The 239,883-nt window shown below is 43.4% G+C and overlaps 1 protein-coding gene across 12 annotated transcripts; it reads right to left on the bottom strand.

The window, feature by feature from the left end:
- Window positions 1-77,070: 77,070 nt before the first annotated feature.
- On the bottom strand, window positions 77,071-221,972 carry SCHIP1 (schwannomin interacting protein 1). Of its 12 annotated transcripts, XM_079766532.1 has the most exons (9): window positions 193,987-194,393; window positions 157,960-158,023; window positions 157,099-157,197; window positions 107,092-107,210; window positions 90,273-90,390; window positions 89,044-89,241; window positions 88,034-88,157; window positions 85,188-85,281; window positions 77,071-80,430 (listed from the first exon to the last, which is right to left on the bottom strand). In XM_079766532.1, exons 1-9 carry the CDS (start codon window positions 194,256-194,258, stop codon window positions 80,379-80,381), a joined length of 1,140 nt encoding a protein of 379 aa, XP_079622658.1. In that variant the 5' UTR covers window positions 194,259-194,393; the 3' UTR covers window positions 77,071-80,378. The 12 variants fall into 12 exon arrangements, with proteins under 12 accessions (XP_079622658.1, XP_079622655.1, XP_079622654.1 ...); XM_079766529.1 differs by lacking the exons at window positions 157,099-157,197; window positions 157,960-158,023 and adding an exon at window positions 221,857-221,972 and having other exon boundaries at window positions 193,987-194,703; XM_079766528.1 differs by lacking the exons at window positions 157,099-157,197; window positions 157,960-158,023 and adding an exon at window positions 221,564-221,702 and having other exon boundaries at window positions 193,987-194,703.
- Between the last annotated feature and the right edge of the window lie 17,911 nt (window positions 221,973-239,883).

The following is a 239,883-nucleotide window of genomic DNA, read 5'->3' as shown; positions in this document are numbered from 1 at the left end:
ACTGTCATTTACTTTGTTTAATTTCTTAGTCTCTTCGTGGCCACTTTTTGTTCTGCTTTTCTAACTCTTAGCCTGTTCTGTCTACTAAATGTCAAATATGTAGAGGCAAAAAGCAGCTCCTTCTTCACTTTCTTTCACTCCAAGATCTTGGCATTTCAAGTTCTGGTTGCTTTGGTGGCCCTGAACATCAGTATTTGTCACTCCACTGAGTCTACCGAAACCTCTACTCACCTTCTCTGCTTTTTAATAGCCACTTTCTGCTCAGTTTCTCAGTACTATATTCATTATGCGTGTGAGTCAACAAATGACTCAATGGGGAATGTGGACTTATCTCAGTGAGTTTTCCTTCTTTCAGGGATCTTGACCCTTCAAGTCCTGATGTTGCTTTGGTGGCTCTTCAATGTTTTCAGAATATATATATATTTTTTTGAATTTTATTTGGCTCTTATCGTTGTTCTCATGGGAGAATTTTCCATCAAGCTAGCCTGTCATGGCTGTAAATAGAAACCAAATAGCCATTTATAAAAAAGGGTCTGCTCAGAGTTCCAAAGTTGAAACTCAACTCAGAGTGATTATGACAACTGATAGTGTCCTCCTTTTTAAAGATAATATATTGTCTTTAGAAGAGCTGTGATCAACATAGAATACTAATAATAACCTACAAGTTATGTATTACTATTATCATCTTCCTTTTTACAGATAAGCAAACTGAGGAACAGGGCATCCAAGTCAGTCACTGAAAGTCATGTAGATGGTAAGTAGCAGTGCTGAGATTTGAATCCCTATGGTCTGGCTCTTGAGGTCACTCTTAACCGAAGAGAAGACCTTGTCACAAGTTATTATTGAGAAAGTAATATAAGAAGCAATGAGAAATATATAAAGAGGCCTTTACACCATCATTATCCTTCAGAAATTCATAGGCTCCTAGAGGCCTTGCACAGAGCTTGGCACATGCAGATTCACAATACAAACATTTTAATTTCTGGATTAGAGCTGAGGTCTGCAGTTATATTTCATTGTTTGTCCCTGCTGCTTTTCTTATGTTGTTGTAGGAATTCAGCAATACATATAGCATTTGTGCAGATGAATGTTAGGGTTCAGAGTACAATTGTGTGAGCCAAAGAGGCCATTTGGGGCAAAATCTAGCGCTTTGCTTGTCAAGTTGTGATCTTTACTGCAGCGGGAAGGAAGGGGTTTCTTTTCCTTATTCAGGTTCTGGGCAACTCTAAGTTACAATTTTTCCTTAACCCACCTCACAGGAGGAATTACCCATCTTTTTAGGCCAAAACAGTTGGATAGGAAAATGTCTAAACTCAACTGGTTGTTATCATATACCTCTGCTTACTTGGTGGTCACTGCATGGGAAATTTACAGGTCTGATAACACTGATATCAGAGTAAGGAGAAGGAAAATAGGACAGGGAAACACTGGCTATATTTGTACTTCAGGAAGGGAAAAATTGACTCAGTTTTCTGTTCCCAAATGCTACCTTTGGCGTCAGACCAAAGCTTTTGATTGAGTAGATTTCCAGAGAAGAAACTTCAGGTGAAAGCAGCAGCAACAATTTCATTTCCTCTGTTGTTTTTACAGCATGAAATGCCCCAGCGTTTCTCTCCTAAGTAATGACACAAATTTGCCCAATGTCAAGGAACTCCAAAGAATTGAGAACACGCTCTGTGTATTTATCTCACTGGTAGTTATAGCCTTTTAGACAACAGATACAGAACAATTTTGAGTGGTTTCTCTCTATAAGGTAAATACTTATGTTCCCACACCTAATAAATATATAGCTTTAGAAAAAGATTGAGGCAATGCATTGGCATAAAGCAATAGAAAATGATCTAATTTTGGCATGAATAGAGCTAAACTGACTTCATGGGACAGTTTTAGGGCACTCATCTGCTAAACAGCTTTTTACAAGTGATTTCATTTATCTTGGGATCATCTCAACCAACAATTCTGGGGATAGCCAAACCAAAAACTCACCAAATTCTACACAAAATTCCAACAGACCTTCTAAATTAATTGAAATGGCTTTTTCTTATTAAGTTGCTTGAGGACATTAAAAAACACACACACCAAAACCCAACATTGATCTCTGTGGAGAGGCTATGGCCAAAATGTACTAGGTGCCAATGAGGCCTATTTATGATGATGAAATACAAAGCTATTTATGTTGATTTCCTCTCTTTCTGGAAAAAATTTTTTTTCCTAAATTGGAGCCATTGCCCCTTAAGTAAATGTTTCCCTTGAAATAATAAAGAACAATTAATCATTATTAAAATAATGTATAAAGGGCAGAAAAGCACCTTTGCTAAGATCTTCTTTGCCTCCAGGTGGTAACCAAATAGGCTACTATTTTTAGAATAATGAGGCTTTGTGTGTGGATACAATAATTGAGCAACTTCAGCTAATGAACAGTTTTATTAAACGGGGAAGCTTAGTACTTTTCCAGACTGTGTGTAGGGGATTTTGCATCCATATATTACTCTGGTTAGGAGAGACTTGGGGAAGAGTGATCTTGCAGGTTATTGGCAGCAATTTTGCTAACATTTGTTGACTACATGTGATGGTGCCAGGGTGTGTACTAGGCAATTTTATATTATCATTTCATATAATCCTCATAATAACCCTATGAGCTAGATACCATTACTACCCCCATTTTACAGATGAGGAAACTGAGGTTAAACAACTTCCCTAAGATAGTAGAACTGGCATTTGAACCCAGCATGTCTTTGCTACTCTCTTAAAATATAATGGGGAGTAGGGGCTGGTTGAGGTAGTAGGAGGGGAGTGTATACAACCTTCTTGGAAAGCAGTTTGAAATATTTATCAAAACCCCTTTAAAATAATATATATATCTGTATATATATATATATATATATATATATATATATATATATATGTATATATATATCTGTATATATATATATATATATATATATATATATATACCACATAATTCCAAATAATTACACTTCTGACCTCTGAGACTCTCATTTAGGGCATTGATCAGAGATTTAAACAATGATTATGTAAATGTCCACTGTGGTACTGTTTATAAGAGTTTATGATATAGATTGGAATATAACTAATTGTCCATAGTAGGCACATAATATAAATTATGACAATGGCATAGTTAGAAAATTATGTATCTTGTTCTTTTTATTGATATCAGAGAAGAAGGAAGAGGAAGAGAGATAGAAACATCAATGAAGAGAGAGAATCATTGATCGGCTGCCTCCTGCATAACCCCTACTGGGGATCCAGCCAGCCAGGCATGTGCCCTGACAGGGAATCAAACCGTGACCTCCTAGTTCATAAGTTGACACTCAACCATTGAGCCATGCCAGCTGGGCACATTATCTATTTTTTAATTTGTTGTCAGGTGACAAAGAAAGATATAAAACTATACATGTATAGTATAATGATAATTATGTTTAAAATGGAAGGAAATCAGCAAAATGTCAACAGTGGCTATCTCTTGATAATGGATTATGGGTAATTTTTATGTTCATCTTTAAGCTTTTTCAGTTAAAAAAAAATTTCAGTAATGAGTATGAATTACTTTTATAAACAAAAGAAAATATTCTTTTGTTTAAACTAAAGAATAGTAAATTAGCCAATGTTATAATTTCCATTGTCAACAAATCACTTTTTTTCCTGGGCTTAATTTTTAAAAAAATTCATTTTTCTCTTACTGAGACTTATTTTTTTCTGTGCAACTTCTGAAGCATCACTGAAGAGGAAATTGTCATCTCAGGCAGATATTCTGTGGCAGAGGGAAGCACTGTGTCTACTCAAACCTGCGACCTAAATGCTGTGTGCAGCTGCTCTCATTGGGCACATTTAAGTTCCCCGACCCTCCCAGCAGATCGTAAGAAGACACCCAAAGGCCCAGCTCAGGAAGCTCTTACAATTGGAGAACACGGTCAGGATGTATCCTCTGAAATGGACACTAATCCAATTAACAGAAGAGAGCACCTACGAAGTAAAGGTATCTTGAGAGAAAATTTGTGAACACATTCTTTTGTTTATCCAGCAGATGTTTATAGAATATGTTCCATACTAAAGATTCTGGGGAAAGTTTATATATTAGCCACAATGAGCCCATGTTGCTGAATTTTTATTAGATGCCAGTGGGTTTCCAACTGGGAAGCAGAGAATCTCTTAATTTAGGTAAGAGGCGGGCAAAAGAAGCTTTCAAATCTGACTACAGTTAAGAGGCATTATAAGACCTCATAATAATACCTGCAAGGAGAGCCTAAGTCACCTCCCAGGTAGTCTTGCCAAACCCCAGGTGTAAGTGGGAAGGGATGGGGAGGAATACAGACATTCTAAAGAGTGTCTAATGAATGGAAGACTGAGATGTGGTGATTAAACAAATAAAAGCAGACCTGATTCCAGCTTTCTCCTTCTCCTTTTAATATTTTCAGACTAGAATCTCATATTCCTTTGGTCAACATCATAATGAATCCAAACACCTCTGCAAATGGCCCGCAAGCCCCTCACGGACATGCCTCCCCCTAATGTGCATCTTCTGGTCTCTCCCGACTAATCTGCACCTACATTTCCCACGACTTCCTCATGTTCAAGTCTCCAGAGACACTGCTCTTCCAGCCCTGAAACAGGCCAGGCCTGTTCCCAGGTCAGATTTGTTTGCACTTCCTGTTCCTTCTCTCTGAACCACTGTTCCTCTAGGTCACTCACGTGTGTCATCACGTCTCTTCCTCCTGGTCCCGGCCCCACCACCTTGTGTAAACTGCACTATTCCTTCCCCGCCCCCCATGACTCTCCAGCCCCTACTCAGTTTTATTTTGCTTTATTAGCACTTACCACCACTTGACAGTATATTATATGCTTAGCTGTTTGTTTATTATCTGTTGTCCTGCATTAGAATGTACACTCCCTGAGGACAGGGACTTTGTCCATTTTATTCACTATTGTATTCCCAGCATATAGAGCAGTTCTTGGTACATAGTAGAAGCTTGAGAAATAGTTACTGAGTAAATAATAAATGAATGGGTGTACTTTTCTGGGGGGCAGTTTGGGAATATGTATCCACACATAAAATGGTACATAACTTTGACTTAGCAGAGTCAACTTCTTAGATTTGTACTAAGGAGATAATTATGCCGGTGAGAAATGATATGTATAATAAGGTTAAACAGAAGATTGTTTATGGTAACATACACAGAGAATCTAAATATCTATTAATGGAACACTGATATAGGCAATTGACATTATGATATGTAGATCAATACTTATCAACAAGGATAAAGATACTTTTTGAAAAATCCTACATCCATAGACCAAAACTTTTATTTTTTAAATATATATTTTTATTTACCATGTGACAATACTTTTTTCATCTGGAACTCACCTCTATAAGGGAATGACATGGACGGTGGGTGCAAGACATCTCATTTCCAAAGGACAATATATGTTAGCACAGGAAATTAATGCAAGCATAAGAAATTTTTGCAATTTTTTAATATCTTGTTCTAATTCTTGAGACATCGTGGATGCTTATTTTGTGATATTTTTATTAAAAATAGAGTAAGTTGACCTTTCAGTGTCTAAATGAGAAAGGAAAAATTGTAATTGGATGTCTACCAAGAATCATCTTGTTTATAAGTAAGAGGTTAGGAGGCTGTCCCCATTTGGACTTTTGGGACAAAGAAAAAAATCTAGTAATAACATTACTGATGATTATTTAATGTTCCCTTGAGTAGATAGCAAAAGGGAAAAGGCTTTTTGAATGATGTTTGTCTCTGAGTTCTGAATCTTTCATTAATTTCCCAATAAAAAGAACTAAATACTTAATTTATGGCCTGAAAAAGTAAAGGGAATTATTGGCCAAGAATCCCCCTAAAACACTTAGGGAATGTACTGAGATATATACATTTAATTAATTTTTTTTTTCTATTTGGAAAAATGGCCGTAAAGATGGCCATGCATTATATTATTAAGGGTGTAAATATTGGTGTTATTTTAGAGACAAAGGTAGCAGCAGTAGTTTAAATAAAATAGACATTTCTCTGGATTGTTTTCCTAGCAATGAGGGTGGAAGAAGCCAGGGAAGGCTACATGGAGTTAGAGATCTAGGTTTCTCTCACTTTCTTGCTCCACCTAACATGCAGCTTCCACCTTGTGGGCCAAAATGACTGCTGTGGCTCCAGCCATCACAGCTGCATTTCAGTTGTTGAGAAGGAGATAAGTGGAAGGGGATAGCATAGACTTTTCCCTCAAGGGTATGATCTCAAAGTTTCATACATCATCTACTCACATCTCACTGGCCAGAACTTAGACACATGGCTATACCAAGCTGCAAGGAGGACTGAGAAATGTCAATTTACCTAGTTGGCCATATGATAAGCTAAAAAACCTGTTATGTGTAAGAAGATGAGAATGGAAATGAAGGAACAAGCAAGGAGGGAAAAGAAAGGAGAATGAAATAATTTGGAAATTAAGTGGGAGAAAGAGAATGGGAGAAGAAAAAGACAAAGTTTATATTGCTAAAGGCAGACTGTATTTTACGTTGTTTTCTCATTTTCTGTTGTTCAGTTGATTCTCGACTTCTGAGTTTATTTATATCATTGCAATTTGCAATGTTACATAGCAAACTTAAAACTTTGCTTATCTAGTCTCCGTTTATTTAACTCCATTCAAGGAATACCTATTTGTGAGTGCTTTCTGCAAACCTGAAACTGTGGTAGGTGTCAGGCATCCAGTGCAGAAAAGAAAGATCAGTTCCTGCCTTGAAAGAATGCAATGAAAGCATTCATATGGTGGTGGGGCAGATACTGACCAAGTAATTACAAAGTGATTAATGATATAAAATGAGGAGTACAGGGAGCTATAGCAGCATAGAGGTGAGCACCCAGGCTATGTTGCAGAGAGAATAATTTGTCTTATTAATTTTCTTTCTGAGCAAGATACCCACAGAAGCCCATTAGAAGAAAAATTATTTTTCTGGACTGCACTGATCCCAAGAATGTTACACTGGAGGCTGAAGAATCAAGCCCATTTAATTGAACCCAATGGAACAGCCATGATTTGAGTATCCACTATGTCTGAGAATCTGGGCCAGGCTCTGTGGGAACTACAAAAGAGAATAAGAGACGATCTCCCATCTTAAGTAGCTCATGACCCACATGTGAGGAGACAACAGTGTGATTCAGGGCATCTGTGACCAAGACCTAAGGCAGAGATGCCCATAAAACCTAAGGGGAAGGGGGATAACAGTTGAGCCTTGAATAATGTGATTGGGTAGAAGGGACTTTTAGGAGGACACAGCTGGAACCAAAGGCAGAAAATGCAGGGTATATTTAAGACGGACTTCTAGTCAAATGCAGCTGATTGGGTGGAGGAGGGGCACGAGGGTGTCATGTGACCCTAGGGGCATGCTTCATAGATACTTCTGGAAGGGCAGGGGGTAGATATGGTCACAAGGCTAACAAAACTTTCTTTTATAGGAGACAGGAGTTTGATGATCAGATACTCTCTGCTTTTGGAAGCTTATTATGGAGAGGGGGATCTGATGACAATCAAACTAGAGAGGAGGCTTTTAAAATTGCCTAGACAGTGAGGATCGAAGAGAGAGGCCTTGATGAGGAGGCTTCTTTAGACTGAGCATCTGGCTGAGTGTGGGTGGGAAGGAAAAGCACAGAGGTGAAGAAAACTCTGAGGTTTTAAGCCTGAGTGATGACGACTAAGTGGTTTAGGGAAGAAAAGGAGGAAACAAGCAGGGTATAGACACTACTGGTTCTCTAGCCAACAGCCATGTCCCTGTTCTTCACAGAGCCCTGATTTTCTCAAATGTCCAGTCCATCCTCAGCCCCCTGAGGAGTGTCCTAATTGGTGCCAGCCCATCAACTCAAGGACTCCCTCCCCCTGCTGACTGGCATTGATCCGGGGTAGGGGAAAGCATGGCACTCAAACTGGCCCTCTCACATTGAATGCATAGTTCGTGTTTGGGAATGCATACTCCACGTTCTAGAACGTACACAGCAGAGTGGGGTTTCTAAACAGCCAGCCTGAAAAGGAAGCCTCAGGAAATCAAAAAGTATCAAGGAGATCATGGAGAGGGACGGGATCAGGAATTCAACTCCATCAAGCTGTGTAGGAACCCCTGGGCTCACCCTTGACCTGCATATGTGTAGCTCTGACCCTAATCAGATGAACAGACTCTGAGAACTGCACTATGGGGCAGAGGAACCTGCTGGTTCCACACTGGTCACTGGATGGCAAACACAGGGCACAGATCCAAATAACCCTGAAAAGACTTTGAAAACTGAACTGTCATTAGAACCACAACCCACAGAAGGCTGGTTGGAACTTGTGGCCTGAATCCAACCAGGTCAATTGCCTGCTAAAGCACAAATACCAAAATTCTCCTTAGGATTCAAACAAAAGACCCAGGTCTCATTTCAGGACATTCGGACTGTCAAAGTACAATCCAAAATTACTCTTCATGCCAAGAACCCGGAAAATATCCATTCACATGAGTAAAGATAAGGTACAGATACCCACACTGAGATGACACAGATTTTGGAATTGTAACTTTAAAAAATATATTTTTATTGATTTCAGGGAGGAAGCGAGAGGGAGAGAGATAGAAACATCAATGATGAGAGAGAATCATTTGATCGGCTGCCTCCTGCACACCCCACTCTGAGGATCAAGCCCGCAACCTAAGCATGTGCCCTGACCAGGAATCTAGTTCAATGCTCAACCACTGAGCCATGCCGGCCGGGTTGGAATGGTAACTTTTAAGTAGCTATTATAGGAATGCTCCAAGAAGTAAAGGTGGGTGGATTTGAAATGAATGAAAAGATAGAAAGTCTCAGCAAAGAAATGAAGATAAAAAGGAACCAAATGGAAATTTGAGAACTGAAAAATAAATAAATAAATAGCTAAATAAAAAGCCCTCCAGAAGCACTGAATAGTCAAACCACAGATAACAGAAGTTGTTACATTTAAAGACAAATCAATGGAAATTGTCCAGTCTGAACGACAGAGAGAAAAAAGATTTGGTGGGTGTAGGAATTGAAGAGCTCTCTCTTTCCTGCGGGCGAATACCAAAAGGTCTCACATTTGTGGCATCAGAGTCCCAGAAATTGAGTAGAAAGAGGAAACTTTGGAAAAAATATTTGAAAGAATAATGACTGAAAATTCCCCAAATTTTGATAACAAGCAACAGAAATACAGGATAAGAATAAAGAAGACGACAAACAAAATGCCATAGAATATAACCAAGGGCTGAAAAGGTTTTGAGCTTATGAATGCCCAATATTGCCACTTACTTACTAACTTACTGACTTACTGTGTGATCTTGGGAAATTTTGCTTATCTCCCTGAGTCTTAGTTTCTTCATCTGTAAAATGCGTAGAATGGGTTCTACCTAAGATAAGGCTGTCATGAAGATTTAACACAATATTCTAAAAAAAAAAAAAAGCACTTTGCACAATTCCCGACTCATAAGAAGTGCTGAATAACTTTTTTAAAAGGAGAAGAGTGGTCAGCAAAGATGTCAAAGATGATGAGGCCTGAGAAGAGATCACAGGGTATTGCAAGAAGGAAATGATTATCTTAGATGATTTTGGCCAGAGCAAGAGCCAGACTATTTTAAGTTGAGGAGTCAACGAGGGCAGAGGAAAGAAAGGAAGTCAGTGTAAACATTTCTTGGCAAAGTCTGGTGATGAAAGGAAGGTGAGAAAGAAAATACTTGTGTGAGGATGCAAAGCTGCTGGAACATGCTCCCTTTTTTTAAGATGGAGAATTTGATCCTGTTTTTTAAGCTGAGGGATGAAGCTCAGGAGAAAAAAGAAGTTGTTTCAGGAGAGAAATGAGAGGACTGACAGCACATGGCCTTGGAGAAGGCAGGAAGTAATTGCAGCAAACCCACAGTTTGTTTTTCTTTAAAAAAATATTTTTATTGATTTTACAGAGAGGAAGGGAGAGGGATAGAAAGTTAGAAATACCAATGAGAGAGAAACATGGATGAGCTGCCTCCTGCATGCCCCCTACTGGAACCCAGCTCGCAACCAAGGTACATGCCCTTGACTAGAATTGAACCCAGGAACCTTTAGTTCGAGGGCCAACTCTCTATCCACTGAGCCAAACACATTAGGGCTTTTTTGTTTGTTTGTTTGTTTTTGTTTTTTTAATGTTCTTGTTATGCAATGGCTTAAAGCAGAAATTCAAAGTCTGTTATAACAGAGGGTGCATGATTATCATGATTTGCAGATATATTTCCTATCCAGTAATTCTCAACTATTTTCCACATTTGGGCACATAAAAAAATGATAATATCTGTAAGATACATTGGTGTAAAACAGGGGGTTTGGAGATAATTTTCTGTGGCTTGGTGAAAATTTTAGTATGTCTTTATATTAAGTGATAATAAAAGTAAAATGTAGGGTATAAGGGAAGATGTTAAATGTTGAGTTTATATAAAATTTCCATGTAAAATATTCTAAAATGGTTTACTTAGGAACTTAAGCTTAGTTCTGTGGACAAAACTTGCATATAAGATTATATGCCTGAAAGGACTATAAGCATTTCTTAGTGCTGACTTTTTAATGATCATCTCTTGCTAGTCAACATGAATGAGAAACTTTATTCGTGTAAATTGATGATTTAAAATATTTAATTTTTTAATCTTTAAAATTTATAATAGTTGCCAAGAGAATCTAATAGCTCTTTCACAGACAAATGTTATACCGAAATGTGTGGTGGTGCAAACAGATTTTTCTCAAAATAGAACTTTTTCATATCACATACTTCAAAGTAGTGATGAAGCTCAAATGTGATAGAAAGGCAGGCCTTATTGGAGCATCACCTTGCAAGTAGCTTGAATGTCACTAAAAGAATCCATCAGCCACAGATAAGTGACAGCATCTGCTGTGTGTCAGGACCAAGATTCTAAGTTGCCACCTGGTGAAGTGCCTGCCCCGAGCCCCTAACCAAGTGCACCATGGGCTGCGATCCGGGCATAGGGGGCTCCTGGAAGCCACACCCCTCCAGCAGCTCCATGGGCCCAGATGTGCTCTGCCAGCGCCAGCATCCTGGCTGGAGGGTGCCTCATTGGCTGGGTTTAATGCATTGCCATGAAGCAGGGTGAGCCAGATGAGTCCAGCTGTGCTCATTGCTAATAGTGACCACACCTAGTCAGAGCTACTCTGTTTATCTGCTTCGGGCACTCTCTCTAGCCTCCAAGGAGCTTCATGATCATAGGTGACCAGCTACAAGTGGCTGCACTAGACCTTCCTTGATGGCTGGGGCTGTCAGTATCTCCCAGGGCACCGAAGTCTCATCCTCTGCACGCCAGTGGACCGCACACAGCACACCAACTGGAAAGCTGTGGTCTAGAAAGCCCAAGGGAGAAAAGTATTGACATTAATAAAAGAGTGAGAGAATGACTTAATATGTGAAAGATACACACATACATAAAGATAAAGATCTGAAAATTACTGGATTTTCTATATACTAACTATAACCAGTGAGCAAACATAATGGCAAAACAGATTGCATTCCCAATAGTAACAAAATAGATGAAATACCTAGGAATAGCTTTACAAGAAATGTGAAAGATTTATATGAATAAATGACAAGATTTTACTACAAGATGCAAAAGAACGCTTCAATAAAAACCATACTATGCTCTTGGATGGGAGAACTGAATATTATACAATGTCAATTCCGACCAAATTAATTTATAGTTATAATATAACTCCAATCAAAATCCCAACAGGGTTGTTTTAGGAATATGACAAAATCATTCTAAAGTGCATCTAGAGGACAACAGGCCATGGTAACTAATGCATTTTGAGAAAAAAAAAAGGGAGGGGGGTTGGTGGAGATGAATTAGCTTTCCCAGAAAGTAGAAGACAGCAGAAAAGAACAATAATGTTATCAATTTGTTTCTATTACTGGTATAGATTAGTGAAACAGAGCGGTAGGCCAGAAATAGCCCATAGAATATATCTGATGATGATAAAGAAGGCATCACAAAAGAGGACGGAAGTGAAGGAGAATGGGGGTTGGGAGTGGCGCTGGAGGATGACTGGAGAGGAACTGTTGTCCTGAGTGTGTGTGTCTGTGTACAGGGCCGTCAGCTAGACTCACCCTCCCCACTCTCTCCCTCTCGCCCTCCCTCTGCCCTCTGCTCTGCGGTCCCTCATGAGGAAGGTTCTGTCCTGCCCTTCTGGGATTTGCTGGGAGCTAAGCAGGGCCTGGGTTTGGATGACTGAGGCAGCTTAATTCAGGGGGATGATGTATTAGCAGATGATTTGGGCTGTTTATTTAAAAATCACATGTTCTAGTATAATTCTGAGCTTTACTCAGAAGTAAAGGCCCCATCGGCCCACAGTATGGCTTTATCTTTTCATTGGTTTCTAACTCATGAGGGGGAAAGGGTGTTATGTGTTGGTCCAGTTAAAACTCCCAAACTAGAACAAGTTGGCTGGCTAGCATGCCAATATATGAAGAATAACTTTTATAAATGTCAAATTATTAAAAATGAAAATATAAGACAATATGAAATTTCTCATGCAGGGAAGACCTTCTAACATTAAAAGCAAATGCAAAGATCCTAAAGGCAAAGATATCACCCTCTAACAATATTTAAAAATAGGGTGTACATATAAAAAAGAGCAAAAATGAATGAAAAGGCAATTATCAAACTGGAAAATTATTTTCAGTGTATGCTACACATCATTATTATACTAAATTTATCAAGTACATAAACAAAATGATCAAGGACATGAATACCTCAACAGGTGAGTTGAAAAAAACATAATAGACAATTCACAAGAAGAAAAGTACAAATAGCTAATGAATATGTAAAAAATATAAACATGAATGATCAAAGAGATGCAATTAAAATAAAAACACCTTGTTTGTCTATCCAGTTTGGAGAAAAAATGATAAAACAAGAATAACTAGTCCTAGTGAAGGTATAATGAAATGATCACTGTGACTGGTAAGAACTAAATCAGTACAAGTTTTCTGAGAAGAAATTTGGCAATTATCATAAGTCAAAATGCTTATACCTTTTGACTCTAGTAAGTCTAGGTTAAGTACATTATTTTATAATGGAATATTATGCTGTTGTTAAAATTAATCAAGAAAGAGTTTTTAAAAATCACCTAAGAACATTTGAAAAAAAAAAACACACCCACCCTAAAACCCTCTGTTAAAGTGATTTAAAGTAGCTTGTGAATAGATTTAAAATTCAGCAAGATTGCCTGAGTTAGAAGTAGTCGAGGGAAAGAAGCCAATAAGAGTAGGGACAAACTAAGAGCTGGAAAAAAACTATCAAAAAAATGAAAAACTGTTGTTGAAATTTGAACACTGGCTATGGGCAAGCCACAAATCTGACTCCATGAAAATTCAGAAAGGAAAGGTGTTTTGTAACATCACAGTGTAGAATTTGCTAGGGAGGCAATGTGAGATAAATACAAAGATTGTGTTAGGCATGATGAAAAGCGCATGTGAGGTTTGGCAATATAATTTTGTGGTGGATCCACTTGGCAGACATCTGTGATTTTTCTCCAGCAACTCTCAGCAGCCTAAAAATAGACGCCACAGCATCAGGCGCTGAGAAAACGAGTGCTGGATAAATTAAAGTTTGGAAATTGACACAATGAAGGGGAAAAAGGTCAGATGATAGAGGCATCCCATGTGCTTCTTTGAGCAATCATTTATTCAACAGAAAGTTATTGACACCAGGCACTGGCCTCCTCATTCGTGGGATACATCAGTGAACATCACTAAGATCTTTACATTTGGCCCAAGATTTGAGTTTGGGAGGAGACACAGAATAAATAATAAACAATAGATTTGTGTAATTCGGTACAAAAGAAACTATCCAGCATGGTATAGAAATTGAGAGTATGGACTCTCTCTCTCTGTGTGTGTGACACTGGTCAGTAAAAACTTAAAGGAGATAAGGGAGCGAGTCACAAAGGTATCTTGGGGAAAAGGCCAAGGAATGAGGGCATGTAGGATCTAGAATGGCAGTGAGGAAAGAAAGGCGAGGCAAGGGCTTGAGTCTTAGATGGAGAGAGAAGAGAGGGTCTAGGTAAAGTGTGTGTGTGTGTGTGTGTGTGTGTGTGTGTGTGTGTGTGTGTGTGTATGTGTGTGTGTGTGTGTGTGTGAGAGAGAGAGAGAGAGAGAGAGAGAGAGAAAGTAGGAAGCTATTCCAAAAGGGGAATTCCTGAGCTTGGAATCTTGGAGATTCATACCTCTTTTCTTAAACTCACTCCCTTTCCTCACAGAACTATTTTAAGTTTCCAATTCCACACGTCTCCTAGGTGCAGCCCTTTCCCTGCCTTGATTTCAGAACACGTGCTATGTAGCATAGTGACAATTAGGATACTGTAGGAGAGAAGTCCTTGATAAAAAATTTAAAGAAGAATTGAGGGACTCACACATTCAAATTAAAAATAAAGAGAGAATTGTAAGGCACATAATTATACAAATAGGATGATCATAATTTTGTCAGATAATAACATAGTCCAAAATCAAATGCATAGAAAAAGAAAAAGGGGAGAATGGAAGAAAATACCAAAATATCTACTATGGTGGGCTGTCTTTGGGTGGTGGGGTTACACAAGCTTTTTTATTTCTTTGTTTCTCCTTATTTTACTTTTATAATGGCTGAAGAATCTTTTACTTAAAAATAGAATAGGTTTTTCTCTCAATTTTGGGTTAAGTATTGTCCTGCTAGAAAGGAAGGGAATACAATGGCCAAAGAATATAAAAACATAATTAACATAAGAAATAAAAATAGTAAAGGTAATATGAAAAGATACTCAACATGACTAGTAACCAAAGAAATGAAGGTTGAACCTTTTAAAAAATTATCTTTTTTGCTCATTATATTGTCCATTAAAGAAATGTTTGTAATGTAGAACTGGGGGGGAAAAAAGGAGGCAAAGAAACCATTAAGGAAATGGTTCAACAAAATTGCCTAGAACTAAAGGAAAGAGAACCCATTTGAGTGGCCATCAGCATGGATGAGAACAGACTCACATCAAGGTATAGGCTTACGAAATTTCACAACACAGTGGACATAAATAAAATCCTACAAGTTTCTAGAGAGAAAAGAAAACAGCTTATATAGAAAAAGGATCATGAATCAAAACAGTTGTGGATTTTTCAAAGATAAAACTTGAAAATAAAAGGAAGTGAAGAATTGTTCTAAAAAATGTCAGAATGAAAATTATTTTCAACCTCTAACAAACTGTCAATCAAATGAAGGTACAACAAAGATCTTTTTAAGATCTCATAAATTTACCTCTGACTTATTCCTTTTTAAGAAGGCAACTGGAGGGTGTGCACGATGAAAACTAAGGAGTAAACCAAGAAAGAGAACTGCTGAAAGAAGAAACAAGGAAAGAGGACATTTAGGGTGATGTTAAGGATGATCCCAAATGGCAGCCAGCCCAGATCAGAACAGAAGTCTCCAGGAGAAAATTCTTCAGGAACATGACTTGATAAACATCTGCTGTTTCTAAACATCTTGAGAGGAAGTTAGATGATTAACAGGGGCTTTGCAGTTGGTCAGTAGTATGTTGAAAATAAGCAAATAAAAATAGGTAATTACTAACTCCAGGAAAAATGCAAATTTGTACTGGAAAAGGAATATAAATCATAGTATGAGTTTGAATGATGTCTAAACAGTCATTAGAATGTAAACACATCGCTCTAATCAAAGCTGTGGGATGACTGTATTGGGAGGACGGGGGACTGGGAAGGGACATGTGTAGAGTAGGGAAAAGAAATCTAAATCCTTTTTCTTCATAGAGGGAAGTTAATAAATAAGGCCAGATTCCTCTTCTCCCTGTAGACACTCTTTTGTCTGGATGGGAAGTTATCAGAAAGCCAAATAACTTGAGAATAAAGGTGATATACTAAGGATAGCTGAATGCAAAGACAGAATCTGGGTCTTTTGTGATTTAGCATTGAATTAACCAGTCCTGGAATCTACTGCAATCTACTGGGTGTGCAAGGACCTCAATGATGACACTGTGGATGTCTATGGTTTCCACATTCAAGTACCAGTACTTTGCACAACTATCCCTACATGTTGGCACATCTTCTATATAAGATTTTCTATAAAACTCTATAAGCAAAGAAAAAGTCAATGTTAATGATAGGATACATCATTATTAAACACTGACAATGTTCCATGTCCTTTAGACTACCTGAAGATTGATAGCTCTTACAGACCATGAATTTTACTGCCTATAGTCTTAAATCTTTGCATACACAGAATTATTTAAAGAAAAAAATACTTCACTTAAAATAGCCTCTGATATTTGTATACAAATTTAGGCTTTTAAAGAATAAGTTCACACACGACAAGTTACTATTCTAAAGAAACACATTATTATGTGCTAGCTACTTCAGAAATGCTAAACTAAAGAAATGAGTAAGGCCATATAAATTTCTACAAGGACTTTCAAATATACACTGAGTGGCCAGATTATGATGATCTCTAAACGCATAATAATCTGGCCACTCAGTGTATATCCTATATAATAAAAGGCTAATATGCAAATTGTCCCCTTGACCAGGAGTTCGACCAGCAGGCAGGCAGGCCAACCGCCCATGTCCCCTCCCCCTGGCCAGGCTGGCCGGACCCCACCCATGCACGAATTCATGCCCCAGGCCTCTAATATATATATACTGAGTGGCCAGATTATTATGCATTCAGAGATCATAATAATCTGGCCACTCAGTGTATATTATGCCTCAATCATTATTGAATAGATTTCTGTGTTAAATATTCAGTGTAGCTATGTTAAGATGGGCCAATTGTTCTTTGACTTCAGGTACACACACACCTGGTATTCCTCTCAGCTCCTTACCCCTCTTTTTGCTCAGATATACTTGATCCTGGACCGGAGGTACTAGGTAAATACTGCTTCCATATTTGTTTGGGATTTTAGTATTCTGTCCACTCATCCTATCATGAGGTCTGGTTTTGATTGCATGCTCCCATAGACCAAGGAGCGTATCTGTCTCACCTAATTATTACAGAGTTCTGTCACGGTCTTGAGTTTGCCAATCATTCATGCAAACTGCAAGTAATTTGAAAAACGAGTGAGCTGGAGGGGCTCAGTAAGGGGAGGCGATGATCAGACCCCACTCAGGCATGGAGCCTCGGAGCCATGACAGCAAGCGCACAGGGGAGCACAGGCCCTCTCAGCACCGGAGAATCACTGAATCTGAATTCTCCTGATATGGCCATTGGCCTGCTACACTCCTAAGATGTATTTCATTTGTTTGCCAAAAAATTGGTTCAAAAAGACTCGTGAACAATGATACTGGGGTATGCTCCTGACAAAACCCGAAATGGAATTGGAAAGCATTAAATGGGATTGGATTGTCAATAAATGACAAGTAAGAACATCAACATAAAAAGCCTTTGTGTTTGTCTCAATTATTTAATCTCTGCCAGTTCGGATGTGCATCTTCCCTGCCCTGGTGTTAATGAAACTGACGTCTGAAGTGAAGCGAGCTGCTTCCAGCTCCTTTGAAAATGGAAATGGAGGTGTCAAGGGAGCTCAGAGAATGGAAATGGGGAAATGCTGTTCATCATCATGGCCGCAGAATGCACAATACTACCAGCAGGGCCATGAATTTGTACAGCGAGTCTTCTGGATGATAGAAGTGTTTGTCAGATCGGGCCTGTTGCGCTGATGGTGCCGACAGCCCAGCTGTGGAGGCTGTCACTGTAGATGTCTTTTGAGGCGGGATGTTTCCTCAAATTTCCCTCTTATGGCAGTTTTAGGAATATGGAAATTCTATGCTGGAAGGGACCTTACAAACCACGGAGTCCAATGCTTTTGTTCTATGAAGAGGAAATATAACCCAAAGAGAGGAGGCAGCTGGCTAAGTTCAAAGTGATGGTTATGTCAGTGGCTAGAACAGAGCCCAGGCCTTCTGAGCTCCCACCAGTGCTCTTTCCTCTGCTCTGCAAGGCCTTCCCTAGTAAATTACCTTGTTGCCTGTTAACTCATTGACAAGAGGCATCCTTACATGGTGCAAACAGCACATGGTTTAGTTAAGGGACACTCCCATCCTGTGAAACACAGGTCTAATCTTTTTCTTAGGCATCCAGACTCCTTGGGGCAGACATGCACAATTATTGTTCTCTTATTTCTGGAGTGTGGGATCATGGGTGATTTTAATTTTCTTTTTGTCTCTGTTTGAAAAAACGTTAATACTGTTTACATGGTTTTTCCTCTAGTCAGTGTGTATTGCTGGTTAAGGGCATGTACCTGTGATGCAGGCCTGATCCCATGTGCAGGAGACAACTAATTGATGTGTCTCTCTCTTACTGATGTTTCCCTCTCTCTCCCCACTCCCTCCTTTTCACTCTCTCTATGAACAATGGAAAAAATATCCTCAGGTGAGGATTAAGCAAAAAGAATAATAATTAAAAAATAATAAAAACAAGACAAAATATTTTAAAGGATTTTAGGGTCCAGAATATGTCCATGGGAATGGGTTGTTGGATCAGAGCAAAGAGCTTTGTAACAGGGGTGAGGGTGGTGTCAACAATTTATGGCTGGGTTGTCAGCTGTGGGCCATGTAGATGATGAAGTCACTCATAATGATGGTATGAGATGGGTCAGAGAGAAAGCTGGAAGTCAGGGGCCAATGTCTTCAACAAATGGGCAGAGGTGGGAGGGCTGCTGTGGAAATCAGGAAAAATAGCGAGTGACGTAGATAGATGGCATGGACTTCAGTGACAAATAAAAGTCATGCTCTGGAAGCAGCAACAAGACCCTAATAGGGGAAGAAGGATGTGGGTGAGAGCCAGAGCACCACCAAGACAAGAAGGTTGAGTTAATATTTTGTGGTTGAAGGTGTAGGAGAATTTTCTTTTTTCTGTTTCTTCTCTTTTTATTATTAAACTAGAGGCCTGGTGCATGAAATTCTTGCACAGGGGGTGAGGGTGTCCCCTCAGCCCAGCCTGTACCCTCTCCAATCTGGGACATCCCTCTCACAATCCTCGACCACTGGCTTCTAACTGCTCACCTGCCTGCCTGCCTGATAGCCTCTAACTCCGCCCCCCCCCCCCCCCCCCCCCGCCAGCCTGATCACCCCTAACCAACTCTGCCTGACAGCCTGATCACCTCTCACAGCCCCCTCTGCTGGCCTGGTAGCCCCTCACTGCCCCCCATGCTGGCCTGGTCACCCCATGCAGCCTGCTGTTCGGTTGTTACTGTGAGGGCATTGTGACCAATTTGCATATTACCCTTTTATTAGTATAGATACTAGGGGCCTAGTGCACAAATTTCTACACCTTGAAAGGAACTGTGGGATGAGAGGCTGTGGAAGGCACAGGGGTGGGTCTCAGCTCATCCTCAGCAGGGGGAGGTAGAGAAGCCCTCAGGGGTGATCAGGGCCTGCAGCTGCTGCTTGCACCTGCTGATGGTGCTGAGTGATTTGGACTGGTGCTGGGCACTGGCAACAGGTGCAAATGGTGGCTCCAGAACTGGCTGCGGGTGCGAGTGGGGCTGGCGTTGGCAGTGGGCAGGACTGCGGCATGTGGGAGCAAAGAATTTTCAGTAACCACCAGAGGCTCGCCCCGATAACAGTGACTGGCGCCCTGCCTTGGTCTGGTGCCCCCACTCACCTGCTCCACCATCCCACTGTGACCAATGCCCGCCATGTTCCACACACTCCCCCTGGTGGTCAGCGTACATCATAGCAACTGGTTATTTGGTTGTTCCGGTTGTTCCACCATTCGGTCTATTTGTATATTAGATTTTTATTATATAGGATAACACAGAGGAAAAAATACAAAATGTTACCAAATGCATGGTCACTTATATGGTAGTTACAAGCTCATTCTTGGTGGCCACAATGGACTCCAAGGCAGGGACACTTCTCTTTGATTTCTGATTACTTAGCCTAGAAACCAGGAGCTAGGGTGCTAAGAGAAGACCGGCTTTGGATTCTGCTCTGAAATTAGCCAGAGGGGGGAGGGGGGAGGTATATATGTTATATATAATTTGCATTTTCATTGTTCATCACTGCATCATTGCAAGGTTCATTGTTGGATGACTATGAAGCAACAAAACTAATTTAAAAAATAGTAAATAATTAACATTGCTCTTTAAAATCCCTCCCAGAATCACATTCCTGTCCTTCCAAGGGGTCACTCAGGTGATACATTTGTCCTCAAGATCTTACACTTGCTCCAATCATTTTGAGAACTCTTTCTGCACTGTCTTTTATACACATGAGATAAATCAATCTCTACCCCACAGTCATCTGTTGGTTGAATCTCTGTGGAGTTAGAGCAAAAGCAGATTGCTTAGCTTGGTCATCCATCTAATTTACCAGACTTGCTGCTTCAGAATCTCCATTGGATTTTGATTGCATATAAAACTTCTTAGAATGGTATAAAGCTCTTTAAAATTTGACCTCAGCCTGTTGCACTCCCATATCTCTTGCTACCTCCCAACTTCATTCATCTCCTACATCCTGCTACTGACACCCTATGTTCCAGCTTCAAAAACTTCACTCTTCCTTAAATCACAATGTTCTTTTGTGCCTTTGCTTCTCTCCCCATAATAACTTTCCACACATTATTGGCCTCCTCGTTCTCAGGTTATAAATCCAACATCACCAGATCCAAGTTATTGTCTTCTCTAAGCTCTCTCATCTCCCTGAAAGTATTTCTGCTTTAGCCTTTCTGCTTGAGGGGGATTATTATTATTTTTAAAACTAGTCTGGCTTCCCCTGTAGAGTGTATGCTCCTTTAGGACAGGATCCAGAGTTGTGTTGATATGGTATTCCCAGGGCTTCACACAGAGTTGGACACATGGTAGGGAAGAATGATCCCAGCATTAAGACTCCTTCAAAGGAGATATTTTTAAACATCTGCTACAGACTGGAAGGCATTAAGCATGTGTGTATTATATGCATATTACTCCAGGTGCTGGCAGTCTGTGGGGATTCATAGATGAAAAGGAGCTAGTCCTTACAACCAAAGAGGAACAGGCTACAGGAAGAGATGAAGAGGAAGCAGGAAACCAGAAGCAGGTGGGGTATGTTGTGGAAGAGCTGAGGAGGAAAGGGGTTCACGTGACCATGACACCTTATGAAGTGGCTTCATTAATCACACGTGATTAATAAATACTACTCCTGTTGTTAAAACAGCAATCTAATTACATGGGGTTTTGAAGGTATCATCTAGGTTTATTTTGACCTCAGCTAATGATCCCTCACTGCCTGTTCCCCATTGCCTGACATTCCATTACAAGCCACCAATTTAGAGAACAGCCTTATATGCTCCAGAGAGTTCTGTTTAAATATGCACGTGTGTTATTAAGATGAGCTAACAGTACCTCAGAGCCTCCTGACACTTAACCTTTAGGTCATCCTGACTCCTTCACTTCCCACACCTCAGACCTCAAGTCAAAGTCCTGAGGCTTCTTCCTCTTGTCTCTCACATCTGGCCCTTTTTCAGACTCACTGTCACCATTTTAGTTCAGGGAACGACCTCTGGAATATCCTCAGTCTCTCCTCACTGTATTTCATGCCATTGTCTAGTTAATGTACTAAAAACAGTTATTTCCTGTTCAAAAATCTTCAGAGGTTTGCCCAAATTTTAAATTTAATATTTAGGGACCTTTGTGAGCGAATTCCAGCTGACTTTTCTAATTTACTGTGGCAGTGAATTAGTTAGGAGATAGATCGAGCAGCTGCAAGAAAAAGACCTAATTATGGTAACATAAACACATAAATATCTCCTTTGAAGGAGACTTAATGTTGGGATCATTCTTCCCTACCATGTGTCCATCTGCAAAAATCTAAGTAGATGGGCCAGGGGCTGAGGGAGGCTGCTTTCAAGATGACCCCAATAATTCCTGCCGCCTCCCATTCATACCCTTGTGTAGTTCCCTCCCACCTGCGTGAAAGTAAATGAGGAAAAGTATTTTTATTTACATTGTAAATATATAAGAAACTGATCCTCAAAAAAGTTAAGTGATGTGATTGGTATAATGGGTGAAAGGAACAAGAATCAGGTGTCCTGATATCAAATCCAAGACTTTGTTTATGATGCTGTTCCTTGGAAGGAGAGGAAATTGAATGAATGAAATTAAGCATTTTCCATTCATTCAAATGGTTGCTAACAGGGTGAAGCAGAGCCCTCACATCCAGAGATAACAATGCACAAATACATATTTACCCTTCAAAATGCTTTTCAGTTAAATACATTAGTAAATGATGAGTAACATCAAAAAGGATGTGGACTCCCCCCTTTTCTCCTCTATCTTTTTAATTAATCAACTCATCCCCTTTTCTGTTGGCTCAGAGATAAAAAGATTTGCATAATATCCGGGTTGCCATGGCTGTTAACGTGCTTGGTTAATTAACTCTTAAAGGAGGAGTCATATAAAAGCCTATAAATGACCACATGAATTATGCATAAGGGACTCAACTCAAGTCATGCATATAAGATGGGCATTAAGAACACAAACTTGACTCTCTTTTTCTTTTATAAAGACCCCTACACAGGGCTTGCTAGCCTAGTCTGTAGCCCTCTTGTAGAACAAAATGGAATTTGAGTTACTGGTTTGAACAAGTTTACAAAATGAAGAGCAGCAGCCAAGAAAATCAAGTTTTATAAACACAGTTGGCATCTGACAAATAATAATAATAACAATATGTCTTTTCAAGTTTCTGTATATCGTATGGAACATTATATAATCGTGCACGTAGTAACTGATGAAATCCAACCCTTCTTCCACCCAGCTAAGAAGAACCAGTTTTAGACTAGCAAGTGATTTGCTGACGAGCTCAGGAGGTGCAGAAGAGGTTTCAATCCCATCTCCTGTTCTCCCGATTTATTCTCTATGATACCTTTGAGGACAAAACTGAGTCTCAATGGGGATAATGCGACACAGGAGGGACAGGCCATTGCTAATTTAAGAAGACAGAGATGCAGGGGAGACCCTGGTCTTCACCACAACAGCCAAACTCCCTTTCAATTTCAGCTGTCCAAGACCTAATCCAGTTAGTTTAAACCCATCTTCTCACCAAATTCCCAGGCTACTAAAGATTCAGGGACACCTCAAAGGGAATGTATAGGCGGTGATTTTGTCTGAGACCCTCAACTCGAGCACGGCCTGGAAAAGAGCACTCCTGTGTTGGTTTGATTGAACCTTATTTGGGAGAATTTGTTTTTGTCTTTTAACCACATGTAACTTAAGAACAGCTTGCTGATGCTTTCCCATGGTGATCATGGAGAAATCAAGATTTGGGTCAGTTGGCATGCAAGTCCACTCCCAGGCATTGCCATCTCTCACCAGGCTAGGGCAATAGTCCCCGATGTGGCCTCCTTGCCTCCCCTCTCACTCCATACAGCCCATTTTCCACACAGCAGCTGAAACCATCTATAGCTTTTCATCACTTAGAACAGACTCCAAGCCCCTTACCCCTGCCTACATGGCCTTTCATGACATGGCCCTGCCAGGCTTCCCTAAGTAATTTTGTACCACCCTCCTCCTTGCCCATTACTTTCCAACCCTTGCTTTCTTTTGGTTTCTTACACACGTTAAGCTTGCTTCTACCTGAGGTTCTTCACACTCCTTCCTTTTACCTGGAATAATCCTACCACTCTATCATTGCCTTTCCAGCTCCTTCTTGTCTTTTCCATTTATTTTATTTTATTTTTTTTGTTAATCCTCACCTGAGGATATTTTTCCATTGATTTTTTTTTTTTTTTTTAGAGTGGAAGGGAGGAGGAGAGACACAGAGAGAGAAACATTGATGTGAGAGAGACACATCGATTAGTTGCCTCCTGCATGCACCCCATCCTGGGCCAGGGATCATGCTTGCAACCGAGGTACATGCCCTTGACCAGAATCGAACCTAGGACCCTTCAATATGAAGGCCAATGCTCTATCCGCTGAGACACACCAGCCAGGGCTCCATTTCTTATTAAATGTCACTTCCCCCAGAGCATCCTTCCCTGACCATCCAATCTGAATTAATAGTTCTAGCACATGACTTGGTTTTATTTTCATCTTATTGCTTCCTGATGTGTCCTTGTTTTTAATTTGATCTGTTTTATTGTGTGGCTTTACCCTTCCAAACTGTCAGCTGCAAAGGCAAACACCTCCTTGTCTAATTCCCCATTGTGGCTCCAGCGCTAGGACACTCAGCTGGCACTAGGACACACTCGGTGTTTGTTGATTGAACAAGTGCCTTTGTTTTCATTTGGATCAGTCATATTAGAAAAATATGTTGGTTTATGTGCATGGAATTGATTCAGTCATTTCATAAAAACAAATATTCCCCAGTTAATGTCGATTCATAGTTGAATAAAAAAAAATTACTAGGAAATTTAGCTTTAGGAAGTTAGTGTGCTATTCCCCTCACGGGTCCAATTCAACGGACTCAGACAACTGAAAACGTCCTTCGAGTTACAATTGCTGGTCTTGAGATTGCCTTCTCTTTCTCTGGGCTCCAAGGACCCAACACAAGTCCTGTGTCCTCTGTAAGTTTTTTGACCCCCCCCCCCACCCCAGCCCACAGAATTGCTCTCTTTCTTGGATGGCCCCTCCTTTCAGAGCACTTAGAATTTCAGTCACTCCTCAGGACTTGGGGAGAGGTGGCTATTAAGTAGTCTCTGCTCTTTGGGGTGAATTTGCAGGTAGGCAGAGAGAGGCTTGGTGCCCTTTTATTTCTCCTGGGCTCCTATTTCTCCTGGGCTAAATAGTGGGCTTTTTAGCACAGCATTTGTCCTGTGGATATTGTGTTGACCTGTTGACCCAACTCTAGTGGTTTTTTTCCCCTCAGTTTAGTTTTAAATGAGTATCTGCTCCTTGCAGGGGTAGGGCCCCAGGATAGTCTGGCCCCCACGTTTGGCCATGGTCAGTGGCAGTGGGCAGGGCAGCGTTCAGAGGGGGACTCTTTCCAGGATGCCCCAAATGTGGAAGGCGCTTCCCCTTTCCCTTTCAGTTGAGATCATTCAGTGAAGTCATTCTTAGCCAGAAATAAGTTGTAAAAAGGCAAGAACTAGATCCCTTTACCTTCCACCATAGCTTTCCACAAAAGAGGGAGATCCTCCCAGCTGAGATCAAGTCTCATTTTAGCTGATGCTACTGGGCAACCCACAATAATCCCCCTCCACAGCCAGGAACCCATTAGCATCTTTTTACCAGATAAATGATGATGCACGAGCAAGTCTCCAGACATCTTCCCCAGTAAAGGGGTTTGAATCTCGGAGAAATCAAGTCCTTGGTGTAAAGATATGGTAAAAATCTTACTGTTCCTAAGAGCAGAGGAACCTTTCCCTCTTCGCAGAGAACGTGTTGCTAGTGATTCTTTTGATAAGACACTTGGAAAGAGGGTGGGACATCTGAGCTACAGTCTTGACTCCTGGGACTGTCTTATAAGGAAGGTGGATTCAGATGATTGAAAAGTTCAAAGAAATTCCTGCCCCCAAATCGCTCTCATTGATAAGGAGATTAATTTCTTTCTTTTTTTTCTTGAAAGCCTTTCTGCCTTTCAGAACTTTTATTAAAACATAACTCTCCCAACTAGGGGTAAACTCTAAGTCATTCATCAGGTGGTAGGTTACAGACCCACATGTACACTCCATGGAGTCCTATACTAATATAATAACCCTACAGTATAGAATTTACCACGTTGCTTTTTTCCATGGTTGCGACCCCACCAGGTCGATAGGGACCCTAGAAAGCAGACAGTTTCTCCCATCCATCTTTTCTCTCCCAGGCCTGGTACGGTGCCTGGCACGTGATAGTCCTTGATAAATACATATTTCTGAATGAATGACCAACACTGCTAGATGCTTCCAAGTCTGGAAGCCAGCCGAGCTGAGGAGTAGACCACAGATGCTGGCCCAAGAATGGTTGTGGGGAGAAGGTCTCCGGTAAGAAAGGGAAGAGGATCCCTAGACTTCTGAACCTTTCCCCCTTGGCCACACACAACGCAGATGGCAAGGAGAGCCGCTTCAGCAGGCAGAGAGTGAAAGTTCTCAGAGGATGCCATGGACATGTTTGAAACACTTTCTCTCTCCTCTGTGACTGTGACAACTCAGTGAAGCCATTTCATCTCCTCACTAATCAGTAACAATCTCTCCCTGCTAAAGCATTTGGAGTGTGAATTCTAACGATAACTCTGGGAACCGCTCCTGCAATAAACCCGGGGAACTAATGCAGGCTGCAGGGCTGGCTGTGCCGAGATCACGGCAGTTTGATTTTCTCAGGTCACAGCTCCCCCTGAAAGGAGAAAGTGGTGGTTCCTCACCGACCACATGCTGGGGACTGAGGCTTGTGGGGGCTGCGGGATGGCCCCCACAGTGCGGGCTGTGGTAGGACTCGGGCCCCAACACTGAACAGCTCCCCATGCTTTCCAAACAGATGATGGAACAGGACCGGGGGCTGGGCCAGCATGTACCACCCCCTAGAGCAGAGGGCGGTCAGCTCAGCAGGATGTGTGCTGAAAGGGTTGGCAGCATGCTGTCAGGATGGGGAGGCGTGTGGTTCCTCTGGCGACTTTCTTTCTGGGAGCGTTTGCTGCTTCTGTGCAGGTTTAGAAACAACAGACACCACCAATCCTTATTAAGCACCTACTCTGTGCTAACCATAGTTCTACGTGATTATACACACATGAATTCACCCAATACTCATAACAGCTGATGAGGCAAGTACGATTATCGCCCCCCATTTTACAGATAGGAACTCTAGAAAGTGGGGCACAGTGTAAGGGCTACTCCTTAGCCATCCTTTTCCCATTCAGGGTGACATTTTATAAAAAGGTCTCAGGTTTTGGATTTCCCAGCTCAGAGGGTGTCTATTTTACTGTCTCTTCCCTCTCCAAGGCCCCCTCACCCTAACCCTTCCTTTCCATGGTATGTCTGGCAGTTGACTCTGACCTCTGTCTGTCTGAGTGTCCTGGGTTCTGTACCCATAGCCACAAGCCAGCCCTGCCTCACCCCAGCACCCAGCTGGCCTCTTAACCCTACCAGGGGTCAGGTGGGTGGTCCACAGGCTGCCAGGGTCGGCAGTGGAGCATATAGTTGGTGGGAATAGCAGGTCCTCTTGTGAAAGCAGGTACTAGCACCTAGCAGGTCTCCATATGTAGGCGATATGGATTGCTGAAATGTGTGGCGGTGAAGTTAGATGTGGGTTGACGCAGTAGCTGAGTGGTGGCTAAATGATGCAAATGCAGAAGGGAAAAGATAGAAGGTGCAGAATTGCTCTGCTCTTGCTTACTCTCCTTTTTGTGTGTTGTGTTGTTTCTGTAAGTAGATTGTAGATCTGGGAAGTCATATATAATGTCTGTACTCCCAGTATCTCGCCCAAGGCTGGACACACAAAAAAAATAGCTTAGAAACAGACTCTCCTGTTGGCGAGGCACCGTATTGGCTCCTCAGTGCATGGGCATCAAATATTCTGGAGTTGGATGTAGGCCTCCTCGTAGTCCTGGCTTCCTCCAATGCTATCTGCCTCTTTTCTATCCAATCTATGAAGCTGGACTAACCTCCTACTTTTTTAGACTTTATTTTTTAGGTTTTTATAGACTTTTTTTTAAGGAGCAGTTTTAGATCCATAGCAAAATTGAATATGAAGTACAGAGAGGCCCTATATACCTCCCTGTACCCACCCACATGCCCTATTTCTCCCATTGTCAACATCCCGAACCAAAACAATACATTTGTTACAATCAGTGAACCTACATCAACACACCATTATCACCCAGATGCCACAGTTTACATCAGGGTTCACTCTTGGTGTTGTACATTCTATGTTTGGATGAATTAATAATAACATGTGTCTGTTATTACAGGATCATACAGAATAGTTTCACTGCCCTAAAAATCATCTGTGCTCGGCCTTCTCACTCCTCCCTTGCCCCTCACCCTTGGCAACCACTGATCTTTTTACTGTCTCCTTTAGTTTTGCCTTTTTCAGAATGTCATGGAGTTGGAACTATACAATATGCCGCCTTTCATGTTCAATGTCCTACTTCTCATTTTTCAATCACTTCCCATGTTGCACCCTTTTCAAAACTAGGGTTTGGGTCCCTGGGTATCTGGGTAATCACATAGTGGGCACAGCCTGTAGGGTGTCCACATAGAGAGAAGGACCGGTGACGTTGCGAGGCAGTGCTAGGGATCTCTGAGGGCCAGAGATTCCCTTCCCACTCTGCCTAATGCTGCGACTGCCCTTTATGTCTGGATGTTGAAGTTCCCTGTTGAAATACAAGCACAGCCTCTGGAAGGGAGGATATACGTTATTAAGCATCAACATGCTGACTCACATTAGATGAGTCACAAGAGCTAAAGGGTAATATGAATCCAGGGGAATTTGCCCAAAAAGGAGCCCAGGGACAGAGGGAGGGGATCCCTGGGTTGTATGGACTGCACAGTCTGAACTCCTGGGAAAGTGGAGAAAGGTAGACAAAACGTGGTCTAGTGGAAAATATACATAGAACGAAGGGTTCCCTCGTATAGTAGTAACCTATGTCTGTGGACCAAATTACCCCCAAAACTTAGTGGTTTAGAACAATAAACAATCGTCACCTCACAGTTTCTGTGTCAGAAATTTGAGAGTGGCTTGGCTGGGTAGTTCTGGCTCAGAGCCCCTCATGAGGTTGCAGTCAGGATGTTAGCCAAGGCTGCAGCCATCCCAACACTGACGGGCAGGCCCCCTTCAAGATGGCTCACTCACAGGCTGTTGGCAGAGCCCTCAGGTCTCTGTTGGCTGTGGAAAGGTTCTCCCCATCCCCCCCATTGTTCTCTTGGGCGGGGGCTGCTTGGATGCCCTCCTGGCATGGCGCTGGCTTTCCCCAGAGTGAACAATCAGGAGAGAGCAGGGAGAAGGCCACAGTGCCTTCTGTGACCTGCCCACTACACAGCCATGCCTACCATGTCCCATTTCTTAGAAGCGAGTCACTGAGTCAAGTCCATGCTGAAGGGAAGGCTCTACTTTTTTTTTTTTTTTAAGTACTTTTGAAGAATTTGTGCACATATTTAACACCAGGATCCCTATGCTGTCTATCCTTACACAGTCGGACTCCTGGAGTGGAAGGACAGAGAAATGTGTGTGGAGAGAATCATCTATTTGCCATCCAAGACTTGGCCCGAGTGGCGTTTTCACTCACCAGTGGTGGCTCCTGGAAAATCTCTCGTGCTGTGAACCTTGGTTTCTATAGTCAGAATTATCTGGACAATATGCCCTGCCCACAGCTGCAGAGAGCCTTACAGAGGGCCGAGGGTGATGCTTGTGAAACCCTCTCTGTATGTCACAAAATGCTATGCAGACTCAGTTTCTATAGTCACACTAATTTTATAGTTTGCATGTGTGGTCGAGGGAAACATCCATAGAAAATTCACCCAAGCGCCGAAACCGGTTTGGCTCAGTGGATAGAGTGTCGGCCTGTGGACTCAAGGGTCCCAGGTTCGATTCTGGTCAAGGGCATGTACCTTGGTTGCGGGCACATCCCCAGTAGGGGGTGTGCAAGAGGCAGCTGATTGATGTTTCTCTCTCATCGATGTTTCTAACTCTCTATCCCTCTCTCTTCCTCTCTGTAAAAAATCAATAAAATATATTTTAAAAAAAATAAAAAAGAAAATTCACACAAGCATTCCCGCCTCCCCTGCGGGCAGCATCCAAATCTCTGCCTCTTTCTCATCCTCAAGTGCAGGTCACAGAGTTCAGACCAGGTCTCTTTCAGGACCAGGGAGGCATCCACAGGGCGAGGCTTGGTTAACATGCCCCGTCCTGAGCCCCTCCGGAAGCCTGGAAACATTCCATACAGGCTGTGGTCCTGTTTCCTGTAGAAACAAGCTGAAGTCATCTATAATTAGGGTCATCAGACTCCAATTCAGAAAGCAGAGTTTGTATTGTGTGTCCTTTTCTCTCCATTGTTAAGCCTTACTTAATTTCTGCTTTATTTACTGGCCCGGTGGCAAATTTTTATCGAAATGATGTGAAGACAGATTTGTGTGCTGGGAATGCTGTGTTTTTCCTTCCTGCATGCCCTTTCATTGGTTATTGCATCCCAGGGCCCTTTTTAAAAGAATTCTTTGTGATGGAGTCATCGAGCGCTGGAAAATGTATCCCTTAGGGGCCTAGAATGAGGAGTTCAAATGACGTGTTTGTTCCAAGGGATTCTATGATGGTCACCTCCACCCACCTAAATGTTTTCCATGTTGGGAAGGAGCTTGGAAATGTAAAAGAGAACAGACATTCAAATTTTAGGGAGCAGTCAGTGACATCAGTTTCAGCAGTGTGGCTACCCGAGCAGGCACCATCTGAAATATCTCTGGATGTACACTTAAGAGGGAAGAAAAGACCTTGCAGACTAAAAATGGGCTCCTGCCACGTTCATCGTAAGCTTTATGTCTCAACCAGGCCGGGACCTCTAGCTGATCCCGGGCGGCGTTCAGTGGTGTGATGCCTGAATATGACACTATCTGTTTAGGTTCTTGGTCTACCCAGCATTTCCACTCTTTTGGAGCATGATGGACCATCATAGATTGAGCCCAGATTATTTTCAGGGAAAATTTCCCCTGCTGACATAGCCTGGGGATTCCTGTTGTCTCAGGAAATTCAAAACTCTTATAGTAAAGTCAGTTTAAATTCTCTGGAAAATAGATAAGAACAGAGGATACATTAAAAAGAACACAAAACAAACAAACAAACAAAAAGAAAAGGTTGGGGAATGTAAAGAAATGAGGGATTGGCATGGCTCCAAATTGGAAATCACTTATTTCCCCTTCTTTTCTGTGGCAGAGATTGCCAGTGGTCTTGATGTCAGATCTGCTCTTCTTTTATTCTCTAGAACCACAGAAACATGCCTCTAGTTTTTTAGGTGGCCACAAGCTCACCCAACACCTCTTGCAGCTAGGTGCACCATGTGACTAAGTTCTGGACAGTGGCACATTAAGCAGAAACAACGTCTGCATCTTCCAGGAAGTTTCCTTCTTCTTCCCAATGACTGGAATACAGATGTGATGGCTACAGTTGGAGCAGCCTTCTTGGATCAGGAGATGATGTTGGACATGGAAACCACACACAGCAGAGCCATAGGATAAAAGCAGCCTGGATGAACACCATGGAGCACGATGCCAGCCCATCCATCAACCCTATGCATGCAACTGAAAGGTGGTCCAGCTGGCATCTTCATTCTGCCATGTTGCCTCTTAGTGTTGTGGCCAGGGAAGCATGTGACCTGGTGGTTTAGAATGCTAGCTTTCCAAATCAGGTGATTTGGGGTTGAAATTCTGGCTTCACCACTTATGAGCTGTATGACCTTGGACAAATTATTTAATCTCTCTGTTATGATCATGTATTGCTGTGTTACAAATTTCCCCCTATCCTGCATACTCATAAATTTCAGGGTCAGAAATGTAGACAGAGCACGGCAGTTTCATCTCTGTTCCCTGATGTCTGGGGCCTTCGCTGGAAGACTCAAAGGCTAAGGGTAACTCGACAGCTGGGGACTGAAATAAAATGAAGGCTCATTCACTCACACATCTGACTGTTGATGCCAGCTGTCTGCTGGGACCTCCAATGGGACCTCAACTGGGACTGCCAGCCAGGGCACCTACACGTGGCCTTTCATTTGGGCTTCTTCTATATGGTGGTTGTATTCCAACAATGAGTGTCCGGAGAGAGGACCAAGTGGAAACTGAATCTCCTATGCTAGCCTCACCCCAGAAATCACACATTCTGCTCATTGAGACAGCCACACAGTCCCACCCAAGTTGTTGGGGAGGGGAGATAAACACCAGACTTGATGGGGAAGCAACAAAGTTCTTGAAGAACATGCATGACCAGAAATATTATTGTAGCCAATTTGGGAAAAGAGAGTCGGCCTTATTCTCTAAAGCCTTCAGTTCTTCATCTGCAAATGAGGATAACCTTATCTACCTGATAAGGCAGGGTGACATTAGGAGTATTTAACTATGAGCACAGCGTGGACACTGACCCATTCACAACAGTCACCAGTATTAACGCTTTGGTCCTGGATCATGGAACAGTTGTGGAGGACCCCAGGGGAGAGGAAAAGGTGCATGGGGAGTGACACTTAGTGGCTGACACTTAGTGGAATACAGACCACCAGGAAAGAAGCAGGTCAGTAGCTTAACAACCTACTGTGGCATAGAGGCTGAATGTCAGCTCTGCTCACGTCATTTTGAGGATTGAGCAAGATACTGCAAATACAGCACTTGGCACATGGTAAAAACAGAATAAACAATGATTAGTGTTATAGCTCTTTCTGGTACTTTCCCATTCTAACATGCAGCATAGAAATTAAAATCTGAAAAACAGGGGACCCCCTAATGTTTTATCTATTTAATATGAGGACACATGTCTTCGCTTCCCCAAGAGCTTATAGACCATGTGAGTATCTAAGGTCTTTAATAAATCAAGTGGATGACCTTTCAGGGGATAGATTATTCCTGAGAAATAAGGACTCTGGTTTTTTCCCCCTCTGGTTGGAAATCATGAGTCAATGACAGTATTGCTCTGTATTAGTTTCTTCAACAGCTGTATGAAACTTGAAAATTTCCTAGATGTTTGGTACACATTGTCAGCAAATTGATATGATAAAGGAATAGAAACAAGAGTATTACCCAGCTGTAATTTCAGAAGGGATTTCTGTGGCTTCATAGAGAAGTGTGCTTTGTAGCATGGAGCCCTATATCCTAAAATTAGAATAGGCCAAAAGGGACAGAGTCCAGATCTATAGTTCCTCCTAGAATAGGAACCTTCTTTAATAATGAAATTATGCTCACAGAACCTGACTCACTAGCACATTTCCTGGACACGAAGGAGGCCCCCAAGGTTGGGCTGGCCGATACCTGAATTCTTAGGAAAAAGGCTGATTGATGTTGAAGAATTTTTTACAATGTGGGGTAACCCTATTTTCTGTCAAGCCACATCAGCTGGGAAAAGTCAGATCAAGGGTTGGCTAATAATGGTGACAGGAACGAAAGCTAACGTTAGCTTTGAGCACCTGTCCAACAATCTGGGTCAGAACACCCCTTCAGATTCTCCTTCCCTCTGTCTCTGGGAACTCCATAGTTCTCAGAGGTGCCTTTTAGAGTATTTCTGCTGCAGGTGTAGGCTCCATACCCCGTTCCCACCAACTGGCCTGAGCAGGAGCTGCTGCAGCCATGGTCCCCTCCACCTTGGGGAATGACCCAAGGCTACCTCTGTGCAGCCATTGCTGTCTGGGGGTGCACTCTGTGGACTGAGGTGGGCAGTCACTCTACTAGGGTCACATCACCTGAATTAGCACAGAAAACGTGTTGTGTGGTCTGGCACTAAATTCCGTGGGGGCAAGGTTAGAGGACAGCTGAGGGGTGTCGTGTGGGTGGCACCCAGAAACGTCTCTCCTCACCACTTGGTTTCCAGTGTGGCACCCCAGCTTCTTCTCTGGCCTCTGGGTAGTTCCTGATCCTCCCCTGGGTCCTCTCTGAGAGGCCAGGCCTGCTATTGCCCCTCCCTTTTTTGTTGAGCAGCCCCCTCCCCACACACAGAATTGTTTTTTCCTCCCACAGGTATTCTTCACCTTCTCAGGCACATAACTGGCCTCCTGGTCACTCTCACTGGGGGCCACCATTTATTAGATGGGAACACATGTCTCTTGGCTCCTTGACTGTAATTTGGAGACCTTCACTTAAGCCTGGTAATCAGTGAAAGAGGAATTTTAATTGGGTTCAAAGCCAGACCTTTGCTGTGCAAGCAAATCTCATTAACCCCTTGTTTAATGGGAGCCCTTACTAAAGTTAAATGTGGTACTTCACCTGACTCATCTTAACTGATAGCAAATTCACTCTTTTTTTTTGTTTGTCAAACATTTACCAGGTGCCTACTGCATACAAAGCATTGAGTTGTGGGGACACAGCAAAAGTAAATAGTTTCCAGCATAAGGTGCTAATAGTTTTGTGAGAGAGAACTGAAGAGGTGGTGACACCTCCTGTGGTCAGGCAGAGAGAGGAGCAGCACCAGGTCCTCACTCAGCATGGGCTCTCCAACTCAAGAGATGATCAGAAATTTAAGACGGGTTGAAGCCTTCTTAGGTGGTTAGGGGAAAGGGTGCAGGGAAATGGTCCCTTGTGTGTTTCTCTGCCTCTGTGGATGGAGAATAGGGAGGGCATTTTGGAGACACAGTAAACAAACCTAAAGGTTCTCGAACTTCTCCAGGGAGCTAAGCTGCATTCATAGGAAGCAAAACTTTGGAAGTATCTCCATTTAGTCCAGTAATTGTGGAAATTCAATTGTCTGTATTTTGAAAAAATTTTTATTTCAAGGATCAATATTGTTTCTCCAATATCTTTAGACTATGATTTTTGTACATCGTGTTCCAGTAAAATGATTTCTAACTAAAATTGTTTCATAAAACAATACTTAATCATACTGTGTTGAATATACTGTTTGCTCTCTTGGTCTTATCCCCTTTCTCTCTCTCTCTCTCTCTCTCTCTCTCTCTCTTTCTCTCATGATGGTTACTACCCACTAACAGATAACTAATGCTTTTTAAAATCACAGTTCTAGATCACTGGATGCAAAGTCTTGAATTGCCAATCATTCCTTCCCAGTAGCTGAGTAACTCAGCTACTGAGCTTTGCTCACCATGTCTACAATAGGCAATTAGAGCCCATCCAGACTGGGTCAGGATGACTCACCTAGAGCACCATTCTGTTCTATAAAATTGGGTGAATTTATTTTCCTGCCTGTGGTTGGTCTTGCTGTATCATGTAACAGCTTTATTCTATAACTAGAGGCCCGGTGAATGGATTCGTGCACTGGTGGGGTCCCCCAGCCTGGCCTGTGGGGATTGGGCTGAAATCAGCTCTCCAACATCCCCCGAGGGGTCCTGGATTGCAAGAGGGTGGTTCTCGGGTGACACACCCTGGAATCAAACTCCCTCCTCTCTGGTTCCTGAAGTGGCACCCGAGAACTGCAGCTGCCAAGTCACCGCAGCTCGGCAGCTCCTGTATTGAGCGTCTGCCCTCTGGTGGTCATTTCATGTCATAGCTACTGGCTGGTTGGTATTTGGCTGGTTGGCCGATTGATTAGGCTTTTATATATATAGATACCCAGAGCTTTTTTTGGCACATTAAAACTAAACACTTGGAAATTACTTCAAATAGTATCTAGAGCCATTTTATTTATTTTATTTTTGCTTTTCAAATTTTTTTATTTTTCAGTTACAGTTCACATACAGTATTTATTAGTTTCAGGTGTACAACAAAGTGATTAGACATCTATATAACTTATAAAGTGATCAGCCTGTTAAGCCTAATTCCCATCTGACACCATGCATAGTTATTACAATATTATTGATGACATTCCCTATGCTGTATTTTAGATTCCCCATAACTGTTTTTATAACTGGCCATTTGTACTTCTTAATCCCTTCACCCATCCCCTCTGGAGCCATTTTAGAAAAATCAACTTCAGAATCACTTCGTTCTCATAAAGAATACTCAGGTCATGTTTAATACATTTTCATTTCTTGGACTTGAGCTTCAGTAGTGTTATAAAAACCCATTCAGTGTGGTGTAGTGGTCAGGTTTATGCTTGAAAGTTCGTCTCTGTTTGCTCATCTGTTAAATGGGGGTAATACTAGTCCTGTTTTCACGGGATTGTTGTAAGGAGTAATGATAATGTGACTGTAATGAACTTTGCAGAATGCCTGGCTCATGGCAGATGCATGGTGGTGGTGGAGGTTCATTGGTGTTATCATCCTGTATTGCTCCAAACTTGTTGCCTTCCCTCTCTCACTCAGGTCAGCAGTCCCTGCCCGTGGCTCTGGGAGACAGTTTTGCTGACTGTAGATACTTGACATATAGACTTCCTTGTTTAGATCTCACTCGGTTCCTCCCTAGGTAACCTCCTTCACTTACTGAAAGATAGGAGAGAACTTTACAATAACAAGGAAGTGAAACTCCATTGCTCTTCCAGAGGACACATAGCAAGGGTGCCAGGTTCAAACTTCCCATATCTTTATATCAAACTAGAGGCCTGGTGCATGATTTCATGCACAGGTTGGGCAGGCCAGGGGCAGGGGCTGCAGGTGGTTGGCTGGCCGGCCCGCCCCCTGGTTGAACTCCCAGTAGAACTCCTGGTCGAACTCCTGGTCAAGGGGACAATTTGCATATTAACCTTTTATTATATAAGATAATTATCTTTATTTGAATTTTCAAGGGGATGTCCTCCATGTAGAAAACTCCCCCTAAGTGAGAGATACTGAGAGGGGAATTTAAATCTGCCTGAATTTGGATTAAAATGTGACAATAATGCTCTGTGACTTGGGGAGGGGGACGATGGGGAGAGATAGGGTCCCATGAATAACTGAAATCTGAAAAACATTTAATGCAAAACATTTACTATGTGCCTCTCATTCATGTTGCACTGAACCACCAGGAGCTTACCACTTAATTGAGGGTTAAAATATATTTATATACTAGAGGCCTGGTGCATGAAATTCGTTCATGGGGGTGTGTGTGTCCCTCAGCCCAGCCTGCACCCTCTCCAACCTAGGACCCCTCGAGGAATGTGCGACTGCCCATTTAGGCTGCCCGTTTAGGCCCGATCCCAATGGGATCGGGCCTAAATGGGCAGTCGGACATCCTTCTCACAATCCAGGACTGCTGGCTCCCAACTACTCACCTGCCTGCCTTCCTGATTGCCCCTAACCGCTTCTGCCTGCCAGCCTGATCACCCCGTAACCACTCCCATGGCAGCCTGATTGATGTCTAACTGCTCCCCTGCCGGCCTGTTTGCCCCCAACTTCCCTCCTCTGTCAGCCTGGTCACCCCTAACTGCCCTCCCCTGCAGGGTTGATAGCCCCCAACTGCCCTCCCTTACAGGCCTAGTGCCTCCCAACTGCCCTCCCCTGCTTGCCTGATCACCCACAACTGCCCTCCCTTTCAGGCCTGGTCCCTCCCAACTGCCCTCCCCTGCTGGCCATCTTGTGGTGGCCATCTTGTGTCCACATGGGGGCAGGATCTTTGACCACATGGGGGCAGCCATCTTGTGTGTTGGAGTGATGGTCAATCTGCATATTACTCTTTTATTAGATAGGATTAACTTTAAAAAAATAACCCACGAGTGCCCAGCTGGTGTGGCTCAAAGGTTGAGTGTCAACCTATGAACCAGGAGGTCCCTGGTTTGATTCCCTGTCAGGGCACCTGCCTGGGTTGTGGGTTCGATCCCAAGTGGGGGGGGGGGGCGTGTGGGAGGCAGCCAATGAATGATTCTCTCTCATCATTGATGTTTCTCTCTGTCTCTCTGTCTCTCTGTCTCTCTCTCTCTCTCTGTCTCTCTCTCTCTCTCTCTCTCTCTCTCCCTTCCTCTCTGAAATCAATAAAAAATATAGTAAAGAAATAAAAATAACCCAAGAGAACTCATGGGCCATTGGATAATGATGCTCCCTGTCTCTTACTTGACACTATGTGTTGTGAGTTGTAGACATTTTCTGAAACTGGGGTGAACCCTAGATAAATATATATTTGGTGAATGAATAAAGAAGTAATTAAAGAACATGTACAAAGGTAAAGAAGAGTGTACAAACTCAGGGGGAAATAGACATACAGTCTAGAGAGAAAAAGTTCATCATTTATAGTAAGTTTTGTACCCAGGGAAATGCTGAGAAAGCTAGTCTTGGCCTTAGCTGTATTGTTGCTACATGTTGACTGCTCTGGTTTCCATGTACTCTGCTCTAATAGAGAACTAGTTAGTTAGATACTTGGGTTGGCCCATCTACAGCAACATCAAAAGAACTAAGGAAGAAGTATAAGGTGCCGTGGTTGACATCAATACAGAACTCCTGACTTTATAGACCTATATCTACTTATCCATATCTTATATTAAATATATATCATATTTAATCATGCACCTGGTGCACCAGCGGGCTGGCTGTCCGCCGGTGCACCAGGCCTTCCGAAAGCCTCCTGCGCGGCGGAGGCTTTCGAAAGGCCTTGTGCCGGAGCAGACAGCCGGCCAGCTCCCCTGCTTTGGCTTTTGATCGCGGGGGAGCTGGCCGGCTGTCCGCCGGTGCACCAGGCCTTCCCAAAGCCTCCAGCGCAGCCATGGCACAGACGCTGAGCTCGCGGCGCCACTGGCGCCGTGAGCTCAGCGTCCTGCTGGCCCAATCAGCTACCCCGGCCACCCTGAGTCCCGCCCCCTGCGCCTCCTGCTGGCCCAATCGTGGGCGTAGCGGAGTGATGGTAATTTACATATTACCATTTTATTATGTAGGATATATATATCTTACGTATAAATACTTCTTTATAGGAACAACATATGAAGCAATATCAAAGATCCTTATTTTGCCCCATTCTCCCCAAGGCGGATCACTTCCAGAGTTATAGGTAGAAATTCTAGGTAGAAAGCTGTTGACCCAGGACAGGATCAGTGTTAACATGGCAAGACTCATAGAATAGGTATAAATTGCTTTCTTCTATCGCAATCTATTTTACTTTACTTTCTCTCCTCAGGCAAGGGTTGCGGAGTGGGGGCAGAGTTCTTAGACCACAAGAAGCAGGAAAGGACAGGTTGAGTCTCTCTCAGATCCTGCCAGGGTCAGGATGTGGCTTTCCTGCCTTTAAGGACTAGGCAGGCACGGCCTTCAGGGGCTTCCTACGAGTCTTTACCCCTGATTTCCTGACCACATTGACCATGGTGCTTGGCTGGACCCTCTTCCCATGGCCAATAATACGCCTTGTACTATTATGGCTCCTCTCAAAGCACTAGCACACATATTCTCTCCTTTGGAACTGACAGTAGCCCTTGTTCTGGGCTTTATTTTCACAGAGGAGACAAATGCAACCCAGATCTTCAGACTGTAAAGGCCCCTGCACTGAGCCAGTCTGTTTGACTTAGTGAGGAACCCACGGATCCTCTCTGTAGAGGAAGGCACATATGCTGACACATAGGAATGGGCTATTTTTTTCTTTTCCACAAAGAAAACAGGTCTCATTTTTCCTAGTGCCATAAAAACTAAAATGCTTGACCATGTTTTTATACACAAAAATATCCCCATAGCAGAGAGAAATAAAGTTAATTCTAAGAAGCAAATATGCCTACATATAAGTATATAGGACAAAGGTGTTGATCTAACCTATATTTTAAAGAAAAAAAAATCCTAATTTATAGTGTTTAAAAATTGTATAGCTGATTACATATGAATTTATAAAGCTGAATTTACTCCTTTGTATGGGTTTTGCTTCAATAAAGATACTTTATTAAATGTGCCACTAAATGTGATACACAAGTCAGAAAATAATTTTCCATCAGACTTTATCTCTTAATTTTTGTTTTAGAAAAATAGAGTCATCATTGTTAAAGGGAAAAAATATCAGCTTACAAATTAGTGATGTCCTAAGGTAGACAAGCCAAAGCTGACTTCATTGGAGATGATTTTGATATAAGGCAGGGATATAGCTCCAAAATGTGGTGAAACTCAGGACAACTGGGGCATTGCAGTCAGAGCAGGACTTGAAGACCAGTGTGATATTGAGCCACCGAGGAACTGACCCTGAACTCCTTATCCTGTTCCTAAGAAGACATCAGTAGGACTTACAGGTGTGATGAGGTGGAACCCACAGTTATCAAAACAAGACCATGCAGGACAAGGAGGTAAGAGGATCATTTCACAGGGCCATTCCCCCATCACAATGAGGCACAGCTGTATTGAATGCTAATATGGCATTTGTGACCAATTGTGACTTTATGTTAGCATTCCAGCCGCAGTGCTTGTGGGCTTCTCCTCCTGGGCCTTCCTCAGGGAGCGGAATTGTGGCGTTGGAGCTGATAGTTAATGTTGGATGGGATTTTCCCATAGGCTGTGAAATGTGACACCGAAGATGAGACAGTAAGTGAACTAGGGCTGAAACAAAAAAAGCAAAACCTGTTTCACGGACATTTATCGAGAGGCTCTGCGGAGATTGTAGCTTTAGGGTAACAGAAGAACATTTTAGGGAACCAGACTAGAGCAAAGGGTCTTGCATCCAAATGTGATGTGAGGGCAGTCCAGAGCGTCCTTGATGTCTTTGAAGCCCGTTAATCATCATCTTTTTTAAAGTGGCAGGGACCTTGGCCATGAGTATCAAGGGGACTTTTAAGGACAGAGTGATAGCTAAGATAATTTGTGTAAACATGAAATTTTATATTTTACTAATGATCTCAGATTCTGTTAAAACACTGGTCAACAGTGGTTTGGCAGCCATTTTGAAAAATGATAGCTACAGAAATAAAGCCATAGGATGCGTTGAGTACATGTGGTCTTGAGACACACACAAACTTCAAAGTTCTCTAAACAGCTTTTGGAGCAAAGGATAATAGTTGGGGGAAGGGAGTTGTGCAAAATGGGTTGGAGGACTGAATGGCTGGTTAACTGCATGTTCTCATTTTTTCCTTGTGGATTTCAAAAGTCCTTGCTCACCATCTTTCACTTAACTTTTAATGTATCTGATGACTATTATCAAGTGCTCTTTTCCCCAAAGACCGTCAGCTTCCCTGGGCTTTTCTTCTTTAACCTATTTCTCTAGAACAAAAAATGAACTCAATTTCTCTAGCTTTCCCACATACTGATTAATTTCTCAGCCCATTTATCATTTTCATTGATTACTAACAGAGTTCCTTGGTTTATGAACTTATTTTAGAAGCCAGTCCATGTGAGTCTCACCTGCATCAAGAAAAACTCTCCTCTCTGAGCCCAGAGCCTTCAATACAAGGATCTTGGTCTGAAAAGACCCCTGACCCTGCGGCTGCCTTGGGACCTCTCACTTGCTTTCAGGCCATCATTTGTCCCATATTTGGGTGGACCACTGGTTTGGGCACTTGAGTTGTGGTGTCAGAAATGGGACGATATGCTTCCATGGGACAATTTTTATTTTATACACATCTATAAAATAACTGCTAGTGTCTTGCATGAGAAGTGCTCATGATTCAAGACAAGGTTCATTTTTACATTTGTCAAGTTTTTATCAGTCTTTTCAAGATGGCCTTTCAAAGGTAAAGTCGAGTGGAAACTTTTGAGCATTAGGGCCTCATTTCTTCCCGAGGTCCTCTGGGTATGGAGCCAAGCACAGGCAGAAACAGAGCACGATGGTGATGAATCATTCATTTCTTTCTGTCTGGCCAGGAGACCTGCCTCATGAAATCCTCATTCCTGAACAGCAAGAAGAACTTCCACTCACTATGGCTCCACTCAGAGAGCCACAGCTCACATTTGTGAAATGTTTAGTTTCCCTCTCTGCGAGGTGACTAGCTTTCTTCCAACCAACCCAGAGTTGACACCTCTTCTTTATTTTGGTTTCCAAAATGCGTGCCAACTCCCACCCTTACAGAAGGCTGTGCTGGGCTTCCTGTAGCACCATCCCCATCTGGGATGAGCTCACAGGTCTCCCCTTCTCTCACTTCTCTCAGGGTTATGCTAAGCCTGTGGAGTTTTTAAACCATTAACTTGAGTAATGAGACTCTATCAGGGTGGTTTGTTTGTGAAAAGAACCCTGTTTCTGGAGAAAAGACTCAATGTTTTGGTGTTGCTGTTCATCCCCGCCCCAAGGCCAAGACAAAATGAAAGTTCCTGTTTATCCTTTTATGTGAACATGCCCACATTCTCCTCAGACTTCTTCCTCAAAGGCCTGGCTTTGGTTCCCTCTGCTGTTCACTGAGGTCAGATAGTCCCTGACCTTGAGGAACTGGTTTGAAAGAAGAGCCTCAAACTGTTGATTAGAAGTTGGGAGGCTTCAGTGTTCCCAAGAGCTGTGACTGATGGAGCCCTGATGTGAGGAAAGGAAAGGACTCTTTCTTAAATTTAGAAGTGAGGAAAGGAAAAAACTCTTTCTTAAATGTGCAGAGATTCAGCTTTCTTTCTATTGACAGGATCCAGCCCAGCCAGATGCCATAAGTTATCAATCATGGTCTAGATCAATCAAAATTTCCAACCTTATCACAAATCAGAGCTCTGCCCACCCTCCCCGGGTAAGCTAAGGTGCTTAGGGAAGGCCGTTCTGGGGAGGTGACAGATGAGCAGAAGGGCCAGGTCACTTACTGACTGAATCATGGCCTGTGGTGTGGTGAAGGGTCAGTCAGACACTCTCTTGCTTACATAAATCCCAATAATGACCTCTATTGTCATCATAAATCCACCTTCTACTGGGTCTACAAGGCCTTTCTCCATATTCTACTGCCATCCTACCACTTGTGCTTTTCACAATTTTCATTCTTTGAAAGCCAAGCATTTCTTCTCTTAATGGTCTCTGCATATATCCTTTTCTCTACCACGAATACTTCCCCACTCAGTTGTCCTTCCTTTAATTTCTGCTTAGTTAGCTCCACTAATCCTTCAGACTTCAGCTTAGATATCTCTTCCTCCAGGAAGCCTTTTTTGACCACTCAGGGAAGCCTAGGTTTCCTATCCCTGTAATTGTTAGTTCTTGTCCTGACTCCTCATGTCCCCACTGGACTATAACTTTCTTATGTTCAGGGACCATATTTTTCTTATTCACCACTTGATCTCTGGCATTGAGCACAATGCCTGGCACATAGTAGATGCTCAATAAATATGGGACAGCCCTAGCTGGTTTGGCTCAGTGGATAGAGCATCGGCCTGTGGACCAAAGTGTCCCGGGTTTGATTCCAGTCAAGAGCACGTACCTTGGTTGCAGGCTCCTCCCCAGCCTGGGCCCTGGTCAGGGCTCCTGCAAGAGGCAACCAATTGATGTGTTTCCCTCACCTCGATGTTTCTCTCTGTCTTTCCCTCTCTCTTCCACTCTCCCTAAAAATCAATGGAAAAATATCCTCAGGTCAGGATTAACAACAACAACAACAAAATGGGACAAATGATGGCCTGAAAGCAACTGTGAGGTCCCAAAAGCAGCAGCAGAGTCAGGGGTCTGTTCAGGCCAGGTTCCTTGTATTGCAGGGGTATGAAAGGGGCTGATGCTGACAAAGCTGGGACCTGGAGACATCTGTGCAGAGGAGACTGAGTCCGTGCTCTGGCATCAGGAAGGAGCTGCAAAAATGTACTGATGGGGAGAAGAGAGTGTTTCTGCAGCTCAACAAGACTCAGGGCTGGCAAGCTCAAGGCCTCTGTCCAGATTCCATGGGTCTGCCTTGCCCCGGGCCAGCTGGAGTGCTTTGCTTGGAAGCCCCCTGGAAGGGGCTTTTGACACCACATTTCATGAACCCCCTAGATCCCATCCGTAGATCTGCGTCCACCTGTTGAGGTTCCTCCACTTAAATGTCAGCCTAATTGGAGATTGATGATTTGTTCCCTCAAAGTCAGGTAAAGGACAAAGCAGGATGGGTGAGGGAAGAGTGGAGAGGGCTCAGCTGGATAGATGGGGGGCAATTTTCTTGGTCCCACTGTGGCTAGGGCTTTTCTGTATGACTTGGAGATGCTTGAAAACCACTCTCAAAGGCGAACTAAGAGCTGGACAAAATGGAGGGAATAACTCCTCTCTTGTTTGGTCCCTGGTTTGTCACTGACAGCATCTCTGCTCTCTGGCTCTAGGCTGGGCCTTGTCTGGCCTGCTGGATGATGGGTGGGATGGGGGCATCCTGGCAGAGGGACCTGAGGCCTGCAGCTCTTAGTGGCATCCTACTCTTTATTCGTTGAGACTGGTTGATGGTGTGAAGGCTAAAGCCGGAATGTCTAGGGTTGAATCCCAGCTCTGCCATTTATGCCTGGCTATGTGATTGTAGCACGTTCCTTGCCTCCCTTTTCTGCTTTGTACCTATCACACATATTTTTAAAGTCCTTAGAATTCTGCCTGGCACCAAGCAAATATGAAACAGCATTTTCATCTTTAAAATGGGAGGTTGGACCCAGTGAACTCAGAACCTTTCAATATAAAATTCATGGCCTGCCTGGGTTCAAATCCTGACTCTACCATTGGCCAGCTGGAAGTTCTTAAGGTCAGGGACTGATTTACCTGGGTCAACTCTGTACCCCTAAAGGGCCTGACACAATGCCTGCCAGTGTAACAGGCACTCAGGAAATTGGAAGGAGTGCGTGAATTGCCTGGTGCAGAGGTCTGCAGACACTCAATAAGAAATTGAGTGAATGGTTGAATGCATACATGAGTGCAATTTAATCCTCTAGAACAAGACTTTTTCCTTAAGTTGTCTCTCTCATTTTAATAGGAGAAAGGATGCTGGAAAACAAAATAAAAAAAAACCCAAACAAATTATGCCCTTTAGTCTTGTCATTCTTTTTTGCCAAACTTTACTTATGGTTATGAAGATGAATTTCTTTTTTTTTTAATCCTCACCCGAGGACATTTTTTCCATTGCTTTTTAGAGAGAGTGGCAGAGAGAGGGAAAGGCAGAGAGAAATAGCAGTGTGAGAGAAACACATCGATTGGTTGCCTCCCGCATGAGCCGCAACTAAGGCCCAGGCCAGGGAGGAGCTGCAACTGAGGTACATGTCCCCGAATGGAATTGAACCTGGGACCCATTGGTCCACAGGCCAATGCTCTATCCACTGAGCCAAACTGGCCAGGGCTGAAGATAAATTTTTGACACTGTTTTTGTTTTTCCCCCAAGATGCTCATTGCGAATGCTGATTGGTTGAGGCCTATGGTGACACCTTTTTATCAAATCAAAGAGGTGTTGCTGGCTCCTGCTGGTCCGAAAACTATGCTGTGTCACAGCAGGGGAGCAGAAATGAATTCAAATCACCCCCTTCAGAGCAAATCACAGAGTGGGAGGAGCTGGAGAGAGATCTTTGGTTCAGCCCAGAGGTCAAGGAAATGGAATCTAGTTCTGTTTTTCCTCTCTCGCCACCCCAACCCTGATCCTAGGAAGAGCGTGGTTCTGAGTTGACAAGTGATATCATTATTGCCCTGTGGACCATTCCTCACCAGGTCTGTTCTGATGGGGTCACCAAGGGCTGTGTTGTCAGGAGCCTGCATAGCACTTAGGAATGTGCCTGACATCCCTGAGTGTCCTCCACAACTCTAGTTTTGATTATGTGTTCCATGAATTTAGTGAGACCTTAGGGGAAGCTTATTTTTATTCTCAACCTAAACCATGCCCTAGAGGTTAATGGGCTTCCTTACTTTATGACTTAGTATGTAGGAATAAAACTTTTCTTCATTTATCATTAATTTGCTTCTTGCAAGATCTAAGGTGGGGACCACAACAGGCAACTTGAGAGTCTCATGTGGCTTGAATGTCTCGTGGCTCTGCAGGTAGATGTGCTTGGTTGAACTCCCACAACTAATTTGAATTAATTGCCAACATTACAAACTAGGCAGTTTTACATAATTCTCTGAGGTTATGGCTTTTCTTGGAAAATAGAAACATCCAGCAATTCTGGGCTGCAATTCTTCATGGTAACAGTTGGCTGGGCCTGAGTAGCGGTTGCCCCATGTAGACCCGGGAATACTCTCTTGTTTAATGCAGTCAGCACCATTTTCAGTTGCCTTATTCCAACAGAACAGCAGATATCTAAAGCAAAGTCAGTCCAGAGAGATTTGGAAGAGGAAACTCAAGATCAGGGGTAACTCAAGATCAGGGGTAACTATTTCAAATTAGAAAAGGGGGCAGGAAAAGTTCAGAGAAGCTAAAGTGTTTATTGCAATGGTAAGTAGAAACTTGGTCATTGTGTCTTCCAATGAGTTTCTTCTGGTAGGCACTATAGGACTGTGCATTAGTTTGCCATGGCAGCTATAACAAAGTCCAAAATGTGAAGGCTTAAAACAGAAATCTATTCTCTCACAGTTCCAGAGGCCAAAGTGCAAAATCAGTTTCACTGGGCCAAAATCAAGCTGTTGGCACTACTGTGCTCCCTCTGGAAGTTCTTGGGATTACTGGGTCAAATGGGAGTTCCATTTTCAGTTTTTTGAGGAAACTCCATACTGTTCTCCACAGTGGCTGCACCAGTCTGCATTCCCACCAGCAGTGCATAAGGTTCCTTTTTCTTTACATCCTCTCCAGCACCTCCCGTTTGTTGATTTGTTGATGATAGCCATTCTGACAGGTGTGAGATGATATCTCATCGTTGTTTTGATTTGCATCTCTCAGATTATTAGTGACTTAGAGCATGTTTTCATATGTCTCTCGGCCTTCTGTATGTCCTCTTTCAAAAAGTGTCTATTTAGGTCATTTGGCCACTTTTTGATTGGATCATTTATCTTCCTTTTGTTAATTTGTATGAGTTCTCTGTAAATTTTGGAGATTAAACCCTTGGCAAATATGTTCTCCCATGCAGTGGGCTTCCTTGTTGCTTTGTTGATGGTTACTTTTGCTGTGCAGAAGCTTTTTATTTTGATGTAGTCCCACTTGTTTATTTTCTCCTTAGTCTCTACTGCCCTAGGAGCCGTGTCGGTAAAGATATTGCTATGACATATGTCTGCTATTTTGCTGCCTATGGAGTCTTGTAGGATTTTTATGGTTTCCCGTCTTACATTTTAGCCATTTTGAGTTTGATTTTGTATATGGTGTAGGTTGGTGATGTAGTTTCTTTTTTTTTTTTTGCATGTATCTGACCAAATTTCCCAGCACCATTTATTAAAGAGGCTGTTTTGACTCCATTGTATGCTCTTGCCTCCTTTGTCAAATATTAATTGAGCATAATGGCTTGGGTAGATTCCTGGGCTCTCTGTTCTGTTCCATTGGTCTATATATCTGTTCTTATGCCAGTACCAGGCAGTTTTGAGAACCATGGCTTGGTAATATAGCTTGATATCTGGTATTGTGATCCCTCCAACTTTGTTCTTCTTTCACAGGATTGCTTTCGCTATTCGGGGTCTTTTTTTATTTCAGATGAATTTTTGGAGTTTGTTCCAGATCTTTGAAATGCGCCGTTGGTATTTTAATGGGGATTGCGTTGAATCTGTAGAATGCTTTGGGTGGTATGGACATTTTAATGATGTTGATTCTAGCAATCCATGAACATGGTATGTTCTTCCATTTGTTTATGTCTTCCTCTATCTCTTTTTTCAATGTCCTGTAGTTTTCTAAGTACAGGTCTTTTACCTCCTTAGTTAAGTTTATTCCTAGGTATCTTAATTTTTTTTGGTGCAATGGTAAATGGATTGTTATTTTAGTTTTGCTTTCTGTGAGTTCATTATTGGTGTATAAAAAGGTCATAGATTTCTGGGTGTTAATTTTGTATCTTGCTACATTGCCAAATTCATTTACTAGTAGTTTTTTGATGGAGTCTTTGGGGTTTTCTATGTATAGATAGTATCATGTCATCTGTGAATAAGGACAGTTTTACTTCTTTTCCAATTTGGATGCCTTTTATTTCTTCTTTTTGTCTGATCGCTATGGCTAGCACTTCCAGTACTATATCAAACAGGAGTGGTGAAAGTGGGCATCTCTGTCATGTTCCCGTTCTTAGGGGAAATGAGTTTAGTTTTTGTCCATTGAGTATGATATTGGCTGTAGGTTTGTCATATAGGGCTTTTATTATGTTGAGGTATGATTCCTCTATTCCAACTTTGCTGAGAGTTTTTATCAAGAAAGGGTGTTGGATTTTGTCATATGCTTTTTCTGCATCAATTGATATGATTATGTGATTTTTGTCTCTCAATTTGTTTATGTGATTTGCAGATATTGTACCATCCTTGCAATCCTGGAATAAATCCCACTTGGTCATGGTGTATGATATTTCTAATGAAATGCTGAATCCGATTTGCTAGAATTTTGTTGAGGATTTTAGCATCTATGTTCATCAAGGATATTAGCCTGTAGTTCTCTTTTTTGTGGTATCTTTATCTGGTTTTGGGATTAGGGTAATGCTGGCTTCATAGAAAGAGCTTGGAAGTGTGCCTTCCTCTTGAATTTTTTGGAATAGTCTGAGGAGGATAGGTTTTAGTTCTTCTTTGAATGCTTGGTAGAACTCCCCTGTAAAGCTGTCCGGACCAGGGCTTTTGTTTGCTGGAAGATTTTTTATCTCTGCTTCAATTTCTTCGGTAGTTAACGGCCTATTCAGTTTTTTTTTTTTTTTATTCCTGATTGAATTTTGGGAGCTTGTATTTTTCTAAGAATATGTCCATTTTGTCTAGGTTGCCCATTTTTTTGGAATGCAGTGATCCTTTTTTTGACTTAAGGCAATATTTATTAGATGCCAGGGATTAACACCTGACACTATTGGGAGCACTAGTAGGACTACTACAGATTGCTATTGATTTTGGTGTGTTAACCTTGGATTCAGCAACATTTAAAGAGTTTGTCTGAAGAGTCAACTTTTATATATAGACAGGTATATCATAGACAGATAACAATTTCTGTTTATTTATTGATGCAAAGAATGTCTATTCTTCTTCCTTTTCATTCTCACTCCCTGCACCTCTTTCTTTGCATCCTTCTTTTCTTTTTCTTCTTTTTAAATTTCTGGTGTTACTTTATTATTTTTTAAAAATCTGAGTAATTTTCAAACTTTTTTTTCTGTTTGTAACAGCTTTATCAAGACATCATTAATATACCATACAATTTCCTTGTTTAAATTGCAAAATTCAATGGCTTTTAGTATATTGACAGAGTTATGTAACTATCACCACAATCAATTTTAGAACATTTTACCACTCCATAAAAAACTGCATGTCCCTTAACCATCAACCCACCACCCTTTCCTCTCCCTGAGCCCTCAGCAACCACGATCTGCTTTATGTCTCTATAAATTTTCTTATTCTGGAATTTTATATAAATGAAATCATATCATACCTAACCTTTTATGAATGGCTTCTTTCATTTAGCATAATCATATCAAAGTTCATCCATGTCGGAGCATGTATCAAGATTTCATATTTTTGTTGGGGTAAAATATATATAACACAATATTTATCAGTTTAACCATTTCTAAGTTTACAATTTGGTGGCATTGAACACATTTATAATGCTGTGTAACTATCACCACTATCTATACTCAGAACGTGTTCATTATCCTTAAGAAAAACTCTAAACTCTTTAAACAGTAACTCCTATCTCCTTAGCTGCCATGGCCCCTGGTAACCTCTATTTTATTTTCTGTCTCTTTGAATTTGCCTATTCTAGATATCTCATGTAAGCAGAATCATATAATACTTGTTCTTCTATGTCTGTCTCATTTCATTAAGTATAATGTTTTCAAGGTCTGTCCATGTTATAGTGCATATTAAAATGCCATTCATTTTTAAGACTGAATAATATTTCATTTTATGTATTCACCACATTTTGTTTAACAAATCATCTGGGTGCTTGGGTGTTTCCCCCTTTGTGAATAATGATGCTATGAACATTAATGTGCAAATACCTGTTTGAGTCTCTACTTTTTAATTCTTTACATTCTTTGCAAGTTACTAGGAGTGAACTTGAGGGGCCATATGGTAGTTCCATGTTTAATGTTTTGAGAAGCCACCAAGCTGTTTTCCACAGTGGCTGCACCACTTCATATTCCCACTAGCAAAGCATGATGGTTCCAATTTCTCCAAATGCTCACCAACACTTATTTTCCTTTTTTTTTTAAAAATCATTATAATAGACATCTTAGTGTAAAGTGATATCTCATTGTGGGTTTTGAATTTAGTTTCTCTAATAACTAATGATGTTGAGCATTTTTTTATGTGCTTACTGGATATATATATATCTACCTTTGAGAAAGTCTCTTTAAGTAATTTACCCATTTTGAATTGTCTTTTTAATTTTTAATTGTAGCGCTTTACGAGTTTTCTGTATATACTGGATATTAATGTCTCTTATTGGGTATATGATTTGCAAATATTTTATCCCATTCAGTAGGTTGTCTTTCCCCTTTCTTGACAGTATTTTTTGATGCACAAAAGTTCTTAATTTTTATGAAGTCCAACTTATTTTCTGTTGCCTGTGCTTTTATTGCCATATCCATGAAATCATTGCCAATCATTTCCTTTCTTTATATTGCCAATTGATATTCCATTATATAGATATACCATATTTTATTTATTCATCGGTTGTTAGACTTTTTGGTTGGTTTCTACCTTTTGGCCATTATGAATACTGCTGCTTTAAAAGTTGCTAAATTCATATTCTCATGTAGATGTATGTTTTTATTTCTCTTGGGCATAAATCTAAAGTAGAATTATGCTGGGTCATGAAGTAATTGTTTGAAGAACTGTCATACTGTTTTTCAAAGTGATTGTACTACTATATATAACATGCTCATCATTAGGATATGAGGGTTTCAATTTCTCTACATATTCACTAACAATTGTTATTATTTAACTTTTTGATCAAAGCCATCTAGTGGATTTGAAGTAGTATCTCATTGTGGTTTTGATTTTCATTTCCTTAATGGCATCTTTTCATGTACTGATTGGTCACGGATATATCGTCTTTGGAGGAATGTCTATTCAGATACTTTGCCCATTTTTAAATTGGGTTGTCTTTTTAGTATTGAGTTGTAATAGTTTTTTATATTTTTTAGATATAAGTCTCTTATGAGATATATGATTTTCAAAATTTTTCTTCTATTCTGTGTGCTGTGTTTTCACCATCTTGATGGTTTTCTTTGAAGCACAGACATTTTAAATTGTGATGATGTTACCTTATGTATATATTTTTTTCTTTTGTTGCTTGTGATTTTGGTGTCACATATAAGAAATAATTGCTTAATCCAAGGTTATTTGTACCTATGTTTTCTTTAAATAGCTTTCTAATTTCAGCTCTTACATTTATGTCTGATCCATTTGAGTTTATTTTAAAAATATGGTATGAGGTGTCGGGGAGGGTCCCACTTTATTCTTTTGCATGTGGCTATCCAACTGTCCTAAACCCATTTGTTGAAATGACAGTTTTCTCATCAGTGGATACCCTTGTTTACCACAAATATGAAGGCTTATTTCTGAACTTTTCTTTATTTAATATAGAAGTCATAGCAGGCATCTTGGTATGATCCTGATTTTAATGGGAAAATTTTTAGGCCTTCACCTTTTTGTGGTGCTGCCGTTAGTTTTTGATAAATGGATGTTTCTTTGCATTTCTAGTTTATTAAGAGATTTAAAATTTTGTGTTTAATGAAACTCAAATGCTTTCTCTACATCTATATAAATGATTATATTTGTTTTATTTTTTAATTTATTCGCATGTTAAGTCTCACTGAATGGTGTTTTTAATGGTGAATTCTTGCATTCCTGAGATAAACCCCTCTTGGACTTGCTTGTATTTTATGTAGGACTTCTGTATCTATGTATATAAGTGAGATTGACCCATAGATTTCTTTTCTTATGTAGTTTTGATCTGGCTTTGGTAGCAAAAACCAAAGTATCTGGTTTTGTTTTGTTTTTGTTTTTAAAATATTTTTATTGATTTCAGAGAGAAAGGGAGAGGGAGAGAGAGATAGAAACATCAATGATGAGAGAGAATCATTGATCGGCTGCCTCCAGCATGTTCCCCTGAGCCCGCAACCCAGGCATATGCCCTTGACCGGAATTGAACCTGGAACCCTTCAGTCCACAGGCTAACACTCTATCCACTGAGCCAAACCAGCTAGGGCTGGTTTTATTTATTTATTTATTTATTTATTTATTTATTTATTTATTATCTCACTTCTTTTGAGCATGTTTTAAAAATCTTTCCAGCCCTCCCTGCTTTGTCTCTGGCTTTGGGTAGGTACAACCGAACTGTACTTTGTCTAGGTCTGTCTCATGTTCCTCTCACGTCCTTCCTAGGGCTTCCCCAATGCACAGGCATGAATGCCTGCAAAACTTGCTCACACTCACACAAGTGCCCCTGGAAGTGCTGGGGAGCGAGGCTGCCCTTGACCAGTGGGGGGCCTTGCCCATAGCACTCAGGAGAACCTATGTACCTTCCTTTCTTTCCCCAGGTTGACAGTCCTGAGATAAAATTAATAAGACCTCACAGAAGGTCCCAGTCTCCCTCAGTGGAGGTCAGCTCAGGGATGCATCCTTATCTTAGCTTTCCTCCTTCCCTCTTTCAACCTCTGCCCCTCATTTCTGCTTCTGGGGATCACACTCCAAATAAACTACCTACATACATGCAAGCTTGTGTCTCAGGCTCTGTTTTCAGGGGAACTCAAGCCAAGACAGTTTTGTCTCAGAAAATAAGTTGGTAGCTTTCTTTATTTAAAAAATTCTTTTTCTATGATAGTTGTATTGAGTAAGAATAATCTGTTGAATGTTTGTTAAAACCTCATGGTTTCTCTCTTTTTTCTTGGTAAGTGTTTGTTTATTGGTCACAATTTACTTATTGTCTTTTCAAAGAAGTAGATTTTAGTTTTGTTGATGATCATTAATTTCGGATTTCATATTTACTTATTTTTTTCTGCTTTCTTTGAGTTTACTTTGAGTCAAATTCTTCCTGAATTAGCTCATTTATTTTTCTTAAAAAGTTTTGATAACTTTGTAGTGTATACAAATATCAAAATATAATGCTGTGCCCTTGAAACTTATATATATATGTAACTTTTAATTATGAGATATCTTAAACACCCATAAAAGCAAAAACAAACCAACCCATATATCCTCTATAATAAAAGCCCAGCAACTGAATGACAGAACGACCAGAATGACCGGTCAACCAGTCGCTATGACATGCACTGACCACCGGGGGCAGACACTCAATACAGGAGCTTCCCCCTGGTGGTCAGTGCGCTACCACAGTGGGAGTGCCACTTGGCTGACCGGGATGAGCGGCTGCTCCTGCTGTGAACTCCAGGCCAACAGGCAGGAACCCGGGCTGCCATCGTCGCCTCCTCACCCCAGGCTCCTCCTCCTCACTCCCTGCCGCCTCCTCTGGATGCCTGCACGTCATGCAGCACCACCGCTGGGCTCGCAGAGCTGACCCCGAAGGCTGGGAGGCAGGTTCGTGGCCTCCGCGGGACTGAGGTTTACTCTGCCGCCTCTCACTGCTGTTGTCTCGGCCCGGCCCCAACTGGGCCCCCTGGAGAGGCTAGTGCTCCAGCTCCATGGAAGATGCCAGACCCGGGAGCAGCCGCTCAGAGGGCGGGTCCACAGCCGCTCGGCTGACCGGGATGAGCAGAGCTCCCACAGCAGGCCACGCCCTCGACCATTGCATGAATCCTGTGCACTGGGCCTCTAGTATGTAATAAACACCCATGTAACTATTACCCAGCTTTAAAAAAATCAAATTAATTTTTAATATTTCTTATTTATTAAAGATTTACTTATTAATAATTGCATTTAAGACTATAATTTTTCATATAAATACAACATTCATTATATCTTATAATTCTGGATTTGTTGTCCTTTGGTTATTTTTTGGTTTTTCACATTTTGACATTTTTATTGTGATTCCTTCTTGAATTCACACATTATTAGAATGATGTCTGTCCTTAAAATTCCAAATGTATTTTTTTCCTACTTTCTTATATTGATTTCCAATTTTATTGTTCTGTGAAGAGAATATTAAATCTATTCTTTTAGAGTAGTTGATATTTCTTTTATTGATTTGGAAAGAAGCTCATGGCATATTGTTGAGAGAAAGCATCATTATGCTCAAATATATCGCATTGAAGAGAAAAGTGTGTGCATGCCTGCAGGGAGAAAAGATGAAAGGATACAAGCTGAAATATTTATCTGCCAAATATTATCACCAAAGTGTAAGGCGATTATGGAAGTTTTTTAAAATCATTTTGTTTCTGAAATTTCCAAAAAAAAAAAATTTTTTTTCCTGCAAAAAAGCTTTATTTTTTCTATTTGGTCCAATGCATGGGAGAGGGCTTCAGGGTGGTTAAAAGAATAGTTAGCAGTTTCAGGGAGAGGCTCAGGAAAAAGCCAGACACCAGAGGGGTGCAGAGGGGCCCCTCAAAGGTCTCTGGGCTCCAAAGGCTCCTAGTTGTGCTTGAGGGTGGGCCTTTCGAAGAGATACTTGCCCCGCCCAGTCTGGGGGCCAGCCAGCCTGCAGAGGTGAGTCAGGTGTAGCCCATCTTCTTCTTTTTTTTAAAAAAAATATTTTATTGATTTTTTTACAGAGAGGAAGGGAGAGGGGTAGAGAGTTAGAAACATCAATGAGAGAGAAACATTGATCAGATGCCTCCTGCACAACCCCTACTGGGGATGTGCCCGCAACCAAGGTACATGCCCTTGACCAGAATCAAACCTGGGATCCTTCAGTCTGCAGGCTGACGCTCTATCCACTGAGCCAAACCGGTCAGGGCTGTAGCCCATCTTCTTGATGAGTTTCATTTCCTCACTCCAGAAGTGATTCTCCAGGAAGTCACAGAGCTGAGGGTCTGCACAGGTGGAATCCAGGGCCTGCAGCTCCCAAAGGGCCTGGTTCAGGTTCCTCTCCAAGGACAGGGCGGCTTCCATGGCCCAGAGTTTTACCCACTCATCTTGCGAGGCTTCAGCACGTCTCTGGAGAGCATGCGGCCACCACGCTGGTTTTGTATCTTTAAGAGACACCCAGAGGCCTCATGTGTCTTCTCCACCCACTCAAGGAAGAAGCAGCCCCGCCCTCCAGAGCCACAAACTCAAGGTCGAAATAGAAGCCCAGAGAGAGGGAGGTACAGGAGGCTGGCCGATGCAGGCCGGGCAGTTGGCCGAAGCCTCCACCTTGGTGGAATAATTCTGACGAATTTGGGAGCTCATGGTTGTTCCGCAATAAGGAGTAAAGGTAGGAAAAAACCCAGTGTGTTGGCTGGTCTCAGAGGTGGTTCTGAAGGTGGTGACTGGATAAGACGCTGGAGAGTGGCCGGAGACTGGAAGAAGGGGCGTCCCTGGGTCTGCTCCATCCAAACACTGTTGAAGCAAGAGACAGATCCGGGACTGCCGAGGGCACGCTCTCCAATAATTTCTTAATGACCATGTGTTCTCCTTTAACAATTAAAAATTAGTTTACATATTTAAAAAAATATCTTCCCATGTAAAAATAACCAATACACATTCAAACACATAAAATACAGAAATGTATACTATAGAAAGTTGTTGCTTGATTTCTAAACATAGTTCCTACATTTATTAATTTTAAATGGTAGAAGGAATCTAAGAAATCATGTAATTCAGGATTTCTCTACACCAGGCCACATCTTCCCAGTGAGTCCTGAAATCACTTTTGTGGGTCACAACAGCATTATTTTATTCATTTAAAAAATTCAAAATTGCCCTAACTGGTTTGGCTCAGTGGATAGAGCGTCGGCCTGCAGACTCAAGGGTCCCAGGTTCGATTCTGGTCAAGGGCATGTACCTTGGTTGCGGGCACATACCCCGTAGGGAGTGTGCAGGAGGCAACTGATCGATGTTTCTCTCTCATCAATGTTTCTAACTCTGTATCCCTCTCCCTTCCTCTCTGTAAAAAATTAATAAAATATATTTTAAAAAAATTAAAAATTGAGTAAGATATATGAAAACAAAGTATCAGAGTTTATTGTACATAGAAAGGTTATATATATATATATATATATATATATATATATATATATATATACTATTGGGAAACTGTTTTACAATATGATTTGTATCTGTGTGTAGAGTGTGTTCCTGTACATGTGTGTGGTCTGTATATACATAAATGTGCTTTGTATATGTACTTTTTTGTATATGTTGTGTGCTAATGCATAGGTATGCCTGTTTTGTGGTTTAAATGTATTTCTTACTGTTGGTCCTGGGCTAAAAAGTTTTTAAATTCATTGTCTTAGTTCAAAATACCTTACTTTATGGATAAGGAAATGGAGGCTCAGACAGGCAAAATGACTTGTTCAAGATAAAGAGCATAATTAGAATTTCTACCCATGTGTCTGGACTTACAGATTTTATCCTATTTCATAGATTCCTCTGCTGCCAGAGCCTTAAGAACGAGCAGGAGTGAAAAGGTAGGTAATTGGATTTTCATTTTTGAAAGACCCTGAGACACAATGTAGAGGATGGACTAAAGCTGAATTTGGACTCTGGTCGGAGGTTTTTATATCAGCCCTGGTGAGAATTGATGACTCCACTAAGGCATTGGCCCTAGGCCTGCAGAGGAGGAGAAAGGTGTGAAATTTACCTAAAGGCAGAAATGACAGGACCTGGTAATGACCAAATTTGAAGTGGTACTCTAAAAGGAGTCAAGAATACGTCCCAAGTTACAGACTTGGGTGCCTGGATATATGGTAGGGCTGTTTGCTGAACAAGAGAAAACAGGAGAAGGAGCAGTTGCAGGGACAAAGACAACAAGAATAGATGTGAACCCAGTCGGCATGACTCAGTGGTTGAGCATCGACCTATGAACCAGGAGGTCACAGTTCAATTCCCTGTCAAGGCACATGCCTGGGTTGCGGGCTCGATCCCTAGTATGAGGTGGGCAGGAGGCATCTGATCAATGATTCTCTCTCATCATTGATGTTTCTATCGCTGTCTCCCTCTCCCTTCCTCTCTGAAATCAATAGTAATAATAATAATAATAATAATAATAAAAGAATAGATGTGAGATGGCTTTGGAACTTTATAGTAGACACTTCCAGAAAAGCCAGTTGAAAATGAAGAACAGCACTCAAGGACTGAGCTGATGATCTGGGATGACCTGGAGGTCATCTGTGGAGGTGGATGGACAGCTGTGAAATTCTTCTTCTTCTGGGCTCCTTTGGTCCTCACCGACCGAGTGTGGTTTCCAGGGTTTCTTATTCGAAGGCCATCAGCAGAAATTTCTCACGACTCACCACCTCCACCAAATGCAACAGAAATGCAAAGTGAAACCTTTGGGAACTGACTCAGAAACCAAACCAACAAATTCTCCTCTCAGAAGCTCTTTATTTACTCATTTGGTTTCCATTTGTGCCAGTGTAATTAAACAACACTTTCTTTTACTTGGAACCTTTTATTTGGCCACCGGGGACTTCCCTCTGGTCGGCCAGTAGCCACTCCAAGGACTTACCCCAGAGACCTCAGAACAGAAGCAGCTGCATTTCCACTTGCACTATTATTTCTCTGCCTAAGGAATCTTCCTGACCAATAATCCTGCTAACCATTGACGGGAAATTTGGCCTCTGGGCACCACAGGTATTAAATTCACAATGAAACCATGGAAGACTCCCATTCATTAAAAATTCCATTCATAGTCTCCAACTCGAAAAGACAAAACCACATATTGGGGTGTAGGAGTAGCCACTCTAAATAACCCAACTGACAAACAACTGTTTCTTTTATGTTATACTAGAGGCCCGGTACATGAATTTGTGCAGGGGGGGGGGGGAGGGGGAGCGTGTCCCTCAGCCCGGCCTGCACCCTCTCACAATCTGGGACCGCAGGCTCCTAAACACTCGCCTGCCTGCCTGATCACCCCTAACCCCTCTGCCTGCCTGCCTGACCACCCCTAACCACTTGTCTGCCGCCAGATTGCCCCTAACCACCTCTGCCTGCCTGCCTGATTGCCCCTAACCACTCTGCCTGCCTGCCTGACAGCCCCTAACTGCTTCTGCCTGCCTGCCTTATCGCCCCTAACCACTTGCCTACCTGCCTGATTGCCCCTAACCACTAGCCTTCCTGCCTGATCGTCCCTAATCACTCACCTGCCTGCCTGATCACCTTTAACCACTCTGCCTGCCTGCTTGATTGCCCCTAACCACTTGCCTGCCTGATCACCCCTAACCACTCTGCCTGCCTGCCTGATCACCCCTAACTGCTCACCTGACTGTCTGTTCGCACCTAACAGTCTCTGCCTCATCCCCTGCCACCGCGGCTTCATCTGAAAGGATGTCTGAAATGACGTCCAGAAGGTCATTTGGCTGTCTGGTCTAATTAGCATATTATGCTTTTATTATTATAGATGTGTCCTGTGAATTCCAAGGGAATTCATTAAATAGAGGGAGAGAGAAGTATTTTCTTATTTCACTTTTTAAATAGATGTCTAAGGCTTTGTTGGGAGGTTACATAGGTATGGATCAGGGACATTTCTTAGTGGCATCTATCAAGCTCGGGCTATTTTAAAGGAGGCAGAACTTGCCTGGATTGAAGGTATCTAGAAATTTTCCATAGATTCATGATTCTGATAAGTCACTTCACCTTCCCAGGCCACATTTCTTTTTCCTCAAGAAAAGGGGAAATGGGATCACGTGGTCACTAAGTTTCTTTCAGGATCTAAAACTGCTATGGTTTTACGAATGACTTTGCAGTACTCCCCATTTAAAAGACAGCTGTATCAGACACTTTAGAATAAGCATGTCAAACTCAAAGGCTAACATGGGCCAAATAAACAAGGTTTAAGTGTATGTGGGCTTTAAAAAAACAAAAGCTTCAATTTTCATAGAAACGTAGGTTTATTTTGATAGAGACATGCTGAATACAAAGGGCTGAAATAAATGAGTAATCGTTAACATAAAACAATAGAACATTTAAATAAGAATTCATATTTTTCTTGAACATTAACTTACCAGACACTGAATAACTGCACAAATTAGTAAGTATAATGCAAATAAAGCTATTTTTCTTGTTCTCCGAAAGTGAAATATTTCCTGTTGCACACACCAAACAAGTCAGTTCAAGACTAATGACATGGTAATCAGCTGCTAAAATATTCGCTGCTAGTATTAGTGGAGAGAAATGGTGCACCTGTGCATAAGGTGCATAAGGGAAATGAATGCAATATGATTATAGTAACCAATCATTAGCAAACGTTTTGGTTTGTTATTAATAACTAGAGGCCCAGTGCACAAAATTTGTGCATGGTTATGGTCCCTAGGCCTGGCTGGCGATAAGGACCAATCTGTGGGGGAACTGGTGGGGTGATCTGGGAGCCCCAGCTGGCACCTGCCTTGGCTGGATTGGGGCTGCTCCTGTGTTGAGTGTTTGCTCCCTGGTGGTCAGTGTGCATCATAGTGACTGGTTATTCCACCGGTTGATCCTCTGTTCGGTCAGTTTATATTAGGCTTTTATTATATAGATCATGTATAACAGGATATTGTAAAAATCAAGTTATGAAATTTTTATTAAAACGTTTCTTACATACCATTATATTGGCTGGGCTGCAAAAATATTCATTGTGGGCCGCATGCGGCCCATGGCCCACGCGTTTGATATGCTTGCTTTAGAAAGATAAATACAATTTTCTTTGACTTCCAACTTCACTCAATTAATTGGGCGAATATGTAGGGACAGGCTATAAGGTGCCTGGCATTCTGTTTGGTGCAGGGAAACTTAGGACAGGGGGCATGGCACCCTGTCCTTGTAGCTACAGGGGGGACAAGCCAGCCATGTTTCAGGGTCACAATGGCCTGAGCTTTCTGTTTCTGACTTGCCATGTCTCAGTGTGCTCAGTATAAAAACAGAGTCAAATTCTGATAAGTTATTGTCTCTCTTGTCCAGTAGTGTGAAGGGCAGGAATGTAATCTCTTTTCTTTGTTGTTGTGTCTCCAGTACTTAGAAAAATGCCCAACGCATTGTTGGTGATTGATGTACAATGTGTAATGATGGGACACACATTTGGAGGATTTATTCAAAAGTGGTGGAAGCCTGAGCTAATACAAGCTGAAGTATGCTTATCCCCAAACAATTTACAAACTTTCCAAGGGGTTGGTGGTCATGGATAGCTTTGGGGGAATCAATTTCCAGATGCTCAACTTCGGTAGGAACCATCTGCCTGAGAGCCACTGAGAAAGTTGTCCTGCTGGCTTCTTTCCCATCTTCCCTTTCACAGTGTTCTCTTACTTAGCAACGAATGGCTTTTCTCTCCAGTCTCACTGAGATGCATTCCCCCAGGTGGTAAAAAAAAACAACACTTGAGAAGAAACCCTTGAATGTATAGGGACAGGATTGAGAAGGTGAATGGCTCTAATGATGGGCTAATAAATGTCTAAAAATCAAGTGGTTGCTGTCAACAAAATTCAAGTAGAACCTAATGGAGCTGTCATTTGATACATCATTAAAATGATTTTTTTAAAAATATGTTTTTACTGATTTCAGAGAGGAAGAGAGAGGTAGAAACATCAATGATGAGAGGGAATCACTGATGGGCTGCATCCTGCATGTTGGACCAAGCCCTCAACCCAGGCATGTCCCCCCGACTGGAATCAAACCTGGGACCCTTCTGTCTGCAGGTCAATGCTCTATCCACTGAGCCAAACCAGCCAGGGCCATTAAAATGATTTTTGATAATAGATCACAATGTAAATTTTGGCATATCGTTCAAAGGGAACTCAAATAATTAATTAACATTGTTGTAACAAGACTCCTTCCATTTCCATTTACTTACTTATGAACACATTTTCTCAGGGTTTACATCTATACATACAAATAGTGGGAATAGAAATGATGGAGAACTGTATCTCATTCTGTCAATAAGTAATATTCATCAGCAGGTACATGATTGAATTGGAAAAGAAATCAACCTCCTCTCAATAAAAGATATATTTCCAATACAATTTCCTTTTTCTTCTATAATTATTAATCAAACCTTATAATATATTTGTTTTTTAAAATCAATTTATTAATAGTATTTGTAACAGAAACTCAGTATTAAAGAACTTTGTTACTTAGAAACTTATGGTCACAGGAAACTTAAACATTTAAATTCATATTTATATACTTTTTTGTATAAGGAAGTTTGATAGGGTTATCAATAAGATGTTTCTTAAAAATTACATAAGGATTAAATTCTGAGGGTAAATTGGAATGAAAATATAAGTTCAAGAATAAATAAATGAGCCCTAACTGGTTTGGCTCAGTGGATAGAGTGTCGGCCTTCGGACTGAAAGGTCCCTGGTTCGATTCCAGTCAAGGGCATGTACGTTGGTTGCGGGCACATACCCCGTAGGGAGTGTGCAGGAGGCAGCTGATCGATGTTTCTCTCTCCTGGATGTTTCTAGCTCTCTATCCCTCTCCCTTACTCTCTGTAAAAAAAAAAAATCAATTATATATATATATATATATATATATATATATATATATATATATATATATATATATATATAAATGAGCCCTAGCCGGTTTAGCCAGCGGGGAATGTACCTTGGTTGCAGGTTCGATTCCCACCCCAGTTGGGGCGAGTGTGGGAGACAACCAGTCTCTCTCTTTCTCTCTCTTTCTCACACACACACATACACACACAATGATATTTTCCTCTCTCTGTCTCTCCCCCTTTCCTCTACTATTTAAAAAAATCAATGGAAGAAATATTCTTGAGTGAGGATTAACAACAACAACAGAAAGAATAACTAAATGATATAAAATTTCCAATAGTTAAAGAAGAGCTTGCTCATTTACTTAAAAAAATGGATATGATAGTCAAATTGCTTTGGTATTTAAATTCCATTAGATACAAGGAAAATATATGTTTAATTGGATATTCCAGATATATTTTTAAGTCTTTTTATTTAGAAAGTTCTGGATATAATATTTTTTTTGCAATCCTTTAAAAGTATAATGGACAAATTTTGAAGTCAGTTTAGAAACATATGAGGAAAAGGTAGTTTCAAACATTTTTCTGGGAGCTATGTAGGCAGCCAACTTTAAAGACCCAGGGGCTAATAAAACAAGCGTGGCATTCTAATCCTGGCTGCAGAGTTGCTATCAAGCCTTGGGAAATGCCCTTCTTAATCCCTCTGTGCCCATTTCTCTTTCTGCAAAATGAAAAGCACACCTGCCTGCTTTTCCTTATTCTCAGGAAAATTCTGAGATCATACAAGATAATGAAACAATGTGAAAAGGCCTAGATTATTTCCTGGGGGTAAGTTGGACACCTCTGGGAAGTTTCAATAACTTTTTGAGGCTAGCAGGATACTGGTTAGTTCCCCAGAAAGTATAAATGAAAGGTGTTCTTATGACTACCTCTACTTTACCTAGGCCTCCCATTTCCCCTAGTTTTGATTCAGCCTTTGGAACGTCACGAAAGCCATCTATCACTGTAAGGTTAGTTTCTGCATCTCTGCATCAAAGGATTAGCAAGAAGTACCTAACTTTAGTGCTGATCTCTGTCCAAGATTCTACTCTGATGGTTGTCAAGAGAAACCACAGAAATGGCTGTGAGAGCACACGTGACTTAGCCCAAAGAATAGTGACTGAGCTTGTGAGTATTGCCACTATTAACACCTCTTCAGGTAACTGTGGATGGTCCGTGCTCACCACATGCCCCCCTTTAGTGTATTAAATTCCTTTCCTCTTAAAGATGCTTATAATTTTGTAAACAATGAATGGAAAGTTAGACTTGAGCCTCTCATCCAAGTTCATAAAGCACATCAGGTTGTGACGTCAGCAGATCTAATGGGCTTCAGAATTGGTTTTTCCTCACAGGCTTTATGAGTTCATTGAATCTCGAAGACTTTTAATACAACTGCAGTTTTGAAAAGACATGGGGTCTTAAGTTGTTGCTTAAACCTAAGAACTTGTGGGAAAATTGATCAGTGAAGAACTGTATATAAAAAGAGAAATTAGGAGTAGGATTTCTTTATGAGGTGGCATTGAACATTTATTCATTCACTCATTCAACACATTTATTTCGCTCCTATTGAGTGCCATTTGCTTAGCTGGACATTAAGAAACACAGATAAATGCCCTTCCTTGTTTTCAAGGAGCTATGAGGATATGGTGGGAGCAGAGGAGAAAAACAGCAAATTCTATCTAAGGAAGCAAAGAAAGACTTTCTAGAGAAGATGACATTTGAGTTCAAAGCAGGGGGAGGGAATTTCAGAGATAAACTAATGCCATGTACAAAGGCCTGGAGGCCAGGAAGAAATTGGGATCAATAAGGAGCTCAAATGTCACCTCCTCAAAATCTGAGAGGGGAGTGGCAAGAGTTAGACCAGATGAGAAGTCTTGAATATCATGCAGAGAGTTTATATTTTATCCCGTGGGTGATAGTCTTTCAGGACGCTGAGCAAGGACATGTCAAGATCCAATGTTTGTTAGAAACATTACAAGGTCGATTAGCTCTGTGGAGGGTGGATTGAGGTGATAGGGCCAGGGCCACAAGATTAGAGATAAGAGTATAATCAGTAGGACTCTTTCAGTCCTGACAAAAATCCAACTTAAATCAGCACAAGCAAAATGGGATATTATTGGCTGCTGTAACAAAATGTCAAGGGAAGGATCTGACTTCAGACTAAATCCAAAAACTTGTAGGATGTCGTCAGGGCTTCTCTCCTTCCCTCTGGCCATCTCTCAGCTCTGCTGCTCTGTTAGCTTCTGATGCCAACTTTCCCTCTACATAGTAGACGAGATGGCTGCCAGGCTCTTATTGTCTCAGTTTAGCAAACCCAGTATTCATAGACCAATCCAGGGAAGCGTCTGATTGGTTCTGCTGGGGTCACATGTACATTAATGAACCAATTATTGATGTAGGGTCGGGGATAGGTATTTCATTCTGGGTGACTGCCTGCGTCATTTCTTTCTGTGAAAGAAGGGGCAGGCACCAAGTCTGACAGCCTCAGCAGAACCACATAAAGAAAGAGATCTCCAAAGAAACCAGAGGGAGAATGGAAACATGCACTGGGGTTATAAAGACTGTAGCTACCACTGACCATAAGAGTAGAATTTGATTACAATATAAGAGTGGAAACTGTGGAAAAGAGGACAGACAAAAGAGGGTTGGGGCATATAATTGGCATTAGAACTTGGTTTTTATTCACTTGATCTTCTAAAACAAAAGAGAGTCTGCCTCTGGAAAGTACCCAGTCGCTGCCATTAGAAGATTCCAGGTATTGGTAGCCAGAGAGGGCTAAGTAAATATCTATACTAATAAGAGGGTAATATGCTAATTAGACTGGGTGACCGGACATCTTCCAGACATCCGACTTCCTTCTGGACAGTTAGGGGGCGACCAGGCCAGCAGGGGGGATGTTGAGGAGGGTGACCAGGCTAGGAGGGGAGGCAGTTAGGGGGCGATCAGGCAGGCAGGCGAGCGGTTAGGAGCCAGTGGTCCCAGATTGTGAGAGGGATGTCCGGCTGCCAGTTTAGGCCCGATCCCCAGGATCGGACTTAAACTGGCAGCCAGACATCCGCCGAAGTGTCCCTGATTGGAGAGGGTGCAGGGGGTGGAGGCTGGGCTGAGGGACCCCCCCCCATGCATGAATTCCATGCACCAGGCCTCTAGTATAAGGATAAATCCTATCTAATAAAAGAGTAGTATGCAAATTAACCATCACTTCGCTACACCCACAAGCCACACCCACCAGCCAATCAGGAGTGAGTATACAAATTAACCCAACCAAGATGGCTGTGGCCATGGAGCGAGCAGGAGGCTTGGGTTTCCCCAGTAATGGAGGAAGCCAAGCTTTCCGCACACCCTGGCCAGCCTAGGCCTCCACTCAAGGCTACAAAGTTTCAATTATAGAAGATAAATAAATCCCAGATACCAGGGCTCCCACTTGGGTCGCTGGGGGACATGGCCAGCCTGCAAACCACCAAAGGTCCCTCACCCAGGCTGCCCCATGCCTCAAGGGAACCCCCACCCTGATCCGGGACACCCTTCAGGGCAAACCAGCTGGCCCTCACCTGTGCATCAGGCCTCTATCCTATCTAATCCTATCTAATAAAGAAGTAATGTGCAAATTGACCATCACTCCAACACACAAGATGGCTGCCCCCATGTGGTCAAAGATGGCTGCCCCCATGTGGACACGAGATGGCCACTACAAGATGGCCTGCAGGGGAGGGCAGTTGGGAGGGACGAGGCCTGCAAGGGAGGGCAGTTGGGGGTGATCAGGCCTGCAGGGGAGGGCAGTTAGGGGTGACCAGGCCTGCAGGGGAGGGTAGTTAGGGGCAAACAGGCTGGCAGGGGAGCAGTTAGGCATCAATCAGGCTGGCAGGGGAGTGGTTAGGGGGTGATCAAGCAGGCAGGCAGAAGCGGTTAGGGGCAATCAGGAAGGCAGGCAGGTGAGCAGTTGGGAGCCAGCAGTCCTGGATTGTGAGAGGGATGTCCGGGCAGTAGGACATCCCTCGAGGGGTCCCAGATTGGAGAGGGTGCAGGCTGGGCTGAGGGACACCCCCCCCCCGTGCACGAATTTCATGCACCAGGCCTCTAGTATGTAAATAAAAATACAGATACATATAAAGATAAATAAATACATAGAGATATTTATTTGCTTATGATGCCCCCACCCTTTTTTTTGGTTTCCCAAAAGAGTTTGTAGCAACTTAAAGGGATAATACAGTAAACTAGGAATTACATTAATCCAAGCTCTTCTTCAACTTGTCATAGGTGGGCTGCAAAATTAGTTCTTTGATTCCTAGAAGCCAATGCAAAGAGACAACATTATGTGTTAAAAAATTTACAAGAGAAACTTGACTAGTATTGGTACTGACATCTGAAAGGAATCTCTCCCCCAAACACTCATAAACTTGTCATTCTGCAGTGCGGTAGTAATATTATTGTCTGTAAACATAATACATTTTGTGGGGCTCTCTTTAGAATGACTTTCGGTGCTGGCTAATGTTATATGGCTGAAACATTAGTTAATAGAAGTAATGAGCTCTGTAACAAAAGTAGAATATTTTGAAATCTTAGAAAAGTCTTGCAGAAGCCAGTTCAGCCCAGCAGTTGATAGTTAGCATTTCCTTCACTGTGAATCCTTTTAGTCAGGTCATGTGCTTCTCACTGTCTTACACCCAAGTTGTTTCTGTTACTGGTGTTACCAGTGTGGCCCCTAAATGCATTTGTATATGTGACCTCTGGGAGAGATGCATATAACCAGTGGTCCAACTCCTTTCCTCTCTGCACATCTCAACCAACCTATTAGCATATTGCCTGCCATGTCTTCTTTTCTCCGTCCCAGCTGCCTCTGGTAATCGCTTTATCAAATACCCCTTCCATTCTCCTCCAGTCTGCCCTGGGCAAGTCCTCACATTCTCCCTTCTCCTGCTCTGGGCTTCAGGACCTGGAAGGTAAAGCTACCCCCTTCCTAAAGACCCATCACCCCCACTAGCAGTGTGGTGAGACTGGTCCATGTTTTTGGACAGTTCGCATGACTGGCTTGGAAACTGAAGCCAAGGAATTCCTGACGAAAATGCTTTCATCTTGAGCCAAGAAGCCTGGGGTAACTGGGTCGGGAATCTCAGAAATCTGAAGTAGCCCTAAGATTTGGCTTTCACTTTCTGGTGTGATGTGAAAACATTGCTGCTGGCCCAGTTAGTTGGCAGTAAAGGGAGATCCACGCATGCTCCTGAAATGAGAGTCATTTGTATGTGAACTTCCAGCTTTTTTTTAAAAAAAATTGTCAATTACAGTTTACATTCAGTATTATTTTGTATTAGTTTCAGGTGTACAGCATAATCCTGTTTTCTTTAAAATTCAAAATTCTGAGAATGAGGGAGTGTATTTGACCCCAGCTAGTAAGTACGAGGCTCCTAAGATATGAAATGAAGGCAACTGTGATGTTTTAAAGGAGCGGTTACTGCCTCAGATAAAATCGAACACTTGGATAATTTTATAGTTCGAAATTCTTGACAATGAGTATAATTTAGGAAGTGATACACATGTGTGTACTTTTAAAAAAGAGGAAGTGGGCATTTAGACTTTTTATTTTAGTGGGTTGGGGAGGGCATTGATAGTACAATATTGGCTCACCAGCTATGCAAATCAGGGGCTTGGGCTAATATAAAAAAAAAAAGAGAGAGAGAGAAAGAAAATAAGACTTGAAATACAACTTAGATATCAAAACTATGACAATTTATCTAGGACTCTTTCTTATAAGGAGCAAATAGACAACACATTTTAAGTGTGGCCCAAAAGGGCATAATTTAAAACTTTTATGATTTATATTTTTATTGTTGGATTTGCCCCTTCCGTCTCAACCCCATTAATTTATATTTCCTGATTGTTGCCTAAATGTTTGGGGGAGGTAGCTTCAAGAGCAGTTCAAGAAGTAGAGGAAACTCAAAAGAGGTATTTAATGGTTTACGTATGGCCGACAACATTCATAAAACCTAGATTATTCAGCCCCTTCAGCCCTTCAAGGCAGCCTTTGGCAATTCCCCTGTAGGCCTCAGGCCTCCTGGGGGTGGGCCTGGCCCTGAGCGTCCCGGGTCCCACTGTGGTGATGGAGAATGTTCTCATAGGAAAGTGCAGGTCCCTAGAAGGCAGGCTCCCTCGCTGCCTCCAGGCAGTTCGCTAGCTCTGACTCTCACAGAGGCAACACCCACCAGGTGGCTCCTTGATACGGGGGTTCCAGGCACCAAAATGCAGTGGCAGTGCTGTGGCAGGGCCAAAGGTGGAGCATCAGATGCTGTCCTGGTTCTCTGGGCCTCTTAGTGAACAGCACTTCCATTCTCCAGTCCTCACACTCTCCTGCTCTGGGGCTCAGGCCCATGAGGTGAGAGCTGCTGTCTCCCTAGAGACCCAGCACCCCCACTTGCAGCGTGGGTGAGACTGGTTTGGGAACTCGGAAAAGGCCCGGGTACTGTTTCACTCCCACTCTTGATTTAGCCAGAACTGCGGGGAGATGGATTTATTAGTCCCATACAAAACATCCCCACACCTAATTATTCTTCCCAAGGCATTTATGACTTCCTTTAATGAATTAGTTAGCTCAACAGAGTTGCCTGGTGCTTGATTCTCAGTCTGATTTGCATCTGAGACAATGACTCATCTTAAAACCAGCCTTTTAAAGCCACATAGACAAGAGTCCTTCACATCACTGGAAAGAGGAAAGGGACACTTTGTGAGAAATTAGTTAAAGTCCCTTTTTCCCTTTGCCTGTAAGAGTCAACACTGCGTCTTTAACCCTCACATCTGAATTGTCCTCAGGTGAAGAATGGGCTCCTGCTGTCTTTCAGGTGCCGTTGCTAATACGCAGGGGTGCTCTGGGACCTAAAAAAGACCCTCACAGGGTGAGATGACATGTCATTACAGACTAATTTCTACTGAGAACTAACAGACATCTGGAAGGAAGTAACTTTATGAGCCAGAAAATTAAAGAACTTATTTCCAGTCTTGTCTACACTTTACCAGAGCCAGGTTCCATGCCACTATTGCCTGCAAAGTCAAAAAGCAAATAAGGTATCGATTGAATATAAGAGAAAAGAGACTCTGGTTGTAAATAATCACCAAGAAAGTTTGAACTGCCCTAGTCTGGAGGGTGAAAATAAAATCTCTTTTCCCATAACTATCGCTTTCCTACCCTGTGTGTGCTCTTGTATCTTGGTGCAAGGTAGTTCATTCAGTGGTTTTTATTTTTATATATACTTTTTCAACTGGTTTTTATTTATAAATATATGTCAAATTCACAAAATTAGTTTTCACTTGTCTTCCCAATCACCTGGTCATTCAATGGTTTTTCAAACAAGGGCAGTGTTACAACCACAGGCAGAGCATTGTTTTAGAACAGAGAAATGTATGAAGAGAAACATGCGACGGGAAAGAATTTCTTACAACCAATTAATTCATCCTGGTAATTCATTTCCTACTAAATGAAAGACCTTTTGGATTCTCACTCAGAAATTTTCATTTGGCATAGCCAGACTATTAATTCATAAATTATTTAATATAATATTAATTTATACCAACAATGAACTATAAGCCTCAATTAAAATATCCTGAAAAACTCATTACCCATCAACCTATCTTATAATGAATGTGTCATATCTTATTTAGAAAAAATAAATGAACATCGATACAAAAGGTAATTGCTTTTTCTAAGCATCAGAATTCAGCTGTGGGACTAAACAATCAAAGAGGATTGTGGGACACCAAAGAAAGTTCCTGTAGTCACTTGATAAATATTTGTGTTTGTGGCATCATAATAAAATCCATATTCTTATTTCTGATGTGAATTGTGTGTTTATGACAAATCTCATTCTGACCCAATGGCTAAAGGAAAAGATAGAATAGGGGACAGGATTTGAACTAACCTGACGAGGTCCATAAACTGAAAAAGCGTAAGTCACTGACCTAGAGAAGATGTTTCAGAGGAAAGAGGTGGGACCTCTAGAAGAATTGTGGCATGAAGGTTAAGAACAAAAACCTGAGGGTTTGTATTCAGAGACCTGGATTTGTGTTCTAGCTCTTTTTTAGAGGACTATGGTTTTCCTTGTTAAGGTCCTGCATCAGTTATGGTAGTGACAGCTGTTGCAACAAAAAGATTTGATGCAGGATAATGGCTCTAACATAATCATGCCTGTAAATGTCTGAGGCAAATCTTGCTGGACAGCAGGCAGCTGTCCCCATGTAGTGGGCTCAAGGACCCAACCCAAACTCCTTCCATATTGTGGCTCTGCCATATTCTAGGTTCTTGTGATTGCAGTTGATAAAACAAAGAGAAAGCACGGAGAAGGCAAATCCCTTCTTCAAAGGCTTGCCTGGAATGAAGACACATCATACCCACTCACATTCTCTTGGTGAAAATCAGTTATGGGTCACAAATGCAAGGAGGTGGTGGGAGAGAAATGTAGTTCATATTTAGCCACTTCCCAGGGACAACTCTATAACTGTGAACATGATGGGAAGAATAAATTTTAGCAAATGGCTAAGCCATACCTGCCATAGACAGTGTGAAAAGAAAGTCTCTGGACTAAAATCAAAACTGTGGAGAGATAAAGGACATAAGGAAAAGTCAACAAGTCATGGGGGATCAAGCTTAAGAACAGAGAGATTAAACCTGCAGGAAGTCAGGTTGAGAGGCTCAGCCCTCAACTTCGAGGAGCAGCATAAAGAGCGCCACCTGTTAAGGGAAGTGACAAAAATGCGGATCCCAATGATCATAGAGTTTCTCTTCAGAAGACTGCCTGCTTCTGTGCGGAGGGCTATAGTTACAAAGGTGACTGAGGTTTGCCTCCCCCCTCAAACAGGAAATAGAGAAAAATCTGTATTCAGAAGGCAGATGACAGTCCTTGGAGGCTGTGTGTGGTGTGTGAGTGACAGAGAAAGAGAGAGAGGAGAGAGAGAGAGAGAGAGAGAGAGAGAGAGAGAGAGAGAGAGAGAAACATTTGCATCAAGGAAGTGATACCCATACTCTTTAAAGATGAAAATGAGTTTGTCAGACAAGGGGATTGGTCCAATTTTGTTGCAAGAAATCAAACTTTCTTGCAATGGCTTCATTTGGTCTTCCCTTTCTTCTTCCTTCCTTCCTTCCTTCCTTCCTTCCTTCCTTCCTTCCTTCCTTCCTTCCTTCCTTCCTTCTTTCTTTCTTTCTTCCTTCCTTCCTTTCTTCTTTCTTTTTTTTTAAAATATATTTTATTGATTTTTTACAGAGAGGAAGGGAGAGAGATAGAGAGTTAGAAACATCAATGAGAGAGAAACATTGATCAGCTGCCTCCTGCACACTCCCCAATGGATATGTGCCCACAAGCAAGGTACATGCCCTTGACTGGAATCTAACCTGGGACCCTTGAGTCTGCAGGCCGATGCTCTATCCACTGAGCCAAACCGATCAGGGCTGGTCTTCCCTTTCTTAATTAGCTCTCTATATTCTGCAGTTTCCTATATAATAAAAGGCTAATATGCAAATCAACTGAACAGCGTAATGACCAGTCACTATGACGCACACTGACCACCAGGGGGCAGATGCTCAACGCAGGAGCTTCCCCCTGGTGGTCAGTGCGCTCCCACAGGAGGAATGCCCCTCAGCCAGAAGCCAGGCTGATGGCTGGCGAGTGCAGCAGCGGTAGCGGGAGCCTCTCCTGCCTCTACAGTAGCGCTAAGGACACCTCACGGGGAGCGGGCCTAAGCTGGCAGTCACACATCCCCCAAGGGGTCCCAGACTGCAAGAGGGCGCAGGCTGGGCTGAGGGACTCCCATCCCAGTGCACAAATGTCGTGCACTGGGCCTCTAGTCTAAACAAAATACTAAGTGAGGGTTAAAGAAGAAAGGTTATCACAGAATAAAAGCACAAGTAGATGCAAGTACAAGCATACTTATTGCATCACTGTGCTTAGTGTAAGAAATCTGGAAAGATCTTAATGTCCATAATTAAAGGGAATAGCTGAATAAACTATGTTCCATCATATGGGGGTGATTATACAGCAGTTAAAAATGAGTTAGATCTGTATAGGCTCACCTGGAGAGGTGTCCATGGACAAAGCAGGTTGCTTTTATTTATTTATTTAATTTTTTTCTTTATTGGTTAAGGTATTACATATGTGTCCTTATCCCCCCATTGCCCCCTACCTTTCCCCCCCCCCCCACTCACCCCCTCACCCCCCTGGTGTCTGTGTCCATTAGTTAGGCGTATATGCATGCATACAAGTCCTTTGGTTGATCTCTTCCCCTTACCCCCACCCTCCCCTACCTTCCCTCTGAGGTTTGATGGTCTGATCCATGCTTCTCTGTCTCTGGGTCTGTTTTTGTTAATCAGTTTATGTTGTTCATTATAGTCCACAAATGAGTGAGATCATGTGATATTTATCTTTCTCAAAGCACTATGTTTTATATGATCCTACCTTTTATAAACAAACTGAAACAAAAAATCTAATTGGTTGTATCTGTTTGTACAAGCATGGAGAAAGGTGTGTGAGAGCATACATTCCTGCCAGAAGCCAATTCCAGCATGTCATAATTACAAGAATTTCATCAAAAGGTTGATGAAACTTGGGGACTCAACAAGGGCTGAGTCACATATGTAATCACCTGTTGGAAAGGCTGAAAGGCACTTCCCCCAAACCTGAATAGGATGATTGTTGCCAGACCGCTCAGGGCATCTCAATCTACATGTTATTGCCTCTTGTTGGCCAAACCCCTGAACAGCTGTAGGCTATTCCCCAATCTGACAATGCTTCTGTATCCTACCCTTTGAAGTGTATTATCTCCACCTTGCTTTAGGACAAATTGTGTTAATAAAAAGCAAGGGTCCTGAGACAATGAGAACTTTAGCTCCTTTAGCCAAAGCTCCTCTGACCCCTAATGCCTTTCAAAATTATCTTTCATCTTTGGACTCTTACTTAATCTACGCACAGCCTTTCTCCAGATTGCTGAACCCTTTGTAATGCTGGAACAAGAACCCCGGCACATTCCAAGTTTTAACATTGATATCTGGAGGAGAGATGGGTGTTGAAGATTTATATTATTTTTTCCTTAAGCATCTGTTTTGTAAATTAATTATGAATAAACAAGAAAAAAATCCCATAAGGATGTGTTAAATCAGAAACTGATAAAATACAGAATTCCTTCTTCACTCAAATTCTGATCATTCACTTCTTTCAACAATTACTTAGTGAGAATCTACTGGGTGCCAGGTGCTTTCATGGACACTATTTTATTCAATCTTTAGAATAATCCCAAAACAGCTTATTTCAGGTGGTAAAATAAGATAAAATAGAGTTGTAGCAACTCGCTCAAAGTCAAATCACTAGGAAGTTGGTGGAGTCAGCTTTTGTGTCCTACCCCATCTGGTCCCAGAGCTGGTGCACTCTCACTCCTTATTTTCTTAAAACTGGGAAGCAAGGAGGGCCTATTTTTTAGGTCAGGTAGTCTAGCATTCCAATTAAGCCTGGTTAAGGGTCCTAGTTTTGTTATATAATTTACAAAACAGATACTTAAGGAAAAAATAATGTCAATCTTCAAGCCCCATCACTCCTCCAGATATCAACGTTAAAACTTGGAATGTATTCTCACATACCTTTCTCCATGCTGATACAAATAGATAAAAACCAATAGGTTTTGTGTTTCAATTTATTTTTACAGAGGTGGGATCACATATCACAGTGCAGATGAGAATCCTGTTGTGAATAATCCCAGTCCTTGCAAAAAACCCTAAGCAATAGGACTAGAAAGACCCAATTTAAAAAATTTAAATTTAGCACCCCTATGTTCATTGCAGTATTATTCACAGTGGCCAAGACATGGAAACAACCCAAGTGTCCAGTGATAGAAAGACCCAAGTTTGAAAGAATCCCCTTGGAGGTGAGTCATGTGGTGACATCTCTGCCAGGGGCAGAGAAGTGTGAAAGGAACATGGGACACCAAGTGTAATCGCCTTTGAGGGTCTTGGGTGTGGGGAGAACTCTCTACTTTCGGCAGGTTTTGACACCGGGGGTGTTTCCAGGGGCCCTTGTGATGTGATGTCACTTTCTTCCTTCTCTAGGTGGGGGCTTCAAACAACTGGAGAATTTAGAGTCCAGGGATTTCTTCAGAACATATTTCTAGCCAGAGTTTACATTGCTTAAGACAAAGAGAAAACTCATTTCTAAATTTTTATTAAAATGGGCAATTCTAGCAAGAATTGAAAATCTTAAGTCTTGGTGGGTTGAGTTCCAGCATCAGGACTCCAGGCTGCGGATGTCACTGAAGGAGGTTTTTAGGTCACACTACCGCTCTTACTTGGAACTGGCACTCTTCCAGACCGGCTCTCCCCAGAAGTCCAAATTAATAGCAATACATTTTAATTAGAAAAAAATTAGAATTTGTTTTTGGGTGGTGGGCACATGGTGCAATATACAGATATTGTAACATAGAAACCCACACCTGAAACCTATATGTTCATGTTGACCAATGTCACCCCAATCCTATCTAATAAAAGGGTAATATGCAAATTAACCATCACTCCATCACAAAAGATGGTGGCGCCCATAGCGGCTGGGGCGCTGGACGCTGGTGGCATCTTCCCGGCGACCAGCCCGTGTCCCGTGTGCCCTGGCCCACGGAGGGCGGGTGGATGGGCCTCTGGCCAGAGGCCAGCCAAGGTGCGGGACGCTGGTGTTGTTGCAGGCCGGGCTGAGGGCCTCTTCTCCCCCCGTGCACAAATTTTGTGCCCGGGCCTCTAGTAAATTTAATAAAAAAACAAAAAACGTAGATACTAAAAAAATGCTTAAAGAAAAGCTAAAAAGGAAGAAAGTCTAAGGCAGTGGTTCTCAGCATCAGTATTACCTAGGGACCTTAAAAAAAAATCCAGATACACAGGTCACATGCTGGACCAATTAAATCAGTACCTTTGGGGGTGGGACCCAGGCCCTGGTCATTGCTAAGTTGCCCAGGTGATTGCCTGTGCAGCTAAAGATGGGAGTCACTGCTTACTGACCAGTATTCTCACCTAGCTGCCAGGCCTGGATTCTCAGGGCTAGGATCAACCCAGATGACTGACAGCTGGTGCAGGAGTTCAGTGCTCAGTTAGAGGTCTTTGGGCCCCACCCTTTAGCTCAGTGGTGAACAAGCTCTCCTACGTAATAGCCAACTCACAAAATCGAACATATATCTATGGGCTACTTTATTTTTCTTTTCCAAATGAAACAACTTGATGGAGGCCCAGAAAAATTAGTGTTACAATCCTACATAATAAAAAGGTAGTATGTAAATTACCATCACTCCGCTACGCCCACGATTGGGCCAGCGGGAGACACAGGGGGCGGGACTCGGGGTGGCTGGGGTGGTGATTGGGCAGGCAGGACGCTGATCTCCCGTTGCAGCACAGAGGGGCCTCTGGGGCAGCGAGCCAGGGCGTTTGGAGGTTTGGAGGCTGCGCGGGTGGGCGGCCAGCGCGGCTGGGGGGGGGGGGGCGCGGGATGAGTCTGGCGGCTGTTGGGCCGCAGGAGCACGTGGCGGTGTCCCGGTGTCCGCAGAGGACGTGGGTTTCCACGAAGGCAGAGGAGGCGGTGGCCCCAGCCTTCCTGGGCGGGAGGCTAAGGCAAGACCCCTGCCTGGGCTCCTGCCGCAGGAGGATCACGCCCCCGCCCCGCCTCGCCCTAGGGGCCCAGGGACTTAGGAGCTGCCGGCCACACCGGGTCCTGACCAGCGGACAGACAGCCTACATGTGCATGATTAAATCATGCACTGGTCCTCTAGTTTAAGATAATTGAAGACTCTGAAAACCAGCAACTCTTTATTACTATTACTTAAAATACTTAGCTGGATTTTTTTTTTCCCTGCAAAAAGCTTGTTTCCATTTGGTCCAATGCATGGGAGAAGGCTTCAAGGTAGTTAAAAAAAATAGCTAGCAGTTTCAGAGAGAGGCTCAGGAAAAAGCCAGACACCAGGGGGGGTGCAGAGGGGCCCCTCAAAGGCTTCTGGGCTCCAAAGGCTCTTAGTCATGCTCGAGGGTGGGCCTTTCACCTCCTCACCCTGGGAGTGGTTCTGCAGGAAGTCACAGAGCTGAGGGTCTGGTCTGCACAGGTGGAACCCAGGCCTGCAGCTCCCAAAGGGCCTGCTTTAGGTTCCTCTACAAGGACAGGGCGGCTTCAAAGGGCCCTGAGTTTTGCCCGCTCATCTTGGGAGGCTTCAGCACATCCTGGAGAGAATGCGGCCACCACGCTGGTTTTGCAACTTGAAGAGATGTTCGGAGGCCTCATGCTTCTTCTCCGCCAACTCAAGGAAGAAGTGGCCCCAGCCCTCCAGATCCACATCATCCAGAGGGAGGGAGGTGTGGGAGGCCCGCAGATGCAGGCTGGCTGGGCGGTTGACTGCAGCCTCCACCCAGTTGGAATAATTCTAATTTGGGAGCTCATGGTTGTTTGGCAATAAGGAGCTAAGGTAGGAGAAAAACATTATGTTGGCTGGTCCTGGAGGTGGTTCTGAAGGTGGTGACTGGATAAGACACTGGAGAGTGGCTGGAGGCTGGAAGAAGGGGCGTCCCTGGGTCTGTTCCATCCAAACACTGTTGAAGCAAGAGACAGATCCGGGACCATCGAGGGTACTATCTTGCTGGATATTTTTAAGAAAGGAAAGTGTAGACAGTTGTCTAAACTTCTATTTTCAGATTACATCATGGACCTTCTAGTGAAACCAGGTGGTCTGTGGGTGGTTCTGGAATGTTGATCATCTCTGCTTTAGTTTATGGTTCCCTAACACCTGCATGGAAGCTACCTAATTACTTCGATTTTCTGAAGCTCTCTACTTATTGGAGAACTAGAGGCCCAGTGCATGATTAAATCATGCACGTGTAGGCTGTCTGTCCCCTGGTTGGGACCCGGTGTGGCCGGCAGCTCTGAAGTCCCTGGGCCCCTAGGGTGAGGCAGGGCGGGGGCGTGGTCCTCCGGCGGCCGGAGCCCAGGCCAGGGTCTTGCCTTCGCCTCCTGCCCAGGAAGGCTGGGGCTACCACCGCCTCCTCTGCCTTCCAGCTCCCTCATGAGCCCTCCCTCGGCCGGCCCAGGCTGTGCAGAAACCCGTGTCCTCTGCAGACGCCGCCGCGCGCCCGCGCCGCCTCGTCAGCTGGAGCCTCCAAACGCCCGGCTCGCTGCCCCAGAGGCCCCTTCAGTGCTACAGCACAGCCATGGTGCAGACGCTGAGCTCGCGCCGCCACTGGCGACGCGAGCTCAGCGTCCTGCCAGCCCAATCACCACCTCAGCCATCCCAAGTCCCGCCCCCTGCGCCTCCCGCTGGCCCAATCGTGGGCATAGCGGAGTGATGGTAATTTACATATTACCTTTTTATTATGTAGGCTACTCTTTAGACTTGGCATTTTTCTTTTTTTATATTTTTAAATACAAATAGATAACCAATAGATATATTTTTATTTATTTCAGAAAGGAAGAGGGAGAGATAGAAACATCAATGATGAGAATCATTGATCGGCTGCCTCCTGCACACCCCACATTAGGGATTGAGCTTGCAACATGGATATGTGCCCCGACTAGGAATTGAACCATGACTTTCTGGTTCATAGGTCAACACTGAACCACTGAGCCACACCGGGCTAGACTTGGCATTTTTCTTCATGAGACCAGTGGAAGTGATTAAAATTGGAAAAATGGCCACAGCTGGCCTGAAGAAAAGCATGAGTGCAAGCATTGTGTATTCATGTGGCAAATTTGGTAAACGGAGTTTTGATGCAGTCATGGGCTCTAACAAGACCAGCCGCTGTGAAATGGTGCAGTGCTAGAATTCCAGATTGGTAACTCTGAGCAGTAACAGAAGCACTAGCTTGGATGTTTTCACACGCACACACACACGCACACACACACACACACACACTCTGATTCACACATACCCTCACAAACATACTTATACTCATTCACATACACACACACACACTGATTCACACATACCCTCACATACTCTTACACACTCTCTCTCTCTCACACACACACACACCCTTCCCCATCTTGTTGGCAAATCACTGTATTGCTTGTCCTCTGGAGAGCACTTCGTTTGTTCACTGATAAAATAACCTGTAACCTACTTCTTTAGACTTGGCAATTTTCTTCATGAGACCCATAGAAGTAGTTAAAACTACAAAATAATTCCTGGTGGGGAATAGTGAAAAGGGCAGAAATATAGCCAGCGTAGGACTTGCTAGTGAGCAAAAAGACATATCATATGAAACAAAGTTTTAATTTTTATTTTACATATTTATACATAAAACTTTCAAGGAACCCTCTGAATCCAACAGAATGTTAATAGCACATCTAAAAATGAACTTCAGGTAGTCAACATTCACAAAATGTTGAAAACTGATTCAAATATACATATTACGGAGAGCTACAACTTCACTACGAGGCAGGCATGTATTTTTGACTTGTATAGCACCGTCATTTACAGTTCTTTAAAACTACAGTGAAGAATGAAAGTAGTCAATGGTAAAATACTGCTCCAACTGAAAATCTCTAAACAAATAAAAACTACCCTTTTGGATTTTGTGATGGTGTAAGCACTGTACATTTCTGTAACAATATTTTATTAAAATGCCTGATATTTAGTGGCACGGTAAAAAAAATTAAAATAAATTAAGAAGCAAAGGCCAGGAAACTGCCCTGCTTGAATGCTGTGGCGTGAGGTGGTCGGCTTATCTAGAGAGTATTGGGCTCAGGAGTGGAGAAAAATGGAGGGAAGGTGAGGCTTCTCTGAAGCTCGTGGGCTCTCGTGTGAAGGGGAGGTTTACCTTTCGGAGGAGGCTGGACGTGTTGCCCTTGGGCTCCTCCGCCAGCCCGGGGAGGAGTGGCGTGGGAGACAGAGGCATGCGACCACATTCCAGACAAAGATCTGGGACAGATCCACAAAGCTGCCGGCCCAGGCAACGTATGGAGAGTGAAAAATTCTCTTGTTCAGGTGAAGTGGCTTGAATGATAGTGGTAAGAAAAACAGGACTGCTCTACATCTGGCCTGCGCCAGTGGCCATCCGGGAGTGGCCGCTCTCGCTCCTAGCAGACAGAAAATGCCTGTTGCAGCCCTGTGACACTGAAAACAGAACAGGTCTGATGAAGGCCATACGATGCCGGAAGAGGAATGGGCAACTATTCTTAGACCATGGTGCTGGTCCAAATGCAGTGGGCATCGACAGCAACACTGCTCCCCACTGTGCTGTCACTGGTGAAAACACAGCTATGGTAGCAAAGCTGCTTTCACACAAGGCAAACACTGAAGCGGGCACGAGGATGACCTCAGACCACTTTCACTTACTCTGAAGGAAAGCAAAAAGCAAACGGTGGGATTTTTTATTAAACAGAGGCACAAAAGTCAATCAGATAAAAATGACCAACTAACTTAGAATGAAGACGACCTAAAAAGTGTTCTGAAAGTAGCAATCTTGGTCTACAGGAATCTATCCAATACAAGTATCAGGAAAAACAAATTCAAGGACAGCGAATGAGAGTTCTGAAGACGAAGGACCAGAACAGGTGAAGTGGCTTGAATGACAGCGATAAGAAAAAAAGGACTGCTCTACATCTTGGCCTGCGCCAATGGCCATCCAGGAGTGGCCACTCTCCCTTCTAGCAGACAGAAAATGCCTGTTGCAGCCCTGTGACACTGAAAACAGAACAGCTCTGATGAAGGCCATACGATGCCGGAAGAGGAATGGGAAACTATGCGGTTAGACCATGGTGCTGGTCCAAATGCAGTGGGCATCGACGGCAACACTGCTCCCCACTGTGCTGTCACTGGTGAAAACACAGCTATCGTAGCAAAGCTGCTTTCACACAAGGCAAACACTGAAGCAAACACGAGGATGACCTCGGACCGTTTCACTTACTCTGAAGGAAAGCAAAGAGCAAACGGTGGGATTTTTATTAAATAGAGGCACAAAAGTCGATCAGATGGGAAGCAATGACCAACTAACTTAGAATGAAGACGACCTAAAAAGTGTTCTGAAAGTAGCAACATTGGTCTACAGGAGTCTATCCAATACAAGTATCAGGAAAAACAAATTCAAGGACAGCGAATGAGAGTTCTGAAGACGAAGGAGCAGAACAGGTTGCACAAAACTCCAGCTTGTGGACGCTGTTCCTGGGCTTTCAGCAAACCTGGAGTTAATCGACTCCTGGCCTACATCGGATGATGGGGACTTCAAGACGAAGTGCTCTCTTGTGAAATTGATTTCTCCTGCTCTGAATTTAATTTTGTGTAGTACTCACTCTTCAATTTAAGTAGGGGTCTGCCTATCATTGTCTTATGTTTTTAAGGGAAAACTTGTCTTTTCTATTGTATGATTCCTTTTATATGAAATTTCCAGAATAAGTGAATCTATAGAGACAGAAAACAGACAAGTGGCTGACAGTGACTGCAGTAGGGGGCATGGGGAGTGACCATCTCACGGGGATGTGTTTTGGAACTAGATAGAAGTGATCATTGCACAACATCGTAAACGTACCAAATGCTACTGGATTTTTCATTTTAAAATGGTTAATTTTATGTTTGGTGTACTTTACTCACTAAAAAAAAAAAAAAAAGAATACTGCTGCCATAACAACAATCAATCAATCCAATGAAGATCATGGTACACATTTTAAAATAATCCAATGGGCTCATTCAAAACCTGCCTTCTAGTGAAAGGTCCCATTGCTGGTTTGAGACTTTCTTGTTTTTTGAGGTGGGCCTGTGTTGCTGCTGCTTTCCCTCTTGGGACTGCTTTCCCCGTGTCTCGTGAATTTGGGGTTGTGTTCTTATTTTACTTGTCTTGAGGTATCTTTTTTGTTTGTTTGTTTTTATTGATTTTAGAGCGAGAGGAAGGAGAGGAAGAGAGAGAGAGAGAGAGAGAGAAACATCAATGTGAGAGAGAAACATCGATTGGCTGCCTCCTGCATGCCTCCTACTAGGGATTGAGCCCACAACCCAGGCATGTGCCCTGACCCGGAATGGAACCAGACGGCACTCAATCAACTGAGCCACACCAGCCAGGGATCAAGGTATCTTTTGATTTCTTCCTTGGTCTCATTGTTAGCCCATTCACTGTCTGGTAGTGTGTTATTTAGCCTCCATGTGTTTGCGTGTTTTTCAGGTTTTTTTTTGTGTTTTTTTTTTTTTAATTGATTTCTAGTTTCATGCCATTGTGGTTGGGGGTGGGTGGGAGGTGTGTGGAATAATTTAAATCTTTTTAAATTCATTTAAGCTTGTTTTGTGGCTTAATATGTGGTCTGTCCTACAGGGTGTTCCATGTGCAGTTGAGGGGAACTTGTGCCCTGCAGTTTTGGGGTGTAATGCTCTGAAAATGTCAATTAAATTCATCTGGTAAAATGTGGAAAAAAAAGAAAAAGAAGCAAAGGCCAATCACTGGACATGAAGCTTCAGACATTATCAATGAATGACTAACACTGATGTTTGTTTGTTTCTGCGCCACCTTGCACAACAGCATTTTTACAACCACAGAAGCAAAAAGACGTCTAGCTTGTCCTCTGATGGGATGGCTCCTCTTCACTTCGCAGGCATTTTCTCTGCCATGTGCTTCTGCTGACTTTCGGCATGTCTGCAAAATTAATAAATCAACTGGTTAGTGCGAAGGGGAAAGATCCAAGCTGCTTTCCAATCAACAGCTAAAACATCCTCCAAACTGAGGTTCAGTTACTCATCGTGGAATCAAGAAATAGATCTTAATTCAAATGGATTTGCCCTCTTCAGTTTTTATATTCTATGCACGAGTCCTTTTATTTAATGAGCCATTGGATGAACCTCAGACCGGTTAAAGTGCTGTGTTTAAAAATGAGGAGCGATAAGTCTCTGGGATCATTTATTCAACAAATGTTCCCTATGTGCCTGGCACGGCTGCTGACTCGAGGGGTTTGGTGGTGAGTAGACAACGAGGTCTTTGTTCTCATGGAGTGAGTATTCCAAAGGAGAGAGACAAGAAAGGAACAAGTAGCAAACAAGGAGTGAGCAGACAGAAAACAAGCGCTAAGCAGAGAGTCAAAACAAGGTGGGGTGACAGGAAGTAACTTCGTGACTACTTTATCTGAACACATGCACACAAGACACACGTATTGGCAAGGCTCCCAATAGGAATCGGAAGCCAGCAACCTAACGCCATTCTTACAAAGCTAATGACTTCCTAGCCAATGGTAGGCTTTTGTAGATGTATACTTTTGTATCCTTTTTCCCCCTCAAATAGTCCAAAGGGCATGATCATGGCAGTGAGGGTAGGGGTAGGATGGGGTGAATCTTCTTATTCATCTAGCCCTACCATGGCCTTTGAGCCCAAAGTGTGGCCGACCCGGTGGAGACGGTGGGAGGAATGGCTAAGCTGCTTCTATCACTTACATGGGCACTAATTAACCGTCTTCTCAGAGAATGGTAGGGTCTGAAGGCTGCAAAAGACACGTGTTTTGAAGAAGGATAAGGATATTAGGAAGTTGCAAATTGGGCAAGAGAAAAGCATCTCGGGGTGTGGCTCCCAGCTGTACCCAAAGGATCGGGCAGTTTTGTGTGCTGCCCTCATCTGGGTGGTCAATGACGTCGTTTAACTCGCTGTTTTATGCAGAATGTCTCATATCATATCTATGGTACAGAGAAGAAAAACCACAAATACGTTCAGAAACAGGGAAGTCACAAAAGAGTCCTTGCCACAGTCAACAGCCCACAAATAATTGGTGATATTCATTTAACAATAAAGGAACTCGAGAAAAAGATATCCTCTTTCCTTAAAAAAAAATTATGCTCTTTAACAGACCACCTCATGGCCCTATTTATATGTATAAAAGAATCTCGATCATATTCATAAAGTAGCTCGTGGCCCCCCCTTAACAAATTCAGTTCAAGAAATATTTTGATGTCCAATAAGCTAAGGTTCCACTATAGCTAACTGAATTCTAGTTCTTAAGGCAGTTTTAAAATATGTATCTATGAGTGCATGTGTACACACACATGTATGCACACACAGAGCAAGGGGTTTTTTTTTTGGAGAAAGAAGGAAAGAACAGACAGGATATTGCTTTGGGAAATATTAAAAACTGGGTATTATTTTGAGAGCTATATACAAGGGTGAAAACAGATATACCATACAACCCAGCAATTCCACTTATGAGCACTTCCCCAAAGAAAACGAGAACACTAATTCAATGAACACCCATACGTTCATTGCAGCATTATTTACAATAGCCAAGATATGGAAGCAACCTAGGTGTCCATCAATAGATGAGTGGATAAAGATGTGGTACACACACACACACACACACAGAAATATTATGCAGCAATAAAAAAGAATAAAATCTTGCAATCTGTGACAACATGGATGGATCTAGAGGCTATTAGGCTAAGTGAAATAATCCAGACAGAGAAATATAAATACCATATGGTTTTACTTATATGTAGAATCTAAAAACAAAACAAACAAATAAAACAAAAACAGATTAATAGAAACAGAGACCAAAGAGATGATTACCAGAAGGGATGGGTTAGGTGGATGGGTGAAAAGGGGGAGGGGAATATAGTCAACAATATTGTGGTAAGTTTGCACAGTGACAAATGATTACTAGAATTAGTGGAGTGATCACATTGTAAGGTATAAAAATGTCGAATCATTATATTGTACAGAAACTAATATAACTAATATAAGATTGTATAACAACTATGCTTAATAGTAAGTTTTAAAAATGGTGCATTTCATTAACATTTTAAACAAAGGAGGGAAAAGGGTTTCAGTCCATACAATTAAAAGGTAATCATCAGTTATTTATAGGAAAGCCCCAAACGAACTCCTTTTTATCCACAATCATTATTGAGGACCTACTATGTACCTGGCGGTCCCTGTCTTCAGCTATGGGGGTGCAGCAATGAATGAGCATGGCGCTGTCTCTGCTTCCAGGGGGTGTACAGCCAGGCAGGGACAGACAGCAGACGACCTAGCACGGATGATTAGGCTCCACAGGGGAGTATCCTACCCCAGTCTCGGGGAGCCAGGGAGCGCGTCTCCAAAGAGGCATCGTACAAACCAGAGGTCCTCATTCGGCGGCGCACTGAAATCACCTGGGGAGCTTTAAAAACTCCTAATGCCCAGGCCACGGCCACGTGATAATTAAATCAGGATCGCTGGGGGTGGGACCCAGCCAGCCACACGTTATAAAGGTCCCTGGGGTTCCAGTGTGCGGCCGCATCTGACAGCCCCACAGCCACGCTCTCCGCCGGCTTGGACCTGGCTGCAAAGCTCTGGGATTGCTACCGTGAGGGGCGTTTAAGGACCCGCCCCCCCCTCTCCCCCATGAGCACAGTTAAAATCCACCAGTCGGGAAGGGACATTGAACTTCTCCCTACTGACTCCAATTTAAAGGATGCCTCCAACACCTTTAACTCAGCGACTCCTCTCCTTTTAACCCCCTGGCTCTGCCTGCCCCGCTTCCCAGGATCACACCGTCTGAAAGGCAGACACAAAAAAGCACACTGCAATCCTAATAAGCTAACCCTTCGAGAGAAGGGGAGCCTCCCCATGTCCTCCTTGCGACGAGTGAGGCCAATGCTGCCTTGAGGGGCCGAGAAAAAGGCTCTGCTCCCACAGGCAGATCTTAGAATTTGTCAGAGAGTTCACAGATTTTTCAAAGATGCCGGTCCCGGGTGTCTACTTCACTACTGGTTTCCCATCATCTTAATACTTGCATGCAAATTGCTTGTATTGACGAAAAGGGATGCATCTCATAGCTGTTGGTGCAGTGCCTGAATACATCTGTAGATGGCAATAATATTACTGAGTGTTATTGCGGTTTGAGTGTTATTTCAGATGCAGGCAAATATGCTCAGGAGGCATGGGAAGGCCTTCTGGTTTTTTGGGTTTTTGTTTTGGTCTTTTTTGTTAGGGATTCGGCAGTATACTATTCAAAGCCTAAAAACAGAGTGCTGCCCCTAGATAGTTTTTTTTAAAAAAAAGCCTAAACAGAGTTCCGTGGCATTTATTTTGCCAGCCAGACCATTTTTACAGCAATTGCACTTAGAAAAATATTTTTCCCAGCGTGCCACACCGAGAAGGGGTCCTTGGGAGCGTTTTCAAGCTCCTTTAGGATGGCGGTGGGTCACGTGGCCAATGCCCGACGTTATTGTGACAAGCAGTGTTCTTTCTTCCCTCAGCGAGCCTTCTGCTCTCTGAATACCGGTTCTGAGATTGATAGTAATCGTTGCCTCCTGGTTTAAAGACTTCAGATAAGCTGTCTATAGAAAGGTGCCTAGGTAAATGTGAGATACCAGGAATGCTCGCAGTATCTTGTGTACTTTCTATACTTACGGTGACGAGCTTTTCTACAAGGAAAACTAACAAATGCAAGACCTTGGCCAGCATTAGCCTTGTTTCCTTGTCGCCTGGGGAAGGAGGCACTCTTTACCGCTTCACAGAGAGGCACTTGGAGCCAGGCCCGGCTGGAGACTCAAGTCCCGGAGTCTCTCCCCACCGCCCGCCCCCCGCTTTCCCGGTAAGAGCAATCTGGTGGCACTGGTGCTGTGGAAGGCTGCCAGTGCCCCTGCCTTCTGGGCATAGCAGATGCGATCAAGAGTCAGGTCACAAAACAGCAAGTGCCATTTTGTGGCACCCACCCCGTGGCGGCTCATCCGCTGGAAACTCGCCAGCCTGGAATGGCTTAGAGCAGTGGTTCTCAACCTTCCTAATGCCGCGACCCTTTAATACAGTTCCTCATGTTGTGATGACCCCCAACCATAAAATTATTTCGTTGCTACTTCATAACTAATTTTGCTACTGTTAATGAATTGTAATGTAAATATCTGTTTTCCGATGGTCTTAGGCTCTACAGCAGCGGTTCTCAACTTGTGAGTTGCGAACCACAGGTTGAGAACCGCTAGCAGGGTCGCCTAAGACCATCGGAAAACACAGATATTTACATTATGATTCATTAACAGTACCAAAATTACAGTTATGAAGTAGCAACGAAATAATTTTATGGTTGGGGGTCACCACAACATGAGGAACTGTATTAAAGGGTCGCGGCATTAGAAAGGTTGAGAACCACTGGCTTAGAGCCTACTCCCTGGGCCAGAACCGCTGACTGCCCTGGGTGCGCCCTACGACGGGTCCAGTGCCCTGGCGCCCATCACACCGGGAGGACGGCTGTGACAAGCAATGCATTTGGAAAAGAGCAGCTCTGGCCACCTCCCCTCCATCTAAACAGCTGACACCAGCAGGGATTAGGTGAGGAACCCAGGGGAGGAAGGGAGGGAGTTCTCCAGAGCACGCTCTTGCCCTAACTCTTAAACTTCAGACCAGGGCTTCTCTAGAAAGGGCGAAACATCACCGACCTGGTCAAGTCTTCGATGTCCACCAGCATGGCGTCCTGTTCTGTGTGCAGCTCATCTCGGATGAGCAGCAGCTGGACCAGCTCTTCATTCAAGCCTGGGGCAGAGAGGAGAGAGCACTTAAAAACAGGCAGGACTGCATCCAGGTAAGTCTGCATCCAGGTCAGAATGGGTAACGATTTCTGGGCACATGTATCACAGATCTATCTGTCTGTCTGTCTGTCTGTCTGTCTATCTATCTATCTATCATCTATTAATATCATTTCTGTTAAAATTTAGAATTCTTATATGAATTCTAAAGCTTCTTCCTCTCATAAGCTCAGGGGAAGCCATCAATTTGAGAACATGACTAATCTGCATAATTATAAGAGTGTTGGAAGGAAAGGAGTCAAGTACAAAGGATTTCCTAAAACATTAAGGGAAAAATGATTCACTATTAGGGAAATAGCTTGTTAGAAAAAGCGGGGTTTTGTTTGAAAAACAAAAAAACAAAAAACGTGAGCAAAAATGCCTGGGGTTTATTAAATTCTCCACTGCGCCTGCCACACTGAGAGTCGGAGCGGCCGCCGGGCGTGACTCGGTGCCCAGCGGGAGAGGAAGGTGCCTCAGGGATGCTCGGGGCTTCCCGCGGCCCAGGAAGGAGCAGCCCTGAGTGCAGGTTGCTCTGGGAAAAGTATTCGCGGAAAGCCAGGGCGTAAGGCCTGAGGAAATAAGCCCCAAAGTCTCTGGACAACAGGTACCAAGGCAAATATTCCTCAGGGCTTATGCTGGGAATAAAATACACGGACACATTTCTCATCTTCCTGAAATCAGTGCACGGGTCAATCTGGCTTCTGCCTCTGAAGGGGATGAACAAGCAAAGGGCTCTCTCTTGCGTTTTCCCCTCAGTTCAGCTAAGAATCAAAGCTTGTAAGTCTGGACACATGGACACAAGGGGAGAACAACGCATTCAGCGAGAGCTCTGGGCCCGGACACCAAAGAAAGGAAGTGGGTACTCAGCCAGGTCCCCCTGGGAAATGCTTTTAGAGATCCTGACTTCAAGTGATGCATTTGTCTGCCTTTAGTTCAGACTAGTTTCCAATTTTCAAAAGAAAGGGAGGGAAAGAACCATACTAAGAGGTCTAAAACATCATCATCTGCCCCGGAAAAGGACGAGACGGCAATTTATTAGCATTTAAAAATCCAAGGAAGATGCTGCAGTAGTAAAACCTCCCTTGACAGAGTAACACTCCCAGTGATTTACTCAACTAAATTAAAATGCAGAAATTTTAGAAATCCATTGAATCTATGGTTTCTTAATTAAAATGTTAAACTCTTTCTCTCAATTTTATTTCTTATTAAAATATTTTTACAATTAAACAATTTTTATGTTGACATTATTGCCGACACCCCCATCACCCCCTTTGCCCACCCTCACCTCCCTTAGCCTCCCCCTCCCTTGGCCTTCACCACACTATTGTCCCTGTCCATGGGGCATGCCTATATGTTCTTTAGCTAATCCCTTCGCCTGCTTTATCCAGCCACCCTACCGCTGGCTCCTGCCAGTCTGTGCCATGTATCCATTATCCATGCTTCCAGTTCCATTTGTTCATTAGATTCCACATATTAGTGACATCAGTGGTATTTGTCTTTCTCTGACTGGCTTATTTTGCAGATGAAAGAATTCTTTATCTCTTCTTGATTTTAAAACAATACTGAATGTATTAACTTGACACTGAAGATGGCCAATTCTTTCTAATTTTTCCAGTGTGTTCTCGGGGGTAGGGTTTTATGCTCGTACCCAGGACAGTGCCTGCATTGTGCATAGGAATTTTTTCCCCATATGAAGTTTTTAACTTTTTATTATGGGAAATTCCAAACTGATACAAAAGCAATGAGCATAGTTTAAGAATGCCCCATGCGTCCATCTAGCTTCAACTAGCCAATCTTGACTCATCTCTCTCCCTTTCTCCTAGTGGACTATTTTAAAGCAAATTCCAGACGTTATATTATTTCCTCTGTTGGTGCTTCAGTATGTATTTCTAAAGATGGGGCTCTTTTTAAAAAATTACCATAATCACAATATCTTCATCGTATCTGAATAAATACATCTTTAATAAAACATTTAGTCAGTGTTCAATTTTCCCACTTAGCTCCTAAACATGCTTTTTATAGTTAGTTTGTCTGAATGCACTTGGTTGGCATATCTCTTAGGTGGCTTTATCTGTAAGTGCCACCATATGTTCCCGAGGATTCATGAGCCCATCTGGCCTAACCACTCTGCCCAGGTGGGCATGCTCCCTCCTTCATCGGGCCAACCAACTGACCTTCTCTGCACCTCTAGTCAGTGCGAGCGAGTGCCACTCACTCACTACCCCTCCCCACTGCAGTTATTCTGGGGGAAACAGACCCACATTTGATCACCCTGTAAGTTTCACATATTGGTCCTATCCACTCTTACCACCTGGAGTACCACAAATAAGTCGACTTTGGTTTGATGACCCAAAATAAATGTATGTACCAGTAAAGTTGAGGATATCATTGTATAGCAAATGACCTGTAACTACTAAATTGTATTCTAGAAACAGGTGTTGCTAGCCAGATACATGCCAAGTGCTTGCTATTTAAAATAAATAATAAGGACCTAACCTTGAAAAATTCTTAAAGTTTCTGAATATTTCTAAGAAATGAGAGAGAGAGAGAGAGAGAGAGAGAGAGAGAGAGAGAGAGAGAGACATGAACAAACTTGCAGGCACACCCACAGGAGGAGCCCAATGAAATGCTGTAGAAAGGATCTAAATTGAGGAAGTGGTGCTGTCCCATTGCATTTCCCATTTGTTATTCCATTTTCAAGCACACCTTACACTTACTTTCTATCTGAGAATGGAGATCATTGACTATCACTTGTAGCTGCCCAATAGTCATGTCCCTCAGGTCAGCGGGCTTTAAACTCCTCTTCATCAAGCATTCGCTTATATGAGGCAAGTGTGGCAGCTGCGGAGACAGAGGGAAGAGATGGACGTGTGAACAGAGCAGCAAGTACACTGAACCCAAGACCCAGTTTTCCCCATAAAGACTGCCCCTCTCATTCACCCACTTCAAGTTCTGGGCTTAGAAGCTTTCCCAGGCTAACCTTCTCTAACCATCTCAGGTACACACCACAATGTCTGAAACACTATCAGCATCAAAATGCTATCCTACTCAGACCAAAAGCTTTCAGACTGGCTCTTACACAGGCTGTGGCAACCATGAGTCCATTCCTCTATACACAAATGAATTACCGGGGAGCTCAAATAATATCGATGACATGGATGAAATTAATAATATCAGCCATGTATTAATTCATACCATGCCACAGCACTGTGCTACGTGCTCTGACATAGGTGTTATTGTTTATACCATTTTATAGATGAGGAAGCTGAGCGTTCTGTAACCTGACCAGAGCCCCACAGTAGGTCCGTGGCAGAGCTAGATCTAAACTCCAAAGCGCCGGGCTCTTGTCCACTAGGCTACACTGTCTTTGTTGAGAGGCGGGACTGAGAGCATAGCAGTAGTGAGTCTGCCACAACCAATGGGTTCTTAAACTGAAATTGCTTTAAAGGAATTTAAATGGTCCCATGACAGCTAATATTGTCCCTAACAAACACAGTAGATCTGAATCAAGAGCCAAGTTTACTTTTGTGAAATCTGCTGCTTATGTGTCTTTCAGTGATGCAGCAGAAAGGAAAAAGAAACAAACTTAAGTATTTCTCAATGACAGTATTTCTTACAAACTGCCTTGGAGAAACCCAAGTTTGCATAACTCTGGTAAAGGAGCGGGGCAGCGCCAACCCTTTGCAGCCACCAGGCACGCGCTTGCGTTTCAGCGTTTGCTACTTACTAGGTCAGCGACGGGAGACTTTTTCCTGTTCTGTTTTTCCACTTCTACTTGCATTTTGGCCATGGGTTTGGCCATGGCGAGGGCCATTTTGGCTTCAGCTTGCAATTTCTTTTGCCTGGTGAGGAAATCCATATCATCTAGGGATTCAGATTCCTCTTCAGTAGTGTCTCTATCGGAATAGGAAGAGCTCTGTTTGCTCTGCGGAGGGAAAAAGAGCAGCCCTGAGCTTTGCATGCCGGGTAGCATCTGGGGAGAGGGGCCAGAGCACCCCCTGAGCCCTCCCGAGACGCCCCTCCATCCACTCAGCTCGCCGCACGATTTGACCTGTACCAGTCTCAAGTAAAAAGGTAGTTTATTGCCTCAGTGTCAATACCAGACAGTGATTTCAGCATAAAGAGTAACAGAATCCTATATAATAAAGAGCTGATATGCTAATTAGACCGAACAGCAGAATGACCATCCGGATGACCTTCCGGACGAAGTCGGGCCGCGAGGGCCAGCCAAGGCAGCTGGGGCTGCGAGGGTCAGGCCCCTTGCACAAATTTCGTGCATCGGGCCTCTAGTAAATAAATAGGAGGAGGAACAGATTTATGATACACTTGAGACATTTCTTTGATTTGGTCTCACAAGACACAGCAACATATTTAACCCAGAGCTAAGGCAGCGTGTTGCTCTCAGGAGTTGGACAGGATCTCAGGTACCCAGTGACCAACACGGGTTCCTTGGTAAGAAAACACGATTGGTTGGTGAGAAAAGAGATGCGCAGACCTCACCGAGTGGCAAGAATCCCAGCAACAAGCTCCCATGATCCGAAGGCAGTCTTTTATGGTACGTGTGCAAGGAGTGAGTAAGGAATACGATGCACACTGCATCCTGCTGGTTCCTCTGAGCATCACCTCTATGCATGAGCTTTCCTCTGGGCCCTGCCGCCCCTCCTTTTAAAACATGTCCTACTGCTGGTCTGTGCTCATATATTTCTACACCCAGCGGGGAAGGATTGGTGTGTAGCATATTGTCCTTTAAATTTTTTTAGGACACGTGCAATTTCTCTTATGGTTTAACATGAAAGTAGTTGCTAACTTTAACAGAGCTTATGTAGCGCTGCTGTATCACAGGTTTGGGTTTCCAATCACTGTCCCATCTTGGGAGCATGCCGCGTCAGGAAATGCCAAGAGGCTGAATGGCCAGCAAAGCACACACACTGAGCTTCGGCGGCAGCTCTGACTCACCATGGGCGACAAGGGGGTGTCCAGGCTGGTTTCCGTCTTGCTGTCATCCGCATCGCTGTCCTTGTCACTGCCGCTGTCGTTGACAAAGCAGATCTGCAGGTTCATCCCACTCTGTAGGCTGGGCAGAAGCAGACAGGACACCAATCCACTCAGCTATTTGCCATCTGGGCGCACCCAATAGAACTGTCTGGTTTTGCTAATAAAAAGCAGGTTTATGTATTCTTCACATGGAAAAGTGGGTGACCAATATGACTCTTGATTCCTCAGCAATAACATACCAGAGGATACTAATGATCACTTGATAACTTGATATCTTGGTAAGTGATAAAATCACAACTTTTACTGATGCTGTATTACCTTTTCCCACACTCATTTCACAGTAGGTGAAAAATAATTTAGGCCGCATATTATAGCCCCCAGCACAATACCAAACACACAGTTGGTGCCCAATAAGAATGTGTGAGTCACTGAGTTTATATTCCCGTCGACGAAGATGATGGGGGTCCTCGGCCACGTGAAGCCGCATGGTGTCATCTAGTGTCCTGCCCCCTGGGGACAGTCCACACTCTCTGAGCCAGCACCCCGGCCACAGTTCTCTGAAGACTCCTCTCTCCCTCAAATAGACAGAAGAGGGTCAACTGAAGGAAAATTTTAGGTAAGGCAGTTGCCAAAGCCAACCAAGGGAGCTCACTTCTGTCATTAAGAAAAACACACACTGCAGTTCAGGAAAAAGAAGGACCTATGTAATACTTTCAACAATAAAGATTTAAAAAACAAACAAAAAACCCCACCCGGTTCACCCTAGAGCCGTGGTCGGCAAACTGCGGCTCCCGAGCCTCATGTGGCTCTTTGGCCCCTTGAGTGTGGCTCTTCCACAAAATACCACGGCCTGGGCGAGTCTATTTTGAAGAAGTGGCGTTAGAAGAAGTTTAAGTTTAAAAAATTTGGCTCTCAAAAGAAATTTCAATCGTTGTACTGTTGATATTTGGCTCTGCGGACTAATGAGTTTGCCGACCACTGCCCTAGAGGAATGTAAGGAAACCCCAAACCCACGCAGAAGCACACCCTGCAACCCAGTGGGGCTCCGCAGCCGCCTTGTGCACGCAGCGCCGCAGGGGGCACTTTGGGGAGCTCCTGAGGCTCCAGGCGTGGAGGTGGTGGAGGGGGGGTCACAGAGGGTCACCCAGCTGTGTGTCTGCTGTGCACCAGGCCAGACAGGGAATCCAGTTCTTTGTCCTAACTTCTCTGGAAGTGGAACACATTTCACTGCTGTCTGGCGATGGGGAGTTTTTAAAGAAGAAATTTTCTTAGCCTCCCTAATAGCCAGGTCTGTGTGTAAGAGAAGAGAAAGAAAAGGCAAACGGGAACCCCTCGGTTGGTTGCCAGGATCGCAGTCTTGTCTAAACCAGCATCACTGCTTCACAGGGACAAGGCAAAGAACCACTGGCCTGACGGGCATTTGTATTTGATTTTTTATAAATTCCAGTGGGTAGGGATGCTGAGTACACACTGCTCTGATGAACTCTATAAAGTGCTTCTTTGAAAATGATACAGAATCCAGGAAAAGAAATCTACTGGTTTAACACGGCACCACCCTTGTTATGTGTATGTACTGCCACCTATTGTTCGCTTCCATCGTTAGTGGAAGTCCCAGCTTATTTCCCCAGAAGGCGGGGTCTGTTCCCTTCCTGCCCTCATGTGCTGCCAAGGAGAGCCAGGCCGGGCTGGGCACAGGAGCCGGCAGGTGCTGTGTGATCAGCTCAGGGTGCCTGGGTTCTGAATCCTCACTTCTATGCGTAGGCAGATTACTCTATGACCCTCCGTTTCCTCATCTGTAAAATGGGGAGAATAAGTCAGTGTTTTGTAGGAAGAATGAAAAGAGTTAACTGAGAGCTGGGCACAAGGCAGGTGCTCTGTGCATGTTAACGACCCTCCTTTCTGTTCTGTCTGAAAGCCCAAAGGACACAGAATTTTCAAAGTGGGGTGACTTTGCAAAGGGCCCTCTAAAGCCTCTTACTGAAACACCTCGCCTGGTCACAGCTCTGTTAGGCAGCTGCACTTCTACGGGCCTGGGATTGGTCTCCTTTAACTTTCTTCTAGAAAACTTTTTTTTTTTTTCTGGAGAAATCTGATATGCATAGGTTACCCTTTGATCCCATATAAATCAAGTTTTTAAAATGTATTGTCTATAGTTGGTAAAAAAAAAACACAAAAAACCCACACCCCAAATATCAATCCATTTTTAATAATAAAACCCAAGACGTATGGATTGGAAGATAATGGGAAATAAAATAGCAAATTAAAAACAAACATTTAAAAGTAAAAAAAAAGAAAAATTAAATTAAACCTAATTTGAATCTAAGATTAGATAACACTTTCTATTTATTGAATAGCTAAAGTTTTGAAAAGAAGCATCTGGCCACGGGATACTCAGATTATAAAAATATAAAACAACCCAGAATAAAATTGCAAAATAATATTGAAAACATCTAAAGATATATATATATATTCTGAAGAAAGTTAATGGTAAATTCTATTGTTCTGCCCCCAAACTGAACTTTGTGCTAGGATCAACTCAGACCTAAATCAACCATCCCACACAGCATTCCTAACTCAAGAAAGGCAAGGGGAAAAGGGGGGGGGGGGAGGGGGAAGGATTTAGCAGTCAGAGCAAAATGAAAAAGCACCTCAGGTAGAAATTCAGAAAATCGCCTTAGTACCACATTATCTCCGTGGGAAACCGAACAGAGCTTCTTACAGGGTGAGACTTATAATTCCTCATAGCGGTAATCACCAAGAACGTTCCTCTCAGGAAAAGGAAATTATGTGACATAACAGCTAATGGTTCAGAGGGGATTTTTGTAAAGATGTCTTAAAACGGACTCAAGTTTCAAAAAGGATTTGTTTGCCTTTAGCCTTTAAGCAGGTTTTAAGATGAAGGTGGTTTGGGGGAAATTCAACCACAGTCCCAAGCAGCAGCCTGGCTGTGGGTGAGCAGGGCCACCCGGTGCTGCTGAAGGCCTCTGTGTCCAGGGTCAAGTTCGATAACCCCTGTCCTGGCCCCTGCCAGCCTGGGGAGGCATGGCTCATGCCTGGACCCAGGGGTCCCTGGTCTCCATCCCTCACACTGCAGGGCATCCATCCAGCCTCACTCACAACCAGGCTACACAGTCTTCAAAATCCAAGCTGCGAGGGGTCTAATCTGTCTGGATATCTCTCAAGCACAGTCTGAGGTGGGAACAAAACACACGGCTCATCCTGTTAATTAGGGATATGATTTAAGGTGTCCATGCCAAGGCTGCTTGATGTTTCGAGTGGCATTTGGCAGAGCACTGCCTGCAAGGGCTGCCTGACTGCTGCCCCGCCTGTGGATTTTCCTTCTGAAGGGTCTGCGTCCCGGTTCTCCCAGAAACCTCTTCTCCTTATGCACCACGAGGCAATGGAAAACCACACTACAGACCAGAGCTACTGGCAGGGAGCCGAGGGCATCTGGAGAGAAGGTGTTCTGGACGGGGAAAGCTCTCAAAGATGAAGGGATAGAGATGGTGCGCAGAAGTGGCTTTCTGAGCGACAGTGCCTCGGCGGGGAGTGCGAAGGCGTTTATTCAGTGGAGAGGCTGTTCAGCACCCACGTATGCTTGGCAGTTCCAGAGAGGAAGATGGCTACTTGGAAAACGCTTGTGCTGACTTCCAACCACCACTACCAGGGATATTACAAAAACATGCACAAAACGGAGAGGATGATAGAGATGAGGAGTTCTTAACTACTAAGAGAATGCTTCAGAAACTTAGCCAATGGTCACAGGATTTGGAATAAAGACAACACTCCCCCCCCCCCCCCCCGCCCCCCAAAAAATGCAAGGACAAGACCAGTTTATTTCCTGCGACAAACAATGCAATGGTCCTAAAGTTTGCCGAATTGTGAGACGGGCCTCAGTCCCTGGCCTCGGGTGTGGTGACCGGGACTGGGCGTCTGCAGCCAGCTCTGAACCCAAGAACTATTTGGTGTTTTCTGATTTTAGAAATAGCAATCTCCCAGGACCAGCATGGCCACCAGCATTTTCATATATTTAAAATTCTTGGGCTTTACCCCCTACACCACCCCTCTGTTAACTTCACATGGCTGGACAACCAACCACCTGTGGATTATAGGCAAGGTAACACCTACTCAGAGAAGTCAAACTCCCTGCCCCGGAACTGTGACAGCCCAATTATAAACTTGGTCCCAGTTCCTCCCCTCCGGAATAGGACTCTGCGGCTCCTTCCAGGCTGGCCTCCTGACTTGTGTTGGCCCACAGAATGCAGAGGAAGGGGCTCCGTTCTGGCTCCCAGCCTCCCTTCTCAGGGAACCCCGCCCCACGTCCAGGCTAGCCTGCTGGCAGATGAGTGACTTTGCAGCACACAGGTCAATCAGCAGCTGTTCCAACTGAGCCTGCCTGGGGACACATGACAGAGCTCAGCTCAGAGCAGTAGAGGCACCTCACCAACCCATAGCCGACCGCAGACACACGACTAAGCCCACGTGAGCCCAGCTCTGAACAGCAGAGCTGCTCAGCTGACCTACTAGTATACAGGCTCCCAAGCCGAAACCAATGCCACTGATGTTGAAAGCCACTGATGTGGGTGGTTTATTATGCACCATCACTGTGGCAACAGCTAACTGGTCCAAGGTCACAAAGCAAGAGACTGCAGGCTGGACCTCTGGTTTTGGAATCCAATGGCCTTTCCTCCATACAACACTTGACCTTAGGTTTGGATTTATTAGATCCTCACTGTGACGGCCATATAATTTTAAAGGGCTGATACCTCCTGTAGTTGCTTATACTTTCAAGGCAATTGTACAGTTTCCTTAAGAACAGAGTGAGAGGGAACTTCCCACATGCCTATGGATCTCAAACATGCCTTGCTCATTATCTGTCCACAACCAGAGTGACTAAGAACCATGGGCCCTGCTGTGCCATTCATTACTCAATATCCTCAACTGGTTTGTGGATGGGCAGTTAAAATATATTATTTCCAGTTTAATGGATCTCTGATGCATTATTCAAAGACTTTACACATAATGAATAATCACCCACATTATTATACCGTATCTTTTTCTCTTTCATGAGAATTTCAAAAGGGAAGGAACATAAAATGTAGGTTGTAATTACCCAAGGGTAGCTGTAAACACATTTCATTTTTCTAAGGATTTGTCGTGAAGAAAGAATGTGAGAACAATTGAGCTCTGGACAAGTTCTAGATGTACCACGTGTGATGGTATCTTTGTGGACTGTGCTGAGGTGGGTTGATAAATTATAAAATACTTTTCCCATCCGCCCAACCCTGCATCTTCCTCTTCTTTTTTTCTATCGACTGTTCCATGTTGATTTTTATCATTATTGTAATAGAAATACCTACTACTATTTCTTTAAAAAAGGCAAAGATTTTGCTTCCTGACATTTGTTATTGTCAAAATACAGTATTTCTTATTTTACTTCAGTGGGATTGCGTGAATTTTCTTTGCCTCAGACTGTGTGATGCATAGATGATACTCTGACTTTTAGAAAAGGAGTGGAAGTCATATAATAGGTGAGAATATTGCTGGTCCAACACATATCATCACACCCACAAAAGACCTGTCAGTGATTTTTATAACTATGTCAGAGAGAAAGGGATGTTTAACTGTTCATCCACTCATTCATTTGATGATCAGGTAATGACATCTCTGCAAGCGCCATGGTGCCAATAGTGTAGCGTAGCTGCTGTCCCTTTTGCCCAGGGCACACATACACTTCCTAGTTTGCTACAGTCCCGCCCGTGGCCTTTTATCTAGGGTACTCAACTCATTTGTATTTATTGCTGGCCCCTGAAGGCATTTTATAGTTCGCGACCCCTATAGTAAGTGAATGTACAATAGTAGTTGAACCAAGAACAACAGAAACTAGGCCTTTTAACAGGTACTGGTGGTTGAATCATTACATCACAATGTACAACTACAAGTGTGGAATATACAGGGCACTGGAAGAGAACAAAAACAAAACAAAACAAGACAAAACAAAAAACCCCAAAACAAAAAACCCCTATCTATATATATAAAAGCCTAATATTCTAAGTGTCTGACCATTCATTCGATATTGCTATGATGCGCACTGACCACCAGGGGGCAGACGCTCTGACTGGTAGGTTAGCTTGCTGCTGGGGTCTGGCTGATCGGGACTGGGCAAGACAGGATGGACATGCCCTGGAGCACTCCTGTGGTCTCTCCCCGGCCCCGATCGTGCACCGGCAGGGTCCCTCGGCCCGGCCTGAGCCCTCTTGCAATCCAGGACTCCTTGGTGGATGTCAGAGAGCCGATTTCAGCCTGATTCCCACAGGCCAGGCCGAGGGACCCCACCGGTATACAAATCTGTGCACCGGGCCAGTTTCGCCTGATCCACACAAGCCAAGACTAGGGCCTCTAGTAGTCTTACACACTGAGTGGCCAGATTATTATGATCTCTGAATGCATAATAATCTGGCCACTCAATATATATATATATATATATATATATATTAGAGGCCCGGTGCATGAATTCGTGCATGGGTGGAGTCCGGCCAGCCTGGCCAGGGGGAGGGGACATGGGCGGTTGGTCGGCCTGCCTGCTGGTTGAACTCCTGGTGGAGGGGACAATTTGCATATTAGCCTTTCATTATATAGGATTACACTGAGTGGCCAGATTATTATGCGTTCAGAGATCATAATAATCTGGCCACTCAGTGTATATGAGAAAAGACATACTTTAGTAACCTGGACATGCATTAATAAGGTGTTAACCACGAAGAGTGAACAAGCAGGAAAGTGCTGAAGAAAGGAGGGCCTGGTGAAGGGGGGTGGAGGGGATAAATGCAGGGGAGGGATGGAAAGCCAACCCTCCAGCAGTTATGAGCCCAGAGATGTGAAGGGTGGTTCCAAAGAGGACTGGGGGAAAGGGGAATGTTTCCCTCTTTGTGGCCCGTCCTGACCCCTCCTGACCCACATCTTACAGGGCTCAGGCTTCCTCAGCAGAAGCTGAGAGGCAGCTGCAAAGGTGCGGACGGGTGAAAGGCCCTCTCTGGGTGCCACTGGCTTTTCTGGTGGAGCACCCGCCCCTAACCTGTTCTCCAGAGATCTATAAATACTGCATTCCTGAGGCAGCTGCGGGACCCGATTCCACAGCAGTGTCTGGTTTCTTCACTAATGACCATTTACATGTAATTAAATTTGGAATTACAGGATCTTAATGTTAGAAAAATGCATTTCACCACAACTGTTCCTTAGGATTGGCTGAAAACCAGAACGAGGCTTCTCCTAGGCACCAAATGTGGTCTACTCTCATCCTAATGAAAGCCTAATGATTCCTAAGCAACCTGCCTTCTGAAATAAAAAGAGTGACCTTTTTTGAGCATCTACTGCGTGCTAGGTACTTTATAGTTACCTCTGATCCTCAGACATACATAAAGTAAGTATTCTGACCTCCATTTTACATACGAGAAAACTAAGGCCCAGAGGTTAAATTATACAGGGTCACTTTAGGAAGAATAGAATAAATTTATGAATGGAAGAAAAAATGAGAAGATGAAAAAATAAAGCAAAATGAAAATGAAACAAAAAAACTGGAACCAACTCCAATGTCTGTCTAAGAGATGAATTAAGTATATTTTGATGAAATCTATGAAATCTATATGATAGTAGAAAGTTGTGTATTGGGCAAATGTTCATGATATATTGAAAAACAGCCTAAACAGTAGGTATAATAGGATTTCAACTTTGTAAACAAAAATATGGAGATATATGCACCAGACAGTAAATGTACCTAGGCATTTTTTGGACGGAGTAATTGAACTGACTTTACGTTTTTCTCTTTTGAGTGCTTCTGAGTTGCCATGTGGGCATTTCACAGGAATTAAAAAAGGAGAAGGAGAGAAAATGGGCGAGTTGATGAGCGCTTATGTGTTGGAGAAAAGGTGAGTGGGATTAAATGTTTGACAGCTGGGAGAGGATGGCAGGGAGTCTGACTCAGACGGTGGCTTTGCAGGGACCATGACTCACACAGATGAGTCAGGCTGGGCTTTTGTTTTTGACAGGGTGCTGGGTGGTGGGAGATCATGTTGGAGGAAGGATGGGCTCTTTGATTCAACTACTGACATCCTTCCAGCCCAGTCTCAACCCCATCCTCTCCTTGGACCTGCAGTAGATAACAGCCTCTAGAACAATCGACATGCATTGAACTGTGTGTATTGTGAAAGCCAGCCTGCCTATTTATTCCGCTCAGCCCAGACAATTTAAACTTGTATCTGCCCGACTTGCTGCTGACTTTCAGCTGCTCATCCCTTCCAGACCTGGGATAACATTCCTGTGGTCGGGGCAACATTATGGCAGCTGCAGAGTCAGTGCCTGGATTTTGTGAAAATGGCCAAGTCTCTTAATCTCATGAATGCTGAATCACTGTCATCACCACTTTTTATTTTCATGTTTAAGGAAGTGTTGGGGATGCCATTTAGGCTTGGTTGCACAGTAAGCTTTATCTCAAAGGCGTTCTCTTTCATGGTTTAATTCATGGTCATTCGGATTCTATGCAGCCATGACAAAGAATGCAGTAGATGTGCTGAACCGTCTGGACCCTGTGAAGCGTGGCTATGCGCATCCTGCCATCTTTAAAATCAGGATGCGCCTCACGATCTTGGCCACCCAGGCAGCTGGTGGCAGTTCTGCTCAACTGAACTGTAACCCCGTCGACCAACAAGCCAGTTAAGGACCAGTGAGGCGGAGGCGGCCCTGGGAGTTGACCGTTCCTATCCTCTGATGAGAACAACGAAGACCCAGCATCACAACCTGCCGACCGGGAACAGTGGCTCAGAAGGTGATGCGGACAACTCTGAGGGAACGTGCTTACACAGACAATTGGACTCTGAATGTGAAAGGGTTTTGGAAAAACTCAACCAACAGATTTCACTTTTTCTTCTTCTTCTTTTGCATGCACAAAGACATGTATATCCAAAGAAGCGTATATCCAAATAAGTCTGAAAGGACTCTTTCAACAACTAAAATAAAAATTCTAAGTGTGAGGAGGCATGTCATCATTGAATTGGCAGTGGTTTTCTGAAATAGCTTCCATGGGTTTTTAATGCCTGTGACGATCTGAATGACAGTAATCTGAGGGGCACAGAACGTTCGATAGGATCGAACAAAGAGATTGTGTTCAACCCCTAGAGGACAGCTCACCCGAAGGCAGTGAGGGGGTTTTCTAGTGGCAGCGAATGCTCTTGGAAGCTCTTAAAGGAGCCCCGGGTTCACATGAGCTGCGTGTGTCCAGACACGTGTCCAAGGGGAGTGTGAACTGCGGTAATAAAGTCGTGACAACTTGTCAAAGATGATGCACCAATGAAAAATTATCCCCAGAAGCTCTTTTAATTAAACATTCGGCTGTCCGCTGGAGCCATTTTAAAATATAAACCCCAGCCCTGTGGCCTTTTTCTTCCTGCTTCCCACCCTTTTGCAATAGCTCCGACAGTGACTTCTCATTGGTGATTAAAAAAAATTCATAAGACAGGGTACAGCTGGTTATGCCTCTAGCAAGATGTCAAATTTCGCTTGCACAAAATTAATTGCACCTAATTAAACTGGGGTCATTGGCATTATTATAAAGCATGGCTATTTATTAGACAAAGAAAATTTCTCAAATACCAATTTGCTTTTCTTTCAGGTTTGTGAAAGAGAAGAATTGCTGACATAATTAAATTTGTTTTGCCATTTTAATCTTATTGATCCTCAAAAGATCCACTTCAAATCTTGCTTCACTTATAAAACTGTGTAACATTTTAGAATACTAGAGGTAATACTTAGAGGAGAACATAAAAAAAAAAAAAAGATAGATTTTCTGTAGATTACCCGATGACTTTTCAAATAATATTAAAGAATTTATAAACTTCCATTTGCAAAGATGCATACCTTGGAATTACTAACACAAAGGGTTTCTAAGCTAATTATTAGTACATATGTATGAGATCAATAGGAAATTTAAAACGTAGGCTGCATGTAGTAAATAAGTTCCCATAGTATGCACTTATTACTGCAAGAAAGATGTCACAGAAAGCAAATGTCATTGCGATGTAAGAGGACAACCTCTTTCCTCACCCATGTTGCGTATATATGATGCTTCTGCTCACTTCTTCCAGGAAGTTATGCAAACATTATGACCATTTGAGACAGAAGGACGATTCGCTTTCCTGGCAAAATGATGCTGGTTTGCCCTGGGATTCCGTGGCAGATTATAAAGATTCCCAGTTCCTCACAGTCAAATCTAATTTCCTTAAAGGCTCTCTAGATCGATGCTACCCGTCCAATGGATACCACTCCCTAGGCTATGGTGCCCTCGCCGCCCCCCCAATCCCCTAATCTAACCCAAACACCAAAGGAGGCGTGGGTACCTACTACTGGTCTTGTCCCAGTCAAACAACAGGAATGCATTTTGATTTGGGGATGTTGGATTGGTTGAAATAAAGAAACAGTAATCATTATTCAAACCAGCTGCTCAAAAGCTCTCTGGGGAATTTCTGCTTTTCACAACATTCATAATATTTGCAGACCTAGTCTAGGCTACAGCACATGCTTTATGAAAAAGACTGTATGAGATTGCATTTATGTTTATATGCATGTAAATGAGACCTATCTTGGGGTAAGGTAAGAAGTGGGGGGGTTGGGGGAGAGCCAGGTTATTGTGCAGTTCCTCTGAGAAAAGGAGCAGGAGGAAGGCGGAGAGTTTTCTCCACAATGTCGATCAGGTTGTAATGCCTGAACAATGAAGGGTTTCCTGGATGCCTATCACTAACGACCACTCCGTCTGGTGTTCCCACAGCAGCCAAGCCAGGTTCCATCCCTTTTATAACACGCAGCTTTGTAAACTCAGAATCCAAATTATAATGCCGATCAAGATTAATGTGGTCAATGAAAATATTTTATAAGACATTATTATACTCCTCATAAAAAGAATATTTATTTTTTGAGAATATAATTACACCTACTATTTCTTAGAAACCTTTTTTCAAAAATAGGTAATTCATTTTTCTCATTCCTTTTTAAGCTTTTAAAAGCTTTGTGCTGGAACATTTTTAAATAGAAAAAAATGACAAAGGTCAGACAGTCTCAGTGTGAAAGGCTGATTATGTGTGGATGAGCAAATTTTGAAGAAAAAAATGGCACTTCTTATATTTGTCACATTTCAGTGTAAGTCAAATTTAATTAGTTGAGTTATGAATCAGTATCAAAAATTCTTTCGCTACAGTATTAGGCATGAAATATCTTTATGGGATTACTGTAAGCCTAGCTTACATTTAACAGCTTGTCACTCTTTTAAAAAGTGCTTTAGGAGATACAGCAATTAGAAAAATTCAGTGGGGACAACCGAGAAGGACTTATACTCACAGGAGCAGCTTAAACACACCTTGCCGGAAGACCTCTAGCTACTTCATAATTGCTCATGTAATGTGTGTATAAAGTTAATTTTTACAGGTAAGTGCACATCCTTTAAAATACACAGGCAGAACTCCATTACTCTGCCAACTATCCCACGTATTTGGGTAGCCAGTCCTCGCCTTAAAAGTAAGCACTTTTTAATTGTTTGGCCAATTAATTTTTAGTCCTCAGCCTCACTTAAAATTGAGCACTGAGCTCTTCAGAGTAGTACATTCATATAAGATTTACCTAGTTCTGATTATTTAACTAACTCAACACATGTGAGCACTACGGTGACCTCAAAGGTCTAACATCCCTCAAGTACTCTTGTTAAGAGGTGAGGTATTTCTAGCTCAATGAAGAATTTCAGGGACTATGATACATTAAGAAAAAAATAATTCTAACAGGGATGGGGAATACGGGTTACACAAATGCAACTGAACATTTCCTAGGGCTTTTCTCCTACATTATTACCGATGAGGGGGAATGACAGTCAATCTCTGCAGACTTTAAACTTATAGCAATAAAGAGATATTTCTTAGAAACATTAAGTGTCATTATTAATCATCATCCTAAGGGGTATCCAAGAAGTCGTCGTGTTCTCGCAGAGGATGATCTCATCCCAGCGTGTGCACATAAAAACATCTGAAAGAACAGGATAAAAATAATCTTCCTTATGGCGAGTCAACAAGTGTAGCTTGTTCTGAGCTGCTGTGAACTACACGTGTTTCGATATCTGTGTCTCCAAAGGGGGTAGATGACTCAGTGATTTCCAAGGTTTGCTCTGCCAGAAGGGTTTCAGGTGGGCTCTGGGGGCTGGCAGGGGAGGGGCGGCGAGGGGCATTGAAGGGAAAGGCGGGGGGAGGCACTTTCCAGGCAGGGTTATCCCAGTCCTTCTCCTTCAGTCCTCCTGAGCCAGAGGAAGACTGCTTTGTTTTACACACAGGGTTTCTGCGCAGGGTTTTATGGGAGAAGATATTTCTTTTATCATTTCACTTATATGCGGAATCTAAAGAAAATAAACAAACAAAATAGAAACAGACTCAAGAGATACAGAGAACAGACTGACAGTTGCTAGAAGGAAGGAGGGCTGGGAGACTGGGTGAAAAAGGTGAAGGAATTAAGAAGTACAAATTGGTAGTTACAGAACAGTCAAAGAGATATAAATCACAGCATAGGGAATTTAGCAAGTAATCTATACTAATAAAAGGGTAATATGCTAATTAGACTGGGAGACCTTCCAGAAGACCTTCCAGACGTCCTTCCAGACAAAGCCATGATGGCGGGGCTGAGGCAGAAGTGGTTAGGGGTGATCAGGCCGGCAGGGGTGAGGGGGGAGTTGGGGGTGAGCAGGCCGGCAGGGGAGGGCCAGTTGGGGGCAAGCAGGCTGGCAGGGGGGGCAGTTGGAGGTGAGCAGACCAGCGGAGGGGGGCAGTTGGGAGTGATCAGGCCAGTGTGGGGGGCAGTTGGGGGCGATAAGGCTGGAGGGGGGAGTAGTTGGAGGCAAGCAGACCGGAAGAGGGGGGCAGTTGCGGGCAATCAGGCCGGCAAGGGGGGGGGCAGTTGGGGGTGAGAAGGCTGGTGGGGGGGGGGGCAGTTGGGGGAGAGCAGGCCAGCAGGCAGAGTGGTTAGGGGCGATCAGGCAGACAGGCAGGTGAGCCGTTAGGAGCCAGTGGTCCTGGATTGTGAGTCGGACATCCCTTGAGGGGTCCCAGATTGGAGAGGGTGAAGGCCAAGCTAAGGGACACTCCTCCCCCCTGTGCACGAATTTCATGCACTGGGCCACTAGTATCATAATAATTATGTATGGGGTTAGGTGGGTACTGGAGATATTTGGGAGGACAACTCTGTAAAGTATAGGATTAACTAACCACTATGCTGTACATCTGAAACTGATGCAGAATAATATTGATAATACTGAATGTAAATCATAATTAAAAAATAAAATAAAAACCTTCATGAGACTTCTATTTAAACATGCCATACTGAACACAGCTATTTAATCTCTCCTCTGAAACCCTACTACTCTAATGATAAAGGAAGAAAAAAAGGTATAAACCTACACAAACGAAGAAAATGGAAGAGATGATAATAGCACACAAGAGAGCTTGAAAAAATTTGGGAGATAAAATGTAGATGGATGAGAGGTATTTGACAACACCTGACACGACTACCTAGTCTATGGACTTCTCTGTTTGTACCATATCCAGAAACCTGATTTATTACAGACTTTAAAAAAAATTAACACTTTCAACTCTTGGTATGACATCTAGGTTAATGATGTTTGGACATTGGGGTAGAAGAAGATTTTTTTTATATTAGACACAGAAAAGCTTGACTCTAAAAGAAAAGTTTGATAAAAATTTACTATATTGAAATTAAGAACTTGTGGTCATAAAAGATACATTGAAGAATTAAAAAAGATAAGCTACAACCTGGGAGAATACTCTTGCAATACCTACAACGTAATAAGGATTAGTATTATGACTACACAACTTTGATAAATTAATTTTAAAAAGCACAGAGAATCCCGTAAGACCCGCATAGAAATTTTGCAGAAGAGGAAACAGGATGTCTAATAAACACAATGAAATAGCATATTATATCCATTGAATTAACAAAAGTTTAAAAGAAATTGGCAATATCAAGTGTTAGAAAACTTATGGATCCACAGGATCTCTGAGACATTGCCGGTAGGCATGGAACTTGTTGCAACCATTTTGGAAATCAGATGGGCATTATCGTCTAAATGTGAGCAATCATGCATTTTCCTAGCCATTCCACTCTTAGGTATACACCAAAGAGAAATTCTTGCACACTGACAGGAAGAGACGCGTACAAGCACATTTATAAGCAGCGTTGTTTACAAGAGCGAAACCTCTGGAACAACCCAATGCCCATCATCAGAAAAGTGGCGGAAGAAACCGGTTATATTCACACAGTGGAATATGATATAGCAGTCGAAATCACAGACCGGCAAAAAGAAAAATGGGGCAATTTTAAATTCAGGACAAACAACATCATTTCTCAAGTAATCATAGATTAGCATATGGCTCAGTATGAATAATATATGAGCTTAATAAAGTCAACATTGAATAGTTATGTGACCTCAAATTGTGAAATGGCCACGAAGAGAACAGGGTTTGGAATATACTAGTATAGATGTATCTGTGAGGGGGCAATAAAAGAGAGTTAAGTCCCACATTCCCACAGTAGGTGGTCAAAAGATGGTTATTTAAAAGCAATCACTAAGAAGACAAGCATTTGACTTAGAGATATGCAGGTAAATACCAGAAAAACAAAGAGCTAAAAAGTTTCTGGAGAGTGGGACAAGGATAGAGAGGGCTGTTACTTTTATTTCATGTTATTATATGCCTTGCAGTTTTCATTGATTCTATTTCACTTTCACAGCCATATATATATGTATGCATGTGTATGCATGTATATATCTATATCTATCTATTGAACTAACTTTCATTGAAAAAAAACAAGAATCTCCCATTTGGACCCGATAGATCTGACATTGCTGAGCAGAGAAATGGAGTTTCTAGAAGAAAACTTCTTGGCATTTTGGGGAACATTAGAGAGCAGTAGCAGAAATCTATTAAAACTTATGGTCCAATCCCCTCATTTTACGAAAATGAAACTGAGGCATGATAAAACCAAGTCTCAAAATTAGAAGCTCAACTAAGACTAATCCTCAGGTCTCCAGGTGCCCAGGCCTGAGCTCTCCCTGCCGCATCCCACTGTGGGGGGAACAGGTGCCTCCGCAGCAAAGGGAAAGGCTGACCCCGCAGCTCTGGAAAGGCACGTGAAAAGCGTGGGAATGAGGAAGAGGTGCCTCAGCGCTGCACGGCCAAACTGCAGCTCCTGCCTCGACGGGCTAACTCACCTGCAGTGGCCCTAAACACGCATATATGTGAGCATGTGTGTGCTTTCTGATTCTTGCTGATTTACTAGTAGATGAGTCTAAGGATCAGACTGAAGTACAAGGCGTAATGAGAGCCACCAGAGAGATATAAATAGATATGAAGGTGTCTAATTCCAGGCTTCAGATGAAGGACAGAGTGAAAATCTATTGGCTGAATGAGTGTGTAACTGCCATCATGTGTCTCCCACACCTGGCCTAACATGGTGAAATGATCTAGTATTTATACGGGGAGTATTTACTCTTAGCGAGCCCAAAGGAAGACGCAGGCATTCCAACCAGAAACAGCCATCTGAGGAGGCGTCAAGAGAACACTGATGGGTCTTCAGTTACTACCACCTTTATTATACCAAAACTCCGTGTGTTTTAACCACTTGGAATATCTATACTCATAACAGTTAATTTTTGAGATTGTCTATGTCCTCACGTAGCAAAGTGTCACCGATGGATGGGCAGTCTGGACATCAGCTGGGAGCTTGTTAGAAATACAGCATCTTGAGCCCCACTCAGGCCTAGTGACTCAGAATCAGCACCAGCATTTTAACAAAATCCCCAGGGTTTTCACATGCACATTACAGTTTGAGAAGTTCTGGCTGATAGCCTTATTTTCCAGGTAAAATTATAATTTTAATTGGAGTTGGAAGCTATGCAAATAATCAAAGATATCCTGAAATAGTGATAAATAAGCAATGATATCTTGAAATAAATTAAGATAAACAAAAACTGCCTGGCCCGGCTGGTGTGGTTCAGTGGTTGGGTGTCGACCTATGAATCAGGAGGTCATGCTTCGAATCCTGATAGGGGCACATACCCAGGTTACAGGCTCGATCCCCAGTGTGGGGCATGCAGGAGGCAGCCAATCAATGATTCTCTCTCATCACTGATGTTTCTGACTCTCCCTCTCCCTTCCTCTCTGAAATCAATTAAAAAAAATAAAAAATATATATATATATAAAAGAAAAACCGCCTGGAGGACAAGCTAAGCTCTGTAATAAACATCAAATGCTCAAAGTGGGAACTGTATTTCTCAGCTACAGTATTCACTACAATCAAATGGAAGAGGGGAGCAATGCTGGGTGCTTTGGGACTGCTTAATGGGAAATCTGGTGATCTGCCATGCTTCTCGAAGCATCAGCCAGCTTTGGAGTGTGCCTTGATTCCCCCATCACAGTGCAAAAACAGCACTGTGTCTTGAAAAACATGAAATATAGAAATCTGACCTCAGGTGGCTTGGAAAACTGGCCAAAAAAGCCTCAAAACTAAACCTCAGTAAACAAACCCAACAAATGGGAGGAGTCTGTCCAGAATCCAAATAAAGTTGATATTATTATGAAAAAAAAATACTCAAGGACTTAAAGGATATCTTTTATTAGACAAGTGGTCAGATGACAAAACCCATTAGGTACACATATCAGAGAATCAATGCGAAGGAACACTCACCGAGAGGAAAGGCTTGGCTTCCCACTTTTGCTGCAGCTGGTATAAATTCCTGGGCCATCATCAAAGAAGCTCCCGAGTGCCAACTTCTGTCGGATAGATTCTCTCTCATTTTTCTGTGCCTAAAATTTCAGGAAAATAAAAAATGCCGATAAGCGGGCAGATACATCACAACCATAGGCGGTCTAACTGCTAAGTTTCTTAGAACGGTAACATTAGATGAAAAAATAAATACACAGGCCACAGCCAAGAGCATTTGAATTATTAAGAGCTGGAATTAAACCAGCCTCTCCTGGTTCCACCCCTGTGAGCAATTTCAGTTCTTTGGAGCCTTTCCGATCGTTAGTCTAGGGCAGTGGTCGGCAAACTGCGGCTCATGAGCCACATGCGGCTCTTTGGCCCCTTGAGTGTGGCTCTTCCACAAAATACCACGGCCTGGGTGAGTCTATTTTGAAGAAGTGGCGTTAAAAGAAGCTTAAGTTTAAAAAATTTGGCTCTCAAAAGAAATTTCAATCGTTGTACTGTTGATATTTGGCTCTGCTGACTAATGAGTTTGCCGACCACTGGTTTAGGGAATCACCATTGTGGTGCTAAAGATCTTCACCAGCATTGAGCTAGGTTTCTGGGAGCTGTAATCTTTCTCCTTACCTGCTAGATTCAACAGAGTAATGCTGTGGAGAGCAAGCACTTCCTCCTAAATCAAATTGCTTTTATCCCAAATGGGGCCTCTCCTTGATTCCTGTCTTCTCTCTCTTCCTTTGATCATCCCTTCAGCCCACTTTCTCTATGGCAAGAACATTCATTCATTCATTCATTCAACCACGATGCACTGAACCTCTATGAGATGGGGCTGCCCACACTATGGTGCGGGGACAGGGCCCTGGACGGATGGACACAGCTTCTGCTGCCACCACGCTCTATCTCGCTTCTGTTCAAGACTCATCCTGATCTCACCAGGCTCAGAATATGAGATGCCCTAACATACTGTGTGGAAGAGCTGGAGAATTCTAATTGAACCCATCTGGTTCATATTTTGAAGGGAAGTCAGGCCGGTGTGCACAGGAAAGGATCTGGCAAACGGCACTATGGAGATAATTTGGGTATGTTTACAACACTTGGCTTCCCATAAAATTCCCATAAAAACTCACCATGCTGAACTTTTAAACCCTTTAAACAACAGGAGAGAAGATTAGGAATGATTTCCTTAGTTAAAAATAAAACAACTACGAAAACGAACATCATGAGTTAGAAATCCTGAAGAGAACGAGGCCCTGGTTTTGTTTTGTGGGATGATGAAGGCTGTGAGCAGCATCACTGTACGTTCTGAGCAGGGAGGTAAGACTATGCTGAGCAAACTAGGTTACAAAACCCAGCTCAGGTGCCTGGGTGTGGCTACAGAAGGTACAGTGGCCCCTTGATCCTTCCAGTAGGAGGTTCTGAAGCCACGTCGGCTGCCACCAGAGTCCAGAAGTTAACAGTGAAAGGTCTGAGCCATCATCTGAGCGTCACTGTGATGAAACGCACACCTGTTGGAAGGATGGGCTGAAATGGCTTCATTTCACCCCCAAGTGGAGGGCAGTGCACTCTAGGTCAAGGCTGCTCTAACATGGTAGAAATTCTTTACACGCAGCTGTTTACATTCTAATTAAAATAAAAGTTCCACTTTTATTTTGTAAGCTGCATTTGAAGAGCTCCACAGCCACAGGTGGACAGCACAGAATAAATATATGTCAGAGCAATACCGCTAAGCCAGTGTTCCCAACAGGCTGCGTCAGAATTTCCTGTAGAGACTTTAGACATTCCCACTGCTTCTCAGCCTTTTGGCTAAGATCATGTGTAAAATATACATTCCCTCGGCTTTAGGACCAGATATTTTGTTTCAATAGATTTGAGAACTTCTAATTCAAGGAAAGCTCATCTCTATTCTCCTTTCCTCTAACATTTTTAAGTCCTTGGACACTATAAGCATTCTTTCAACTGTCATAGTTATCGATGACATCTCTATCTATCTATTCATCCATCCCCCATTTTGGCATATACTAAGGGAAGTGCGTCATACTAGTAGATACTGTGTGTGTGTGTGTGTGTGTGTGTGTGTGTGTGTGTGTGTGTGTGTGAGAGAGAGAGAGAGAGAGAGAGAGAGAGAGAGAGAGAGAGAGAAAGAGATCTTACCATGTATAAGAGATATATATATATATGGACTTTGCCCACACCGGACTCACAACTCCTAAAACTCTTGCAATTTCCTAAGTGATGAGGACACAGGTGTCTATTGTTATGTGAATGAGGTGACTTTTGGAAAGTACCTAAGATGGAGGCTGGTTGTCAGGAGAACTCACCACGTGACTAGAGTGTTGGAACTTTCAGTCTCTGCCCCTCTCCCCACCTTTGGGATGGGGTTTGAATAACTTCTGGGTTAGTGAACACATGAGGATATGGGGAGAGTGGGGCACCTGGAGAGGGCATTGAAGCTCTGTGCCCCTTCCCATATACCTTGCCCTATGTCTCTCTTCATCTGGCTGTTCCTGAGTCATATCCTTTTCTAGTAAACCAGTGTTCTAGTAAGTGACAGGATCCTCTGAGTCCTGTGAGCCATTCTAGAAAATTAATTGAACCCAAAGAGGGGGTTGTGGGAATCTTTGATTTATAACCAATCAGTCAATGCCTGGACTTGCAACTGGCATCTCAAGTGTGTGTTTGTCAGGGGCAGGAGGTGGGGGGTGGGGAATCTTATGGGACTGAACCCTCTGGGCTGACAGCGTCATAATTTAGTTGAATTCTTGGGCACCCTGCTGGTGTCCAGAATCTTTTGTTGGTGTGGGTGTGCAGGGAATTCCCCCACGTTGGAATTGGGTCTGGGAACCCTAATTTAGTGTATAATACAGCCACAAAGCAAAAGACTACTTTTACACAGTTCCAGCTGTGATACCGATTTCATGTGGTTTATTGGGCTAGCACAGCACTGAGCTCTGAGAAAACAGCCATGAGGTTGTAAGGGAAGCCAGAATGCCTTTAATTTCATAAATACTTGTGAGTGCACTGCTGGGAACCTTAACTAAAGAAACACGCCCTTCCAAAAAAGCAGGGCTGGAACTGGTGATGGCCCTGCCAAAATAGAACCCTATCAATCTTTATTTAAAATAAATTCATTTCAAAATCCCCAAATCTGCCATGCAGATTGAATGTAGTCAGTGAAGCTGTTTCTTAATCCATACAATAGACAAAAGAGAGTCTCACTCCATGTCCTCTAATCAGAAAACTGTTGAATGGAACTGAGCACCCAAATATAAAAACAGTAGATAACCACAGGTCCTTAATGTCTTATGCTCAACAACCCGCTGGTGTCCAACATTAGCCTGGGGTCTGGAAGAGGTTTATCTGAAGAAGACACCTATCCCAGGTGTGAATGTGTGAACATGCCCTAGATTCCATGTCTGCCTTTTCTGATCTACTTGACCTATAGATGTAGGAGAAGGCCTTAAAAAAAGAATTCTATTTACACGGATTACAATTCTCTCTACCCAAATACTTCATTAACAGTGTGAAGAGGACTGTTCTATAATACACAATCTTTCCCCCTTCTCTCTCTCTGGATCCAACAAATCAAGAAAAGCATTAAGAATATACACTGAGTGGCCAGATTATTATGATCTCTGAACACATAATAATCTGGCCACTCAGTGTATATCCTATATAATAAAAAGCTAATATGCAAATTGTCCCCTCGACCGGCAGTTTGACCAGCAGGCAGGCCAGCCAACCGCCCATGTCCTCTCCCCCTGGTCAGGCTGGCCGGACCCCACCCATGCACAAATTCATGCACCGGGCCTCTAATATATATATATATATACACACACACACACACACACACACACACACACACACACACACATATACATATATATATATACTGAGTGGCCAGATTATTATGCGTTCAGAGATCATAATAATTTGGCCACTCAGTGTAAATGTCACCCACAATCCCACCACTTAGACACAGACCACTGCTAACATTTCAGTATACTTCTCTGTAGCTTTTAAATCTTATGTGTGCATTTTTTTCTTCATAAAAATGGAGTTTATATTGTTTGTTGTATTTTGAGAATTTCCCTCATTTCATTTAAAAAATTCTTTAAAAACAATTTTAAGGGCTGTCAATTGCTCTACCCTATGTTAGCCATTTAGGCTACATCCAATTAAAAGCAACATAAGTTAGCATTTTTACATAAACCCCTGCCCACATGTCGGATTATTCCCTCAGGATAAATTCCTGGAAGTGGAATTACCAGATCAGCTCAGTGTGAACATTTGTTGAGGCTCTTGACACATTCTGCCACATGGCTCCACAGAAAGCTGCTCCAACTTACATGCCCACGAGCCTCGCAAAAGGGTACAGCTTTCTCCTACATCCTGGCTAACACTGAAGATTTTCACTTAACAAACTGCTGTCACTTTAAATTTGATAGGCCAAAGGCATTCTTTTTATTTTAATTTCTTTACCAGTGAGATTAAATATTTAAATATTTTTCGTTACTGTACTTGCTTCCCTCTAAATTTATTTACTCCTAGCTTTGCTTATCTACACTAATAAAAGAGAAAAATGCTAACTGACCGTACCTTTGCTACGCCCACAGCCAATCAGAGTGAGTATGCAAATTAACACAACAAAGATGGTGGTAATTTGCATACGCTAGGGAGGGAGGAGTGAAGACTGAAGACAGCATAGAAGGAAGAGGGAGGGAAAACGGAAAGCACGGCGGCTGCCAGAGGGAAAGCCCGGGCGGGGCAGGCGGCGGCGGCTGCTTGCAGGAATCTTCCTGCAACAGGCCCCTAGTTTTTCTATAAAGGTCTGAGAGTTTTGACATTTCTTATGAAGGGTCTTAGTCCTTTAGAATTGTAAGTCTAACTACTCTGTAGTTTAAGTCTAGAGCTTGCTTCCTCTGTCCTGTCTTTGATGGCTTTGTGCTTGCACAGCCCTTCCCAGTCCAGAGGTAAAGGATCTCACCTGACATTGGAGGATTAAATGAGAGAATTTACGTAAACTCTTTAGCAGCTGTCCTCACCTGGTCCATGCTCATGTAAATCTACCATAAATGGTGGCTGTTGTGGCTAATCCTCCAACAATTCCTGCTTTGAAGGTGAGGAAACGAGGGTGATGGAAGGTTACCCACTGATATCGAGGAGCTAGGACTCCAGCCCATCCTCCCAGCGCTAGGTCTTTCTGCTCCTTCACACTGATGAGTAAGGTGTCCAGGTGGACACTATGCTGGGGACACAATGTGAGAATTAAAAGAGCTAGAGATCCACGGCTTTCCTGAGATGGATGTGATGCTTTCTCAGGGAAGGAGAAAGCCTTAGGCTGCCAAGCATATACCAAGGCCTAATTACAACCACAGATATTTACAACGCCAACACCCTCTCATCAGAGCCAGTCTCCTTGACACCACCGCTCACTCTTCCTTTGGGAACAAACGTGATTCCCAATGTTTCAAGTAATTATGATGCAACTGACTAGCAAATACTTTTTCTCTTAAAATTCACCAACCGGAACCCAATTTCCTTTTGGTTGCCCATATGTGTAAAGTGAGTGTGTGTGTGTGTGTGTGGGGGGGGGGGTGGTGGTGGTGGTTCAAAGCCCTTTTGTTTTCCAAGGATTTAGACCTGCAGGGCAATTATGTCCTCCAACCCCCTCCCCACAAAGCCCAAAGCTACCCCAGGATGAGGAGTAGCGAAGTGTACAGGAACGGGAGGGGCTAACTCAAAACTACAGTTTGTGTGTATGACAAGGGGAGCCCCCATCCACTCCTAAAATGGCCTTGGGAAATACCCACATAAAACAAAAGTGAAACATCTAAAACTGATATTGCCAGCAAAAGCACGAGGGCAACTGAGCATAGTGGTTCATCACTAGGAGACAGAAAAGCTATTCAAGACCAAGATGAGAGCAACAATGTGCTTGGAAAGGCAGTTTTTGTCTTCAGCTGTCGCCGAATTCCCTCTGCCACCCCCTGTGCCCAGGCAGATAAGGCTCACAATGGTTTTCGGGGGTGCCCTGTGAGCCACTATCTCAGAACAGACTGGGGAGCACGTTCAGACCCCCGCACGGTGCTCAGCCTTCCCCAAGGCATCATTCTTCTGCGGTGATTCCCCCGAACTTGACAAGAACAAAGAGAGGTATTTGGTTCTGCCTGGGTAGATATCGTCCGTCCCCACATCTAGTACGTCCCCAAGTCCCTCCCATCCTTTCTTCAGGATGTGGCGTGTACCGTCCCTTCCACACGGATGCTCCTCCCAAGTCCCCTCCTCCGGTCCTGCCTTCATCCCTCTGGCCCAGGCCACCTCACCAGCGGCATCCTTCGGCGCTGGCCTCGGGGCGGGGCCACCTAGGCTTTCACATGCTCATCTGCACAGACATTTACAGGCGGGATATTGAGTATCTTCTGCATTCTAAATCTTATTTAATGGACAAACTGTATTTTTGTGGGGACAGCTGCAGGGCCGCTGGGGTTCTCAGGAACACACTTCAGGAACTAACAGCCTAAACCTAAACTAAAGCCAGCTGGTGCTCAGGAACTGCAAACAGCTGCTTCCTTCTGGCTCCTTGTGCAGATGATGAAGTCCGCGTAGCCGGAAAGGGCCTATCTGACCAGGAGGAAGGAGGTCCTTAAACTCCCCAAAGGAGGGAGATGTGCGAAGAGGATTGGTCTAGAGCAGTGGTTCTCAACCTTTCTAATGCCGCGACCCTTTAATACAGTTTCTCATGTTGTGGTGACCCCCATCCATAAAATTATTTTTGTTGCTACTTCATAATTGTAATTTTGCTACTGTTATGAATCGTAATGCAAATATCTGTGTTTTCTGATGGTCTTAGGCTCTATAGCAGCGGTTCTCAACCTGTGGGTCACGACCCACAGGTTGAGAACCGCTAGCAGGGTCGCCTAATACCATCAAAAAACACAGATATTTAAGACCTAAGACCCATAGGTTGAGAACCGCTAGCAGGGTCGCCTAAGACCATCGGAAAACACAGATATTTACATTACGATTCATAACAGTAGCAAAATTACAGTTATGAAGTAGCAACGAAAATAATTTTATGGTTGGAGGTCACCACACATGAGGAACTGCATTAAAGGGTCGCGGCATTAGAAAGGTTGAGAACCACTGATCTAGAGAATCATTGGGGGACCCAGTTGATGCAAATGGCACAGGGGTGCTGCGGGACTAAAGGCGGGTGAAAGCTTTGGAGCCACAACACTCCCGCACGGGCTTCGGTTGTGGGAAAGGGGAGAGGTGTGCAGGAACAGTTTCCCCCAGATGCCCCGTCTTCCATCCTTTCCCTGGATCAATCTTCCCCTCCTCTCCAGCTCCATGTGTTTCTTACTTTTACTGGTTATTGGGTGTGCTTGCTCTATAATGCTGACAGTACTCAATTCACTGCTGACCCTGGAAGATACCACCTCTAGCATCCTCCTTTCTGCATTGCATAACTTACCTGGTCAGTGCTTCTCACACATCACGGTGCATATGAATGACCAGGGCAACACTTTCCACCAAGGGGAAAAGGAAAACAATGCGCCATTGAGGAAAATCTTCCTCAGGACTGGGCTGCATTGTGCCAGAAGCTGATGAATACCCTGGTCACCCACAGCCCACCAAGGAACCCAGGACGCCAGGGGGTGGCTGTGACACAGGCGTGCCAAGTGGAGAACTGCACAGGTGGCCCTCTGTCTGTCACACGCCTTATACCAGTAGTTCTCCAACTTGGTTATGCATGAGAATCACTGGAGGGCTTGTACAAACAGACTATTTTTCTGATTCAGGAGATCTGGGCTGGGGCTGAGAGAGTGCATTTCAAACAAGTTCCCAGATGCTGCTCATGCTGCTAGTCCAGACACTTTGAGAACCACGGCTTCCACCAATGGAACAGATCAAGCAGCTGGATGAAACAGAGTTGGTTCTTCTTTATCTGGGCACGAATCTGTTCCATGTGGAATGGCCAGACTCTGCATCCAGGTGGATTTCATTTGTGGCCGTCTGGCCCCTGCCAAGGCCTTGCCAGGATGCCTGTTTTGAAGCAATTAATGATCCCCTGGCTTCAGTGCAATAATCCATTGCCTCGTGATATCTGGCATCACCGCCATTAGCAGCATCCGCCGGGAATGCACTGGGACTCTATTCTGGAGCCCCCTGTCGAGGAGTGCTCTTCCTTCAGAAAGATGACAGTCACTCTTCTCCCCACAGCTTGGTAAGAAGGGCGGCTTTCCTCTAACATTTAGGGGCAGCACTGCAGTGGGGAGTCCTTTGTAACATTAGGAACCAGAAGTACACAACTTATTTGTTCATTAGGCAGATTTTCTTTAAAATAGAAACTAAAAAAACACACAAACAAACACCCAACTATACTGGTGGTATTTTCTAATTATTTTCTCTCTGAAACAACCATGGGTTTTGTGACACGATCAAAATATAAAAAGAACATTTTGTAAGAAAATACGTCTTACGTCTTTGAATGGCACATGCATAATTATTTGCACTGTGTGGGTTATGTCAAGTTCTTGTGTCTTATTTTATCCCCGGGAAGATTTTGATGACTAGTGGGAACACAAGTTGAATAACCTAGGATCTTCATGAGAATCACTGGAGGAAGGACTCTAGGACACGCTTTACTTGAGAACAGGCAGGCAACAATAGTGCTGGGATGCCAGTGCAGAGAACGGAGACGTTTGCAATTACGTGTTAGCCCCGAGGACGGTTTTGCCTATTGACTGCATGGCTTGTCCCCACGCTACAGGGTCGGTATAAACAGGGGCAGGCAGATAGAAGTGCTGTTGTACAGACTCCCTAAGACCTGAATACTCTAATTGTTAAGGACCAGAGCAAAGGGACCTAACAAACATCTAATCTAGGGCTGAAGTTTCAGGAGCCACTCACTGACTGAATGGGAACTTTGGTGAAGGTATCGGAGCCCAAGGCGCAGTCCACAAAGTTGACTACTGTAGTGCAAGTGTTTCCACGTTCAGTCCTAGGGGGCCGCCGCCGAAAACTCAAGTTTTCCTCCCTCGTGAGCAGCGTGTCCCAAACATGAGCTGCTGGGAGCATCCTGGGCTCTTTCTGGTCCTCAGATGACCGAGGCTACTTTTTCCCACAGCACACTGTTATCTGGGAGCTCTATTTTTAACAGGTGCATTTCAGAGGCCTGCAAACCCATCGCAGGCATTCAGTGTCACTGTCAGAACACAACAGTGTGAAACACCTACTGGATGGTTATGAAACAGCCAGACCTCGATCACTGCCAGGAAGCCAGTGTCCCCAATTTCCCACCTCACGGTGGACTCAGGATCTGGGAGAGCCAGACACAGGCACGTGACCAGGAAGGAGAGGAGGCCAGGGCAGGGAAACTGGGGTCAAGAAAACCCAAGTTCATATCTTGACTCTGACACCTCCTAGTGCAGGTTACAGAAACTCTTTAAGCCCCCGTTTCTTTTTCTGAAAAAAGAGATAATACTACTATCTTTTAGGTTGTGTCAAGGATCAAATGATATGCTATGTAGAAAGTAGTTGGCATGGTGCCTGGCCCAGAGAGAAACTTCTTAAATGATAGGTGTGAATATTAAAGGGAGAGATGAACAGACTGCCATACCCCGATGTGGGGTTAGGGGGACGAAAAGAGATAAACCAAAGAACTTATATACTTATACGCACAGCCCATGGATACAGGCAATAAGGTAGTAAAGACCTGGTGGGGGGAGCGGGGGAGTAGGGGCTGGGAGGAGGCAGTAAAAGGGGGGAAAATGGGAGACATCTGTAATACCATCAGCAAATATATATATATTTAAAGAAGGGAATAGAGAGAGCCAGAATTAACCAGGACAGACAAATCCATAAAGACAGCAAACAGCCTTAGCCGGTTGGCTAAGTGGGTAGAACGAACGTCGGCCTACAGACTGAAGGGTTCCAGGTTCGATTTCGGTCAAGGGCATATGCCCAGATTGTGGGCTCAATCCCGAGTAGTGGGAGTACAGGAGGCAGCTGATCAATGATTCTCTCTCATCATTGATGTTTCTCTCCCTCTCCCTGCCTCTCTAAAATAAATAAATTAAAATAAAAAGACCTCAAACAGATTAATGTCTGGGGAGGAAAGAATTGGGAGCAATTGCAGATGGATACAGTGTTTCTTTGGGGTGATGAAAATATTCTGGAATTAGACAATAGTGGTTTGCATAACCTTATAAATATATTAAAACCCATCAAAATTTGAAATGGTATGTGAGTTGTGTCTCATATATTAGGGTATATAAATTATATCTCAATTGAAAAATAAACCATACACATTTTTTTTTTGTTACGTGTGTGGTTTATTACTTTTATTGAGCTATAATTCACACACCACATGCCCAGAAACCTAGTTACTTGATACAACCGTCCCCTGACTATGCTGGTGAACCAGGGTGATATCCGGGGAAGATCCCTGAAGTAGGAGCCGAGGCCTCATCTTTACATCATCTAAGACCCTCCAGGCCCGTTCCTCCCTGCAAAGGAAGGGAGACCCTGGCTCAGAGAGCGGGAGCGATTGTCCCCAGGTGGCGAGGTGGGCCCAGGCTCCGGGTTCAGTAACTGAGCAGTCCTTCCAGCGCAATCAGCCCTCACAGACAGGAAGACGGGAGGGTTAATGGAGGTCGACGGCTGCTTTTCCTCAGTAATTGAGTGGGGAGGGCAGAGCTCTTGTCTGGAATGGCAGCTGGCATTCTGTGTTCCTGTTTATTGCAGTTTATCTCCAGCAGTCATTCCCATTCACCTTTTAAAAAAACATGAGGCGCAGCTGTGGCTTCACTTTAAATATTGTTCCTTCCAGCCTTTTAATGTTTTCACGGGCTCCTCCCTAATCTTTCACTGTAATTGGATGCACAGCACCTCGGAGGAACAAAGCGAGGCGAGCAGGCCTCCCCGTCCTGTCCTCGACTGCACAGGCCTGTCCCCCCCGCGTGCTCCCCCCCCCCCCCCGGCTCCTCTCTGGGAGGGGCAACCTGCGGACAGAGGCAGGACGGCTTCCCTGGGTCTGCTCTGCTCCCGGACACAGTGGGAGCCTCCCAGCCTTCTGCCGTCTATGTTACGTTTTCCCGATTTCCTCTCTCCATCAGTGTAACTTGGATCTTCCCAGGCTCTGAGAGGACACAAGCTGCGTGTTTTTCGGTCCACACTAGCTATCTGAACACCCAGGCAGCATCATCCATATCACAGAGTCCTGGAACCCCAACACCTCTCACCGCCCACCCCCCTCCCCTCCCACCCGAGCCCCTTGAGGGAAAGCCCATTCTCCCTTCTGCGATCCTGGCCTTAGATGTGCCCGTGCTTGCTCCTAAAGACAGTCAGCTGTGTGGGCTCTACCAGAGGGTCGGGGGGCGATGACACTGAACATACACACCCTGGATTCTGCCAAGGTGCAGGCCTTCCTTCCTAAATACCGAGATCTGTGTCCTGTTGAGGACAGCTTCACCGCTACTGAGCAAACCAGAGATCCTAATGAGACATCTTGCTTACCGCCGGGGCCTTCCCCAAGGAAAGGGCCAGATGCCTGCTCTCTTCCTTCCCCCGCCTGGGCGGAATCTAATTTTAGTTATCGGAAAGTGACCTTTCCCCCAAGGCTGTTTGCCTGACTTTATTACAATCTTGTAAAATAATCCCTGTACCCATGTGGTATTTATTAGTGCAACTGGTATAGGAAGTTCTGTCGTATCTACCAGTAGGCAGGGGTATATCCATTTTCCAACTGTTTTTGACAACTGACCTCAAAGTCACAGGAGGGGAAAGAGAAATTATTAAAACTTTAATTTATATTTAAACATTTATTTAAAAATATCTATTGGTATATGTTTTATATGTACGTAATATATTTTTACAATGATATGTGCATGTAACTTATGAATAAAATATATGTATATTATAGGCATGGGCTCAAAAACATTTTACTGATGGGTACAAGGTCAAAAAAGCCTGCAGACCCCTGCTTTATGGCACCTAATTTAATTTTCTACTTAGTCAACCAAACAGCAAAAACAAAACATTTGGGGGGGAAAACTTAGAAAAAGAAGATTCCATTTAGGAAAAGTGATTTTTATACTATCTAATTCTTTTCCTGCTCTTTGTACTTTAAAGAAAACATATGTTGCCGTGTTTTGCTAGACATTCTTAATGAAATTAAGACTAGTATTTTTTTTTTAGCATAATGAAGCCTTCATAGTAAACATAATATGCATAAATTTGAAAGCATTTGCCTGAGCAAGGCAGTTAGAAAGCTGAACCGTCAAGAGAACAACTCTCATGTTAGGGTCCAGAACAGCATCGCCTGACCTCTGGCATCCTCCTCATCGAGGGGTTTCATCTAGGGGTGCTTCGTACTTGACCTATCAGACACCAGGTCTCCTGAAAGCTCATGTGGCACCCCGCTGCCTCAGTGAGATAATGGGCTTCACACTGCAACTCTGTCTTGTTGTTGTTGATGTTTCAAAGCGACTGGAGCCTTTCAAGCTTGTGGCTTTAGTCCGTGCTGTATCAGGTTGCCTCATATCACCGCTCACTCATCCCAGGCATCTGGGCTCTCAGGTTCTGAGGAGCATGAAACTACAGGGGCCATTATTTTATTGTTATTGCGTGAGCAATGGCATGTTTCTCATTTTTCCCTAAATGCAAACTGACCTACACTTTTCTATCTGAGACGATTTAACAAAGAAAACCGAGAGCCGTCTTTTGGCCCTGAACGTAAGAGGCAGGGTGAGAGGCGTGCACTTGCTCTCCTGGGCTGGGTAAGTGACCGACTCTGATTGCTCAGTGTCCCCAGCGTCTGCCGTGCACCCACTTCCGGCAGGAGGGGACAGCTGAGAGGTGTTGGGGTTCCAGGACTCTGTGCACTTACCACCTCGGGCACTCATTCCCTCCTTGGGGATCGCAAGGGACAAAACACACGCAGGGCAACATGGCAGGCCATTTAAATCTCACATATTTACATTTCAGCTTCTGAAGGAAGAGCATACATTACTCTGGGCTGCTCCAAGAGATAAAGCATATGCTCAAAACAGCGCCTATTCTCACACACAATTATGCATATAAGATGCAGACTGCCATATTTTGCATTATTATCAAGACAGAAGCTTCTTTCTGTATCTCACTCTGGGGAAAAAAGTTTGTGACATACTTGATCAAATCAGAAGTTTAGCAGCAAGTCTTCCTGTGTTAGTTCCATGATGGGAGGGCCCTTCTTTTTCATCCTGTGCTGGGCCGTGACCTACATCTGACTTAGGGAAAATAATAAGGGAGAAGGACGGAGCATGCGTTTAGCCCTCTGTGGACGGACAAGCACACACTTGTAGTTCAATTTCATGACCTCACCCATATAACTAAAGCTATTTTTACTTGGGCCTCTTATTACCAGACAATTACCATATAAAACATTCCAAAAATATATTCACTGGCTTTCAAAAGAAAAGGCAGGCAAAGAATTAGTAGATACCGTATCAAATTTTTAAAACCCCACACCTTCTCTTAGTAAAACTTAATATTTTTTTTAAAAAGTCAAAATTAGAAAGATGGGTTAAACATTCTAGTAATTTTTAATTGCAGGCGAATTTTTAACATGTCAGTAATTTTAAAAATTCTTCCTTTATATAAAAAGCCTGCCTAGCAACTAAATGTATAATATAATTTTTTTCAACTTCAGAATAACAACATGTGTATTCCAGTTACTGCTTAAATATATTAATGAATACAAGCTGGGAAAAACAGAAAGGAGAGCTTTCCCAACTTAATGTATTCAATTCTGTGCATTTCAGCTTTCCTGAATATATTATGGCAATGGCCACTGACTATGGAATTTGGCCACTTCTCAAGGGTGATCTTTCTCCCAGTGAGAAAAATGGTCCAATTGTTCACAAACAAAAGAACTCCCCCCCCCCCCGCCTTACCTTTTTATAATTCCCCTCCATATCCAATGGGGATTCTTGACTGATGATGTCATCCATTCCATCACTGTCCAAATTCATCCTTTGACTCTTTAGAATTTTACTTGAGAAAGAACCTCTCCTGAATTCTGATAGGCTGATGTGCCAATTGCTCAGGACCCTGCTCCCTGCTCATGCTGACGTGGAGAGCCAGCTAGGAGTCTGTGCCCGGCTGTGCGTGTCCTTGTCCTGCTCTGTCTCGGAGACACCGCCCGCCTGGCCCTGGTCTGCCCTGTGTGCTGGCACCGGGGCAGCTGCCGCTTTCTGAGGCTCACTCTGCACTGACGCTCGGCCGGTGGGAAGCCCAGCCTTCCCACCATCTGCCGTCGCCTTCCCCTGGATGATCCCGCCTGGATCCCTCTCCACAGCACCTTCCCTGTTCCCAACCCAGGAAAAGCCGATTCCACTCCCCAGCTGCCCAGGTCAGGGCTGACTGTGGCTAGGGGCTCTGGGAGGAAACCAGCAACCTTATTCTGAACCCGGGGCAGAGTGGATGAGATAAAAATAGATGCAAACAACCCAGCCTCGCAGACTTCACCAGCGAGTTAAAAGCTGGGTATCCCATGACAGAATGAAAAGAGTATAATTTAAAGGCTAACCTGTAGGACAGATGTTTGCTCTTTCTTTTTTCTTTTCCCCACAACCAATCATTTCTTAGCATCAGATGTAAATGTCTCATCTTGTGGTGGAAGCCCCAGCACAAAGATGAAACTTACTTCCAACCCACAGAAGGACCCCTCCGCCTGAAGATCGGCGCTTTGCTCTGTTAATAGTCAAGAGAAAAAGATCCATCAGCTTTTCTTTAAGATTCAGCCGGTGGCGGCCTTTTTCACAAAAGAGATGGTTCCTTTCTGTTGCTCTCCTCACCCTTTTCCCAGGGCTTTTGGTTTTGTTTACTGGCTTTACATACAGAGAAGGAAAAGACCCACAGCTGGAGGATGTTTGGGTGCAAGAGGCAGACAAACAACACACAAACACACTCTCATCACTGCTGAATGACTAGCACCAGAGACTGAAAAATATACCCACTGCTCATTAAAAAAAAAAAAAAAAATGTTACTGTTTGCAGAAGTGGGCCAAAGAGCTCCAAGGGCAAGCTCCGTCGAACACCATCTCCTCCTCTGACAAGTGTAGACAGAAATCAGCAGAGGTACTAGTTAATACCTTTTCCAATATGAATTCTTGACCAAGTTCAAAGCTGTGAAGAACACTCTAACCAACCAAAAAATGCCATAAGGTAGTCTTTTGGCATCTGATCCTCTGCTGAAATGCTGGAATTCTGTTGTCTATTTCCACAATTTTTTAAAAATTCCATTTGCTCAAGACTGGTGGCATGAATGTGTCTCAATGTAGTTGAGTGTAGCACAACTTTTGCAAAGCAAATAGCTTCCTCTGCAGCCCCTGACCCAAATCCAAATCCTCCCTGCACTCCACTTTCGGGACCCCGCCCCTCAGTTCCCAAGAGAGTGACCTGCACATTTGCAGACAGTACAAGGACAAGCTGTGTCTCAGGAGCCACACGCATTTGGGCAGGGCTTCTCCCTAGCAGAGATCTCCCATGTCTTATTCTCTTCCAGGCCCCAGGACCCTCCTGCTAAACAAGGCTCCCACTATCTGCACACAAGGGACCCAAAACACCTCCCAGGGCTGTGAGGCAATGCTGGGTGCTGCCCCAATGTGGGTGTTCCCAACACCGGAGAATTCACCAAGGCGAAGGCTTTGGGGTTACAATAAAGCATCTGTACTGTAAAGGATCTGTGTATACTAAATCCTGTCAAAGGAGGCCACCTGAAATGAAGGAAGCATGCATCTTATTAGAGGACATATATTAACACTAGGGGCCCAGTGCACGAAATTCGTGCACTGGGGAGGGGTCCCTCAGCCCAGCCTGCCCCGTCTCACATACTGGGAGCCCTCAGGGGATATCCTACTGATGGCTTAGGCTTGCCCGCTTTGGGAGTGGACCTAAGCCACAGTCTGGCCTCCCTTTTCGGGAGGCGACCAGGCTGATCAGGGCAAGGCGCTAGCCCCATCACCCAGCTGCTGCAGCCACTGCCAGTCACCACAGCCACCAAGGTATTTTCATCAACACAGACTCCAGTCCCTTCACCATGAAAAAATGACAACTTTCTTTAGGCATTTTCAAGATGTGTCTTTCATAGGATATGACATTTCTTTCTTTATTTTTCTTTTTATTCTCACCTGAGGATATGTTTCTATTGATTTTTTCCCCTCCCCTCCGATCCCAGGCTCAGCTCCTGCCCAAGCCTAAAGCCTCTGCTTGAGGTTTTAGGCTTGGGAAGGGCCCACCTCCTCCGATGGCCGGCTGGGAGTGACCTGGGTGCTGAGGAAGTTCCCGGGACCCAGGTATGTATGCAAATTAACCGCCACTTTTGTTGGGTTAATTTGCATACTCACTCTGATTGGCTGTGGGCGTAGCGGAGGTACAGTCAATTTACATGTTTCTCTATTATTAGGTAAGATAATAACAATAGTTACCTTTCCTGAGGGGTTGCTATGTGCCAGGCACCTCCCACGTGTGTCTTAGACGTCTTTGATCCTCACAGTCACACTATGGAGTAGATACTATTATCATTTGCATTTTATAAGTGAGTGAGAGCGCAGTGAGGATAAGTAACCTGCCCACAGTGAGGCTGCTTGCAAATGGTCAGAACAGAGGGGTGAACCTGGGCCCTCTGCTGCTGTGGCCCACATTCTAAGTGGGCGTGCCAGACCGCCTCCCACTGGCTGCCTTGGTAAGAAACAAATGCCCACACTAAAATAATCAACACAGCTTTTAAAAACTAAGATTTAGTACAGAGAGGATTCCGGCAGCACTTCTATAACAATATCACATACTGACTATCAATCGCACATCAGGAACACCCAGCACGTATCGCCACTATCCCCTGCTAATTAGACCTCAAGAAATAAAATGAGTGCCTCCACCGAGGGCCATGACCTAACACGCGGTAGAGTGGATCTTTTCTGGTTCAACACTGTGCTTTTGGAGCCACTGTGGCTCCTTCCCATCAGCCATGGGGTTTCAAGGCTGCTTCTAAGGGGGCAGAGTTTGCTTATTCACCTTGTTTCCCCCACAGCATCCAGACACGGCCTCACACACGTTAAGGGAACAGTGAAGAGCTGTTGCATAAGCACATGAACGCAGGAGAAATGTAAGTGTTGCTTAAAATGTTTCCTCTAAATGCTGTCCATGGTAGGAAATACTAATAGTTCACATTACTGCTTTTCAACCGAGATTTTCTGTGGAAACCACATATGTTCAAAGTTAAAAATGGGTCTGCTTTGGTTGAAAGAGGGGAGCTACCATGAACTTCATTCAGTCTCTGACCTGGGTTAGCAGCCTAGTTCACTTAGCAATCGACAACCAAGAGCTAATATGGATGAAATTATAAAAATGTAGAGACTATAAGACTTAGTAAGATACATAACACTATAAGCCTAATCACTAATGTCGTTTTCCTTGCATTTTTACAGGGTGGGCTTAAATATACAGTTAAAATGACCAAACTCTTGAACTCTCATTATTAACTATGTATATGTATATACATATTCAAATTGACATACAGTAATAATATACTGACTGCATACATACATATATATGCACACACATCCTTTAAAAATATATTATCTTCTGGAGAAGGCACCTCAAAATCCAAGATGAAATTTCCCAAACAACAGCAACAAGGATTCGCACTAAGTGAAGAATGAACACCATTCTGCTCCTCTACCCGCTACGCCTTTTCCGGTCATAAGTGATTCTCTAATAAGCACTACCCAGAGGCAAGTGACAGAACATCCCCTCCTGAAACACGGATGCAAGAGCTCGCAGGGTGGGGCCCCCGGTGGTGATGAATTTTCTCTGCACCCGCCCCCACAGGGTGCTCAGCACAGACACGCCCACAGAAGGAGCTGTACCACCGCTGTCTGGGTGGCTTGTACCAGCTTAAAATATCTGGTGATTTCCTATCACGTGGACTGACCTGTGATGTATTCTACAGCTTTGCTACTCAAAGTGTGTCCTCTGACATTTCCTGGGAGCTGACTGGAAATGAACACTCTGAGGTCCCAACCCAGACCTACTGAATCAGAAAAGACATTTTTAAAAAGAGCTCTTGGATTTGTGAATGTACCTTAAATTTTAGAAGCATAGATCCAGACCTTGCAAAAATTTATTATACAGCCATTATCTTTTTACGTTAGATCATATTTCTATGCTTGGTGGCAAGACTCTGACTTTAGATGTTTGGGGTCAACACTGTAATTAATTTCACTCCCAAGAGGTCCAGATGAATACAGGAAAGGAAAAAACAAACCACTTCACTGGAAGATGAGCCATATGCAATGCGTGGTGGTTTTGCAGTAGCTATGCAAACAAGGGGATAACAGCCACTCGTGTCCTTTCTACCAAGAATTTTCTCTGGTTCCTTCTCCACTGCCACCTTCTCCAAAATGAACGATGCTGGCTTAACATGGGCCCAGACACTGACGCCATCCCTTAGAAAACATACACACAGCCACTGACAATCCCTGAGGTTTAGAGGGCTTTTTCTCAGCCCCTCCCCTGCCCTGAAATTCAAGGACTGGACCGGAGAGCTTCAGTTTCCTGTCAAGCCATGCCCTCAACTGCAAGGTGCATTGATCACGTGAGCTAATGCTTTTAAATGATCATTATCGGGCCCTGGTGGAAATTATTGACTCTGAGAACACTGACCACATTACTGGGAAATCACTTAGGCATTGCAAAAAGATTTTCCAGTTTACAGATGGGAACTCTAATTCATCCCGACTAAAGCCTGCAGCATCCACTGCCTGCCCAGCCTGAACATCCAAATTCCACCTGCTATACAAAGTGATACTTGAGTTGTAATCTTTTTTCAAATTAATTATTTGTTTTTCTTCGGTGCAAAGTTCATTTAAATTTGCTTTGCTTTTTTAAAAAAAATTAAATCTTTGATGTTGAAAGTCTTACATATATCCCCTTTGCCCCCCATTGACTCCTTCTATCCTGCTCCCATCCCCCACCCCAGGCTTTCCCTACCCTATTGTCTGTGTCCATGGGTTATGCATATATGCATATAAGTTCTTTGATTGATCTTTTTCCACCCACCTAACCACCTCCTTTGCTTTGCTTTTCAATTAAGGCACACTGATAGCTAGATGAGCCAGGAAAATATGCAGGCAAATTTTTAAATGGACTTTTCAGCGTATGTTGAAAAATTAAAATAATGGCACTGGGAGTGTGGGGTAGAGGAGGTGAAGGTGTTGGGAGTACAGAGAGTGCCAGACAGTCACCTGTATTAAAATGACTGAGGACCACAGACATAGATCTGTGTGCCCAACTGAAAACCTGAGCACAAGGAACTCAACTGCCGTCACTCTGTGGGCCACAGCACGGCGTCCAAACGGAACCAGGATAATGTCCTCATTGCATGTCTCTGTGTTCCTAGCATGCTTTCCCCATTACTGGCTCTCCTATGCTGACTGTCATTATGCCTTTTCGAGAGTTGTTTTCTTCTGAATTCAAGCAGTTCTGTCAAAGTACTTTCTATTTCAGGAAGCTTGGTAATTTCTGATGCTTTTCGATAGTGCAAAGGAGAATACTAAGTACACCAAGATTTCAAATCTTCCCTTGGCATAGGTATATAAATAAATAATAGGAGGTGGCTGTATTAATGCTGAGCTTCTTCATGTGAAGTTGTAATTAGTTACCCAAGATTGTGTGTGTGTGTGGTCTCTACTCTTCAAAAATCATGAATGCACTGACATGTACCAGAGAGATGTTCCCATTTCCTGTCCTCCCCCATCACCATCCTCTTTCCAAGAGAAAATACTAGATGTTTGGCTTACACAGGCGTTGCATATTTATTTCTTAAAACCACTGGATGTCTGAATCCTGATGTTTGAGGCACCAAGTGCTATTTTAAATAGTAATGTCTGTGCTTCTACTAAATTTCTATTTCAGATCAGGTGTATAACGTAGCTCTGTTGAGATGATTTTTTTTTTGTTTTCATTTGGACACTTATTGCTTTGTTCCCTCTGTGTTAAAACATATAAACTAGATTTCCAGATATCTTTCTTGGTTAAAAACAAGTGCAGAATTATATATCCAGAATTATTTTCTTAATTTTTAAGGTGATAGATATGTTACTGCCTCCTCAGAAAAAACACACTGTATCTCAGCAAGGCAAAATACAACTATAACCAGGCAAAACCATGAAAACGAAGTATTATCCAACACTAGTGACTATGGGGAAAATGTTTCCAGTAAAAAAATTTATAGAATCAGACAGAAAACTGTTTCAATGAACTTAGCTGTAAATGCCTGCATCAAATAGTGCACCACAAAGCTTTGAAATTCCCTTTTCCATTAGGTCAATATATTTTTCCCTGCTATGGATGAAACAGGCTTAAATTGGGCGGAATCTTAAATGAATTCAAATTCGATACCTTTGTTTTCTCATTCACAGGAACAAGGGATTGGGAAATGAACCCTCCCTTGGCCTGGTGTCAGTAGGAATAGAATATATTTCCTTTCCTTTGTTAACCATTAAATAACCCACTAGAATTTGAGCGTGAAGGCTGTTTTCTACTCTCCCTAGTAAGAATTTTCACAACATCTTGGTGTACTACTTAAACTGATATACTCCCTAGCTTTATCAGACCAATATAGGCCATCTTTTATTTTTATGTGCTGGGTATAGCACTTTCACTGGGCTGAAACATTTTGCCCAAGAAAACTTTGGTGTTTCAGGAGGCAGTTAAGTTATCCCTCCTTATGGTAAAAATATTTATTATAACTTTGCAAAATTCAACATATTAAGAAAGGCAGCTTGGATATGAGCGCTTGCCTCAACCTATTGCAAGTGTTTTGAAAAAGCGCTTGGGGATAGACCATGAGGTTCACCTTGGGAAAAATTCATGGGTGAAGGATTAGTAGGTACGGAGGTATATTCTTAATGCATTGCCGCTGGGAAGGCTGGGATGTTTGTCTCATTCATTCTGTCTCTGCCGCCCCCCCCCCCCCCATTTTGGCAGATGGGATGTTAGAAATGCTGGCAACTGGCCAAGAGGCTCACAAGCCAGGTGCCTGGACTGCTGGGGTCAGCTTCACCAACTCCCTGTTGCAAAGCACGGATCCGAGCTTCTCTCTGGTATTGGGATGGGAAATCCTGATCCTGAGAACTCAGAACATCACCAACCGCAGAAAATGCAATCCAACCCAACAGACATTCGTTGAACACACACTCTTGTGTGCAGGGCAGGAAATGAAAACGAGGCTCTTGCCTCCAAGAAGACTGCTGTCTAATGGGGGAGGCGGACTTATACATCACCAGCTGCAAATGGATTCTCGGAGGTAAAACCAAAGTGCACTGAGGAGAACTTCTGACTGGGGACCCGAGGGGGAAGGTGCCCTTTGAGCCTTGACAGTTGCATCAGCCTACAACAGGTCGAAGCAGGTGGAGTGTGAGCAGGAGACGTTCCAGGCCGAGGAACCAAAGCAAAGCAGAGCAGTGATGGCAATGAGGGCAGGAGTGTGGGATCTGGAGGGAGGAGTTTCCAGCTGGGGGTTCAGGTCAGGGTTAGGCATTACAGGCCATGCAAAGGGGTGTGGCTGTATCCCATGGAAAATGGGGAGGCATTCTAGATTTCTACCAGGGTTTCCTCAAGGCCAGGTGTGTGTTTGAAGAAGAGGAGCCTCTTTAAGCTCCCCAGGGAGAAGAGAGATGAGAGTCATTGATGTATCACGTTACTTTCTTTTCTTGCAAGTCTAGATTCCCACAGTAGCAAAGAATGTGAGGGCACGATCTGTATCCGAGGTGGTCGAGGAGAATTGGGGCGAGGGAAAGAAAGGGATGAAAGCATGTCATTGTTTTTATATACACACACAAGTCCCCCAAAACCAACTGCTGGGAAAGAGGAGAAAATATTTGGGAGCTTTGAAGCAAAACGGACCCTCTGACCCCAACTTGAGCTGTCACATTAACAACACCTCCAAGCTTTCTACCAGGGGCTGATTAGAAGAATGTGGCCTAAAAAGGCTGCCAGGCCCGAAGCTGTGGGCGAGGCTCTTTCCTGAAGAGGCTGGCTTCCTCCCAAGTCTGGAAGACGGAGGTCGGCAGCTCTATCTGAACACGGCTACAACGGAAAAGGACAGCACATGCCCCAGTAACCTCTTCGCTAATGTAAATCCCGAGGGAGAAGAGTACACGGAGATGACGACGTGAGAGCCTTTAAAAACACAACCACCACAGAAAATTCTGCCCGAGCATTTCTCTCTGATGGTCCCTCCTTGGATGAAGTTGTGCTATGCACAGAGCTTGCAAAACACCTGCAACAGAGGTTTTCGGGCTCCTGGTAGCAGTGAAACTCTCTTTCAAAGCAACCATCTACTTGGAAAAGCAATATCCGAGAATCAATTACAGTTTCCTATATTAGCAACAAACAGTTGAGAGCTGGAGTGGTGCATGGTTCTCCCCTGCTGCTTCCCAGCCTTCATGGGGTCCCTGCTGTGCACCAGAGAAGGAGCGTGCTCTTAATTCCTGGTAACAGACCTGGTTATGCAGAAAGGTGGGCTCCCACAGGGGACCTGCCAACTTCCAGGCCAGGGTGATAAGTAGGAAAAATCCCATTTCCCAGATGAGAAAAGCAACAGGAAATATGGGGATCATTTGTCCCTCAATGGGAACTTTCAGGTTAACGGCAGGTGTTGGGGGAGGGAGGACAATATCAAAACATAAGAAACCAAGGTGCTATACCCTGGTCTGGTAGCTCAGTTCATTAGAACATCCACCCGATACACCAAGGTTTTGGGCTTGATCCCCGGTCAGGGGACACACAAGAATCAACCAGTGACTGCATCAATGGGTGGAGCTGCAAATCTATATTTCTCTCTCTCTCTCTCTCTCTCTCTCTCTCTCTCTCTCTCTCTCTCTCTCTTTCTCTCAAATCAATAAAGAAATTTTTTTAAAAAAGAAACCATGATGTTATGGTACTTTATATATAGTAGGCATATCTATCCATATTACTTGAGGGCTTGTTCTAAGCACCGGGAAAGCACATGGATACAAATATGAAAATCCCTGCCCTCATGGAGTTTACATGGTGTGAGGGAGACAGAAAATACACAAATCCATATGTACTCTGATAGATGGTAATGAATGCCAAGCATACAAATAAATTACATAAGTGTAACAGAGATGTTGGGATAGATTTGGAAAGTTGGAAGTTGACATAGTAAGTCTAGAGAAGGCCTGCCCGAGAAGATAACATTTGAGCAAAGACCCGAATAAGCTACGGGGGATACTGACAGGAAAAACATAGGATGGCCAGCTGAATATGAATTCCTAATAAACAGTGAACAATTTTTTAGTACATGCATGTCTCAAACACTGTAGGAGATTTGCTAAATCTGGCAACCCTACGCAGAGCAACATATGCCAGGTAGGAGGGGGGGGGCGGTAACGGGAAAGGGGGATGTGGGAGAGGACTCCAAGAGGAAGCAGGGCCCTGGGTGGCCCAGAGTTTTATTCTGAGCAGGATTTTGAGAGGGGTGACCTGCTCTGACTTAGGTTTTAAAAGAGCATTCAAGGGCAGGAGCAGCAAGAACAGTTAGGAGGCCATTACTGCTGCAATGATAATGATGACGATGATAAAGTAATGATAATACACATCTAGACATATGCACCAAAATGAGCATGGAATTTGGGGGGGAGGGGATGGCCCCTGAAGCCGCATTCATGAACTCTCCATTAAGAAACGTTGGTATACATTTATGGTAGGAAAGGAATCAGTCCTAGAAATAAATTCTATCTACTCGGTAGCAATGCTAACCTCAGGAAGTTGCTTTAACCCATGACATTATCATTCTCAAAAATAAACAACTGAATACGCCATCATCCTGAAAGGGGAAGTTTCTGAAAAACATCAGACTGTGGATATGGCATCATGAGTGACTGTGGTAACACCAGGCCAAGGTCTTGGAGAAACCGCCCTTTCTGAATCCAATCTCAGTGGTGCCAGCTGGGTTCTAAGATTCAGGTGTCTAAGTGGGATCGAGCCTTTGCTTCCAGGTTACTGTTTTTGTCTTTGCTGAGTTACGGATAAAGGGAGGGGTTTCAGAAGAACATACAAATGAAGGTAGTTCTACCACAGAGCCCATGGAGATGCAAGATCTATCGACTATGACTGTGTGCCTGATACCCTTAATTGCGTTGTGAAAATGAGCCATAAACACTTCAAAACTATCAAACACACAATGGCAGTGTTACATGCTCTAGATCATATAAAAGAAAAGTCAATTTGTCTTCCTCTGGAGAAGGCAGTAGGCTAACAACATCCCTCCTTTCCAGATGACACTGCTGACATTTGACCAATTTTTGACCTAGAAAAACAGTGATTTCGTGTTCAACCTAATGAAAAGATATAGGGAATCATCCTGGAGTAGCTTGCCTTTCAAAAAATTAAATTACAGAGTTTCTCTGAAAAGAGAGGCGAAAAATTATCTTAATTATGATAGTCATTTAATCATCTGGAGCCGTGCCAGAGGTAGGCTGGCTCTGCAGAGATGTTTACACTCTCCACTCCCGAGCTCTGTCTCATGTGCGAGTGAGGACGTAGCTGTTTCCTCAGCATCTTGACCCCTTTCTCTTGGGAAGAACTTCTGGGAAGCACAAATCTTGATACGCAGGCTCTATATGGACCTGAATGTACCATAAAGGGAAATGCTCTACTACAATTACAAAATTGCAATTATGAAGCAGAGGAAAAGGTGAGTAAATATATTCTACAGGCACACTTGACTTAGACCCGAGAAACCACTGCCTTAAGTCTTTGTGAAATGTCCTATTCCGCCTGCATACATTCACCCCTGTGAAACCTGACCTCAGGAGAAACACCTGCTAGTCTCAGGTAACCTACCTCACACAAGGAAAAGGCATTGTTAAGTGTGAGAGAGAATTGGTCTCTCAGAGCTTCTAAACTCGGTCAGCCGAGTAAAGCCCAATATTAACTCTCCAGGACTTAGACGAGCCATGCCAGAGGTGCAAGAGAGCAATTTCTCTGAGAACAATCTCGCTGTCTGTTTACAAGGAGGATGCTGGCCATGTTGTCTCGACACAGGAAGGAGTTATTAACACTCCAGAACTGGTCTTTTGAAGTCATAAACTCCAGACAGCAAATTAGCATATAGATGAATATGCATTGTGAAACATTTTCTACTTTGAGTTTTTTTATGCATGCGGGTTGGTACCTTAATTCTTATTTACTAACCATCTAAAACAATCTATTAGTAAAAATAAGTTTGGAAACACAAGTGCAACTTTAAACATCGAACATATGCTGGCTGATCTTCGAAAATTTCTAAGATCATCAATTACTTCCTATTTACATCATTTCCTTAAAGTCAATCCTAAAAATTGGACGTGAAGCAACTCACATCCTCTGCAATGAGCAAATACCATAGTCTCCGGACCAGATTCCTCTCCCCCCAACCCCCCCCCCCCCCCTGAAGCCCCTTCAATTCAATTACAGTTGAAATAGTTCCTCTTATTTGCAGGCGTACAGAACACGCAAAGCTCAGATCACCTCGGTGGATTACACATATGCCTTCAAGGCCAAGGAAAAAGCAGTGTTTTCTGCCCCATTAGCCCCAGAAAACCTAATTACAATTCAGACACTGTATGCGATGGAGGCGAGGAGAGGAGGATGGCAAATCCCTGGAAAATCCGGAGAGGCAACCTGCTGCTTGGCAGGAGGAAGGCCTCCCCTCCCAGAGGATGCCGGCCTCACCCCCAGGCTGTAAATCTTACCTGGTACGAGCAGTTCTCCTGATGCACCATCTCAGTGCATCCCTAGGGCGCAGACCCCAAGCAGGACTGCTCAGCGAGGCTGCGGGAGCGCGCAGGGCACCCGCGGCGGAGAGCACGCCCTGGGCAGGCAGGGCTCCCCGCAGAGGAAAATGGATGCTGTTTCCCGACCAACCTGCGCAGTGGCACCGCCTGCCTGTGCGGGAGGCGCGCAGCGAGCCGGGCTGAGCGGAGCTGAGCGGAGCCGAGCCGAGCTGCTCTCCTCTCTCCGCGGAAACCAGCAGTGAGGCTCACAAACATGGAGCGGGGACCGGGCTGGGGGAGGGGGCGCTCATCACTGGCACAATCAGCCAATTATGTGAGCGGCACAAAGAAAGGGATCGGGCTGGGGCCGCGGTGACCTTCTGGTGCCGGAGGAAGGCGGTTAACGGGCGTGGAAACATTCTAGTCCTCATTAAAGGGGAAAGGCCCGCGGGGGAGCGGGAGAGGGACGGGCGCAGAGCGAGGCTGCAGCTGAACTAGATTTCTAACCCCCCGCCGGCATCACCCCGCCTGCCCACAGCGGCTGCTGGGATGGCGCTTACAGACAGAGAGGCCTGAGGGACCAGTTCAGAACTTTTTAACGTGCGAAAGGGAAGACGACCCACGCTGAATACTGACACGGAAAGGATGTTTCCTGTGCTGAGTTTATGAAGGGTTTGTCAACTTGATCACGAAAGGAAGGGTCTTCGTTCTTTAAAAAAATATATATTATTTTGTAATTCTTTTGATAATCCAGTGATTTTTGGCTCTCACCTGCTTTTTAAGTCCAACAGAAATCAGGTGAAATAATTATGCCTATAGGTTTGGTTTGTTTTTTAGGGACAGAGCCTATTAAAGTCAGTTTAATTCATTCATTTCATGAAAATGAAGCTAAGTTGAAAGTTTTTTAAAGGCTTTATGTGTGTGTTTATCTATCTATCTATCTATCTATCTATCTATCTATCTATCTATCTATCTTACCAATGCTGTGACTTGACTATGTAGACATCCCCAATCCTATATAATAAAAGGCTAATATGCAAACTGTCCCCTGGAATTTGACCAGGGGGCAGGCTGGCCAGCCAACTGCCCGAGGGCCTGATCAGGGCTGGCTGGCAGGACCCCACCAGTGCACGAATTCATGCACCAGGCCTCTAGTATAACAGATGATCTTAGAAACCAATCACTGTGCCTAACGGACAGCAATGGAAAGAACTCTGTACTTGCAGATGGTAAGCAAAGGAAATACAAGTTGGACCATACATGTTTCTGGGGGTCAAAGGGTCCAATTTCTGAACTGCTTCAGGGCCTTTCTAGGATTTTAGGATTTATAAAAAGGATCAACCAGGCCTGTAAATTTCTGAAGCTACCTTAATGATGGAAGATTAAGTAAATAAACACAATAAAACAAAAATTTTCTTATTTATGTTCCTCAGTTGCCATAAGCAATTTGTCTTGTTGTTTCCTAATAAAATAGCCCTCAGCCCATAATGGTATTCAATAAAAACTTGACTGAATTTAAACCATTGATTAAAAAAAATCAATAGGGATATTATATTTAATATATCTATCTATCAATTTATCTTCTCCAAAACTCTTATTAATAACTGCAGCCTTCATTATGTTGCTGATAGAAAAAAACAAGTACTTTTTGCCCGAGGAACATGTTTGACAAGCTTTCATATCATGCTCTATCTTAAGGAATGGTGAGAGTTTGCATTTGGAATAGTTGGTGATATATTTTTAATTGTATAACAAACATCTCTGTTACGTGGAAAGAGAAAAACCTATTTTTAGAAATATTCTTCATTTTTGCTCTTTGATTTAGAAATATTCTTCACTTTCGCTCTTGGAGATTCAAACAGGAGAAAAGTTGGCTACCTCAATTCAAGGCCACTGACACACTCACAAGCACGGCTTCAGCCTTCCCGGTCAGGGGAGTGAAAAGGTGGCAGGGAGGGCCCCCATGACGATGGCACGGGCTCACATTTCAGCACTGGGCTCACGGATTAGAGGAAAGTATTCTGGAGATTTACCCTCAGCTCACAGCCCCTCTCCCTGGAACACAGGAGGAGACAGGGCACGTAACATGTGCAGGGCGTTTTAGGCCTCCTGGTTGGCAGGTGGCACGATGAAGCAGAAGCCTGAACTAGATGACGAGTCTTCTCAGATACCGGAGGAAGAAAAGAGGACAGAAATTTTTCAGGGAAAGGAAACAATATACAACATCCCGCCCCCCGACCCCAACCTCCATGCTTCCCTCCTGAGCACTCCGCACAGGACAGAGAGGGGCAGAGACGTGTGTCTGTGTGGAGTGCGAGTTTGTTACACAACCACCTAGAGGCAGGCTCTGGAATCCCAAGTATGTGCAAGGACAAGCAGGCCCGGCAAAGGCTTCTTTTGCAAGGTAGCAAATGAGATGAAATGGAAATCTTACGCCTAATGTAAAAGGCATAATCCCAACTTTCCAAGACAGAACAGCTTTAACTTCAAAGGCTGTTCAAGCTTGACTCAAGTTACTACTTTGACAGTCTGTGACCTTAAGACTCGGGAACATGCTTTTTCAAAAACTGTACCAGGCCACTTCCTGAACTCTGTTCTCTTCTGAAAACTGGAGGCTCTGCGATATATTACATAAGCTCCTGAAGACATTTATCATGTGTTGTTAAAAAAAAAAAACCTAAACCTGATCCCACTCTTCACAGTTGCTGCTCCATAAATAGTGGAAGTGACTCAGAGGTGGCTCTGGGCAGAACAGATTTCTGACAACTGTATCCCAAATCCTGTCAAAAAAATCTTCTCAAGTGGCATAAACAAGTTAAAAAAAAAAAAAAAGAAATATATTAAGCAAGTTTCTCTTTGTAGTCATTCACTGGAAAGGACTTCATGTTACAATTTAAATTATGATTTGCTCATACAAAAAACTTTAAACAGAAACCAGCTGTTCCAAGAACATTTAAGCTAGAATAATTTATCGAGCTACAGTAATGTTTGTTATTTTTGAACTAAAAATATTGATGAACTGTTTAAGTACGGGTTATATAACATAGAGATTCAGGTTTTTTTCCCCAAGTCCTCACAACTTCCCTTCCCATAAGAAGTATTGGGTTTCAAATTTAGGCAGGACCTCAAGAAATACACTGTTACTTTCTAAGTAGGCCTAAGAAAGTTGTTTAAGAATATAAATCCTTCTTCAGCAACAAAAAAGCACCAAAGTAAGCGGGGGGGGGGGGGGGGGGGGGGAAGCGGGGGGATGGGCGCAGATATTCTGGTTTATACCTTATGAGTGTGTTCATATGAAACAATGCTAAATGAGGACCCAGGAGCCCTGGCGGGGTGGCTCAGTTGGTTAGAGTGTTGTCCCAATATACCAAGGTTGCAGGTTTGATTCCCGGTTAGGGCACATATAAAAATCAACTATTGAATGCATAAATAAGTGGAATAACAAATTGATGTTTCTCTTTCTCTCCCCTCCTCTCTCTCCCTAAAATCAATTTTTAAAAAAAGGACCCAGTAGAGTAGATTTGGAGAAATGAACCCCTTTGACTGAGCCAATGTAGTCTGGCCTTGAAATAAAAATTTATCATCAAGTGAAAGTGAGGTTGCAGTGTAGTAGTACTACTTAAATCTCAACCCAAGGTATATTTTAAAAGGGGGAAAAATACTATTATTCCTATTTCTGCCACCAAGCAAACTATTGTATAATTATATCCAAAGGAGTATTTTTTTAATCACAGCAATTAATAGCAACAGAATGAGGTTTTTTTTGGGACAGTAAATATAGTGATAAAAAGTCACTCCCTCAGGGCATCTGAGCCTACAGTTTCACAAGTGAATTATTGGGGTCATGGACTGACCTGGAAGGGACGCAGGGAACTTTCTGGCACAGCTGTATGACTTGATAAAGACTTGGCTTACCCAGGAATAAATCTGTCAAAAACATACTGACTAATGTACTAGATTTAAGATTTGTGCATTTCATTGTATATAAAAAGTATCTTAAAATAATAAAAAGGTCCTGTTAACAAATTTGAACTCTAGTTAATGATATGCAGACTGAAGTATGTAGGTGGAGACTTACTGATGTCTGTAACTTTGAAACTAATCAAATAAATGAGATGAATTGATGGATGGAGGGATGGGTTGGATGGAAAGCTGTGACAAAACAAGTTTAGTAAAACATGAATTCTTCAGTATGAATGGTGCATAAATGGGTATTCACCTAAAAAATTTTCAGTTTGAAAATATTATTAAAGAAATGTTGGGGAAAAAAATAAGTTACTGCTGGCTACGGAATATGAAAAAGGAAGTCATTGTTCTCAGTATTAACCTTTTAAACTTTCCTTAGAAATTTTGGAACGGCGGGAAGAAATTTTATATAGCTTTAAGTTTTGCTTCTTTACAGGGCAATGGAAGAAAAGGAATTGTAGGGGAAATTAATCCTGTTCACTTTGAGTGACCCACCCAAAGAAGAGCACAGTTAGCATCACCTGAGACAATAAATCTGAGCAAATGGCTTTGCAGTTTACAAAGTGCTTTTCCCAATGCCTCCCTTGATTCATACAACCCTGTAGTTGAAACAAATTCCTATTATGTGCCATGTGAAGAAGTGTTTCTGTCCTCAAAGACTTCGGTAAGAGAAATAAGGCAATACACAAGTAGCTGTATATAATGATGAGTGAATGAATTAAGTGCCTCCAAAGAGATTTTGTTGTTTACTCACCAGGAATTCAGAAGAAGAAGATAATTCTTAGCTAGGGCAAACCAGGAGTCAGCAATAATCCTGTTCGTTTGATTGTTCACTTCTTAAATGTCTATTTCTAGATTAATGTCAGTTTCCTCAGAACTTGGATCTTGGTGCGTTTATTCAGTGTTCTTATCCTCAGAATCTAAAATAGTACCTGGCATATAATAGGTTCTTGATAAAAATTTTTGAATGAATGAATGATTATGACCTTCAGAAAGTTACCTCATTACTCTTAGCCTCCGTTTCTTCATTTCTAAACTAAGAATGTTAATTCCTTGTTTATTGGGTTGATGACAGGATGCAATGAGAATAACATGTAAAATAGCCCTTAGTTGCCCAGTAAAGGATCAGAAATAGATTTTTTTGCCCTCTCCTAATTAAAGGCAATAACAACAGTCTAAGGAATAAAGAGAGGCCTGAAGGATGGAGGTGATAGTGGGAATGGGAAGGAAGACAGGGGGGTGCATTCCCTGAAACACCATGAAAGGTTATTTGAAGGCACCTAAGCAATGATGAGACATGGGGGAGTAAACAAGAAAAGGAATCATAAGGTTCTGAGACCATTGCCAAGTGACACTGGTGCTGTGAAAAGAAAGGAAGTTAGAAGAAGGAACTAATTCTGAGGGATTGGGTTGCAGTAATGAGGTCTTTTATTTTTCACCATAAAGTTATGAGTTGGAGGTGCAGGTGGCTCAAAAGAGAAGTCAGGCCAACAGATAGAATTTGGGGGTATGTTTCAAGAAGAGAATAGTTGAAGCTATAGAAATGGATTAGATTAAGGAAGAGATTATAGAGAAAGAACTAATGAGAAACAATGGCATCTCTAATATAAACAAGATAAGGACACCCCCAAATATCTACATCCTAATCCCCACCTGGGAAAGGGCAATCAAGGTTGCTAATCAACTGACCTCAAGATGGAGACATTATCCTGAGTTATTCTGGTTGGTCCAATGTTAAGGTAAAAGGAGGAGGCAGAAGAGGAAGAACCAGAGAGATGTCAATGTAGGAAAGACTAGGGTTGGTTGGCTTTGAAGACAGAGGAAGAGATCACAAGCCAATGAATGTGAGAGGCCTACAGAAGACAGAAAAGGCAAGGCAATGTAATGAGAGGTCAAGGAGAGAGAGAGGAAGCTGACAGAGCTCACCGGTTTCAAATACTGCCGGGAAACTGAAAAGACTAATAGTTGAATGGGAAACCCAACAGAAAGCCATTAGTTTTGACTATTGGAAGTCATCAGTTTCCCTCAAAAGAATAATTTTGGTAGTAGTGTTTTAGGGGTGGATGCCAGGCTGTAAGTGGTTAAGAAGTTGAGGGACTGAGTAGAGAGCAGTTTGTAAAGTTTGTGGATAAATTGGAGCATGAGGGTAGTAGCTTGAGTATGTAATAGAATTAAGAGAGTTTGTGGTTATGGCTGATTTTTAAGACAGGGGAGATCCAAACATATATGTGGGCAGCGGGAGGGAGCCAGGAAGGAGCGAGAAACCGACCATGGTGAGTGGAAAATAACTGAAAGGACCAGGTCCTGGCAGAGTGAGATCAGGAGCACGTGACAGGAGTTCATTCAGCCTTGGAACTGAAGGTATGGTGAGTAAAGCTACCCACCAATGTTGAGGAAGGAGGAGGTTGCAGGGAAGATGGGGAAGATGCAGGAGCACAGATGGGTGAGTACCCTTGATTGGGTCTTTGAAGGAACAGGGATGCTATAAACCTCAAGGACAGGGAGGCTGGCTAGGGTGGTGAGACCAGAGAGGCTGGACCAGCTTTCCCAAGAGATTTTGTAGGGGATGTTCCTATATTACTTGAGAATATTCAACTAATGCTATAGAAGAACATGATAAACAAATGGAATGGATAAAACTTATAAGATATGTTAAGTATAGGTAATGATTGATTATGTAGTAGCTTGTCACACACAGGTCAAATGGGTAACTGTGTTAGTTTTTTTTATTTATTTTTAAAATATATTTTATTGATTTTTTTTTTTTTACAGAGAGGAATGGAGAGGGATAGAGTTAGAATATCAATGAGAGAGAAACATCGATCAGCTGCCTCCTGCACACCTCCTATTGGGGATGTGCCCGCAACCAAGGTACGTGCCCTTGACCGGAATCGAACCTGGGACCTTGCAGTCTGCAGGCTGACGACGCTCTATCCACTGAGCCAAACCGGTTAGGGCCTGTGTTAGATTTAGACAATGAGTAAGCAAGTACACAGAGGCAGAATTCATGAGATGTATTAAGTACTGCAAAGTTAGTCACCTGGATGTCTTAGACTAGAGTGAGCATGTGTGCCGAGCATAGAGCACAGAAAGTGATAGAAAGACTGAAGAATCCTCTAATATTCACGGCACACTAAATAACCTGAAGCACACGAGGCATTCAATATTCATTGGATGGTACAGTGGCTGCCCATTTGTGACACCCATTCTGGTCCTCTGTGTCCTTTGCCCAAATGATACAATCTACAGCTAGCTGCTCATCAGGTGAGGGGGCAAGCTGCAGAGGGAGCCGGGGGACTCGCCCCTGTGTCTCTGCTAACGCAAGTTGTGTGTCATTAGCAGACACCTTCTGTCTAATTGGGCCTCCTTTCTCAAACCTCAACTCTGGTTCCTAACCATATCGCCAACAGGGAAGGTGGCTGCGGTGGAAAGGCTGGGCATACAAATACTGCATAAACCAAGATCCAGCGAGTGTGGTCCTTCCACACTCCTGCACCATATCCTCAGTGTGACTCTGGTGAGGAAGAAGTTAGGGGAAAATCCCACCAAGTGGAATGAAGAAGTAGGATTCCACATCACAGGACTCTAAGGCACTAGGTCCTCTCACCTGAGCCCCAACCCCCACGAATGATCAGAGGGAAACAGGTTATGGCAGGAGACCCCTGCAGTGGTCACAGAAGTCACAACAACAAGGACTGGCTAAAACCAGATCATTCCAAGATGGAGGAAAAACTGACCAGAGAGCAACTCCAAAGCTCATCGTACCATCATTATAATGAAAACTGACATAAGTAGGGAGTCCAGGAGGGTTAATACCATGACACTTCCAGAATGGGTCATGTTAGGAATAAGGTTCCCTCTCAACCAGAAGGTGCAGTCAGAATTTGGCACCACGAAGCTTAGAAACACCCACCCTCAGAAACACATCAAATCCCAAGAACTACTGACCACAGGGTGCAGTCCACTTGCACTGGCCCGAGTCCACTTGGACATGTACTTTCACTTCTTTCCAGGGGCACGTGTGTCCTGGCCTCTTTTTCTCTACCTGAATAAAACTTGCTTTCATTCTCACTTTGACTCACAGGAGTCAAGAGTCTGGAGGTTGGGTGACATGAGAAAGGTCTGGACCGTGATGGGGCAGGGCCATCCCTGGGCATGGAACTGGCCCAGTGACACTGGGACCAACTCCAATTCATGAGGAGGTGGGGGTTTTCCTATACCACCAAGCAACTCTTGGACACTAGCTGGGTGTCCTACAATTCAACTCAGTTCTGGCACTATCTACCTGGTTAAGGGTTTAGTCCAATGACTGTCCTCCCTCCCCACTTCAGTTGCCAATTGCAAGTCCGGGTTATCACCTGTGCTTCTGCAACTCAGGAAAAGATGTAAGAGATGCATAGGGCAAGGTATGGGGGAAAGGGCATACCTTTTTCTCCCAGCATGCCACCCTTCCCAAATCTCCACATGTTCACCCACCCAGACGCTCTCTGAACCGCATCGTTTAGAGTTTTTATGAAGACTTCATTTTATAGGCACTATTGATTAAATCACTGGCCATTGGTGATAGATGCCATCTCCAGGCCCTCTCCCCTTCCCAGGGACCTGTGGGGGAGGTGGGGAATGAAAGTTTCCATCCTCTGATCATGTGATTGGCAGCCCCTGGCAATCAGTACTCAAACTGTGGTGCCTTCTAAAAGTCATCTCATTAACATAACAAGAGATACCCTCACTTAGGAAATTCCAAGGGTTTTAGGAGCTCAGTGCCAGAATGAGGATGAAGAGCAAATCAGAATATCACACTAAGTATATCAGCTCATTCCATCTGGAGCCCTTGCTTCTTGATATGCACTGATTTAATGAACTATGATTTGAGCATCTTAATCTGGTCTGAGACTTCTGGGAGAGTGCCTGGTAGTGAACTTGGAAGCTACTTTTGTGGAGACAGAAGGAAACTAGATAGACAGGGACTGGGACCTTTCGGGGAGGGACAGGAGAGGAGAGAATAAAACCGGGAACCCAACTAGGCGGAGTTACTAAGGTACTACAACTGGGCGTGGAAGGAAAGGGTGAACATTGGAGACATGAACTTTAAAATGTATGAATGTTGCTAAGACAGGCAGCTTGCAGATAACCAATCACAAGATAGAAGGCATATAAACCAATCCCAAGGGTGTTGCTAAGGCAAAATTCTTTGGAAGGTCCAATCAGGGACTAACAATTTTTTACACAAAAAACCCGTGTGCTTCCTCTTCCCTCTCTCCCCTCAATGCACTGGGTGCTCCTATGGCAGGAGATAACCTCCCCTGCGTCCATGTGGCTTATAGCCATGTGGGGCTCTACACATGATCTCAAACTCAACACCCCACATTTTGGTTTCATTATTGCATCAAGGTCATTTCCCACAGAAAATGATGCTTGGTGTCAGGATATTCCCACAACTTCTTCCCACATACTCTGAGCCCAAAAAATGGGGAGGGCAGTTGGGGGGAACCAGACCTACAGGGGAGGGCAGTTGGGAGCAACCAGGCCGGCAGGGGCGGGCAGTTAGAGGTGACTGGGCCAGCAGGGGTGGGCAGTTGGGGGCGACCAGGCCTGCAGGGGAGGGCAGTTGGGGGTGACCAGGCTGGCAAGGGAGGGCAGTTAGAGGTGACCGGGCTGGCAGGGGAGGGCAGTTAAGGGTGACCAGGCCGGCAGGGGAGGGCAGTTAGGGGCGATCAGGCTGGCAGGCAGAAGCGGTTAGGGGCAATCAGGCAGGCAGGCAGGCAGGCAGGCAGGCGAGCGGTTGGGAACCAGCAGTCCTGGATTGTGAGAGGGATGTCCCACTGCCCGTTTAGGCCTGATCTCACCGGAATCGGGCCTAAACGGGCAGTCGGGCATCCCTCGAGGGGTCCCAGATTGGAGAGGGTGCAGGCTGGGCTAAGGGACAACCCCCCCCCCCCCGCACGAATTTCGTGCCCCGGGCTTCTAGTTGTAAATAAGAATCTTACCTGAGAGTCTTGTAAACTATGTAAATTGACTATTCTAACCCTGGCTACATTTATGTTTATTAATTCAGATATTAAAAAATAGTTTCCTGAGCAAATTATTAGTGTCAATCAATGGTTATCACTCATGTGTGCATGCATATAAGCACAACCAATGGACACAAGACACTGGGGGGCGGTGGGATGAGGGCATTCGACATGGGGTAGGAGAGGCTGGGGGAAAGTCAATAGGGGAAAAAAAGGAGATATATGTACTACTATGTGTAATACTTTAAACAATAAAAAAATGGTTATCACTTTTATTTTTCTTTAAGTATTAGAATCTGCTTTGAACATGAAAACCAATATGCAAAACAATCAAAAGTGTTTTTAATGAAGATAAAATTATTGTTAATTCAATTTTCTATTATTTACTTATTACATATCCTTCAATGAGAACATCAGGCTGTTTTGTTAAACACAAACAGTTAAAAATAGAACTTGAAGAAGAAGTCAATTCCAGCCTTATCCAACTGTATTTTTACCTTTATTTCTTTATTTTATTTGTGCCACATCAAGAGAATTCTGTTTCACAAAGGTAAGTAGTTTGGAAATGGGAACGTCCTTTTTAATAGCTCATGCAGCAATCTCTGGATATTCTTCATTAAGTGTATCCAGAAGCTTGAAAATAAAGTAATAAGACATTTATTTCAAAACTAACATACTAATATTACACTTCCAGTTGCTCACATTTCTTATTGTCAACAAGATAAGACAGAGTAGCCCAACCCATAATAGGTCATCAACCTAGGACCAGACTTTCTCATTTGATAAGTTGGGCATTTATTAATCATTGCACAATCCACCTATTTGGCTTGATGAGAGAATTTGCCAAACAGATGTGCGCTACCCTAACCTGGCATGGCACCAAGCTGGAGTTCTTGGACCACTCAGGTAATTTTTCCTGCTTGGACATGCAAGAGTTTTCAGCAAGACCAGTAGAGAGCTCTCGTGGTCCATGACACATTTACAAGCTCAATTTTGAGGATTGTAATAAACTTCTTAACCTGGCAAATTAATAGGCTGATATCGGGGGGGGGGAGGGGGGTTGAAGAAAAATACTCTGCCTGGATATGAGGGACTAAATCACTATAAATTGGACTGAAGTGGTATCTTCTTACCACAGCTTGACAGGACAATGTTTCTCCAAAAGCCCAGACAATCTCAATTATATCTATGTTCTCAATGATTTTCACATCTCAGAACTTTTGATTCCCAATTTGATTTTGGGAGGTGGAGGTTGGGGCCGAGATGTTTAGCAGCTCATATACTAGGTGAAAATGAGCCTCTAAAAATACCACCCGCAACCCTGGGTTTCTACAGACAGTTTGAAACCTGATGTGTCAGGCAGTGCTATAGCGGGCAGCCTCCCTCTCCTTCTAGAATAATGAGATGGTTTATATTTCAACAGAATCTGCCAAAGTGCTTGTTTATTGGACACCGTCCTAGTCCTCTCCCCATAGTATTTTCTGGCCAATGCTGACTGAAATGCGCACGCTGTAGAAAAATAGTAACTGACTCAAAGATAAATTTGGGTGATGTCTACATGGTTTCATCACAAATTTCTGTCAATGTTTAAAGATCATTTCTTTTAGTCTCCATTTAGTCTCTGACTTTGGAGTCAGAGAGAGAAATGGCAGAAAAAGTGAGGGTAGTATAACCTGCCAGGGTGAACACAAGTCTTTCCCAATAAAAATAAGTTGATCTGTTAAGAGAGGCATAGAGAGAGAGAGAGAGAGAGAGAGAGAGAGAGAGAGAGAGAGGAGGAAAAGAAGGGGGCATGCCTCATCCCTCCAGGCTTTTTAGTAGCCTTACCTACAATATAAGGGCATTTAGTTCAAGCAATATTTGGAATCTCTGATGACAAAAAAATTATGTTCATTTCTCTGAGGTGGTGGTGGCTTATTTAAAACCAGATCAATAGAGAATTAGGAAAGGGGACTGACCCTCATCTTGAAGAAAGGTGACCTCTAGTGGACAACTGTGTTTTTCAACCAGTTCAAACTATGCATAGGGCAATGATATTTTAATGTCAGTTATAAATAGAAATATGTCTTAAGTTACATTTAAAAATGAGTATAAAGGTTCCACTAATGCTAACACAACCCAAGTTACAATCTGGGCCATCTTGGATGGTTCTGAAATTGGGAGAGCCGTGGACCAGGCGTCCCAGACTCGGATTCTGGGCTCGACTGTGCCTCTTAGATGCACGTGGCAACTTCATATCTCACAGCCTGTTCTTCCTAATCTAAAAAATGGGCTGACTCATAAACAGCCATCTTCTTGTGCTTCCCTGCCCCCTTTTTTCATGCTATTGATTTTTTTTTTTAAGTTTAAATCAGGTTTATTTTATATAAGTTTTCTAAATAAGCAACAACAGCCCTAGTTGATTTGGCTCAGTGGATAGAGCATCAGCCTGTGGACTGAAGGGTCCCAGGTTCGATTCCGGCCAAGGGGACATGCCTAGGGTTGCCAGCTCTATCCCCAGTAGGAGGCGTGCTGAAGGCCGCCAATCAATAATTCTCTCTCATCATTGATGTTTCTATCTATCTCTCTCCCCTCTCCCTTCCTCTCTGAAATCAATAAAAAAAAATTTTTTTAAAAAAGCAACAACAGCCAAAACAAAACAAAATTAATACCTACCATCACATACTGCCACTGAGTGAATCAGCAAAAAACTATTAGATTTCAATTTAAGGTGTTCCTGATATAAGCGTAATGAATGTAAAGGCACTGATTTCTTTTTTTTTTTTCTTTTTATATTGACTGTGGAAAAATATATTTCCAACACTAAACCCACTGGGCCACCAGTTTATTAGGAAAGTTAATTTTATTATAAAAGAGCTACTAGTTTTGACAGATTTATTTCACAGAATAAAACAAAAATGACAATGAAAAGAAGGGATGCATAATAATTTATGTAGTCTATTTCTTCTGAAAACCATCTGCTCATCAACTCATGTATGTCCCTAGTTCACCACTGAACTCTGGACAAAGCAGAATAATTTATGACTCAACTCAACATAATCTCTAAGAAACTATTAAAATTCTTTAGTGGTCCTTAAATCTTTTTTCCCACCCTCAATATCAGAGTAGTGTTGAAATGCTATTAGTTATAATGGGATTTAGTACTTAAGAGCTTTCTCAGGTGTATTCTCTAACCAGCTTTTCCTGGAACGCTTTTATAATCTTTCTCATTCTCAGCCTCAAAAGAGGTGCCCAAATGATTTTAGTTGCTGAAGGGTAGGAAAGCAAACACTGGTCTAATAAAAGGCATTCTGAAGTGTAATAAAAATGCCAGCCTATCATTAAAAAATTTCCTTAACTCGCTTGATCTTAAAGCTATTGAGTTAAGGAAGTTTCTCATCTTTCAAAAAAATAAATTCTTTCAGAATGTAAAGGCCCTGGCTAGGAAGCGACTCTACTCCAAACAGGTGCCCTCATTCTCAGAGGGGAGGGTTAAAATCGGTCACGGATAATTCATGAGCAGTAAAATCAATCTGCAGGTTAATAGCAGCTCTTCTAAAACTCCGTAACGAACCAGTTTTCCTTGGTGAAGGGCAAAGACAGCCTCCTTCAGACACAAGCTGGGCCAACAACGTGCGCATTCATTGTTAGGTGCTCAGACTTTTTCATCGTGTATTGGGAAGCCGAGACGGGAATCAGCAGTCCTTCTGAGGTCCTGCACCTTGCAGAGCACCTAGCTACCTCAGGCCAACACCTCGCCTCTCTCCTCATCGGAGATGACGCTAAGGGATCACAGCCTTGGCTTGTTTCCACTCCTGACATTCAAAGCAAAAGAAGAAACTAGAAAAATACACACGATCCGTTTTTGCCTCCGCGCCAATGCTTCCTCTCCGGCGCCTGACTCCCGGGGTGACTGGGAGGAACGGTAGCCAGCAGAAAGCGCACACATCTGCTCAGCAGACAGCAGTGGAAACCTACAATGATGGTTCAACTACTTGTGTTCTGTTTTGAGGTTTTTTTTTAATCAAATTTCCAAAGGACAGAAGTGATTATTTCAGCAGAGCTGTCACTGCAGCTGAGGCAATCAGGCCTCCGACCCTCACTTTGGATGCCATAAATTTATAAAACATCATTTAGAACGAATTTTAGACTCATTCACTCACCCAGCTGCCCCTGATTTGAGAGTTTGGGTAGTTGCATGCTTCTTGATTTACTCCCCAAACTGTTGCAAAAATATTAAGCGCTTTGCAGCCTTAGTTATTTTTTGTGAATGAAAAATATGTCTGCTGAAACCATAAATCAGATTATGTCAGATCTTGGTTTAAAACTCCTTGCTGGTTTCCCACAACATTTAGGATAAAATCCCAAATCCCCACAGGCCCTGCTCTACCCTTCAGGCTTCTTTTGCTCCTCGCATATTCTTGCTCACTTAGCTCTGGGCGCACTGGCTGCCGATCAGATTCCTAGAAAGGCCAAGACTGCCCCTCCTCAGGGCCTTCACAGGAGTTGTTTCTCAATCTGAACATCCCTCCCTTTTCCGCCCAGTAAATTATCTTGCTTACAGTCAGAGGCCTTTCCTTAACCCACAGTCTAAATGTCCTGCCTCAAATCCACTTAGCACACACAGTGTCTTCTTTCTTAGCACAGTTTGTAACTCTCAGTTAATTGTGATTTTTTAATATTGATTTTAGAGAGAAAGGAAGGGGGAAGGAGAGAGAGGGAGGGAGGGAGGGAGGGGAGGGGAGAGAGAGAGAGAGAGAGAGAGAGAGAGAGAGAGAGAGAGAGAGAGAAACATAGATGTGAGAAACACTGATTGGCTGCCTCCTTGTATGTCCCCCACCAGGGATAGAGCCCACAACCCGGGCATGTGCCCTGACCAGGAATTGAACTGGCAGCCTTTAGTTCATGGAACACTCAGCTGAGTCACTCTGGCCAGGCCAATTAAGCAGCAGTTTGTTCCATGAGACTGTCCACTCCATGAGAGAGCAAGGGGCATATCTGACATGTCTACCATTGTATGTCCAGCATCTAGCATGGTGCTGAGCATAGAGTAGGTGTCCAGTAAATATTTGAATAAATGAATGGAATCATGAAGTTTTCTAACATCAGGGCCTTGGGGTCCAGGGCAGGAGTGTGCCCACAACCAGCTGTTGTTAGTTCAATTCACCACTGCGGCCAAACTGGCCAAGTGAAACATCCTCATCTTAAACAGCGGGAGAGCCTCACCTGCGCCATTGGGAGGCTGAATGCCAGCTCGTGAGCCAGGCAGCGAGGCCTCGGGCTTCATTTCCCGCCTCGCAATGAACTGCGTGTTGGCAAGGTCAGAGGGGCATGACCATCTGTGCCAGCGGGACCTGAGGGCAAAGCACTCATTTGCAGCGCCCCATGGACCCTTAGCACCTTCTAAACTGCGTCCACTAGACCACTGCCCCCAACTGCATACACAATTAATTAAAAAGAAAAACACAGCCCAGTGTTTGTTCCCCCTTCTCAATTTGCCACCTTGTAAGATAGACTGTTGGTCCAGAGGATAGTCTGGCAAAATAGACAATAATTTGCTATTGCCAACTTGTGCACTCCAAAAAAGAGGATATGGATCAGTACACTAAGTCAGAATTCTTATATTTAAGGGATGATCAAGTGCTCCAACTTATTTTCTCATCAAAAGGATAGGATGCAAAATAACTGGTAGAAAGGTGAGTGGGGTTTGAGACATGCTTTTAAATTTGCCTGCCTACCATGGAGGTTTAGGCTAGAAGAAAAAAAAAGGAAAAATTTAGCATGTTTGCTCTCTTAGACACAGGAAATCAAGCAAATGAAAATGACAGCTAAAACCAACCACCGACCTACAATTTAGGCTGTGGCTTTCCAGAAAGTATTCGCATGTTTGAGGAAGAAATGCTGGAGGTGACTTTGAGTCTCTAATCCAAGTGCTCCTCTCTGTATAAACTATTTGCTGCTCTATAATATGGCATCCTCACTGATTACATTTCCACAGTAAGAGAATTACTGAAGTTTCCGTTCTCACTTGCCCTGTTTCGATGGTAAATTAATTAATCCTGAATCTGGGTCAAGAGCACAGGGTAGAGGGCTGGCACTGCTGAATCCAGAAAGCCCACGAGGATGCCTCATTTAGCGCCGGTCACGTAATCTGGGTTTGATGGCTAAATCTGTGCAGGGACTTTGCTTCTCTTACAAGATGGGTTGAATGAGGCAGGTATGCCATCTTTCCCCAGATGGATGATGATTCAGTCTGGAATGCATCCCTGCCCTGTCCTGCCCCTGTGATCTCTTCTACCCCGTGGCTGCTGCTCTTGGATGTACACACTGCAGGAAGTGGATGGCTCCTGCAAAGACAACACGAGAGTTCCTACAAGCAGGTAGGGAATGCTCTCGAGGAAGGAGTCAATGCTCTGTTTGGCATGACTGATGTCATGCTTCATTTGCAGTTAAGAATAACATTCAGCACTGGCCAGTGTGGCTCAGTAGTTGGAGCGTTAGCCTGTGCACTGAAGGGTCTCAGGCTTGATTCTTGGTCAAGGGCATGTATCTGGTTTGAAGATTTTATCACCGGCATGGTTGGGGCGCATGCAGCGGGAGGCAAGCAATTGATGTGTCTCTCTCACATTGATGTTTCTCTCCCCGCTTTCTCCCCCTTCATCCTTCCCTCCCATCCACTCTAAAAATCAATGGAAAAATATCATTGGGTGAGGATTAACAAAAAAGCCAAAACAAAACAAATGAAAAACTCCAAAATGGATTACAGACTTAAATATAATACTCGAAATCATGAAACTTCTATAAGAAAACATAGGCAGTAAAACCTCTGACATTTACCTTTGCAATATTTTTTTTTGACATATCTCCTTGAGTAAGGAAAACAAGAAAACAATAAATAAAGGGTACTACATCAAACTAAAATGTTTTTGCACAGCAAATAAAACCACCAACCAAACAAAAAGATAACCTACTGAATGGAAGAAGATATTCTCCAATGACACATCCAATAAGAGGTAAATATCCAATTTTTAAAAATTAAATTTATTTGGATGATATTGGTTAATAAGATATATAGGTTTCAAGATTATATACATTTCTGTGATAGATGATCTGTATATTGTATTGTGTGCCCACCACCCAAAGCCAAATCATCTTCCATCACCATATATTTGGCCCCCATTACCCCCACTCCCCTAATATCTAAATTTTATAAAGAACTCACACAACTCAACATGAAAAAAACACACACACACACAATGCAATTAAAAAATGAGAAGAGGATCTGAAGAGGTATTTCTCCAAAGAGGACATACAGATGGCCAACAGACATATGAAAAGATGCTCAACATCACTAATCATCAGAGAAATGCAAATCAAAACCACAAGGAGATATATCACTTCACACCTGTCAGAATGGCTACCAAATCAACAAACAAAAACTATTGGTGAGGATGTGAAAAAAAGAGAATCCCTGTGCACTGTTGGGAATGCAGATTGGTGTAGCCACTATGAAAATCAGTATGGAAGTTCTTCAAAAAATTGAAAATGGAACTGCTTTGTGATCCAGTGATTCCACTTTTGGCTATACATCCAAAGAAACCCAAAACATTAATTAGAAAGGATGTATGCATCCCTATGTTCGTTGCAGTGTTATTTATAATTGCCAAGATATGGAAGCAACCCAAATGCCCATAAATACACAAGTGGATAACAAAGCTGTAGTGTATATAGATATAATGGAATATTACTCAGCCATAAAAAAATGATGAAATCTTACCATTTGTAATAGCATGGATGGACCTAACAGGTATTATGCTAAGTGAAAAAAAGTCAGAGAAAGACAGATGACATATGATTTCACTTATTTGTGGAATCTAAAGAACAAAATGAATGAACAAACAACATAGAAAGAGACTCATAGATACAGAAAACTGAGGGTAGCCAGACAAGAGATGGGTGAAGGGCTGGGTAAAAAAGGTGAAGGATTAAGAAGTACAGATTGGTAGTTACAAAATAGTCACAGGGATGCAAAGTACAGCATAGGGAATATACTCAATAATATTATAATATTAATAGAGGCCCGATGCACAAAATTAGTGCAAGGGGCTCAGCCCTTGCAGCCGCTGCAGCTTTCCTCGGCCCTCACAACCTTGGCTTCATCCGAAAGGTCGTTCGGCTGTCCGGTCTAATTAGCATATTATGCTTTTATAGATTATTATAGATGGGTGGGTACTGGAAATATCGGGGGGATCCCTTTGTAAAGTACTGTATCTGATTATCTAACCACTGTGCTATATTCCTGAAACTAATAAAAATAATTTCAACTATAATTGAAAAATAAACTAAAAAACATACTACATATATTCTTCTTGTTTACTGCTTACCTTCCAGTATCATATCAGCTTTAGGATGTCAGGGGCTGTGTTTTGTTTTCAGCTGCCTCCAGCATCTACCAAACTAAGACACAGCATCCACCTCAATAAACGTTTCTTGAACAAATGTTCAGAGATGCATGTTTTCCTTCTTTTCTTAATTTTTCAGGATTCAGTTACTTTGCTCTAGTAACTACCTCCACCTCTTTATGGTAAAATTCATTTAATTTCAGACAGAATGAAAGCTAAAGGTTTTTAAATATTCTATACTGATAAACTCATTTGAAAATTTATACATATATATATTTTTCTTTAAAAATAACTTATCTGTAATTATAATTTTTAGGAATTTTAATCATTCCTCTCACAGGAAAAAATCATAATTTCAAGTATTTACTATTGGTGTCTGATTTATCTTTAAGGAGAAGTTCCTAACACCTATTCTGATTAAGGTAGGTGGAGGGGGAAAGGTAAAAACACCATGATTCTAAAACTGACTCATTATTCTGAGGAAATCACTTTATAGAATTAACCTCAGGGTTGCCTTCCTGGAGCCCTAGAAATATTTCTATAGAATACCCACCTGGAATCTGGTCAGAGAGCTGGGAGTGGCCATCAGCAGAGGTCTCCAGGTTGCCAGGTGTTAAACATTGGTTACAACCTTCATTCAAACCTGGAAATAACTGACCAATCTCTGGACCAGACCACCTGGCCCAGGGAGAGATGGCTCCCAGGACCTGATCACCTGAGCGTTGGCCCTGAGGTGAGGGCTACTAGGTGGGAACTAAGCCCCACTCTGTGGCCTAGGCTTCACCTAGGAGACAGAAAGAGAAAAGCATGTGGGGAGAGAACTATGGGGGTGACCCAGGCACCACCTCAGCCTCCTGGTGGCCTCCTTTATGCCACTGGCCTACAAGACAAAGAGCAGGAGGTAGATTATAGATAGATTGATTGCCTGGTCCAAAATCAGGGCTTAATCAAGAAGACAAAGTATATTATCTCTACAGTTTTAGTCCCTGTAAATTCCTTGGAAAAGTAAAGATTTCTCTGTAATACAAGCAACCATTTCCTTAGGAAACAGTTCAATGATGGGGAAATGTTTTCTTAACTGGAGCCACTGGGTGGCCAGAACATGCAAGTGACAGTCACAGAGAGGAAGAGGAAAGCAGTTTACTCCAAGTGATGATGTTTTTTTGTTTTTTTTTCTTTTCTTTTTCTGTTTTGCTTTGTTCACATGGATATGGGTTAGAGACAGTAAGTGGTTTTAGAATACGTCCACAAATTCTTTGATACTCTTCCCATGAAGAGGTGGAGCCCAATTCTCTTCCCCTTAAGTGTAGGCTGAACTTAGTGACTTTCTTCTATAGAATAGAGAAATAAAGAGAAGTGACACAACGGCTACTTTGGAGACTAGGTTAATAAAAAAGACTCTCTCTCTCCCCACAGTCACTTGCACTGGGGGAAGCTAGCCACCAAGTTGCAAGAACACTCAAGCAGCCTATGGAGAGGGCCATGTGGTGAGGAACTGAGGCCTCCAGCCCCGTGAATGACCCATCTTGGAAGTAGACTCTCCAGCCCCACTTGAGCCTTTGGATGACTACAGCCCCAGTGGACATTCTCACTGAACCTCCTGAGAGACCCTGAGCCAGACCACTCAGCTAAGCAGCTCCCAGAGTCCTGACCACCAGAAACTGTGAGATAATAAATGAGTATTGTTTTAAGCTGTTAAGTTACATAGTAAGATATTACAAAGTAATTGGTAACTAAGAAAGAAGGTATAAGGACCACGCATTTAAACGTATTGATTTAAATGAAATATATACTTTTATTAATGTAAAAGAATCCCAAGTTGCCAGAAAGGAAAAGCGCCTTTTATGTTTCCACAGATTAGGGCAGGGTCTCTAGGTGGCCACACCTAACCCTCACTCTGTGACCTTGGGCAGGTCAAGCCTCAGTGCGACCCTCCCCCCCCCCCGCCCACCCCCGCCCAGTGCAGTTACAGGGGCTGCATAAGATCGTGAGAGCCAAGCCCTTGGCAACGTTCCTGGCACTGAGAAGGCTGTCAGTGTCAGTGACTCCCTACCTCGGGCTGCCCTACGGAGATTCAAAGGCCCTGCTGACTCACAGACCATGCTCTGGCCACCCCCTTCCTGGGGAAGAGGGTACGAAGCTTCCGTAATTGGGAAAGAAGAGAAGCGGATGATGCGACGCTCAGGAGGTTTATGTGATTGGACTTGCTACACTACGTGAACATTCTTTTCCACTTTGTTTTGGAATCTCAGACTGCTACCATCTCCACTTTACAGCATTCCCAGCTACGGTTTACAGTTTTTCAACTGCTTGTTATTTCTAGAACTTTCGTGTTAGACAGGGCACTTTGATTGGGGGCTCCAAGGTAAGAGCATTGAAGGGACTGCCTTGGTATATGATGCTTTCTTCACGTAGCATTATTTGAGGATGAGTGAAATTTCCACACAACTGCACCTTACTCCTTTATGCACACTCCTGTCCTACTTGAGGGTAATGTACACGGACTTTTGTAAACGCTCTTTTGCTGATTACTACTGAGTGGGTTGTCTGACTTTAGGGTGTATCTCTAGGCTTCAGTAGACTACTACAGTTGAAGCTCTCACACCCAGAAGAGCAAGAGGGGACTGCACCTTTATTTTAAAATCGGGTTCTCAGACTGTAGCACATTGTGGGTGTTGTGTATAAACAGGAAAATCAAAACAATGAGGGCCCTAGAGAGAGCCTGGAAGACTGTATTTCTGAGGATATTCAAAACCAAGGCTTGGAGGCTGTGACCGGCTGGAGTCCTGCGCATAGTAACAATACTAGTACAGTGACAAAGGGCCATGAGGACTTTAACTGGAAGGTGACAGGTCACACTCAATGCCTCCTCTGTTGTCACAGAAAAGCTTTAGTTGAAAAGATGTATTAATCCAGTCGGCACTTCACCATAGGGTCACATCGGTTAACTTAAATCTGATCTAATCAGTAGTAAGAAGGTTCTTTTTACTAGTATAGTAATCCATGAAGAAAACAAGCCAAATTGTAGGCATTTAAAAAAGTCAGCCAGGCCGAAACCGGTTTGGCTCAATGGATAGAGCATCGGCCTGCGGACTCAAGGGTCCCAGGTTCGATTCCGGTCAAGGGCATGTACCTTGGTTGCAGGCACATCCCCAGTAGGGGGTGTGCAAGAGGCAGCTGATCGATGTTTCTCTCTCATTGATGTTTCTAACTCTCTATCCCTCTCTCTTCCTCTCTGTAAAAAATCAATAAAATATATTAAAAAAAAAAAAAGTCAGCCAGAGAGGTACAGTGTTTGGATAGGTTCAAGCCTTGGACTGATGAGAGGGCACAGTCCTCTCGTGGCCACGTGCAAGTCCCAGCTTGGAGGGCAGAGCCCTTCCAGCACAATTATAGCCAACAGCTATAGTTATAAGCTTAAACCTATGGTCCGAACACGTGGCCCCACATGCCTAAGTGATATAGGCTGCAAGCAAACAAAGCTTGATCAGGTGCACGTAATTGAGTAGGCTCAAAACTCGCGAGAATGGTGTAAACATCTTGACCACGCCCTTACTGTGCCTCGTGGCATCTGCTATAAAATAAAGACACGGCTTGTAGTCCGTGGCGCTGCTGGGTCCCCATCAGGGAAGCAGAGTCCCACCGAGTCCCAGCTTTCCTTCTCTTGTCTATCTTTTCTCATTTCTTCATCACCCCCACTCAGGTTCATCCTTGGCCATGCTGGCGCGGCACATGTGTCAGTGTGTGTCAAAGGTCAGGGCTGACATATCTGGGTCACACATTCATTTCACAGGGCATGTCAGGCTCAGCCCCAATATTCTTGCTGGGCAACAACTACAGCCTGTGTGTCAGCCAGGGCTCTCTGGGGTTCTTTCAGGCTGATATCTCATCTTGTCTTTCAGAGTACACGGCTATCAGCCCTTACTTCTAGGCGTTTAAAAACAACTCTACTTTGTTTATTCCATGCTACACCCTTGAGAGGAATTCTGGCCCCCAGGCCTTTGTTCCTGCTGTTTCTGCTGCCTGGAAACCTTAGAGATCATTTGGTGCAGACTGGTCCCTCAGGCAGCGGTTACCGGCAGGAACTCACTGACAAGTGCTCTGGGGATCCCTTTGAGGGCAGAGGGAGAAGCTGAATTCTGAAGATGCTCCAGCCAAGGCCTCACAGATGCTGGAAGGGAGCTCTGAAGCTGGGCTGGTCTTTCAGAGCTGACCCCAGCTGGGAGGAAGGCGCCAGGCCAGACATTGGATATAGGCTGCACCTAGAAGGGGGCATGACCTTGGGCCATCCCTAGAGTGGGTCTCAGATGAGAACTGTCAGCTGCCAACACTCCCAGGATCTGGGGGGGGGGGGGGGGGGGGGAGATGAGTACTTTACTTCTGAAGAGGGGATGGGTGGTGTCACAGGGGTGGGCTGCCCGACTGTCCTTCCTCCACGTAGTTCAGGTCACGCTTCCTACTCCATCTCTCAGCTCCATTCGCTTGTCTGCATCCTGCAGATGCCAACAGAACTTAGTGTCTGTGCAGTGGCTTTATTATACTAACTTTACTTTTAGCATGGTTCATGGGTTTTATCTCCCTACCTTGATTGTAAAGCCCCCCCAAAAGTTTTATATTTCTCTTGTATCCACAGGTTATAGGAAAGTGACCAATAATATATGTAGTGGAAAAAAGTAAGGGATTTAGAGCCTGAAATCCTAATTTTAAATCCTAGAATTACCATATATAAATGGATAAAGTTATATACATCATTTGATTTCTATAAATCTTAGTTTCATCATTTAGAATGTGGGAATAATAAAAATCCTTATTTTGTCCAGGCTACAGTGTTGCTGTGAGAACATTAAGATGGTGAACTGAAAATGCTTTGTAAACTAATAAACTAAAACCAATGTTTTTCAATGTTGAGTACCAGACACCCCATTCAAGGGGAAAAATATTGGGCTGGTAAATGTAAAACTAGGTATACATTCTTTATGCTGATAATACTTATAAAACATAAACAGTTTTACAAATAAATATAAACAAATACGATATACAATCAACTTCAATGGACAAAACCCAGGTTATTGTAATAGATGATGTTGGTTTGTAAGCTGATGTTGGTTTTTTGGCTTTTATACATATGGTACTAACTGTAGAGCAAAGGTTCATTTGGTTTGGATATGCCTATATTCTGTGTGCTATGCAATAATTCTGATTTTTCAACACTTGTCTCCATTTTCTCCATATGAAATCGATCATTTATACAATTCACCATGACATCATTTGACCTTCACATAAAAATATCATTTATGTATCTTAAATATACTTCTTTCCTTTAACTTTCCATTTTTATGTGCCAATTAGAATATATATCACAATGTTAATTTAGTAGCAAGTCCATAAAACAGTAACCTCAAAAATTAAGAAACAAAAGAAGTATAAGACTTATACAATGAAAACTATAAAATATTGCTGAGAGAAATCAAGTATGACCTGCATAAATGGAGAGACATTCTATATCTATGGATTGGAAGACTCAGTATTATTAAGATGGCAATTCTCCTCAAATTGATCTACAGATGCAACACAATTCCTATCAAAATTCTATTGGAAGAAATTGACAAGCTGATCCTAAACTTTATATGAGAATGCAAAGGACACAGAACAGCCAAAACAACCTGGAAAAAGAACAAAGTTGAAGAACTAACACTTCCCAAAGCGTGCTATAAAGATATGTTAATCAAGAGAGTATGGTACTGGCATATGGATAGACATATAGATAAATGGAATAGAATTGAGAATCCAGAAATAAACCCTTACATTTATAGTCCATTGATTTTTTTTTTTACATAGGTGCCAAGGTAATTCGATGGAGGAAAGGACAGTCTTTTCTACAAGGGTGCTGGGACAACTGGGTATCTGTAAAAAGATGAATTTATATACTTAACTCATATCATATAAAAATGGACTCAAAATTGATCACAAACTCATGTCAGGGTTAAAACTGTAAAAATTCTAGAAGAAAATATAGAACTTTTGTGGCCTTAGGTTAGGCAGAATTATTGAACACAATATCAAAAGCATGATCCACAAAAGGAAAAAAATTTAAAAAACAGACTTCATAAAAATTAAACCTTTTATACTTTACAAATCACCAATAATAAAATGAAAAGATAAACCACAGTCTGGAAGCAAATATTATTTCTGATAATGGGTTTATATCCAGAATATATAAAGATCTCTTATAAGACAAATCAATTTTAAAATGGGCTAAATAGCCCTAGCTGGTTTGGCTCAGTGGATAGAGCGCCCCCCTGCAGCCTGAAGGGTCCAGGGTTCGATTCCTGTCAAGGGCACATGCCCGGGTTGCCGACTCCATTCCCAGTAGGGGGCATGCAGGAGGCAGCCAATCAATGATTCTCTCTCATCATTAATGTTTCTATCTCTCTCTCCCTCTCCCTTCCTCTCTGAAATCGATAAAAATATATATTAAAAAAAGAAAAATGTCTTAAAAATAAAAATAAAAAAAATGGGCTACTAAGCCCATGAAAAGATGTTCAGCATCATTAATCATTAAGGAAATGTACATTGAAAGAACAATCAGATATTATTATTTCTACTAGAATGGGTATAGTAAAAAAGACAAAATAATGATTGGTGAGAATATGGAAAAACTGTTACCCTCATGCATTGCTGATGGGAACGTAAGATGGTACAGCCACTTGAAAAACAGCATGGCAGTTTCCTAAAAAAAGAAAAATTAAACCTAAATTTACCATATTATCCTGCAATTCCACTCCAAAGTATCTACCCATGAGAAACACAGGTCTCACAAAGATGTATATGTGTTCATAGCAACCTTATTTATAATATCAAAAAGAGTGGAAATCCTCCACATGTCCATCCACTGGTGAACGGATAAACAAAACACGGATACCCATAAAATGGAATATTATTCAGCAATAAGGATCCATGCTACAACCTGAATGAACCTAACAATAAGCCAAGTAAAGAAGCCAGGTGCAAAAGATTAAATATTGTATGATCCCACTTATATGAAATGCCCAGAAAAGGCAAATTTATAGGGGCAGAAAGTAAATCATAGTTGCCTAGGGTTGGGGAGTGGAGCTGGGAATTGACTGTCAATGGGCAGGTGGGATCTTTTGAGGGTGATGAAAATTTCCTAAATTTGCATTGTGGTGATGCTTGCACAAGTCTGAAAATTTACTAAAAAATCGCTGAGTTGTCCATTTAAAACAGGTGAATTTTAAGAAAAGGTAAATTATATCTCAATAAAGCTATTTTAACAATTAGGGAGCTTATTGTTCCCTTATAATGAGCTGTCTATAGATAGCCAAGTCCAGGGCTGTTATGATGCTTTTTGTAATTAGGGAACCAGACTCTTTCCATCTTCAGTCAAGTGTTTTTGCCTCAAGGCTAGAAAAGGAAGAACAAAGAGTGCAAAAGGCATTAGCCTGCTAAGTTGGCTGCCTTTAAGGATCTTTTTGGGAAGCCCACCTAATAACTCTCTTATAAATCATTGGCTACAACAGTGTCACATGACCACTCTTAACTTCAAGGGAGTCTGGGAAATGTAGGAATACTACTACCTGCAGTCAAATAACTGTCCTGTCAATAAGGAAGAAAGGAAGAGTGGATGAGTAGAGCAGCTAGCAATCTGTGCAGTGGAGAAATACTTCTTGGTGTCAGTGTGAACACAAATAGAACCAGCAGAGGAGTACTCAGTTATCACGTGATAACCCAGATGATCCAGAGTACACTTATTATTCATGGTTTCTTATCGAAATGAAAACATAAGGGTTCCAGAGAGACTGTCTACTACTCTGTTAAGAAATACTAAACTGAACAAATGTTCCTTCTTCGTATTTTTATTTCTAAGACAAAAACTTGAGAGCTGAGCCAGTCAGCATAGTAGAAAGGGTCCTTGAGTTTGGAAATGTCTGGACTCAAAACCTGGCCACACCCTTTGGAAACGATTCCTTGGACAAAATCCTTAACTTACCTAAGACTCAATTTTCTCACCTGTACAAGGAGAATAACACTTGCTTCAAAAGCTTATTTGAGAGAACTTAGTACGACAGCAGGTATAAAGCACTAAACCTCACATGAGCTTCCCTCCCTCATTAGCCACACTGCAAAGTGGCCCGAGGTGCCTCAGACACCCAACAAAGAAGGAGAAATCCTATTATTGTTTTTCTTGCCAAAATTAAGCAGCTGGTGTCCCCCACTGCTCAAGTTGAGACTTTTCTCAGGAGAATTCCTAATTAGATATCATCCATTCAACACACACACAAATTACAAAGTGGGGTGGGGGTGGGAGGGGAGGAGCCAACAAAGCAAAACAAAAGAAATCACAATGAAGACTAACGTTAACCTCTGGAGAACAAACCTCCCCAAATACTTTTATCTTTGTACCCAATATTGTAACCTTCCTAATAGCTCATTCTTCTTTTACAGAATCAGAGAAGACTCAGAAAAACACACCAACAGAATGTATGTACTCGGCACATTTTCAAAAGGTGGGGGTTGAGGCAAGTACTGGTGAAAGCAGGTGCACAGGTGGGCCTGTTGGCACGAACCCCAGGTCATCCATTACTTGCCCATCATTCATAAATCTGTTCGATGAAGCCACCTGGGGCCTCTCCCAGCGCTTTCTTCCTGAAGCACGAACACAGCTTAAAATAGGAGACTGGCGGATTGGGATTGGTTGGCAACTTTAGCAGCTTCTAAAATCTCGGTTAAACACTGACGGAATAAAACCTGTGTTTCTATAAGAACACCATGGATCTCAAATGAAAAGAATGAATCCAAAGCAGAATTGGGTAATGTGTCAACTGAAAGCTAGAAGAACTATTCCGTGTCTCTCTTCATTATCTGCAAAATACCAAAATTGTACTAATGATGACAGTAAACAGCATTTTACAATAAGTAGACAACTTAAAGAAAACAAACATCATTTCCTTTACTTAAGAGACAAGGGCAGGCTGGGAAAACTGATGCAATGCTTTAGGGTACAATGATACAGTTGGGTCTTCCAGTCACTCTGTATCAGGGATTTAATTTTGTCACATCCCATGACCTATCTGACCAATATAGTATGATATCCATCTGCCCATTTTTCTTCTCCCCGAGAAAAGGGGAAGAGAAAATAGAGAGCGACCCCATTCCTGGAGGAGAACCTCGGCATCTTGTCCCGAGGGCCCTGGGGGGTGGGGGTTGGGGGTGGGGGAGCGGCTCTCCTGGCTCACTCTCTGGTGAGCAGCAGCTCAGCCTGCCAAAATAAACAGCTGTGGGGACTTCTGCAGCTGGTGCTGCCACCGCTTCCCAGAACTCTCCCCCAGACAGATTGAGAAACCCTGTCTGTCCTTCGATGCCCTCCACAGCGAATGGCAGTCCATTTCTGCTATGGGTTTGTGCAAAATCTCTCATCCTGCGAGCTCTCACGTTTGCACTTGAGTTAGAAGTCAATTAAAAGCAAGATATCACAGATACCTTGTTCTCTATTTTCTTAAGAGTCATCCAATATGATGGTTACCATGCTCCTGCCTTTCCTCTCCACCCCAAAGTATGGAACACAGGGAAAGTCCTGTTGTCCCAAATGCGCAGGCCAAGAAGGGCCCCCTGGCACACAGCTTCACCCACAACTCACAGCAGAGCTCAGCGAAGCAGTGCAGCTGACTTGGTTATAACAAAACTCCCTGTCCAATGAGTGCTGCTCTGCTGTCCCACCACCTGGTGGCTATTCTGCATCCCAAAACCTATATTTGGGTTTGGTGGAGTCATCCTATATAATAAAAGGCTAACATGCAAATTGTCCCCTCAACCTGGAGTTCAACCAGGGGGCAGGGCTGGCCTGGCCCCCGATTGCCCGCCCCCCACTCCAATCAGGGGCAGGCCAGCTGGCCAACCACCCGCGGCCCCTCCCCCTGGCCAGCCCAGCTGATTGGCCCTGATTGAGGCAGGCCGGCCAGACCCCACCTGTGCACAAATTCATGCACCAGACTCTAGTTTCATAGATATAGGGTGTTCCCCAAAATGTATACACACTTTAACAGCTGATATCTCAATCTTACCTAATAAAAGAGAAACATGCAAATTAACCATCACTCCGCTACACCCACAGCCAATCAGAGTGAGTATGCAAATTAACCCAACGAAGATGGAGGTTAATTTGCATATAGAGGTGTGAAGCCTGCTATGAGGGCAAGGGGGGGCGGCGGAGGGAGCTACTGGAGTGGTGCTCCAGACAGAAGCGAAGACTTGCCGGCTCTGGGCGGCCCAGGAGTGGGTATGTGCCGGCTCCCCGGGCGGCTGGGGTGGGGAGCGGGGACCTGCTGGCTCCCAGGCGGCTGGGAGTGAAGCCAGGGGAAGGAAGGCCTATTCTTGCACGAATATCGTGCAACGGACCTCTAGTTTTTAAAATAAAATGTATTTTAATAAACACTGCCTTTATAATTATTCAAAGTGTGTGTATACATTTTTAGGACACCATATACATGCACATTTTCCAAACAAATAGTTTTGTTTGTTTGTTTTCTTACTGTCAGGACAACTAGGCGATATATTTGATATATATAAGGGCAAGTAGTGGCTAGGGAAGGAGACAGGAGAGCTGAGCAACATATGGGCTCTTCATTTACTCATCCAAGTATCCACTAAGCATCCAGGAGCTCGGGTGCTGGGGCTGGGGCTTCGCGCACAGGCCAGGCCCTCAGAGCACACCCTCTGTCCAGGGAGGAAGACACACTTTGGATGACTATTTGCAGGTGTGCCAAGGATTACAGAGGTCGCTCTGAGGGTACTGCCCTGCAAGGTCAGGGAAGGCCTGTGTACTGGGTCTCTAAGGGTCTTTGGAAGGTTTCTAATTAAATTGTGTATTCATTAAAGCACTTTTTAAAAAAAATTTTAAATCCCCACCCAAGGATTTTTCTTCATTGCTTTCTAGAGATAGTGGAGGGAGGATAGGAGGAAAGGAGAGAGGAAGGGAGGGAGGGAGGGAGGGAGGGAGGGAGGGCGAGAGGGAGAGAAACGTCGATGTGAGAGAGACATATTGACTGGTTGTCTCCTGCAAGAGCCCCAACCGGGGCTTGGGATGGAACCTGCAACCCAGGCACGTGACCTTACCAGAAATTGAACCCTTCAGTGGGCAGGCCTACACTTCAACCACTGAGCAACACTGGCCAGGGCCATTAAAGCACTTCTTGAAGTTTCATTTTGCTCACACTTTCCTTGTGTGTGAGGGGGTGACACAGCTCTTGTGATTTTCATTTCAATGGTTAACCCAAATCTCTGGATTCTCCGTCCAATTCTGTACTCCAAACACTAGGGGTCAGCAGCCTTCCAAAAGTCGTGAGCCCAGACAAGAACCCTAGTTGTGGGGTGCTGCTAAGAGCAGGGCGGGGCTTACTCTCACAATAGGAAGAGTCTGATAGACACTGTGGATACTTTCCCAAACTCCTCCCGTTCCTTTAGTACAACCTTAACTCTTATTTGGGTACCCTCAGCTAAGAGGGTACGCAGAGAAAGTGCAGGTGCTTGGGGGATGTTGATCTGGACATGGGATTTGTGGCTCAGCCTAAATTAATTTTTTAAAAATTACTTTATTGATTAAGGTATCACATATTTGTCCTCATCCCCCCCATTCCCATCCCAAACCCCTCCCCACGCATGCCCCCACCCCCCCTGTTGTCCGTTAGGCTCATATGCAAGCACACAAGTCCTTTGGTTGATAAGTTAATTTGCATTCTCCCACTCCCTGCCTCCGTGTATTGGTTCAGGGATAAACACATGATCCTATTTGGACCAATAGAGATTGAGGAGAAATTTGCTGAGGATGACTGGGAAAGTAGTTTCCTTGCTTTTCTTGGAGAGCTTTTCTTATGACAATATCTACCTCTCTCTCTCTCTTTCTCCCTCTTTCCTTACCCCCTCCCCGATGAGGATGAAAAACCCCAAAGCCCTAGAGGTAGAGACAGTCATCTGGCAACCACCAGGTGTGGAGGGACAGCTACAAGATGAAGGTGACTGCAAACACAAAACAAACAAACAGAAAACACCAGCAGAATGGTGAAAGCACACCTATGAAAAGCAACAAACTAGGGAGAGCACAGGGCTTCAGTTCTTTGCAACTGACCTCCCTTGCCTGCTCAGCCCTAAGCAGTCTACATCCTCACAGCACTAACACCTTGGCATTTCCTACAGTTCATTGTATGGTTTTACCAATAGTTCATTAGTTCAGTAAAGAACCAATGAGAGGGTCAAGGGAGCCCTCATACAACTCCAGGTCTATTCTCCTAAGGCTAGTATATAAAAAGAAACACTGATGGGATCCTTATAGCTTCTCATAGTTTTTATAGATGAGAGGCTATGATGATAAAGGGTATGGATTTCAGCCTGGCCGGTGTGGCTCAGAGGTTGAGCATCAACCTATGAACCAGGAGGTCAGGCCACATGTGGGCTCGATCCCCAGTGTGGGGCATGCAGGAGGCAGCTAATCAGTGATTCTTTCTCATCATTGATGTTTCTATCTCTATCTCCCTCTCTGAAATCAATAAAAAATATTTTTATAAAAAGGGTATGAATTTCAGAGTCCATCAGACCCAAGTTCAAATCTCAGCCACTTCCTTTACTAGTTATATGATTTTTGTCTGAGCTTCTATGTAAAATGAGAATGAATAAAGCCTACCTTTCACAGTTGCTCTCAAGTTTCAGAGTAATAACATATGTAATGAGTTTGGCATTCAAAAAATAGCTGTTAGGATTATTATTTCAGTATCCTTGGGAGAAAAGAGCACTATGACAGAAAAGCAGCCAGTTTCCTAAACATTCTTCCCAATGAATATAGTATCCGCTTCCCACCCATGACAAGGTGCCCTGGGTGTGAGTGTGCTGGTGAGAGCAGGTCACAAGAACTTGAAAATCCGTGTCCCCTTGTCAGGTTGCTCAGACCTTCAATGGAAGTTGCAAGTTTCTGCAAGTAATTGCAGGTCTGGAGCTAGTGATTCATTAAGGATGTAATTCTTCAGGTAGGTCCTAGTGAGCAAAGGAGCTACTAAAAAAAAAAGGTTATTGCCATATCTGCACGCGCATACACACACACACACATAATATGTATATGTACATATTATATATGTGTGTGTATGTGTGTGCGCGTAGATATGGCAAAAAATATATATATATGATTACAAATGACACTTTTAAAAAAAATAAAAGGACTTAGTTGCCAACATTTAACATAAAAATCCCACACCCCGAATTTCAGCACAGCCACACTCTGTTGGCCACGCCCAGTGCCTTCTAGGTCCCCTTGGTTTAAGTCTACAATCTCTCCCCACTGGCAGGGGCTTCCCTTATTTAGAGATCTGCTGACCTGTATTGACATACACATTTGAATATATGAATTTGAGGTGTCTGAGTTTGCACACACACACACCTCTGCCCTGTGTAAAAGGCCTGCAACCGCAGATGATGCACCTATCGAAACGAAAGATCTGGCGAGGGTCAATTCTCCTTCTGTCACTGGGGCACCAGTCATGGAAAATCACACCTGGAGCATCATGGCTGCACAGCCACAAGGGAGCAGTCACCATGGAGGCTGGTGATCCTCAGGACAGTGGTCTCAGCAAAATTCACCTTCTAGCTCCAGATGCCATCCGTGTAGCATAAAGCTGATAACAATATTCTGTCCCTCTGCACGTTTGAGTTTGTGCCCCTGGCTTTGAGTAGCTTTGAATCATCCCTTTCTTGTCCCTGTCAGTGGGGGAGGGGACAGCTGCAAGAAGGGCTCCTGAGACTCGGGCAAGCTTTTATCAGTACTGTGGTCAGAGATATGCACTGACCCTATGCAGTGGGCAGGTTGGCCCTGAGCCAAGTCTGGGCTTGACCTCTCCTTCTAGAAGTAGAATCTGGGAGGTTAGCATCAATGTGGTCATAAAATCAGAGTACTGCATGTGTTTCACTCTATTCATTTGTGTCACATGGTGAGTGTAGTTCCATGAGGTAGAGACTTTGTTCACGACTGTACCCTTGGCAGCTAGAACAGTGCATGACACACAACTGATGTTCAATTAATGTGCATGGAGTAAATGAACAGATGATAACACCTCTTTTTCTTCCGCGAAGCCTCCTCTTCCCATGACCAGGCCTCCATCATCTCTCAACTGGGAAACTTCAACTGCCTCCCAGCTAAATCGAACCCCAGGCCTCAGTATATCGCCTCTCCACTCAACCACATCTCCACTTAAAATTCCGCAAAAGGTTTCTCATTATTCTTAGGATAGAATCCAAATTTTTTCATGAGGCTCCAACCAATCCCTCCTGCCCTGGCCAGCCTCACTGAACGCCTCTCCGTGCCCCACACTGTCCTGCACCCCCCCCTCCTTCCCATCGCCCACCAGACTGGGTGGCAAACTCCTAGCTCATCCATGAGGTCTCAGCCTAGGTCTTGCCTGTGTTCTCATCACTGCCCTTCATTCCTCACTGTGCTTGCTGTGCCCCTGGGACAACCTGCCACACTGTGTCCGCTGGCCAGCCAACACTGGCAGGCTTGTCCGTCCTGTCACCTTGGTCACCTGTGTCCCTTGCACTCAGGAGGGCCTGGCACAGGGGCGGCAGTGAGGACTCTTTTACTGGATAAACTGGTTTTACTTTGTGCCAGGTTCAGGGCCAGGCTCTTTGTAATCTTCCATTTCATGACCTCATAGCTGAGAAAGCTGAGGTCCAGGGAGGTGAAGTCATTGACCCAGGGTTAGGATTCGATTCGAGTCAGTGCGTCCCAGAGCCTGTTCTCTTTCCACCGGGCCATGTGGCGCCTGAGCCTTCCTCTTCTGCGAGAGCAACCCAGGCCGCATACCTGTGTCTGGGCGCCCTTGACGGTGTTTGCCTATTACCTCAGGAAGAAAGAATGCCCGAGGAGATGGAATTCTTGGTGGTTACTCAAGCCTGCTCACACAAGTATGAATACAGTTTCTTGAAGACCAGAGGAAAGGAATGTAGGTCAAACAAATTGCCCGGGCCAGCGTCTCCCTCTATTACCCAACTTTTCTCATTGCATGTGTGAGGCCATAAATGGAAGATAACTAAGTGGAAAATTCCAGGAGCTGTGTAACTATCATTACAAACAAAAGCTCAAGAAATCAAGGGAAGGCTTTTAAAATCACTTTCTGTTTTAGCTCACGATCACTCTAATTGGAAAGTTCAGATTCATTAGTTTAAGAGCCACACAGGTATGGAAAACTGCAGTAGGCCTCTGGGAAAATGAGCCTTGTTCGGTAGTTAGAAATGGAGAGAAGGATGATGCTGAGGATAAAGGAAAATAACATTAATTATGAGTCAGGTATACACATTGCCATTTAATCCTCTAACAACCCTGTAAAGTAGGCACTATTAACACCCCCGTTTACAGATGTAGAAGTCGAGGCACAGAGAGGTCAAGTACTTTGCTCAAGGTCATCTAGCTAAAAGGGACAAAAAGTATTAGAACCCAGCCCAGTTGGCTCCCAAACCTGCTCTTACCCACTATCCAATACCAACTTTCTAGTTTGTGTAATACTACTGGACATGATGCTTTCTAATAGTTAGATTTGTTTTGAAAAACGTAGTACAGAGTTAGTCAAGCAACATTTCAATACTAATTTGTACATTACAAATGTGTTGCCTGCAATAAGAAGCTTTATAACATACATACACATACATATATAAAAGATATACATATATATATATACCTTTTAAGATAACAATGGAAGAGGGAAAAAAGAGAAAATCCTTAGAAAACAGTGATGCAGGACTTCCACATTTTAACCTAAGAGAAATGTAAGGAGAGCTAATAAAATCAAGTTTTGCAATGGCCTGCTGAATACCTCATCAGCTTACCATCAATGGTATCAATACCATCCTTCAGAAAAGAGTGGTACCATTGCCTCCCACCAATTGGAAGGACTGAAAAAAGTAGCCCTCCATGTCAATAATTTTGAAGGGTTTGAGGTTGAACAAGTAGTTATGGACCACCTGAGCAGCAGGAAGCCAAAGACCAAACACAACAGGAAAAACCAGTTAGTCACAGAAAAATGGGTAATTCAGTATTTGCTCATTTAAGTCCTTGTTCTAACTCTATGACATCATCTACAAGAAAAACAGTGTGGCCCAGCCGGCATGGTTCAGTGGTTGACCTATGAACCAGGAGGTCACAGTTCGATTCCCAGTCAGGGCACATGCCTGAGTTGCCTGCTTGATCCCCAGTGTGGGGTGTGCAGGAGGCAGCCGATCAATGATTCTCTCTCATCATTGATGTTTCTATCTCTCTCTGCCTCCCCCTTCCTCTCTGAAATCAATAAAAATATATTTAAAGAAAAAGAAAAATTTAAAAATAGCACAAAGACATAGATTATTACAAATCACATCGAAGTTAAGAAATTGATATAAAACTTGCCGAAAAATCTAAACCCACTGATATTTTTTTCTTTTGAAAATGAAAATTTGCATTCTTGAAGGGATCCATTAATGTCTCTAGATGCAGCACATATTGCAAATTTGTGGAACAATGAACAGAAAGACTTAAAAAATTAATAATGTCTAAAAAGGCCTACTCAAACTATAAATGATTATCAAAATAATAACAGCATGTTACCATTCATTGTTGGAACACTTACTATGTCCCAGATGATGTCAAATGCTTTACCACATATAACCCTTTAACAACCCTGTGACGCTAATGTTTACCCTCACATCAGATGAAGAAACTGACTGAGGGGTTAAGAAACTTCAGTGGTGGAGGTGGGAATCAAAGCCGACTCTGTCCTAGGCCCAAAGCTGAGACATTTGACAGGGTTGTTGATTTGAGCTGAATCTGATACAAGGGAGGCATTATCATTACCAATTCTATCATCCCTAGAAGTGAACAAACAAAGGAATTGTTGCAAAAAAGAGATGCCCATAGAATTCTAATCTTTAGGAGAAAATGAGTCATTTTTCTCTGGACACAAGACAGACACACACACAGATAAGAATGGTTATTATAAGGATGTGCTTTTACACCCAAATGTGAACATGACTTCAAATGAAATCTTGAAAGTGAAATGAGAATCTGCCACACCATTCTAGTCTCTGGGACACTTAAATGTGATATTAAAAATACACTGAGATTTTCGTTTCCTTCATTAATGTAAAAGTGGTTCCTAATAACAACGGGCAAACAATCTGCCGGATAATCTAAATAGATTAAAAGATTCCCTCCCTTGTTCCTTACAAGTAAGACTTCTTTATCACTAAGCTTATTATAGACTAAATGCACAAAATTCATAGTAAAGACCAACACAGGAAGGGAGAGAAGTAAAGAAAGCCACAGGCCTCTGCTCTATGATGCAGAGGCTGACACTCTGCAAACAATATATCCCAGGCTCCTTTGCCACCTGGCCCCGTTAGATCCTGCCCATGGGTGGCACCAGGGGGAGGTAGCCACTAAGACAGTGGTTCTCAACCTTCCTAATGCCGCGACCCTTTAATACAGTTCCTCATGTTGTGGTGACCCCCAACCATAAAATTATTTTCGTTGCTACTTCATAACTGTAATTTTGCTACTGTTGTGAATCGTAATGTAAATATCTGTGTTTTCCGATGGTCTTAGGCAACCCCTGTGACCCCAAAGGGGTCGCGACCCACAGGTTGAGAACCGCTGCACTAAGAGGACAGGGGTATGTGCTTCGTGAGGTCGTGCCTCCAGCAGCTGCAGAGACCCCAGTCCCAGGGAAACCCTTCTGTGATCTGACTGTGGCTGCCACATGTCCCCCAGGGTGCTCCCCAAGCACAACTATGTTCCCCACCGCCCTGCCCTGTACCCAGCCACATGAGGCATCCCTCAGACTCTGGCAACACCGTCTCTTCCCTTTTGTTACTAGTTTCTGTGTTAACTTGGTGTCCATTGTTTGCTCTTTACCCTTCCTTCACTTGTAACCAATTCTCTGTACTGAACCTACTCCCTGAAATTGTAGCATGGTTTCTGCTTGTCGACTGAACCCTGAACGAACACAGCAATGAAACTGGAAGGTGAAATGGGAGAATGTACCTGCCTGGTGGGTGGTCGCTGAGCCTGGGGTGGATGTACTTCTCATCCACACTGAGGTCCACTTACAAGCACCCACAGGTAGTTCTAGGGCCACCCAGCCCCGTGTGCTAAGGCCATTTACTCTATTGTCTTTCGTAAGAGGGTCAAGCAGGCAAGGCGTGAGGGATTATGCTGACTCCGCCCACATCCTGAGTCCTCAGAACCAGTTTTAAGGGTCTATCCTTACTCAAAGGCCAAACTTTTCATGTTGAGGAATGCAACTGTAGGATTTTAAAAGAACACTAAAACAAGTAATATAAATATAACGCTTTTGCACCACAATTGGGTTCAAAGGTCTTTATTAAGGAAGGAATCCCATTCTTACTATAAAATCTAAAAATAGCACAATAGAAGCCGAAAGCCCAAGCTTGGGGAAAAATGGCTTTTATGTGGACATGGAACATTCTGAAATACATTTCGATTAATGCAATGTATAAATGTTTTTTCAAAGTCAATTCCCCTTCATGTTCAAAGAAAGATGGAAAATAATCTTTGAAAAGGAGATTGTAACTTCACTCAAATTACAACCAAGAGAGGAAGTGCGCTTTATAAAGGGCTCACACTAACAAATTCTAATGCAGCCCAGGTTCCTCCCTCATAAAAAGTCTATGTTACATCTAATGAAAAGTTACTATAAAAACTGAATTTTTAATGATTCACTAAAAGTGTTTCCAATCTCTGTGGACTCTGAGCCCCACGGCTGAGTGCCGTTTGCAGACAGAAGCATCCTTTCACTGCAGTAAAAAGCGAAGCTTCCCACTTAAAGCACCCATTCCCCCAACAACGGCCCTGTGTGACTCCACATCCAAGTCCAGGGAGAGAGGGCCTTGGCCAGTGGACCTGAGAACATGACTGTCCTGTGGTGGGGTGGATGCAGCTGTCAATCATCCCTTCCCTCAGCTCTGCCTCCTCAGCTCCTCATGCTTATTGCTCAGCGGTCCATGGAGCTGCCTGGGAGGGACTACCCCTCCCATGCTGATATGGTTATTCTGGTCACTCTGGTTGTTTAGTTCTTATTATACATCAATAAATTAGCATTGATATTTTACACATCAATTTGGTAACCTTGATTTATTTGGATCCACCCTGAGAAATAACATTATCTTTCTTATGATCACAAAATCTGATTCTGAGTCAGGAGGCTAAGGGGCAGACCCTGGATTGCACAGACCAGTGGTTCTCGAAGTGGGGTCCCTGGATCAGCTGGTTACCTGGGACTTGTTAGACCTATAAATTGTTGGGCCCAACCCCAGACCTTCTGAATCAAGGGTGTGGAGGCCAGCATTTTGTATTAACAAGCAACCCTGGGGGTTCTGATGTCTGCTCAAGTTGGAGAGCCACTAAATTGAAATGAGAGCTATTTGGGTGGTTGGGGAGGTTGGGAGGGGGTGATGGCTACTTTCATGGCAACCTGGCTAGGCCAGTACCCAGTAGTTTGGTCAAACGCCAGTCTCGAAGCTGCTGTGAAGGTATGTGTTAGAGGTGACTGACACAGCCATAGACTTTGAGTAAAGCAGGTTATCCTCCACAATGGGAGTCAGCCTCATCCAATCAGGTGAAAGCCTGAAGAGAAAAGACAGGGGTTCCCTGAAGAGGAAAGAACCGGCCTCCACACTGCCTTTGGACTCAAGACTGCAGCACCAACTCTTCCCAGATTTCCAGCCTGCCCTCTAGATTTCAGACCTGCCAATCCCCACAAGAGCCAGTTCCTTAAAATAAATCCCTCTTTCTTTTTCTCTCTCTCTCCATAGGTAGACATAGATACACACACACACACACACACACACACACACACACACACGATTGGTTTTGTTTCTCTGGAGAACCCTGAGTAATACAAGGAGTTCATAGGCCTAAAGCTGTATCTACTGGTACATTGGGACTAGAATTCTACCTGTTTTTTTCAATACTATGTGCTCAGTACTTAGCACATAGAAGACTCTCTCTGATGAATGTATGGAGCTCACTGAGAAAGGGAAGTGGATCATTTGGCTGGCCCTGAGAGGAGAGCCTTGAAAACAGTCAACCCCGAGGTCACCTCCACTAAATTCCTGTGAGCAATAAACCACTCCTCAGGAATCTTCTAGAGAGGAGAGATAAAACCAACAGGAAATCACAACCAGGAATTGGGTTTGCTGGTTCTGAGGTTAATTTCTTACAAGTGAAAGAATACGCAGCCCTCAGCAGGCCTTTCTTAAGGGCTGCTCTGCCCACAGGACCCGCTGTTTAAATGCCACGAGCGCAGCCACTGCCTCGTGTCGTTCCTGTTATGCCTCGTACGTAGAGCATGCTTTCAGAGTTGATCCTTATCAGTACACTGTTTTCCTGAAAAGCATGAAATTGAAGACAGTCTCAAATATTGTCCGTATAAAGTGTCTCAAAGGGGTGCTTAGGGATAGCAGATTAAAGAATGTGCTTTCCTGAGAGGGGGGAACAGAACTCGGGGACAAGGACACTCCCCTTCACTTCTAGGTGGACACTGAGTGGGGGCAGCTGTCAAAGGGCAAAGGCAGGGCTTAGCCTGCAGGCTGAAGGGATTGTCCTGACACAGGTCAAAAGTCATCTTGATTAGCCAATTTGACCCCTCTCTGGTCGTAATTTTATCTGCCACATGAAATCCTAAAAGGTAAACATTCCACAGCTAACCTTCTCCATTCCCCCTGCCAAGGCCCAAGTCCAGTCTCATCAAAACCAGGCCAGATGCTCAGCTTGGTTGACTGATTCAGGCTGGTGGGGCAGAGGGAACTGGCCCAAAGCAGGAGGTAGGCAGAGGCGGGCAGAAAGGGGGGCTCAGGGCTGACAGATTCCTCTTCAACACAGCCGTCAGTCTTAGGTGGAATCTTAGACAGCCCAGTGAAACCACAGAGATGTTCTGGGGGAGGAGTATAGCACTGGGAATTCATTTGTTGAATCTGTTCTCTATTCACTTAAAAAAGTTTTTTTTTTTTTTTTTTTTTTTTTTTTTTTTTTTTTTTTTTTTTTTTAGGAAAGGGATTTGCCATTTCACTGTAAATCTGTTCAGCTCACTAAGTGTTAGCACAGGGCAGACACTGGGGCAGGCCGGGTCACGCTGACAGTCACTTATCTTCTGGGGTCTGAATACAAGCCTGAGCTAAGTGTGTGAGAGGGTGTGTGGGGGTAAACAGGGACTGGAAAGTTAGACAAGGTGCCTCAGCAACTTCTAGTGTTTACAAAACAATCAACACCCCAAACAAAGCAAACATAAAGGGATAGAGGCTAGGCTGGGGCATATTACCGTCAACCCAGATAGGAGCTACTTTGAAACAAATTCCAGGGATTTGCTGCAGTTTAAACATCTTAGTACAAAAACATTTAGATCTATAATGAACCTTCTTAATAGAGAAAAATGGAATAAAAGCTATTTTCTTCCAGAAACTAAGCAAAAAAAAAAAAAATCCCATTTTTCTCCCTTTAAGGGAGAAATAACTAATTACGTATTTTATTTTATTTAGTTTTTATATTTTTATTGATTTTAGAAAGGAAAGGAGAGGGAGAGAGAGAGAGAGAGATAGAAACATCAATGATGAGAGAGAATCATTGATCAGCTGCCTCCAGGACGCCCATACATTGGGGATGGAGCCCGCAACCCTGACCAGGAATTGAACAGTGACCTCCTGGTTCATAGGTCGAAGCTCAACCACTGAGCCACGATGGCTGGGCTAATTATGCATTTTAAATGGTCAGACTGTTTAAAACAACAAAAAAAAAATACACATACAACAAAACTATAGAAAATGTATTGAAACTTCCCAAGCACATGAGTATCACAGAAATGAATCTGATGATTTCAACTAGTTTGTTTCACATAAACCACTGTCTGTGAGAGATGACATGGTTCAAGGGACAGATGGCTCTTTTGTCGATGGGAGCAGCAGCCTGACTGGGTCCCCTAGATGTCCTGTTAGAGCTTCTCCCTCGCATCCTCTTTATTATTCAGATTGGTTGGGAAAATATATTTTTACTTCCGACAGAGTTGGGTTGCTTTTTAAGAAATTCCTGTTTCAAATTACATTCTTCTGTTTGTAGCCCTCAAATCTGACAGCTCATGGACAACTCAGGACTTGTGCAATCCCACTTCCCAACAAAAAACCATGGCCCTGCGGGGATGGCTCTGTATTTACATTCCGCCTTACACCTCAGCATTTACCAGGGTGAGGCCGCTGGCTGTCAGCTGCTGGCTCTTTGTCAATATTTAATCACGGTGCAGTTATGTAGGGAGCAGGAAACATTCCATATCCCGAGAACATGGCTTAAAAAATGAAAAGCTTTCATTACATTCATGGAGGCAAGCTTACGTTTTTTAAGAAAAGCTATAAAATTGAGAGGTTACACAACTGTTCTGACATAGCCTTTTAAATGCATTGTCATTGGTAGGTATAAAAAAGGAGTAATACATCACTATAATTTTTTTTAACTATTTTAAACATTTGGGCTCACCCTAAAGCCCCCCCCCCTTTTTTTAAATGGAGAAGGGTGTTTATAGAAAAAACACCTTGTCTACTTCATAATCTCCAGCCCTCGTTCACTCTCTAGGTTACATAGCAAAGTAGCCATACTAAGGAGAAAATTCCAATTGGTGTTTTGACTGTTTCAAAATGTTTACTTCGCAGTTTTGTTGTTGTTAGAGATTTGTAAGTAATTTCTCCAACCCACCCATCAGTCAAAAGAAAACAGCAGTTGCCAAGTCGGCATGGATGGCTCATTGGTTGAGCATCGACCTATGAACCAGGAGATCGCGATTAGATTCCCGGTCAGGGCACATGCCTGGGTTGCAGGCTTGATTGCCACTGTGGGATGTGCAGGAAGCACCTGATCAATGATTCTCTCTCACCACTGATGTTTCTATCTTTCTCCCTTCATCTCTGAAATCAAGAAAAATATATATAAAAAAGAAAACAGTAGGAACTAATGGGAGACACCTACCGGACAGGGAGTCCTCAGGCTCCAACCCAACGAAAACAGTTTGCGTTTCTCGAGTAGCAAATGGCTCTCCTACCAGGCTGATCACCTGAGCTGGAGATGGTCTCACCATTTTAACAAGATCTGCAGTGTTCCATAGGAAAGGCGCTGGCATGACTTACCGCGTCAAGATGAAAGGAAGACTGCGGTGAACTTGAGGCTGGAAAGCAAATCGGAGTAGGAAGCACTGAAAACGCCTTAGCGCAAAGGCACATGGTTCTTCTCTCTCATTCCTTACACTAACCAACATCCAGATGAGCAGGTGTGGACTTGCTCAGCTGGATGACGTGTGGCAGGAAGCATTATTCACTCCAAAGCTGTAAACCATATTTGACACTCAACAGCTTTTCATTGTGGGTGGGTAGAGGAGAGAATTACCCTTTACCTCAGCTCGTTCCAGTCATCAGTCCTGCAATGACAGTAATTACCCTTTGGCTCCTAACCTAGGCCTCTGGTCCAATCATAACCTAGAGGGATGGGGGAAGGAAGGCGTTTCTCTAACCTCCTTGGACTTGTCTGAGGGGTGTAGGGGATTCCGAAAGGAAGTCCGAAAAGGTACTCAAGTGGCTGGCATTGGCGTGCCTGGCTTTCTGCCCCCCATCCTGCCAGCACCTGGCATTTCAACATCTGTGCCCCATCCTGGGTTAGTGCTCTAAGGCTTCAGGTAAAGCACCAATAGCTCATTAGGGAAAAGGTGGGTGGGTCTCTGTGTTAACATATTCCCAGCCTACGGCATCCAGTAGACGGATCAGGAAAACTCACAACTCTCCAACTCCCTTAAACCAAAATACTCAAGAAGTTCCTGGAGCCTGAGAAATTTTTTTATGTTTACATAAAAATAGTTTTTTATTTATGTCAAAAAATGTACCACGAACAGGCAAACTACAAACTGGGGAATTTACCTGCAAAATACACGACTAAGAGTAACCTATTCAGAATTCTTACAAATTAGCAAGAAACAAGACAAGCATCTCAATGGAAGTAATTCACAAAACACGATATTAATAAAGAAAATTTTAAACAGACCACGTTTTGCCTATCACAATGACAGTGGCGGTAAGCATGGAAACTGCACTATGAAAAACTGCTGACAAACTGTTGCCACCATGATGACATACACCCTTTGACCTTACACACAATTTGTAAATTTCTTCTAAAAAAAATAAAAATGTACGAAGATTTAGACTGCTATGGCCAATAATAAGAATAGGCTAAACAAGTTATGGTAAATCCATTCAATGAAATACAGTGCACACATTAATGTTGCTGAAATATCTGACATGGAAAGATGTTCCCCATTTAAATGTTTAAAAAGTCTTAAATGGAGTCTACAAAACAGTGTAATTAGGGTGAACAAGTGTTTGTATATATAAAACGTGTACTGAGAAAGTCTAAGAGGGTGGACAGCAAAGTATGATGAAAGTTTTTCTTTTTATTTATCTGCATTTCTACAATGTGCATATATTACATGTGTACTTTTGCTTGTTTGTTTTTAATAGGAGTCAATGGAAGTTGAGTTCAGTAGAAAAATCCTAATTTCAAATCATCATAGTTTGAATTGATTGAATCATTTCAGGTTAAATGCACCTGTTCAAAATCCAAGCTTGTCATTTTGTTTGGAACGATTTTTGAGAATCAAGTGGTCATGTAACTGAGGAAGCAAACAGGCATAAAATGGCAAGAGAACAATTGACAAAATAACTACCAGCTCTGTTCCAATGGCGATTGCAGTATAATAAATAAAATGAAAATTAACCAAAAATACCGTTATTTTAGTCTTCAAAGAACAAATTGTCCTTTCCTCCCCCCCACCCCAAGGTAAACATGATTAACTTAAAAATGGCATTTATAGTGCCTCTCCAAAGCATTCCCCTTCAATGGGAAACAGCTTCACAGAATCCAGACACTGAAAGGTTTTTAAAAATTCATATTTTATTGTCATTATAAGACCAATCAGAACCTAGCATAAGTCCAGGGATTCCTTTCTGGAGCCCGAGAAATTTAACACCTACTGAATTCAAGTAGCTTCTTCCCCCGAAAAGGTGCCATTGCCCACAGTACTCTGATTCTCTGCGTACAAGGAAATGGGGTGTCAAGAGAGAGTGAACGTACGATTTTATCTCTGTGCCTCCACTCAACCAGAGGATCATTAGGACCCCTTCAAGTAGGGTGAGTTGGCTTGTTTCCTTTTTTTTTGCAGGTTCTCAATAAATGTTTATTGAATAAAAGAAAAAATATATGTAGAAATGATAAATATGTACTTTTGTTAAAACCAATGAAAATTAGCATCACTGATAAAAGTTTGGGGGGGGGAAGGACAATTTGTTCTTTGAAGACTAAAATAACGGTATTTTTGGTTAATTTTCATTTTATTTATTATACTGCAATCGCCATTGGAACAGAGCTGGTAGTTATTTTGTCAATTGTTCTCTTGCCATTTTATGCCTGTTTGCTTCCTCAGTTACATGACCACTTGATTCTCAAAAATCGTTCCAAACAAAATGACAAGCTTGGATTTTGAAGAGGTGCATTTAACCTGAAATAATTCAATCAATTCAAACTATGATGATTTGAAATTAGGATTTTTCTACTGAACTCAACTTCCATTGACTCCTATTAAAAACAAACAAACAAACATTTTATTATTTTAATTAATAAAATTTTTGTAAGGCAAGTGTCTGACTAAGCCTTAAGAGACTGAACGGATTTGACTATTAGAAGTAAGCACAGAAGTGGTGGTGGTGGGGACCTTCGAAGCAGAGAGAAAAATTAACCTTTTGCACTCGGATGTCGAGTGTGACTCGACACGGTTAGCATTAGAATAAAGGAATCGAGAAAAAAGCAAGCGAGTGCAAAAGGTTAAAGCCATATAGTTATGTTCAAGTGAGTTTCTAATAATTAAAGAAAAGTTTCCATTTACCAAAAATTCTCCAATAGAACTGCATGGGGTATAAGTGGGTATTACACATCAAGAGATTACAGATATTCAGACATGGCCATAGATATTAGCAAAGATAAGCAGTTATTGTGTGATGAGCCAGGAGCTAAATTCCAAATATTTGGGGTAGTAGTTTCTACCTGAAAGTGGAAAGCACTATCTCTGTGATCCCACCATAAGTTTCAGTTTCCTCATCTGTGAAATGGGAGTAAGAGCATCCACCTCACCCACTGTGAGTGCTAGGCCCAGTCAAGGGAAAGCAGGCACTCAATAAGTAACGGCTATTGTTATAACCGTGAAAACAGGTTTAGTTCTCACAGCATCATGGCCCTTCAGCAGCACCTGCTACATGTGTGCTCATGGGCCTTCTATCCGCTCTTGCACTTGGCCGAAAGCTCCATGAGGGCAGGAGGCTCTGGGACACGAGAAGCCCTACGTGAGCCTCTGCTTATCTCTGTCCTTCATGCAGCAGGCACTCAATACATATTTACAGACTCAACAGAGCTATGAAGGGAAAAAAAAAAGCATACATTAAGGAAATCCTTGGCAGACATCACTTTGCGGACTTTTGTGATTTTGCCGAAAAGCTTCATTCACGTAAGCAATTTACCAATACAGCTCTTCCTCAAAAGTGAATTCAGAAACTTTTCCCTTTAGAAACTCAGAGACACACAACATGTAGCCTACATAGTAACACAGTTTCTCCAGAATTAGGAATGGTTGGAAGGCAATCTTTAATTCACATTAAAAACACAAGATTCAGCCCGGCCGGTGTGGTTCAGTGGTTGAGCACTGACCTATGGCAGTTTGATTCCAGGTCAGGGCACATGTGCTCGATCCCCAGTAGGGGGTGTGCAGGAGGCAGCCAATCAATGATTCTCTCTCATCATTGATGTTTCTATCTCTCACTCCCTCTCCCTTCCTCTCTGAAATCAATATATAAAAGCCTAAGCGACCATTACAACCGGACGACTGGATGACAGGCTGGTAGCTATGACATTCACTGACCATCAGGGGGGATACGCTCAATGCAGGAGCTGCCTCCTGGTGGTCAGTGCACTCCCATAACCAACCTCCACCGCCAGCCAACCTCTGCGGCTGGCCAACCTCCCACGGTCCCTCCCCCTGGCCGGACCCGAATCAACCCTGATTGCTGGCCAGGCCGAGGGACCCCACCCGTGCACAAATTTGTGCACCGGGCCTCTAGTATGTGTGTGTGTGTGTGTGTGTACACACCCCACAAGATTCACCCATAATACTAGTGGCTTTTTCCCCAATAATCATGAGGAGGTTAGTACTACTATTCTGGGCTAGGTCTGTCAGATTCCTGAAACTGCTGATAACCACCACTTTCTTAGACAAAGTCTCAGCTGAAATGAGAGGGCACATCTGGATTGTCATCGGAGGGCACTGGGGTAACCCGTGACTGTGTCTAAAAGCTGACATTTCAGCTCAGTGTTTGCCATCTTGGTATTAATGCCACCAGCCCCAGGCTGGATCCCTATGTGGTCCCGTTAGCTTTGATCCTTTCCAAGGTCACTGATGCCACCCTTAGTTCTACCTAGTCACCCTGTAAGTGGGTACCAGGGCTACAGGGGCAGGGGGGCAGAGCGAGGTTGTAGAGACAAGATAAGATGACTGGGCAGATGGGCATGAGGTCTCCCTGTAGGATGTCAGTGTGGATGTTCCACCTACGACTCCTTGGGAGGCTCTTCCTCTGTGCAGGCTCATTCTCTTCCTGTAGAATGAAAGGGACTGGTAGAGGAGCTCTAGGGTCCATCCCACCTTTGATATTCAATGATTCTGTGAAAGACTCAAAAAACCTTAGACTTCTATTTATAGTGATATGGGCCCCACAACTGTCACGTTTGAACTTGAGTCATAAGTCAAGAGAGTGCCTGCTGTTGACAGTTAGGGTTCCTGATTTGAAAGCAATAAAGCCAACACTGGCTATAAACTCACAGAATCAACCGGAGATGAACATGGAACAGCAACTGGAAACAAGGGGAAACCTTGGAGTTTGGGACAGAGTTCTGAAAGGCCCCCAACTGCTCCTGGGCCTTGCAGTGAGTGCTCTAGACTCCAAGTCCTGGGGAAGGACAGGGGCGGGGGGGGGGGGCGGGGAGGGGGCGGGGAGGAAGGGAGGGAGGCTCTCCAGCCGCAGCAGAGCCAGGGGAGGGAGAATCCAGGGCTAAGGTTCCCAGAACACAAGTCAGCCACTTATAATTACCCACCCACCCAAATAACACACAGCAGGAAAGGTAATGCCCTAGGACAGTGGTTCTCAACCTTTCTAATGCCGCGACCCTTTAATACAGTCCCTCATGTTGTGGTGACCCCCAACCATAAAATTATTTTCGTTGCTACTTCATAACTGTCATTTTGCTACTGTTAATGAATGGTAATGTAAATAGCTGTGTTTTCCGATGGTCTTAGGCTCGATGGTCGCGACCCACAGGTTGAGAACCGCTGCTGTAGAGCCTAAGACCATCGGAAAACACAGATATTTACATTACGATTCATAACAGTAGCAAAATTACAGTTATGAAGTAGCAACGAAAATAATTTTATGGTTGGGGGGGTCACCACAACATGAGGAACTGTATTAACCTTTTGCACTCGGATGTCGAGTGTGACTCGACACGGTTAGCATTAGAATAAAGGAATTGAGAAAAAAGCAAGCGAGTGCAAAGGGTTAAAGGGTCGAGGCATTAGAAAGGTTGAGAACCACTGCCCTAGGAGGAACCTGGAGTCATCAGGAAGGTAACTCACACTGGGTGCAAACCCCATGGGCACCCACCAGAGAAGGAAGAACCTAAGAGTTCAGAGGTCAGTGATGCCCAGGTGTCCTGTCCTTGAGCACAGCCTCCAAGGACTACCCAGAAACTACATAAATTGAAGCAGCTATTTAAAACATTTTGATCTAGCCCAACTGGTGTGGCTCAGTGGTTGAGCATAAACCTAGGAACCAGGAGGTCCCGGTTCGATTCCCAGTCAGGGCACATGCCCAGGTTGCAAGCTTGATCCCCAGTAGGGGGCATACAGGAGGCAGCCAATCAATGATTCTCATCACTGATATTTCTATCTCTTTCTCCCTCTCCCTTCCTCTCTGAAATCAACAAAAATATATTTTTAAAAACATTTTGGTCAAGAAAGCACAGTTTTCAATATGATGATATGGGTTTTGCTGAAAGAAGTATTTAGATAGTAGTATCATAATTCACAATACATTGAACATGTAATTAGTGGGGAAATTCTGGGAAATTTTAACCAGTCTTAGGAGGAAATCACTGATCCTGCCAGCCAAACCAGGCCACACACAAAGGCAGAGATGAGTAACTGGGAAATTCACCGAGAATTCACCGAGTCACAGAGAGATCCTCCCATTGCTGATAAAACTGGCCCTGGTGTCCATCATTAGTTGAGTTTTTCAAATTTGGGTCACTCAGTCAGTCAATAAATAGTGAAGGTCCTGATATGCCAGTACCCTTTCCTTTCCCTCTCCTGCAAGAATATCAAACCTCCTTCCTCAGAATTTCTAATCCGTAAAATCTCCCAAATGTGTCCCTCGTGACTTAGCACTCATTTTATAAAAACCCTCACCTGAGGATATATTTATTGATTTTAGAAAGAGAGGTTGAGAGAAAGAATGAGAGAGAGAGAGAGAGAGAGAGAGAGAGAGAGAGAGAGAGAGAGAGAGAGAGAGAAGAGAGAGAAGAGAGAGAGATCCATTGGTTGGTCTGCAGCACCCACCCTGACCCAGGATCAAACTGCAACCTTCTGGTGTATGGGACGATGCTCCAACCAACTGAGTCACCTGTCCCTCAGGTCACTGACAGCTCTCTGTAGTCAACTAGAAATGACTCCCTTCTGTTGCAATTTTCATACCATACACTCAGAGCCTTTGTAATCCCACCAGAAACCTAACTTGAAAGAAGTAAACTCCTTAGTTAAAAAACAAACAACAGCCCTAGCTGGTTTGGCTCAATGGATAGAGAATTGGCCTGTGGACTGAAGGGTCCAGGGTTCGATTCTGGTCAAGGACACATGGCTGGGTGGGCTCAATCCCCAGTAGGGGGCGTGCAGGAGGCAGCCAATCAATGATTATCTCTCATCATTGATGTTTCTCTCTCTCTCCCCCTTTCCTTTCCTCTCTAAAATCAATAAAAATATTTAAAAAAAAGCACACAAAACAAAAAACAAAACAACATTCCAAAGGCTGGTGACAACTTGTGGCTGTTCATGAAAGCAGAGAGTGGGCGAACGTGTAGTTTATTTCTATAGTTGGGGGTTCATAATGCAGCCCCTCACTCCAGTCTTCCTGGCAGAGGAGTTGTACCTCCTTTCAGCCTTCCTCTTTCCTTCCCCCTTAAAAAAAAAAAAATATATATATATATATATATATATATATTTTTAGAGAGAGAGGAAGGGAGAGGGAGAAATATCAATGAGATGAGAGAAACATCCACTGGCTGCCTCCTGCACGCCCCCTATTGAAGATCGAGTCCACAACCAGGGCATGTGCCCTGACCAGGAATCCGATGAGTGACCTCTCAGGACATGGGACCACACTCAACCACTGAGCCACACAGGCCCAGGCTCTTCTGCCCCTTCTTTCCACCCCTTTCCCCACAGAGGCAGCTGCACTTTCCACATAGGAGGGACCGAGGGATGCAATCTGACTGAAGAGGGGCAGGAGACTGGTCTTCAAAATGCAAATGCATTTATAAAGCAAACTCACTAGTGGAAATTTTGCTTACATTTAACGTTTGCTTACATGACGATGTGGGGACGTGATAGAGAATACAGAGAAACCCTCCCCTTCCTCTTGAAGCCACAGTCTAGGAGGATACATTACTTACTACCTATAGTTTTAAGACAACCATTTTAATTTTAAAAAGTTAATATAAATCCAAATAAAGCATGTAGTTTAGGTAATGCTACTAGCATTGTGCCAATATTCATTTCTTGGTTTTGACAAATGTACCACAGTTAGAAGAGATGTTAACATTAGGGGAAGCTGGTAAATGATATTTGGAAACTCTGTAATGTGTTTGCAACTTTTGGGTAAATCTAAAGTTATTCTAAAATAAAGTGTTTTTTAAAAGTGAATAATGTTCCCTATTTTTTTTTTTTAAAGGAAAGTGAAAAACACACACACACCAAACTTGTCTTCTTTGTTTGGACTCGATGCTGACTTTGTACTTAGGGTCAGTAATTTTCAAGAGGGAAAAAATATAACTTCCCAACCTCTATACTTTCAACAGGCCCACTCAATATTAATGTATAACAGCAGCAATTAAATAAAATCTCAATATGATTCAGCAATATTGAAGTTTCATTGGATGCCATATAATAAGAAATTTTATCAAACTCACCCCCCCCCCCCCCCCCCACCTCTCCTTGGAAGTAAAATGTTCCCAGGTGAGTTTCCAGCATATAAAAGAACTGAGGCCACACATCATACAGGGCACGTGTGTGTGTATTTATGATTAAGAAACCAGTTTCTTTTCATTATTCATAAGTAATGAAAAACAAGTGTTGAGACATTACTTTGAATCCAAATAACAACTCAATTGAACTGCTTTGAAGATGAGACAAGTAAATTCAGAGAAATGGGATGTAAATAAGAATTAAGTGAAATAAGAGTACGTTGTATAAGGTAGTACTTACTTTTCCCCCTGGATGTTATTGTTTCAAATTATTTTAAGCACTTGAAAGGAGGGAGGAAGCTACTGTGGACAAAAGGAGCCACATGCTAACCTGACAAGCTCAGGGGAGGCCTGCATGGCAGTCTTGCAAACTCAGAGACCTAAAAAAACCACAAAAGATGGTCTGAAAATTAAATATTTAACTACAAACAGGTTATAGTGGGTAGTCATGTCTTAGGCTGATATTTTCCCTGACAAAGATCAACTTAGATCTTTACTGAGCCCATTTGCCTTTTTGCCTCTAAGATAACTTATCTGTGAGATGTCTGAGTAATTTGTAACTTCCCTTTTTCTGGAGCCCCTGGGGCACAACCAAATGTGGTGGGCGCCAGGACAGATGCCTCAAATTCCTTCATTATCATGTTAATTGTTCCTGCACTCACCTAAGTATGTGTCCATCATTTTACTTTTTATCCAATCCCAGGGGTTTCCCACCGCTTTGCTTTATCCCACCTCCTTAATCTATCACCAATGAATTTCATGTAGCCCACCTATGTCCCTCCTTTTGTTTGCAATGTATAAATACAAATGTAACCCACCATTCTCCGGAGCATTATCTCAATTCGTTGAGGTTCTACTTCCCGGCATATGTCAACAGTTTGGCTCAAATAAACTCACAAAAATTCTTTACAGGTTTAAATGTGTGTGTTTTTTTTAAGTTAACACTACTCTGGTGTTAGTAAATGTATATGAACACTCCTTCAGGAGTTTTCTTCCCTAACATCTCTCATTTCTAAATCTCACCAGACTCTCAGCAAGCCACCCCCACCTGGCTCCACCTCCCCTCACCCCCACTTCAATGAAGTCATTTAACCTCTTTGGGTCTCAGTGTTCTCTCTGTAAAATGAGTAGATTGGGTTGGGTGTGGGATGAGAAACTGGGAGCCCAGAGGCCATATTTTGCACCACAGATCTGTTTGTTGGCCCCCAAATTATGTGTTTCTTTCAAGTTACTTGCCAAAATTTCATACTGAAGATATTTCTCATCAAACCCTGGCCTGGATCTTGGGCTTCTCCTGACATATCAGAGGGCTGTGATGATATTCAGACATGGCGAGATGGAAGAACATCCCTTCATCCCTGGGACCCGTCCTCCAGGTCCCCACAGTCTTCCTCCCACCGAGCTCACTGCTCTCATTGGTTACCTAGCTGGCCTCTGCATGCACCTGGCTTTGCCATCCTTGCCACCCTTCCAGCTCTAATATTCTGACTCCCAGGGTCATTGTTTACCAGTAAAAGAGAGCTTTAACTATGCTTCCAGTGCCCTGGGGTCTTACTCTGTGTTAGTACAAGCACAACAATGGTATATTTACTTTGCTGAGCATTTCCATATGAAACCCAAGAACAATAAGTCTAATACTGAAACCACCATACCACAGTAGAGTAGGTATTCAGAAAGTTTTCAAATTGCTGCAGCCTAACGTTGTTCTTCTAGAATGAGCTCTTACTTTAAGGGCTATTTGGGTCAGACTGTGGAGCCACTGTAGGCTGAATAACTACTCTAACAGGAGATCACTGGTTACATAATTTAAGTATTCAAAAATAAAATCCCAGTGGTCTTCTCTCTTACTCCTTACACAACCAATTTTAGAGTGGAAATAAAAAGGACAGAGCACTTAAGACTAATACAATGTCAGATCAGGTCAAAATGGACCCCAAATCGTGTGACATTCACAAAGAAAAAAATTGTAATTTTCATAAGTGGCATAATTTTTAGCTCCTGGTGTCATGAGGAGAAAAACAGAAGGCTCAATTGGTTTTGAAACTATTTGAAAACATGTTCTTTTTCTAGGAGTGGAGATTAGCCTTTGAGTTCTTTTCTAAGACACTGTGCCAGGTTCCCACAGGGCCAGGCCCTTCTTATTTTGGAAATAAGTTTAATTCTAATCTTTTTCTGGAGGGGAAGAGGGGCCACAAGCTATTATGCTGCTGGACTTGACCTTAAAAAAATGCTATAGCATTTCATAACACAGCAGCTTTTTTTGGTTTTGTTTTTACGTTTTAATGCTCTAACCTCAGATCTAAATTTATAACACGGCTGAAGATCTTAGGAATGATGAGGAAATTACCTCATTCCCTTTAAACTGTTTTAGACAGCAGAGTTCTTTCCCTATATGGCAAACCAAGAAGGACGCAAGAATCAAGTTACACTAAGTTAGTAGCTGCCACAACTTACCTGTTGTTTAGCTCTGGGCATGCCCACAACCTGCTTGTGAGCAAGCGGACCCTGGCCACAGCCAGCTGGCCAGGGAGAGTGCCTGTCCTCAGCTCTCTCTCTCTCTCTCTCTCTCTCTCTCTCTCTCTCTCTCTCTCCCCACAAGGTCCATGAGCCAGCCCGTCAAGGAACCTTTACCACTAGAGGTACTCGGTACTAATGAGTCACTTTCTTATGGACTTGGAATTGGTTCTCTGTGCACACAGGTAAACCTGCATAGGAGTAGAAGGGGAAACTGAGGCAGGCTGAGGTCCACAGCCGGGGGGGATCCTAAAGGAGGACGCAATGGGTGTGTGCTTCTGAGGGGCTAACAGCAGGATGGGGGTCAGCGGGACAGAGGAGGTGCTGACAGACAATGGGCTGCCTGGAGGCCTGGCCGTGGGGCTGTGCTCTGTCCGCTGCCCTCCCTCACGCACCCTGAAAACCAGCCCCTCCACCTGCCAAACGGAGCATCGCCTGCAAAAGCCCAACCCGCGCACACTTTCTTGGTAGAAGCTTTTAGTAAGACTTAAAAAAAACACAAGTCCATGAATAACTCAGACATGTATTTCTACAAGGAAGAGTTCTGAAGGATCAATCATCTCTATTAGGACATGGACAATAAAACCCTCTGGAATTGATGAATTTGTAGAAATCAGCTGCCCACTAATGCATGGCTTCTTGTAACCCATAAAAATGAAAGCTTTTTCTTTTTTCGGTATACTATGCGAATATTCCAGGGAAGAAAGATTCACAATCACTTTCATGAACCATAAATACTAAGGAGAGACTATGAAATGGAAGGGGGGAAAAAGAACATGATATTGCCGATGATGGATAGACCAAAAAAAGGACATTCAACTACAAATAAATATAAAATATTTGGGGGGAGTTGTAGGGGTATCTGTAAAATGAACAGATACAAGTGGCAATTATTAGGAAATCAGATATACAAACCAGACCAAAGAAAACAGATCACTCTTTTAGCTTCCAGTAAGCTTTGCTTTAATGCAACCTCATGTCAGTTAGACGTAACTAAAAATATTATACCAGTACTTTTGGAAAGCATCATCCTGGGGCCGAACAAACACTAATCAAGTTCATTCCTATCACCTGGGAACTTCCTCACCTAATCCACCACCTTTTGAGTTATATAGAAAATGCTACAAAAGTAGGACAAAATGGGAATAGCCTAAAATCACACAACAAATACTGAAAAATAGGTCCGGTGGCGAGAATAAAATTAAGGTTGAGTTTATGCATGAATGAAAACAGAGAAAGGCAAGTGATAAAGGTTGTGACAGAACATGCTTGACATAATTATTTAACAAATATTTCAGGGAAATAACAACATTATTCACAAGAGTAGCCCGAAACAAAACAAAGGAAACAAATGAAGTGCATCTGGAACAATGAGGGCCCTCACACATCTGATGAGGAGAGTGATAACTACAGCTGTCCGGGGCGTGACCAGAAGAACTAGCGATGACCTAGCTCTGCAGATTCACCTGGGAAACTCAGAAACATCACTCAGGGAACATAAAAACCCAAAGCATCACCCTTTCCTGACGCCCATTTTCTGTTCCTTGTTCTCACCCAGATACTAATAAAGCCAAAGGTTCTGATAGAGACTGTTATATGGGCGGTTTCTGAACTCCACAAATACCTTTCTCATCTTTCTAGTCTTCTTGGTTTTGTTAGTTTCCCTTTTGGGGGGCTGATAACACAACATTCACTTGCAATTCTGTCTAGATATGTTTCCACTTCAGGGTGAACGACACGGAGATCTTTCTTCCTCTATCTTTCTGAATCCAGCACCCCCGCATGGCCCTGACAGTCAATGGACAGACTTTGTAAATGGAAGTGATGTGCAGAGAGGTACCTGAACCCTCGCTGCTGCCTTCTCTGCCTCCTTCAATTCAGGTGGCTCCTTGCAAAGTTCTCAAGAGCCAGTCACTGGTCATCCCTTGGCCCCGTGTCAGGAGAGGACTATGCGTTGCGCGGAGCTAGAAAGCAGGGTGGACAGCCAGGAAAAGTTGTTTACAGGTGGGAAAGGAGCAAAGACAGCAAGAAAATCTGCCATCCCAGGGAGAGCACAGTTCTGTTGGTGGAAATACACACAGTGATGGGCTGATGTCTGAATGGGAGAGAGCAAGTTTATAAATGTCGGACAACATGCGTTTAAAAAAGAAAACGAGAAACAACACATTGAATACTGTTCTACAAAGGGATAAAAATTAGAAGACGCTTCTACATTTGAAAATCTTAAATGAGACTGGATCTGTCCTACCAATTAAGTTTTGAAATACTTATTTTAAGAAATGTGGCATTAGCTGAAGAGGGGCAAGCTCATGAAAAGTGGGAATAGTAAACCAGGGGACATGAGGCTGGGTCAGGCCTGGGCTGAGAAAGTTGGGTGAAGTTTAACCTTCACAGACCTGTTTCCCCCTTTGATGATGATAGAGAGGGTTGGATGAGGTGACCTCTCAGATCCTTCATATCTTTAAAGTCCTATTACTTTACTACTAAAAATGCTCAATTTCATAACTGACTCTTGAATTTCTACAGAAGTTGTGTGCAAAATCATCTCCCAGCCACTGGCAGTATAAAGCGTCATAAAGCAGTATCTGTCTAGCAGCTCAAGGGGAATAAAGCAGCTAAAGAAAAGCATTTGCAAAAGCCCTTTTTGTTAAAATACTTAGGACTGAATTTCAAATGTAAGAAAACAAAACCATTCATGTCTTCAGGGGCAAAAAGGTCCAGGAGCAAAAACAATTTTCTGTTTTAAAATGCAAATGTAATGTTACAGATGCGCTTTTAAGAAAGGACCTAGAATTACTATTATTAGCACTAATAAGAAATTTCAGAGTGTAGCAGTTTCTAGTAAATTTTAAAACGAAAGGGTGTTATAAAATAGGTTAACCAACCAGGTATTCATCAGATGTCTATTCCTCAGTGAATACCTGAGCCTGTATTATGTATGTCTTTTTGGAGAAGAGGGGAGATAAGAGGCCAAGAATATTAGGCAAGGCCACTGAAAGAGCCTGGAACCAGAGCCAGAAGTTGACAGGTTTAGCCTAAGTCTTGCCAGGCATGAGACTTAAGGCAAATCCCTGAACCTCGCTGGGCCTCGGTTTTCTCATCTCTAAAATGGAAATGCTTTGTTCCAGTTCTAGATATCACGAGGAGCAAATGTGATAATGAACATGAAAATACTCAAAACCAAGAAGCCTTTTAAAAACCTAAGTATGAGGAAGTGGTACACAGCGGAACACAAGTTCAGAAGAGGTTGCTCAGGCTGAGATGGTCAGACACAGCTTTCCCCAAAGAGGTGGGGCTCTGCATCAGAGCAGGCCCCGGAGTAGCAAATGCGGGGTGTAGTGGTAGACAGTGTCAGCAACTCCTGGACCTGTGACTTAGCAAAGGGCTCCTGCTGGGAATCCCCCAGAGTGAAAAAGGCGTGCCAGGTCAAAGGCCCGGGAGTTACAAATGCACGCAGAGCCAAAAAGCATGGAGGAAGGTGCACGATGTCAGTGGTGAGATGTTCAAAGGGCTCAGAGAACATGTGATGAGAATATCTACGTCCATGTTTCAGATATGCACCCTGAAAACGTTCCTTAAGATGTTTTAAAGGACCACTACGTGTACGCCAATTGGTAGGCAAAGATTTCACTGACTCTAACTACAACATTTCCAAAGGCTGATCCACCACAGGGTGAATCATCTGATGGTAGCTTCAATACACACACACCCCCAGAACTGTGGTTTACCTGCAACCTATTTTTTAAGCCCAATCACATTTCTTTAAAGTCTTGAGTACGTGCGAATGGAGAAAGCAGCCTTTGTGGCTCTTAGACAAAAAGCAACATAAATTAGAAAAGCAGGCAAAGATGGCACTCAACATTTCAAGGAAAAAGGTCAAAGCACACAATACCCTTAGCCCTGGTAATTTCTGGTCAGGGTTGGAAAACCAGAATGACTTTACCAGTCATGTAATGCTCTCCAGCCAACAGAAATAAGTGTTAACTGCACACCACACAGAATGCTTTCACTGCTGTGTCCCAGGCTGCCGAATCACATCACTTATTAAAGTTATAAACTTTACTATATTTTGTAGAAGTAATAAAGGCCTCTTAACTCAGTCTATAAAAATGGGAATTCATGTAATTTAAATATAGCCCAAGTAACTGAGGAAACAAATACTTAGCCATTCAAGCTTCTTTGGTGGTGTCATTGACGGGGAAGGAGTAACTGGGCTGTAATTCTCACAGAGTAATACATTGAAAATAACCTGTAATTAGTACCATTCTAGGAAGAAATGTAGGTAATTTAAAGTTTGCTACTAGCTAATAGTACAAACAAATAAAAAGACATTATTTTCGAGTACTTTGGAAATAACTTCATCAGGAGAATTTGCTTTCAATTAACATGTCAATTAAAATTTTTCTTATCTTCTCATTAAACAGGGGGAAATGCACCTGTCACTGGCACTAAAATATAATAAAACTGGAATTAAAATGAGTCAGTCAGGTCTACAACTAGAACTCTTCTCTAATTTAAAAATGAGTCCTTTACTTTTTGAACAATAGGTGTAATGATGGGTTGAATGTAAGACGTGGTCCAGGTGCTTGCTCATTGTTTTAAGAGAGAGGGTGGCAGTCACTGCAGTCACCTGAAAAGTGATGTCCTGCAGGGCCCAAGGACCCAGATGGAATACAGCAACCAGGGGGAGAGAAAGCCAAGGTTAGAGTGACTGCATTCAGAATCATGGCGATGGCAACGTAAAATGGTGCAACTTCTTTGGAAAACAGGCAACTTCTTAAACAGTTAGATACACACCTACCATATGACCCAGCCATTCTACTCTCAGATATTTACCCACGAGAAATGAAAGACTATGTCTCTACAAAGACTTGTACGTGAATGTTCAAAGCACTTTTATTAGTAATAGTCAAAAACTAGAAACAACTCAAATGCCCATCAACAGAAGAATAGGGTATATCCATAAAACGGAGTGCTACCTAACAACAGAAAGCAGTGAGCTACAAACATACACAGTAATATGGATGAATGACAAAACAATTACATGCTGAGGGAAAGAAGCCCAATGAAAACTGAGTATGGATTATATGATTCCACTTACATTCACTTTAGAAAATGCAAGCTGATCTATAGTGATAGAAATGAGACCAGTGGCTGCCAAGAGACAGGACTGGGGGGATTACAAAGGGGCACAAGGATACTTTTGGAGGTGAGACATATGTTCATTATCTTGATTTTAGTGATGGTTTCACAGGTGTACACATATGTCAAAACTCATCACATTGTACCCTTCAAATATGTGCAGTTGATTATATGTCAATTCGACCTGAGTAGAGCTATTTTAAAAGAAGAAGAATCCAAAGGAGAGAGAAGTTGGAGAAAAATGTGAGTTTCCAGAGACAGAACAGCTTAAACATGGAGGACCACAGACCCTGAAAGAGAGAAAACGGCACGGAAAGATCAATGAGAGAGGGGAGAAACTGTACTCCATTCAAGAAAAGCAGTCCACTGAGGCACTGGGCACCCCCCCAGCACCTGGTGATGTGGGCAGAAGCCCCTTGAGTCAGCAGGGAGTGATACTGTGACAAATGGAGGCCCTGGAGAAGCAGGAGTAAGAGAAACTCCTGGTTTCCCTCAGGATTACCCAAGCCAGTCCACCAGGGTCAGAGCAGGCAGGGAGATGAGAATTTAGGATGAATACAAACAACCATTTGGGAGCCCGACTCCCTTATAGTAAATTCGCCTCCCTGGTTCTAAGTCTGATATCAAAAGCACCAACAACACCCAGTAACCTTCTTTACTCCTTAACTGCGTGGCAGTTGTCCTGGAGCATTTACACACCTGAGAAAACCGAGGCCCAGGGTCATTTAGTGACTTCTCCAAGGGCCTCAGTTTTCTCAATTGTAAAACGAGAGGGGTGGTTTAGCTCTGTGGTGTGTGGCTCATATACTGGTAAGTCCTTCATTCGTTCATTCACGGGATCTTTCAGAGCGTACTGTCGCAGACAGGCAAGATCCCTGCACTCCAATAGACTCCAGACTAAAAATGAAGATCTAGATAAGGTAATGTCAGGTAGTGATAAGCTCTAAGAAAATACACCAGGCGTGCCTGAGTGGGGGTGGAGTGCCTTCCTTTAGGGAGTGTGGTCAGGGACAGCAGCTCCGAGAAGGTCAGAGTTGAACAGAGTCGGGAATGATGAGAAGGAACCAGCCACCTGATTCCAAAGGAGAATGGGCACTAAGCTTATGTGGTTCTCTTCACAGGTGAAAAGAAACCTACACTCTTTCTCATGTATACTCCCTCCGCCCAGTAATATAGAGAAATTCCATTTACACACAACTTTCTAAAGAGTAGCTAAAATATCATTTATTAGAACAACCCCTTCAAGACGGGCTTTCTCTTCTACCTAACTCCCTCATTACTTCTAAGTTTCCATCCTAGTGGTTATATATTTTCCCACTTCTTCTAGGCAGAAGTAAACAGGATTTAAATCAGTGTTATGATAGCGATGCATAGTAAGAAAGAAATCCTACACTGTGACCCAGTGTATACATAAAAATGAAACGAAAGTTTTAAAAAGCCAAGCTAACCACGAGCAAGGCGTTATCGTGCATTCTATTGTATTTAATTTTCCTTAAGTGATAAGGTGATTTCAAAGGTAATTCATACTTTGAAAAACATTATGCTAAACTAACATTAGCTAGTAATTTTGTTCAAAGACAAACAAAAACGTGGAAAATTTCAATACTGAACAACCTCAAAGGCCACCTCCCCTCCCCCTTATTTCTGTACCCATACTCGCTTGAAAGCAATGGAACCCAAATTTCTCTGTGACTTGTGGAGAAAAAGCCCAGAAGGGACATTTTTCAGGAGGGTTGGGGAGTGGGGTGGTGGGGAGGAGAGGAACCCCAATATGCAAACTGTTCTCTGGGCGAGGACATAACCTTTGGCTTGCAAGATTGCCCAAGAAGGAAAGGTTCACAAAGTCTTCACAAAAACAAGAGAAGGTGCATGTGCGTGTGTGTGTGTGTGTGTGTGTGTGTGTGTGTGTGTGTGTGTGTTGGCAGAGGGGAAGCTGTCAGCAAGCCATTACATTGTAAGTGCCCAGAGGACTGGCTGCCTCCCCTCACCACAATCCCCGTTCCACGGGGACAGATGTGCGACTGTAGCCCTGAGAATCATACTTCAAATTCAGTACATAACACCAGGGGTGCTCAATAACATGTTGTCTAATAACTTTTGAATAATGGAGCTCATTGTCACCATCAAATCCTAACTTCACGTGTATACCCGGTTATCACATTCTCCTGGACTATATAAACGTCACACAATACTAAAGAAAACTTATTTATCTTCAAGTCATTGTTTAAGTTCAGAGAGCTTAATGAGGTATTTTTTTCTCAAGCACTAAGCAGGAAAAGGTTGTTTCCTATTGCAAGGTACAAGGAGCTACACTGTAATAAGAAGATTCCCCATCTGCTAGTGGCCAGGGTAAACCTGGGATTAAAACGAGTGTGTTAATTTAATAGGTAATTTCTCAAGGGACACTAACCAGTGGGCCCTGTCAGCTAAGGGCTCTCTCTGATGGAAACCGTGCCAATTTCTCTGTGAAACGCAGTTACCATCCTCACCCCTGAAGTCACAAGTGCATGCACCCAATTTCCAGTAGCCCCAGGGCCCTGGAGCCGGAAAATTACACCTGCAAGCCAGCACTTTCCCCACTCGGCCACGCAGCTGCCACACACAGAACGCAGCTCATTTCAGCGGTGCCCTTCAGCCCCACTTAGGGACATCATTAAGGATTTCAAATTACAACTGTTGCTGCATCTCCGAACAGTGATGGATAGGGGAGCTACATTCATGATGCTTTCTTTTACATCATCTATCTGCTCTCCTCTCAGAGGCACAGAAGATGTTGAGACAAGTCCAAACCTGTCAGAGCTCCTTACAGATGCAGCTCTGCCCCACTCCAGCACCCCTCCCTCTGGATTCCCAGCTTGGAGGCAAGTGACCTCCAGTGAGGAAGTGCCAGAGGTTCCTTATTAAAGCAAGGAGAATTCATCGGAGTCGGGAGACAGAGGCTCAAATGCCTCCCGCGCATCCTAGCAGATCAATTCACCCGGCTCCCCCAGGTCAACAACAGGCCGGGTTTCAGAAAGGAAAGAGTCTTAGAGGAGGGCGGCCGCCCTTTCCAATACTGGAGCATCCGCTTAAACGCGAGATGGAACCAACCGCGCTGCCAGACCGACCGGAGGTGTGGGCAGGCGCGTGTGTGCGTGAGCACAGGGGACAGCCTGTCCATGGGCGAGACATCAGTGGCCGCGCGGGGAGACCCACCACGGTTGACAAAGCCATGACGATCACGACTTCAAATGATCACCCGCAGGCACCGGCTGCGGTGCCCAGATCTCCCCGGATCTATTTTCAGACAAGTGACTCACAACCCCGTCTCCCTAAGTAATTCCAATAAAATGAGTCGCCGGTTCCACTAACCCGACTTTCCGCTGCTCTCCGGCTGCCCCTCCCTCCACCCCGCCCATCCAGCAAACCCAAACAGCTCGCAGACTGAGCCGCCGTACCCCAGGGGAGCAGGGGGGGGCAGGCTCTCCCGCCCGGCCCCCAGCCTCGGGGGGAAGGATGAATGGGGCCGCAGGCTGGCGGGAGGGCGCGTGCGGGCTGGGGACGCGGGGGTGTGCGCGCGTGGGCACGCACCCCGGCCAACTTACTGAGGTTGAGTTGGTCCTCCCCGGGCCCTGGTTCCGCACCTCCTGCTCCCGGAACTGCAGCCCAGCCAGATGCTTCTCCAGCGCCTCCCAGTCCATCGGGGGCATCGGGGGCTCCTCTGGGACGCACGTTCCGCCGTCCGTGGGCTGAAGGCAGAGACCCCCCGCCGCCGGGCCCCGGCCGCCGCGCAGGCCCCCCGCCAGCTGGGGCTTCTGGACCCCCCGGCGGGGGACTCGAGAACCGCCGGGCCAGCCGGGCAGCACCACGTTGCCATTGTGCCTGAGGTCCTGGGGGTCGTGCGGGTGGAGGTTGCCGTTGGGCAGGGGGGGCGGCATGGCGGTGGTGGCTCCTTTACCCCCGCCGCCGCCGCCGCCGCCGCCGCCGCCGCTGCGGGTCCTGGCGCTCACGTCCCCCGGCTCCCGGGCGGGACAGCGGTCATCCCGGTACCCTCGTCCGTCGCGCTCGTCCTCCTCTTCCTCCTCCTCCCCGTCCTCCTCCGGCGCCCACTCATCAATCACCTTCTTCTGGTAACCCGGGAAGGGCTCCTCATAGTCCTCCAGCGCAGACACCAAGTCCAGGCTGCCCCCCGGCGACGACGAGGATTTGCACTCGGAGCAAGGGGTCACTTTGGTGGAGTTGGACTGCGAACTGGCGCGGCTGCTGCTGCTGCTGCTGCTGCCGGCGTCACTGCCTAGATCCATCCCATCCTCTCGGTAATCCTGGGGGGAGGAGGCAGAGAGAGTGAGCTGCCGGGTCGAGCGCGCTCCGGCCGCCCGCCGCCCGCCGCAGACGCCCCGGCCCAGCGCGCTGCGCCCGTCTGGCGGGAGGTGCGCCCCGCCAGAGGCCTGGGGGCGGGAGTCGGCACCAGCCTGAGGCATCCCTCCCCCGACACCCCCAGACTTCCTCCGGGTAACTGATCCTCAGATCAGCAAAGGGGGTGCCCAGCCACCAGCGCGCACACTTTCCTGAAGAGGGGCCGCGGGGCGCGCGGGGACTTTGTTGTAACCATTTTGCGCCAGGCGCGCCCCGGCACCCCGCCCCAAGGATTCTCGGGGAGCCAGACACTTTCCCAGAGAATTATCATTCCCGGCGGGTGGGGACTGAGAAGAAGGTGGGCGGATACTAAATTCGCACCTCGCTCTGCGGGCGGAGACCACCTCCCACCGGGCCCCGCCCCGCCCCGCCCCGCCCCGGTGGGCGGTGGGGAGCCTGACTCCGCTCTCCGGCTGAGCTTTACTTTCTAAGGAGCCGCGGGCAGCTCGGAGGTCGGACTCCCGCCTCCGCACCTCCCCGCCTCCCCGCCTGGCCCCTCCTCCGCTCGCCGGAAGGCTCGGGGTAGGTGGGCGCTCTGGGCTCGCGGCCGAACCCCGCGGCTCCCACCGCCCCCGAAGGTGTGCCGGCGGGGCGCGGCCGCAGTCCCTGCAGGCGCCGGCGCCGCCGCCCTGGGAGGAAGGACGCGCCCTCCCGGCGGCGAGCCGGTCCCGCCGACCGAGCATGCCCAGAGGATGCCGGGCGGGGCGCAGTCCGCTCTCCCGGTTTTCGCGGCAGCAGACGAGCGGGAGGCCGGGTGGGGATGGGGTTGGAGAGGCCGGGGAAAGGCCGAAGGAACGGGGGCGCGAGGTACTAGGGGCGCAGACCCGGCCCGGTAGAAGGGGCGGCGCCCTGGAAAGGGTGGTGAATTTGAACCCCCAGACACTCTCGCATTTCCTGGGCGCGTCCCAAGCTCTCTGTGGGGCTGATTACCCCGCCTAAGCCTCCGGAGACCCCCAAAGCGCGGGCTCGACGCGTCCTAACCCACGCGAAGTCCCCGAGTGACCCCGCGAAGGACCTCCCTCCCCCACTCGCGCACATACACAAGCCCATGTGGGAGCCCGAGTGACGTGGGAGCGGTGGTCATGCACCATCATTTCCCTCCCACCTTCCTACACGCTTCCTCTCCGCCGCCTAGCAGCTCCTCCAGTCGCCTAGCCATCTCCCCTTCCAAGTTCAGACTGTGGGTGGGACCTGTTGCTTTAGCTCAGTTTCCTTCCCTCCAGGCTGCAGGCTGAGGATGACGACCTCAGAGAGGTGTGTGTATGGGGAATACAGGCGGCAGTGTGAGGTGGGACTGAGCCTCCAAAGCCCTCTTTGGCCACCTCCAATCCAGGAGGCATTAAAGGAGGGGAAGAAGAGGATATCCAGTGACATGCTTCTGGCACATTTGATGGTTTGCTTCTTTCAATTTTTTAGGAAACTGACTCCAAGAACCCTATGCTGGGGTTTTCAACTAGATGAAGGGGGGATCCTTTCACAGTGTACACGGAGATGCAAATCACCATGGTGTACACTTTAAATATCTTACAGTTTTATGGGGGTGGGGGTTATAAAGAGAAACAGCACTTAATTTTACAATGGGTTGAGGAAAACCAGTTTCCTTAAACTTCCAGATTTGGTCCTGCTGCTAATTATCCCCAGTGACTTGTAGCCTGGACCAGGCCACGGCCCTGGCTTGGCACAGTCCAGATGCCAGGCAGAGGACCAGGGGCATGCTTAGGATTCTTCAGTAGGGAGTGGTCGCCCTTTCTTCAGGGTCTTAATGGGGATCGGGTGCAGAGACCCTGTGTTTAAGTGAGGCTCTTTCCTCTCCTAGGTAGGCCTGAGCCTGGGAAGATAAGCTAATCTTCAGACTTTTCTGGAAACAGCAATCTCATGAATAACAGGAAAAGGGGGCCTTGTATGCTGGAGCTCTTTACAGGGCCGATTATAACTTAGAATGTCTTTTACGGTAAGATCTGTCAAGAGCCTGCCTGGTGCTCCAAATATGGTTTGCTGCAGAGCCCTGGGTCAGCTGGCTGCCCGCTGTGGGATGGAGGTGGCGCTATGAGTGCTCAGGGATGCGGATAGAAAGCATTGTGTGCTGGGAACCAGACAGCTGCTTTTCAAGTCACCATGTCACTTGGCCAGGCTTAGGTCAGAAAAAAGCTTCCTGCTCGGTGGCAGGACACAGGTAGATAGATAAGTATTGATGAACTGTGGCAATAAGAGAGACTTGTGTCCTCAGTGCAATTTTCAGACATTGGGGCCTCCTCAACCATTCACCCAGTTTCCCTCCTGGGCTTCAGCTCATCCCCCTGCTGCCCAGATGGTCTGTGTTTGGGGAATGCAAAATAAGGCCTTGAGAAAACATTTGGCAAGGTAAACTCACTGCCAAAAATGCATGGCATTTTGAAGCCAACTATGAACATCTTTGAATGATCTGTCCTTTTAAATTATTTTTTGACTAGCTATTCTGGATCAGATGTTTCCTTTCTTCTTTTCTACCATGTTTTCTTCCTTCTTTTCTCTTCATGCAAGGTGCCTGGCTAGCCCTGTCTCCATTCTGTTTTCAGCTTTCCATCGCCTGCCAAGAACTTTGGGACAGGAGGGCCTGCCAACTCCTAGGCCAGCAACAGTCTACAGATGTGGCCAGCGGGATGGAGAGATGATTTGCAAAGTGATTGAAAGGTCCTGTCTTCCTGTTTACAGAAAGTCTCCTCAAGTTAGGGGCTTGGAGCTTACAGACTTGGATTTGTCCCCTTCAACCTTTGTAAATTAAACACCAGAGACATGAGTGAAGTGAGAGCCATCCCAGATCAGCACCTTCCTCCATCAATCACCAAGTCCTTTCCCTCTTACATACCCACTGCCCCCACCCTGGTCTACACCCTGTGTCTTGAAATTACTGAACAGTCTCCCAACAATCTTCGCCCATTCTCCTCTAGCAGTCAGAGTGGTCTTTCTCAAATGCAAATATGAGCAAGTCTCTCTCAGGCCTCATTACCTACCCCCCGCCCCCCAACTGGGATTCCTCATTCCCCTTAAAGAAACTGCTCCCCCCTGCCCCCCCCCCCACTTCTTTTGGAAAATTTCTATTCATCTTTTAAGTCTCAGGTGAAATGTCACTTTCTCTTGGAAGGTTCCCCTGATTCTCTATACCTGCCGGTGGGGTCAGGTGACCTTCCCAAGCTTCCGTGACACTCACTGCACTTATCACACATGCTGTACGGAGGTTGCTGTTTAACTGCTTATCTTTACTACTACTCAAGCAATCCATTTTATATCAAGACCCAGGCCACACATACATACAAAAACATATGTAACTGAAAAATGTTTTATAAACTCTTATTTTGTAAAATCCTATCCTGCTTCATTTAAAACAAAATCTGGGCACACTTTATTACATTGATTTCACAACCTTTAAATGTGTCAGGGCTCCTAGTGTTAGAAAATACTCTAAATTCCATGAAGGACGTAGCCATTTCTATCTTGTTCATGGTAACTGGAGTGGAATAGGAGCTTCATCAATAGTGGTTGCTAGAATTATTAATTTTAACAACATTCAATTCCTTTCATCCTCAAAAACCCTATGAAGAAACTCTCTTCCCCATTTATAGGTGAGGATGCTGAAGACTGAGGTTAAGCCACTTGCTTAATGTAAAAAAAGCTGAAAAGCCAGGTGGCAGAGTCAGGATTTGAACCTGGGTAGTTTGGCTTCATCATCCTTGCTCTTAGTCACTCAGCTAAAATTCAGTATCCCTTGGCCCAGAGGCATATGGACGGATTTACCCAGCAAAAATACCAGAGGGGTCTCCTTGCAGCAACCTCAAACTCCTTCCGCCTCCTGTCCTGCAGCGGCTCCTCGGGCAGCAGTTGTGTCTACGCGGAGAGGAAGGCAGCTGGCAAGAGCAGCTGTTCTCTTCTGCTCACATGTGCTCGACCTCCTCCACTGTCAACAAGTTCAGCAGTATTCAGCAAGTTGGGAGATTTCGTTGTGCAGAGAATACAGACGGCTCAGAAAATGAAACTCCCCACTGGTATGAACTACATGCCTTAAGTTCCCCTCAAAACAAGTCCTTGAAGAAGATAGCTACCATGAGATTGGCTTGTTCAGTTTTGTCCTGGAGAGGAAATTGCAGCAATACTCAAAGGGTAGGGATGAGGGCACACTCCTCAGAGGTCAGTGCTATTTATAGGAGTTTGATCTGTAAAGACAACACTGGAGAAAAGACCTGATTGAAATACTTAAATATTAAGGAGTATAAATAGGTTGGAAACAGATGGCTTTGAAAAATCCCCAAACGAATTCTAAAGTTATTAGCCCTGATGCTAAACTTCTCTAAGTTGTAGCATTTAGAGTAACGAAGAAATGGCTGGCAATGGGGTTTGTATTTCATCTTTATTACACGAATTGCATGCAAATCATATGCAGTACACAGATGCTCTCCTATATTTCATCACCTGAATGTAACTATGTGAGACTTTTTAAGCACTGTGGCCAAAGAGTCCTGGGTGTAGAACATCTGGGCTTAGTTCCCAGTCCTGCTCTAACCAGCTTTGTGACCTCAGTTTCCTCATGAAGGAGGCTGAACTGCATGATCATGGTGCTAAGCAAATAATAAGAATACATTGAATGAATGAATGAATGAACTAACGGCTTCTTCCAGCTTAAAGACTCTTGGGATTTCATCCTAGACACTGGAATATCCTATACAATAAAAGCCCAGTGACCGAATGGCAGAATGACCAGAATGACTGGTTGACCAGTCGCTATGACACATACTGACCACAAGGGGGCAGACACTCAATGCAGGAGCTGCCCCCTGGTGGTCAGTACGCTCCCATAGTGGGAGCGCCAATTGGCTGACCAGGATGAGCTATGCTCCCACAGTGGGCCAATCCCCGCAGGCCACGCTCCCCACCAGTGCACAAATCCATGCACGGGGCCTCTAATATAGTATAAAAGCATCTCTGAATTATTTCATTGCCTTCCTTTTTAGGAGATACAAAGTTAATTCCTCCACTAACTCAAAACCAAGGTCCTTCTCCATTAGGCATGTTGAATGCATAGTATTCCTTCTTTATTTATGTAGCGCTGATGGGTTGATCTCAACATATTAGGCTACATGTAAAGATACTTTGTAAATAAAAGAAAGAAAACAATTATATTTTAGGTGTACTGGTACATAGGATCCATCTTCAGAGCTATACTTTAAATTAATGAAAAGAAAACTTTTAAAAACATTAACATCTTAAATGTTTTGATTTTATAGCAAACCATGAGATTGCATTTCTCTCCTATGTTTTCCTCAATAAAAATGAAATGGCAAAATCTAGGCAACCTCGGCCCATAAAAGATAGCTCCAATGACCTATTTTCTAAACCTGAAACCAGGACACTTAGCTTGGCAAATACAGTGCTTGCAAAACCAGGTGAATGTCTCTTTGAAATGAAGATTACCCTGAAAATTCTGTAGGCACTGGTGAGTAAGGCAACTCTAACTAACTGCAGCAAAGAGAAAAGCCACATAGAGGGTGTCAGTCAGGAACTCAGCATATGGCCACACAGAATGTGAACTGCACCCCAGGTCCCTGCCAGGAGGGACAACCATTTGCATAGATATAATTTTGCATGAAGAACGCCCCCTGGAGTTGTGCAGTGCACAATCTGCCCCACAGTCCACAGAGGCTCTATTGGCAATTCCATTGGTAGGAAGTTTGTTCCTACTGACAAGGTTGGAAGAGGAAGGCTGCTGTTCTTTTCCTAATGAAGTCAGACCTCAGATTGGATGGCATTGACAAAAATTCAACTTATCTTCCTAACAGGTTTGGCTCAGTTGATAGAGCATCGGCCTGCGGACTGAAGGGTCCCAGGTTCGATTCCAGTCAAGGGCATGTACCTTGGTTGCGGGCACATCCCCAGTAGGGGGTGTGCAGGAGGCAGCTGATCGATGTTTCTCTCTCATCCGATGTTTCTAACTCTCTATCCCTCCCCCTTCCTCTTTGTAAAAAAATAAATAAAATATATTTTTAAAAAATTCAACTTATCTACACTCTCTCAGTCTTTCTTTTTCCAGAAGATTTCTGTCATTGTATTCTACTTTCCTTAAGTTCCTAGCAATTCTTGAAAATGCAAGTCTATTAAGCAACTCTGAATTTATTTTTTGAGCTTCATTGAAGGGTATGAATGACATAAAAGGACATTTAGGAAGAGCTGGGAAAGCTGGTGGATGCCCGGCATGAGCTCAGGGAAGCATTACCAAGTGATAAGTCCATGTGCACATCACCCCAGACAAGATGGGCTGCCTCAGAAATCATGTGCCTTATCTTTGGATGTGTTAGGCTTGCCAAAGAGGACATCCTTGCAGGACACTAGGAAGTGAAAATTCTATTCTGGTCACTTGTTGACACAACTTTGGAAGCCTTATAAAATGAGAAAACAGCTCTGGCATTGTCAACGCAGTGCAGGCAGCAGAAATGCATCTGGAAGTGAAGAGGGAGCAGCGGGGTGGACCAGGAGTGACCTTCCAAGGCTCTGACTCTGACGAGCTCTGCGTTTATGGGCAAGATGGACCCTGCGGGTCTCTGAGCCACTAAAGGATATTTATATGAAATTGTCAGATGCCTCCAAGGGTCAGTTAGGGAAGGTAAATGAGTGAAAGAGGCAGCATTGGCAACAGGGAGGCCCAGGGTGAGTCATTGAACAGCATCCATATTAAAATCCAGAACAAAAAGCAGATTTATTCTCAGTTTATCCCTGGATCACCACTTGGACCTCTGCTCTCAGCTCTAGATCCCCAGAGTTCGAAGTCTGCATGAAAGTGAGTTAGGGAGACCATACATCTTGGCTTGCACAGGACAGTCCTGCTTTATACCTGTTGCCCTGGCATAATTATTAACGGTGCCCTCCTTCACTCCCCAAAATGTCCCAGGCTACAGGATAAATTATATTATCACCCAAGGTAAAGGGGAATCGTCAATGACCAAACACAAATATTTCCCAAATCTGCCAGATGGAGTTAAGTAGGTTTGGTGTTTTATAGGTAGAGATTAATCTAAATAAGCTTCCAAAGTTTCCCAACAGAAATGGTTCAATAAAAGCAGTATGTCAGGAATTTAAGAAGCACAGAAAAATATATGAGAGCCCGTCAATTTGTGAACCATGTTCATCATCACTAACAATCAAAGAAACACAATTTCAATAATAATGAGGTAATGTTTTGCCCATAAAACTAATTAAAAATTATTTAAAACTATGATACTCAGTGTCATGATGGGCGTGATCAAAGGAACACTCATATACTGCTGATGGGTTTATAAATTGGTTGATGCAAACTTTTTGGAATACGTTGTGATAACATGTTTTATCACGTGTTGATTCGCATGTGTCTTTGTAAAGTTTGTACCTCATGACCTGTTACTAATTCAACAAATTTATTGAGCCCCATGCTACATGCCAGGCAACACAAGATATTGTGGTGAAAGAGACAAACACTATTTGCCCCAAATGGAACTTCAGTCCAGTGAAGAAACATACATTTCAGGGGGAAACCACAGGCTGGGGCAAAAGGAGGTTTACAGTTGTTCACATGGAAAATAATACGATAGTTAATCGATACTAATATAAGAATAAACAGTGTGTTTTGCGTACTCACAACTGTAAACCCACTTTTGCCCCACCCTGCATAGAACAATTTAGATGACAATTTGTAGGAGGTACCCAGACAGTAGACTCAGGATGCTGAGAGCATGTAGGTAGTGTTGTGTTGGGGGAGGCATCAGGAAGAGGAGTGATCTGCTGAAGAGGGGAGGAAGGGTGTTATGGGCAGAGGTTTTGAGAAGGGAAGAAGCTGAGCAAGTTGAATAGCTGAAAGCGCACCACTAGGTTGGAGCAAGAGCATAAGAGCCAAGGTGGCAAGGGGAGGGGTTGCTATGAAGATATTTCTCCTAACAGCCACTTATGGGTTATAAAAGCAGATGGACATTTTTAGAAACGTTCTCCATGGTGGAGACTTGCAAAGGGGATAGAAAAACAGAGCAGGACAGGAATGGAAACTGAGAGACCAATGAGGAAGCAAATAAAGTAAGTAGCCCAGGAATGAGATGAATGTGGCTTAGGAGGGGTTGGGGAAATGGACAGAGATAGAAACATTGAAGCTATATTTAAGTGGTAGAATCAACAGGCCCTGGTGACTGAAGAGGTGGGGGTTGGTGACGGGGAGAGAGACATCACTGGTGGTTTCCAGGTTGTATCATAAGCAACCTAGTGAAAAGGTGGTGCCTCTTTACTGAAATGGGCAAAAAGGAGGGGGTGGGGTTTGGTAGGGGAGCAGAAGAAGAGAAGATACAGAAACCTTTTTGGATATTTTCTATTTGAGATGCTATGAGACATACAAGTGGAGATGAAAAGTAAGTATTTGGATGTGTAGGTCTGGAGCTTATGAAGAGAGATATGGGGTTGGAGAGGTAAATATGGGCATCAGAGTGCATAGATGGCATTTGAAATCTTGGGTATAATAGGCTCATCTGGAGACAAGTGTAAAGAGCAAGAAGGACATGCCTGAGGAATTCTGTCATTTAAAGATCTTGGAGAAGAAGAATGAGTTTGTAAGAAAGACAAGGAACAGAATGGGGGAGAGGATACTTAAGTCTTTTAAAAAGTCTGGCCCAAGGACACAGAAAGGAAGATGGAGATTTATGCATAAAGATGCTCACTGTGGCATTTACAATAGCGAAAAATTAGCTTCAACCTAAATGTCAAAAAATGGGAAGATGTTGAAATAAATTGTGTCATATTCATTCTGTGAAATAAATGCAGTCAAATGAGATGTTTTTGAAAATTATAACATTAAATGAATAAAAGAGGGTATACAATTATACATATAATGTAATCCACAGTTTAAAAATTAAATGGCTTTGCCTAGAAAAAGATGTAGCCAAATGTTAACAGTGCTCAACTACGGGTAGTATGATTTCAGGTGATTTGTTTTTTACCTTTGTATCTACTTGTGTTTTTTAATTTCTATATAATAATCCCAAAATAGGTGGTAATATATTTATACAACAGGGAATAAATTACACATATTTATTTAACTTAAAATGAATGATTCTGAATTTGCTGAAGAATTCCATCAAAAGTAATTGTTGGGATGAGTGAGAATTTATTTATATAAATTCTCTGATGTAGTCTTTCATAAAACAAATAATTTTATGGCTCCATAAATCACTTACTAATTTAAGATATTGAATATCAGATTTTCTTTCAAAATATAGGTTGAGCCAGCACACTTCTGAAATAAAGTTTGGGGTTATAATGGACCAAGCCAGAGGTCGGCAAATTTTTCTGTAAAGGGCTAAATTAAAAAATATATATATATATATATATACTTTCAGATTTGTGGGTCATACAGTCTCTTGCATAACATTTTTCTTTTTTTAAATTTTAAACAAATGTTTATAAATGTAAAAACTCTTAACTCTCAAGCCATCCAAAAATGGGTTGCCGTCTGGATTTGGCCCGCAGGCCCGTTTGCTGACCTCTGGGCTGGAGGATGAATGCATAAGAACAACACACAGCTGCTTTCTCATTACAGCCTAACATGGCATCGGAGTTCTAGGAAGGCGAATCTTCAATTACTAAAGTCCTAGAACCAGGTCTGGACCTGTTTTCAACAGGAAGCAGAATAAATGGAAAAGTTCTAAAGAACAAACTTTTTTAAAAAAGTTTTATTTTTTAAATGGAAATTGATCTTATGCAAATATGTCAACAAGTTGATATCTTTCACCCAAAAAGTAAAAGCTAAAAGAAAACGTATTTGTTTTCTTATTTCTTTGATATGTATTCTATATTAATCTTAGATTTCTTCTATATTAACCTTAGATTTTTGATATTATGAGAGGAGTGTTGTTATTTACAAGAATCTATTCATGCCCTAGCTGGTTTGGCTCGGTGGGGATAGAGCATTGGCCTGCGGACTGAAGGGTCCGGGGTTCAATTCCCGTCAGGGGCACATGCCCGGGTTGCAGGCTCAATCCCCAGTAGGGGGCGTGCAGGAGGCAGCCAATCAATGATTCTCATCATTGATGTTTCTATTTCTCTCCCATCCTCTCTGAAATCAATAATAATAATAATAATAATAATAATAATAATAATCTATTCACTTGTTCATACCAGGAACCTGGGAGCCATCCTTGTTCCCCTCTCTGTATTTCCCCTCCACCACCCCTATCCCCCATCATCAGATGCATTTGGTGCTGTTAGTGCTCCAAGCAGATTCCTGTTCCTGCGGCTACACCCACCGCCAGCTGCTTGAGTACCGGCTACAAAATCCCACAGCATCTTCTATGGTACAATTTATTCCTCCGCCTTCATCAGGCCAAAGATAGACCATCTGATCAGTATCCTATTTGGCATTTCCCCCTCCTTATCCTACTTCTCTCACTTCCTTACCTGTTTATCCCTCAATAAACCTGCACCCAAATCCCTGTCTCAGGCTCTGCTTCTAGGGAACCTGGCTTAAGACACCAAGTCTCAGGGATTCTACTTCCGAAATATATTTGTTTTTTTGACCACTATCTCTGCTTGGAGAAGGGATGGTGAACCAGGTTACACTTGTAATTTTATTCCAGTCTATAAGTATATTTTAAAATTTAGTGTATGATGTCAATAACTTTTATGAATACCAGGAAATTGTTCTTATAAAATAGGCAACAATGTTCTGATAAACACAAATATCCATAAGGATAAATAAGAACTTGCAAAAGATTTAGCTTTCAATTGGTATCGCAATATAGAATTATTACTGGCATTATTATACCAGTGAGTGGAAACAGCTGCAGCTCCAATATTATCAATTTTGCTAATTATTACTAATTATATTTTTTAAATTATACCAATAACTAATAGCCTATAAGTAATCTTCTGTTATCAGACCTTTCCCTTTTGTTATACTGTAATAGGTTCATTGATGTTTAATAAGATGTGAATATTTGCTAACTCTGATGAATACCTTTATTAAGATACACATATGTGTTCAGTTTATCTTCTCAATTATACCTACATTAAAACCTGCAAAATTAAGTTTGCAAAAACAGGCTCTATGCAAGCAGTGGAGCCTATGTGACTTGTGATCTGCTCTATTGCATTCTGATTAATGATTCACAATAACCTTCAAGCATAAACACAGAGTAAATCAAAGGGTTCTGGATGGCTCTCAGGGAAATGTTGCACACAGCGCCCAGCAGTCCAAGATTGGACTCAGCACAGGTGGGAGCTGAACGTGTGATGCGCACAGACCCCCTGCAGCAGCCAGGGAGACGGTGTACAAAAACACTTTCCCCCAGCTCCATCTAAAGTAATTCTCTCTTCACTGTTTCTATTCTGAAAGTAGGAAATTAGACACTTCTGTACTTTCTCAATGAAGTACATTTTGCTTCAGGTTGCTCATAATCATTTTCAAATGGGAAATCTATTATGAAAAACAAAATACACCGTTCTTTGGTTTGATAGTCACTGAAAGTATTGTTTAGGTAGCCATCATTAGTAAATAAATTACCCAGTAACGGAGACTAAAATGTTCCTTTTCTCTCCTTTACTTCTCAGAGAATGGGTTAAAAACAAAACAAAACTGAAACCTCTGAGTATGTTTTTACTTAATCAGATTATTCCAATACCTATAATGAATCTACTTCCTAGGAATTTCCTTTTTCTCTCATAAGAGGACGTCAGTGAAGAATAGCCACAGTCTTCAACTTGAGCATAGCTATAACTGCCCAAGTCTTCTTTGCCCAGTGGAGGACACAGGCTATGTCTCAGGAGGGATCTGGGCACAGTGCTGGGGTGGTGGGGTTGGCGTGAGCCGGCATTGGGGCCAAGAGGAAGTACCTGGGTGTGGGCAATAAGGCCGAGTCACAATCATTTGGCACCTCCAGGACTTGGCCTTACTATATTCCACCTCTACTCTACTTACACAATATTCTTCTTTAAGTCAACTCATTTTTAAATTAAATTCATCCAAAAAGGGAACTTTATACCACTATGACAAATGGAATATAAATACTATCTGCTAAAATAAAAGTAAAGTATACATATACTGCATTTCACTAATTTTAAGACATGATTTTAAAAATAATTTTAACACCTCTGAAACTGGGATATGTTTTTGAACCAATGGCATTTTGCAATTATAATTGATAACATCTCTGCTATTCTTTGTAATACATACAAGATGATGTTGTATATATCAATGGTATATTATATCTTCTAAAATATAGTAAATTCTATAAAAATAAAGTAATTGAAATTTCAAAACCATAAAGTAAAAATGCCAAACCAAAAAAAAAAAATGGAATAAATCAAATTGACTTATAAAATGTATAGCTGAAAATAAGTTTCCTATTGAGAAGAATAAAACTTTATCAAAATAGCTAGATATCCTAATTGATAGTTTTAGACAAAGAAGAGGGTCCACATCAATGAGACAAATCTGTCAGTTTTTTATAACCCTCACTAAAATCTGAACTCTCATGAGGATGTGGTGGGACAGCTCAAAAGACGTTTAACTATTTTAACTGTTACATGTGTATACACATTTAAAGCAATGTCCAGAAGTGACATTTCAACGTCATCACTGAATAAAACAGAAGTGCCTGTGGAACTCAGTATGTCCCGATTGGTGTGCTTCCTGCTATCTGCTTCCAATGGGCATGGCCGAAGGTTCGTTTATAGAGGGCTTGGAACATTTATGATTTTTGCCTCAGCCCTGATTCACAAGGTCCAGGTAAGGTTGATTACCATGGCACTGTCTCGTCCTAAGAAATATCCTCTGTGCAATCACAGGTTTTATGTGCTCATTCCCCGCCCCCTGCTGAACATATACGAATGTAAATACAAACTGTCAAAGATATTTGTCTGAGTATCATCTAAAGATTACTGTGTACCACACTCTGGGAAACACTTGTCTGGATGAAACACCAAGTAGGAAGGACTCAGCAGAGACAGGGACAATTGGGTTTCAGTTAGAGTGAGATGGGTCGGGGTGGGTTAAGGAGGATAGTTGGGAGGCAAGTGGAGGGTGACTCAGTCCTCTAGAGAAGGCCGTTGGGTAGAAAGGTGCTGCTTTAAGGAGATAGCAGCATTCATGTATCCATTCCTCTGTTCATTCAGTTACTCATTCATTCAAATACCTACTATGTGCCAGGCACTGGGTTGGGCTCTGGGGAGAAAGAATTGAAAGAGGTCAAAGAGCTCATGGTCTAGAAAGGGAACAAAGAATTATCATTGGTTACAGTTGGGTTTCAAAGGATTAGGATGGGTATAGTCTAAGAGTACAATGAAGAAAGGCACAGGATGGGGGCATTTAACTCAATGTGGACAGCGCAGGGAAGGCTGCCAAAGGAAGTGATGCTTGAATTGAGTCTGAGGTATAAACAAAAGTTGCTAATGTTCCCCAAATGCAGAATGATAGGTCATTCCAATCTTAGGAAACAGTATGGTCAAAAGTTTGGCTTGGCCAGTGTGCTCAGTGGTTGAGGGCCAACTTATGAACGAGGAGGTCATGATTCGATTCCGCATCAGGGCACATGCCCAGGTTGCAGGCTCATTCCCTGGGGGGTATGCAGGAGGCAGCTGATCAATGATTTTCTCTCATCATTGATGTTTCTAGCTCTCTCACCTTCTCCCTTCCTCTTTGAAATCAATGAAAAAATATGTATTTTTAAAAGTTTGGAGGTGTGAGAAGGCATGGTCTGTTACGCACAAATTAAGGAAGCTTGGTATAGATTACCTGAGGATGGTAGGAAAGTAAGAGCTGGATGTGAAGGATACTGAACTTGAAATTGATGGAGAGACCTGAAGGATTTTAAGCCAGAAATGGCTGGATTATATATATACTAGAAGCCCGGTGCACGAAATTCGTGCATGGCGGGGGATTGTCCCTCAGCCCAGCCTGTACCCTCTCCAATCTGGGACTCCTGGAGGGATGTCCGACTGCCGGTTTAAGCCCGATCCTGGTGGGATCAGGCCTAAACGGGCAGTTGGACATCCCTCTCACAATCCAGGACTGCTGGCTCCCAACTGCTTGCTTGCCTGCCTTCCTGATTGCCCCTAACCGCTTCTGCCTGCCAGCCTGATCACCCCCTAACCACTCTGCTGCCAGCCTGGTTGATGCTTAACTGCTCCCCTGCCAGCCTGTTTGCCCCCAACTTCCCTCCTCTGCCAGCCTGGTCACCCCTAACTGCCCTCTCCTGCAGGGTTGATCACCTCCAACTGCCCTCCCTTGCAGGCCTGGTCCCTCACAACTGCCCTCCCTTGCAGGCCGGGTGCCTCCCAACTGCCCTCTCCTGCTGGCCATCTTGTGGTGGCCATCTTGTGTCCACATGGGGGCAGGATCTTTGACCACATGGCAGCAGCTATATTGTGTGTTGCAGTGATGATCAATCAGTATATTACACTTTTATTAGATAGGATAGAGGCCTGGTGCAAGGGTGGGGGCCAGCTGGTTTGCCCTGAAGGGTGTCACAGATAAGGGTGGGGGTTCCCTTGGGGTGTGGGGCGGCCTGAGCGAGGGGCCTGTGGTGGTTTGCAGGCCGGCCACGTCCCCTGGCAACCCAAGGGGAGGCCCTGGTATCTGGAATTTATTTCCCTTCTACAATTGAAACTTTGTAGCCTGGAGCGGAGCCAAGCCTGGGGCTCCGGCAGCCATTTCTGTGGCAGTTAATTCACCTTCTACAATTGAAACTTTGTAGCCTTAAGCGGGTGAGCCCGGCCAGGGTGTGAGGAAAGCTTTGCTTCCCCTGTTGCCACCGGCAACCTTGGCCTGCTCTCTCAAGTTCCATTCTGCCGCCATTTGTTTGAATTTGTTTACCTTCTATAATTGAAACTTTGTAGCTTGAGTGGAGGCTTAGGCCTGCAACGGCTATGGAAAGCTTGGCTTGCTCTGTTACCTGGGAAACCTTGCTCTGTGTGGCTGTAGCCATCTTGGATTGGGGTTAATTTGCATACTCACCCTGATTGGCTGGTGGGCGTGGCTTGGCTGATGGGCGTGGCTTATGTAGCGGAGTGATGGTTAATTTGCATATTACCATTTTATTAGAGAGGATAATATATATGTTTTATGTGTTGATTGATATTGAGGAAAAGTAAATTTTGTAACAAAACATAATCTGAAGGTCTTAGCCACAGTTCTAGATAGTCAGCATATAGAGATCTGCCTCATTTTAAAAATGGTTTGAAGTCCAATCAGGGGATAGTGGTCTGCTGAGAAGGAGTGTAAGTGCAGGTGTTAGCATTGCATTTGTGAGGCACTGGGCCAGCCACACATCAGCTCAATGAAGTCTCCCAGGTGAGAAGAAGAGTTTGGGAGGAAAGGAAGAGGAGGAGCATGTGCTAAGCTTTGCAGTGAAAGCAGCAGAATGGCCGAACTACTAATTAATGACAATGACCAGGATGGCTGGGGGATGATGGAGGAATTCCCTTTCTCCAAAGTCCTAAGGCAATTCATAGGATCAACTTTATATCTACTTTAAAAAAAAATAATTTTCTATTATAGAAACAGTCACACATTTACATAATTGAATATTACCTTGAAACTCCATGCATCCATTATAAAACTCTGGCAAGGAGCAACCCATGGCAATCGTATTTCACCTATCACCTTACTACTCCTCCCACCACCACTAGATTATTTTGAAGAAAATCCTAGACATCATATCATTCTAAGACAATGGTCTTTATTTTCATCCCAAACCTGTGTCAGAATCATAGAATGTGATGAACCTTGTACCGTGGCTACTTAAAAAAACAACACTGAAAATGAACAAATATAGGAGCAAAGTTTACTCTCTAATAAAGAGAAATTAAAAATAAGACAGTATGAAATGATGATCAGTTATTTTGAGAAATGGGCAACATAGAATAATTTATAAACAACACTAATCTGGTAAACAAGGTTACTAACAAAATCCTATGACATGAATTAAACTAATGAGGTTAAATATATGATCAGGAAACAGAAACATTTAATTAAAAATGTGTAAACAAAAGCATCAAAGAAATAAGTATTAGACCGGAAAGAAAAACCTGAAAGCAGAAAGAAACCTGGGCTGATGATGAGATGGGGAAGCAAATTAAGTCTAAATCATAATACAGTCCAGCCCATTTAAAAGAGATCCCAATTAATTGCTTCACTCGGTAATTACTTACTGAGCACCTGCCCTGTGCAGGGTACTGTTCTGGTCTCTGGAATGTCATGTGCCTTCAGCAAACCACCTTCGCTGCGTGGAGAAGCAGCAGCAAGGACCTGGGGGCAAGTAGCTGCGTCTACCTGATTCTGCCTGAACTTCATCCAGGTTCTTTATTAAACACCTGGCTCCTTGAGAAATGGAGGCAACTGGAAGGGGTTCAAAGGAGTGGAACAGAAAATAATTAGAGGAAGAGATTGATTTTAACAGAAAGATCAAAGGAACCGAATACAGGGAGCTCGGCTAAGCAAGGTCTCAGGGAAAAAATGAGCTATTTGAGGCATGTAAAGAGTGAAGCAAATAAATATTGAGCTGGTGCACAGAGCATAATGGGGAGCCTTAGGACGGAGAGCAACACAGGGCATGGCAGGCGACAGTAGGCTGAGGTGCTCACCTGGCTCAGCTCTGCACAGCAGCCCTACTGGCCACATTCCGATGCCTCCCAGGCCCCTGAGCAGTGGCTGCCTTGGGTTAGAACCCCAGCGTCCAGGGAGGAGGCATTATTTTTAACTTTTCAACTTTGGACAAGAAGGTGTATGAAATCAGTCCTGCCCAGTCCTGCCCTGACAAGTAGGAGGGGTGGGGCGTGGAGGGGTGAAAATTATTTTCTCTCAAATATAAATCATAGATAAGTTCCAATGCTCTTCACTCACACAATTTCCCATTCAGCAAAAATTTTACCAGTGAAAGCAAAGAGATAAAGAGAGGGGGAAAGAGAGAGAGAGAGAGAGAGAGAGAGAGAGAGAGAGAGAGAGAGAGAGAGAGATATACTGGTCCTATGGTTTGTGTTTTAATTTTTCACTTAAGGTCTTATTGGCAGCTTTTTTAGTTCTTGATCAGTTTCTTTCAGAAGACCATGGGTCTTTATTTTTTTGAGGAAGTAAAATCTATCTTTTTATTTTAAAATCTATCAGACATACAAAGCAGGGTATAAAAACATATGTGAACAGCTTAAAGAATAATGATAAAATGAACACCAGCATCTCCTGACTTTCATTTTAAGTCAGATTATTCTGGTACCTTGGACTCCTTCTGCGTGTACCACCCTGATCACATTTCTCTCTCTGCCTTCCCAACATGATCCTAAAATTTAGCCTAACCCCTGGCCTTTCCTTATAGCTTTACTCTAAAGTATTGTCAAAAGCTACTCCATGGTACTGCTGCCCCAGGATGCCTTTTGTTTGGCCCAGAGGCCTGCAGGGAGGCTGAAACTGCCACCAACGTCTCACGCAAGCTCATGCCCGAACCACAACCTGCAGAAGCAAATGCGAGCTCCTGATATGACTTCCCCACTAGCCCTTGCGACAATCTCCCCCACCTCCCAGAGCCTTCCCCTTTGTGCCCAGCTCTTGATGGTTAGAATAAGGTTTTTCACTGTCATGACACCTATAGTCACATGATGCTTTCATGGAAGATCTCTTGCCCGGCTTCCAGGACGGCACTGACAAGGGCCAGAGGGGTTTTTTTTCATCAGTGGACAAAAAGGTAAAAACAACGGAGTTCATGACGTTGGCTACTCAAGTTGCAAACAGGGCTTGACCAGTGGATGGAAGAACCACGCACAGCACGCCACCGTGAGGAAGCTGGAGGTGTGTGTCACTGTTTGCCTTGCAGACCATATTTTGGAAGAAATGCTCATTCAATATCCCTCAGGGAGGCCACCGGTGATGCACACTTTTGGGGCGGTGTCTCTGGGCCTCAGCCCTGCGCTGGCTCCCCGGGGCAGCATCCTCTTAGCAGAGGGTCTGGTGCAAGGAAGAGGCACAGTCAACTCTGCTTCCCTTTTCCTTGTGGCCCTTCCTGAGCTGAAATCACTCATGCGTGGTCCTCCCTGATTAGGCCAAAGCTCATCAGACATTTGGCTGCTGCCCAAAAGTTTTGATGCTGTACCCTATCTCAGTCCCTCAAAGCCAAACTCCTGGAAGTGGGCCAGGCTTGGATTTGTCCTCCTCTGGGTCCCCCTCTGCTGTGAGCCCCGCTCCCTCCCTTCTGCCCAGCATCACACCAGCAAGGTTCTACCACTTTTGGTAACTTGGTGAGACAGGCTCGGGGCTCATCCCACGTGGCCTCCCCCAGGCTCCTTAGCAGGTCTCATTAGGAGGCCACGTGGTTATGAATTTTAAAGAAGTGAAAGGATCAAGGCTGAAGAAGACCATATGTGGTCAGTTTTAAACTTTCTGATTTGGGTTTTTGTTTTTGTGTTCTATTCCCTGGGAACAGCTTAAAGAGGCATGAAGTCATGGAGTAAGGGATCTGGAAATTTCTACTCAGCAATTTTATACTAGCTCTTTACAAATATAAGGCATTCCATAAAGGCTAGGTAAAGCTAGCATTTCTAAGATCCTGTGAAACTGGTGTGTCTCAGTGGAGACATATTGTAGTAGGAACTGTGATATCTGAAAATTATTGCTACAATATCTAAAATTCCTCTCTTTCTCTCTCTCTCTAATTCCTAGAAGTCCAGGATCTTATGGGCAGCATACACTGAGTGGCCAGATTATTAAGATCTCTGAATGCATAATAATCTGGCCACTCAGTGTATATCCTATATAATAAAAGGCTAATATGCAAATTGTCCCCTGGACCAGGAGTTCGACCAGCAGGCAGGCCGGCCAACCGCCCATGTCCCCTCCCCGTGACCAGGCTGGCCGGACCCCACCCATGCACGAATTCATGCACCGGGCCTCTAATATACTTATTTATACACTGAGTGGCCAGATTATTATGCGTTCAGAGATCATAATAATCTGGCCACTCAGTGTATGTGCCTTTTAGCAAAAGCTGGCTCTTGAGCTGCGAATTGCTTGGGTTCATTCCTCTCTCTTTTTCTATCTTCCCCGTACATTCATTCAACAACAAACATTTATGGAACATCTAATAAATGTCAGGTGTCATGCTAAGCACTGGAGAGTCAACGATAAAAACTGGCCTTGGCACCTCCTTTTCCGGGGAGCTTCGGAGCTGGTAGAGGGAGAGAGAGATGCAAAGAAAGAAACACAGCAGCGTTCTAGGGTGTGATGGGAGTGTTTTCGGGAGCCAATGAGGATGGCATGAAGGAAGGTATTAACTCAGAGCAGGAGAGAGAATAGGAGCTGGTTGAGGTGGATGGTTTGGTTTATGAGTGGCTTTAGCGGATGGGGGCAGCGAAGATCTTGAGCTGAATTATGAATTACAGCCTCAAAGCGTATCAGAGTCTGAAAGAACTTTAGATCAACTTTATTTCTGAAGCCCAAGAAATAGACCTTGTCCCAACCTGCATGGCTAGTTGGTAGGGCTCTTTCTTTCTAATGCATGCTTTTGGTTTCCTCCTTTGGCAGTGGGCCGAGAAGTGGCCGGGCTCTTGCAGGACCACACCTGGACCCAGAGATGAAGGCAGAGCTTCCTCTTCCTTGGTTTTTACAGTTAAGGAGCGTTGGGGGAGCATTTGCTTTTTTTCATTCCTGGGAGTTCAGTTTATGTAGATTGAGTGACCGGTTTTAAAATTTTAATTTGATTTTCTTGGGATGGTCCCATCAATTTTCTGTTTCTCTTCATCAGTTTCATGCAGAAATTGGAAGGCAGGGTGTGGGTCGGGATGTGACTCCATCAGCTCTAGCTGAAGGTGTGGCCTGCTGTTCTGCCTCACCCATATCCCGTCCCCAGGATTCCACTGGTGTCTGACCCGCTCTGCTCTCAGTATACAAGATCAAGGTGGGAAGACCCACTGCCTGAATTCCACACTCAGAGGAACCATCCACCAGCACGGGGATGGCCTGAAGCCAGCTGCCTTCTCTCTCTTCTTCCCCTGCTCCCTCCTCCCCCTTCAGCTTAGTCTGGGGCCCAGGATGCTCCTTCCCACACGTCTGTGGGAAGTGGCTCCTTCTGCAGGTGAACTCTGAGGGGCGCCTGCGGCCACCTGCCATGGAGATACGGTAAGAAGTGATGGTTATAAAGAGAGAGAAGACATCAGTGTGAGGATTCTCTAACATCTGGGGAACTGAATTGCTTTGGTGGGGGAGGAGCTGATGCACCTGAAAACGATTTGCAAGGCTTTAATGCTCAAGTAAAATTAGTCCTGAAATGCCTGCAATCTCTTCAAGAGATTCCGATGTTCGCTTAATGCTCCTCTCTCAGCAGAATAAATGTGGACTTGGTCCCTGTTAGTCATGTGACGAGGCCCTGGTTTTGTAAAATGAAACATGTAGGCTAATTCCTATTGACCCTTCAGAGGGAGAAATCACATATTATTATGCAGGAAGCACAGGTAATTTTATCTCTTTTTACAAGCCCAAATCAAATAGATTACCTTCCTGAGCTATGAACAACTTGAAATGCACACAGATCCGCAAGGTTAAAGAGCAAGAGGCTAAGGGCTTGCATTCGAAAGAGCAAAGTCTTCTGTAATTTGCTGCTGGAAAGATTCTCTCTAAAGAATACAGAGGAAACCAATGGATTCTGAAACTGAAAAATCTCCTGATGAAAAAAAGATAACATAGGGGTGTCATGGGAATAAGAATTTTATGTTTATCTAGCAGTCTTCTTTTGGAAGGTAGAAATACTTCTTAAAACCTTCACCATCACTCCCCCTGCCCAGGCCACCATCATCTCTACTCCGGACTACCGACACAGCTGCCTGCTGAATTTCCCTGCTTTCACCCTGTTCCTTTACAATTCCTTCTCCACTCAGCAGCCGGTCATCTCTTAAAGCCTCCAACTCTCCAACAGCTGCCCACTTCCAGGATGAAATTCCAACTTCTTACCCTGGCCCTGGAGGCTCTCAGGACTCCTCAAGAGACACTGCATGGTGTCCAATCACCACCTGCACATCTTCAAATACCCTCTAGGCAGGTTGCATCACCCCCAGCTGAAAACTCCTACTAGCCTACTTGATTTGGCCCCTGCCCACCTTCAACCTCAGGACCTTTGCACGGGCTGTTTTCTCTGCCTGAACGTCTGAAATCCCAGACTATTTCTGTTTGGCTCTTTTCCACATGCAAGTCTGACCTTAAATGTAGCCTCCTCAGAAAGAAGGCCTTCCCTGACCACCCCATCTAAAATAGCAACACACACACACACACACACACACACACACACACACACACACACACAGAGTCACTCTCTCTATGTACATTTATCTTTATTTGTTCACTTATTTATTGTCTGCCTTTCCTCCCTAGAATGTAAGTTCCATGAGAGAAGTCTGTTTTGCTTGCTGCGATAGCTCCAATGACTGGGGATACATTTTAAAAATATTTGCTGATTAAATAATAGATGCCATAAAGTTATATGTCATTTGATCTCATATATAACAAATGTTTGGAAGAAGGAGAAAAGCATTATCCAACTCACTTTTCAGATAAAGTACGAAGACACTAAAAGTAACAAATCCCACCCTGAGTGTTAAAGACGGAGGGAGGAAGAAAACTGGAGATGCCATTACCTCCTGATTAAGTCACAGTGGTTATTTCAGTACACGGCGACCCATTAGATAGGTTACACGGAAAGACACATGACATGCAAAGTCTAATTAATATAATTTTCTTGTCCCACCATTTTAAGGCTAAATGTCCTTGGTGTTTACTACTATTTATATACCAATTGCATTTTATTTTTACTTCACAGATTATGATACTTTCTCAAATCTACGCTCAAAAACTTAGGTTCACCCGTCACAGAAGGGAGAGGAAAAGTAAACACATCTTATTGTTCCTTATGGAACACATTTGAATACCCATTTCTCATCTGATGCTAGTAGTGAACGAAACTTGATCCACGAGCTGGGCATAGTGTGGGGCCAGCAAATACATAGCACCCATGCCGCCACTCTGCACTCCCACACATTCAGCGGGTACAGCCACCGATTCCAGACCTCCCTCAAGCTGAGCACCCATTCCACCGGGGACTCCTCCACCCGCAGCTCCAGGCAGCTGCTACCAGTACCTCAGAGTTAAACATCTGTTTGCCGGCCCTGGAAGAGTGGAAAGAGCAAATCTTTCCAGATCATTCTGAGCTGGAATCCCATATCTGCCCCTCGTCACTTGTGAGATCTTAGCTACTCACCCTCTTTCTGTTAGCTTCATGACACTAAGCTTGCAGGGTTGATGGGGGAACGTTACAAATACTGTATGTAAAGTGTTTAGCACATTGCTTGTTACAATTAGAATTCAGTGAACGTTGAACATATAACTGTGGTGAGAAGAAGGCTCTATTTCACCCCTAAGAATGGAAGCGGTGTTATCTGGGATGGCGGGACGAGGTGAGTGAGATTGAGTGTTGAACTAGAGGAGTGATTCCCAAAGTGTGGTCCCCAGACCACCTGTGAACTTGTTACAAATGGCAAATATTCAGGCCCCAGCCCAGACCTACAGATCAGAAACTCTGGGGATGGGTCCCAGCATTGTATTAATAAATGGTCCAGGTAATTCTGATGCAAGCTCTCTCTAGTTTGGGAATTACTGCAATAGAGAGGGGATGGGGGGAGGGAACTGGATGTGATGAAGTCAGAGGAGAAGAATGTCTGCTCACCTGGGGACTAACCAGAGAGGAAAGAAACAAGGAGTGCCACTCAGCACGCCCACCCCAGTGGCCACTTCCCACAGGCAGTATAGCAATTTGTCACAACATGAAGGACAGACCCAGAGCACACTAAGAGGAAGTGGGTTTGTATTACAAAGTTGGCTGAAGGGATGACTTCCCAAATGCAGCCCCAGTGCAGGAAGACAATAGACTGAACTTGAACGGCTCTTTCCCTGAGCAGAGAGAGGTAGATGGCCACTGTTCCTGACTGTTTCAAATGCCACTTTGACTGAAGGCAAGAGACTGGTCTAGACATTTCCTCAAGCTTCCTCAGCTTGGCGATTTCACGAATGAATCACACGGGACAAGTTCCAGGTGAAAAGCGGGGGCAGGGCATCAAGACGCAACCCCACCAGGACGTATCTACTCCGTCGGTTCAATCTAGATTACTTGCTTCCTCCACCCCAAGTCTTTCTGCCGGTGAACAGGACACAGAGGTACTTCCCATGTGGTCAATGGTCAAAAATATTTTGAATGAACATAATCATTCCAAAGCCCCGTGTGACCCAGCAGATGTTAACCCTGTTTCCGAAGTTAACCCCTGCATTGAGATCTATGATAGACTCAGCACCTACTTCTCTTTGGTTCCACCTAAAGAGAAACTTAAATTTTCATTAAAAATGTAAGTTACACATCCTTAGACACATATTCATACTTGCAGAATGTTCTAAAGGGTGTAGAGAAGACCCAAGGTTAGTATCTTCTTATTAAAGTACAAGGATCCAACAAAATTATTGAGCACCGACCCCGCCAGCATTCCCGCCTTTCCCCCACTATGTGCACAGCTTTGATTATCATTCCCAGACCCTGGAACTGAGGCTCAGATGCATGAACTAGCCCAGAGTCCACAGCCACTGTTAAGTGGCCAAATGTGAACTAAAAAATATTTTTTTTATTGAATTTATTGGGGTGACATTGGCTAATAAAATTGCACAGGTTTCAAGTATACAATTCTATGATACATCATCTGTATATTGTATTTTGTGCTCACCACCCAAAGGCAAGCCAAGTGTAGGTTCTAAACACCAGTCTCCAGACAGGTGGGGTAATCCGTGACTGGAAGATTGGCTAGGGGGGTGGCTTGCCCTTCCTTTCGTTAAAAACGACAGCTCTCAACCCTCAGCTGGTGTATGTGCTTTGATTTGTACTTCCGATGAAATGTTTCGGCTGCTGAAATTTATCACCAACTTTGTAAGCTGGTGGAGAGGATGTGTTCAGTTTACAAGCAGGTCATACACAGCCGCGTGGCAAGTATGGCAAACCTGCTCTTAGGACGACCTTAAGTAAACAATGAAAACTGAACGTAACCCTAGTCATGTGCTTAAACACAGCTGTGTCAGGAGACTTTACAGAAAAGTAGCGATTGCATATTATTGAGACACTTGCAAGAGGTGCCTTATAATAACAAAGTGCCATTTTTTTAAGTTCATTTTTGGGTAGACCATGTCTATTAAAATTCTAAGATGGTTGACTATTGTTCTTCAGGCGAGCGGAGTATTTTTATAACAAAGGAAAACGGCCACCTGTTCTTCATGTCTCTGAACACAAAATAAGTGGAAGTGGGTTTGGTTTAAGAAGAACTTCCAAACAATGAGCCCGGTTCATAATTAGGAGTGGGGTTTCCTAGGGTGATGGGCATCCCTTTTCTTGCTTTTTTTAGATTTTAGATTTATTTAGGGCTCTTTGCACATGCTTATAGAATACTTCGTTTACTCTAACGGATGACAGGACAGCTCCCCCTCAGTGGGATCCTGGCTTAAACATATTTGCTTTACTTATTTAGCAGGAGGATAACATTAAACATGGAAGCTTTTCACTTGTGGCACTGAACGATGATCTACGCTTTAAAGCACAATTTAAAAAAATATTGATTTCAGAGAGGAAAGGAGAAGGAGAGAGAGATAGAAACATTAATGATAAGAGAGAACCATTGATTGACTGCCTCCTGCACACCCCCTACTGGGGATAAAACCCGCAATCTGGGCATGTGCCCGACCAGGAATAGAACCCAGGACCCTTCAGTCCACAGGCTAACGCTCTAGCCACTGAGCCAAATTGGCTAGGGTGGATGGGCATCCTTTTTTGAAGGAGGGTGACAAGAGGGGTGAACTGTGGTTCTAAATTTGTGCTACTGCAGAGCTAGCTAGTCTTGTTCTCAAAACTCATCTCCTCCCCCCCCCTCCCCGCCCCAGGAATGGCCTAGTCTCCTAAGTCACAGAGAAAGAAAGAAATGAAAAATAACATTTATGGAGGCTATACTGGGCTGCAGGTTCCTTTAATTCTAATGACAGTGTTAAGTATTGTCTTTCGTTATAGATAAGGAAACTGAGGGCCAGACTGGCCATGTCACTTGCCTAAGGGTATGAAATAAATGAAGAGACTGCAAATGTAACCCCATCTTCTCAGTTACAGGTTGAAAAAAAAATGCCCCCCTGCCCCCAAAAGGAACCGTCCCTCCCAAGAAGGCACAATTTTAATGGTGAGGGAACTGAGGCACAGATGAAATAAACAGCTTGCACGAAGTTGTATAGCCAAATGCGACTGAGGGCCAGGTCAGTGTGAGAAATGTTCACGCGGCTACCTCTTTTTTTCTTTTTAAATTCCTTGATTTAGCTTATAAAAGATCACAGTATGTTACTTTTCGAGATTTTCCAGCTTCGGGGATGGGATTTTGTGTTTCTTGGCAGCATTCCTATTTGAAGGCAGTATATTTGACACTGCTTTCTGGATTTAGCTTGATAGAAAACGAAGCAACGTTATACCCACGCACTGTACCGTCTTCCGGGCTGTGAACGCGTAAGTTAACTTTCTTGCTCAGGACACCAGCGTCGCTGAGTGGGGACGGCCCACGTGGAGTCCTTTGTGATTTTTGGAGTCAAGAACAGACCTTTCGGTTCAGCGAGCAACACCCAGCACTTGGGCCACCCGTCAGAAGTGAGGAGAGAGGGGCCCTGGCCCTAACAAACCCCTGTTCACAAAACAAAACCCTTGTTCATGAGCATCCAGTCGTTAGAAAACGAGTGGGTAGAGCACTCGTTAGTTAATAATAAAAAGAATTCGTCAGTGACTACTCAGAAGAATGACTATTTTAAAGGCATGGAGTATGTACGGAATTTTAATCCCGCCTCTGTGTTCATCCCCCCACACTGCAACTGGAGAGAAACCACTGGCTCCTGTGGGGTGAATGGCCCAGACTCACCCAGGAGGAAGGAAGACGACCCCAAGCCCTATAATTTGGCATCTCTCTGTCTGAATTCCCGGGCAGATTTCTCTTTCGCTGTAGCGGATGAATGGGTTCCGTTAAAGGGCCTTGGATGAGTTGTGACAAGACCAGTAAATGTTTCTCCTCCTAGCTCTGCCCACCTCTTGTTATCCATCCTACCAATAAAATCCTAACCCTAACTGTATTCATCTCGGCCTGTCATAGACATGCACTTCTGCTAGCACGTCTTTAACTGTTAACAAGTTCTATCAGTTAATTCCAAATGAATATCTGTGGAGGCTCCAGGCCATGGGAGAAAAGAAATCAGGAAACTGAATTCGTAAGTGACAGAGCAATAATCAGCTTAAATGAGATTTCTTCCAGCCCTTTCTTGTTAATGACACCGAATTTCCTCCAGCTTAGAGAGCTCTCTTCCCTGCAGGTGGTCCTGTGGGGATACCAGAGATGCAGTTCTACCACAACCAGCCTCATTCATTTATTTAGTCTCCTACCGCAATACTCCACACAGGCACCCCACCCCCACCATCCTGTGCAAACCAGCCAGGCTGCATGGAGGGTTAAGGCTGCAGCCTTCCATGCCAGTAGCCGCCGCAAACATTCACGCTTACTTTCTCGGCTGCAGTCAGCCCCGTAGCGCCAGCTCCTGCAAAGCCTTCAGCACTTTGCAGGCACATTATTTCCTCCCGGCTCTGGCTCTGTTTGGTTTAAACTTGCATTTGACCAGGTTCTATAGCTCAGGAGTCCAAACTAACCCCTGCTGGGTCTTACCTGGAATCTGCTCCCGGCCCCCTGCGGAGTCCGTCTGCCCTGCCCTGTCCTGGAATGCCCCAGGGCCTCTGCAACCTTGCTGCCTTCTCCCCACTGGACGTTAGAAGCATCTTCACCGGCTGCTGCGTTACCGCACATTTCCCTAGTAACCTTGTTTTTTCCTTCAACTCAAACTTCTCCAAACAACACCGACTCTCCTGACCCTGACCTTCTCTAGCCCTCTATAACAGCATCGCCAACAAGACCAGAGGGATTGGAGAGGACAGATTGCGGGGAGAGGTTTGGGAACTCACCTGCACAGCTGCAAGGATCAGACATAGGATGGGGCTGCCCACAAACTTCCCAGGGACCTTCTGCAGCCAAGTCTCTTGGCCTTAAAGCGACAGGGCGCTTTTCACCATATAAGGAAGGCAGTTTCACTTGCCTGCTTTGAAACCTGTTTGGGCAAACCAGCTCCTTCTCTTGATATTGCTGAGGCTTAAGCCTTCTGGGGGAATCTGGAGGCTGTCAGTTCCAGAGGATCTGTACGTAGCAGACAGTTTAGTAACTGCTGGATAAGGCACAAGAATGGTGTGTTTTCAAAGGCCAGAAAACCCTTACCAGGGGGCTTGTCCCTCCAGAAAAGGTTTAGGGTGACTGGGAAGCCTTCCCCAATTCCATGAAAGGGCTTCTGTTTCTATTTCAGGTTTGGCTTCCTGAAAACCAGTCATCCTGCTCTTCTCCTAGAGGAAAAGGCAGTTGGACCGCCTCCCCCCTGACATCGAGACAAAGGAGAGAAGATTGGAGAGGGGTGAAGCTTGTGGTGTGAGATCCGGGTTTTTAAGACATATCAGCAGCGCACCTTGAAAGCCAGTGACAGGGAGATGACTGTTATTGCAGCAGGCAGAGGCCCTTCCTGAGCAGATAAGCAGACACAGTTCTCCACCAAGGCCACTTCCACTCCTGAGCGCCCCTTATGGGCTCCCTCCCTGGGCGGAAGCCACAGCTGAAGTTGGAAGACGGCTATTATCTTCCAAGAGGCAGGGACGAGAGTGTGTTTTAGCAAGAGCAACCGTTTTCTGCTAATGACATTCAAATGCAAGTCTGGTCTGTCGGTTTGGGGTGGATTAGAAGCAATTATAAAACGTTAGATTCTAAGAACAAAGTCAAGCTTAATTTAGTTATCACTTGGGCGGTCACACTTTTTTTTTTCTTTATTGCCAACTGGATATTGTGTCTTTATTACCTAGCTCAGTGGTCGGCAAACTCATTAGTCAACAGAGCCAAATATCAACAGTACAACGATTGAAATTTCTTTTGAGAGCCCAAAACCGACTTCTGCGCATGGGCCATGAAGTTTCAATCGCACTGTACGTGCACGCCCGCACGTGGCATTTTGTGGAAGAACCACACTCAAGGGGCCAAAGAGCCGCATGTGGCTCGCGAGCCGCAGTTCACCGACCACTGACCTAGCTAATATGCCTAATACTAGGTATCTGAACCATCGATTTGGGATCTAATTGGCACCTCATTATATAGTCTCATACTACTTTCACGCATAGATTTTGAGTCTTTAAGGACAAAGATCACTTCATATTTTTCCACAATCTGATTAACACCTAGCATGGTACAAGCATATAGTGGGCGGGAAATACTTGTTGGAATAAATCAATTGAATAGAACCCAGGTTTTTTTGTATGATGTCTACATAATTTACATAATTTTATGAATAAAATGGGGTTTTCCTAAATTATTTTTGTTATTAAATAAATTCACGATTTCTTTAAAAGGTAGTCATTGTGATAAACTCTTTGACCCAGCAATCTGATTCCTAAGATTTTAATCTTAGGAAATAATTAAGCAGAAGCAAAATCTATATATATAAAAGCCTAAGCAACCATTATGACGAGTCAACCAGAATGACCGGAACGACTGGTCACTATAATGCTCACTGACCACCAGCTCAACACAGGAGCTGCCCCCTGGTGGTCAGTGAGCTCTCACAGCGGGAGCAGCTCACAGCTGGCAAGCGCAGCTGCAGCAGTGGGAGCCTCTCCTGACTCCTCAGCAGCTCTACCAGCGGGTGCGGCAGGCAGCAGCGTCAGGCGCAGTGAGGCTGGGATGAGCGGGAGCGGCGGGGTGCCAGGCCCTGCTTGGGCTCCTCCCCAGCCGCCTGCCGCTTTGGCACTGCTACATCCCCAAGGAGTCGCGGATTGTGAGAGGGCACAGGCCAGGCTGAGGGACCCCACCTGTGCACGAATCTGTGCAACAGGCCTCTAGTATTCTATATAAGAATATGTGCATTGCACTGCTATCTATCATAGCAAAAACAGCAAATGGCTCAAAGGTTCCAAAGGCTTTATACATTCATTATTAATAGCTAACATTTATTGATTGCTCACTATGTACCAGGCACTGTTTTAAGAACTTTACACAACTTAACTCATTTAATTATGACAAACTAGTGTAGACCAGAAAACTAAGGCACAGAGGTTAAGAAACTTGCATTTGATTTGAAATATTTTGCACCAGCACTTACAGTCTTAGAGCATCATTCTTTTGTCTCTTCAGGACTTACTGAGCATTATAATAGGAGGCAGACAGATTAACAAAGTTAAAAAAAATGGCCTTCATGCAGCCACCCTTTCTAATAAAGAGGGAATATGCTAATTGACCATCACACCCTCACAAAATGACGACACCCACAACCAATAAAGAGGAAATATACTAATTGACCACCACGCCCACACAAGATGGCAGTGCCCAGTCCCCTCAGCCCTGCCTCAACCAGCCTCAGTCCCCCAGTCCCCTCAGCTCTGCCTCACCCAGTCCCTGCAGCATCCAGCCTCATCCAGCTGGAGTCCCCCAGTCCCCTCAGCCCCACAGGGGAAGGCAATTGGGGGTGATCAGGCTGGCAGGGGAGGGCAGTTGGGGGCAATCGGGCTGGCAGGGGAGGGCAGTTGGGGACGATCATGCCGGCAGGGGAGCAGTTAGGCATCAATCAGGCTGGGAGGGGAGTGGTTAGGGGGCTATCAGGCTGGCAGGCAGAGTGGTTAGGGGCAATCAGGCAGGCAAGCAGGCGAGTGGTTAGGAGCCAGCAGTCCTGGATTGTGAGAGGGATCCCAGATTGGAGAGGGTGCATGATGGACTAAGGGACACCACCCCCCGCCCTGTGCACAAATTTCGTGCACCAGGCCTCTAGTTAAAAATAATAATCATTAAAATATGTACAAACACAGAATAGTAAGGTAACAGGAAAAGAGAAAGACCAAATGTGAGATGCATTGACTCCATAAAAGAATCTGTAGGCTTGAGTCTATGGGAGTTGAGCAGGGCTATTGAGGACACTGTGGACATAGGTCATTCCTGGGGCCACCAATGGCACATCAGACATACACAGACATGAAAACATGCTTTATGATATAAATAAAGCTAACTGAGAAAAGTAGAATATAAAATATATATGACTGCAACTAGCTAACGATAAGAAATGAAAGGCAACATGCAAAACTGAAAATAGTTGTATAATAGTGTTGCACTATGATATGATTTCTCTAATATTATCTTAAACACTAGAGGCCTGATGCACACAGATTCGTGCAAGAATGGGCCTTCCTTCCCCTGGCTGCCGGCACCGCCTTTGCTCTGGCTGGAGCCGCCTTTCCCCCTTCCCATGCTGCCCAGAGGCCTGGAGTGGCTGGGGTGGTGCAGAACGCCTGCATCATCACCATGGCGACAATGCAAGCGTCCCGCCCCATCCCTGGCCGCTCGGCACCTGCACATGCAAATTAACCCACCATCTTTGTTGGGTTAATTTGCATACTTACTCCTGATTAGCTGCTGGGTGTCGCGAAGGTATGGTCAATTAGCATCTTACTCTTTTATTAGTGTAGATTATTTACTGTTTTTATTTAGAAATTAATAGAAAATTGATCCTTGATACAAAAACTTCAATCTTAACATTCTTATTGCTCTTAGCTTTTCGGTCCTGCTCGAAGCCTCTAAACAATGCTATGGGCCGGGTTAATGAGTGCCACAAGATTCCTTCAATGGTGCCATTATCCCAGGGAGGCTCTCTGCCAGCCGAGTGACTCATTAGTGGGGTGTGTGGCCCGGATGCACCACACCTTGCACACCTGCACAGTCATTACCTCACCCTTGAAATAACTGTACACCAAAGTGATATCTTACAATGTCCACTTTTCACATGATATATTGTGATTTGTGGACTTGGTGAAGATAAAGCATATGTGGTAGTGAATTTCAGAAAAGATGTTTCACCAAAATTTTTTCTTGTGTGGAAAGGCTTCTAGCAAGGGATTCTAATCTGAAAGTGTTTATCAGTAAATAAACAGGTATAACTCAGAAGATGAGCTTCTTCTATGAATAAAGGGAAAAATTAAAAATTAAAAAGTTATAAGTAATGCCTGAAGCTGTTGAGGATTATTAAATTAATGCATTTATACCTTATAAGGTATTGCAAAATCAAAGAAGTTAAGCTATAAAAAGCAAACTGAAAGCTTGCAACAGGAGGCATTAATATTTTTATAGCCTTTGACCTAATAATCACATTTTTTTTCTCTAAAGTTATTTCAGAGATTCTTTTTGTCCCCCATGGGAGAAGGGAGAGGAAAGGGAGAGGAGATCATGTGATTCCAAATGAATGAGTAAATAAAATGAAATTTTAACAAACTTAATAAAATGTTTAAAGGAAAGTAACAGCTTTTTTTTTGCCTGCTAAAATGTTAATGGTGTGAATTAAAATGTAAAAGATATAGATTGATCTAATTTATTTAGTATTTTTAAACTAAATACATATATGTAATAATATATTATTCAGGTTGGAAAACAAAACAGTGTATAAAAAAAACCAACCAAACAAAATAAGCTAAACATCATGTTTACTGCAGTGACTATTAATTCTCTTGTGGTCACAAATCCTTTGCACGTAATGGTGAGAGGCATCAGTAAAGATATATCATTTTATATTCATTTTTAAGGTTAAATTTATTCTTAGACAGGTCATAATTTCCCTTTTTTGCACATTAACATTTATTTTATAGGGCTTATAAACTGTGTTGTTTTTTTTTTAAATACATAGCTGCCAATTGTTAAAAGTATAATAAGTAAAAAGGGAAAGTTCTCCCCGGAGGTACCTGGAGGTAGCGGTTAGGGGTTATGGTGGGGCCATGGGGACCCATCACTCCCATCATTTCTCCCTTATGCAAAATTCCCCAGGAGCCCAGACACACAAGCTGCAGGATGGGAAATAGAATAATGATGCTTGTGGCTGCGGAGAGCTCTGCGCCCCAATGTGGAGTTTGCTACAGGCCAGGTTGGAGCCAGGACTGCATCAGTGACCAGCTCACTGGCCCCAGCAGGCACCTCTGACCCTCTCCAGAGCCACTGGAAGGAGATGGGGAGAGGCAGGCTCGGCTCAGAGCTAATGAATAAAACAATGTCTTAGGCATCTACTATTTACATTTTGATGTTTCTTTCCATACATTTGTATGCTTACACAAAAAAACTACATATTCACTTAAAATGTTATAATGAACATCTTTTCATGTTATATAAGGATGTACTGCACTTCCTTGAACTGTGGACTATTTAGTTGCACAAAATGTATTAACCATCTTCCCGCCGATGGTTATTTGTTTCCAATTTTTGGTTATTCTGAATATTTATTCACATTCTGAATAGTAGGTACTGCACACAGGAAGATAATTTTCAGTTCCCTCTCCATGCCATGCCTCTCTCTCCTTGTACATGCCTACTTGTGCTCATGGCAAGGATTTCTCCAAGATACGGGGAGAAGTTGACTAGCTGCGTGGATGGGAATGCTTGGTTACATGTTAACGGATACTGTTAAATTGAACAAGTACTCTTTTTTAGGTCTATGCATTTTATTCATTTTTATTGTTTAAACAATTATTTTTTTTTCTCGAAGAGCTAAAACATATACAATAACATCAAATGGCATAAAAAGGATATATGGTAAAAAGGTATGTCTTTCTTACCCTATTTCCTATTCCTATTCCTCGTCTTCAATGGCAAGGTTTCTTGGGTGCTCTTCGAAGTGTGTGTGTGTGTGTGTTTACACATATATGTGTGTATTTACACAAATGACATCATAATATGTCTATATATCTGTGTGTACATCCATATGTCTGTGTTATATCTATACACACACAGATATATACTAGTATATATCATTTGTATATATATATGTATGTATATATTTCTGCACCTTGGTCTTTTTATTTAACAATTTATCTTGGAGATTTTTCCACATCCAGGCCTGCAAATCTCCCCATTAAAAAAAAAAGCCTGATATCTAGAGGTATCCTGTGGGAACACACCTTAATTTAACCAGTCTCCTATTGACTACATTCAGATTGCTTCTAGGCTACTGCAACCATAATAAATGTGTAATGAATATCTTTATCTTACACATGTGATCTCAACAAGAACCAAACAAATCTTGTTGTCACTTTTATTGCCATTACATTCAGTCAATAATTTAATTTCAAGAGAGTTGGCATCTTTATACTATTTAACTTTTAATATAAACATAGGGAATGACATTTTATTCTTTCACTATTCAGTCATATACATCCTGTGTGTTCATTATTTTTAATTGTAAGGCATTTTACTATTCTGAGAACTCTTCTAAATGGAATTTTCTTATATTTTCTAACTTGTTCTTATATAGAAAAGCTATTGTTTATTGCATGTTATAACCAGTTTTCCTACTGGATTATCCTGTCATTTCCAATAGTTTTCATGTGGCTCTCTTTTAGCTATGTAACTATATCATATGAAATAGTTATCCTTTTGGTTCATCTTTTTAAATTGTTTATACTTTAAAAAATCCAATTGGGTAGCACTTAAACAATATTAGTTAAATATGTTAACAACATTGTCTTTTCCTCACTTTAATGAAAAACCTTTTTGTATTTCACCATTAATCAAGATGCCATCTTAGAAAAAATTAGAATAAATGGATAATTCCTTACCACTATAAAAATAATTTATGTATGAAATTTCAACTTAACTAAGAGTGTATCTGGAACAAGTTTATTTTTAATGACTAAACTTGATAGCTCAAACCCCCCCTGGCTTCATTGCCAGGGATAATTCTCCCTCTAACTGCTCCTCAGTGTGGTCTCCGGTTTCCAGGCGCCCTCAGAGGCCAGCTCAAGCACACCCGAGGCAGGCAGGGCCTCTTTTGTTCTCTCTGCCCTGCATTGCGACTGCACATGACTTTCAAGAGATGCCCAGCTGTCCTGGGCTGGTGACCAGCGCTGCTAACCCCATCCTGGCCTCATCTGGGATGAGATAGGAAGGAGAACCCTTCTCTTCTTTGTCTCTCTAACCACTGTGAGACAGATTCTCCTCTTCATTTCACAATAGCTGACTCCAGGATAAAACGCAACAAGACATTATTGAAAGTTGGAAGCAAATGAAAAAGCAATAATACAGCACATCCGGACTGGTCTTAGGGTTCCCTGTGGGGCTGGTACCCACTTCAGCCTCCATCTATTTCCGGATGTCAAGAGAACCTTTACTTATTGGAGTTTGGACAATATTGACTACCTACCCAAAAAGAGGAGAAAGATAATCTCTGACCTGTGTGTAAGGCCCACTTCCAGAATCCTTCTTCTCTGCCCAGGATTGATAACTTCCAGAAAGATCCATTCCCTTCTGGGAAGTGCTCACAAAACACCTACAACCACATGGTTTGTCCTGAGGGCACCAGCAGGACAGTCACAGCATAATCTGACTTCATGCCCTTGGGAGCTAACACCAGGTGGAGGCCTCTTTACTCTTAGATTACAAGATTGTCTTCCTTTTAAAGACTGACATTTTTTATCAGGTGATGCCATGGGTGTGACCTGGGCTGAGAGGGCAGTGGACAAAATGGGCCCAAGTCTCAACATTCATGGAGCTTACATTCATGGAATTACTTGGATATCCATTTGGAGGAAGGACTGACCACTGCATGATGCAGGGTACAGGAGATGTGTTGACTATCATGAAGGCTTTGCTGGTAGCTCTTCATTTCCTTTGATCTTATGGGCACAGAACCAACACTCCTGATGGGCACTCCACAGTTTGCCCTGCCCCTAGCCCCACACTAGCCCAGGAAACTGAAGCCCAATCTAATTACTTCCTGTAGGAAAGTTGATTCTTTCAGTAAAATAAGATCCCTCAATTCTTCAAGCCCCTTATTGCTTTGTTTGAACTCTTATTTACTGAATAAATACATAAATATTATAGACTAGAGGCCTGGTGCATGAAATTTGTGCACAGGTAGGGTCCCTAGGCCTGGCCGGCGATCAGGGTTGATCGGGGCCTTCCCGCTGCCATCTGGGGCCTTCCTTCATTCCACACTGACCCCTGGTGGTCAGCACATGTCATAGCGAGCGGTCGGTCTCCTAGTTGAATTCCTGTGGGGACAATTTGCATAGTAGGCTTTTATATATATAAATATCCAGGGTTTTTTTTTTTTTCTGTCCCTGTGAGTCCATGTTCCTTTTGAGGGTGGGAACTTATTCTTTGGCAAAGTTTGTTGACATCTATAACATGCTGAGCTGTGTTCAGAACCCTGGGGATACAGCAGTGGACAAAATGGGCCAAGTCTCAACATTCACGGAGCTTCCATTCTTGTGGGAGAGAGACCGATACAGAAATATAGGAGGAAATGGGAGGTTGTGGTAAACTCTGTGATGAAGATAAAATAGGAGATGTGATGGGGTGACTGGGCATTGGCTAGGAAAGTACTTTCTGAATTCTTGACTTTTAAGCTGATCACATCTTGCTTCTTAGTTCCTGCAGCACATCACCTAGCAAATGGTTGGTGCTCAGTGAGTATCATAGAATTGTTCATTTAGTGATTTTTTTGAAACCTGGCAATAGTTTGTTTTTTGTTTTTCATGGCTTTTAAATTCATTGGCTCAAGAGAAAATGATTTGGTTTTTTATCCCCAAATCAGATGGCATTCAGTAGCCTTTTCATGTATGCTTCCTCACTTACACCAGTTATAAAAAGAGCAAATGCAAAATGAACGTGATCTCAAATTCTGGTCAAGAAACATCTGCTAACTAGTTGGCATTACCTCAGACAATCTTCTCTTTGAGCCATTTTGGAAACTCCCTTGTTGTACTTGTGTAAAGGTTTGTACCTGGGAAACGGCACGGAGGCTTTTATGAGGAGTGCTATTACGCCAGGGCTGAGAGAGGAGAGGCTGTAAGGAGCTCTATTTTATGGTACAGTAAGGTTAGCCATTTACTGTTCCCATAAGCTATTTCACTTGCAATAAAGGTCAATGGGCCTTTTTTAGGAAGGAGAGCTAGACTCCTGTCTAAAACTGCCATCTTCAGCAGTCAAAAAGACAGGTTGCTTTAGAGTATTCTGGAAAGTGGTAGGATGTTTATTTAGCCGGGAGAGTGGTTCAATAGGACCCGCTGATGAGGAAGGCAGTAAGCATTCACCCACTTCAGGGCAAAAGACTTAAATCATAAGGGAGCTTGACCACAAAGCTAAGCAGGACGTGGCTAGCTGTGGGTCTGGTTGTTACCTGGATACATGAACTATGCCAAGAAATACGTTCTGTACCTGGAACTCTATTCTTGGGGTCCCTGGGAGGTCAGGAGGTCGGTGCCCATGGCAGCTGCAAACCCAGTACAGCAGAAACAGTTTCACTGTTTATTTTTCTTTCTTGTTAGTTTTTTAATAATGAAATAAAGTTGGGTGGGTACTTTCCTATGGATAGTATTGTAGGCAACTGGGCTTCAACTTTTTTGTTCACTATCTCCTAAAGGAATTTTGAAAAACCATGCACCTTCCTTCAGTTTGATATTGTATATAAAAATACCTAATCAAAAGCTTGAATAGTAGTGAAGGATATAATGTATAGTCTATTGTAAATATTGGCTTTCAAATATGATGAAATCACTCGTTATAATATATCCAATGAAATGTATGATAGCAATTTGATACCTGCCATCATCTACTAAGGTAAGAATTGCAAATTTTACATCTTTTCATCTTCTCCTTGAATTATTTTGTTCTTCTCCTCCCCCATCTCCCCGAATTTTATCCTAATAAAAAAGTTTTATGGGCTTAAGAGTATTTGATTATCTACCTTATTATACTTCTCCATAAAAATAAAGTGAAATTATTGTTTTCTTACCTGTAGCCATAAGACTCTGTTTAAAAACACCCATCTGATTGAGTTGTCATTACAATTACTATTGGGAGTATCTTGGCAAGGACAGTGTTGTGCCCACCACACCCTTCTTCCCGGAGGTACAGGAAGTTTGTGTTTCTCAGGTTTCCAGTGGGAGTGTGAGCAGATGATGTATTGTATCCTCACCTAGGTAGTCAAGACTGGGTTGAGTTCTAATCCCTCTCCCTATACCACCACTCCCACCACCACCACCTCTTCTCTCTCTCTTCTTTCCCTTATCTTCCCACTTGGAAGCTTGGCACTCTGAGAGGGCAGAGATGCAAGATGGAAGCAGAATTATCGGGAGTTACCTGGGTCACCCTTGGCAAGAGCCCTCAAGGAGAGCCTCCTCATCTGCACCAGACTGTGATGTGAATGAGCAATAAACGTTGGTTGGGTTAAGCCATTAAAGTTGTAGGTTAATGGTTACTGTGAGGTAGCTTACACTATCCTGATTAATATATGACAAAGCTGAACAAAACAACATAGATATGACAACTTTTGATAGGCCATTATTAAGAAAAAGATGTTTTAATTCTTGAAAATGCATCTCTTAATAAAGACACTGAAAAATCTTGTTCATGTATATGGGAATGAAGGCAGTTATAATAATGTTGTTCATTTCCCATTGAGTTAGATGCACCCTCACCTCCAGTGCAAATCACCATATTGAGATTTTCTAAATTGGGAGGAACACTATTAGAAAAGAGAAGTAGGAAAGGATTTCTCATCATTTTAGGAATAACTTATATGAGATTTGAAGATATGAAAATTAATTCCTTCAAAATACCAATGTATGTATACTCCTTTGAAAGTATCCATGAATGCCCAGTGACACTTGTACCCCACATTAATGATGTGTCTAGGGAGGAGGAAGGAGACTCAGGTGATGGAGTGTCCACCGACCTGATCCTCTTTGGCTGCAGACCTGTGCACAAACTCTTGGTCCATCTTTTCCTGTTCTTCCTTCTAACTCCCACTAGTTCACAATAAAAAAGATCCTGATCAAGATTAAAGTCTATGACACACAAAGAGTTATTCTAAATCCATAAGAAAAATATGATTACTTCAACAGAAAAAAATGGGCAAATGATATGAATAGGCAATTCACTAAAGAAGAAATACAGATGGCCAATGCCCATGGAATATGTTAAAGTTACTTGGAAATCATAGATGTGCAACTTAAAATAATGAGATGCCATTTTGGAAATCAAATTGGAAAAATAATTTAATAGTGATTTAGTAGTGATTGGGAAGAGAATAAACTGGTTTAACATTTCTAGAGAGTAATTTGGCAATATGCATAAAAATCTTTTTAAAAACCTCTAAAGTTGAGCTAGGAATCTTCTAAGAATTATTCTAAGGAATAACTATAAAGATGTTAAAAAATTATGAGATTCAACCTCAAATTTTACCACAATTTTTCAGTCAAGGTTCTTGTGGTTGCAAGTGTTAGGTTGTGAGGCATCTTTCATTTGAAATGCCTCCTCTCACTGCATGCCAAGCGATTAACAGGCTTCATCCAATCAACTACTGTTTGTTTGGAAAGAAAAGCATCATAGAATGCATAGGATTACTTCTTTCAGGGGCTTCATATGGGGTAATGGTTAGGTGTTCCATAAGATACAGAAAATGAAATAAGCATAGCATATCTAGAATGGTGAAGGACAGAAATAACTTAAAAGCCCAATCAAGGATATAAAGTAAACTCTGACACCATAAAGTGAGATAATCATTTAAAAAATGTTCTTGTCAAATACTATTTTGTGATGTGAAAATATATTTGTGGTGCGTTCCTATTTCTAGAAGATAAAAAGCATGTTGTTAAAGAAAATAAGCAGCAGAATTTCATTTACAACAATTTTTACATTTATAAAGAAAGAAAAAAAAGTGATCTGGACTAAATTCCAGTTACAGGGACTGAATATTTGTGCGTCCCCAGCCCCAAATTCATATGCTGAAGCCCTAATGTGATGGTAACTGCAGGTGGGGAATTTGAGTGGTGATTAGGTTCAGATGAGGTCATGAGGGTGGAGCCCCCATGATGGTATTAGTGCCCTTATAACAAGAGAAATAAACCAGAACCCACCAGGGGAGGACACAGCAAGAAATAAATAAATCTACTGGAACCTTGATCTTGGACTCCCAGATTCTAGAAATGTGAGGAAAAAATAATTGTTGTTGTTGTTTAAGCCACCTCATGTATGGTATTTTGTTATAGCAGCAGTAGCCAAAGCTGATTAAGGTAGAAAAAATACATATCAACACTTTAATGGTGGAGATATTTGAATAGTGGAATTACAGATTATTTCTAATTTCTTATCTTCATGAAAACCTTTTTCTAAACTAATTACTAAACAATTGGAAGTATTTCAATAAGAAAAACAACATTAAGTTTCAGGTGTAGCTCTCTGATTTCTAAGAGAACTGAAAAGGAACATTAGAACACAAATTCTGGATGAACCAAGGTCAAAGACTCAGACAAGAGATTGCAAAATATTTACCCAGTTCCTGGAGCACTGGACACATAGGGCTTTGGCCATGAGCAGCTGTTAGACCTGGGAGAGGAATTCTTTCTGATCCCCACTTTCCTCCAGGAGTATGAATGTGATGCTTACGTCTTAAATTACATTTTACTATTTCTATATAAAGACATGTAGTTTAGGGAAAAGAAACTGGACTCAAATAGAGGACCCAAATCTGGTCTCATGGTTCACTAGTTGAGTTATATTAATAAAGTTACTCAACTTCTTTGAGCCTCTTTGGAATAATAACAGGTAACTTACTTTCCTCATGTGGTTGTTGTGACAATTAAATGAGATAATATGTAAAAGTGCTTAGAAAATTATATTCTTATAAATATGCATGTGTGTGTGTACACACACACACACACACACACACACACACACACACACACAAACTGCTCTCTCTCTGTCTCTAGGAAATGTCTTTTAACCCATGTGCTTTGGAAAGTGCAAACTATTACTCTTTTCCATTGGATTAGAAAGAGAAGGTTAGAGAATATATACTTTTTTGTAAAAATAGCACAGTAAGCAAGGAACATTGTTAAATGGCAAGCCAGGGGAACAAAGGTCTTATTTATATTTAAATATTTTCCCACAGTATTTTGGACTATAATCCTATATTCCTATATTATAAAGAGGTAATATGCAAATTGACCCTCACACCCTCGCACAAGATGGCCACCTCCATGTGCTCAAAGATGACCACCACAAGAGGGCTGGCAGGGGAGGGTAGTTGTGGGCGATTAGGCCAGCAGGGGTGGGAGGGCAGTTGCGGGCAACCAGGCCTGTAGGGGAGGGCAGTTAGGGACGACCAGGCCAGCAGGGGAGGGCATTTAGGGGCGACCAGGCCAGCAGGGGAAGGCAGTTGGGGGTGATTGGGGAGGCAGTTGGGGGCAATTGGGTCAGCAGGGGAGCAGTTAGGCGTTGATCAGGCTGGCAGGGGAGTGGTTAGGGGGTGATCAGGTTGGCAGGCAGGCGAGCAGTTGGGAGCCGGCAGTCCCGGATTGTGAAAGGGATGTCCGATTGCTGGTTTAGGGATCAGGCCAAATTGGAGAGAGTACAGGCTGGGCTGAGGGATACCCCCTCCCCAGTGCACAAATTTTGTGCACTAGGCCTCTAGTAAAATATAACTTCTCTCTTTTAATGTTTACTGATAAGAGGAAGACACTCTCTAAGATATTCAAATATTGGTAATAAATATGACCATTAATCACAAAGTTTGAGGTTACCACAAGGCTTGTAAAACGTGTCTGTTATAGGAAACTGTATTTGCTCACTTGGCTATAATATATATTATATTCCCAGGCTGAATATAAACTCTCTGCTTTGGATCGTTAGCCTACTCTTCAGCCAATAGACTCAGTGACTAGCCCAATTAAGTCCCTGTGACATATACCAGATAGGTTCTCAGAGTCCAAAAACTTCCAACACTTTGGCTCTAGCTTTCTCTCGGTAGAGCAGCTGAAACAAACGGTGCTTCTAGAAGATCCAGCTTCAAACACAGTGAAGTGTGATTTATTTCCCATTGTTATTTGAGGTTGCATCTGGGGAGTCAGTGGGAAGTGAGAGGAGAAAAACAAACTTGTACTGTGTGAACATGGGTTGTTGGAATATTATTTTATCCAGCATGAACTACTTCTGTAATAATTAGTACAATTTGAAGTGCTTTGAACATAACACAACACTATACAGATTGCTATTTGTATGTAGGCAGAGCTTGATCTTCTCTCCTTCCATGTGCTAAAGTGGATCCAACCCACCCTCCAGTTCCTTGCTATGAAGCTGAGTTGTTCACAAATGCATTTTACCGACTCTCACATTATTGGCCTCCCAATAGTTTTTTAAAAAATTGATTTAATTACCAGCATTAAAAAGCTCAGGTGGTTTTTGCATGGAAATACAATATGGTGAATAAAATACATACATTGCATACATTCCACATGCCTGCTTTCCCCCACTTCCTCAGAGCTTGAGCTGCTAAAAATGCCTTTTCTAAGCTGGGCACCTAGAAGTGACTTAGCTTTTGATTAGGCCAGTCAGATGCACTCAAATGACATTTCAAAAGCAGGCACCATGAAGGTTTCTTTGGGTTTTTCTGGGCAGCATTCTTGTCTCCAGCTTTGTGGGGGTCAAGGTGAAGTCGGCAGGGTCTTTTAAGCTGCTGTTATTTTGCTGCCAGTGTGGACCTAGCAGGCGAGGTACCGTATAAGGCTCTGGAGGCAGCAGTAACAGAATCAGTAGCTCCCTCATCTCTAGATCGTCCCTAGAACCAACAATTCAGAGGAAATTCCCCATCTTCCTGACCGAGGCAGAGTTGCCAGCTTCCTTGGGGGTGGGTTCTTCATTGTTCCTCTGGCCGCTCAGCCTGAAGGCCACCTAATTCCCTGTTTGAAGCCCTTTGCCCTTCGTGCTTAAAATAGCTGGAGCAGTTTCTGTTTTCTGTAACAGAACTCTAATACACAGGAAAAATGAGAGCTGGTCACATCCGGCCCGGCTTTGGTTATGGTAACGACAGGCTGGGAATGAGCAGTGGGTTCAAGGCTGCATAGATCCTACCGTACCTTTGTGCACCCTGCCCCCACTAGAGGCCACGCGTCAAATGCCATTTCCATTGTATTTATAACAAGAGTTTGTTTTTAACAGTCATCTCACTTTTTAAAGTTATTTTACCTTCCTGTACCCTGCCGGGATTAGGGTTTGCCAGCCCACTCAGACTTACCTAAAGCTTGATTGAAAACATGTTTTGATTTCGTAAAGGATGCAATTCTTCTAATTTGAATATCCTCCCAAATATCCTCCAAATCAAAACCAGAAAACTGCACACCCAAACTGCATCGTTTAGGTCCCTGATAGAACTGCTCTCTGAAACTAGTTGTTTTATTAACCCTAAGGATGTTGCTGAGTAAACTGTAATGTCACATCTATGAGCACACAGCACACAGGTTTCTTTCGTGTCAAGTTTCATCTTCCTTAGAGTCATGTAATAGACCACGTTCTGCTTTTGCGTTGGCTGTTAGAAAGGAGGGGCCCGGGTGGTTGACTTCTGAGTGTACGTGACTTCCGTGTGTACTAACCCCACTTCTCACTGGGTCTCATGGCTGCTACCCTAGTTTTCTCTTCACCCAGATTTTTTCATGCCTTAAAAAAAATCCTATTGTACTATGTTTGAAACCCATTCTATATCATTTATATTTTGTCCTTTGTATTAAATTTATTGGGGGGACTCTAACAAAATTATACAGGTTTCAAGTGCACAATTCTATAACACATCATCTGTACACTGCATTGTGTGTTCACCATCCCAAGTCAAGTCTTGTCCATCACCATTTATCTCCCCTTCTCTCTTGTACCCTTCTCCACCGCTTTCCCTCCTGCCTCTCCCCCCGGCCATCACCACACTGGTGTCTGTGTCCATGAGTCCCACCCCCCCTCTCTTTGCTCAATCCCTCCACCACCACCCAGCCCCCCTCCCAACAGCTGTCAGCCTGCTCTCTATCCATGAGTCTGTCACTATTTTGCTTATTATCTCATTTAGTTCATTCGATTCATTGTATGAGTGAAATCATATGGTACCTGTCTTTCTCTGACTGACTTATTTCACTTAGCGTAATGCTCTCCAGGTCTACCCATTGAAACCCATTTTAAGTCCTTCTTGTGCTTTGAGGGAGAATGAATAAATATTTAGATAAACTGCCCTTACTTCCCCTGCTTTATTCCTTTTATTATGTCTAGCAGATACATATTCCTCAGTTCTCTCAGTGCTTGGACATGTATTTCTGCAAATGTCTTAACAGATCAAGGCTATTCATGGGTGTGCTTGGGATTTTGCAACCTAACATTAATGAACTTTAAGCAAAAGCCAGGTAAGAATGCCAGGAACTACAGATTTCTGGTAAACCAAATGGAAGACACAGTCTTTTGGGGAAGCAAATAATTATACTTCTTTTGATGATATAAGGCCAGGAAATATCTAGCATCTGATCAGAAGCTAACCTGTTTTTTCCTTTTTTAATTAAATATTTTATTTTGAGATAATTATAATTCACATGTTGTTGTAGAAATAATATGAGCAATCTTGTGTACCTTGTACCTTTTACTCATCTTCTCCCAATGGTAATATCTTGCAAAACTACAGTACACCACCCCATCTAGAATACTGACATCGATACAGTCAACCATACAGAACATTGCCATCAACACAAGAATCCCGCCTGTGGCTCTTTTATGGCCACACTCCTTTCCCTACCAACCCCAGCCTCTCCTTAACCCCTGGCAACCACTAATCTTCCTTTCATTTCTATACTTTTTTTTTTTTCAATTCAAGAATAGCTCATTTCTTTTGATGGCATAAATGTTCATTACAAGTGACTACACTGCATTTACCATCACCCTCCCGCCACTCCCACCACTTTGATTCATTATTCCCTTCTCTCACCTCCTCTGTCTTGAGAAGGGCAACCTTTGAGGAATACATCTCCAGGATCCCTGGTTCTCTGGCTTTGGATTAGATTAGCCATTGGAGGTGCTGGCCGAAGAAGGAGGGAGTGGGAGAAGAGAGAAGTGAAAGTAACTCCTAGTGCCAGCACTCCACCCTCAGGCCTCAGGAAGGGGTGGAGAGGAGAGGAACCACTGCTACCATCAGAGAGGAAAGAATGCTGCAGATGAGAAAATGGACAGAGACTTTGGCAAGTGGAGTTGCCTGTCTTCAAGGGGTAAAGCTATCTCGAACAGTGAGTTGATCAGTAATGACCTTGATGGACTGAAGATTAGGGAGGGTGAGGAATCCAATACTGATTGAGATTGAATTCCTTGATCTAGCATAACTCTTTGATCTAGCAAACACTCTTCTAAATGTGTGCTCCTCATGTTCGGTATACAGCAAGCATGTCAAACTCACGGCCCGCGGGCCGCATGCGTCCCACAACGAATATTTTTGCAGCCCAGTCAATATAGCGGTATGTAAGAAACGTTTTAATAAACATTTTGTAACTTAATTTTTACAACATCCTATTATACATAATTATTAATAATGAACTAAAACATTCGATAATGACTGATTACTATAATCGTGTTGCACTCATTTCCCTTATGTGCCTTACACACAGGCACACCATTTCTCTCCACTAATACTAGAAGTGAATATTTTAGCAGCCAATTGCCACATCATTAGTCTTGGACTGACCTGTTTGGTGTGCACAACAGGAAATATTTCGCTTTTGGAGAATAAGAAAAATAGGCTTATTTGTGTTACACGTATTAATTTGTGCAGTTATTCAGTGTCTGGTAAGTTAATGTTCAAGAAAAAATATTAATTTTTGTTAAAATGTCCCATTATTTTATGTTAACGATTACTCATTTATTTCAGTCTTTTGTATCAGCATGTCTCTATTGAAATAAACCTACGTTTCTATGAAAATTTAAGCTTTTGTTTTTTTGCGGCCCACATAAACTTAAACCTTGTTGATTTGGCCTATGTTAGCCTTTGAGTTTGACATGCTTGGTATACAGGATAAAGACATGAACTTTAGATAAATTCTGACCAGATTGATTAGATCCTAAACAAGATTATGCTAACTTAACCT

Source organism: Cnephaeus nilssonii, assembly GCF_951640355.1.
Source record: "Cnephaeus nilssonii genome assembly, chromosome: 3".
In the NCBI taxonomy this organism is placed as follows: Eukaryota; Metazoa; Chordata; class Mammalia; order Chiroptera; family Vespertilionidae; genus Cnephaeus; species Cnephaeus nilssonii.
Note: the sequence above shows the minus strand (reverse complement) of the source record. Positions and strands in the feature narration are given on the sequence as shown.

What these genes read in the sequence shown, in the direction of transcription:
- SCHIP1 (XM_079766524.1), bottom strand. Translation starts at nt 194,862, where the DNA reads ATGCCTCAGGCTGGTGCCGACTCCCGCCCCCAGGCCTCTGGCGGGGCG. An exon ending in TCTCCATTCTCAGATAGAAA is followed by an intron (nt 85,282 to 88,033) that starts GTAAGTGTAAGG and finishes TCTCTGCCCCAG; the next exon opens with GCTTGAATGAAGAGCTGGTC. An exon ending in GACATCGAAGACTTGACCAG is followed by an intron (nt 80,431 to 85,187) that starts GTCGGTGATGTT and finishes TTAATTTTGCAG; the next exon opens with ACATGCCGAAAGTCAGCAGA.